This window comes from Camelus dromedarius, chromosome 14, assembly GCF_036321535.1.
Source record: "Camelus dromedarius isolate mCamDro1 chromosome 14, mCamDro1.pat, whole genome shotgun sequence".
NCBI classification, from domain to species: Eukaryota; Metazoa; Chordata; class Mammalia; order Artiodactyla; family Camelidae; genus Camelus; species Camelus dromedarius.
The window spans coordinates 29868120-30075330 of NC_087449.1; the positions used below are offsets into that span (position 1 = coordinate 29868120).

The 207211-nt window shown below is 39.9% G+C and overlaps 3 protein-coding genes across 5 annotated transcripts; 1 reads left to right on the forward strand and 2 right to left on the reverse strand.

The window, feature by feature from the left end:
- Positions 1-6597: 6597 nt before the first annotated feature.
- On the forward strand, positions 6598-104755 carry FYB2 (FYN binding protein 2). The gene is made up of 20 exons (XM_031465204.2): positions 6598-6832; positions 42467-43202; positions 46340-46501; positions 48236-48269; positions 65501-65601; positions 69019-69053; positions 71324-71355; positions 75015-75117; positions 77849-78014; positions 81541-81652; positions 81749-81789; positions 83980-84043; positions 85110-85208; positions 89080-89108; positions 90546-90606; positions 98146-98232; positions 100143-100233; positions 102578-102734; positions 102834-102867; positions 103123-104755. The coding sequence occupies exons 1-20, from the start codon at positions 6824-6826 to the stop codon at positions 103142-103144; spliced, it is 2175 nt and encodes a 724-aa protein (XP_031321064.2). The 5' UTR covers positions 6598-6823; the 3' UTR covers positions 103145-104755.
- On the reverse strand, positions 99105-115193 carry LOC135322872 (uncharacterized). Of its 2 annotated transcripts, XM_064493541.1 has the most exons (7): positions 115129-115193; positions 108970-109008; positions 106715-106904; positions 105487-105532; positions 104649-104712; positions 103140-103237; positions 99105-101087 (listed from the first exon to the last, which is right to left on the reverse strand). In XM_064493541.1, the coding sequence occupies exons 1-7, from the start codon at positions 115190-115192 to the stop codon at positions 100962-100964; spliced, it is 627 nt and encodes a 208-aa protein (XP_064349611.1). In that variant the 5' UTR covers position 115193; the 3' UTR covers positions 99105-100961. The 2 variants fall into 2 exon arrangements, 1 of the variants encoding a protein (XP_064349611.1); XR_010383818.1 differs by lacking the exons at positions 106715-106904; positions 108970-109008; positions 115129-115193 and having other exon boundaries at positions 102450-103225; positions 105487-106708.
- On the reverse strand, positions 108060-166274 carry PRKAA2 (protein kinase AMP-activated catalytic subunit alpha 2). Of its 2 annotated transcripts, XM_031465208.2 has the most exons (9): positions 166083-166274; positions 139619-139760; positions 132582-132675; positions 131837-131981; positions 130512-130599; positions 128871-129095; positions 118670-119174; positions 116963-117089; positions 108060-115709 (listed from the first exon to the last, which is right to left on the reverse strand). In XM_031465208.2, the coding sequence occupies exons 1-9, from the start codon at positions 166174-166176 to the stop codon at positions 115471-115473; spliced, it is 1659 nt and encodes a 552-aa protein (XP_031321068.2). In that variant the 5' UTR covers positions 166177-166274; the 3' UTR covers positions 108060-115470. The 2 variants fall into 2 exon arrangements, with proteins under 2 accessions (XP_031321068.2, XP_064349610.1); XM_064493540.1 differs by lacking the exons at positions 108060-115709; positions 116963-117089 and having other exon boundaries at positions 118697-118878; positions 166083-166238.
- Positions 166275-207211: the final 40937 nt, after the last annotated feature.

Sequence of the window (207211 nt, forward strand, 5' to 3'; positions counted from 1 at the left end):
GCCCAGGTCTGCTCAGACCCTGAGCATCTCCTTACCAAGTAGGAGGAGGGTGGGGGGTCTCCACACCAGCAGGGGGGAGCTGGTGTTAACTTGCTGCTCTGATTGGGGTCCATTGTTCTTTGGGGTGAATTTTCTGTCTCCAGGATGCAATTGTGCCCCAGCTGTCGCCTAGCCCTCGCTGTGTGCACTTTGTTCCACTGACTAAACGTCTGCCCCTAGTCTTGATTTTTGCTCATTGTTTTCCTCTGTGAGGCCGTAAACCCTAGTCTGCTCACCTGATGCCCTGATACCTTTTTCGAACACTGTAGCTTCTTTCTCTAGGTGTTGAAACCCATCCTCTAGCTGCTGTTAATAATCCTCTCCCTAGCAGATACTGTCCCTCCCCTAAAATCACAGTGATGCCACCACTGGGGGCTTCAGCCTGGCTGCCACCTACTGCCTTGTGATGAATAACACTTGACTTTACCCCAATCGTACAGATGAGTTTGAAGCCAATTCTGCCTCTTACAGGCTGTGTGGCCTAGGGGAAAACTCTGAATCTCTTTGCATCTCAGTTTCTCCGTCCACAAAATGAGGGGAGTGGCATATACCTGGTAAGATTATTGAGAATATTGAATGGTGTATATATTTATTGTATGTAAGATGAGTTGACACATGTAACAAAGTGACCATTGGGCTGGATACACAACAAGCACTCAGTAAGTAAAGGGTGCCTGTTGTCATTCCCAGCAGCCCAGATCCTGCCATTTAAGCATAGAATTCTGGTCTTCAGTTGAATCCTCAAGAAGTTGGCTAAACCCACCTAAGGATTAGTTTTCTTATTTCCTGACCCAACTGTTCCTATTTCCTCTGCTTTTCCTTCCAGCTCACTGCCTGCTTTACGATAGCTCACTAATACATTGTGTTAGTCAGAATAAGATAGATTATGCTGCAGTAACAAATAGCTGCCCCCCCCCCATTTTAATAGCTTTATACAGCAAAGATTTCTTTATATCATACTCTGATGACTATTTAGGTAGATCTCCTTCCTGGCTTTCTTAGAAGAAGGGACTCTGGGATCCAGGCTCCTCCTGTTTTATGATTCCACTATCTTAAGCACATGGCTTCTGAGCTTGCTGCGAAAGGAGAAGGGAGAAAGTGGACGATTGAGCAGGCCTAGAAATAACATTCACTACTTCTTCCCACACCATCCCACTGATAAGGACCTAGTCACACACCCAAATCTAATTGCAAGAGAGGCTGGGAAGTATAGTCTTCTCACTGCCCAAGAAAAGGAGAAGGGATTGGGATTTGGTGAATACAAAGCCTTTTTTCTGCCCAACTTACCTCCCTTAATAAAATTACCTCCATAGCCCCGAACCAGTGGGAAGAGATAGCTGGATCTCAGAACCCTGAGTCTTCCGGTCCCTCTCCTCCAGGCTCATCAGTGCTGAATCTCTCATCAGTCAGTCCTGCAGCCATGCTGACTCCAGCACGTCTCCCTTTATGTAACGTTCCATCCCACACATGGACCAAACGTGCTTCCTCTTTCACTGCACCAGAGCTGAGATTAAATATCTAACGATGTTAGATTTTACCAAAGACCAGGGGATGATACATGAGAAAGAAAAGGAGAGTAAGCCACAGTAGCTAATTTGCTTTTTTTAAATGGAGTTTATGCACCTTCAACTGACTCTTCCATAGGACCACCTGCCTGCCTCTCTCCTGTCCTGCAGCCACAGGTCAGAGGCCATCTGACCCCTACTATCCAGGAATGCCACACATGCATCTTAAGTCCGCAAAACATAAGCATGGCATTTGAAGGGAAGTGATTAGAAAGAGAAGGAAATGTGTGCATGGGTGGAGGAGAAAAGCTATGCCTCCCTAACTCCTTGTGAGGAAAGCAAATCTAACTCTTAAACTTTGATAGAGCTTTCAAGTACATATAAAATCATTTCTCAGATTACGATTCATGAGTTACACACCAAGTCACACACCAATTGACCTGTAGATTTTGTGGAGAGACCTACCATTGCCCTGTCTTAGTACTTTGAGCCTCCAAGCATTACAACTATGTGATATTGTTATGCCTTGAAGTCCAGACCCCAGGAAACATGACCAAAGAGAGAGGGTTTCCCACTTGAGTTGTCCATCGGAGGACCCGCTTTTCTGGAAGATGGAGTATGAGAGCGGCTGATACTGGGAACAGCTCCCTACTTCCAGGCCAGCCCCATCTCCTTCCCGCAGAGGAGTGGTATTCCTTCGATCTCAACAAGCTAAGCAGATCAGAAAACATCTTAACAATCCGTCTGAGCCACGCGCACACGATGCAACCGGCGTTAGTGGAGTAAGATGGCCTCCTTCCAAGAAGCTAAAGGATTTCTGTGTCTCCAGCTCCGAGCTCAGCACTCGACATAAACTAGGTGGCTCGGATTCTTCATAAAAGGCTGTGAAAAGGAAAGCAATGCGCCTTGTCGTGTTTGCGTAGTATCCCTTGAAAAAGTTCTTACTCAATTATGATACACAAGCAAGCTGATTACACAGATAAGTACAAAATTCAGACGTGAACTGCCTTCTGGGCCAAAGAGAAACCAGCTGGCTTATACAGTGTTCACAGACTGGTAGAGAGGAAACAGACCCTTCCTTGAACCCACAAACCTCCTAAGATAACTTGAGGTATTTTATCCTTAAAAAGATTTAGATTTGGATAATGGTGTCCCTTGTAGACATCATCTCATATTTCTGCACTGTTGATCCATCCCTTTTCTGCCCTCCCACCATCCCTGTCTTCTGCATGGCTTTTGTCTTCCTTTTTAACCATCCTGTTTCACTTGGCTCTGCATCGCCCCCTCCCTCAAGTCGTTCTGGGGGCAGCATGGAGGGGAGGAGGGAGCAGTAGACGAAGGGGTCTAAACAGAGTCAGACTTGGACTCTGCATGGCCAGGGTGTTTGCCTCGATCCTCCTTGAACCTCATGCTCTTCACTTGTCAACCAGGGGTAACGTCTCTTACCTTGCCATGTTGTCATGAGGAATAGAAGAAAATATATGCAAACTGTGTCGCTTGTAACACAGTAGACTCTCAATAAACTTAAGTTCCCTTCCTCTTTCCTTCTCTCCCTTCGGTAAGTAGTCAGGACATAAATTATACATAAATAAATCACAGATTGCCCTGGAAATCCTCAAATGATTCATGTAACCCATAATAATTTTAATATTAATAATAGGCAGCTCTCGCAGCACCATCCTGATTCTGACAATCAATCTGCGTGTTCCAGCTTCGTCCTCAGACAACCAGCAGTGTCAAAGTTTACCCCAGAAAGAGATGAATGCGCAGGATTTCCCATGTTTGAACATTTCTTAAACTCTCCCTTCTTTACATCACAGTATTCTGTAAACCATTACTTACGGTGCAAAGTGCAAGCAATATGTTTGCCAAAAAATTAATGAATGGAAACACTAAAATCCTACAGGCAGTATCTGAGGCTGAAAGTAAGGTTTGGAAGCATGAGGAATGTGCTGGAAATACTGATGTCTGCTGCTCAGCGTGCCTGGGAATGGACAGGACCGCACTGGAGAGCATGGCGCATCATTCTCAGGACCAGAGGGGCAAACTGAAGGCACAGGCTTGAAAGACAGAAATGTCTAGTCAATACTGAGCCTAACTTCAGCCCACGTGTCTGCTAAGCTTTCTCACAGAACGAGAGACGGGCTCAAAGAACTCTTCAAGCTCTCCGATTCTGTGAGTTTATTTATTATTCTGTATTTCTCTGAGATTAAGTCCTCAGACTTATCTGAGTGTGGGCTCAGGAGCCAGGCTTCCTGGGTTGCAGTGTCTGCTCTTCCACTTGCTAACCCTATGACTCCGAATTGGTGACTTTAACTGGTATGTGCCTCAGCTTCCTCACCTGGAAAATGGGAATCATAATCAGAACTAAGTAAGGTGATGTTTGTAAGGCCCGGGGCCCCATTTCCGGTGGGCAGGAGATGTTTGGTCAGTCATTTCCTGGTCCATGATTAAGTGGAGATCACTGAAGCTAGCAGCGGGCCACCAGAGCACCCTGTAGATCTAAGAAGATCTCTGAGTTCTTTATTCAGTTGAATTCTGTATTCCAAAGGTGTAATGAGATCTGACTAAACTTAGGTCAAACCCCTAATTTCACATCCACCACCCCCACAACGTGTGCTCTTGGGACTCACCTCTTCTGCTCCACCCACCCACATAAGCATGTGTGAGTTCTTCTGATACCAGTCTGGATGCAAGGACCCGCTTACTCACGGGGTAAGGGCTCGCGAGCAAAATGGGGTCATTATAGGGAAATAAAACAATGCTACTTCATTAGCACTTCCGAGTCTAGCACATGCATTTTGACAATGTTAAAGCCACCATCAGTTGAGAAGGGGAAAGGAAGGGAGGAACTGACATTTTTGGTGCTTATTTAGTGCTAAGCTCTGTAAAGATTTTCACGTGGCACAGTAATCTTCAAGCCAACACCGCCAACCCTCTTACCTAGATGTACGGATGAGGAACGTATGTCTCAGAGGGTTTCAGTGACACTCCCACAGCCAACATCTAGTAGGGAAACTGAGTTTAGCATCTAAAGGATCGTGAGGAAATAACGGGATCCTGCAGGGGTCCAAGAGTCACAGTTCTTAAGCCCACTTGCAAAATACTCCTAACAGCTACCAGTAAGTAGTGTTACAACGTCCTATAACGTCCTGCTATTGTGGCTTGTCCTGAGCCAAACCAAAAAGCACAGAGTTCTCAATCCTGCTGGGTCCTGGGAGGTGAGAACCCTTCTGACCGGCTCCATCCCTCTCTGCCTTCATAGGTTGGTCTAGAGCCACCAGGGGGAGCCCTTGCATTAAGTGCAAAGGGAATTTGACGGCCCAGTGATCAGCTGGGGCTGGGAGGAGGGCTCCAAGTTCTCCCCCCGAGTTTTTGCAGATGATTCTTCACCGTACTGTGTACAGATGGACACAGGACATCCTTGCCCTTGACCTGAGTGAAGGCCAGGATCAGAGGGAAAGTCACAGAGAAACCTGGGCCTGTGCCCCATTCAGCTTGGCAGGGCGGGCCCCCCATCTGACTGTGGGCAGAGCCCACGTGACACTGTAGGTCAAACTGTGAATCATAAAATCAGTGCAGTGGGTGTGCTGACCATTGATTTTTTTAAAATGAAATCGCACATCATGGCTCAGAAGCGAACAGAAAGTTATCAGCATGATCGCACACAGTACAAATGAGGATTGTTTTGAGAAATGTTTGTAATGTAACGTTTTCAAAATGTAAAAGCTAAACCTATGAGTCATTGCTTATTAAAACACCTTGACCTAAAAAGCTTATTAAAATCCAGATTCCCATGCCCTCGATCAGCAGAGCGGACTCCTGTTGGCCTTGGGGCCTTGAAGCCTGTATTTTTAATATAAGCCCCGGCAGCGGTGACGATCCGCCAGGGATGGGAGCCACCTGATAGAGGACATGGGGAGGCAAGGGGGCTTTCCTTACCTGCCCTCCCCCTCCTCTCCCCTGGACCGGGCAGGAGAGGCTTTTCATTTCATGAGCTTGGCCCTAGTGAAGCTGGAAACCTCACAGAGACTGAACTTCAAGGGCTGCCTGCTGTGCGGGCCTCCAACCCCCAGGACAGCTGGAAGCTCTTAAGAACTGGGAATTCGGGATTGGGTTTCCAGCACCAGCTCTGCCAGAAAAACAAAAAATGCAAACACACACACACACACACCCCTCAGAAGAACCAAATCCCTTTAGAGTCAGCCCGACCTGTGTTTAAACCTTGATCCTTGTACTTACTACCTATGTGACCGTGGGGCAGGTTACAGGATCTCTCTCAGCCTCAGTTCCCTTCCCTTTTTTAAAACTGAAGTATGGTTGATTTATAATGTTGTGTTGATTTCTGGTATACAGCATAATGAGATATATATATGTATATTCTTTTTCATTGTAGGTTATTACAAGATATTGAATATGTTCCCTGTGCTGTACATGGAACCTTGTTGTTTATCTCTTTTATAATAGTTTGTATCTGCAAATCCCAAACTCCTAATTTATCCCTCCCCCCCATCCCCCTTTGGTAACCATGAGTCTGTTTTCTACGTCTGTGAGTCCGTTTCTGTTTTGTAAATAGGTTCCAGTACTTCCCAGGGCTGTGGCAGTGTTGGTGTATAATCAGGTGTCCAAATGTTCAGATGGTGCCCGACCGAAAACAGGTGCCCCATTATAGCAGCTCCCTTCTGACCTCCCTGAAACCCCGCTGTGAGCCTGGGCATATTTCTGTCCCCTTTGGGCCTTGGTTTCCCTTTCGTTTTGCGAGGGTAGGTTGCCATCCGTGGGGGCGGGGTTGGGCCAAGGAAGATAAGGAAGATGACACTGTCCAGCCTGAGTTTCTTCACCAACAGGAGCCCCGCCGCCCCCGTTTCTCAGCTACTCCCCCGTGCCCCGGGCACAAAGTGAACTGCCTGCACAGTGACTGTCAGACCAGCCTGGGGGTGGACAGTGGGAGGGCTGCGTGCTGAGAAGGGCCCAGAGTCTGCCGATCTTTGGACAGAGGGGTCCCTCTTGCCCCCCTGCAGGTGCTGGTCCCGAGAACCTGGCGGATGGAGGCGGTTGCACGCCCCGCCCCCGCCGGGGGCAGGAAAGCTCTGGCCCCAGCAGGGGGAGGAGCTGCCGCCCAGGTGGGGCAGGTGGAGATCCTGGGCTCAGGTGTGTCCCTTGCAGAGGGAGGTGATTGTTTCCTGACCGGTGCAGGCGGGGCCAGACGGACCCTTGGCCCCAGGATCCAGCTCTGGGAAGCTGGTTTTGTCTCCCAGACTCTGCCTCGGAGGAAAGCCATGGAAGGGGTAAGGCGAGTGGGTCTGATTGTTGGGCTTTCTGTGGGTGCTTTCTCGCCGGGTCGAGCGTGGGGAAAGGCTGCCTGGGCACCCCGCCTGCTGGAGAGGAATAAAGGATGACTTAGTGCCGCCCAGCTCACATTGGCCTGGCTCCAGGCAGGTGGGGTTCAAGGGGGGGGGGTGCGTACTTATCCTGTGCCACCTGGGAGGGTGAGGGGACAGAGGCTGTCAGGAATGGTGGCCTGAGGGACCCCAGCTCGAACCCTGCCACCTGGATCTCTTACCTACCCCACCCCCAGCCTGGATGTAAGTGAATTTTTGGCCACTCGGTTGGCTTGCCCGTGTAGTCTGTGTCCACCTGAAATTAGTGAGCTTTTTGGTCAGAAAGCAGGGCTGCGGAGGCTCTTTTATGGCTTTCCTGCGGGCTCTGCTCCTAGTTAGCTGTGTAGCCTGGGGCCAGTAAGTTCATTGTCCTAAGTCCCCAGGTTCCTCGCAGGTAAAATAGGATTAGTAGTAGAATAACTAGTTTGCAAGATTATTGAAGGTGCTTGTAAAAATAGAGAGGACCTACGAGGAAGTGCCCAGCACAATGCAGGTGAAATTCCCTTCCCCTTGGATGGCAACGTGCTGTTGGCCTGGTTGGAGAATTTCTCCGCCTGACTGAGTGTCTTCTCCTTTTTCCTTCTTCCTTCTCTAAATCTCCACCCTCTCCCTTCCCTTCTTCAATGTCAGTTTCTTTATGGGGAGGGGGAGGGGGACAGGGATGTGTTTTGCATCCATATCTTCTTTACTGTATACCTTTGGAGTCAAGTCGTTTTCTCCTGTGAATCCTGTGGCTTCCTTCTGGAGGTTGTTGTTAAATTGGGACAGGGGACCCATTTTAACAGTCACCCATCAGCAAAGCTCCCCTTTGTCCCAGGGCATGGGACATGTGTCTCTCTGCAGCTGATCACTCCAGTCTAACTAGCTGAATTTTGGAAATGGGTGAGCAGAGGCGTACTGTTACTGCTTCCATCTCCCCTCCTCTGAATTCTCTCCCTGACTGCCCTGTGGTTTAGCAACTTTTGAGAAGTTCCTCTTGATGGAAAACTGTCAGGCTCAATCGATCTAGTGTGGTTGTGAGAAAAAGAAACTGACTTGTATGTTGCCCTCTCTGATGTGCCAGGATATTCACTGGCATCCATTATTTCAGTTTAGCCACATGATAAGACAGGTTGATGCCATCCACCCCAGTTTTCATAGAGAGGAAACAGGGTCTGTCAGTTGTTTAATGTCATGCAGCTGGTAAGAAGCGGGGCTGGAGCATGGGTTTCGGCTTGTCAATAACAAATACTGAGTGCCAATTATAAGCCAGGCATCACTAGCAAGAATGATGACAGGGAAAGAAGTGGAATGTTAGGCCATTTAGAGAAAAACGTATCAAAGGGCGTGTTAGCTAATCACATTTTCATGGGATAATATAAGCAATTGTGGGATAAGCGGGTGTGGTTGTGCAACTTTTTCTGCTCAAAGAAAGGGAAAAAAGCTCCAAAGAGAAATCTGGGTTCTCATTTTGAAAGGAGGATTTTGTTTTATTTTTTTTTTAGGCCAACAAAATATCCATCTAATCTGTATATACTGAGCACCTGCGTTGTGTTGTCAGGGTCTGTTCATGAGCTACAGATGCAGCAATGACCCAGTCAGAGACGCCTGCTTTTACTAAACTTGTGTTCTAGTGGCGAAGACAAACACACACACATATGTATGTTAGGTCAAACGGCTGTGAGTGCAGTGGAGAGCCGCAGAGCAAGGAAGAGTTTAAGGACAGGGAAGCAGCAGGAGAGGCTGCTATTTTAAATGGGATAGTTTCAAGAAAGGCAGCAATGTTATGTGACATTTGAGCAGAAATTTGAAGGAGGTGATGACGTTGGCCATGTGGATATCTTAGGGAAGAACATTCTGCAGGGAGATAACCGCCAGTGCAAAGGCCCTGGGACAGAAGCTTGTCTGGTGTGTTCTAGGGGCAGTAAAATGGCCAGAAGAGCTGGCGCAGAGGAAGCAAAGGAGTGAGTGGTCAGAGGTAGCGGTCAGGTCATCGAGGGTGCTGGAGGGTCTTGTAGGAATTTCAGGTCTTCCTCTGAGTGAGATGGAGAGCACCTGAGTGAATAAGGGGAGTGGCATGAGGGAATGATCCAACTTACTTTTTAAAAGGACCACGTGGCTATTGTTGAGCAACTAGATGATAAGGAGAGCGGGAGTGGAAGCTGGCTGACCCACTAGGAGGCTAGTGCCGTAATCTAAGAGCGTGGTGGCTTAGACCAGAGTCTTAGCAGTAAAGGTGGCTAGAAATGGTAGGATTCTGGATATATATTAAAGATAGATTCAACAGGATTAACTGATGGATTGGGAAAGGAAAATGTGAAAGAAAATGACTCCAAGGTGTGAAGCTTGAGCACCTGGAAGAATGGCGTTGACATTTAATGAGATGATTTAAGGGGGAACAGGTTTGCACGGAGATCGGGGTCAGTTTTAGACATAGTAAGTTACAGGTCGAGGAGCTGAGTAGGCATTTGGAGATTTGGGTTTAGAATTCAAGGGAGAGGCCCAGGCAGGAAGGATGATTGAGATCATGTAAATGTCCAGCGTAATGCTAGGTGCGTGGTCATATTTAGTATGTGATACTATGGCAGTTTTCAAACTTGGCTACACATTCCAACATTCCTCCCATCAAGAAGTGAAGTCTATGTTCCCTTCACTTGAATCTGGGCAGAATTATGAGCACTTTGGCCAGTAGAGCATGACAACTATGACATCATTTGTCTTCAGAGGCTATGTCATAAGAGGCCATGCAGCTTCAACCTCAATTGTGTGAACACTCCGTCTTGTAGCTCCCAGCCCCCATGTGAGACGGCTGGGGAGACACCTCGCAAAGCTGCTCTGCCTGACGGCTCCTGCTAAGCCGTCCAGTACTCCTGCAAGACAAGGACCAGGGCTCTCTAGACCAGCCCATCTACCAGGGAGATACCCCTGGGTTCCCTTCGTCAACACCCTGTGGAACAGAAGAATCACCCAGTTGAGACTTGCCCAGATTCCTGTCTCACAAAATTGTGAGATGTGGCAAAATGGTTATTGTCTTAGGCCACTCAGTTCTGAGGTGGTTTGTTTTACATCAATAGATGCAGGAAGAATTAAGTGTCCTTCATTCACTTTAGTTACGAAAAATGTATCATTCTCCCCCATAGACATAAGGCACCAGGGAATTCTATAAAAATATATTTTATTATATAGTGTCTAAACTTACATATTTCATTATATAGTGTCCAGAGAGGGTGATGGGTTTTTGTCTTTCTGAGAGTGAATTTTCCCTAGTGCTTTCCCTCAGCCAGGCAGGCACACAGTTGGCAAGAGAGAATCACTGCGTGTTTGAGCTGGGAGGGGGAGTCAGTGGGGTAGCTTAGAAAATGGTAATTGAACTCTTGATGAGTGAGCACTGGAGTTGGAGGGGAAAGACCCGTATTCAGGTTTACTTCTACCTCTCATTAGTCAAGCAATTTGAGCCAGGCATTGAATAATAAAATTTAAGAGCTGGGAGATTTCTCCAAGACCAACCAGTCTAACGACTCCCATTTAGAAGATGGGGAAACTCAGGGCCCATGGGGGACGGTGGCCACGCAAGTTGTAACTACTTACCCACATGCCTGGTGTATAGGAGGTGCTCTTAAATGTTCTTATTAATTTTGAGAGTAAACTCTGACCCCTGTGCCCCCCTCTTTGATTATTCAGTAGAAACTCACCAAACATTTTCTCTGAGTCAGGCCTCAGCTTAGAATTTTTGAGAGGGAGCTGGTTCTAGATGCCCGCCAGCTATTCATTATTGCAGGGGAGAATGTCAAGAAAACAGTCCATTGCAGCACTAAATAAAAAGTCGAATAATGAAGAAAGGCTCAGATTTCAACAGGAGCACTGAGCATGAGGGCCTAACCCAAAGCGGGAACATCCTGGGTGAGTTGGAGGCAGTGTCTGAGCTGCAGGTCAGAGGAGGAGTGGGCAGCATGTCACCAAGGAAAGAGGGAAGGAGAGGTGGGGAGGAAGGCAGCAGGTGGCCGCATGAACAAAGGAGCAGAGGTGAGCAAAGGGCGGGGTGAGAATCCAGAGGACCAAAGAAAGAAAACAAAAAGGAGCAGCTAGAATCAATCCCACGAAGTCAACAGGGGCCAGTTACCAAAGACTGACATTCTTTACCCTGGAGGCCAAGGGCGCAGCTGAGGGGCTTCACTTCCCAGATGGGGAGACTGACCGGAACGTCTCCCGTGGCCTTGTTGTGCTCTGACCTTCTGGGGCGGCAGGACTTGCTCAAGGCCACGTGGGGCTGACTTCTGACAGAGTTGAGGCTGAGGCTAGAACCCGGGTTCTGACATGCCTGGGAAAGCACTGAGCAAGCCTGCAAGAGCAATTTCAGGGGTTCTTCCTGAATAACCTGATTTTTCATGAATAGGTCCTGAGAGGGTAACATCTGGAAAAGAGGGTGGGCCAGCTGAGAAGGATCTTGCCTTAGAGATGGTCTGTTGTTAACGAGCTTGTTTTGGGGTGGAGGGGAGGGGAGTGCTCTGGGGATTCAGATCGGATCGTTGGGGTGAGGCTTCTTGTGAGTTCCAGGACAGTCTCTGAGAAGGGGAGGAGGAAGGATCACGGAGTTATTCACGATTCCTAAAGACTGCCAGCCCACTGCTGTCTGTGCAGAGAAACTTTGCAGGGGCCTCTCAGGCTGTGTTGCTTTGTCCTTAATGGGGACACATGAAGTGACCTGCCTCAGTGCCTGATGTTCATGCAGCCAGCCTTAGCCAGCAGCACGGAGCCCAGGGTTTACCCATCGTCGTAACCTTGACTTTGAGTCGAAATTCCCCTTTCCCAGACTGTGCAGCTACGTTTCTCTACTGGAGAGATGGTTCTAACAGGCGAATCTGATCATGTCACTGCCCTGCCAGGTCCCTTCAGCTGTCCCCTGCCCCTTGCCTGTGTGGTTGAGCCCAAACCCTTCACCTGGCTGACAAGGTCATGGTGTTCCCACTCCAGTCTTCTGGCTCTGGGTCACTTGTGCTCCAGCCTGTCCTTGCCCCACGCACACTCCTCTCTCCAGAATCCTGATTTTTCCTTCATTAATATTCATCTTAGGTATCACCTCCCTGAGACACGTCCCCTTAACACCTGGGCCTCAGTTGAGGTTTCCTCACCTTGCCAGACCCCAGCCCTTTGAACAGCCCCAGGTCTGGACCGTGTTATCCCAGAGAGTGAGAACTGGGTTTCGCTCACAGAGGCAGCACAGTCTGGTGCTTAAAAGCACGGACTCTGAGGCAGCCAGGCTGGTTTGTATTTCTGGCTCCCCCACTTACTAGCTGTTCAGCTTCGAGCAAGTTACCTCATCTCTCTGTGCCCAGTTACCTCATTTATAAAGGGGATAATTATGTTACCGAGTGCAGGCTCGTTCTGCTCCCCGCACGACAGGCCAGTAAGTTGGGAGACAAGGTACTGGGGCAAGGAATAATGACTTTATTCGGAAAGCCAGCAGACTGAGAAGATGTGGGACGAATGTCCTAAAGAACCATCTTCCTTCCCCAAGTCAGAATTCAGGCTCCTTTTTAAAGAGGGGAGGAGATGTGGTTGGCTGTTGCAAATTTCTTGGCATCAGAATCTTTTGTTCTAGCAGCTGTCCACGTAGGTCAGGTCAGGATGTTCCTGTAAACCTCCAACAAGACAAATGTTATTTTCTGTTCTGCAACTTTTTATCTCCATGTGAATGGAGAAGTATTATACCCTTAAAGGTCAGAGCCTTGAGAATGGGCTTATCCTGTATATTTCAGGCTCTAGGCAACATTCTTTTACAAAAGATGCAGAGCCAGCATGACTAAGCCCGGGAAACAGAGCTCAGGGTTAGAGCTAAAAGAACAGATCTAATAAGGAGTCAGATTTGTTCTTCCCTGGTACAGTAATAACCACCTCTTAGCAGTCAGCTGAGTTTTACATAAAGAGCTTAAGACAGCTCAGTGAGCTCAAAAGGCATTGTAATTCTACAAACTAAAATAACAATGTGCTACAGTAATAATACGTGGATCATCATGGGTTAAACCATGTCTCCTCCCTACAAATCCAAATGTTGAAGTCCTAACCCCTGCTGCCTCAGAAGGTGACCTTATTTGGAGATTGGGTCTTTACAGAGATAAAGTTAAAGTTAAGCAAAGTCATTAGAGCAGGTCTAATTCAGTATGACTGGTGTCCTGATAAAAGGGAGGAGGATCTGGTGTCCTGATAAAAGGGAGGAGGATACACACAGGAAGAGACAATGTGAAGATAAAAGGAGAAGTTAGGCGTTTGAGATTTGCAGATACAAACTACTATATGTAAAATAGATAAACAACAAGTTCCTACTTATAGCACAGGGAACTATATTCAGTAGCTTGTAATAACCTATAATGAAAAAGAATATGGAAAAGAATATAAATCTGTGTAACTGAGTCACTATGCTGTACACCAGAAACTAACACAACATTGTAAATCAACTATACTTCAATTTTTTAAAAAAGTAAAAGGGAAAAAAAAAAAAAAAGCAGAGCACTTTGTGCACATGAAGGCAGCCATCTGTGAGCCAAGGAGAAAGGCCTGGAACAGATCCTTCCCTCACAGCCCTCAGAAGGAACCAACCTTGCTGACGCCTTGATTTTGGACTTCCAGCCTCCAGAACCACGAGGCAACAGATTTCGATTGTTCGCATCTGGTGTACCTTATTATGGTGAGCTTAGCAAACTCATATGTGGACCTTTCCAGGCAATTAATTAAGAGGATGTATGTGGATCTGGGTACAGTGCCCTTTCTCCAACATGGGAGGGATTTGGGGCCATGTTGTTTTGGTTTATAAAAAAAGAAAGAAAGAAAGAAAAGACAGCTGTGCTTAGCTCTTCAGAGAAGAAACCTGAGAAGTACTTATTAGCAGCCGGCTTGGGAAATGGAGGGACGTGATCTCAGGACCGTGGTCACTGACTCTTAGGGTTGGTTTTTCTCATCTGTAAGAATCTAAAATAACAAACCCTTGGGGTGAATTTTCAAAATTAGTACTAACATTTTGTTACGACATACTAAATGCGGACAGGTTATGAATAATATGCTTCGGAAATAATAAGCAGTTTTGGATCATAGGGCTGGCAAAAGTTGAAATGTTAGTTCTTACACTTCATGATTGCTGTTACTGTTTTCATCGTCCCCATGTGACAGAGAAGGCTGAGTCAGGACTTCAAACTCAGATGTATTTGACTCAGGGTGCCCCTTCTCATTCGGTTCCTTTTTTGCATGACCATAGTGAGGGGTATGATGGACAGAGGTGCTAAGAAATTTTTAAACCAGAATACGTGAATTCAAGGCTTGGTCTGCCATCCACTTGAATAATGTGGCCTTGAACAAGCCACTGATCTTCTCTGAGATTCAGTGTTCTTATCTCTGGGTGCCTAACAGTACGTATTTGATACTTTGTCTATGAGGATTACACCGGATCATGTATTTGAAAGTACTATTGTAAAAAAAAAAAAAAAAGTCCGTAAAAAATATTCAGAGAACTTGATACCATGAAAATTCCCCAATCCAAAATTTGAACAGAGAAGACAACAGAATTCAAATCACTTTCTGAGCCCTGCGCTCTCCACTTCCTGTGACCCAGCCAAAAGCACATCTCAAAGATCATCAGGGTGCAATCTTAGGTTAAGAAACAAACAAAAACATAGTTGGGAAAGGGTTTGTTTGTTTGTTTGTTTGTTTGTTTAACAATTGAAGTCAGTACACAAAAGCAAAGCAGCATTATCATCTGGAAGGATTAGGTAGAGGCGCCATCTTCCACACCCTCAAAAAAGATCACCCAAAAGTCTCCTGGGTTTTGTTTTGCACTCAGAGCTGTTTCCGAGTATGTGCGCAGGAGCTTTCCCCCAGCTCTGCCCAGGGAGGGGCACTGAATTGGGAGTCTGAGGACCGCAGTCTGAATGGAGTCTGCCACTCATGCCTGTGTGCACTTAGGCAAGTGTTCCACCTTGGGGACCCTCAGTCCCCTCACTTGCAAGCAAGGATTAAATGAAGGAGATGACATACTGAAAAAAGGAGCTAGCATAAACTACGTCTCTGCACTCTTAGAGTAACCTGTTAGTCACTTTTGAGCTGGGTGGTGGAGACCTTAGGAAGAATTTGGGATATTTCCACCTCACTCTGGTGTACATGTCACGGGCAGGGGACCCTAATGCCTGGCTCTGTAATTCTCAGAAACAAATGAGTTGCCTGTAGATGAGCTCTGTAGTTACAGGTAGCTCTGTGCTCTTATTTCCCCTTAGCACCCACCCCTGGGCCTTGCTTAGTGACTATTTTGTTGAGCTATGTTCCAAGAAGGAAGACAGATAATATTGGTGGAGGACCCACTCTGTAGCAGTCCCTGCACCTAGGTGCGTTATTTCATCAAAGCCTCACAAATCATCTGAGAGAAATATCCCCATTTTACAGATGAGGCAATGGAAGTTCTTTGGGGTTATGTGGTTTTGCTCTTGTCGTTATTAACAGCAGCAGCAGCTGACACTGAGCACTCACTTACATCAGACATGATTCTAAGTGCTCTATGTGTAATAACTCATGGCAGCTCTAGGGTAGGCACTGCTCTTAGGCAGATAGGCACTCCCACTGAGAGACTCAGAGAGGTTGAACAATTTGCTGAATGTCACACAGCCAGTCGGTGGTGGCATTGGAATTCCAACCCAGAAGGTGAAGGTTTAAAGAACACATTCTGTAAGAGTTCTCTCCCAGAAGCTCTGGAAGAGCAGTATGAGGCTGTCCAAAGCACAGGGCCGGCTGAAAAAGGAGAAGCGTCCTCACACGTCAACGCCAGGGAACCCACGGAAACGAGCAGCCCAGTCTCTGCTTGGAAAAATACAAGCAGCTTTGACCATATACAGCCCCCCAGGGGAAACAGCATAGTCAGAACATTCTCACTGCTCCTCCGACCTCTCTTTCAGAAAAGATAGCTCTTCACAGCCCGCGTTCACAATGGAAAACAGTGATAAATCTCCCAGCAGAAAAACAGAGCCTGGCAACACCCTTCATCCGAAAAGTTATTTCCAAATATATCTGCAACTGTTCTGAGTGCTTTCTGCTTAAAATATCAGCGGGTGAAGGCATTCATCCTCGCCTTGTGGGGTAGGAATCTCCTGTATCTTTACTTATGCTGAAGAGAGATTTATATTGACTTTTAGCTCCACAAGACTGGTTTAGGAGAGAATATTCAACTTTTAGACGCACCGTTGGGAGCATTTGCTGTTCTCCTCCAAGCCAGGAGTGCAGCGCGGACCTGGGGGCTGTGAGGGGTTGCTTTTCCATGCCACCTGCCCTGGGGGAGAGAGGGCCAAAGTGGTGTATTTAGTACAGCCTGGGAGCCTGGAGAGGGTTCCAGAGGTTCAAATTTAAGCTCCAGCCCTTGGGACCTTCACTCTATGGACCTCAGTTTTTGTTTTTTTTTTTTAATCTGAAATGTTGGAATCATAATATCTGGATGTACCTTGTTAAAATGATTCAAAGATTTACATGAAATGTCTGTCTCAGCTTCAGTTCTTCCGCCCAAAATATTAAGAAAAGCATTGTCTGAGAACCAGTCTTGGCCTTGGCAGGAAGTCTGTGTGACTCTGGGCAAGTGTTCAGAATCTTCATCTATAAAGTAATGGGTTGAATCAGTCTTCATTGACCACTTCGAGTGCTGACCTGCAGAGAATTTAAATGTAACATCAAGAGAGAATTTCTGGTTGGTGGGGAGGTTAAGAGGATTAGTGATGGTTACTTTATTTATTGGCAAACCCACTGGTTTACTGGAAGTGGAATCTGAAACAACTCGTAACTCAATGTCTCCACGTTTCTTTATGCTTCTCTGGCTAATGGACTCAGAATGGGGTATCGCAGTCCAAACTGAGCATCTGTTAGCTTCAAGTCAGACGTTTGGTTCAAATTCCGGCTCCATGACTTTCAAGCCGTGTGTTGAGATGGCGACATCACTAGATGGTGGGTCCATCAGTGAGTTTAAAAGCAGAATCCCCTCCAACTCATGTCAGACACGTAGTGTGTGTGTGAAAGAGAGAGACTGACCTTTCGGTAAAGCCACTGAGATTGAAGAGTTGCTTGGCTACAGCAAAACCTAGCCTATCCTGAGCACTGTATACTCCCCAGTTTTATTTCAGAGCATGTATGTTTATTTCCTATGGCTGCTGTAGCAGATTACCACCAACTTTATCACAAATTCATTTTCTTACAGCTCTGGAGGTCATAGGTGTAAAATGGGTCTGCAAGACTGCATTCCCTCTGGAGGCTCTAGGGAAGAGTGGCTTTCCTGGCCTTTTTCAGCTTAGAAGCCACCCACATTCATTGGTCCACAGCCCCTTCCTCCAGCTGAAAACCCAGCACATAGCATCTTCTCTCTGACCTCTGCTTTCATCTTCTAAGACTCTGACTTTCCTCCCTTCCTCTTACAAGAGTCCTTATAATTATATTACACCTGGATAACCCAGGATCATTTCCCCATCTCAAGATCGTTAACTGAATCACATTTCTAAATCGTCTTTTACCAAGTAAGGTTGCATATTCACTAGTTCTGAAGATTAGGGCAAGGGTATCTTTGGGAGGGGGCATAATTCAGCCAATCACAGTCCTAACCTATCCTGACCATTACTCTCCCCAAGTTGTTTTTATTTTTCAAAGCATGTGTCACAGCTTCTTTTTTTTAAAGAAAGAAGTATGTGGGTGTGTGGGTGTGTGTACACATGTATATATTTCATTTTTACCACTCTAGGTTGTAAATTCCATTAGGAAGAGGCAGTGCCTGCTTCTTATTCACTGTTCTCTCTCCTGATGACTTCGATGTTTAAACAGCAGTAATGATGACAATAGATAACAAAAGAGCACTGTGTTTAGCTCTTCCTAAGAGATATATAACTTAATCTGTGTAACAATCTAGCAAGGATGGGTAACATTACTGTTCTTATTTCCTGGTAGAGAGATGGAACCTCAGTGAGTTTAAGTAACCAGCCCCCAAAGCCTGACAACTGCTAAGTTGATCCAAGAGTTGAACCAAAGACTGTCTGAGCCCAGAGATCTTTCATTTAACAAGCAAAGTGCAGGGAACCCACGAAAAAAAACCCTGAACCTTCCTCAGATTGCTCAGCATTTAACAAGGAAGGTGTATAAAAATAATAAAATTTTAATACAGTGTAACAATAATGATTTAATGGGAATGATGACATCATGTTCAAGTAACTGAAGGAGCAGAGAGGAAGAATGCTTTAACTCGACCTGGATGAGGCAGAGAAGGCTTTCCCCAGGGAGCTAATTTCCGATTTGAGTTTTAGAAGATGAAAAGCATTCACCAGGCAATGGGAGATGGAAGAGGGAAAAGCATTCCAGGCGTAGGGAACAGCATATATGAAGGAACTGAGGCAGGAAATGACGTGGTGTATTTGGGGACAAAGGGACAGTGCCAGAAGAGAAACAGGAGAACTTGTGTGCTTCTGCAGAGGACTACATCCTCCACACAGCACTGGACAAGCACTAGGGTGAAGAGTGGGGCAGGGCTGATGGAAAGGATACGGCAGATACTGAATTAACTAAATCCTTCTCTTCCTCAAGTTGTTTAGGAGCCAGTGGGTATGTGGTTAGGGAATTGAAACTTAGTTTCAAAGTTTGAGATTGAGCTTCATAAAATCATTAAGCTTTTAGCCATTACCTCTCTTTTTTTTTCCTAACCTACCCCCATGAAGTTTATTCATTGATTCATTAATTTGGTAGTATTTTTTTGAATTACCGCCATGTGGTAGGTGCTGGACCCTCAAATCCCAGCCTAATTGCTTCTTCTCTTTGGTAAGCCAATTTCAAAGATTAACTGCTCTTTCTGTCTGGAAAATCCTTTTGTGTCAGATACATGGGATTTATACATATTTAAAGATAATGTCTTAAATCTATGTGGCGTTCTGTTTATTTTTTATTTTATTCAAAATGTCCTCCTAATTCATTTTATTTGATATTTATAGAAACTTTGTGAGGTAGATGGGACAAATTCAATTATTTACATTTTAAGTATCAAAAAAAAATGAGATTTTTTTATATCTTCAATTGGTCAGCAAGTGTTTTAGCTAATTTCCTCAAGCCATGATAAGTTCTATGAGAAATAATTTCTATATGGTTGAATAAGAGTATGGTTAACAAATTCCATGTATGTATGTTCATTTAGTCAACATAGGTTAACTGTTTACTGCGTGATCAGTATCAAGTTAGACTGAGAGATTGCTAATCCTTACCGTAACAAGCTTTCAAAAACAAGGTATCCCATTCTATAGATGAACAAATTGAGGCTCTGAGAAACTAAGTGACTTCTCAAAGGTATGCAACCTTGGGCTGATTCCAGTGTTATTTCTATATTCAGTTTGGCCTCAATGAGGGAAACGCTTACACGTTCTTCATGAGAACCCAAGGTGATACACCTTAAAAATCAGCTAAATCGCTTCTCTCCTCGTTCTCATAGTTCTCTCAAAGTTAAGCAATCGCCATTGATTATTTTTTCTGGTAACATCACCTGTTATTAAAGCCTTATTGTTTCCTCTTGTCAGTTAACACAAAGAAAAATCTCAGTTAATATTCCACTGTGCCCTACATTTTCCTCATTCTGCCTTCAGTTATTCTTCCTGTTTACTGCAGGCTAGTGTCTCTGAGCTACGTGACAGAGTCTGACCCAGCACCCATAAGATCAGTACAAGGCCATCTCCATCTAGTTGCCTTTGTCATTTTTTTTTCCTTGCTAGGGTCCTCTGTGGTATTTCCAGGTTTAGCTGATGGTAAACTAGAGAAGCCTTCAGGAGGGAGTGCAAAATGGACATGTGGATTGAGCCTGAGTAAAGCCAAACTGAATGTTTAAAGGATGGGTCCTGTGTTGCCGTCCATTGTTCTAAACTAGTTTTTTTTGGCTAGTCTGGGATTCAGGTGGGGAATGGAGAGGGGAGAGGATGGGGGAGGACAGCTTCATATGGTGCTTTCACAAAGTGAGTAGAACCAAAGGGTAGACTGGAATGAAGGCTCCAAGAAAATCCACAGATACTTCAGGTCAATGAATGCAGAAGAAGAAGGAGGTCAGAATGGAAAGATTTCTACTATTGGAAACTAAAATGCCACTTATCAGAATGGAAACCATTTTCCCATCTGAAACCACCAGGCCAACTCATTCTGTACATACTTCCTGAGCACGTACTCTTTGCCACAGATAAGCATTTCATTGTTGTCAAAATCACCGTGATAGTCAAGATTATCAACATCCTTCTCCTCCTCCTCCTCTTCATCATCATCTCTGTCCACATCACAACTCTTCTTATCAAAATGTCATTACTGGAGGCCTCCTCTGTGCCAGGCTCCGGGCCAGTGCTGATGTCCACGGCAGTTCTGTGATACGAATAGTTGTATCTCCAATTTACTCATCGGAAAAGAGGGGAAAGAATGGAAATAGCTTTGTCAAGGTGACAAAGCCAGAATTCCTAGAGATAGGGTTTTAACCTAAGACTTTCAACCCCAAAGCCCACGTGCGTAACCCTGTTGCTGCACTTAAGGTAGCGCTTTGTCTAGGAAGGGAGGGGGAAATGTAGAAGACCGTAACAGTGTGACAGACACTGTGATTGAGAGAAGTACAGGGCCTCTGGGAGCAGAGAGGAGTCAGAACGTCTCACTGCGTGCTTGATGGAAGACTTCCTCAGGGAGTTGCAACTGAGCTAAGTCAAGCAATACTCATTTCTCAGACAATGAAAAGGGAGGAGGGCATTTGAGGCAGAGGTGAAAATATGTGCATAAGCACGGAGGCATTCATTACTTCAGCAAATACTTAACTGTCCTCTGCTTCAGGTGCTATGTTAGGAAACCCAAGGGTGAATAAGAAAGAGAGGAGTGTATCCTGTGCAGTGGATGCACTAGAGGAGGTAAGACTGGAAGCTTCAAGAACAGTAAGAATTTAGAGGGGAGAAATAAGAGGAAAACAAATTGTTAATAATACCCTGTATTTAGTTTCACCGTGGCTTTTCCCACGCCCAGAACACCACCTAGTACATCATGGGCACTTGACTAGTTGATGAATGACTCAATGAATGATCTTTGTTGACCTTTTAAACAATCCATTCACTTATCATAAGTCCCATGAGGGCCAAGAACACTTGTTCACCACGATCACAACTTGTATCTGCAGTGGAGCCCCTGAGTTGCGCATCTCCGGGGAACACTGTCCGCATGGTAGTGTGTGTGAATGGTCTTTGTGATCACAGTGTGGCTAGTGCCCCTGGAGATGTGCAGTTTGGAAGCTTCACATTTGATATAAGGGATTAATAGTTGTTGACTGAATAAGCTAAGGAAAGAAGAAGGCAGGGAGGAAGGCTAGACAGAGATGACTGTTACTTCAGCCTCTTATTCGTGCAGGAGGCATCAGTTAGCTCTCAGCTGTCAGTCAGCATGTCTGTCTCCCAGGTGGGGAAGAGATATAAAGAGCCCACCTCAAAACACACATCTAGTGAGCAGAAGAGTCAAATAGGCCTCTCCTAGTCCATGCTTTTCTACCACAGCACAGAGTTTCTCTGTAAATCCATCTGTTTATGGTTTCCTCCAAGGATGCCTCTTTCCTGTGGAACAGCTGGGTGGCAGAATGTGTTGTTGACCCCACACAGCTGGTGCCCTCCCGCGGTGAAGGAGATCAGGAGCCTGTGTCGGGGATTGGCATGTAACTCGTTGCTGCTGTGAACCTCTCTCCCAAGAGGCTCTGACTTTTGCTAGTTCTTCAAGTAAAGAAGATCCCAAGGCTTAGTGAGGGGATTAGCAGGATACACATTTAGGAAGCACAAAGATTGCTGAGCATCAGCTTTGGATGAAGAAATTTTGTTCCAGATCAAGGGCCTTGCAAACGCCCTTCTTGACTGTTTCCAAGCCAAAATTGAGGCTGCAGTAATGTGTTTGAAAGAGCTAGGTGTTGAGGTCAGAAGATCTAGGTCCACCATTTATGAGCTCTTTGATCTTAGTTAAGTAGCCTGTCCCCTCTGATTTTAGTTTCTTTGTCTGTAAAATGGAGTTGCTTTTCCATAGCAACATTGTGGAAGAGGACACAAAAGGATGTATGAAAATGGTCTGACCCAGTGTGGTAGAGTGAGAAGAACTTGAAATTTGGGAACAGATCTGATTTTTAAATCCAGAGTTACCTCTTGATAATGATACAAACTTCAACAACATTAATCATAATAACAATAATAATAGCTAGCATTTATAAGAAATATGTACTGTACCAAGCACTATGCTTAACATTTAACAAGTATTATCTAAATTAATAGGCAACAATAGAGTAAACACTATGATTATTGCTATTTTGTTGATCAGAAGTGATGAAGGTAGTTTGACATCACCTTGATGGGAGTGAAAGGACAGGATCCAAACACAGATTATCTGACTCCAAAGTCCACAGCATGACTTTTTTATTGAAGTATAGTTGATTTATAATATTATATTAGTTTCAGGTATACAGCATAGTGATTCAAGTTTTTTTTTTTTTTTGCAAATTATATTCCATTATAAGTTATTACAAGATGTTGGTTTATAGTAAATCCTTGTTGCTTACCTATTTTATGTGTAGTAGTTTGAATCTGTTAATCCCAAACTTCTAATTTATCTCTCACCTCTCTCTCTCCCGTTAACCAAAAGTTTGTTTTCTATGTCTGTGAGTTTGTTTCTGTTTTGTATATACATTCATTTGTATTACTTTTTAGATTCCACATATAAGTGATACCATATAGTATTTGTCTTTCTCTGTCTCACTTATTTCACTACTTACAATATTCTCTAGGTCCAACTGTGTTGCTGCAGATAGCAATATTTCATTCTTTTTTATGGCTGATTAGTATTCCATTGCATATACACCACATCTTCTTAAGTCTGTTAATGGGCATTTGGGTTGTTTCTATGTCTTGGCTATTGTAAATAGTGCTGCTATGAACATTGTGTGTGTATATGTACACACATGCACGTACTTTCTCATATTCTTTTTTTTTTTTTTTGCTTTGCTAGTTAATATTCTTTTTGTAATTGAAGTACAGTCAGTTACAATGTGTCAATTTCTGGTGTACAGCACAGTGTCCCAGTCATACATATACATACATACATTCCATATATTCATTTTCATATTCTTTTTCATTAAAGTTTACTAGAAAATATCATACATAGTTCTCTGTGCTATATAGAAGAAACTTTTAAAAAATCTATTTTTATATATAGTGGCTAACATTAATAAATCTCAAACTCCCAAATTTATCCCTTCCCACCCTCTTTCCTCAGTAACCATAAGATTATTTGCTATGTCTGTGAGTCTGTTTCTGTTTTGTAGATGAGTTCATAATGTCCTTTTTTTTTTTTTTAGATTCCACATATGAGTGATACCAGATGGTATTTTTCTTTCTCTTTCTGGCTTACTTCACTTAGAATGACAATTTCTAGGTCCATCCATGTAGCTGCAAATGGCATTATTTTATTCTTTTTTATGACTGAGTAGTATTCCATTGTATAAATATACCACATCTTCTTTATGTAGTCATCTGTCGATGGACATTTAGGTTCCTTCCATGTCTTGGCTATTGTATATATGAACATTGGGGTGCGTGTATCTTTTTGAATTAGAGTTCCCTCCAGATATATACCCAGAAGTGATATTGCAGGATCATATGTTTAAGTCTATTTTTAGTCTTTTGAGGAATCTCCATACTATTTTCCATAATGGCTGCACCAAATTGCATTCCCACCAGCAGTGTAGGAGGGTTCCCTTTACTCCACACCCTCTCCAGCATTTATCATTTGTGGACTTTTGATTGATGGCCATTCTGACTGGTGTGAGGTGATAGCTCATTATAGTTTTGATTTGCATTTCTCTGATAATTAGCAATATTGAGCATTTTTTCATGTGTCTATTGGCCGTTTGTATGTCTTCATTGGAGAACTGCTTGTTTAGGTCTTCTGCCCATTTTTGGATTGGGTTGTTTTATTGTTAAGTTGTATGGTCTGTTTGTATATTCTGGAAATTAAGCCTTTGTCAGTCTCATCATTTGCAAATATTTTCTCCCATTCCATAGGTTGTCATTTTGTTTTGCTAATGGTTTCCTTTAATGTGCAAGAACTTGTAAGTTTAATTAGGTCCCATTTGTTTATTTTTGGTCTTATTTCTATTGCCTAGATACATTGCCCTAGGAGAAGATTGCTAAGATTTATGTCAGAGAATGTTTTGCCTATGTTTTCTTCTGGGAGATTTATCGTGTCTTGTCTTATATTTACGTCTTTAAGCCATTTAGAGTATTTTTGTGTATGGAGTGAGGGAGTGTTCTAACTTCATTGATTTACATGCTGCTGTCCAGTTTTCCCAGCACCACTTACTGAAGCGACTGTCTTTTCTCCATTGTATATTCCTGCCTCCTTTGTTGAAGGTTAATTGACCATAGGTCTGTGGGTTTATTTCTGGGCTCTCTATTCTGTTCAGTTGATTCATTTATCTGTTTTTATGCCAATACCATGCTGTTTCAATTACTGTAGCCCTGTAGTATTGTCTGAAGTCTGGGAGGGTTGTTCCTCCAGCTTCATTCTTTTTCTTCAGTATTGCTTTGGCAATTCTGAGTCTTTTGTGATTCCATATAAATTTTAGGATTATTTATTCTAATTCTGTGAAAAATGTCCTGGGTAATTTGTTAGGGATCACATTAAATCTGTAGATTGCCTTGGGCAGTGTGGCCATTTTAATGATATTGATTCTTCCAATCCAAGAGCATGGGATATCTTTCCATTTCTTTAAGTCATCTTTAATTTCCTTAATCAGTGTTTTGTACTTCTCCATGTATAAGTCTTTCACTTCCTTGGTCAGATTTATTCCTCAGTATTTTATTGTTTTGGATGTGATTTTAAAAGGGGTTGTTTCTTTACTTTCTTTTTGTGCTAATTCATTATTAGTGTAAAGAAATGCAACTGATTTTTGTATGTTAATCATGTATTTTAATACCTTGCTGAATTCTTTTATCAGCTCTAGTAGTTTTTGTGTAGAGCTTTTAGAGTTTTCTATATTTAGTATCATGTCATATGTATATGTGACAACTTTACTTCTTCTCTTCCAATTTGGATCCCTTTTATTTCTTTTTCTTGCCTCATTGCTGTGCCTAGGACTTCCAAGACAATGTTGAACAGAAGTGAGAGTTCATATTCTTTTTTATTGCAGGTTATTACAAGCTGTTGTTCCCTGCAGCAATCACTGTGGTTTTTGATTTGCAGTTCTCTAATAATTAGTGATCACAACATGATTTTTGATCTCTAAGTTAAACTGTTCTCTCTTTCCAAACCTAAGTTTTCTTATCTATCAAATGGGATAATAACACCTGCCCAGCCTGGTTGGTAAAAGAACCTGAGATTTTATCTGGAAAGCAGGGTCCTGTTGCAGGGGTCCAGCTTAGCATGTGGTATGGCAGGGGGTGCTGTGGCGGTAGTGGTGGTGGAGGAGGTGGTAATAACCATGGTGACTGTTGGCGCTGCAGATCTTAAAGATGATCTCCATGGCTGTTATTGGAGAAAGAAGATACTGAATAGACAGAAAACCAGGCAGGACCTGTTTTCTCTTTACTAAAAAACAAAAATAGAACAAAAAAAGATCTAGCACCTGTAAAATCTGTCCCCCTTTGCATTTAGAATGATGTCTTTGATTTCTTTTACTGTTTCTTCATGCAGCTGGGACTCTAATAATATGAAAAGCAAAGCTAAGGAATGAAAATGACCACATTGGCTAAGAAGTTTACATCACACGCTGTAAGGTGAAGGCAATAAAGTGGCTCAAAGAAGTTATTCAGCCCTTCTCCTTCCGATGTTCAGTAAATTGCACTTTAAATAAAACTGTCACAAAGCCACAGGACAGTGAGTGACTGTTCAGTCTGGGGCACGAGAGGGCAGTACGGGGGGCAGGAAGTGCTTTCAAATAAGGACGTTCTGTGGTCAAGTTTTTCCCTACTTACTGGCAGCCAGTTTCTGGTGAACTCTCCCTGTTCTTGCCCCAAGTTTCAGTGCCAAACAAGCTCAGGGAAAGTAATGAGGAGGCCAGTCATGGGGTAATTTGAGGACTGGCCAGTTGGCAGACGTCATAAATTCTGACTTCAGGCCCTTATCCCCAGACTGCTAGCTAAGTCATTCTTGGGCCCTTATGCTGGGAGCTGCATTATGAATAGACATCTGAGGATCATGGCCCAATTTCTGCTCTAAGACCCTCACTCCAACCACAAAATGCAGTTAATAAGCAACATTTTGGCATCTTAAAGCGATCTCAAGCCCATGGTGGTTTTTCAGTTGTTGTTGTTTTTTTTTTTTTCTTCTGATTTCCTAAAAGGCATCCTAAACCTCATTTGTTTGAAATAAATAGCTATCTCCATTTTTTTCATCTTGAGGGTTTTTATACAGTTGTGCCTTGAGTAAGGATACGTAGGTTGCAAAATACTGATTTCTTATTCACCATTTCCCTGTATAGTCTGTGAAGGTATTTTGAACCATAAAAATGTAAACGTGTGTTGATTGGTTTGATTCTGTTTTTGGTTTTTTTATCTTTTGTATTTATGTATTTATTGTTTTTTAACTTTTTGTATTGAGTTATAGTCATTTTACAATGTTGTGTCAAATTTCAGTGTAGAGCACAATTTTTCAGTTATACATGAACATACATATATTCATTGTCACATTTTTTTTCAGTGTGAGCTACCACAAGATCTTGTATATATTTCCCTGTGCTATACAGTATAATCTTGTTTATCTATTCTGCATATGCCTGTCAGTATCTACAAATTTTGAACTCCCAGTCTGTCCCTTCCCACCCCCCCATCCCCTTGGCAACCACAAGTTTGTATTCTATGTCTGTGAGTCTGTTTCTGTTTTGTATTTATGGTTTTTTTTTTCATTTTTAGATTACACATATGAGTGATCTCATGTGGTATTTTTCTTTCTATTTCTGGCTTACTTTGAATGACATTCTCCAGGGACATCCATGTTGCTGCAAATGGCGTTATGTTGTCTTTTTATGGCTGAATAGTATTCCATTGTTTAAAGATACCACATCTTCTTTACCCAGTCATCTGTTGATGGACATTTAGTCTGTTTCCATGTCTTGGCTATTGTAAATAGTGCTGCTATGAACTTTGGGGTGCAGGTGTCTTTTTGAAATAGGGTTCCTTCTGAATATATGCCCAGGAGTGTTTTTGGTTTTTTTAAATTGAAGTTTAGTCGATTTACAATGTTGCGTTATCTTCTGGTGTATGGCATAGTGATTTATATATATACATATACACACACACACACACACACACACACATACATATATTCCTTTTCATGTTCTTTTTCATTATAGGCTACTACAAGGTATTGAATATAGTTCCCTGTGCTGTACAGGAGGATCTTGTTATTTGTCTATTTTATATATAGTAGTGTGTATCTGCAAATCCCTAAGATCAGTTTGTTTTTAATGGCTTGCAGGGGGCAACCTCAGCCCCATTTCTTATCCCTCCCCATCTCTCATTTCAGCCACACTCTCCCCACTTTGGAAACCCACACACACTAGGCTCTCTCAAGCCTCTTATAAATGTCTCCTCTACCTAGAATGCCCCCCAACTTTCCTTCAGCCAAGCTCCTGTTTGTTCTTCACATCTGACTTTCTCCGGGAAGGACTTTGTGCTCTCCAGACCCGGCTAGGCTTCCCCTCTGCCCACCCTGGTTCTGCCCAGCACAGCAGCAGCCACAGGTGCTGTCGTCATCTCCATAAGACTGTGAGCCCCACGAGGGCAAGGCCTGTGTCTGTCCTACTCATGTGCGTTACCCATAGTAGGCATGCAACAAATGATTGCTGAGTGAAGTTGGGGAACGATAAATGAAAGCCTGTCATAGAAAAAAGGTAGGCTAAAGCATAGAGTTCATTTTCAAACATCACAGGCTTTAACATCAGGGCTGGGTTCTGTCCTTGGCTCCAGCATGTGACCTGAGCAAGCTGCAGAAAACTCTGATCTTTGGTTTTGTCCTCATCTTTGGAGGCACAGCTCAGAAGCACATTGTAAGGACTGCAGTAACTGAGAGGAAATGAAATATACATTTCATTGTGCACAGTGCCTGGATAACATAGTACATAATGATCAGTGCATAATAACAGAGTAAGGATCCAATGCACCTTTCATATTCTGTTATCTGGAATTAGTCCTGATTTCTCCTCCATGTCCTCCACCTGTGAATACATCCACATGCTTTCTGATCAGTTCAGTTTGAGAGATCATATATTGCCTGTCTACGCTTGGTGTGCCTAGGCATAGTGACAGAAGTATGAGTGAAAAAGATTACGGTCTGGTCCGTGACCCTGAGGACCTCACAGGGTGAAGGGGATGTGAGTAAAGCAGATACACATATAGATGATTTTCGTTAAACTGAATGGAAAGATAGAGGTAAGCGAACGGTGCTGTAAAACATGGAACAGGTACTCTTCGCCCAACCTAAGAGCTGGAAGATGCTTCTAGGAGACATTGATTAATTCGGCTAACTCTCAAAAGATGAATATATTTTAGCCAGGCAAATAAGTATGGAAAAGGCATTCTAGGCAGAGGGAACAGCATGACCAAATGCACAGGGGCAAGTTCAGTTTTACTGGAGGGGTAAGTGAGAGGCAGGCAGTGGGAAATGAAGCTGGAGATGCAGGCAGGAAAAGGGGGCTTCTGTGTGTGGCTCAGAAAGGTATGATTTATCATCAGGGTAAAAGGGAACCATTAAAGGATTTTAACAGGCATCGACATGATCAGAACTGCATTTTTAAATGCATCATTGGCATGAACTTCATTTGCAAGACTCTAAGAAAGCCTTTTAAAAGAGCACCTCCTCTACATCATTACCATGGAAATCCATTTATTCATTTCATTCAGTATTCGCTTGGCAGGTACTTACTGAGTACTCTCTAGGGGTGAAGCTTCATGCTTGAGCCTATGGGCTCTACAGAGGTACATATGTTTTCTGCCTGCTGCCAAGGAGTTCACAGACTACAGGGGAAGATGAGGTATCTTTCTGAGTAATTGTAGTGGGACGTGGAAAGTGGTCAGAGGCATGAGAGCAAGAGAGCTTTGCAGGTGCAATTCTGCAGACATGTTTCCCAGTCTGTTTCTTGGACCAGGTACTGAATACACAGTAAGCTCTCAAGATTATTCATAATACAGGATTCTCCAGAAATTCTGCTTTAGTGGGGCAGGTTCAGGAGTCCCTGGGACATTCCAGTGCACAGCCAGATTTGAGAACCATTGCCAGAAGAGGCCTGAGGAAGGAGAGGTTAAATTTTAAAGGATGAAGGACTTCCTGGAGTAGGGAGCATTTGAGCTGTGCCTAGACAGATGAGTGGGATTTGGACAGCAGATGTCTGGCAAGGCCATTCCAGGTGTCAGGTGCAGCATAGGGGGTGGGATGCAGGGGAAGAAAGCGCACCTTAGGAGAACCCCAGGAGTTCTGCACCACTGCAAGGGAGAGAGGTGTAATGGTGCTTTGGGACCCGATCAAGGAGGCAAAGGAATTGATACTTTTACTTGCCAGATACTTAAAAACATAGCTTATTTTTTTCAAAACTGGGGTGACATAAGCAGAACTGTATTTTAGAGCCACCAGGTCACTGAAGAAATGTTTGAATAAGGACAGGTCAGTAGTTGGAAAACCGTTGCCAAAATCTAAGTTGAAGCAGATAACCCGCTGGATAAGGAATAATTGTAGTAACAGCTACCATTTATTATGTGTAGAGTTAGGATAATTGCTTTTTTATTCTTCTTTAAGCCTTGAAAGAGCCCTAGGAAATGGATAGGAACAAGCCCATGACTTCTTACCCACAATTCCAAAATTCAGTAAGCTCTTAGAACCACAAATTTTTCCTAACCACTTTGGTATCAAAAGCCTATGTGAACCAACATGAAACATTTTATAGTCTGTATTGTTGCTGCATTAGATGGAGAATAATACGTCTCCCTATAGAAATTGTACCACGTTTGATCACGGCATGCTGCCTCGGACCACGTGTGTGGAATCTGTAATAAATTACCTTTCTAAAATTGAAAATTTCCTGAATTGCAAAATATATCTGGCCCAAGGGCTTTGTATGGGGATTGTAAACATAAATTTGTGGTGTTTAATAAATGCTGAAACCAAGTCTCTGAGAAGCAAATTATTTTCCAAAGAAAGAGGAAGAAATGACGCCTGGTCGCCCATGAAGGAGCAGATCTGGATGGAAGGGACTTGGTGGAGGTAGCGCAGGATTTCCTGGTGGACACTAGAGAGACAGATTATTTGTGTTGGTGCCAAAGTAGTATTGGGATTCTTGGATGAGAGTTCTAATGCTCTGTAATTAATGATGGTTGGGCAGAAAGGCCCTCATGAAGAGAAGGGTGTAGGCAGATACAGACAAGAACGTGGGAAAGTGATTGGATTAAATCACTCAAAAATCGCTTTGCACCAAAAGAGCTTCTCTCTTACTGTCCATCAAAGGCAACTGAGCTTTCGTATTACTTCTTTGAGTGAAAGCTTTGAAGACCCTAAATGAAAAGGGCTTCAGGGAAGAATGCTGACTTTCTTCCTCCCACCTCGCTCGCTCTGTCTGCTCACCTGAAAACGCAATGAACCTGCGTGCCTCCTGCCTCTGCCTGTGCTCTTCCTTTAGCCTAAAATGTCTTCGTCGCCCCTGCCTCTCTCCAGTGAAAACCCACTTCTCCTTCAGTCTTACTTCCTTTGGGAAGGATTCCCTGAATGGGCTATGCCAAACTAATTTTTTACTTAACTGTATTTTCTTTGACCCCATATGTAGACTTTGTTAGGTAATTTTTCACCTAGTGCCTTCACTAAACAGGGATCAAATGTTTTAAATTGCTCAGTTGAGCTACTTTAACCATCAGCTGGAGATACAGTGATGGAACAACATAGTCTTTGCACAGGAAGAAGATCGAGTTGAGTGGAAAAGACCAGTCAACAGTTATGATGAGGTGGAGTGTGTTAAGCACCGAGACAGCAGTCGGCAGAGGGAGGCACTTGGCCCAGAACTGGGAGGAGACAGGAGGTTTGGGACAGCAGTGCCTTGAATGAGACATGAGTGAGTAGGGGTCACCTACTGTGTCGCTTTCCTGCTTGCCACCTCTAGAGGTCTTCTGATATCTACGGAATTAAATCCTAATTCCTTAACTCAGCCCCCAAGTCTCTGCATGCTCCCACTCTTACCAGACAAGTCCAGCTTTTGTACAGTGCAAGGCAGGAGCTACCTGGGTCTGCTCCAGGTACCGAAAAAGAATAGGAGGAGAGTTTAACTAGGGGTAGAATTCTAGGTACATTTTATATTTTCATCTCAGCACAAGTAATGTGAAGTGGGAGGGAGGCAAGGAAGTTGATACCTTCCAGAGACTGATCATGGTGCTCGTCCACGGGATTTAATCTGGGTATCTGTGGAAATGAAGACTGTAGAGGAGAGCAGACAGGGAAGAAATACTGAGGTCCGAAGATTAATTTGATGGGGCCAAAGAATTCCTGGAGTTGAGGTACCAGGATAGGCAAGTGGGTGAAATAGGAGTTGGTGATGTGGGAGTGGGACACTTGAAACTGATGTGTTAGAGATGGTCCAGTTATTGGTAAAGACGAAGTCCAAGATGTATGCCTGGAAATCACTGGCTGAGGTCAGATGGAAGACGAGGTGGTAAGAAATGAGGCCAGGGTGTGGGGAGGATTATCTACGTGGATTCTAAATTTGCTTATTATCATGGGTGTAGTAGGGGAGAGAGGGGAAGGGGCCAGGTGCTACCATCTTCAACAAAGAAAAGGCATGACAAGGAACTTGTAGATGATTTCCATAGGGAGCAGTGGGTTTAGTTTGGTATCCTGTGAGTAGGAGTTGGTATTTCTGAGAAAGAATAAATGCTCTGGGAGCAGCAGTGAAGAGCTTAAGAGAACACGTCACCCGCCTCGCGCCCAGGAGTGGAGGAAAGTGGCAGAGAAAAAGCCACCATTGGGACAGCATCACGGGAAGCTGTGTCTTCAGGGGAGACAGCGGTTTGATTTAGAGCAAAGAGGTGGAGGCCATGCTCATCAGTGATACTGAGGACCTGAGGAATTTTCCTGACCACTGGCTGTGGTTTCCAGGTTGCCCAGTGGAAGGGTCGGGGGAGCGGTGAGCGAAGGGTGAGAAATGGGATTCAGCTGGGGATGTTACAAAAGTCTGTGGGGCATAAGCCCCTGTGTCGGTGGGCTAGGTTGGCTTTCTGATGATGACTAAGAAGAACAGGATATAAGGCGTGCTGGCCTGTTGTTTTAGGGGAAACTGAGTCATAGGCTTACTGTTGCCCACTGTAGCTTTAATGGTGATGGAGGGGGAGCTGTGGTGCGGGACGTAGGGTGGTCTTATCAGGACCTCGTGGGACTCTCTGGGCCGCTTCTAAAAGCAGCAGTAGGCAGTGTCATGGCTGGGGGAAGAGGGGTTTCATGGGTGGCAGGGGGAGCTCTAGACACCTCCTGTTTAGCATGTAGCACATGTGGTTACAACTAGAGGAGGGGCAGTCTTACCGAGAGCACTGGCCGGGGATCTGACACTTACTGGGCTTTGTACAGACTTAACTGAAACCTTACAACTGTCCCATGTGGCAGGCATTGTTAGACCCATTTTACAGATGCAGAGAGAGAGAGTAGCTTACTCAAGATCATGCATCTAGCAGAGCTGGGCTTCTTGCCCCTATTAACCTGAAGGATGGAAAGTACTGACTTGACTTGATGGGTAATGAAGAGGGTGTGTGTAATTATTGGTTCTTGCACCTTTATGATGGAAGCTTTTAACCTTTCTATCCTGTGTCTGTTCAGAGGGCAGGTGGGAGGATTTCAAACAGCACTTCTGTGCTCTGTTGTTCTTACCCCTTCCTTGGGGGCTTCGGAATTAATCATTGGTACCAAAAACAGAGCCCGTTTTCCCCACTGTTACAGCTCGTGGAGTATCGAGGGTTAAATCAAAGCCTTTTTGTTCCTGAAGGAGGACTCAGATGCTGGTTTTAATCTGCTTTGATTTCTTTACACCATAGGTAGGATTTGACAGCTGTTTTCCTGGACCTGTAATTTCTTGGCTTCCACTGCCTTCACTGCGCTTTTGGGTTTTCAGGTTGCACTTTCCTTAAGGATCTTCAGTGGGTTATAAACCATTGGGTTCATGTTACCTTTGCTATCCCTCCTGGAAGGCACTTTACAGTGATTTGCAGAAATTCAGGAACGAGTTCACTTTTCTTTTTAAATCAACACAAAACAGTGTCTTCTCCTCTTGGAACTTACGTGTATTTTTATGACTTTCACTTCCTGAATTACTGCTGATGCGCTGAGCACCCGTAGTCCTGGTTCGCTGCAGCCCGCAGTGTGCTGAAGTGAATGCCATTGTAGATACTAGCCCAGGGAGCTGGGACACAGGAGCGGGGTACAGAGCAGCCTGCCACCGCAGGGTAAGCTCTGGGGAGGGTGGAGCAGCTATTTGCTCCATAAGTCAGGACGTGTGACTTGACACAGAATTTATTCCCATTTGCAGATCTAGTTTGAAAGGGTGTGACACTAAATTATATTTTCTAACCTGGTTCTGCATTTTCTTATCACCTTTTAAATTACGTTAAATCAGGCCTGCCTTGCAAATGCAAGAAACATGGTCACAGTGTAATGCAGTTAAGTGTTTAAACAGTGCCTGGCATATAGTATGTCATGCGAGGCGTGTATATACATCGAACAGGCATCTGATGCCGGTTTGGTTATTATTATTATCATTATTGTTCCTTAGATTCCTGTAAAATAAATATTGAATGAGAGACTTCTGTTTGATGGAGTCTTTTCCCCCTCGTTTGGCTAGAGATGTTCTGGTAGATACAATAACACCACACTTAGAGCACAGGGGTTCAGATGGGTAACCTTCTCCCACTGTTCTCTCTGTTCTCCTGGAATAGCCATGTCTTAGTTTTTCTTGGCTGGTTGCTACCTCCTTGGTTAATTTCCATATCAAAAAGATAACTCCCCTTCTGTTTAGAGGACACCACTGCCTTTTATCTTAGGTTGTCCCTGCAATACCTAGAATTGTTTTGGCCTTTGCTTCCCAGATGAAATAACTGAGTGTTGCTCCGTGCAGAGCAGAAGTGCCAAGGCTATCTTCCACGGCTGTTTGCAGGGCTGTCTTCTGACATTAGAGCACAGAGATAATTTGTTTCTCTGTGCGTTCTAAGGTGTCCTTGGGGAAAAAAAAATTTAATTCTACACAGTCACAGTTCACAAATTTGTGAACCTGCTAAGTTTTCCAAGTGTTCAGTCACTGATTCATTCATTCAACAAGCGTTTTGTGCACCCCAGGACTAGTGCTGGCAGTACTAAAATATACTATCCTTGTCTTGAAAGGATGCTGAAAGACTTGAAAAATCAGGGATTCATTCCTCCACCTCATTTCTACTGAGCACCCCCTGTGGGCCAAATATGCTTTCTGGCACTGGTGCTACAGCAGTGAACACACACTGACAAAGTTCCTGTCCTCAGGGAGTTGGCGTTCTGACGGAGGGAGGTAGACAGTCTGTTGGGCGTTGACTGGTAAATGTAATTTAATGTAAACTAGGATGTACTGGTGACGTAAACCAGGAAGTAAGCTAGCACGTACTGGTCGGTGTTTTTTGTTGTAGACAACGCAATCTGTTACTGCCAGTTTGAGCAGAAAGGATTTATAAGAGGCTGTGCTGGGAATCTCCAGAAGGGCTGGGGATGAGCTTGTAGGCTACAGCTAAGGGAACCATCCAACATGGGACTGTTCCAGTGGGAGCGCGTTGGTGCTGCTGCCCTGTGCATGGCATACAGCCCAGTGCACAGCATGGGAACATCTACCACAGCTGCTCCACGGAGGATCCGCTCTCCCCCGCGTGGCTATGTCCTCATGCACTCATTTCCCACACCCCACGGAGCCCTCTGCTTGGCACAACTCTGGCTGTGAGAATGCGTGGGAAATACAGTTCTGAGCTTTTCAGGATCTGTGTTAGTGGAAGTCTCACTAGGAAGAAAACTTTTGATTTAAAACCTTTGGTGGATGCTGAATCCCCTTCTCATTACTCCCCTCTCCTTCCTTTGCCCTGCCAGCTTCCTAAAAGAAAAGTTACAGTCTTTTTTTTTTTTTTTTTAACTCCCTCACCTCCCATCCACTCTGGAACCTCCTGCAACCTTGCTTCTGCCATGACATTCTTTTGCAGTGTCCGTGGAATGGTTTCCATGTTGACAGATTCCACCAGATGCTTTTCCATCCGTATGTTACAGAACTTCTCTGCTGCGCTCGCCGCTGTGGGCACCTGTTCCTCGTGAATACTGCCCACCCCTTCTCCTTCTCTCCTAACCCCACACCTCTCTGCTTCTTCTTAGACTCCTTTCTTGGCCTCTGCTACTGTCCCCTGGCTCTGATCTCACCACACATTCTCCTTCATCATCCCATCTAGGCTTATGGCTTCCACAGCCACCTCTAATAATAACAGCAAGAGTTAACTCTAATCTTAGTAAGTTAATGAGCACTTATTACACCTTCTGAGTGGTTTAGGCACATTTGTTAATTTAATCCTCATAACAGCTATGTTAGCTTCTTCTAATTAACAGATTACCATGAATTTAGTAGCTTAAAACAGCATGAAGTTATCTTTCAGTTCTGGAGGTGATGCCTAAAGTCAAGGGCCTTGCTAATGGCATTCATTCTGGAGGCTCTAGGGAAGAATCCGTTTCCTTAACTTTTCCAGCTCCTGAGGGCTACCTGCATTCCTTAGCTTGTGGACCCTTCCACCATCTTCAAGGCCAGCCTGTTACATCTTCAGCCCCTGCCTCTGTAATGGCTACTTCCATTGGCATATCTCCTCCTCTGACTCTAATAAGGACCCTGGTGATAACAGTGGGCCAGTCCCATCCGGATGATCCAGGATAACCTTTTCATCTGAAGATCCTTCACTTAATCGCACCTGCAAAGTCCTTTCTCCCGTGCAAGGTAACACAGTCACGGGTTTCAGGGGCTAGGACGTGGACTCCTTTGAGGTGCTGTTATCTGACCTCTGACAGCCACCTCATGAGGCAGAATGCAATTATTGTCTCAGATAAGGCAGTAAAAACAGAGGAGCTAAGTGATTTGCTCTGAATCATAAGGATAATAAATAGCAGAGCTGGAATTTAAACTTAGTTTGACTTCAGGGTTGATAATCTTAAGCTCTGTGCTAACCAATAAACTGGTAACACCAAATCAAAGTTTCTAACCTCCCTAGGATTCACATATATATACCTGTTAGATGGCTTCCCTACAAATGCAACCCATGACATCCCAAACTGGGCTCATCATCTTTCTCCAAGACCTTTATCTCCAGTCTTCCGTCTTAGTTTCTGGTACCAACATCCATCCTCTCATCCAGTTTAGAAACTTGGGCATCATCCTAGAGTCCCACCTCCCCCCCTTTCCTTCAGATCCAGCCCATCTCCAGGTCCAGTCCATACTGTGTCTGTCCCCTTCTTCCACTCCTATCAGTGTTGTCCAAGTCCAGCCTCTCGTCATTTTGACTTGACCATGGTAGTAGCCTCCTCATTGGTTCTGGTGTTTAATCAGCATGAACTGTAAATCTAACCATGTCATCACAGCTCTGTGTAAAACTCATCAGTAACTCTCCATCCACTCTGAAAATTAAGCCCAGCTGCTTTGAGGAGACTTGACCTCTACTCCTTCTCCAGCCTTGTGTATTGAACATTGGGGTTCCAGTTGTAGGGAATTCCTCTTCCTTTATATGCCCTGTTATTTCACATGCCATGCCTTCTTTGTTTATCTTTCTCTCGTCTGAACTGCCTTTCCCACTGCCCTTTGTTTGACTGTTTTATCCTAGCAGTCATCTCTAGGAAGCCTTCTTTGTACCCCTCACCCCCACTGGTATCCTGACGGCCTCGTGTTCTCATAGCACACTTTGTACCGTGTATCTAACAACTTTCTGTATAATCTAGAACATTTTTGGCACTTGTGTCTGCCTCTGTCATTCCACAAGCTGTAAAAGGTCAGGGACTGTTTTTTTTCACCTTTTTTTAGTTGAAGTATAATGACATACTAGTTTTAGGTATACAACATAATGATTTGATAACTGTATGCATTACAAAATGATCATGACAAGTCTGGAAACACCACCATACATAGTTACAAATTGTTTTCCTTGTGAAGGGAACTGTTAAGATTTATTCTAGCAACTTTCAAACATGCAATATAGTATTAACTATAGTCACCATGTTCTACATTACATTCCCATGACCTATTTATTTTAGAATTGAATATTCGTGCCTTTTGACCTACTTCACCCACTTCTCCCAACCCCTGTCTCTGGCAACCACTGATCTGTTCTCTGTATCTAATGAGAGTGCTGGGTTTTTTATTTTGTTTTTTAGATTCAAGATCATAGAGTGTTATTCTTTTGCCATCTTATTTCACATAGCATAATGCCCTCAAAGTTCATCCATGTTGTCACAAATGGCAGGATTTCTTTTTTATGGCTGAATAATATTCCACCGTGTTTGTGTGTGTTTGTATGTGTATCACATTTTCTTTAACCATTCATCCATCAATGGACATTTAGGTTGTTTCCATATATTGGCTATTATAAATAATGCTGCAGTGGACATGAGGGTACACCTGTCTTTTTGAGGTACTATCTTCCTTTTCTTTAGAAAAATACCCAGAAGTGAAATTGCTGGATCATATGGTAATTCTATTTTTTAGTGTTTTTGAGGAATTTCCATATTGTTTTCCACAGTGGCTGCACCAATTTACATTCCCACCAACAATGCACAAGGGTTCCCTTTTCTCCACACCCTTGCCAACACTTATTATTTCTTGTCTTTTTGGTAATAGCCATTCTAAAAGGTTTGAGATGATATATCATTGTGGTTTTGATTTGCATCTCCCTGATTATTAAAAATGTTGAGCATCTTTTCATGTTTCTGTTGGTCATCTGTATGTCTTTGAAAAAATGTCTGTTCAGATCTTCTGTCCCTTTTTAAATTGGATTATTTGTTTTCTTGCTGTTGGGTTGTATGAGTTCTTTATGTCTTTTGGATATTAACCCCCTGTCATATACATGATTTGCAGATATTTTCTCCCATTCAGTACATTGTCTTTTCATTTTGTTGTTGGTTTCCTTTGCTGCACCAAAGCTTTTTAGTTTGATGTAGTTCCACTTATTTATTTTTACTTTTGTTACCTTTGCTTTTGTAATCAGATCCAAAAAAATCATCACCAAGACTGATGTCAAGGAGCCTACCACCTGTGTTTTCTTCTAGGAGTTTTATGGTTTCATGTTCAAGTCTTTAATCCATTTTGAGTTAATTTTTGTGTATGGTGTAAGATAGTGGTCCAATTTCATTCTTTGGCATGTGGCTGTTTAGTTTTCCCAACACCATTTTTTGAAGAAACTGTTCTTTCCCCATTGTATATTCTCAGCTTCTTTGTAAATTAAATTCTCTCTGTAAATTAATTGACTATATATGTGTGGGTTTATTTCTGGGCTCTCTGTTCTATTTTGTTGATCTATGTGTATGTTCTTATACCAATATGATACTGTTACGATTATTATAGTTTTGTAATATAGTTTAAAATCAGGAAGTATGATACTCCAGCTTTGTTCTTTCTCAAGATTGATTTGGCCATTTGGGGTCTTTCATGGTTCCATACAATTTTTAGGTTTGTGTGTGTCTGTTCTGTTTCTGTGAAAAATGCCATTGGCGTTTGAATTTTGATTTTACTCATCTGGGTAATCCTATTGTCAAGCACATAGTAGGAAACTAATGAATATCTTGAGGTGACACAAGTTGAATTTTGAACAAGCAGAAATTTGATGCGGAGAAAATAGCACATTCAAAAGCATAGAGACATGAAGGAGCACTGTAAGTCTGGGAAAACGCGAGTAATTCAGTGAGGCCAGAAGGAAGAAAGTGTGTCAGGGAGGGGCCCAGTATGATGTCAGGAAATTAGCAGAGCTGGGATTTGGAAGGGTCTTATGGACTGAGCAAGAGTTTGAGCTGTATTGGAAAGCTCTGAGGAAGCCAAATTGAAGGATTTTAAACTGGGATGTACTTGATCAGATTTGTGTTTTTAGTCAGATTTGTCTAACAGCTGGGTAAATGATGGATTAGAGAGGCCCAGAATGGAGGCAGAGAGACCATGAAGAGGTCATTTTAAGCAATAAGGAAGGAGGACTTAAAGATGGTGGCGATGACATGAAGAAGGGACAGGCTCATGAGCTTTTAAGACTTAAGATGAGCGGAATATGATGACTGACTAATCCTGGGCCCAGAAAAATGAAGCATGGTTTTAGCTGGAATGTCCTGTTGGCCACCTCACAACCTATCCTCACTCACCTTGCTTTGTATCCTCAACCCTGACCTCCCACCAGTGAGTGATGAAGGATAAACAACAGACTGCGTCACATCTATTTCCCAAGAAAAATAAAATCCACATGTTAGGGCTAAAAGGGGCCTTGGAGATCACCCAGCCCAACTCCCTGATTTGATAAGTGAACTCAGAAAAAAGAGGGGTGACTTTCCTACAATACCTCTGAAAATCAGCGACAGGCACCTCGTTACTCTTTTCTGAATCATCTGTGTAATTCTCCACATGGCACCTGTCTAATATTTTCATGCGTATTTGCTTATTTTCTGCCTCTCCCTGACATCAGAATGTAATATTTAAGAGCAGAACCCTTGATGGTCTAAAACAGTCTTTTGCCCATAGAGTAAACACTTACTATTTGTTGAGAGAGGAATGAGCCAGGTATAATCAGGTTTGTTTCCTCCTGAACCAATTTTCTTCACACAGAACCTTGGTTTGGAGCTTATCAATCCATAATTCTATGCTGGAATTTTTCTCATCATTCTGCAGAGGCTAAAATGTACCACAATAACATTGTAGTTCCTGTGGCTTGAGAAAGTAAAGAGCCAAAAATCATCACTATTGTATTCCTTTAAAAATGTAACTACTGACTACCTAACACCTATTAGAGTGGCTATTATAAAAAAAAAATTAACAGGTATTGCAAGGATGTGGAAAAATCAGAACTCATGTGCCAATCAGAACTCATGTGCCAATTAGAAATATAAAATGGTGTGGCTACTGTGAAAAACAGTATGGTAGATACTCAGAAAATTAAAAATAGAATTACCATGTGATCTAGCAGTTACACTTCTGAGTGTATATCCAAAATAATTGAAAGCAGGATCTCAAAGAGATCTTTGTAAACCCATGTTCATAGCAGCATTATTTACTATAACTAAAAGATGGAAGCAGTCCTAAATGTCCAGCGATGGATGAATGGATAAACAAAATTGGTATATGCGTACAATGGAATATTACTCAGCCTTTAAAAGGAAGAAAATGTTGCAATATGCTATAACGTGGATGAGCCTTAAGAACCATATGCTCAGTGAAATAAGTTAGTCACAAAAGAGACAAGTATATATGATTCCACTTACATGAAGTGCCTGGAGTAGTCAAGTTCATGGATACAGAAAGTAGAATGGTGGTTGCCAGGGGCTGGGAGGAGAGGGAATGAGAAGCTGCTGTTTAATGACTATTAAACAGTGCTCCAGTTTTGCAAGATGAAAAGAGTTCCAGGCATTCACCACAATGTGAATGTGCTTAATGCTACTGTGCTGTACACTTAAAGGTGGTTAAGGTGGTAAATTTTAAGTTATGTGTCTTTTACCACAATCTAAAAAAATGCCATTGAGATATGTACATTTGCTGTCTCCTATGATCCTTTAAATAACCCTGAACCATTAGTAGAATAGTCCCATTTTATAGTGAGGGACATAAAGCTCAGAGAAGTGATGTGAATCGTCCAAGGCACAGAACTGGAAAATGGCAAAGTGGAACTTCATACTCAGATCCCCTGGTTCGATGCCCAGGACTGGCTTCTACCACATCAGGGTAGGGGATGTTTAGTGGAATCAGCTTGACTGCGGGTTGAAATAGAAGATACTAACCCTTGGCAATTTGTGAAAGAAGCAATTATATGTGTGTATGGTGTGTGTGTGTGTGTGAGTGATTGGATGGGAGAGGAGAAGAAAGAGCAAAGAGCGTGCAGGCAAGCTCCCAGACACCTGCTTCATACATCCTGTTCAATTTTCCCCCTTCCTAAATCTTCAGAGGGCAGGTGTGAGTCAGCTGTAAACACAGTGAGAAAGGTCCCCCAACATTCATTGCCCTGCTGGGAAAATCAGAAGTCACTAGTATGGCGATTGTAGACGTGGAATGAAGAGCTTTACGATGATCAGGAGAAGACGGTGGCTCTTACTTTTGGAAGTGGTTCTGGGAGATGTTCTCCCACACTCTACCCCCACTCCCTCCTACCTCTTGTGAGAAAATTACAAGGCACACTTAGGAAAGTAAATCAGATCTAGCAAGAGGAAGAGGGGACTGGGATCAGCACTGAGCAGGAGCCAGGCAGAATCCTGGGCATGTCCCTTCCTCTGCCCCAAGGGCTGGGCTGCTATTACTACCACCATTTTCATAGACTGAACGTTGGATGAATTTAGCAAGTAGAACACAATCTCCCAAGGGGAGTCAAAAATACAAGGGGTTATCTGGTCTCTTGTTTTTGTTTTTAACATTTTTTTTATTGAGTTATAGTCATCATCTAGTCTCTTGTAAGTAGGTTTCATTTACTCTGTGTCAGGCACTGTGATGGACACTTTAAAGATGGTAGCCCTGATCCTTCTACCATTTGCAAGTTATTTTTAGGATGAGACTGCACTTGGTAATGCCAAGTTCCCCAAAGTATTTGCCTGGATGGTAAAGAGCTGAGCGAGAGTTTAAACACAGGCCAATCTAGTTCTAGAGGTGGCTCTTCCCCCCGCTCCCCCTGGTGTTAATTGCAACTGCCAAGTTACAAAGAGCTTTGGAAGCCACAAGCTAGCGCTGCCTGTCAGCCCCGGGGAGATCTTGATGGAGAAGATGGGCATTAAGGTTGCAAGAAAGCCATTGACAATACATTTGAGGAAGCAAGATGAAGCATAAAGACATAAGCAAAGTCAGGCGGGCAGAGACTGTAAGGTTTATAGGGAAATTGTAAATTACCCTGTTTGCTTTAAGTATGGTGGCGTCGGGCTGTGGCTGGAGACCATAATGCCACCATCTGTGAGGTCGTAATTCCACCGGCTTTGCCAGTATTCTTGAATGCCACACTAAGAGGTTCAGAGCTTACTTTTATAGGCAGCAGAGAGCCATCAAAAATTTGCATCAAGGGATTTATCTGTGATTGTTAGTACTACCTCCTTTATAAGTGTTCTTTATATGTTGTGGAGAAATTAAACATACCTGAAGTGTTTCAAAGAGGAAACAACTGTTTTCACTCCATCTCAGGGACAATAGCATTACTGGCTGATGTTATTTGATGGGTAAGGGATGGCATTACATCGGCACTTGGAGCCCCTTAGCGTGCGCGGGGAAGTCAGCTAGTCACGCTGCTTGTCTCCTACAATAATGAGACATTTCTCTTTTCTTTTATACTTTAGGAAGGGTTAAGAAATTTCAAGGAACTTCGAGCCAAATTTCAGAATCTTGATGCACCATCTCTTCCAGGACTGATTCAGTTCCCAGCAGGTGTTTCTCAACAGGGTGACATTGGAAGCAAACAGTCCACAAAGACTTTGGCCAGTGGGAAGCCCATCTCGTCCAGCCACAATCAGCCCCCACCAAGTTGTGCCGGTGGTGATCCTCAGCCTCTTAAACCCCAGAAAGTGAAGGTGGCTCAGAAGAGTGAGATTCAGAAATGTTCTAATTCCCAAGAACCTCCGGGAATGTCTCCTGGTTCTGCTGTGAATTCGCAGAAGGGTCCTCTGCTGTTAGATATGAATCAGTCAGATGCTGAGATACCCAGTAAGAGAGTAACGCTGAACAATAGCTTCAGAGACAAGCTCTGGAACTGGGAGGTTTTATCTCAGCAAAGGGAGATGTCATCAGCCTTTGTCCTTGCTGATGGTGGAAGTAGGGCCTTCCATCTGGAAGAGCAGAACAGCGTGGGGCTGACTCCAGAGGAGCCCAGGAAAATGCTGGAAGTACAAGGATCCCAGACCCTTCCTTCCCAGAAGCACTTGATGGCCCAAAGAAAATTGTGCACCGCCTCTAAGGATCCCACTCTTCCTTCTCCACGTGGCAGGAAGGGCCAAGAAAACCCCAGTCCTGAGAGGAGCCCAGCAGGGAGCACCTGCCACCGTCTCTGTGACAGTGAGCTCAGCGGCCAGGCCCCAGGTGAGAAATCAAATCCCCATTGCCTAGAGGGAGGGGTCACTGTGTGTTTCTAATTTAGAGCCTCTCTCTTGAATTGGTGTCCTGGGCGATGTTTGCTCCAAACTCCAACACAGGTATTCTAAGCCCATCTGCCAAATCATAATTTCAGGCTTGGGTAAAGTGATTAAACTCCTGGAATTATCTGGAGAGACAGTTTGAACAAACTTGGATTTGAATCCTAGTTCTGCTTCTTACAGGATGCATGAACTTGGGCAGTCTGCTGAACTTCACAGAGCCGAGTCTGCTCTCCTATAAATCGGCCCATCACCCATCTTCCTTGTCTTGGTAAATAGACAGCCATCCTCTCGGTCGCTCAGGCCAATAATCTATGAATCATGCTCTATTCCTCTCTCCCCCTCATTCTTCGTCACTAATCCCATCAGCAAGCTCTTGGTTCTACCACCAGAGTATGTTCTGAATCCAAATCTGAATATGTCTTGAATCTGAATATGTTCTAAATCTACATGTTTCCACCTCTGCCTTCTGCCCATGTCTACACCACCGTGGACCATCGCTTGCCTGGACCACAGCAAGGTCCACCTGGTCTCCCAGGTTTCACAGTCTTGCCCTCTTATATTGTATTCTCCTCACAGGCACAGTGATGCTCTAAAGCATAAGTCAGATCACATCACTCCCCTCCTTAAATTCAACTACAGCCATCTTACAGAGGCTCATTTGATTCCATCCTTGCCTACCTCTCTTACCCTCTCCCCTCTCACCACATTTGGCCTTCTTGCTATTCCTTAGATATACCAAACTCGTTCCAGCCCAGGGCCTTTGCACTTGCTGATCCTTCGGTCTAGAACACTCTGCCCCTAAGTCTTTGATGTCTCACTCCCTAACTTCACCAAGGTCTCTGCTCAGGGTCACCTGCTGTAAGTGGACCTTGTGACTCACTCTCTAAAGTAGCCACTCCACCCTCGTCACTCTTTATCTTCTTACATTGCTTTGTATTCTTCATATCATTTATCCCTGACTGGTATATTGTTATGTATTTGTCTACCTCGGTAAAATACAAGTTAGATAAGAGTAAAAACTGTCTTCTTTACTGCTATATCCCGAGAACCTAGAAGAACAAGGTCAGTTTCAGTGGGTCTTCAAAAAAAAATATTTATTGAACAACTGAATGGGTGGATGGATGGATGGATGGAGGAGTGGATCTGCTTACAGTCCTACACGGTTTCCATTTGCACTTAGAATAGCGCCTGAGCTACTTACTGCCGATTTCATGGCCCTACTTCTTCTGGCCCCTCCTTATGTCTCTGGCTTACCTCCTCCTGCCTCTCTTCCCCGGGCTCACTAGCCTGTGGACAACACGTTGGATTTCTTGCTCATCCCTGAACCAACTTTTTATGACTCAGGACCTTTACAATTGCTGTTCCCTTTTCCTAGAAAACTATCTTTGATCTGTGTATAGGCACATTTTCCCAGATAAGCCTTCTCTAGCCAGAGGTCTCTACCTAAAGACCACTACCTCACCACCAAGAGTTCACCTCTTTTCATATCATCCTGTTTTATTTCCGTTATAGAACTAATAGACCTTTGTGATTTTTTTTTTAAATCTTTCTTTGCATGTTTATGGTCAGTCTCTTCCTATTAGAATGAAAATTCCTGAGGGCAGAACTATGTCTGTTCTTGCTCTTAACTCTAGCCCCAGCCCCTAGAACAACGCCTGGGATGTAGTAGACAGTTATTGAGGAAGGGATGGGAAGAAAGAGGGGATGAATGGGAGGAAGGCGAGACGGGAGGAAAGGGCTGGATTACCTCCTGATAAAGCCCTTGGGAGGATTAACTGAGATAACGCACGTCAGTTGCTTAGCACAGTGCCTGGTGAAAATTAGGAGCCTGGTTAGTAAATGGTCATTCACTTTCACGAAGTCTTCTCCTTAATTTAAGACTCTGACATTGTGACTTATCATTCAAGCTTAGGAAGAAAGGAACGTCGGCCCTGACTGATGTAACCCCTGCTGGTAGGGCAAGAAGGAAGCCCTGCTCCCTGCTTCCGGAGGACAGCAAGGCGTTGAGGAGGTTGCACAGAGGTTTTTGTGAAGCGCTAGCCGGTTTGTTTAGTTTTACCATGTAGCCAGTCACTGTATTGTGTAAACCAAAAACCAAGGCATGTGGATAACATAAGATTTTGTGCTATTTTCAGTGTAAGGGGCAGATCCAATTTTCATATATAGTTTTGGAATTTCTGTTGTGGATTGGCTTATCAGGGCAGAAGGAGAAGATACATGAAATTGGGACTGTCCTGGAAAACCCGTAGGTGCCCAGGTACCACAAAGTCAGCAGTGAAGCCTGTTCTAGGCTGTGAGCCCTGGAAATCAGACACTTCCTACTCCTCTTCGTGGCCCGCGTGTTATTAGCCTGCCATGAGAGCTTGAAGAGTCCTTTCAGGGACTAGGCATCGACCGTTCCCTCTGATGCAGGCCCTGGGCTTGGTGCTCGGAGGGGATCACCAGGGCCTAGTCTCTGCCTGCGAGGAGCCTACATTCAGTGTAACCTTCATATCGGCCCCTCTAATATGCCCCAACACTGCTGGCGAGATGTTAGCAATGTGCTAGGGGATACAGGACGAGTAGTTGATTCTGAGCTTGTTTTCTGGTAGAAATCAAGAAAAGCCTCCTAGAAGAGGTGGCTTTGGAGCAGGGCCTTAAAAGAGCGAGTCAGAATTTGCCAACACAGAAGTGAGGGAACAGCGTTCCAGAGGCAGGAATGGCATGCATAAAATCCTGGATAGATGAGAGCTTTTTAGGGCTTCTGAAATCAAATCTGGAGGACTGAGAAGCCAGTGTGTGAGAGAAAGATTAGGGGGCTTAAGGTCGGGGAAGGAGAAGGTAGTGTGGTAAGAAAAGAGTCTGGAAATGGAGACTGAAGCTGTGTGGTGTTTAAATGGCAGAGGGCGGAGTGAATGGACGTCCCGCTGAGGAAGTCAGGCTTCAGCGTCTGGGCAGCAAGATGGGAACGAGATCAGGTTTATATTTTGATCAGGATGCTCTGGCTACTGGGTGGAGATTAGATCGGAGGCGAGTATAAGACTGAGGCAGGCCATGAAATGGAAATAATAATAACCTACATTTTGGACTGTTTGTGCTCAGAGAAACAGCCGGATGTCAGGCGTCCACAACTTCCCAGTACCAAGCCACTGCCTTCTGTCAAGTCCCTGGGTCCTCCTCCCCCAAAGCCGCCAAAGCCCCTGGTCGTGAACCTCCAGGCCTTCCGGAGGCAGGCAGCTGCTCTTCCCACAACCCACAGGGAAGGTAAGGAAAGGCGCGGGGCCTTGGGGGCTCAGTCCGCCAACAGGAGTCGGGTCTCCGGTGCCAGCATCCCCCCCGTCCCCTCCCTCCCCGCATCAGCTCCCAGGCGACAGTGCCCAGCTGCTTTTCTGTGGGGCTGGATATCCATCACTGCTTATTCTTATGTAGGGGCTGTGGCAGCTTGCCGGTGAAATGACAAATCTGTGGGAATTGGCCCCTTATTGCTCCTGGGCCAGCCTGCTTCGCCAGAGAGCGTTGCATTTGATCGCTGGGAACCTGTCCAAGAGGAAGAAAACAGAAAGTAGCTGAGAAGGGAGGCAGCCGCTCTTTGTTTTCCTACAAAGCCTGTGTTGTCAACACAACCAGTGCAGTAGGAGAGGTCAGGGGAGCGCAGAGCGGAAAGTCAGCATGAACCTGACCTGCGATCAGGATGGAGGTCCCTCAGGCCTCTGTGATCTGCCTTTAGGAATGAATTGAAGGGCCCCTACCTTGCCCCTGCTCGCCCTTTCCAGGAACTGTAGCATCCTCGGAAGCCATTTTTCTGTGCTATTTTGTGTTTTTCTCTGCAATGTAGAGGGACACCTTCTCACCCCACCCCAATCTCTGCCTGCTCCTGTTGACACTGTAAACACCTTTGTTCTGAGGGAATCCTGAGCTGAACACACACTTGGGGGCGCTGTGTGGTCCTGTGCCAGCTTTCATTTTGCGGTGGCCACAAGGGCCCGTGGATGGATTCTTAGTTCACTGATGGTTCATTTGACTGCTTTGGGCAACATCAGGGTGAAATTTCCTTAAGTCACTGGTTCTCAAACTTGAGCACGCATCAGAGGATTTGGTCAAACACAGCTTGCAGGGTCCAACCCCAGAGTTTCTGACTCAGTTGGTCTGGGTTTGGGGCCTGACAATTTGCCATATTAACAAGTTCCTGGGGAGATGCTGATGTGGCTGGTCCGGGGACCACACTTGGCTGGTCTGAGAGCCACTGCTATAAGTCAGCTTAAGTCTAATTGTAAAAGAAAATTCTAGAGAGAGAGACATAGAGTTCTTATTGGTATACGTTGGGAATATGGCCACCTTCACATCAGAGAAGTCTAACTATGAGTTTTATAAATCTTAAGTAATTCAGGACTCAAACCGTCTCTTTGAAAGAGAAGAAGATTGTCAGAGAACAAAGGACTGAGTCTTTGGGAATAAAATGGGCTTTGTAAACCCTAGCTCCCCCACTCACTAGCTGTTTAAGCTTGGGCATGGGACTCACTGAGCCTCATTGTCCTTATCTGTAAAATGGGGACGATAATAACACTCGTCTCATTGGATGATGAGGAGGAGAAATGAGATGAGGCTTGGGAAGACTTTGAAGGGTGCTCAGCACACCAGTGAGTGCTCAGTAAAGGCAATGTTATCATTACTCCAAGCCTGCATTGAGCAGCCCCACTCTCTTTGCTGGGCTCTGGGATAAACGCAAGAGATTAAGAGGTGAACCCCACGGGAGTGCCAGGGCTCAAGGAGGCCTAGTCCAAGAGACTGCACTCATAAATAAGCACTACAACATGCGGTGTATGCTTCGTGCAGGACTTACGGTCCCTCGTGCTGGGTGCTGTGGGAAGGGGCGGCTGGGGACACAGGTAAGCTGCCCCCCCCCCCATTTTGTCTCAGGGGTCAGGACATAGCACAAACAATCCACTTCAACAGACTACCACTAACACCCCTTTTTCACTCTGCCTTTTGCTCCTGCAGCAGCTGTAGAAGAACATGATGTGCCTCCGGAGAGGTAAGTACACGTTTCTTAATTGTGCAGAAGGGCAGCCCGTCAACCAGGCTGCTTAGCCAGCCCAGAAGCGATGAGGAAGCACATGCCAGGTGCCGGTATTTCTCAGAAGGGTTGCAGGAAGAGCAGATTTATAAGCAACAAAATGCAACTCTTGATTAAAAGAGAGATTAAATAAACCGCATTTAAAAACCATGCTGACATTCCGTTGCAAAGGAACGGAGGTCCTTTCCTCAGAGGTCCTCTTATTTACTATACAGTTGGGTTCAGGAAATTGAAACATCAGCTTCTGGAGTAATAAATCGGATTAGAGGCTACAGAACGTCGTGGGCAGCTGGTGTGATGTTAGGAACTGGTAATGGGACAAAGAACCTCCTGTCTTTAGTGCAGTCATTCTAAGAATTTTGCCACAGAAGTGGCAGTTCATTAATTCACTCAACTAAATACTGTCTGCTGAGCCCTGTGGTGGGTCATGCACCACGTGGCTACTTTATACAGATCTCAATTCTCAAGAAGGCTGCAAAGTTGCTGCTCATTTTACAACTAAAGATACTTGGGCTTAGAAAGTCTCCCACTTGCAGAGTCATGATTCCAACCCAGGTGTGCCCAAATATTTTTTTTAAAATCGAGGTATAATTGATACATAACATTGTGTAAGCTTTGAGGTGCACAGTGTGTTGGCTCGATACATTTCTGTGTCTCAGTATTGTGACTGTGTAGGGTTAGCGAACACCTTTATCGCTCGGCATAGTTATCATTTCTGTTTTTGTGTTGAGAACAGTTCAAATCTAGTCTCTTAGCAACTTTGGGTTTATGAGTATTTGTTTTCCTGTGATCAGTATGTTGTGTATTGGACCTCCAGAACTTATCCACTAGTTGCAGGTTTGTGCTCTTAAACAACATCTCCAGTTTCCCTACTCCCCAGCCCCTGGGAACCACCATTCTACTTTCCGCTTTTACAAGTTCTGTTTGTTTACTTGTTTTTAAGGTTCCGCATATAAGTGACATCATATAATATTTGTCTTGTTCTGTCTGACTTATCATGCTTCATCCATGTTGTTGTAGATGGCAAGGTGGCCTTCTTTTTCAAGATTGAGTGATATTCCATACATATCATATTTATAATATATTACATTTATATATCTATTATGTTTATATAAATATCACACTTACAAACATCAATATAATATGTGTGATGTATTATATGTAAATATAAATACATATGTGTATATAGACCACATCTTCATCCATTCATCTGTTGATGGACACATGGGTTGTTTCCATATGTTGGCTGTTATGAATAATGTGGTAGTGAATCTGGGTATGCAGATAGCTCTTTGGTATCCTGTTTTCATTTCCTTCAGCTATATACCCAGGAATAGGGTTGCTGGATCATATGGTAGTTCAATTTTTAATTTTTCGAGGAACTACCATACGGTTTTCCATAATGGCCCTACTAGCAGGTATGCCCAAACTCTTTTGACTATGTCACCTCACCTCCTTCACCAAGGTGTTCCTGTTCTCAAGAAGGTCAGTCTTAGAAGGAGAACCAACCATAAAAATAAATAGTCATGTTATGTATTCATTCATTACGTGTTTATAATAGTAGAACGTGTTACGTTCAGTAATAGAGAAAGGTACAAGCTTCAGAGGCTGCAAAAATGTGCGGTGGTCACTTTTACATGTGAGGATCAGGGAAGTCTTTATAGAAAATTCATCAGTTACCTGTTGCTACAGTAACACTGCATAATACATACAAGTGAGTAGGAGTTCAGCTGATCTGGGCTGGGCTCAGCTGGTGTTTGCTCATATGTTGCAGACTATCTAGGCCGTTTGGCTGATACTGAGTCAGAGTGGAAGGTTACTGAAACTTTATAGGGAACCAGGAAGGGGTGAGGAATGGGGCATTAATCCAATCAACCTAGCACTGATGGACAAAACATTTGCAATGGGGATGGATATTGAGGGTAAACATCTGTCGGGAAACACGGGAAGGGACCCTCTAGGCAGGGGCAGGAGGTGTGAGCTTACAGGTCTTATTCTGGGAGCTAGAACTAGGGGAGTTCACGTATAGAAAGTATAATAAGAAATGGGTTTGTAGAAAGAGACAGAAACCAAATCCTGGAGGATCTTGTACACCGAGGACAGGAGGACACCACCTTGTTCAGCAGGAAACTGACTGCGTGGTGCTGGGCAGGACTCACGGGCTCCAGGAACCCCCAGTTCAGGTGTCTATCTGAAACAGTTCAGTGACGGCACCAGGGAGGTCGGTGGGGCTGCCTTCTAGGTGCACGGACGTCAGAGAGAGAGAAAACTCACACAGCTCAGGCACTGACTGGCACTATTGACCCAATGAACGTGGGCCCCAGTGTGACGGTTTGAGGGGACAGTGGAATTCCACTGTGTCAGTCTTGGTTACCCTGGGCCTCGAGTACTATGAGCATCTCAGTATGATTGTGAGCATTCTGTGATCGTAGTGTCCAGCTAGACGTGCCTTTTCCCTACCGCTTGGCTCTAAACTCGGCTGACTCCGTCTCTGGCTCTTCAATCATCTATTTCAACATGGGGGGCAAACTTGCTGGGATGGACAAGTGTTGGGAAACCATAGTCAGTCTCTAATGTGACACATTCCTAAGGGATTACAAGGGCAGGTGGACTATACTGTCCTTTCACATTGACTTTAGAACCTAACCCCCTCTGAAATGAGACTCACTGTACCTTAGTTATGAAGTGGGCCATAGTGCTGTCCGAGTGAGAGACAAACGAGATAAAGAGGGACCAGAATACGTAGGGGTGGCTTCATGGAAGAAGAAAGAACTTGGGATGCATCCTGTATGATAGGTCAGGGTTAGATAGGTTTACTTATTTGCTCCCTTTTGTTAGACTGTAAGGTAGGTGAGGGCGGAGTGTTATTTCCAGAAATAACCACATTCTTGACTTACAGTTGGTGGATGGATGGACGAACTGAAAGACAGACCAATGGATGTTCAGGATATAGGTAGGACAAGATTGAAAGCAAGATGGTAGTGATAAAGGAGAGGATGTAAGCAAACAAGAAGTGTTCTGATGTAGAAAAGTAAGAGATGAGGTTGGATCCTCAAGTACGTTAAGTGCCATGCTAAGGATTTTGAATACTGTTGTCAGTGATAGGAAATAAGTTTGAACAAGTAAGTGCCATGATGCTGAGCAGCCTTAGACACAACTTCCATGGAAACTGATGCTCATTTGGGAAGAACGTCTTCTATGTTCATGATATTCATCTTCAATACAGACACTAGATTAGAAATAGAACATGTAGGACCTCGTTACTGGAAGGGCATCTGGCACGTAGTCTAATGGAGCCTAGGCGTGAAGCATGTTAACAAAAATCTGGGCTTTTCATCTAAGCCTTACCACTTACCACCTATATAGCCTTGGACAAATGCCTTAACCTCTGCAGAACTCAGTTTCTACTTGTGTAAGATGAGGTATTGCTAGTTCATAACTCATACAATCAGGGTGCAGCTTAAAGGAACTGATGATTGTAAAGCATTTAGTGCAAAACCTAGCACTTAGAGTGGTCAATAAAGTTTGCTTAGCTGCTATATATATAGTATCTCCCATCAAAGGCAGAAATCCATGCTCAGAACCTTAGTCCCTTCAAAAAACCCTTTTGATGGGGAGGGGTGCTCACTGCCTGGAGAATCCAGGGGTTGTCTTTGTTGGGGCAGATTTTATTCATTCAGGACGTATTTATTGATAATCTACTGTATGCCAAGCCCTCTTATTATATACACTGAGAATACAGCAGCGTATAAAGTAGAGAAAAATATCTTACATACACCCCCACACACATTTGTCTATTTATTTGAAAGTCCTTCAAGTTGGGCTGGAAAAAAAAAATGACTTCCTTACTCTGAACTCCCAACCATCTGTCCAAGGTCTGCTCATTGGTACAATGGACATTGTCTTTACCCCTGCTTTACATAACCGTCCTTAAAACATCTAAGAACTACTTTCTTCTCTAATCTAAAACACTCATTGTTTTCAGGCATCATTCATAAAACAGAAGTCTTTGTGGTTTAGCTGTATTTCTGTGGATGTATTTTTTTAATCATCTCTTTAGGAACTCAGTGCATTTAAAATAGCTCCTTTATTTCTGAGCTTCCCCATACTGTGTGTTGAATACACGCAGCATTGTGTAATGGAGCAAGGTCAGGTCTGCGGTCAGATTAGCGTAAGGACAGACCCCTCCTCTATTTTACACAAGTCATTGAACAGCTCGGAGCTTTGATGTGCACATCTGCAAAGTGAACAGTGTTTACTTCATTGGTGGTCATGAAGATGAAATGAGATAAATGGTATAAAGCATGGAGTGCACAAAAGATGCTCAGTGAGTCTTAGTTTCTTCATCCCTTGGCCTCTCCATTTCTTCTTATCTCTGGAATAGTAATATCTCATTAATTCCCAACAGCGAAATAACTCTCTGGAGATTATTCTCTGTCATCACTCTTTCCTGCAAACCAAGCTGGTTGGCGTCCCTCTTGAATAAGCAGCTCCTATTTGTGTGAGCAAAGCAGGTTAGTCCCAGAGCAGCAGTTGGCACTGGGGCTCTGTCAGTACTTAGCAGAATTGGCTAATATTTTATTCATCAGCTATAAATATGGGTTTCCTCCTGTTAAGAAGAGTCGGAGGGTAGTCCTGAGTCAGGGCATCTCTGACTCAGACATTAAAGAAGGGAGAGCCTGTTTATTTCAGGAATAAAAAAGATTCAGACAGTACAATATTTCTCACATGAGGGTCTGTTCGGGAGTCCACCATATTCACTCCTAAACTTTTAATTTTGTATTTTCACCTTGATAATAGTCTTTTAAAGATAATAGAAGCCTATTAGGAATTTTCTGGATGGTCCCCTTCAACCTAATACTTTGGAACGTGCTTCTGTATTTGTGTTTTGGATATTTCTACCCCAGGCAGCGTGGGAAGCACAAGTGCCTTCCGGGGCTGGGCAGGCTGTGTGACTGTATCCAGGACCCGTGTTAGACGACGGCGGGGAAGAACAGATCCTGGGAGATAAATGCCTTCCCTGAGGCATCCAAGTAAATAATGATAATAATAAAGAAACGACACTGTGGCCAAACAGAATGCAGCTGTTGTCCTTCTTTGACTAGTGTGGTAGGTGCTGTAAAGAGAAAGATCTTTTAAATTTTCTACACAACTTTTAAAAATTACATTCCATTTACAGTTATTATTTTTTATTATAGTTGATTTCCAATGTTAGTTTCAGGTGTACAGCAAAGTGATTCAGTTATGTATATACATACATACATACATACATACATTTTCTTCTCAGATTCTTTCCCATTCTGTGTTATTATAAGACATTGAATATGGTTCCCTGTGCGATACAGTAGGTCCTTGTTGTTTATTTTATATATAGTAATATGTGTCTGTTAATCCCAAACTCCTAATTTATCCCTCCCCACCCCCTCAAGAAAGAGTGTTTTAGAAAGCCAGTTCCTTATTCATTTTTAGAGCTGGAACATTCAGGCGGCTTCAGCACAAGCCCCTTCACTAATTTTTTATTAGCCCTTTTTAATTGGACTTGAGGAGCACGCCAAGGCCATTGTTCGGCCTGCCTTTCACAGGGCAGAGTTGATGGAATGGTGGATTTATTTAGGCTTTTTCTCTTCTTTCATGTTTTTAAGTAGTCCTCCTTTTTAAAAAAAAAAAAATCACCTGGGGAGTGGATATAGCTCAGCAGCATGCATGAAGTCCTGGGTTCAACCCCCCCTACTTCCATTAAAACAATTTTTTTAATCACCTGAAGATTCTGTTTATCAAGCACTTTTCAGAGTCAAAGCCTTGTGCCCTAATACTTCTGTCTACACTTCCATTTTCTAACTCCCAACTGCAGCCACCCCATGATGTAAGTGGTTAGTGGACTCTGCCCATAGAGTCAGGGTAAGGAGCGGAGGAAGATGCAGCTGGATCGGCAGTACCAGGGTCTGACTGGTCAGCCCTGCTCCAGGGCACTCCCGGGTCCGCCACCACCCCTGGGCTGCCTAAGGATTTGTGAGAGACCCGTACCCATGACAAGAGAGGGCTAGTTTTAATAGACTGGTGGCCTGCTCTGCAGAGGGACCCGGCACATTCTCCATGTTCTTGAATGTCATTTTCTCTTTGCAGGAACAGCTGTGTGAGGGAGGCTGACTGGGGGCTTGGCTAAGGTGGGAAATCATTTGGAGCCAAGCCCTGCCTTTTCTCTGTAGTGGTGTTCAGTTGATGAGGGAAAGGTCATGATGGAGGGAGAAATCATCACAGGCTGCAGACTTGGAGCTTGTTCTTGGATGCGGATTTGTTCTGAAAAGTTGAGTGGAAGCTAACCTTTGAGTGCTGGGTGTTGCTCGGCCCTTATATCTGTTAGATTCGTTTGAGCCCCAGAACCATTTTTAAAAGGGCAAAATCAATATTCCCATTTTGCAGAGGATAAACCAAGAACTCAGAGACATTTCATAACGTGCCCTAAAATACAGGAGAATACAGAGCTTTTCCAGGGTGTCAACTCAGGACCGTGTGTTTTTGAAGATTTTCAGCTACACTGTCCTGTCTCGGAATTTTTTCTACACGAGGGGTTTTTGGGGACCCTCTGTTAGACTGTAAACTCTGAGAAGGAGAAGGGTCATCTGTCCTTGTCACCTTTGTTTCCCCAGGAAGTAGCCATGCAAGTAATAATGATACACTGATTAAGTAGGTGATGGACCACTGGAGTGACAGATAAACAGATTAATGGCGAGAAGGATGGACAGATAGAATGATACTACCTTCTATGAACTTTTATATAAATAAAGAAAACATTCCAAGACTCTGCTATCTGTATATTTTGAATTGATTTGCACATGCAATATCATAGCCTTCGAATATTAAAGAAAGCTAAATAATTAGGACAGTCTGAGCCTTCATTTTCCCTTATATATCATGTCAGGGCTCCTGCCTCGTGAAGATGCAGATTCCCCTGAAATCCTCTCCTTCCTCTGCTCTTTGTCAGTTGAGCATCGAGCAAGTGACACTCTCTGCCACCAAGCTTATCCTTATTATTTTAGCCCTCAAGGCAATCTCCTCTCGTCCGCCTCTTCTGGGGACCCATTACACTTTGAATTAAATAGTTACTGGATCAAAATGAATCACTGAGCACTTCACCCCCATTTTACATTTAGAATAAAATTTTAAAAATCCCAACTCTTTCGCAGGGCCAGGAAGGTCATCTATGTTTGGGCCGTTCTCTGCCGCCCTCCTCACCCCCTCTCCCCCTTGGTCACTATTGTCAGCGCACTGGCCTCTGGGCTTCTCTGAAAACACAACTAGTGTGTTCTTAGCAGGCAGGAATACTGGCTCTTTCCTGTGTAGAGTGGTCTTCTCCCCGATCTTTACCTGATGACTCCTTTCCATCATGCGGGATTCACCCATTTGTTCTTTTGTTTGTTCATTCATTCAGTGAATGTTATTGAGCCCCAGGTATATGCCTGGCACAGAGGGGAGTGCAGTGAAAATATGAGTGATGGGACATCATCCACCTGCCCACCTAGTAGAAGTTCTCAGTATTTCTGTGAGCATCAGAGGAGGATCCAGGTGACTGGGACCCTGTAACGTGCCAGGCACTGTATTAGTCACTGGGGACCAGCAGTGAGTGACACAGTGTAAAAGAGATAAACTAGTAAAAAAGAAATGAAATAGTCTAAAGATTGTGACAGCTACGAAGAATGGTATAAAGAAGGGGGGAGGGTTATGGTGGACAGGAACAGGCAGGGAAGAGGGCTACTGAGAAAACATAGCAGAAGGACTCTTTTGAAGGTGATATCTGTTGAACGGGGGGCGAAAAAAAAAAAGGAAAACCTTTATGTTTGATTTGGCGGACTTGCTGAGGACTTAAGCCCAGGAGACATCCTTTCAGATAGCTCTGGGGGACTGCTCCGAAGAGGTAAGGGAGGAGCCAGGGTATACAGGAGTTTTTGGAAAAACAAACCAGGTAGTTGGACATCAAAAGACTTCTGCTGAAACGAAAGAAAAACCAAACATCTCAAGTTAATGAATTTAGCACTTTTCTGTGTGTGGGAAGATGCAAGAGTCTGGGCTCACTGAAACCATCCCTTTGATGTGCACCTTAACTGTTCCAGGCCAGTACCCAGTCTTTCTCCATCCTGAATCCCCTCAGCGGGTCGCTGCAGTGGCTGGTGGCTTGACAGCCTGCAACATCCTTTGTTTATTGACATGGCCAGCGACTTTCTTGGTCCACACATACAAGGTGAGGCCTGATGGTTGAGAGGCAGCTGGCCACACGGAAGCATTCCAGGCAGCAGGAACAGCATTTGCAGTGTCCTCGGGGTAGGAGGGAGCAGGGCAGAAGGAGACCACTGCGGTTGAGAGTGTACTGACTGAGGGAGAGGGTGACAGCACAGGAGTTTGGAGAGGTTGCTAGGAGTGAGATGATGGAGGTGACACATTTGATGGCTTCATTGTTGTTTTTAATTAAGAATCATAGGAAGTCTCTGAGCTGAACTGCTTTGCTGTACACCTGAAACTAACATTGCACAAGGACTACACTTCAATAAAAAAATAAAGAATTATTAAAAAAAAAAAAAGAATTGTAGGAAGTCTCTGGAGGGTCTTAAGCAGGATTGTGACAGGGTCTAAGTTATCTTTCTAAAAGATCATCCTGGCCACTGTGGAGAATGGATTATAGAAGGACCAGAGAAAAGGATACTTAATTAGTGTTATAAAGAGTAAGTGGTAGTTTGTGAAAAGGAGGTAAGGATATTACCAGCAGAGGAACCACACATGCAAAAGCACAGAGGCGGGAAGCATCCTGGTGTGTTCAGGAACCACAGGTGATTTGATGTGATTAGAACGTGTAGTGGCCGGGTGTGTACGGGGCGGTGTAGCATGTAATAATAGTTCCACAAATGTTGGCTGAGTGCACTTAGATGGTTCTTAGCTTGAGACTCAATTATATACAGTCTGTTTTTGTTATTTTCCAGATTCTTGGGTATATTTCACCCCCCGTCTAAATTATAAGTTCTTTGAAAGCAGAGAGAGAATCAAATACTTCTTTCTTACAGCTACATCACTGAAATATGTTTAAATTGAATGACAGCAATCCTGGAAAATTAGAAGATCCAGGGAGTGTGTTCTAAGGAGATAAGACCATAGACTTTGAGGTCACAAAGCCTTGGGTTGATATTTTGAGCTCCACACGAGCTGTGTGATCTTAGAAGAGTTATTTCATATCTCTGGGCCTCCCATTTTCTCACCCAGGAAATGGTGAAATCAATCAGTCCTACCTTTTCGGGTTGCTGTGAGGATTGAGACGAAGATCTGAAATTCCACAGAGTGCCCAGCAATGTTGTAAACACTTGGTACCCGGCAGCGCTTTGTCGGTTTGGCGTTTGTTCGCAGTAGCGGGGTTTGTCTGCAGCAAGGTCTCGTGGAGGCAGGTCCCGTAAAGCCGGTCATGAGCTCAGAGGGGGACCCCCGTCTCCCACTCCGTGAAACAAACGCTGGTGGATGTGCGTCCATCTCAAAGCCAACACCCTGAAATTTGAAAGTCAGATATTTTAAAAGTTGATCTAAATCATGAGAGTGAGGGCTTGGGGCTTATTTTTCATCCGTGCTGTGAAAGTTGCCCCTGGATTACTGAGAATCTGCTTCGGCGCAGTTGCCTCAGTGGAAGGCAGAGGGCTTGTAAAGAGTCATTCCCAAGTTCACAGTGATGCCATCCATCCTGCCTTCACCTCAAAATACAGGTCAGATAGTACTGTTCTGTTCTTACAGGTGACAGTGCCAGGCACAGAGAAGTAGAGCAACTTCCCTGTCACATTTTCCCATATAAATGACTAATGCAGAGAAGAACTGATCCGGGAGCCCACTGGATCAGCCCAACAACATTTTGAAAAATATCATCCAGAACCCACTTGTAAGCCCCTTGACCTTCTTCATCTCTCTGGGCTTCATTCTTTTTATTTCTCAGTTTCTTCTTGGTTCTAGAGTGGCCTGCAGTTCAGAGGAGAGAGCAATGGACTAGAAATTAAAAGCCCTGGGTTCCAGACCCACCCCTGCTACTTAACCATGGTGCTCTCTTGGGCAAGTTACTGAGTATCTCCAAGCCTCAGTTTCCTCATCTGTAAAATGCCTCAGCGTGCTCCTGAGAGGACCCAAGGAGAGCACGCATGTAACAGCACGAAGAGAGTTTGGTCAAAGAGTGAGTGAGAGCCTGGGAGTTAATGAATGAGGAATCTCCGAGCTTCTGTGCTTCCACATCTTCAGCACACAGATTGTCTCTCCTTACAGCTCTGCCTCACAGTTTGTTCAGTCCTCTGGGGTCCTCTCTGTTATGATGCCAGTGACCTCCCCCTTTGATGACTTCCATTGTAGTGGGAGCTGCCATATGTGTACATGAACGTGCTATATGTTATTACAGTGATCCCAGTTTCGGGAGTAATGTTACTGACTCTGAAGTTACATTGTAAAACCATTGATCTCATTCATGAGGAGGACATGTAAGCAGTAACAACAGCTAATAATTATTATGCGCTTAACTAAGTGGCAGGCACTGTTCCAGTTATATGCATCCATTTACTGGATTCTCGTTTGACCCTCCAAAGATACTCTCATTCCACGCTGTGTTCGACCTCAGCCAGCACTTCCCTTTCGTGAGATGGTGTACAGCGTGGTGTTTGGGGCTCCAGATTCTGGACTCACATATCTGGCTTTTGATCTCTGCTCTGTCACTTGCTACTCTGTGACTGTGGATTGTGCCTCGGTTTTTCTAATCTGAACAGGAAAGATTTTATTTATTGGGCACTCTTCATCAACAGAGCCTTGTGCCCTGTACCTATGTCCACACTTACGTTTTCAAACTCCCAGCTACAACCACCCCATTTACTTTGTCATTGTATTAGGGTTCTTCAGAGAAACAGAGCCAGTCAGATATATATTTTATCTATTTATATATTACATATTAGACTGTATATATTATGTATAAAAGATTTACTTAATTATGCATTAAGTATGAGGAACTGGCTCACACAATGATGGAGGCTAAATGTCCCATGCCATCCGTAAGCTAGAGACCCAGGGAAGCCAGTGGTGTAATTCCAAGTCCAAAAGCTTAAGAACCAGGGGAGCCAATGGTATACATCCCAGTCCAAGGGCAGGAGAAGATAAGATACCATGTCACAGCTCGATCGGTGAGGCAGAAAAAAATGAGCGAATTCCTCCTTCCTTCTCCTTTTCTTCTATTCAGAGCCTCAGTAGTTTGCATGATGCCTAGGAGGGCAGTCTGCTCTACTGAGCCCACAAGTCAGATGCTAACTCACCCGGAAGCACCCTCACAGACACATCCAGATAGAATATCGCGACACTCTGTGGCCAGTCAAGTGGACATGTAAATTAGCCATCACAGCCATCATTCTTTTGTGGCCCTTCACATAGAGACAGTTGGGTTATCAGATCATGATTTAGAAACAAAGAAGTACCTAGTGCCCAGGGCTGAATGGCGTTGGGGGTGTTGTATTTGTCGCTTGTTGTTGCTGTTGTTGTGGAAGTCGTAGTAGAATTAGTACGGTTATGAGACGTGCGGTAGGGGGATCAGGCATACATATGCATGTGTACATATGTCTTATATGTAAGCATATATATAATACATAAAATATAGGTAGCACATACAAAGATACACATGCACAGATGTGTGTGTGTTTTCGGTAAAAATGGTAGAAGTAGGAGAACTGGGGATAGAGGTGATAGGCGTTGCAGTACCAGTGGTAGGCGTGTGGAGAGAAACATTCCTTTCTTTATTAGGCAATATTTAAGTTATGAGAGGTTTTCTGTAAGAAAGTCGGAAAAGCTAGAAACCTGATGCTACGCCAGTAATAAAAGGAACTTTCCAAAATGCAAACCTCAAAACTTATTTTTTTTTAAAAAGCTATTATTTTTATAGTAATATGACTAGCACACTTGGACTGCCTGCATGCAGAGGGCAAATATTTCATTCAATATCTACCTTTAAAGTAGATTTTATTATTACTATTTCATACAGTAGGAAATGGGGGTTTGAGGTATTTATTCAATACTTTAAAACTAGAAAAATGGAAGAGATAGGATTCAAATTCAGACCTGTCTGACCTCAAGCTCTAAGTCCGTCTGGAGACAGACTTTGGACAGATATTTTAATAAATATGGAAACAAAGAAATTGAAGCATACATATATTTAAATTATACAGCTGTTTCTTCCCGGCAACCCAAGTCCATTATATTGACCCACGCTGTATTAAATCAAGGTAGATCTCAGATATCTGCCTTTAATGGACCAGGAAAAAGATAAAAGACATTCTCAGGTAGCAAAGAGGGAAGTTTAAATATACCTACAATATCTCTTTTTCCCTTTTAACATTAATCCTGGGACCGCTTCCCTTTAAAGACAATCGATCTGAAAGATGCCTTTTTTTTTTTTTTACGTTCTGTTGAAATTCTTTCTAATTATCTGAAACCAGCTATTTATTCATTTCTGACAAAAGTAGTCCAAGAAATTGATTAGACGTCTTCTTTCAATATTTCCACAAATTGTTTCTTATTAATAAAGTTAATTTACCATAGACCCGATGAGACTGCTAGGCCACTGGAGCATAAGATACATGGCATAGACTATAATTTTAGAAAGTTTCTCGATTACTTCCTGCAGTGGGTGGGGCACAAAGTGGTGAGGGGAGAGATTACTGATGCATTAGAGTTCATAATTTTTCCTTGTCAGCAAAATGAACTACTCGTACATCTTTTAAAATATTACAGAGACGATGGGGAAGAAAAACCCCTAAAATATCCAGAGTGGTCAAACATAGATGGGGAAACAGTTGGGTGTAAGGGGCTTATGATTGAATGAATAAGTTGGGGTGGGGAAGTAAAGAGAGAACGCCCACCTTTTCATTGTCTAGGACATCTAGAGGAACATGGGAAAATCAGGAAGAATGCCAAAATAAAAAGAGCGCCCCCGTGTGAAGGTGGGAGGCGGACGGGGCATTTTTTCTCTTCTCCTGTCCGCAGTCGGTATGAAGAAGAGACTTCTCGTTGGCTAGGCAGACGAGTGACGTCCCCTTCATGTCACTCCCTAGTCCCATTTCTCTTCTTTCCCAGAGGCCACTCCAGCTGTGAGGATAGTTCTTGTTCTTCTGCTACAAGCTCACGTCTCTGTTAAAGATCACAGTATTTTACATTTTGGCATAAACAGTATCTTACTTGATCCTCCTGAAACTTGAGTTTTTTCAAAAATCTTTTCTATTCTATCAGTGCTGATGCAAGAAGTTACTTTGTTTGTTATAACTGCATATTGTATGTATTTCATCATATGAATGTATCACGACTTGTGTATTTTCTTGCTAAGGGACATTTAAGTTGTCCTGTACTTTCACCCTTTCAAATGGTGCTCCAGTGATCATCCTCATAAATTTCCAGGTGAATGTAAGCATGTTTCTCTAGATTATTTACTTAAAGTAGAACTGTTGAATAATCGTAATTAAGGAACTTCAGTTTTACTAGATATTGAAAAATTACCTCCCAAATGGTTGTGTCAGTTCATACTCTCAAGCCATTATAAAGAGCTTCTGTTTCCCCATGTTCTTGCCAAATGCAATATTATTTTCAAGTTTTGGGATTCTTGCTAAACTCGTGGTTGCGAACCAAATTCTCATTGTCTTGACTCCATTTCCCTGTTGACTAGGAGGTTATAAACTATTCAGTTTTTCTTTTCTGTCATGTCTATCTTATCCTTTTGTCCAGTTTTCTATGGATTTATTTGTCTCTTTCCTATTGCAGGAGTTCGCAATAGAATTTAGATATTAACTAAAGTTTATTCTCCATTAAGTGTGATATTTGTTGGAGATTAATTCATTTAAGAGAGTTTATCCATGTGAAATTTTTTGCTTCTATTAAAGTGATTTGGGTTTTTTTCTTTCTTATTGTTTCAAAGTGACTAATTGCAATGCTAGATTTTCTGGTGTTGAGCCATCCTTTAAGTCTTGGAATAAATTTTAGTTATTCTCGAGTTAATTTTAACAGTGAGTTTGGGCGAAAAATTTTTAAGTGAAATTGGGCTTTCTTTTTATTTTATTGTTTGATCATTTTGACGTTTTCATATCAAAATTACACTATCCTCTTAAAATGAGTAGGGTGGCTTTTCTCTTTTTCTGTTCTCTGGAACTTTGCTAAAACTTGCTCCTAAGACGATGTGGTAGAGGGAAAGGAGAGAGGTGGGTGGAGTGTGGAGGTGGGTTGTGTACTGTTGATTCCAGCCGTTTAATGGTTTATTGGCCCATAAGGCTTTCTAGTTCTTCAGTCACTATGGTCAGTTTCTATTTCCTTATTAATTTGCCAGATTTCCCTAAATTTTCAAATTTATTGGCAGAGAGCTGATCTTAACATTTTCTTAGATTTCTGAAAACCTAAAACTATCTTTAGTTTTGTCCCCTTTTGTATCTATAATTAGTGTGTGTGTGTGTGTGTTTATGCACACACGGGTGGGTACCTTCTCTGGTTCTTGATCAGCCATGCTGAAGTGTGGTTTAATATTAATATACCTGCCTAAGCTTTCTTGTGGTTAGTGTTGTTTTACACTGCTTTCTCCATTCATTTATAGGGAGCTTTGGTTTGTCTGGTGGGTTTTAGCAGCATTAGCTAGATTTTTAAAACATCCAGTCAGATATTCTCTATTTTAATTGGAGTAGATTAATCTCTGTGCATTGATTGGGATTTTTGATCTATTTGGACTTTTCATCATTATATTTTATGTTTTAAATTTACTAAGGAAGTTCCTTATGTGCATTTTTTCCTTGTCTGCCTTCTCATTTAATATTTAATTCTCCTTCTACCAGTTGAGAAGTTAAATATTCTGTTTCTGTTCCTTTTAGTGGTTACAGGTAAATTTTGACGTCCACAGTTAAGTAAGTCTCATGTTAATCGAAATCCCTATCCTGCTCCTAGATGGTACCTGAGAGTAACTCCCACAGCCCGCTTTCACCATCTTCCCTGTTGTTATTTAACGTTTAATTCTATTGTCTTCTTTCACTTCTACAAGCCAGTCATTTTTACAGTTAATATTTATATTTACCAACAGCTCTATTGATTTCTTTGCTCATCTTTGTTTCTTGTGTGATGCTTCATTACTGGCTCAATTTCTTTTGATGTATTTCAGCAAGGACCTGTGAGCAGGAAGTGCATGTACTGGTACTCCGAAAACACCTTTGTTTCTCTCTCACCCTTGATGGGTTGTCTGGAGGCGATTTTACTGGGCGAATATCTTTGCTCAGTGCCCTAAGATACCCGCAGTCCCCACCATCTGCTGTTACTAATGAGAAGTCCGTTGCCAGTCTGACTGCTGTTCCTTTGTAGATAATCTGCCTTTTCTCTCACACAACTTCTACATTGTTTTCTTTGACGTATTCTGATTTATTACAAACGGTATACCTGTAGATTTCTTATAACTGAGCTGCTTTAATAGAAGGATTTATGTCTGTTTTCAATATTAAAGTCTTAACTTTTGTCATTTGAATATTGACTCATTTTCATCATCCTCTTTCTTTTTTTCTTTTAAAATCCCTAGTTTATGTATGTTGGACTTTCTCATTCTATTTCCCCTAATGTTAACTCTCTTTTAATATTTTCCACCTCTTAATCTCTCTGGGCTGTTTGCCGGGTGACTTCCTCAAGTGTAACTGACTGACCAGTTCTCTCCTCTGCTGTGTCTACTCTACTTTTCAGTCTCCACATTTTTAATTTCAAGAACTACGTGTATTGAAATTTTGCCATTTGCAACAGCATGGATGGACTGGGAGGGTATTATGGTAAGTGAAATAAGTCAGACAGAGAAAGACAGATACTATCTATGATATCACTTACATGTGGAATCTAAAGAATAAAACTAACGAGTGAATATAACAAAGAAACAGACTCACAGATGCAGAGAACAGATGAGTGGTTAACAGTGGGGAGAGGGAAGGGGGACGAACAAGATGGCTGTAGCAGATTAATAGGTACAAACTACTGTGTATAAAATATGCTGCAAGGATGTATAGTGTAGCACAGGGAATACAGCCAATATTTTATAATAACTATAAATGGAATATAACCTTTAAAAATTGTGAATCACTGTATTGTACACGTGAAACTTATATAAGATTGTACATCAACTCTACCTCAATAAAAATTAGTTTTTATAAAAGAACTATATTTATGAATTCTGTAACTCCTATCTCCTGTCCCTAAATCTACATTTTTTCACACTCTCTTGTTTTTCCTAATGGCTTTTATTCCTCACTTTATTTCTTGGAACACTGAAAACATACTTATTTCAGTGTCACTTTCGTGCCATTCTAATGTTGAATTCTCCTGTTCATTAGCTCTTCTGACTGCCCACGGTGGTTCTTCTCCTTGTGTGATAACGCAGTTTTTTATTATATGCTTGTTTTGAGTGGGAATGCTTTCCTTTGAAAACCGTAGATGCCGTGGGTCCTGGGAGCATCTTTACAGAGTGATTTCAGATTTCCTTTTCAAGGCGGGGGGTGGGGAGTTGGACTTTAAGGAGCGGTTTGGCGCTGTGTCTCAGAGGTACACAGTAGCATCTAGAAACCCCGCTGGGTGCTGGGTTTCAGATGTCTGCCTTCTCACGGGTGACTCAGCTCCAGCAGCCCTGGCCAGATGGCAAGCTTCCCTGCTTGCTCGCTGGGAGAGTGCACTGTTATTTTTCAGAATCAGTTTTGCAGGTGGGGTGGCATTTTGGGACCATGAACCTTATGCTGATAGCTCAGCTCCAGCTTCCCATTCAGATGAGGTCTGTGGCTCAGACTGGACTTCCGACTCAGACATTGAATCCACCCAGTCACTGGGGTCTTTCTTTATTTGATCCCGGTTTCCCATGGGTGCAGTCCTCACAGACCTCCTTAACTGTGAGTTTCTCGGTCTGGCCCTGGGGGTCGTTACCTTGTTGATTTCTGGGTGAGGGATGTGTCCTTGGTGTCACTCTCTGCGTAGTTATGTTTCATCCGGAATCCCTCTGTATGTAAAGTAGGGGCGCTGTGCCTTCTGTATCTGCGGATGTCACCATATTGGCCAGACCTACCACTTCTCTGATGAGGGGGAAAAATACAAAAAGTTTGAAAAAATATGTTTTTAAAATGTTTCACTTTAAGTAACCTTTTCCCCTCCATACTTCTCAGTGCTGAATTGGAAGAACCACATAATTACGAGGCCACCATTTCATATCTGAGACACCCTGGCAACTCCATTAACCTGTGCACCGCCGAAGAAATTGCTGATTGTAAGTCTGCTAAGCCAATTAATGCTGTAACCCTGTGTGGAATGAAAATGTGTCAGAAATGGTATTTTCCCCCTAGCTAACTCTGTAAGTGTAAAAATTCACAGCCATGCTGCTTACTATCTCATTTTTTTTCCCCTTGTCTGGTCCCTTAAAAATAGAAATAAATCCGGCCGGGCATCAGCGCTCTCAGCTCCTAGCGCTGCCTTCTCTCTTCCCTCTTCTGTTTTCTGTTCTCACCTTCACCAGTCTCCTCAGATGCTTTGCCTTTTGTAGACATGTGGGAGGGAGAATCAAGATAGGGAGATTAATTTTCCTTCCTTCCCCTCTGTGGAAACTTCATTTCTCTTGTGGTGTCTGTCTCGAAGTCCCCTGCTAACTCTGTGTGTGGAGAGAGAGATAACAGATGGGGAGAATGAGGTCCTTGTGTTTAGCCTGAATAGGGGCAGAGGACTCATTTAATGGAGCTGACCACTGGATCAGAGCTAAGTCTGCCTGCCTCTGGTATTGCTGGCAGAGCTCAGACCTTTCTGTGGAAAGAGAGACCCTCTTGGGCAAGAAAACGAAGAAGCAGGGACTCAAAGCATTTCTCTAGGGTCCTATATCTTTGTTCTGCCTGTAGAATCAGCCAGTTCTCTACAAAAAAGCATAAATATTAGTGCTAGAATAGATACTAGAATTTATTAAACCTTATACAGTGGGCCGCAATTTTGTGTTAGCTCCTCTGTGTACATCTCTGATGATATCGCTGTTGTGTGAACTCACTCACACACAGGAAACTGAAGATAAGAGAGATGGTCGCACAGATATATGTGGTAGGGCTTTGTGTGAATCAGGCTCAGACTGCCTCTGAGACCCGTGCTTTTTCCACAATGTTACGCTGCTTCTTATTCAAGAATGTTTGTAATAGCCAAGACATAGAGACAAACTAAATGTCCATCAATAGATAATTAGATAAAGAAGCTGGAGTATATGCAATGGAATACTACTCAGTCATTAAAAAGCCAAATGAAATAATGCCATTGGCAGCAACATGAATGGGCCTAGAGATTATCATATTAAGTGAAGTAAGTTAGGCAGAGAAAGACAATATCATACAGTATCACTTATATGTGGAATCCAAAAAAATTATACAAATGCATTTATTTACAAAACAAAGACTCACAGACATTGAACACAAACTTATGGTTACTAGAGGGGGTGGGGAGGGACACATTAGGTGTTTGGGATTAGCAGATAGAAACTACTTATATAGAAAACAGATAAACAACAAGGTCCTACTGTCTTGCACAGGGAACTATATTTAGTATCTTGTAATAACCTTTCATGAATAAGAATATGAAAAAGAACATGTGTGTGTGTGTATATGTATATATATATATATATATGTATAACTGAATCACTATGCTGTACACCAGAAACTAACAGTAAATTAACCATACTTTAACTAAAAAAAAGAAAAAAATTTAGAACGCTTCTCTTGATCAAAACGATGCACCCTCCGTCCTGAGGAAAGGTCAGGCTGTGTGAGAGGCATCCCTTAGGGGAGCCTCGGCCCTGAGCTCTCACAGCAGGAAGACACACCATTGGCTTTACTGCAAAGTGTTCCAAGATGAAACGTTGAAAACACAACAAATAAAAGCAATTAGAACTTGGGAGGGGAGAATGTTTCATTTCCCTGGAAGGAGAGTTAGAGAGAGATCATCTGGTTCAACTTGGTTATTTACAGACAAGAAGCCCAAGGCTCTGAGAGGGGAAGTTAGTCGCCTGGGAGCACATAGTTTGGAAGTTCATGGGGTACGAGTTAGGACCCATTGAAACTTCCCTCCCCTTCCCCCAGGAAATAAGGGGTTGAAGAACTCCTGGAAAGACTCTTACAGACTGGGCAAAGTCTAGATTCTCCCATCTGGCTTGTAAAACCCTGGCCATAAGAAGGGGAACTCCTGGCCCCATCACCCCCAGAAGGCAGTGTGTGTGTCCTGAAGAGCCTTACGAGCACGGCTTCTCGAATTCTAACATTCACATGAATCACCTGGGTAAATAGATTGGGGGAGGGCGAGAGAAGATGATTAGTTTTCTTTTTTTAAATTTGAAAAATAAATCCATACTTGAAAAAGAATGAGGCAAATTGCATCATAAGCAGTTATTTTGTAAATGTTTATAAAGCAAGTAATAGGGTAGAATGTTTTGATTCAAAAATAGGTGAAAATAAGTGTACATTTACCAGAGTGGAAGTACATGTTATTAATCATCCACACAGAATTTTAAGTCCATGTGTCAGCAATCACAGGCAGTTAGTTCCTAGAGGAAAACTATGATTTCATTTACTTAATGAATGGATTGAATGTATAGAATAATAATGGCCTGCACATGTGTGTTGTTGTTTGGTCAGTTTTGTAAACTAAAGCTTTAGGGCTCCAGCAGCAAGAAGGAGAAGAGGAGCAGGGGAAGTTCTGTTTATCATGCATGCATATGCACTGACGGCAGGAGGAAGACTCTTACAGATCACTTTTAAGGAAAGAAAAATCAAGTTAGCGATGTCATCAAAAAGCATGTCACTTTCCATACAATGTCTGGTCCCCAGGTAGGCACACATTTCTTATAGCATCTCTTTTACATCCCTCCATTACCTCTAGAAGGCAGGTACCAGGTGGCTCTGTTTCATAGATAAGCAATTTGAGGTTCAAAGAAGTGAAGTAATTGGTCTGCATTTCCACAGGTAGGAAGTGGCCAGTCTGGGCTCTGAACCCAAATTCTTGCTACTACTTGTATTGGTTAAGGATTAAATTTGGCATCATGTCATCACATAAAATCCACAGAACTTTGAGAAAATGAGAAGGTATTCGAGCCTTAGTTGGTGGTCAGTCTTCTCTTTTCAAGCTGTACTAAGGAAACAGAACATTCCTGGAGCCAAACTCAGGCGTGCTGTGGGGTTCATTTTCTTCCGGTGGGACTTGTACTTTATAGTCCTCCCTTGGAAGCAAGTTTTGATGGCAAAACTTACTATTAGGAGAACGTCCACTTGGCTAAAAAAAAAAAAAAGTGGTATCAAGTTATGAATGCGTTGTTAACTGTGTGTATTGCCGGCCTTTTCCTTTCCAGTTTGCCTTCTGATTGCTTAAACTGCCCTGCTTTCCCTTAATCATGGAGTAGGGATCTATTTACTAAAAAGGAAACTGAAAATTGTTTCAGATGTTTTCATTGTGCATTCCATCCTGGAAATCCGCACAGAACTGTATCATCATCAGTGACCTGAGAATTCCCCAAACCATACGGGCAAGCCTCCCATCGGTGGATGTTCTGAAGGTTGAGAGAACTGAACTCTGCCATCTTCCATAATTGCTTTGATGCCGGGTACTGTAAGAAATGGGTCCTATAAGAAACTGCCTTGAGATAATTTTTTTTTCATGTCTGTTTTAGCAACGTATGAAGTTAGAATTGAAGAACTCCAAAAGGTATTGTTTCCTCTCTTCTTATCAGCTTTATAATTAGAACCATTGTGCAGAGTTGACTCTGAAGTAGCTTCTTTTATGAGGGAGGAAAGGTCTTTGTTTTCGGTTCTCCCCAGATTTCTGAGGCAGACCCCAGCTGCTAAGATTCTGATAGCTGAGCTGTGTAATAGCAGAGACAGAAAATGTGTCCCAGGATGGGAGCAGATGGTCCTAACCCAATCCTGGCGCCTTATGTAGGGCGGCCAGCACCAACTGGCCCTTAATAACTGTCCCTTCAGAGAGGAGAGTTCTTGGCACAAGCCAGTTGTGTATTCCTGTGCTCTCACAAGAAGGACCAGATCCCTGAAGGCATGTTTTCTGGGCTCCCGGTGGGCACGGTACTGGAAACTTGATCAACTTGACTAGGGCCCCAGCAGAATCATGGGCTTCAGTCCCAGCTCCTGGCTATGTGACCTTGAACCTCCATCTCCTCACTTGTAAAGCAGTGATAATAGGAGCATCCACACCGGAAGTCACTGTGAGCCGGAAAAGAGGTGAATTCAGGTAGACAGTTTATTAGCAAGGGCCAGAGTTGGTTCCAGGCATTTCCCCTCTCTGAGCTTCAGCTGTGTCTTCTGTAAAATGGTACATTCTCCCCGAGGGCAGGAAGCACGTGCCTTGTGGTTACCTTGTCTGCACTAGCAGTTGCTCAGTACATAAGGGGACCAATGTTTGTTTCACCGAATTGCTGAGGGCACTAAGTCAGACAAAGTAGGTGAGCACCTGGCGCAGCCCGGCACATAGTAGGCACTTACCTGGAGTTTTAACTGGGTCAGTTAAGGTTCTCCTCTTTCCTCACTGCATACATTTAGTCTAGGTCCCTCATCTTTCTGCTTCATTTTTCTAACGCTTACTGGAAAGGATTGCTCATTTGTGGTAGGCTTGATAGATAGAAAACTAGGAATGATTATTATTCCCGTTAACAAGAGCAGAAACAATCTATTAAGATGCTTCACTTACCTGGCATTATCAGCAAATAATAAATTTTTCTGCACAAGTGAACTTTCCAAATGAACAAGGTTTATCTTATTCAAAACAGAAAAGCATGAAAGTATTCTCTTTTTTTGTTTTGTTTGTTTTTAACATTTTTTATTGATTTATAATCATTTTACAATGTTGTGTCAAATTCCAGCGTAGAGCACAATTTTTCAGTTACACATGAACATACATATATTCATTGTCACATTTTTTTTCTCTGTGAGCTACCACAAGATCTTGAAAGTATTCTTTTTAAATCTTTTAACCTTCAAACACGTATTACATTATCTCAGTGTTTTTAAGCTCCGTGGGTGGAATCTGATGTCACCCTTTCTCGATGACCTGAGTATGCTGGACCAGAAGGGGCCGAATGGGCACAGTTGATGCTTCTCTTATGAGATGCTCTCGGGCCCGGGCAGGTGGTCAGAGCTAGTTACCTTCACACCAAACCACCTCAGTCTGTTGGCCATAGTTTTCTTATTTCTGTCAATTACTATTTCCTTCCACTGGCAATTTCTTTGTGTTGAGTGGTGAGTCTTTCCTGTGGTCGCACAGGCTCCAGGTCCCCGTTGGGTGGCAGCACTTAATCCACACAGTCCCCTTGTGAGCTGGTACCCCTGCTCTCATTTTACAGATGAGAACTCAAGGCTCAGAGAGGTGAGATATGTAAGTGATGTAGCAGGCTAGATTCTGGACAATGAATGTCATCAAATATGTGACGACTGCCTAACTGAGGGGCTATGTTGTGGTCACTGGGACATAATTTTAACGGAGCCAAGGCTAGATCAGGTGAGCTGATTTTTGATCGGGGTTGGTGTGACCAGGAAGGGAGAATTCCCAGCATGGCTTGCACACATGCCTGGACCAGTTTTGCCCACTGGAACATTGCTCAAATATCACACATTCCTGTTTGCTCACAGGATTTCAAAGTTCTTTATTCGATAGTCACATTCCTGGAAAAGCATGCAGAGAACAACTTATTTTTCTAAGTCAAACTGCGCATTTCTTCTGGGGTGCACTGTGACTTCACAAGTGTTTGTTGTCTTTTGGGATGGATCTTCAGCTCTCCTGGCAAAGCTTCATGGAACGTTCTGTTGTCAGCAGCTAACTTTGCTCTGTACTGAGACCCCACTGGCGTCACCTTTTGGTCAGGTCTCTAATGATCTGTACCCAAACAACAGAGGCCTGGTTTGGGTTTGATTTGGGTTTGATTTAGGTTGATTGATGAAAATGACTGTTTTCCTCTTGGCTTTCAGCCTTGGAAGAGTTTTCTCCATCAAGAACTTAGGTGAGTTTTATCTTCAAAAGGAGACGCACGAATCAGCCACTGACCCTCTGATGCCCGAACTGGTTTTCCTTGATGGGACAGCTGCTTCCAGGGCCTGACCCCGTCCAGCACCCCTGGTGCCTTGCAGGGTGCCGGGTGCGGTGAACGTGCTCACGGGTCCTCCCGATCCTTCCCGTCTCAGCTTGTTCTAGCCCACAGTGCACTCACGCAGCAGAGGCTTGCCGAGTCCCCCGCATGCCAGCCACTTGCTGACCACTGGGGCTGCAGCAGTGATGGAGACCAAGCCGCTCCCCTCGGGAGTTCCCCAGTGGGAGAGACCCAATCAAACAGGCATATAACAACCACGTGAAGCCCAGAGAACTTACAGGTTCCAAAATGCACCATTGCTGTTTCAAGGGTCCTTGCCTTTGCTCATTTGCTTCATTAATTTCACCCCAACTTAATGGCAAACTTCTTGTAACCATCAAATGTCCCCTCCTATAAGAAGCCTTCCTGATTCCCCTCCTTCAGAGCGCAGTGACCAGTCCCCTCGCTGTGGCGCTGCTGTAAGGTATGCAGGTGTTTGTGCTAACGTCAGGTATGTCGTGCACGTCCGTTTCTCCTGACTCTGCCGCCCCACTTTCTGTCTGTGAGCGCCTTGTGGGCAAGATCTGTTTTCTTTTTTCTTCTTATTTTTTATTGAAGTGTAGTCGATTTACCACATTAGTTTCAGATGCACAGCAAAGCGATTCAGTTACACATGTACATAACATACCTATATATTTTTTTCAGTTTCTTTTCCATTACAGTTCATTTCAAGAAATTGAATGTAGTTTCCTGTGCTATGCAGGAGGTCCTTGTGGTTTCTCTGTTTTATATATAGTAATGTGTGTCTCTTAATCTCAAACTCCTAACTATCCCTCCCCTCCCCTTACCCCTCTGGTAACCAGTTTGTTTTCTGTAGGACCCATTCCTTTTCCTTGTTCTTGGTTCAGAGCCAGGCCTGGGGACATAGCAGTGCTCCTACCCGACTCTTCAGAGTCTCTTCCCTGGAGTTATTTTTAATGCATTAAAATAAACGCGGCCAGCGAGCTCTGGAGAAGCAAGTATCAACACCTCCTGGCTGAGGCTAGAAACACAAGAGCTGCATCATGGGGGCAAACCCTGCTTCCTCTCTCTCCTTGAGGTCCTGTCTTACCCTAAATTCATGACCCTCTAATGACCCTCCAGCACACAGCATAGGGCTGAGCCCACAGCAGGCACATGGCAAATGAGTACCTATCTCCTGCAACATTTATTGAGCTTTTTCTCTGTTCAGACACCGCTAGGTTCTAAGGGACCAAAATGAATAGAATACATTTCCTATGCTTAGTCCAAAATGAGGGTGGAGGCTGGAGTGGCTGGAGGTGAGTGGGTTACTTGGAGGTGAAAATGACCGCATAAGTAGGGAATTACAATATAATATGATCACCCCTAAGGACGTTGTGAAAACAGAGGCGCGGTGCCAGGCGAGCTTCCTTCAAGGGTGACAGCTGAGTTGCAGCGTGAAAACAAGTTGGAACTGGGCCAGTAAAAATGGCAGACTGTATGTCCCAGGCACAGGGACAAGTGTGAGCAGAGACATAGTATTCAGCACTGAGGCCAGTTCAGGGATGCACAAATAGCTGGATGATGCTTGAGCACACAGTGCAGTGCGGGAGCTGCAGGAACCAAGCTCGGGTCATATGCAGAGCTGGGCCCAGGAAAGCCGGAGCTCCCCACTTAAACGTTGAGAGCCGCCCTGTCCAACGGAAACAGAAAGCAAACCACGCAGGTCATGTGAGATCTTTCTAGGAGCCATATTTTAAAAAGAAAAAAAAAGTGAAATTAATTTCAGTGATGTATTTTATTCATTGTACTATGTCCCAAACATTATCATTTCAATGTGTAATCAACCTAAAAGTCCTGACTGAAATATTTTGCATCCTTTTTTCCATACCAAGTCTTCAAGATCCAGCTGTGTTTTACACTTGCAGCGCAGTCTGGACCAGACACATTTCAGGTGTTCAGTAGCCACCCGTGGACGGTGGCCGCCATATTGAATGGCACAGATGAGAGCTTAACTTCTAGGTCAGTGGAAGCCACAGAAGAGTTTTGCAGCAGAGATAATGTACCCATGTCCCCTATAGCGTTCCTAGGAGCCATAATACTAGATTTAATTTGACAGTTATTTATGGAGATCCAGCCATGTAGAAATTACTGGACAAAGCCTGGGGGGGCGGGTAGGAAGACGATTACAAAGGTTTACCTGCCTTGTACATCAGCAAGGTCGGTAAGTGCCTTAGGAGAAACACCAGCAGTGGGAACATAAGACTTAGACAATTCTGAGCAAATGCTGCGATGTAGCAGTGGACACCAGCAGTGCCTGAGGGCTATAAACAGTGCTAGGCTTTCAACATTCTTATCACATTTCACTTTCATGGCTACCACGGAGACTGGCATACTGCTGTTTTATTTATACATGGAAAATTTTGATTTTTTAGAAGGGTTAATCTCAGGGTTTTAGAAAGAGGTGGAGTGGGACGAGAACCCAGCCCTCCCTACACAGCCCCTGTTCTATGTTCTAGAACTCGTATAGGGCCTTGATGGTGGACATGAGAGCACGAAAACTGGATGGACGAATGAAACTCCTTAAAGCTCTTCCTGTTGTCTTTCAGACAGCGCTCTCTCCTTGTGTTTCTCGCTCCTTCATGCCCACCTCTCCTGGTTTTCCTTGAGTGCCCTCTTTTCTCTGCCTGCCATGTAAGCGTGGTTGTAGAACTCTCCAGCTCACCATCAGGCTGGAAACAGAGGCTCTCTGTGGGTGCTGGTGCGGCCTGGTGCCCTTTGTCTTCAGTCCTCAGCTTCTGCATTGCCCTCTCCACCCTGACTCCTTCCTCACCTCCACTGCACCCACTGTTGATAGACAGGTGCAGGGCAGTCGTTCCTTTCCGTAGGGAATACTGGCTGAGGACCACTTTGCTACCATGGATTACACAGCATTAGTGCTGGGGATACACACGTGAATAACAGAGTCCTGATGTTTCATTAGTTGACAAGGGAAAGTGAAATAGATCCGTAGACAGTGTATTATAATGTAAGACAGAAGGACAGAGTATTGGGAAGCAGCTAAGAGGGTGAGAATCAGGCAAAGATTCTCAGAAGTAAGATGATTTAGACCGAGCAGAAAGGATGCTGTGTTTCTCAGCAGTGTAAGATGTGGAAGGCATGACTGACAAAGGAAATAGCTAACACGAGGGAAGAGTTGCTCAAAATAGGATGGTAGGTTCGGGGAATTATGAGAGTCTAGACTAGAGTTAAAGTGAAGGGAGCGACGGAACAGAGGGAGACGGGGTTGGAAAGAAAAGTAGGGGCCAGATCACCGTGGGATTGGTATTTGATCCTACAGGCAAAGGGAAGTTAAGAGATTTTAAGCAGGAATTCACTCTGGTATTGATGGAGCAGGAAGAAACTTGAGGAAATTATCTGTGATTGACTTGATCCTGGTCCCACATCTTTTAAGAAGGAGAAGGAGGAAGAGGAGGGGGACTTGAGTCCGTTTAAGTTAGTTTTCCCCATTCATTTCATTTAGAACTGAGGGGTGCACTATCATCTAAATACTCTAATCTTCAGGTTTTCCCTGGTGTCTTTTCACATTTCAGCCCCAAACAAGAAGATGAAGATAAAAAAATGAAGGAAAAAGAGCCATTTGAATTAGAACCTGAAAAAACAGAAAAGGATCTGCATTCCAACCATCTTTTCAAGGTATCCGTGTTCTAGGGTTCCCGACCAAAGAGTTGCAGTTCAGCCACGTAATGAGCTCAGTTCATGGAGTGACTTTTTAGAGGCTGAGACATGCAGCTCTCCAGAGAGACGGTCAGAAGATGCAGTGGGTGTTGGGTGGTTTATCAAAGAAATGAACATGACAATGACGCTGAACTCTGGCCTTAGGTTTTCCTCTTGTTAGCCTTGAAGCAGGCCTTATAAGCAGGACTGAGACTTGTGTGGATTCAGCAAGGCACCTGGGGGCAAAATACAATGAGATACTCTGCCCTTGCACCCCCCTAGAGGGCAGGCTTCCTTACGCTCTGTGCTCTCAGGCCCTGCTTGGAAGAGGGGCTTAATGTCTGAACTCAGGCATCTCATCTGTAAAATGAGAAATCATCCCTACCCCATGACCATCCCCACTCCTATCCTGATTTTTATTTGTGATAATAAAATTAAATAATATGAAGACGCCTTGTAAGCCATAAGCTACCATAAAAATGAAATGTGCTGTTGTTAATTAACTGATTAGTTAACATCATTTATCAATAGTAAACACTGTATATGTGTATATCCACATCCAGTTGACACTGTCCCCTTCGGAACAGTTAGTGTGGCCAGAGGCTTAAACAGTAGGTACCACTGGGGCTGCTGCCAGGGCTCAGAACATTGGAGATACCTGTTTGGGCTGTGCCTACCTTATCATATCAAATTGTTCCAGTTCCACCTGTAGGGCTTGGGGAAATCAAGCAGTTTGGTGGTGATGTGGGCCAGAACTGGGGTGGAGGCCTGGAGGCCAGGCTGGACCAGACTGGGTGTTGACAGAGTATCACAAAGCAGCATAATTCAAAGAAGTAAGTCACTAACAATGAAAGATGACTCCAGAGCCAGAGGAGCAGCATGGCGTGACAAGGCCATAATGAGTGATGAGGTCGGAGATCAGGAAGGGGTTGATCAGGCACATATGAGAATGTGATTAAGGATACTGAGCATGAAAGAGCCAGAGCAGGTACGTGCCCATTTCCAGCACTGGCCAAGAGCCAGGTGTGGGGTCAGGTTCCTTCCCACCAAAGGGATGTAGTCCTACTTTCATGGAGTAGATTTGAGTTTTGGAAATTGTTCAGTTATTTGGAGTATGTTAGGTAGGGTCGTCTAGCTGGGCAGTGCTCTTTGGGGTCAGATATGAATGGTAAGTCAGTAGAGATACATTCCCTCGCTCTTCAGACTGACTCTGGGAAGCATTCCCGAGGTCGGCCCTCAGAGGATCCGTGCACTGCTTCATTAGAGGCTGTGCTGAAGGAAGGTGGTCACATTATTTGTGTGAAATACTGACTTCATTACTTTCTTGCCATCTTTTCCCCCATTTAAATATTTCATTCTTGGTTGTGTGACTTAAAAGAACGCCCCTCCTCTTCTCCTCTTCGTCTGCCCATATCCCACCAAGAACTCAGGGAATTCCCGGCCTTATATCTGTTTATTACTGTACCTTTCAAGTACTTTAACAGGTGTTGTCAAGGTGAACCTTCTTGTCCACTTGTAGTTGGAACGACAGTAACCCTTCTCCCGCTGTCATCTCATAATGATAAAACCCTTCGATGGCCAGAAATGTTCCAATTCTCCACTGTCTCCAGTGTCTCTTCCTGCCAACCTCTCTAGATTTCTATTTCAGATCTATTTCTGAAATGCAAACCTGATCAGCTTTCTGCTCTGCCGAGCTCCCTGTGACCATGAGATAAAACCTACACCTCTTGCCTTGTGTGCAAGACCTTTCACGGCTCAGCTCCATCTTCTCTCACCTTTCCAGCCTCACCTCCCGTCTTCCTTCTCATCCCTTGAACTCTCCCCTCATCGGGAGCCTCCATACCACCCTCACGAGGACGCTGTCACTTCTGTGCCTTTGCTTGCGTTGATTTATCCGCCAGATACTCCTTTTCCCCTCAACCAATCTCTTCCTTACATTTTAAAATACAGTTTAATAAAGCCTTCTTTTGGAGTCTCCCCTCCCCGACACTGTCCCCTAGACTCAAGAACTGACCTCCCCTCCTGTTTCCACCTCAGTGGGCAATACCGCTGTGAATGGCGCTCGCCGCACTATACCTTAATGAGCTGTGCGCGTGTATTGCTCTGTGACCAGCGTGTGAGCCACCGTGCCCACTGCACCTCTCTGTCTCCAGAGCTTAGCATGTTGTCGCCTTCAGTAGGTGTTTGACAGATGCCGGAAGAAGGAGGTGTGGAAAGAAGCAGGGAAGAACAGAACAAAGGAGGGTGGGAAGATGAAATGCTGGGCAGAAGGAACATAGTATCCCTTAGCGGCCAAAAGCGTGGGGCTCTGGGGTCTAGTCCTGCCCTGGTAGGTAATGCACCGTGAGACCCAACAGCAGGTATTTAACGTTTAGTTAAAACTTCTAAACTCTGTCATGAGGAATAATGGTATTTTTCTAATGGGGTATCATGAAACTTAAGTGAGATAAAATATATAAAGTCAGTGCTCCGTCATATCCTGACGGCCTGCTGTGGGCCTGCCTCTGGACCAGGCCTTCATTGGCTGTTCGGAGGCGAACCAAGGACGTGGTATGCGTCCTCATGAAACTTAGAGAAGTACGACTGTGTAAATACAATAACAAATCATTGCTACCTGTGCAGAATGAGTAAATAGAGAACAGCATGAATAAGCAAAAAAAACCAACAGGAAGTCAAAGCCTGCAAGACCGTCCCTGTTGCCTGTGTTTAGGGGGATGCCTGTGAAGGGACGCCTGGAAGAACCCAGATAGCGAAAGTCCACAGAGGTGAGAGGAGCGCGCTGGCCGGGAAGCAGGACGCAGGGACCGACGCTGACATCCTCCAGACAGAGGCCTGCCCCGAGGAGCCTGCGCTGGCCAGGCGCTCCCCCGGCCACTGTGAGTTGTGTTTCTTCCTGGTTCTCCTCACCATGACCAAATCATTCTGAGGCTGTGCGTGACCAAGATTTTTATTTGTTTTATAAATATTTATTGAACGTCTATTATATACCAAGTGACTTGGCCGAGGGAGGCAACTGGGCAGGAGTGGAAATCCAGAGCACTGGATCTAGAAGTGGAAGGGCCTGAGTTCAGATCTAGGCTCTCACACGTGTTAGCTACGTCATAATGTAAGTTCACGGTCCTCAATTTCTTCATTTATAAAAAGGGATCATGAGATGGACCTCACTGGGGTTCGGTGAGGACCAAACCTGACTGTCACATAAGAGGTATCAGCAATCTTTATTCATTTCTTTTTATGTCTACTGACTTCTATTGTGTTTTTGTAGACCCAGGTCATCGACACACTGATGTCAAAGTATATCGTTAGCTGACTTGATTCAAGTTGCATTTTATCATCATATGAGTTAAGAGTCTTGATTACAAGTAACAATAATCAAATCATACTGTATAAAGCAAAAGAGAAAAAGGAGGTTCACCTGGCAGAAAGTCTGGGCGTGGCTGGATCCAAGGACATAAACAGTATCACGAGGACTCAGTATTACCTCTTCTGTGTTTGGCTTTGCTCCCTTCTGGCTTGGCCCCATTTTCAAGCCAGCTCTACCCTTGTGGAGGCAGGATGGTGCAAGATGGCATCTAGCCATGACAGGCTTCCACAGAATCCTTTTAGGAACCCCAGAGGAAAACTAGAAATTATTACCATCTCAACAGTTTTTTTTTTTAAAGCCCCAAATCTGAGTCTTACTAGCTTGATTATGTCACATGCCAACCCTGAACCAGTCATCATGAACGGGGGATATGATGGTCTGACTGACCTAGCCTATGTCATAATTCACTTCTGGAGCTGGAGGTAGAGTTAATGTTACCAAAGCTATACAATTTCAGATTGAAGGGTTTCCCAAGGGAAGTAAAGCTCTCAAGAGAGAATAAAAAAAGGACTCTGGATCGACAAAACAAATGTCCTCTCCAGCCCAATAAGCCATGCAAACCACTGACGTTTCATAACTTGTTACAGAGTTATGAGAGGAACATATTTGTAGGGATCATGAGATGGACCCGAGGCCCTATAAAATCTGCCTCCAGGCTAGCTGGCTGGCTGCCTCCCTGCCATTCATCCCCTTCCCTGCGTGCTCTGTGCTCTGAGTTAACTGGCTGTGTCATGTGCGTAAGTGCCCTGTAATTCTCATCGATCTCTTTCCTCTGTCTGGAAGGCCTTTACGCCCGTTCTCTGCCTGCTGATGTCCAAGTCATCCTTCAAGATCTGTCTCAAAATTCACTTCTCCTGCGGCTTTCCTTACCTCCGTGCATCCCCCTCTTTCCCTCTCTCCAGGGGAAAATACCGTAATTTCGTATTCCTCTCTGTTTCCAGGACAGTAACTGAATGACCACTTTTCCATATTAGGTTTTGGAGTCGAGCATTTCTGGGACCCGTGACTACTATATATTAATCCTACACCCTTGGGAAATTTAACTCCCTTTTATGTGCACATGGCGATACTATTTACTTCCTGGGGTTCTTTGTCAGTGCATGTAAAGTATCTGGTTCATTGCTAAATAGCCATTAATTCTATTTCCTTTTCTAAAAGAAATTACAGCATGCCTTACATTATAATTCAGGGTGTACAGGTTTGTCTTCCATGGTACACAGTGAGCAACCTTGAGATCAGAGACCATTTGATACTTTTCTCTGTCTCTCTGCAACCCACCACAGTGGATAGAGCCAACAAAACTTTGTTAAAGGAAGGAATGAAAGAGTAAGTCAAACTTCCAAGAGAGAGTGTGGTAGATCTGACAATCTGAATGGTTCTCCTGACTAAAACAAGTAAAGTGAAGAAGAATTTGGGGGAGAAAATTTATAGAAGTATCACAGAACTGATTTAAAAGGAAGCACCCTCGTACCTGCAGTAATGGGAGCCCTGGGGAATGAGCGAGCGCCAAAGCTACTCTTGTCCCGAGGGTCTTTACTGAGCTCTGAATCCCTTCAGCTCCTGTTCTGGCTGCGTGGTGTGCGGAGGACAGGAGCTACATCCTAGGGCCTGCCCAAAGTGGGTTTACAGTAGGAGATGGGCCTGTATAAAGCTGGGGCCTCACAGAATGATGCCTGCACAGAAGGAACAGGACTGTGCCTGTTGTTAACAATATTATATTGTGTCTAAATTTATTTAAGAAGAGTAGATCTCAAGTGTTCTTAACACAATATATTGTTTTTAAATAAGAAAATGGAAAAAAATTTTTTTCAAAGACATTCCTGATGAAATGAATGACATGTGGGAAAGTGCAGAGGTAGCCTTGTATCAAAAACCCTGCCTGGAGGTGAGAAGTGGACGGACTTATGTGGAGTGTAGAAAACACTGCCCGGGCGGAAACCAAGCTGGAGTGAATACAAGAGTTAAAGGAGAGGCCGAATTCGAGCAATTAAGTCCTGTCCGTGAAAAGTCACTACAGATTTGGTGATTATACTGTGTCAAAAACGGTCTGAAGAAGATTCTTCGGAGGAATCTGTAGATACTGCCAAAGCACAGAGGGAACTGCTAAACCCATTTCACAGTTCTTTTCACTACTTGTGATGAAAGCACAAAGTGCTTCTGTGTGTGTGTGTGTCGGAGAAACTTACTGATAACTGCATTAAGAAAAAGCAAGGCTGTTATGTGCCTCTGGGAGCTGACATTCCATTGAGATGGTTTGGGGCCTATATGCTAACTGACTTCTTGTCAGACGATTAAAATCTTGCTGCTTGGTGCTTTTAATTAATAGACAAAAGTCAATGTGCTTATTGTTTATTTCTCAGATGTTATTTCTGATTAATAGTTCATGTCTGAAAATGGCTCTGAATCACCCATACTGTAAATATTTATCTATGCCAACTGATAAAAAGGTGGCAGGTTTATGGTTATGACAAGTTTACAGCTCTGTGAAATAAACCAGCTCCTGCATTTAACAGGCTAGCTACTTGTGCAAACAACCCCTGTACATTTTTCAGCCTGGCACACTATCTGGCTGATTCCATCACTGGCAGACAATAAATGTTGATGTGTGTTCAATCAACTTGTCTAAGAAATTTTACTTTAAGAAAAAAAATGCCACAAAACTGGAAAAGTCATCTACATCTAGGGAAAGAAGCCCCAAGGTTGCACCTTGGAAGACTTCAGCATTTGAGGTCAGGGATTGGAGGAAGAACCATTAAAGAAGAGGGAGGAGTCACTAGTTTACTAGGTAACTGACACCTGTCATAAAAATGTATGAATCCTTGCCACCATCATGAGACAGTAGGTGTCACTGTCATCATCTCAACTCGAGAGGATCATGACTGAGGCTCAGCAGGGTAAAGGGTCGCCCAAGGACCGTACATACCAAGATTATAAGGCAGTGTTCGTATATTTCACCTGCCTCTTCCTGACGTGTGTGAGTGCATTTGTGAGAGCAGCTGATGAGATGTTTTTCAGGGGGTTCTCTGTTTTCCTTACAGGTGGGTATGTGAAGGCCTTGGAAATGACTAAAGAAGCCCCAGGTCAAGGATCCTGTACACAAAATTCCCTTTCAGAGACATATGATGACGTTGAGTGCCTCGGGAGAGAAGGGTAAGTACATGCCAGTCTGTTAGCAAGATGAACATGATGAGACTTTAAAAGTACCGCACAACCAGTCAGTGATCTTTGTATCTTGTCTCTCCATAGGCTGAAGTCGGACTACTCTAACTCATTGGCTTCAGATAATGGTGAGTATAAGAAGACATTTTTTGAAATTGTCAGTAGGAATTGCTAAGAATTTCTGTGGCTGATTAGCAATCTTTTATATATTTTTAATAATGCCAGTTGGGTAGAGTGATGATAAGCTAACAGAAGTGGTTCAAGGTATGTGTGAATCAGTGCATTTAGAATCATGAAGGTGAAGATGCTGGTAGCAGGTCTCTTGTGGCAGAAAGCAAGACTGCTATGGAACTGCCACTGTCCTGATCTCTTCACAATTGCCAGTATGATGACAGAAATGTGTTTTACTTAGAACACTTGCATGGATTCCCAGTACTTTTATTTTCCTTGAAGTTTGTTTTATGATATTAGTTTCAGGTGTACAACATAGTGATTTGATATTTTTATAGATTATACTCCATTAAAAGTTATTATATATGTATGTATATGTATAACTGATCACTTTGCTGTACACCTGAAAACTAACACTGTAAATCAACTACATTTCAATAAAAAAATTAAAATAGTTGGTATAACATTACTGGTTGTAGTCCTGTGCTGTACATTACATCCTTGTATCTTACTTATTTTATACCTAGTAGTTTGTCCCCTTAATCCCCTCCCCCTACTCCTTTTACCCTCTTTCCACTGGTAACCACTATTTCTCTTTATCTGTGAATCTCTTTTGTTAGACTTTTATTTTTTTAGATTCCACATAGAAGTGAAAACGTACAGTATTTGTCTTTCTCTGTCTGACTTATTTCACTAAGCAAAATACCCTCCAGGTTCATCCATGTTGTTGCAGATGGCAGAATTTCATTCTTTTTTATGGCTGAGTAGTATTCCTTTGTGTGTGTGTGTATCACATCTTCTTTATCCAGTCAGCTGTTGATGGACACTTAAGTTGCTTCCATACTTTGGCCATTGTAAATTATGCTGCTTTGAACATTAGGGTTCATTTATCTTTTCAAATTAGTGTTTTTATTTTCTTCAGATATACACCCAGGAGTGGAATTCCTTGATCATATGGCAGTTCTATTTTTAATTTTTTGAGGAACCTCCATACTGTTTTCCATGGTGGCTGTACCATTTTACATTTCCACCAACAGTGTACAAGGGTTCCCTTTCTTCCACATCCCCACCGACATTTATTATCATCTTTTTGATGGCAGCCATTCTGACAGATGTGAGGTGATAGCTCATTGTGCTTCTGATTTGCACTTCCCTGATGATCAGTTATGCTGAGCATCTTTTCTTGTGCCTGTTGGCCATCTGGATGTCTTTTTTGGGAAAGAGTCTATTCAGGTCTTCTGCCCATTTTTTAATCACATTGCTTTTTTTTTTTATATTAAGTTGTGTGAGTTTTTTATGTATTTTGGATATTAATCTCTTATCGGACATATAACTTGCAAATATCTCCTCCCATTCAGTTGATTTTCTTTTTTGTTAATGGTTTCCTTTACTGTGCAAAAGCTTTTAAGTTTGATTAGGTCCCATTTGTTTGTTTTTGCTTTGTTCCCTTGCCTGAGGAGACAGATCCAAAAAAAGTATTGCTAAGATTTATGTCAAAGAGTGTACTGTCTATGTTTTCTTCTAGGAGTTTTCCCAGCACCACTTACTAAAGAGACTGTCTTTTGTCCATTGTATATTCTTGCCTCCTTTGTTGTAGATTAATTGATCATAGGTGTGTGATTTCTGGGTTCTCTGTTCTGTTCCATCAATCAAGTTCTGAACTTGAAAGTCCCCCCGCTGCCAGGGTAGATTCACAGTACGTCTGGGTATGTCAAGCTTATGTGTTGGAGCAGATGAAAGTGAAGCTATGAATAAGGGGAAGGTTGTTCAAGATGTGTCTGGCTGTCTCCATTATTTCCCCAGTGTTAGCACGATGTCTGCCGTTCAGTAGACTGACTGTGGTATGTTACATACGCAAAGGAGGAGGGCAGAAGGAAGGAATCTGCTCATAAACCAACTTTCTTTGACTAAATCAGAACAGACTTGGAAACAGAGTGGAAGCAAATATTGATTTTTGTTTGTCTGTGCTTTTATAGAGGTTAATTATTTTTACGACATGCTTGCAAAAACGTGTGCACATATTTCAATAAAAACTACTCAACAAAAGATCAGAGTGCCTAGCGCCTGGTAGGTATCCAATAATTTTGTGTTAAATACGAATCTGAATTATTGCCTTTATAATGAATGAAAAATTTTTTTCATTTCAGAAGAAAATAGTGAAGAAATGTATGAAGACGTCTACAAAACAAAGAGCAGCTACCCTAAGATAGAGTGAGTTTCTCTTTCTTGGCTTCATAGCTAAGGGTATTTCCTGTTAGTCTATAAAAACCAAAATTTAAGAAATGAACTCACCCACACACCCCCATCTTTAGGGAGGATTTGCACAGAGTGGAGATAAGCTATTGTAATACAACATTGCGCTCAACAGGGTAGTTCTAATTGTGTTCAATCATATATTACAAATTTTAATCTCAGTGCTTTCTCTTCAGAGAAAATGTCCATCTCCCAGAGTAGAGGACTTTGATACTGTGTTAGGGAGTAAGTGCGAAAGGAGAAGTAAATAGCAATAAACTGCTTTACTTCTACAGTTGCTTTTCCAGGAAGAAATCGGTGGTTATGACTTATTTGTATCTTTGCAAGTTAATAAGGCTATTTCTGGGCTGTGGGCTGAATTTTTTATCTAATAATTCAGTGTTATCAAGGATAATATTTGTTCAAATGGGCATTATTAATCAAGTTTAGCTCTTAGAGGCACAGTGTGGAAAGGAAAACAGCAGTGGTCAAAAGCAAGAAGTTTGAGGGCTGGAGGGAGAAGGTGTTTGTGCTGGGTGGGATGATGCGGGTGTATCATTCCCTCTCCCCACCTCCCTAGAAACAAACAAGAGCATATTTGGAACATGTTTAACCATCAACCAGTCAGGGTACCACCATTGTTGTATTATCACTCCGTAAATTAAAACTCAGGGACGTGAATTTCAGGAGCCAGGAATTTCTATAATCTATTTACAGTATTGTTTGTAAACCGTGATTCTCTGAGTCATCTTCTGTGAAAGGAAGACTTTGCTCCATAAATTCTGTAAAATAGAGACCATTTGGAGGAGATGGCGGTTTATATAGAAATGTAACAGCCCCCTTAATGGCGGGTGTGTGCTCCGTGGTATGAGCATCTAAACAGAGCAGCACGTAGAGGTCAACGGGGTGTTTTCGGGCTCCTCCTTAGGGCGAGGGGGCGGTTTAGAAGTGAGACTGGGGCCTCTGGTCCTTTTCACTGCAGCGGCCTTCTATCCTGCGTACTCTCTCAAACACCATGTTGTTTCTGTCCTTTGATTCCTCTTAGTTTAGATGGAAAAGCAGCACTTAAAAGACTGCAGAGATTCTTCAAGAAAGAAAAGGACAGATTTAAAATGAAGAAAAACAAGTTAAAAGAAAATACAAGGTAAAAGTCCCCTTTGATTCCCCTGCAGGAGGGGATGAGCAGCACCGCCTTGCTACTAGCGTTGTTATTAGTTACATCCTTCTAGGCTTTCTCAGCCCTGCAGGTGCCGGTGGTTTTATCTGTCTACACCTCCATATTCTGATTTTCCCCTCTTGAGAGAGGCAGTGTGTGCAGAGGGGAGATGAACTTCTCAGCTGAATGGTCTGTGTGTCTCACAGTCTTAGACCTGGAAGGGACCCTCCCAGGTCACCCGGGTAACCAACAATGGGCATTGGGAAGGTCACAGATTCACTGGTAGGAGGAAGAGACAAGAGGCCTGGGTTCTGGGTTCTGGGTTCTGGTTTTGGCTCTTGTTTATTCAGTTTGCACCCATGGGCAAATGGCTTCCATTCTGCATGCAGGGGGCCTGAGTTTCCTCTTGTGTACAATGGAAGGGAGGTGAAGTGGCCTCTGGAGGCACTTCTCTCTCTCATCTCTAGAGATTTAGAAAGAGACATAGACATACATCTTTATGAGGACAGGGGATGGTAAAATAATATCCCCCAGGTCGTTACATACATTGACGTGGAATTATGTTATTCTACGTTGAAGTTCTTCTCAGTTATACAGCCTCAAAGTTACATGAGTTCAAGTCAAATTGTCTGCTGGGTCTAGGTCTACTGTGAGATTGACCAGAATGTGGGGTTTACAGACTGTGGCCTGACCCCGGAAGAGGAGGGGGTCTGGCTCCAGTGAGCAGTGAGACCTAAAGGCAGACCCTGACTTAGCAGGTTAGATGCTGCTTTTTTTCCTTAATTTTATTTTTTATTGACGTGTAGGTGACTTACAATGTAGCTTCAGGTGAAGGAGCATCTTCTTAGTTTATCAATTTTTTGGCTTGCTTTTGTTTTTGTTTGATGGGGGAGGTAATGCAATTTATTTACTGTTGTTTAAACGGAAGGACTAGGGGTTAAACCCAGGACCTCACGCAGGCTAAGCAGGCATTCTGCCTCTGAGCTATACCCTCCCCACGGATGCTCCTGACAGAAATGATCAGCGTGATACCTGTAGTCCCTTAAAAATCTGATCCAGGTGAGAATGCTGACACTTTTAAAATGCAAATCTGATTTCCTTTTTCTTAGAACTATTCAGTGACTGCTTATGACTTTTAGAACAAACATCCAGTCCTTTTTCATTGCAAGTAAATACTTCTGTGGAGTCTCCTTCCTACTTGTCCAGCTCCATCTCTCTCTCAAATGTACTCTCGCCCCCACCGCATAGCACATACCCTGTGTGAATGCTTGTGCCGTGGTGTTTCATGCCTCCTTGCATTTAACCATGACATTCTATTGGTCTGGAAGGCACCGACCCTTCTCCAACTCCCTTCAGTTATCAAAGTTCTAGTCTTCCCTTAAAATTTGGCCAAAAATTATCCTTTCTGGGCTGCATTCCATGAACCTTTCTACCCAAACCTGTATTACCTGTTTCTCTTCTGTTCTTCCATAACAGCCTGTGCACATCTTGTAACATCTATAAGCACTACTGAAAAACCCTTTTTCTTAGAGAATCTCAGTGTAAGAAGAGAAGAGAAATCCACATTACCTAGTCTGAGCACTACACAAGCTACGCTGCAGATGTCCTGCACAGCCAGGGCTCTGCGCCCGCGCGCCTCTATAAAGGGGCATTCGCCAGCTGCAGGGGGGAAAAGCTCCCATTTTTGGCGAGGTCTAAAAAGATTTTTGCCCTTCAACTTTGCCATAATCTGTCTCTCTGCCTTAAATTTTTAATTAATACCTTGGAGATACACCAAGATAACACAGAACTTCTTCTTTACTTACTTTTTGTTTACCTGGTTGAGCCTTTTGATTGAGGGCTCCTCTCCTGACCATCACCTCCTAGTTTGTTGCCTTATCTTCAGAAGGAGGTTGCAATCATGAAAACGTGACCTTTAAAAATGTGGGTTCTCCGTGCTCCCCCATTTCATGCATGCACACACTGCCTATTAAGATAGTCATTATTAAATGGCCTAATTTTTAGGCATAAATAAACCAAGAATTAAATGCCACTGGTCTCAGCCAAGCTGTGAGTTTTACACGGGAATTAAATGTGAACCCTCTTCTCACTTCCTCTGTTCCAGATGCACCGATTTCCTTGCTCTTCTTAGGCCAAGCACGCCTCAGCTTGAGGGTCTCCTTATCTTCTCTTCCCTCCCTCAGAAACATTCTGACCAGACACCCAGGTAGCTGACTCTCACTACCTTCAAGTCTCTGCTTAAAAATCACCTTACCAGTGAAGCCTGCCTCAGGCAAACCAACCCTCACCTCCAGTCCTCCTGCCCCGACCCTGTGCTGTTTCTCTTAATTTCACTTAGCTCTGTACGTTTCCTCACATGACAGACCATAAATTTCCTTGTCAGTTTTCTGTCTGCCTCCCTCTACTAGAATCCATGAAGGCAGGGATGTTGACTGTTTTGTCTACTGCTCTGTCTCCAACATGAAGAACAGTGTCTGGAAGGAAAAAAAAAAACTGCCTGGGATACAACAGGTGCTCAGTAAATACCTGTTGAACGGATAGATGACCTAAAGGAAGGAAATCTCATTGTAGAGTTTTTGTGGCCTTGGTTTCTATGGGTAAATAGGGGCAGCCAGCACGCTGGCCCAATTAAAGTGGAGGAAGGAGACTGGTGTTGAGAAAGGCTTCCTTAAGCGGGGGCCCCCGAGTGGAGAGCCCGAGGACAGGTGCTCACCGGGCACCGGAGGGCTGGGGCTGCACCAGGGCCTCCTCTGCGGGCTCTCGCATCTTCAGAGCCACCACCCGTGAGTTAGAAACTTGTTTCTCCATTTCACAGATGCAAAACTAAGACTTTGAAAAGTTAGGTGCCTCGCCGGCAGGGTGAACGGCTGAGTGGCGGAGCTGAGGGTCAGGTTCAGCGCTCAGACTCCAGGGACTGTGTCATTTTCTCCTGCTCCGTCCTGCTCATCACAGTCCTGACAACATCCAGTCTGGTCTCACAGACACTAACGGTAGGGTCCACTGAGCGTCAGCTCTGGCCCGGGCACTCACCGAGGAGTGCCCCTCCAGTACCAAGGCAACTCCACAGGACAGGCGCTGCTGGTCTTCATTTCAGAAATGAACAAACGAAGGCTTCCATAAAGGCTCGTGCTGTTCCTGTGGTCATTCCCTTTTCATGTTCACATCACAGAGTGTGATTTACTTTTATCTCCCTCACTAAACCCCAGGCTCCTTCAGGACAGAATCTGTGTCTGATCATTTTGTGTGCCCAGCACATGGGCCTGGCCCATGGTGAGTGTCCCCAGAACACCTGTAGGACTGAACTGAAATTCATTGCTTAAAATACATGGATTTTTTCCTACCGTATCATATGTCCTTCCATGTAATCTCCTTAACTGTGAGATCTGAGGAAAGCCAGACGTTCTACCTGAGCCAGACATCCTTGCCTACTTAGCACATTTACCTCCTTCCATTTCCACCGGCCTGGAATTCTCCCCTCAAGTCACCTGTTTGGTTAAACACATACATAGTCAGGGTCCAGTGTCCGCAGCAGGGCGTTCCCTCTCACCATACTTACCCCACATGGGATGTATCTGATTGGCAACTTGGAAGATCAGAGGAGGGCAGGGCTCTGGGTTAGGCTGAGACTGTCTAGTTAGGAAAGGAGGTGCAGGAGGTCCCCAGGGATAAATCAGCTCATTTACAAAAAGGAGAGGGGGTGATCAGAACAAAGCTGCAGGGAAGGTTTGCTTCATCTCTTCTCCCCCCCAGTATTTATATCAAGAAACCTAGTCATTGCTGTGTTATTTGAGATGTATCAGCTAATATTTCTGAACATGGCTCTTCCCTTAACCCTTTTATGTCTTTTGTCAATTAACAGTGCGTTTTCCATTTCGCTGCCTGATGTAGGTAAGTGACGTTCGCTTATTGCTGGCACAAAACTATTCAGCATCAGCATGTTTAGAGCCTGAGAAAAAGAAATGGTAATCCTTCCTGAATTCTGCATTTTAATGAAAAGTTGATACATCGAAATCAAAGAAGACATTTTAGCCAATAGTATCACTTACTTTGAGGAAGAAGAATAACATTTCTCAAATGCCTGCTGTGTACCAGGACTCCTAACATCCCAGAGAAGTAGATGCATCACCTTTTTCAGGAAGGCTCTAGGACCACATGCATACTTCAGTGATCTGAGATTTGTACTCACGTCTCTGAACACAAAGCTCGTGCATTTCACATAACCTCCTGAAGGACTTGACAGCCACATCACCCTAATGCAGACACAGTAAATTGAACACGATCACTTCACAGCATACATACTAACTGAACTAAGGACGGGTCACTGGAGTATTTTTTGCTTTGCTATGGAAGCAATAATGCACAAATCAGCACAGTGCCTGACACACGGCGCTCTCCGCACATGTCAGTAAGCTGCATCTGGCACTGACAGAGAGAGGGCCAGGTGTTTTGTTGTTTGTCAGTTTTTGTTTATGGGCTCTGGTGATGGTGGCTACTTTGATTTTACTCTGATTTGGCAATTCAAATGTATATTATGTTCCACAAATATGAGTTTGCTGAACTAAGTAACAAATGATTACATAAACCTGGTAAGATCACAGGTCTCCCTAAATATCCTTGGTCTATGTTAAAAAAAAAAAGCCAACTTAAAATAGGCACTAACTGTACCCCCATCCAAATTTATGAATAATTGAATATGAATTGTGAATAATTACACCAGAAGGTTTCAGACTTGTTCAGGTGGTGAGTCACTAGGGTATTATGGAATTCTACATGGAGCACCAAGGAATGTGAACGTCCTAATCTGAAAATGCCTAGTTATGATTATGGGCTAAGTCTGGTCCAGTTTTATGCACAGTTACTATACAGAAGCCATTGTCAGTGATTGGGAATGAAAATCATGGCAGAAAAATCAATACGAATGCTCTGTTAAGTTATTTTCCCCTTGGGAATGAAGCCCTCTCACTGTCCTAGCAGTGCTAACAGCTCTGTCCAGTTCCAGGAGGATGGGAACCTAGTGTGAAACGATCCTTTCAGCAACTCAGATTTTTTGGAAATCTGCATGAAATCAAATGGATGTAAATATTTATGTGTTTGAGATACTAAGACATCTCACTGGTTTTTAATTGCTCGTTTGAATTTCTCCCCAAATGGATATTCTTTTTGGTCTTTGACCCTGTCAGCTTTTCTGTGTTCCATGATCAGGTTTTGATAGAACAGACTTGGGGATGCACCTGGATACTTAAGTGATTGTGTATAATCTGGAAAGCCAGAGACTGCACAAACCATACCTAATAATGGACTATTTTGATCCTATCTCGACCCTAGAATTTTGGTCTCAGGAAGTTATTGTCTATGATGATGTGGACGTAAATGAAAAAAAGTCAAAGTAAGTCAATTTACTTCACTGGTCATCCTTGCTGATACTTAACACTGCTGATGCTTTGTTAAATACGATCAGAGGGCCATCTCTCGGGTCCCTGGGGACTAGGTGAAAAGTCAAGTTGCGATATATCCCCCCCCCCCCCCCGAGGAAAGAAAAACAGTGAATAACGTACAAGACGTAACAGTGGTAAGTGATTCATAACTCACTGGAGCTTTCTCACTTTTAAATCTATAGACATGAAGTTCATTGCGACACAGCAAACACTTATTTAATAACCTCTTACGGAGAGTCGCAAGCACTAGCTGACAGAATGTCTGTTCTAAAGCCTAAATTACTAAAATCTATCAAAAGCAGCAAAGCATCTGAAACTTGATGGCCTCTCTCTGGCTACTTACTATCTGTCCTCTCTCTCTCAACTAAATGGCTGGAAATGCAGGTCTCCTCTGCTCATCTTAGATACCTCTTTCCAAGCTCACTCCAATGGGGCTCCTGTCCCTGTCATGACAGTGGACTTATTTTTGGTAAGGTTACTGTGAACTTCTTTGTTAAATCCAGTGGATACCTTTAAGTCCTTATTATGCTTGGCTTCTTTGTAATATCTCAGATTATTGGTTGTGCCATCCTTAAAAAGAAAAAAATACTAACTTTTCCCCAGGTTTGTATGTTATCATTTCTTATTCCTCATCTTTGGCTGCTGCTCCCCCTGTGTGGTTGATTTTGGTTTTGTGCATGTGTGTGTTCTAATTCTGCCATTCAGCTCTTTAAAAATTATGTCTCTCAGATTTCCTGTATCAGTTCTCTTCCCTTCTTCCTTTATATGTTCTTGAATGGTTTCATCCACACCTAGGGCTGTAATTACAACCAATATGGTAATGATATCAAAAGTTACAATTTTGAGGTCAGATTTCTTTCTTCCTTAATAAACGTTCTAAATAACTCTATGTGAAACTCAGAATTCCATAAGAACTCCTAATCTCGCCATCCAAATATGATCCCTTTCTTCTAATGTCTATGCTGGTGATTGTTTCAATAAACACAGAGTTGCTCACACCAAACCCCTAGACGTTAGGACTCCTCCTCCTCTCTTGCCCTGCACCCTCTTCCTTTCCCGTAACTCACAATGTTCCTGCTCCTCCATCCCCACTGCACGGCCACAAAGTCAAAGTCAGTCAGTTTACCTTGTTGGTCATCCCTGCTGATACTTAACAGGGATACAGCAGGGAAGCAGGTCATCCCTGCTGATACTTAAAACAGCCACAGGGCAGGCACTGTTTCTCAGCTGGATTGCTGCAGTGACTTCCTCAATGGCCGTCTCACCTCCACTTAGTTTATTTTCCGCACTTTCTAAAGTGCAAACGTGATCATGTCACAGAACCCACTATCCACCAGCTTAAAAATGGTTAATGGTTGCCACCGCTCCCAGAATGAAATCCACACTGTTTGAGAAGACATCAGATTCATTATTGCTCTAGCCCCTGGCAAATCTCAACCTCACCTGTACTTCCCACTCACCCACCATTCCTCTGTTCCATCCATACTGTACTAGCTGGGTGCTTCTTGAACTCAGAAAGCTGTCCAGCATTTCTAAACCTTCACATTTGTTCTGACTTAATCAATTCACCCAACAAACATTTATTGAGCATGTACTATATGCCAGGCACTGTGCTAGGTGTTGGGGATAACACAGTGAACAAGAGATATTCCTATTTCCTATATGATTGGAGATGCGTAAATTAATTTTAAAATCTAAACTTAAGCATGGGAATTTGATTGCTTCGGATATTTTGAAAAAGAGGGGGCATATGGTGTCTGTGCTGGTAGGAGACTGACAGTCATATTAGAGTAGACATCTGGGGAAGGCCTTTCCAAGGAGGTGAGAATTTAGGAGCAGAATTGTTCTGCCTGTAACACACTTTGCCATGCTTTTTGCTTGGTTAAGTATTTTATCCTTCATTATATAAAACTGAATTCAGATTTTGCTTTCCCCAGGAAGCCGTATCTGTTTGGGTTTAGGTACCGCTATTTTATTAGAGCCTTTTTTCATGGTTGTGTTGGTCTTAGTTCTTGCCTGTCCAGCTCTAGACGGGAGCTCCCTGAGGAGGACTGTGGCTTCCCGATCAGTGTCTTGTGTCCTCACACCAAAAGTTTGTTAAATCAGTTAACAAAGAAGAACCTGCTTCCAAAAAAATGTGTAAAATAATCCGGAAGCTCAGCATTGGCAGACATTTCCATTATTTAGGGGATCAGAAAAGTCTCTGTGCCAAGTTGAAGAGGCAAGGATAGGAAACACTTTAACAGGTGGAGACTGGGGACTGAGACGGGGAGGAGCGGGGAAAGTCAGCTGGGGGCAGGGGGAGGGACAGCTGTGTAAATGGGAAACGTGTGCTTGGGAAGCTGCAGTGGGGCACAGGGTCAGGAAGGTGGGTGTCACAGGCAGGAAATGCGATTTGGTAGGAGATGGAGGAGAGCCCAGGAATACGAAACTATAGAGTTAATAACTTTTTTCTTAAAAATAAATGATACGATATTTATAAAAATGAAAAGAAAACAAGAAACATACGTTAAGTTGTAAAGCATGATAAAACAAATTCCTCTGAAGCCATAACTCAGCTTCAGACGCAGAACACATCCTATGTCTTGGTTCCTCTACTTGCACTCATCCCTTAATCTGTCTCATCGCCTTCCCCCAAGGTAACTGCTCTCCTAAATTTCGTGTCTTTCATTCCTGTTCAGGATAAAAATAGTGTTAGCAAACCCAAGTGATTAAAACATACTGTTTTATTTGGGATTTTAACATTATAAAAATGGTATCATGCTATGTATGTAGAATTCTGCAATTATTTTTTACTGAAATGAAATCCTTTTTTAAAACCACTGTTCATTAAATTCATTTCTCCTGTTCTGCAAAGTTCCTTTTTACATACGCCACAATGTAGCCATTCGCTTGTGGGTGTTGGGCTAGTTCCAATTTTTTTGCACTTATGGACAGTACTGCTACAAATTTTCTTACTCATGTATATACTTAGAAGGGGAAATAAATGCAAATTATATAGGGAATGCAAGTTCATGAGAAGATGCCAACTTGTTTTCCAAAGTGGTGGTACCAATGTGCACTCTTCCCAGCAGTATATAAAAGGAATATTGACCCATATTCTCACCAACAGGACAGAAAGAATTCTTTTTTCCAACTGAGTGGGCGAAGATACTATCTCATTGTGGTATTAATTTGCATTAACTTCATCACTAACAACGTGAACCTCTTTTAATGCTTGTTGACCCCTCTTGTCTGTGTCTCAACGGAAGGCCCGCCCGTTCATACCCTTTGCCTGTTTTTCTACGGGGCTACCTTTTTCTTCTATTTTTTCTTTTTCATTTATAGATAATGAGTTTTTAAAAAATGCATTCTAGATACTATTCCTTTATCAGTTACAAGTGTTACAAATATCTTCTCCCATTTTGTAGCTTACTTCAGCTTCCCTTCTAGTCTTATGATGAATAGAAATTCTTAATTTTAATGTATTTGAATTGACCAGTTCGCCCTTTATGACTGTTGCTTTCTGTATCTTTTAAAGAAACTTATCCCAAGATCATATGATATTCTCCCATATTTTCTTCTAAAACTGGTAACTTTTTGCCTTTTGCACGTAAACCTTAGATCTATCTGGAACTGATTTTTATATTTTTATTGAAGTAGAAATCCAATTGAATTTTCTCCCGTATGGCTAAATGTCCTAGCAATATTAATTAAAAAGCGCCTGTTTTCCCCATATCTACAGTGCCGTCTTTGTCATGCTAAGTTTCTACCTGAAGATCTGTTTCCATGCTCTGTATTCTTTCTATTCCAGTGTCACTGGTTTCTTAATTGCACTGTGCTCTGGAAAAGTAGCTGATCTGACAGTAGTACACTGAGAAGGTGGCTGATACCAGTACCTTGATGTTCTGTGACATGACTCATGCCTAGTCTATGGTCAATTTGTGTAAATGTTCCATGGGTACTTTAGAAAAATATGACTTCTCTAACTGATATAAGGATCAATTTATGTCCTTTAAACCAAATGCGTTCTCTTAGTAAAATCTTCTACAGATTTATGAATTTCTAGATGCTTGTCAATCAGTATGTAAAAGAAATGGGTTGACATCTCACACAAAGGTGGCAGATTGGTCAGTTTCTTCCAAAAGTTCTATCAATTTTTTGCTTTATATATTCTAAGTCTCTCTTATTAGCTGCATACAAAGTTTTAAATACTTTCTAGTGAATTGAATTTATTTGTTATGTTGTAGCCATTCCCATCCCCCTTAATACTATTGGTAACAAAAATAATAACTTCTGTAGCTCTTACTGTGGGTCAGTCACTGTTTTATAGATTTAGTACGTATTAACTCATTCAGTCCTCACAATTGTGAGGCAGATGCTATTATTATGCAGATTTTACAGGAGAGGCTGAGACACAGAAGTTATCTGCCCAAGTTCACACAGCCTGTAGGAGGTAGAACCAGGACTCAGACCCCAGCAGCTGGACTCCCAATCCATTCTCTTTACTGCGACACTAAGCTAATTTCCTAGTGATGCTTTGTCTTCAAGTCTGATTTGCCCAATCTTATATACCTACTTGGCCTTTCTTTTAGTTAATATCTCCCATTATACATTTTTGGTCCTTTAATTTTGTTTTCCATATTCTTGTTCACTGGCTCATATAAATAGCATGAGCTGAATTTGACTTTTAAAAAAATCCAAGATGACAGTCTGTCTTAACTCCTGCCTTTCCTTTGACCTAAAGTTCGACCTTCTGTCTTCCCTCAGGACGAGCTTGTCTTCCGTGCTTGCACACTGCTTACTGCCCTCCGGCTGGTTTCAGTTTACCTGGGGCAGGCTATTAAGGTTCTGTGTGCAGGGCTTAATCTAAGTGTAAGGTGTAGCAATTTGTTAAAACAAAACAAAACAAAAAAACCCTTTTATCCAGGATCTAGTAGTTTAGTACTCGGAGGGCCCTTTCGGAAAATTCTTTGCCTTATTGCCAAATGAGGACATTTAGAACTATGGGCAAGAAGACAATGTACTCAGAGCCACACGTCAGGAAGAATAATTAGACCCTTCTGCAGAATGCTCTGGAGGGAAGGTCAGAAGTAGAACACTGGTTAGAGTATCGTTAAAATCGCCCAGGTGAAAGATGATCAAAGTGTGTTCTAAGGTGGTGAAATGAAGACAGTATTTTATGATTAAGTGGTATTTTCCAAGGCACTTGGCCCTGTCAAAATCCGACCAATTTCTTTTTCATGTGATAGAGTAAATCTTCTGTTATTAAAGGTATTTGTAGCAGGTGGAACGCTGATGGAAAGTAGCAGAATTTGGAATGAGAAGAGAGATGGAAGACGATCTCTGAGCTCTTGTAAGCTTGGCCAGTTTGCATGTCGTGTCTAGTGGTAGGTATTAGACTGAGATGCGTAAGCAGCCCTGGATCAGGTTGTTGCTAGATAATCCAGATGTCTGCTTTTCATTCCATTTCCCTTTGTTCATTAGAACATCCCCTAGAGTCAGCAAGGGAAGGAAGAAGAGGGGGATCTTGAAAAGGACGCTCAAACAGCTTCTGCAACTTGGTACAGTGGGACCTATGGCGTGTCCTCTTACTTCTCTGAATCTTAGTTTCTTAACCTGTGATATGGCAAAAAACTATCCTCATCCTGCCGAGTGCGTTAAGATCTCTACCTAGATCCCTAGAAAAGCCAAAGTAAGTTGACAGAGAGGCAGAGTTGACCATAATGTTCACATGGCTAGCAGGGGTATAAATTGGTATGACCTTTCTGCAAGAGTAACACGGCATTATGTATCCAAAATGCCTGCACAGTATTGATCTCAATTCAGTTTTTTTAAGTTCTCAGAAAATGTTCAGCAGGAAACTTGGATGTCTTTGAGAGGTTGGGAGGTCAGGGTATGCTTATTTTGTCTCTTTTCTAGTTCCACTTCCAATTTTTAAAATATTCAGGGTGTATTTCTTTATAATCAGTAAGAAAATAAAATTTTAAGTAGGCGTCTTCTTTGCCTGTCCCCTCCCCTCACAGCTGAAGCTCCTCTCCACACAGGGCCACACTCGCGTTCTCAGTGAGCACTTGCTGCATGCCTCGCGTTGTGCTGAGCGTGGGGTAGCTACATCTGGAATGTCTGTCTGGATCCCATGGGAACGTAAAAGTGGAGAGAAAATGCATGAACATCAGTTAGAAAAGAAGTAACTGCTGAGTTCCTTGCTATAGACACCAGAGACAATAGATATTGAGAAAAGAGGGTGGTCGGAGATCCCTAGGCAAGCCTGGAAGGCGTCTTAAAAGCCTTTCCTATGCTGCATCTTCGTTACTGTCGCATAGTTGACTTACGATATTGTTAGTTTCAGGTGCGCAGCATGATGATGGTTATTTTTTCTGATCCTATTCCATTGTCGGTTATTGTTAAGTGTTGAGTATAATTTCTTGTGCTGTATGGTGAATCCCGCTGCTTACCTGTTTTATGTGCAGTAGTTTGTGTGTGTTAACCCCATACGTCTAAGCTGCATCTTTGTAATGCTGGTTGAATGCTGAGTCCTTGATATTCTGTTGGACACTTGTGACCATTATCCAAAGGGAATGGTGACACAATGTCACTGAAAAACTTTCAGATTCTTGACATAATATCCTTATGATTATAATTTACCCAGTGAAGAGTTATTGAAGTGTTCTGATGTGCACACACCATTGACACACAGATGGCTGTCACAGCAGCATCCTGTCTTGCTCACATCAGTGATAAACATATTGGTAACTTTGTCATAGCAGCAAAGAAATGTTTTGGAGCAGCAGGCAGGGTAAAAAACCATAGATTTAAGAGTCAAACACACTTGGCTTCAAAGCCACTGGGTTCAAAGCCACTGTTTCTGTGACTATGGTAAGTTCCCTAGATCGTCTGTTCACCCTTTGTAAAACTATGAAAGGCTACTTTAAAGGACTGTTACAGTGCTTACTGTAAAAACCAAGTTAGTTAACGTGTAAAATGCCTAGCCTAAGACTTGATGCATAGGTGCTCAAAAACAGGGGTCCCTTCTCTAATAGCCTCTCTGCTCTCTGAATCCTTTTCTGCTAATGCTAAACACTAATTGGATGAGTCTTGTCTCACAGTGAAGATCCATTTTATCATTCGCATTTTAGAGTTGAAGAAACTGAGGCTCAGAAACAAGAGGAAGTGTGATCATAAGCAGGTTGATCTCTTGCTCCTGGCTTCAAATTTGGATCACAATGGATCAGGCATCAGCAAACTATGGCCCGTGGGCCAAACCTGGCCAGCTGCTTGTTTTTGTAAATGCAGTGACAGCAGCAGAGCTGAGTAGTTAACCATGGAGATGAAATGACGTGCCAAGTCTGAAATATTTACTATCTGGCCTTGCCACAGATCATCAAAATATACTTCTAGATGACCTTTTAATTTTTTGGTAAAAACATCATTGCCCAGAAAGTACTGATGGTTCCATACACGTTTTAGTTCAATCTTAATTTACTTGCTCAAAATATTTTTCTTCTCAGCAATGAAGATAAACTAAAACTTCGGAAGCCCAAGTTTCTGATACCAAAGGAAAAAAAAGGGAGAAAAGGCGCTGAAGAATCAGAAAGGTAAGCACACAGGAACACTTACATTGCAGCTTCTCTGCTGCAATTTATCTCTCTTGCTAGCTGTGTGATCTTGGGCAGGTTATCAGATTTGATTTTAAGGTTCCTCATCTACACAATGAGAATATTAACACCTACATTATAGTACAACTAAGAAGATTAAAAGAGAAAAATGTAAAGCGTCACAGATACATCTTTATCCTCCCCGCTCTTGGTGGCTAGGGAGCAAGAAAATTCTAGCCAGCTTTCTCAAACGATGAAAAATTTCCAGTCTTCTTCTAGGTTATAAGAACTTTCCCCCTCTAAGATAGAACTTAAATAGTACACTAATTAGAACTTAAAGGAGAGAAACTAGGTATCAGATAGGAAAACTGATTTCCCTAAAATACAATCTAATTCTAGTTATCACTACATTAGTGTTAGAAATAAAAAAATGTTTTAAGGACTCATGATCTAACCTTTATTCATGTGATTCAAAATCCCAGTTGGCCTTTGGGGAAGGTGATGCTTTTCACTGTCTCTGATGGTCTCTTAGTGCTCTGTGCTCCAGTCTTCTCCTCAGCTGCTGGGACACGGGGCAGGATCTGAGGTACCTGAACAAATGTCTTGGGGGAAATCCTTGTCTAAAAGTCATGGAGCGGGAAGCACAGTATGGTCGGTCTGCTCTGGGAAGCCTGTCTAGAAAAGGCCTACAGGGGCCCCCCAAAAGATTTACTCACCTGAGTAATTTTAAAATGTGGCAAGTGTGAAGATGCAGTATCGAGTCTACCATTATTCCCGTGGACTGATGTATCAGTTTCTATGTGTTCTGTGTTCCTTTTTAAATGGTTTCTACCATAACTTATTCTACCAGTAAGTAAGAAAAACTTTCTATATTAGTTCAACTCTTTTATTATTCCCTTATTAATCCAAGATGGTAAGTTTTCAGAGGTGTTCAGGGGAGGGCATCCCAGGTACAAAGTCACGGAAATGACAGCCGATCTGGACGGCTGCACGTGGAAAGGACAGCTGCAAAGGTAGATCGGGGGCAGACTGTAACCTGCCCTGTGTACCATGCGAAAGAATCTGACTTTCTCTTCTAGGCAGTAAGGGCAGATTGAAAGGTTTTAAGCAAGACAGTGACATGATCAAGTAAATTATAGAAATACGGCTCTGGAGGCAGGTATGCAGATGGACTTGAGGACGGAGAGGCAGACGTAGGAGACTCTTCTGAATAAGACAGACAGGACTTGCGTGACTTTTTTCCTCCTGTTACTGCATTCACCTGCAGAAAAGCAGCAGCAACCCCTGTGTGAAGAGCAGGACGGAGGAAAAGAAAGAGGAAGAGTCGAACCAGCCTCTGCCGTGGGGTTGTCGACTTCTAGGTGCCGAAAGTTTCGCACACACTTTGTGGCATCTCGCTTACTCTTCTTAGTTCTGTCCTTCTCTGAAAGCATTCAGCAGACAGGACAGCTCTTTGAGGCACACAGATTTGAGTCCCCAGTTAGGTCTGAAAGCTTGGAAAACCACAAAATGCACGCCACTTACTCTTACTGTTTTCCATTAAATACTCCGAGGGTGACTGGGAAGACTTACAAGTTAATTATGCTTCTAAGTCTGATTCAGAGAATTGTCTTGTTTAACATAAACTGTTTAACCAATTTGGCTTTATCCTGCTATTAAAAAAGCTTTTTTTTAATTGTAGGGAAAAGCAATCGGCATTACTTACCCTGTTCAGTTGTTTCAACAATCTGCTCTAGTGTACATATGTATGTACATACATACATATATAGGATTACATATATATAGGATTGTATATAAAACTGTACACAGATACACACAAAATTAAACCTGAAATGGAATGAGTTTATAGCTTTGGAAGCTTAAACTTTTATTATAGTACACTTAACCCTACCTGCATTATTTCTTACCAGCTCATCTAAGAATTTCTTCAAATTCAAGAAGCAAAACTTTGAAAAGAACAGATTGGAAAGAGAAGAAAAACTTTTTAGAGAAAGATTTAAGGTATGTTCTCCTCTGAAGGTCAAAATTAATAATAAGAAGGATTTCTAGTTTTAAAGATTCTCCAAGTGTGTTGCCTCTCTGGGGCAGACATGATCTTTGACTGACTAGCTGACATGTTAATTTTCCCTGATACATTTCTGTATTATCATGGCTTTGTACATGCTATTCCCTCTGCCTGGAAAGACCACTAAGTTGTTCTTTAAGGCTCCAGTCAGACGTCACCCACTCTTCCCTAACTCCTCCAGGCAAAGGTACTCCCTCAGCACCTTTTATACGTCTGGTGTACAGTATCCCTCATAACACCGAGCAGTCATGTTACTGTGTCTATCTGAGTGCATGTATTTGGAACTAAAATCTTGATTTAGAAAGCTCGTTCAAAAGAGACTCTTGTTCAAGTCTGCCCTCCAGCTCCCAGCATGACAGTAGACACACTGAATGACTGAACTTCTGTCATTAATTCCAAGGTTTGATTTCATATACTGGCACAGTGCGAGTTTATTAAGCAGCATACATACCAGACACTGGATGGAGAGAACGTGTGCTCATCACATCTGTGCATGTCATTACTCTGCCTAAAATCTTGCAAAAGCTCCCCATTGCCAAATGGATAAAGGTTAGGCTTCTTAACACTAGATATCAAGTTCTTCATGTCACAGCCTTTGCTTGTCTTCCTAGTTTTATCTCCTGCCATTCTTCACCTTCCATGCTGTGCTGTGGCTACAAATTGTTCATAGTTGTGTTTCTTGAAGGACTGTCCACCTCTTGTCGTCCTGCTGCTTCCGGGCGTTTGCCTGGTCTGTTCCAGCTGCCTGGTGGCCCCTTGCTGCTGCTCTCCGTCTGACTAGCTCCTGTCCCTGCACAGAGCAGAGTAAGAGTCCCTAACGCTTTGTAGACACTTGTTTTTCAGCTAATCAGATAACATCACAAATATCTTTGGACTGAACTAAAATAGGAATGTACACAAATCCCTCATCATTAGTAAATCCTGCTTGGACCAAAGCTGATTACAGTTACTATATTTAGAAATTATGACATGAAATTATTTACTGCAAACTGTGATGTTACTTGATTTGTTGAAAAACAAGTGTGTACCGATTACTTGTTAAGAGGACCCTACATTCCATCCAGAGCTTTTCTTCCTCACTGTATGTGTGACTGTCTTCTATGGGACAGAAATTCCCAGTCTCATATGTATGTGATGCCATTCTTCCTAATCACCTCGATATATCATTAGAAATACTGTATTGGTTCAATAATTTCATTCAGCCCAGCTCACAAAATTTGGGATGCCTCATTTGTGCCAGGCATGAGGGTCCAAGGAGAGATATGTTTTCCATTTTATGAGACAACATGTTGAGTGTAAACTGTTACAGGAATCCATACAAAGTGCAGTTAAAACAGCAAATTATACATGGCAGTTACGAGAGGCTTCATGAAATGTGCAAGGTACGTAGCATGTTCAGGATTATCTATCATACAGTTTGATGTGGCTTCAGTAAAAGGGACAGAAATGGGGGAATGATGGTTTGCTAGGCAAGAGAAAAATTTTTCTTGTGGATTAGATCCCATTTGGTGTAGGGTAACCTTATAATTTATCATCCAAATTCAGTACACTTCTGAATCATAATAAGTATTTATAACTAGAGACTGTCCTAAGTGAAGGAAGACGTCTGGCCACCCTGACTTGGCGAAGTAGAATCTGTAAACGGAAGCTCCCTATTCTGGAACTACCATTGTCCAGTCACTGGACTGCACTACACTAGAATGTACGGGGTCTGCTAGTTAATCACATGGGAAAAAAAACCCCAAGGTCAGAAATTGAATTCCTCGGTTTTTTTCATGAATGTCTGTCCTTAACCACAAAAGGAGAGTGAGACTTGCCACCAGGTACCACATTCCTACCACTTCACAGTGTGTGCTCTGGCTAGATATAAGGAAGAATGGATGAGCCCACCAGAGAGGAAGGGTGGGAAGAGGGCCATCCAGAAATGCTGTGTTTGTTAAGAGCATTATAAACTCTAAAGCACCACACAATGAGGTTTTTCACTTTCCTTTTCATTTAACTTGTCCCTCGCTGGGTTTGGTGGTGACTTTATTACCAATGTAACAGCCTTCTCACCCACCAGAATTCATTCTAGTACGATTCGATAATAGAACACTTTGAAAATGATTGTGATAATAATAATAATGTACTATTATTTCCTTAAATAACTTACCTTTCACTGAGTATCTTGCTCTTATTTTCTGTTCCCTTAGATGTTAATATTTTGAGGTTACAGTATTATGCCCTCCATTAATAATGAAAAAGAATACAAATATTCTGATTAGTAATTTCTCCTTTCAGTATGAGAAAGAGATTACTGTCATCAACACAGCAGTGGCATGTTCCAATAATTCAAGAAATGGAATATTCGACTTGCCAGTAACCCCAGGAGAAGAACTGGAAGTCATTGATACCACGGAAGAAAATCTCGTGATTTGTCGCAATTCTAAAGGCAAATGTAAGTTATTGGGTTAATAACTATGAGATTTCAATCACTGTTTAAAAAAAAAAAGCAAAGCATTATAACTTTTAGTAACAGTAATTTTTGTTTCCACAGATGGGTACGTGCTAATTGAACATCTAGATTTCAAGTAAGTAGTTTGATTTTACATGTCAGTCATAAATTCTAGATGCTTACTATATTATTGTGTCTGTAAGTCTCAGATAAACTAGCCAGTGCCCTACTCTGTAAGGATTACTTGAAACAGACTTCTCTACAGAGCATATTACAAACATTTCAAAGGAGCATAAGAATACTAAACTGGACAAGAAATTCCCCAGAAATCTCCTACTCACTACTCCACAGACCTGTGTTTCAAAATGTGCCTCTTTTCCTGCTTTCTCAGGCATCAAGGCTGCTCACCTTAGGGAGATCCGGATCGAATGGTATGGGCTGCTCGAGTGAGAACACACGCCTCAGTTTACGTGCGATGGTAGAACCTGTGGAAACTTTCTTTGGACCTTAGAAGAGAAAAACAAACCCTCCACATTCAGGTGTTGGTTTGACCCCTACACGGTTATCTTTCAACATCTATTTCAGTATGTTTCACTGCTGGCTCAAGAGATCGTGAAACCGTCTGTGTTGGCATTGGAGCGCTTGTTTAATGAGCCATGGCCAAAGTTAGAAATCACGCCTTATGGCTCCCAGTCAGTTGTGCAGATGGTGACTTTGCTTCTAATATTAGTACACACGTGTTTATAATTTCTAGAAGATGTTTTGCATTTAAATTGGGTATAATTTAATTCTGAAAAGTAAATAGTATACCCAATGTCTTAAATACTCCAATTTAAGGTATCATCTTAAAGCACAAGGACATTTTTTACACACTGATTTTTATCACAAAAGTAAAATCAAATGCACTCAAAATTGGTTTCTTTAGAAAGAAACTACTTTTCAGCATAGTGTTCCCAAATTCACCCAACATCATTTTAAGTGCCTAAATATATTTAACAAAATGTAAATAATGCATATGCTGTATCAGTTTAAAACAACCATTTAACTTATTTTAGACAACAGGATATTATTTTGTTTATGCCTAAACACCTATTCAAATAAAAAAATTCATATTTAGTTTTACTTATATCAAAGTAAAGGAAAATAAACAAGCTGAGCTGTAAATAATACTCTATTTTTCAAATGATGTACACTATTAGGCAGGGTGAGGCTGCCCTTCAAGAGGCTATTTTTTTAAGCTTCTAGGTTATCTATAAGGATCAAAAGCTGTCACAGAGTTTAGAGAAATAGGTAACGAGATTATTACAAATAACAATTATAACAAACAGCGGATGAATGAAATGGTTTAACTGACAAGGTAACACTGAAGTTGGTCCTTAAACACATGTGTATTTACTAGACAGGACACAGAAATGGAAAATCCACATTCTGCCTGGGGACTAGGAAAGTCTTAAGCATGCCAGATGTTTAGAGAGAGAAAGGGAAAAAAAGTCACAGCAGTAGGGTTGATAAATGAGAAGAGACTTATTCTAGACCTTAACTACAGTACAGGAGCCCTAATAGAGGGGGGAAGGTGAGAGGAACAGGAATTTCTCTTCTGGATGATGAGATTAAGGCTGGTACCCAGGACTGGGAATACATTTCTGCTGGGACTCCCTGAATTAAATGTACTGCTCAGGGAAAGGCAGAATAGTCAGGCACCTGAGCCCTCTCCCACACTCCAGGGCAAGACCTGCCACAGTGGGCACTGTAGAAGATGAGGACAAGTGGGGCCCATAGGCAGGTGGTAAGTGAGGGAGTGCGGCGTTGAGCAGAGACCATTCATGCAGTCATCCTAAACAAAAACCATGCAGTACTTTAAACCGTGCAGTGGGAGTCTGTCCCACGCACATCCTATCACATCACATGGCCGCTTACCGTCATTCCATGACTCAGCTCGCAGTAACACTCCCCTTGTCGACATCACAGGGTTGTTGTCAGGCTGTAAGGTAATAATATGAATAAAAATGTCCTAAATCCTTAAATACTGCATAAGTGTTATTATTTTAACCCTCCCAGACTTCACACAATACTACAGAGCTACAGCAATCAAAACAGCATGGTACTGGTACAAAAACAGACATATGGATCGATGGACCAGAATAGAGAGCCCAAAAATAAACTCAAAATGGCTTAAAGACTTAAACATAAGACAAGACACTAAATCTTCTAGAAGAAAACACAGGCAAAACATCTGACCTAAATCTTAGCCATGGTCTCCTAGGGCAGTCTACCCAGCAATAGAAATAAAAGCAAAAATAAACAAACGGGACCTAATTAAACTTAAAAGCTTTTGTACAGCAAAGAAAACCATAAGCAAAACAAAAAGCCTACAAAATGGGAGAAAATACTTGCAAGGGCTTAATTTCCAGAATATATAAACAGCTCATACAACTTAATAACAAAAAAAAAGCCCAACCCAAAAGTGGGTAGAAGACCTAAACAAACAATTCTCCAGTGGAGACATACAAATGGCCAATAGGCACATGAAAAATGCTCAATACTGCTAATTATCAGAGAAAGGCAAATCAAAACTACGATGAGGTATCACCTCACACCAGTCAGAATGGCCGTCATTAGAGAGTCAACAAATGATAAATGCTGGAGAGGGTCTGGAGGAAAGGGAGCCCTCCTACACTGCTGGTGGGAATGTAGTTTGGTGAAGCCACTATGGGATACAGTATAGAGATTCCTCAAAAAACTAAAACAGACTTACCATATGATCCAGGATTCCCACTCCTGGGCATATATCCAGAGGGAACCTTAGTTCAAAAAGATACATGCAACTCCAATGTTCATAGCAGCAGCACTGTTTACAATAGCCAAGACATGGAAGCAACCTAAATGTCCATCGACAGATGCCTGAATAAAGAAGCTGGGGTATATTTATACAATGGAATACTATTCAGCCATAGAAAAGAATAAAATAATGTCATCTGCAGCAACATGGATGGACCTGGAGATTGTCATTCTAAGTGAAGTAAGCCAGAAAGAAAAATACCATATGATACCACTTACGTGGAATCTAAAAAAAATAGACAAATGAACTTATTTACAAAACAGACAAGACTCAAAGACGACATAGAAAACAACTTATGGTTACCAGAGGGGAAGGAGGTGAGAAAGGATAAACTAGGAGTTAGACTAGGAGTTACAGATTTGCAGATACTAATAGATATATATAGACTAGATAAACAACAAGTTCATGCTGTACAGAGCAAGGAACTATATTCAATATCTTGTAGTAACTTATGGTGAAAATGAATACATGTATGTTCATGTATGACTGAAGCACTATGCTGTACACCAGAAACTGACACAACACTGTAAACTGACTATACTTCAATTAAAAAAATACATATATATACACACATACATACATATAGGAAAAAAGTGTTACTTTAGTTCCCAGCCCCTCTTCTGAAGTTAGATGTTGAAAACAAAAATAGGTTTTTGAAATTCGAATCTTAAGACTGGAAAGAATGACTAGGATGTAACAATTTTACATAGATAAATTTAATAGGTTTTTGAAACTGATCATTTTTCTATATATTTAAAGTATAAATCACTTGGTCTAATATAAACTAGCACCTAATTACTATTTACTGATATGGAATATATTTTTAAGAAAAATTATTCCATCCAAATCAACGTCGTTTCTATTTTGCTGTCATCCACATTTCTTCCATTGTTTAAATCACACTGAATTGCAGTGAAACCAAATTTCACACACTTGAATGATCTGCAAGGTTAACGTAAACACTGTAACTAAAATTTCAGTGATGTCCCAAGCAGATGTCATTTCTCTCCTAGAAACCCTAATCTAGTATAAAGTTTCAATAGAAAGACTGAGTTTCTGTTTTACTTTTTAACTCTGCATAAAACAGTACCAGTAAAGATGACAACATTCTGTCAGATGAAAGACAGCACACAAAGAAAGGTACCTGGCCCTAACAGGGGCTGACAGTGACCCCTCCTTCAAGCCGGGCCACCAGCAACCTGTTAACACGCACCAGCAAAGCCGTCCCTTCCTCCTTCTGAGTACCTCTGTGACACACTTGGTCTTCCAAGTCGGCACAGCATCCTCTTGACCGGGGCCTCTCCTGCACATGTTCAGAACTTTTAAAACAGATTCTAGGGGGAAGAATAGGAAAAGAAAAAAAATCAACATATGACAAATGCCTATGAAGTGGCTGTTTCTCGGTAACAGGGTTAGGATGATTTTTTCAGCTTCTTCAAACTTCCTGTACTTCTCAGATTTCCTACAATAAGCATCAATTCACCCATGCAATTTAGGAAATAAAGGAAAAACATTTTCACTAATAAAAGCAAGTCTGTTCTCTTCAAAGTTTGAATAAAACTAATTGAAATCTTACATATCTTGACCCTGACGTGTTTTTAAAGACAGATGGCATACAATTTTTCAAAAAGCTGCTTTTAGATAAACATGGGAGGTGACCACCAGAAGCACACAGGATCACATGTACGTTGCTTGTTCTCTATTCTCAGCAGCCTTTAATGTAAAATGCTGTTTGTAAGCCTGAGGTCGACTAGGCCTTTCCCTTCCTATCCTACAGTAAGCAGAATTTTGGCCTCCATGATCTTCATATGCTGGAGTTTTAATACCTGTAAATATGTGACTTGGCCAAAGGGACTTTACAGAAGAAATTAAGTTTGCTAACCAGCTGACCTTAAAACAGGGAGATTATCCAAGTGAGCCCTATTAAATATGGGTCCTCAGATCAGAAGAGGAAGGCAGAAGTGTCAGTCAGCCAGAGAGATCTAGGGAACAAGACGCAGGAGACATGTGAAGCGGGAGCCCCCTCTTACTGGCTTCCAAGGCCAGGGAATGATGGTGGTCCCTGGAAGCTGTAAATGATCCCTAGCCGAGAGCCAGAAAGGACACAGGACCTCAGTCCCACAGCAGCACAGAACTAAATTCCCCATCAACCTGAATGAGCCTCAAAAACAGATTCTGCCCCAGAGCCCAGCCCTATCAATGCCTTGGTTTTCAGCCTGTGTAACTTAGGGCAGAAAAACCAGCTAAGCCCACTGCTGACTTTTGTGTTGTTTAAGTCACTAGGTTTGTTGTAACTTCGTATGGCAGCAACAGAACACTAATACAACAGCTACAGTCCGAAACTGCAGGGTACAACAAGGGGGACAAAAGTGCACGACGGCGTGGCCTCTCCAGGAACCACAGGCAGCCTTTCACTACAGCAGCTTTCCCTCAAACTATTAACTGACATGCGGAATATTAGCTTAATGACTGAACAGAAACAAAACAGCTTTCAAAGTAACCAGAGATTTTAATTTGATTTTGTGAGAAAAAAAAAGCTTAGAAGCAATCAGACAAGCTGCTTTTCTCTTCTGTGTTTGTTACCTATGAGTTTGTAGAGTGCAAATATTAACTAGGGAGAACCTATAACTGAAACGCTATGTAATTCAAGAAGACATCTTTACCACATAGTTACTGGAAGACAAGCCTTCTCACTGATCATTTAACACTCACAGAAAATATGTAACAAACAAAACTGAAATTTGAATCTGTGGTTATTAAAACACAAAAGCACTAGGAGTCTGCTCTTTTTTTTTTTAACTTCCTGAAACAAGTTATAAAAATGATTTCAATTTCAACAGTTAAATTATTTTAATAGCTGTTACCAAATGCTTCAGTAGGTAAATGTATCAGCCTATGGAATTCTTTTTTCAAAGATGGGCTAGGAAAGAATGAATGCAAAATGTTCTTGAAAATTCTTGAACAATTAATACCCAGTCTTACATTTTCTTGAGTGTCATGGACATAACCTAATGGCTATCAACTTTCAGTTTTGTTTGCTGCAATCAAAAGTCACTGTATATTTAAGCACGCATGATACAGAACACAAGCATCCTTGCTAAAATACTACTGTGCTCAGGGCTCACAGTTCTAGGACAATTTTACATCAGACGCTCAAAACACTGTACAACCAATAGATTTCTGTGAACAGTCTTAAGAGAAAGATGTATTTTGGTACATTAAGGCAGCTTCAACCAACATCTTAAAATTTCTGAATATTTGCTGCAACAAAAGACAAATTTGATATTTGAATATTAGATATTTTCAAGAAATTTTAAAACTCACTTAGAATAATACCATAATTTGTTAAACTGTGGTCTTAAACATTTTACCACTACATTCTTACCACGTAAGACTTACCTAAAATCAAGATACTCATCCTATCAGTATCAAAGATACCTATTAAAAAAAAAAAGGAAGGGATTTACATTAAATACGATGAGAAACCCTATATTTAAACAAGGGCCTTCGAACAGTTTCTCACACACAACTGTGAGGTAGGTTATTATCCACATTTTGTAGATTAAAAAACTAAATGAGGTTAATATGACTTGCTGCTACCACAGCAGCCAAACTGAGAATCAGATTCCAAATCAGATTTTGTTCTTTGCTCTCCATTATTTATTTTCTTCACAAACTTTTTAAAGGTTTGAAATAAAAAGACTGCTATTCACTGCATTCATTTTAAAAACAGGCAGCCAAACTTTCACCAAGGCGACTTACTCAAAAAGTAAAGCAACATAAAAGAAATAAAAAACACATCTAGTGAACAACTTCTGACAATGATGGGGAGGTCTGGCCAAAGGAACCCGAAGACAAAGAGGCAAAAGCAAACAATGTGGCGCACAGATTTAAGGGAAAATGAGAGGAATTAGGAAAAAAATACAGTTCAAACAAGTTTTTGACTAATTATTATTCCTATAATTTGAGAAGGCACAATTAATTAATAAGGTGTTTTTGTTTTTTTTTAGTGGATGTGTTTCTCTTTTCCACTTCAGGAAAACATTATGCCTAGAAAATGGCCTTTCTTTGTAACAAAACTTAAAAAGGACTTTTAACTGTGAAAAATACATGCCTAAATTAGCAGCAAAAAATTAACCATGCAATTCTCCTTGGCCAGAATTTTCCTATTCCTTCCCTGAAATTTTAAATCTTTAAATCAACACAAACCAGCAAACCTCAAATTAAAAAAAAACAAACCACACTGTATGAACCTTGTCAAAATCCTATGTATGTTCAAAAAGGTTGTCATGCTAGGACATTCTACAAATACTTAACTTTTTTCCTGGAAAGTGCACTCTACTCTGGGATTTCCTTAATTGCACTTTTTAAAATGTAACTTAAATTTACCTACCCTGCTTGTCCAAATAATCATGAGCTACTTCCATAGCATCTGAACTGCTTTCGATGGAAACAGCAGTTACCAACAGTCACACACACCGTCATGGCCGCAAACGGGCACTGCTACGCAAGGCTGGCAGTAAACATTAACATTTGTTCACTAAATTAATACAGGCCCACAGTCTGGTAACTTCTGGACTCAGCCTGATTCTTATCAGGTTATGGCTGAAAAAGTTTAATTAAAACTCAATGTAGTCTAGACTGTGGGTCCTGTTCTTTAATGTTATTACCGTTCAGTGGCATCAAATGCATCATAATTATACACAGGAAAGGCTAGTCAGGATGCCAGCAACTTGTTAAAATAATACATAATTTTTAAAGCTCAAACATAAATTACATTTCCAATATTTTTAAGATTTGGAAGACTCCATGTCAAGCCAATAATAATTAGGTAGTCTGCAAATAGAAATATACTCTATGAAAATAGTGTCTTACCTAATATGCATATAAAATGAAAAATTATCAATCTGTATATTAAATTTAGATAAGCCTAATTCAGATTAACAGTCAAAAACTATGATAAGATAGGGGTTGGGGCTAGTGCTAAAAACTACTGTGCAGTAAGAGTCGTGTAAATAAAATTAAAGGAAGAATCGTCTCCTAAAGTTTCTTCAGTATTTTTTTAAGCACCCTCAGTAACTTAGAAGTTCTTCACATAAATCAATATGCTACTCATAAATACTTAACGATAATTACATCTAGTTAGTACAATCAACTGGTTCAAATAATTAAAACTAAAATATATTCAGTTAAGACTACTTTACGTCACTCTGAGACCTGAAAGCAATAAATCTGTTTGTTTTTACTACTCAACTACTCAGCTATTTCAGTGACTCACACTGTCCCCCCCAGAGGAAGGGAGCACACAAAGCGCAGTGGTCATCACTGAACACTTGAGCGGCATGAAAGCTTTGTGAAGAGCTTTCTGGTCCTGCTTTCTCGTCTGGAAAATGGTGACTCACAAGGTTACTGTAACGTGTTAAATAGGCTAATGGATACGGAGGGTCTCTGGATCTAAAAATCACTATTAAAATGTATGGAACACTTCCATCACTCCAAATGAGTCTCTTTTGCTTTGCGGCAAGTACATGTGATGTCTTAACATGTTTGGTTTCTGGAAGATTTTTGCCATTTGTATTCCAGGGGGCAGCTGTATTTAGAAAAATATTCAAGTATATACCTTCAAAATGGCTCACCAAACACAGACCATTCACACTAGTATAAAAAGTGGACACTAACACAAATCATATGAAAAGGCAGAAGACAGACTTTAAAGCTCAAAGGTAACTCAGAGGTCTTTTAATCTATCCCTCCCACTTTAGAGGTTACAAAAATGAGGCCCAACACAGGATGTGACTTAACAGATTGCACATATCCCTCATCCAGAATATTATCGAGTCTCTGAGAACTATTATTAAAATAAATTGCACTCCCTATTTAAAAAGTCACAGAGTGACAGAATGACCAGGTAAAGACATGCCAGAAAGAAAAGGTGGAAGTCTTTAAAAATAAATAAAAACACATAAAACTGTGAACATGTCTAGCATTTAGATACTAAGATTTCAGTCATTAACAGGATTTAAATTATTAACCAGTGAACAAAGATGCAGTGTCTATGGTAGGCATATTCCAAGATCTTATATTTTATAAATGAAAGGTACATTGCTTATATTAACTCAGTATACTGTATATTTACAAAAAATGCAAATAGTCAAAAAACCTGTTACAGCTGTCTGTGATTATTTTCTCAGTTATGCCTCACCTAAAAAGTCAATCTGTATTCCCTGAGTACAAACTGGCTAGGGAATAAGAGAAAGCGAGCCCAGGAGCACGTGACTGTCAAGGGAAGCTTACTTGCCGAGAGGAGAACTGCCTGTACTACATATAGCCAATTCCCTACCAGAATACTGTTACTTCTGAACAACTTAGGCCCCTGGATTCTCTTCAGAGTTGGCTAGTATCGAGGAATGCAAACTCTAGAGGTTACAAAAGTGTCTCAAAAGTTTGTAGATCAAAACAAAAACCCAGATTTGTAATAGTCTGCCTCCCTCCCTCCTAATATAGTTAATCTGGGATGTTGTTTGTTCCTACATTAAAGAATAATAAGAATTAGATCTAAATATGGTGTCCTATATAAAAGTTTTTAGAAACTGTTCACTGACTACACTTTTTAAAGAATCAGTGACGTTGACTCATTACCCATAGAACCGGAAGCATTAATCACTAGTCTCTTAGGCCATTTTACAAGTAATCTTGTTTAAAGGTTTTCAGTTATCCATCCAACACAAAAAGGAATAAATTTTGCTCCCCCAAAATACTATAACCTGGTTAAGAAAATCAAGGTGCCAAGAAACAAACTGCAGGCATACAAATTCCACTCATCCGGCATCCGCTCAAGATGACTGTCTACAAGTTAAAATGAAATTATTCTGATTTTGAACCAGATTCTAACAACTGATAATGGAAAAGGAAATCTTAATTTTATTCTTAACTACTCTATAATTTTGGCAACCTGGTACAATAATTTTCTTAAAATAGTATTGGCCAAATGTGCTTTGTCCCAAAGGATAGTGAGTTTAAAACCATAGTTAAATTAATTTGGACAAAGCAGGATTAAACAAAGTCAGATGACTTTCTTTTTTTCACAGAAGGACTGGTCAAAGTCTCTACCGCTCAAATCCTTTGTTGTCCTCAAGCAGGAGAGTCACATGTATCATTTTCCAAGCCTGCTCACTGAATTCCCTTTTCTGCAGAGCATCTCACAGAATATAGTTTGGGAAATGCAATTCCAGAACCATTATGGAATCCATTTCCATGATATAGCTAAGACTTACCTACAGCCTAAGAATAGAAGCTCTCCTCCAGAAACTTAACAGGAAGAAACTGTTCCTGCCCCAGGTCTGTCCACCACATACCACATCCACAACTGACCAGTTTCTAGACTGAAACGTGGGACTTCAGCAACTGACTTTCCCTCTCCCTGCCTATTAGCAACCAAAAGCCTCCTGTGAAAATGTCCTAGCCCCCATTATGCTGGACTGAGCCTCCTGTAATCTTCTCCCTACAAACCAATGTGCCACACCATCTACATTCAGTGAATAGCTGTGCTTTACAAACTTAAGCATACAGGAGCCAAAACTGTGACCCTTAGTTCTCCGTCAATTCAGTAGATAACTATCAAAATGTAGATATTTATAAATGCTGGCAAGAGTGAGAAAATAGCAAATAATTTTTTAACTCTTAAAAAACATGATAATCATCCATACAAAGCAATTTTGATTGAATAAGTTTCTAGTATCTGATTCACTAGGCTACAGAAGCTAAAATGCCACCAGATTCCTTCCTGCTGTTTCTCTGACTTCAGAGCTGTTAGGAGTTTTGTCACTGGGAATAAAGAATCAGATTAATTCCTCATTTTGAAGGTTATCCCATTCCTAGGAAAATATTATAAGGTGGCCCTGTTTTTCCCAAAAGAGGTATTTCGACGTTTGTTGAGGCCAAAATTGTGCCATATCTATCTTGCACATACATGAGACTAACGCAGCAGGACTGCCTATCTCTATAAAAATAATCACACAAGTACCCTATGCGGCCACTAGATGGCAATCTTTCAAAAGGTTAAACTTTTAACATTTCAACAGCAACCCCACCTTCCTTCCCAAATTGGCAAACGAGGACTCCCTGTATTTTGAAATTAAGAAGTCAGACTTAAAAGTTATGTAACATCATTTTTTAAAAGTTCTACAAAACAATATGATGTGACACACTGCAAACTCCTGACTCAAAATTCTTTAAATAAAGACAGACATACTTGTCTTCCATAAACCTAGGAGAAACTTGGTTTAACATTCTCATTTGCTTCTTGGTAGAAAACACATTATTTTTGGCAAAGAGAAACCTGTCAAGGCAATGTCACTTTTTGTTTTCAAGAGCTTAACCTTTTCTAGGGTAAGTCCATGAATGAAATTGTTAATTACAACATATTAAACAAAACAAATAAATACAAATTAGATAAATTAGATAATTTAAAAATTAAATATTTTTACTAAAACAAAATACAATCAATGGGCTACTATCTACCCTGCTGTATATGGGGCTTTAAAGCCTTTTTTAAAAAAACCTGCATAAAGCAAAACAAACAAAAAAGTTTGGTTTTCCTTTAAAAGCACTGGTGTGTGAATACATATATGCATATATGTAAACAACACATATATTCAAGACAGAATTTTTTTTTATGCTTAAGGCTTTCTTGCCTTAACAGGTTCAACAGTGAAGGTCACAGCCTACCAAGCTTTGGAAGTACACAAAAGCCCTTAGGGCCAGAATAATGTTTTCAAATTGGATGGCTAACAACCAAGATATAGAGCAAAGAAAGAGAACGAGAAAAGATTTCAAAGCTAAGTCAATTAGTCACTAAGGATCAAACAATAAACAAAGACAAAGGTGACTAGGGAAGGTAAGGGAGGGGTGTGACAGCAAAAACAAACTCTGGATGAAAAATTAGCATTGTGGAATACAACCGGACAGACGGGGACACACAGACAGACAGACAGACAGACACACATACATACTCCCCCCACCCCTCACTACAACACACAATAAGAGATCAAAGATAAGAGTTTCTTTTAAGGGACTGTCGACATTTTGCTTTGTTTCATTTAACTATTTTATCAAGCTTGGTGAAGTACAAAAATAAATAGAGCTAAAAAGAATTTGAAAACGGTAGCTTCTGAAGGTAGCTGTAAAATGATTTAAGTTTATGAAAAAGACAAAAGTTGCTGCAATGTCCGATGTTCCAGCACTGAGTAAAACCTTGAAGGCTCTTAAATATGTTATTCAGGGAAATCTCAAAATAAAAATCTCTAGTTGGCCACAGCTGTTTTTAAGGAACCTGGAAATCATGGTTACCTGTTTCAGGACCACAGCCCTTCTGCTGAACACGGGGCAATCTTTGTAAAAACTGCTAGAAGAACTTGGGTTTCTGAAATTTAGGGGGCTGGCTCTTAAGCTTTCAACATTTAAATACTACCTTACTAATGGCTGTGTTATTTTTTAATCTTATGCATAAACACGGCCTAAAGCCTGCTGAAATTTAGGAAGCAAACTGGATTTACCTACATGAAACAGGAAAGCGAGAAGGTGTTGCCAAACGGCCCTCTGAATGAGATGGTGTATTAATCATCTGTAGCGAATCCACAATTTGAGATTAACAATAATTTTCATTGATATTCACCTATTAAAGAGACTGCCTGTGTGAATTTATCATAGGCAAAATAGAATTACAGGTCTACAGTAAATAAAATGTCACACTTTTTTGTTTTCAGTAGTTTCAACTGAATGTCCCCTGGAGATAGTCACGTCTCTCAACCGGTACTGCAGGGTATGTGATAACAATAATTTAAAGAATACATGTGATTTTCACAGTGCAGTAACAGAAAGACAGAAACTAGGAAAACGTTGTCAGCGGGCTAAAGTAGTGATCAGACTGGCACACATTTCAAAAAAATCCATGGTGTGACTGCCCAGGCGGGGTGGAACTGAAGACAGTGTGCTTGCCGTCAAGGAGCCCGTGAGAGAGCCAGAGAGGGAGTGGCTCTCTGCAGTCACAGAATCCAAACTTGACCTCGGTCTGTGTAAGCCAGCCGCAGAGCAGGACCGCTGAGGTGTTGAGGAACCAGACCTCTGTTCCACCACCTCATCTGAAATGGACCAAAGAAGAGCAATTTATATGAAAGGTATATTTGCTTGAACTCTTCCCATGAAGATATTATACTCAGAATATTAAGTGGTAAACATCTGAGCAAGGACAACTTAACAACAAATGTCATGTTTCAGTGTTTCAGGAGCAGGGGTGGCAGCAGCCCTTCCCTCCCACAATCAGAACACTAAGCACTAAGTGATCCCAGCACTTCCACACAATCAAAACGTGACCCCTAAATCTGTCTCAACGTGGTAGTCGACAGTAACCTTGAAATCCAACTGATACCCCTTACATCTGAAGAAAACACATCTTCGGAGGGTTATTTTCTTGCGGCAGATAAACAAAAATTCATTAAGATAAAAATAAAAGATACCACTGCACAGTAGTTCTGACCCTTCACTGAACACTGCAACTGCCTAGGGGAAGGGGCCAAGGGAAATCCTGTTACAACGCACATTCCCAGTTTCCCAGGACCCATCTCCAGAGATTCTAATTTGCTAGGTCTGGGAGACTTATAAATCTTAATAAAACGGGGTAATTTTGATGAAGATGGTCTGGGGACCATATAAACACAGCTATTGCTAATGGCAGTTCAAGAATAAAGTTTAAATGCTGTTTAAAACAACTTCCCTAACTCTGAACTCAGTTTTTCTCTGGTTCCATCTAGCAGTAGTTTATTCTGCTTGTATCTCACTTGGGCCTCTGAATGGAATAAGCACATTTGCTCAGCCAGGTTTGACTCTTGGCACACGCTAAGTCTTTGGACACAACCACCTCCCCTGACTCCTTTGCCTCCTGGACGGCCATGGGCACTGGAATCCAACCCAAGTCCCAGGAGAAGTCAATCTGATCACCATGGCCACCCAAGATGAAAGAAGCTGATGAACAGGGAAGATGCATATTACAACGCTTACAGATAAAATATGAATGGAGAAATGTGACAAAGAATCTAACAACACAGCTGATTTTAGGTAAAAACTGCTTTCCTGTTGTTCCTTACTTTGCTTCACAGACAACACTTCAAATGACTTTTTCATACCAAGGAAGCACTTCTCTCGGAGAAGTACTGGATTAGAGATTTTCCACATGTCTTCAATCCTTTTTGTTTCACTTACATTTTTAGTTAAACCTAGATTACTTAAAAACCAGTACAGAAGACCTACCCACCATGTCTCTGAGATGGTTTCAACATCTTGTCAACTAGTGCCAAGTTCTATCCTCTCAGAGCTCATGCCTGCGTGGTCTCCTTACCATCAATGCTTTTAAAGTCCAAAAGATAGCTTCTGTTGTCCACCAGGTACAGCTGTAAGCTCATTTTCACATAATTGCCAGTCACTGGATTTCTTCTTCTTACACGTAGATGGTATGCATTTACTACCTAAAATGAAAAATCTTCTTTAAGGAAAAATATTAAAAATGATAAATTATAAAATATCTCCCTTATTCTTATTGTAAAGAATAATATCAAACAAATAACTGACAGAGGTGGGGTAGAGAAGGAATTCCTGAATGATCTTTTTTTTTTTACATTACATAGTAGGTTAGTATTTATTCAAATCCTACTAACAGTACTATGTACAACAATTAAAATTTAAAGAGAATTCAGAGATTATATAGAGTCTAGCCTTCATCTTAGATAAGCCTCAACTCTAAACTATCAAGAATAATTTTGATTGTCCAGTCTCAACTTGAATACCTTTACCTGTAAATAAAGAGTGGAGGGAATACAGGAGAACAAACATGTTAACGGTTTGCATCAGGCACTGTAACAGGTATCATAATAATCTTGTAAGGAATAATTTTTTTCCCTTTGGAAGATAATAAAACTGCAACTCAGATAAAGAAGATTCTGTGTTTTCAAAATATCTTATTAAATTAGTTCCAAAATTTTTTCAGTAATGAATTTATTAACTTCTCTTTTTTAACTAACTAAATAAAACTGCTTCAGAAAAGGGAGATCTATTTTTTAAATGGTTTTAAGGAAATATTATTTTGTTTATTCATTCCATGTACAAATAATGAAATGAAAACATGTCAAATGAATATTTACATGGCACGTTTCAAAGTTTCCTTCTTCCTTTAAAAACACGTATGTAGTCCTCAAGAAAGGAACAAGAGTAAAAGATACCCGAAAATGAAAAATTGCTTTTTCCCCCACATATACCCAAATAGAACTGAAATGAAGCTGACCACTAATAAAAAAAAAAGTAAAATGTGGGCTGAGAGTAGAAGAATATAGCGTTACTAAGGACCAAAAGCACTAGCCAAATAAGAGAGATTTTCTCAACTTACAGAAAAGTCTTTGTTGACTGAATAAATATGTCCTGACGGTCTAATTTGTATTAACCCCTTGCCGCTACAGCTACTGGCAAAAAGGAAACAAAAGAAATCTCTCTTAGAAAGAGAGTGAGAAAAGTAAAAACATACTATCTTTGAAGACACATGACTTTTTACTGTTATGATATATGCTGAAACAGGTAGACTATATTCTCAAGTGATTTCAAGTTGATTCAAACCTCGTTTCCCGGCCAAGAATGCTATTCTATAATTCAAAAATACGAAGTCCTGAACATTAACAGTTCTTCATCCTTACAGAAATTTGTTTATTTTGTTTTGAATGCACATGGTATTTGGAAAGAATGAGGTTTATCAGCCAGAAGCATCGACACCATTAAATTCATATCTAAATCTAAAACAACTTTTTAAATTGACCTTAGTACTCAACTCAGCAGCACAGAACAGCCTACTATTCAAAAAAGGCTTCTACAAGGGGGAGGGTACAGCTCAGTGGTAGAGTACATGCTTAGCATGCACAAGGTCCTGGGTTCAATCCCCAGTACCTCCATTAAACAAAGAAGCAAACAAACCTACCTAATTACCTCCCCTCCACCAAAAAAAAAATCAAAAACACAAAAAACTGGCTTTTACAAATGATATTCATATACTACAATTTCCTACCTTCCATTCAAAATCCAGCTGCTTCATAGCTCGATAAACTTCAGCCATAATGTCATATGGTTTGCTTTGACTTCGGATTCCCAGATGCCACTTGGCTTTCTTCACAGCTAATGATTTGGGCTTAGTTGTATTCAGCGCATCCAGTGGGCATCTTGCTTTAGGGCTGTCTGCTATAAGAGGTGGCATCCTTTCTGGATGAGGTTTCAGGCCTGGGGGAATATGCATGGCACTATCATCCATAAAAGAACCAGTTGGGGGACTAGAGGCGAGGTAGAACTCACTGGCTTGGTTCATTATTCTCCGATTGTCAATGATAAGATGATAGGCCACTGCAAGCTGGTCTTGAGGGTCACCACTATATAAACTGTTCATTACTTCTGATTCTGTACACTCAAATTTTTCACACACTTCTTTCACAGCCTCATCATCAATGACGTTAGCATCATAGGAGGGGTCTTCAGGAAATAAGTAATTGGGCAAATCTTGTTTAAACCATTCATGCTCTCTAGGAAAAATACCACAATACACTATTGTAAGAACATGCTTTGGCAAGTCCCAAATAATTCAGACACGGGCTAACACAATATAACAGAATCAGAAAGACCTCGTCTCTAGCCACTTACTAGCTCTGTGACCCTGGGTAAGCTAGTTAGCCCCTGCTCTTGCATAACTATGGTTATTTAGACTTGGGTATTTGGCTGACATTTTCTCAAAAATAAACAAAATGAGCCTGTCATTTCAAAGAAAACAACTGGCAGTATTTATTGTCAATGATAAAATTCAAGCTTTCAAGCAAAATGTTAGAATTCTGTATAATTTGTCTCCATGAGTTCGACAGCTCCCCATTACTTAGAAAACTCTTCTAACTTTATAGTGAAGATGATAACGAATATTATTTGATATTATGTAATGAAATATGTCACCATTTGAAAAATCAGTCTACCTCAATAACCCAGTATTTTCCAAATGACCAATGCATGATGTTACTAGAATCACACATGAGTAAAAAATTCACCCAAAATGCAAAACAGACCAGTGAATTTTAATGTAATAAAGTACAAAAGTTCATTGATTAAGTTTTCTGATTTGAAACTGCAACTAACATGTTAAGCTCTGGTTTAACATCAAAGAATAACATCTGCCACCATCTGAAAGGCTATGAAAATGTTCTTCCCATTTCCAACCACTTATCTGAGATCAGATATTCTTCCTACACTTCAACTAATACAACATAATGGAATAGATAAATGAAGTAGAGATGAGAACCTAGCAGTTGTCTTTGATTAAGGCAAACACTTACACTGAAAAATGTAAAATAATGGCACTCTTGTCACCATACTTTCTTGTTTTGGAAAATAAAGTTATTTTTCATAAGAGACAATATTATTCAGATTAACGTGCAGTAGGTCTGCTATTAAGTGAATTAAACATTGAGAAATATAACCTCCATTAACACACACACACACATCTCTTTGGAATCGAGGAATTTTAAGACTGTAAAGGGGTACTCAAACCAAAATGTTTGAGAACTAGTCCCCTAAATTCTATTTTCTCACACTTCTGGGCCTTTGCACATGATGTTACTATTGCCACCCTAGAATATTCCATCCCCTTTCATTTAACTAACATGTACTATTCCTTCAAGACCATGTAAGCATTGCCACATGGTAAACTGGGCACTCCTAAGCTAAACTCAGATCAGTATACATTCTACCTGAACACCTACTATTGACTGATTAATTCATCATAAATATTTACTAAGGACAAACAATGGCAAAAAGGCACACTCTCCTCACAGAGACTATATTCTAGCTGAACACAAATTAAACAAATACTCTCAAAAATAAATATATAGTTGCAAATATACAAATACAAAAATTCTGTGATAAAGGCTATGAGTGAAAAACACAGGGTAAAATAAAAGTATATAATTCAGAATAGGAGGAAGGTGATTAGGAAAAACACTCTCAGTAATATTTAAGCAGATACCTGAATGGTTAGAAGTCAGCTAAGCAGAGTTGGGGAACATGTAATCCCAGCAAAAGAAATAATATATGTAAAGACTTTGAGACAAGAAAAAGTTTTGCTGTGTTCAAGAAACTGAACTGAGGCCACTATCATGAAAGTATACTGAATTATGAGTTAGAGTGGCAAATGATATCAGATATTTCTGAATTGTAGGCTGTTAAAAAAAAAAAGGTTGGGAATTTGAATCTGTGAGTGATGAAAATAACTGAAAGATTTTAAAGAGACAGGTGACATGATCTAATTTGTGTTCTGTAAATATTTTGCTTGTGATAAAGAAACTGAATCAAAAAGATAAAAATAATAAAGATGATGATGATGCTAGCTCAAGAGTCCAAGCAAGAAATGGTGTGCCAGTCCTCGAGGATACATATAGAGATGAAACTTCTATGGCTCCTAGTAGATGATTCTACTATAACATTCATACTTTCTTAGGGTTGTTACAGATTTTTTTCTTAATCTTCCCCACTAAACTGGGAGCTCTTTGAAAACAATAAGGGACCATGCCTTATTCAGCTGCATTCCAGTACTCAGTACAGAGTAAATGCTCAATAAATGCAGAATAAATGATGAATAGCCAGTGAAGTCAAAAATTAATTCATTAATTTGTTTAACTGCTATATCATAATAATAAGTGCCTAAATAAATGTTTAGCAATAAAAATGACTCATAAATATTAATTTTTTCAAAAGAAATAATAGAAGAAAATAGAGAAAGAAAATAAATAAATAATAAATAAAATAAATACATATCTAACATTTTGAAATATCAGTGACAAACAGGGAAGATGAGCACTTTTGAATGAACTCCAAAAATTCACTCTTCATAAAAGCAAAAATTGTTTTGCTATTAGCAAAAATTACTAGCAAAAACTGTCAAAAATCAACTTTTTCAGAACTCTGGAAATTAACCAAAAGCTTGTAACAATCTGAGAAGTGTTTGTTTAAAAATAATGGCTGAATCTCAGTAAGAACAGCAAGATTTTACGTTACCTTATATCCATCTCCCTTTCCACATTTTTACAGTAACTTTGAAAACCAACAGCCTCACAATCATGGAAGTTCAGAAAACCAGCACCTAGCAACAACTGGGGGGTGGGGAACGGGGAGCAGGTTCAGAGTTCTCCAAAAGCCCTATCCCACAGAACTGTCATTATTTGACATAGCTGGTAGCTCTCTGGAAACCTCTACTCTCAAGCTGTGCCTTCATCTGACCTGACTCAAAGCTGCCTCACTGCAAACAGCCTTTCACTCAGCATTGTCAAAAGCAATCAGTGGAAACTCTCTAATATCCCAGCTGCCTAAGGCAGCAGTAAGAGTTGGAGCAAACAAGAAACTGGTCAAAAAAAAACTTAGAAGGAAAATTTAGGGAATAAGAATTCCGCAAGAGTCCTTAAAATACTCTGATATAATCTTAGGAGTCACAAATGTAGGGCTATGTGCATACCCAAGAAAGGCCCTTATTTTTCATCACTGGCTAACTTTGAGGCTCTGTGCTAGCAGGAAGTGAAGACTAATGTAGGGGTACAAACTTCTCATGAGAGCACTGAAGACAGCCCAACATGCACAGAGTCCCTCAGCAAAGGCTGGGAGACTTATTAAATCAAGGCATTTAAGGAAAACTCTTGTCTAATAATTACCTGACCATTAAGCTAAGCAAGCAGAGACTTCAGTGGCCACCCATGACAAAGAATATAGACTTCATGGAATTACTTCAGTAAAATCACTAAACAAGCAAACAAAAGCAACAACAATTACAAACCATAGGCATTTACCCAAGAGAAATAAAAACATATGACCATATAAAAACTTACACATGAATGTTCATGGCAACATTATTCATAAAAGCCAAAAAGTGGAAACAACTCAAATATCCAGTGAGCGATGAGTGGATAAATAAAATGCAGTATATCTAAATGATGGAATAGTTTTCAACCAAAAAAGTAATAAAGTACTGATACATGCTACACCATGAGAGAACTCAAAAACATCATGCTACATGAAAGAAGCCAGACTCAAAAGGCCCCATGCTGTATGGTCCCACTTAAATGAAATGTCCAGAATAAGCAAACTCAAAAACACAGAGAGTAGATCAGTGGTGGCCAGGTGCTGCAAGGACAGGGAGATGGCTACAGAGTTTCCTTTGGGGATGACGACAACAACATTCTGGAATTAGACAGTGGTGACAATTGTACAACTTTGCGAAAATACTAAAAACCACTGAATCATACAACTTAAAAGAGCAAATTTATGGTATGTGAATTATATCAGTAAAATCAGTGTTTAAAAAACAATAAAGAGAAATAATCTAAATTTTCATTTCTAATTAATTTAGAAAAAGAACCGCAATTCTTTATAATAATAAGAACACTGCCAATTAAACAGTCATACTTCTAGCTTTTGATTTTCAAGAGTCAATTCCTGAATTAACTCTACCAAGGTAAGCAGTAACTGGGATGTTTCTGAAGGTTCACCTGAGACAAAATCATTTCATTTCATACGGGTTACTACACAACCACCAGAAGTTATGTCTTTCTGTCACTACTACCTAGCACGTAATTTTGATACATGACTTAAGACTAAATGAGTTATAATGACTATTAATCAAATTTTAGAAACGTCACAATGTGTGCAAACTTCAAGTGCAGCTAAAAGGTCCTTACATAGTCACTTTAAAGTAAAATTGATAGCTAATATTGTGTGATGGACATTGTCCTGAAAGATTTAATTATATTAGGATGAACACATACAGTTTCTAATATTCAACTGTTTGTAAACCTACAGGAATAATAAATTCATATGGTTCAACCTAAGGCTATCCTCCAAGCAAGTCCACTCCATATGATGTAACTAAAGCACAAAAAGGACAGCAATATGCCAATAACCAGTGAACAGAAGAATCGGAATTTGTAATTAGACAGTTGAAATTCAGACCCTTCTTTTGTAACCACAATAACGTTAATAGTCATACTAAGCTTATGGTACTTAAAGATGTGATTTTCATGAAGACATCTGTCTTGCCTACCAATATATTCCCAGCAACTAGTATAGGATCTTGCACAGATTAGATGTTAAATAAACAATTGTTAAGAAATAAGAGCAAAAACGATTAAAAGAATGAATAAATACTGTGATACATTTTCTAATCTCCAACAGTTTACCATCTTAAAAGAAAAATAAAATCTGTACAGAAATACAGGCACACCTTGGAGATATTGTGGGTTTGGTTTCAGATCACTACAATAAAGTGAATACTGCAATAAAGCAAGTCACCAATTTTTTGGTTTCTGAGTGCATATACTGTTTATAGTATCCTGTATTCTATTAAGTGTACAATAGCATTATGTCTAAAAAAACAATGCACATACCTTAATTAAAAACATTGCTAAAAAATGCTAACCATCATCTGACAACACTGGGTTGCCACATACCTTCAATTTATAAAGAAATGCAATCTTCGACAAGGGAGGCAAGAACATACAAGAACATACAATGGAGAAAAGACAGTCTCTTCAGCAAGTGGTGTTGGGAAAACTGGACAGCAGCAAGTATATCAATGAAGTTAGAACACTCCCTCATACCATACACAAAACTAGACTCAAAATGGCTTAAAGACTTAAATATAAAACAAGACATTATTTAAACAAACAAACAAGTGAATGAAGGGCTACAAATGGTAAAATATCCTTTTTTATGGGTGAGCTGTATTCCATTACATACATACATACACACACACACACACACACACACACATATGTAATGCATCTCCATTATCTATTCAACTATTGATGTGCACTTAGGATGCTTCCATATCTTGGCAATTATAAATAATGTTCCTGTTAATAGCAGGGTGTTATCTTTTTGAGTTAATTCTTATTTTGTGCTTGGCTTTATTCCTTTGATAACTATGTAAGTTTAAAAAGCTTAAGCTCTAAACATTCTTAGAAACAATAAACAGTACATATATGTAAATTTAAAAATACATGCGCAGTAAAAAAAAAAATTTATCAAGCCATGAAAGACACAGAGGAAACTTAAAAGACATATTACTAAATGAAAGAAGCCAGTCTGAAAAGGTTACAAACTACGATTCCAACCAAATGACATTCTGGAAAAGGCACAGCTACAGAAACAATAAAAAGATCATGGTTTCCAGGGGTTTGGCAAGAGGGAGGGAGGGAGGGATGAACAGATGGTGCACTAGAGATTTTTAGGGCAATGAAATTATTCTTTATGTAGTGGTGGCTACATGTTATTATGCATTTGTCAAAACCCACAGAACGTACAACATCAAGAGTAAACCCTAATGTAAACTATAGACTGGTTGATAATAATGTGCCCATGTTGGTTCACTGATTGTAACAAATATGCCACACTGACAAGGGATGTTGAAGGTAGGGGAGTATATAGTGTGGGTGGGAAGGGCTATGTGCGAATTCTGTATTTTCTGCTCAGTTCTGTTGTGAACCTGAAACTGCTCTAAAAGAATAAAGTCTATTAAAATTTTTTTTAATTTTTAAAGATTTAAATATAAAACAAAACAGTATAAAGCTCCTAGAAGAAAACATAGGCAAAACATTCTCTGACATAAATCTTAGCAGTGTTCTCCTAGGGAAGTCTACCCAGGTAATAGAAATAAAAGCAAAAATAAATAAATGGGACCTAATTAAACGTATAAGCTTTTGCACAGCAAAGGAAACCACAAGGAAAACAAAAAGACAACCTACAGAATGGGAGAAAATATTTGCAAATGATGAGACTGACAAAGGTTTAATTTCCAGAATATATAAAAAGCTCATACAACTTAATAACAAAAAGCCAAACAACCCAATCCAAACATGGGCAGAAGACCTAAACAAACAATTCTCCAGTGGAGACATACAAATGGCCAATAGGCACATGAAAAGCTGCTCAATATCACTAATTAACAGAGAAAGGCAAATCAAAACTACAATAAGGTATCACCTCACACCAGTCAGAATGGCCATCATTCAAAAGTCCACAAATGATAAATGCTGGAGAGGGTGTGGAGAAAAGGGAACAGTGCTAGTGGGAGTGTAGTTTGGTGCAACCATTATGGAAAACAGTATTGATTCCTCAAAAGACTAAAATTAGACTTACCATATGATCCAGCAATCCCACATCTGGGTATATATCCAGAGGGAACTCTAATTTGAAAAGATACATGTACCCCAATGTTCATAGCAGCACTATATACAATAGTCAAGACATGGAAGCAACCTAAATGTCCATCAACAGATGACTAGATAAAGAAATTGTGGTGTATTTATACAATGGAATATTACTCAGCCATAAAAAAAATAAAATAATGTCATTTGCAGCAACATGGATGGACCTGGAGATTGTCCTTCTAAGTGAAGTAAGCCAGAAAGAGAAAGAGAAATAGCAAATGATTATCACTCATATGTGGAATCTAAAAACAAAGGATATTAATGACTGTCCTGATAATGGTATAGTTCAGTCTGTGTTTTGAACCCATCCTTGTCGACTTCATGATGAACTCCTGGAAACTGAATGACTAAGACAAAAGGGTTTTGCAAGTTGGGGGATTGATGAGCAACTGCCAAATGCCTGTCTTGTGGCCTGTTTCCTCCATACACTCACCATTGTTTGGTGCAGTGTGATTCTAGACCCTTCACCCTCATGGATTCAGACATCTATTTAATAAACAGACTCTACTTTGTCAGCACCCCATATAGAACTTCTTTGATATGGAGTCCATTTCTCATAAGAGAAAAAAAAATCTACAAAACAATCTATGTTTTGCAGATATAGTGAACAATCTATGGTTACCGGGGAAAGCAGGTAGGAAGGGATAAATTTGGGAGTTTGAAATTTGCAAATGTTAACCATCATATATAAAAAAAGATAAAAATAACAAATTTCTTCTGTATAGCACAAGGAACTATATTCAACATCTTGTAATAACCTTTAATGAAAAAAGAATATGAAAATAAATATTATATATATATATATATATATATATCTGCATGACTAGGACATTATGCTATATACCAGAAACTGACACATTATAACTGACTATACTTCAATTAAAAACAAAAATGCAGTATCTACACAGCATAATAAAGCAAAGTGCAGTAAAACTAGGTATGCCTGTAACTATAAGACAGAATGTGGTAGCATAACAGAAATATAACACATCCTGGTACATAAGAGAAAGGACAGGTGTCACAGAACTGGTATGGCAATTCAGAGTAATGGAAGCAGTACAGGTTTGAATACAGGCAATTTCTGAGCCCTACTTCTGCCCTTTATTAGCTGGGCACTTTCAACAAATACAGATTTACTTAAGACTTAATTCATATCAAATGCACAATGCCTAGCACATACTAATACTTGGTCCCTAGCTTAAAAGAACTTAAAATTTAATAGGGACAAATATATACCTAAATCAAAACATAACCTTTGTAAGCTTCAGTTTCATTGTTTGTAAAATGAAAATAATAATAGCTACCTATTAAGAATCAATGCAATGAAATATGTCATGTCTAGCAAAATGCCTGTTACATAATAATGGTTCAATAATTAGTAACTCTCTCTGCTGAACCATATTTTGTTGAATAAAGAATTCCCAAACTTGAAAAAAACAGGATATAAATAAATTTTAAAACGAGGAAAACTATTATAGATTCAAGTTAATTTAAGTACAGAGATGAATGCCACCATTTTACACTATCTACATATGTGCAAATTAACTCATCCTAGGAGATTTTTATTTACATTTTTCTTCCAAAGTCTGTAAATATAAAACAACTGTTTTAAAATAACAGAAACAGTACTTTCCCCATTCTAAATGTACCTGCTGCTACAAACAGGTGCAAGTATATATATTAGCAAATTAAATTTTTTAAGCAAAAGCCAAGTAAGTGAACTATTTATTCTAAAGAACCAGGAACACAAAAGAGTTTTTTTCCTGCTAAACTCACTTGCACAACTAAATCTGGTGCTAATTCACAATTTTATATTTTTATGTATGAGGTCTGGAATATTAAGAGGTTGGGGGAAGAAAACAGTACACGAATGCAAAAGGAATCAATCCTTGTTTGCAAGAGTTCTGCAGCAGTCACACAAACACATCATTTCAACACCCCAACAGTCACATCTGGCTTATGAAGAAAAGGCGAAGTATTCTGGGAAAATGTCAAAGGAATGTGTTTGCAAATAAATACCTGATGAAATGTTAGATAAGAACAAAAAACCCTCTAAGAAACATGACTGATAAGTAAAAAGCAGAAGGCAATGAATCACCCTGACTTGTGTGCTATATAAAGGTCATATTCACAGTAACGCCAGCAACTGCACTTTCCAAAGTTTCTCACATAACAAGAAATTCTTCACAGCAAACCCACAAGCAGCTAATTTTGGATTCAAGGTCTTAGCAAAATTTTTCATGCTTTATTTCATCGACCATATGTACGATGCATAAATCTCACCCTGTTTTGCCACTTGAAGCTTATTCAATACTTTCTGGGTGCATGCTGTATTCCTAGGCCAGAATTCTAGCACAACATAGACAAAGATGATGAGATACTCCCTACCCTTATGTAGCTGCAATTGAAGAGAGGAGAGAGACACACTGAAAACAGCCAGATACAAAATGACAACGAAAGAAGAAAAGCATGAACAACTGCGGAAACCACAGAAGTGGAAGCAACTAACACTGACCAGGAGTCAGAAGTGATTTCACAAGGAAGGTAATACGTGAGCACAATTTTAAAGGATGAATAGAATCTACCAAATCCAAAAAGGCAGAAAAGGCATCAGAGGTAAAGGGAATAATAAAACAAAGACATGAAGGCATAAAATGTATGTTATGTTCGAGGAACAAGGAAAAGTCCATTGTGGCTGAAGCGCCTGTATGAGGGGTGTGGTGGTGAGCGCAGGAAATGAGGCTTCAGAAGTAAGCAGAGCCTTATGACCAAGGGCCCTATATGCTTGCTACCTAAGCTGAAAAGTTTGGGAAACAATCTGAAATATTTACAGGATGAGTGACAGCATGAGGTTTATGTAGTGAGGAAAGTAAAATTCGTATAAAATACAGTGTTACAGTGCCTAACATAAAGCAGGCATTCAGTTAGTGGTAGTATTATTAATACTGGAATATGCACTTGATAGCAACAAAAAAGAAAACTCACCTTATGTCTTTGATAGTTGCTCGTTTCAGAGGGTCAACCTGCAGCATATGCATCAGGAGAGTGGCAACGGAACGGTTGAGATATTCTGGGATATAAAAAACACCCCCTCGGATCTTCTTAAATAACGTAGGTACGTGCTCATCATCAAATGGGAGGGTGCCACAGAGAAGCGCGTACAGAATAACCCCACAGCTCCAGATATCAACTTCAGGGCCTGCGTACAATCTAGGGGGAATGACGACAACACAAACCTGAAATGCAGGTGTCACTTTTTCTCATATATATCTACTCTGCTTTTGTATGTACCTGTGTCCACAGTACAGACTCCATCTATATTGCTTTCCAAAGTCTTTAATGAAGTCCATGGCCACTCCCCAAAATTCAAGGGCTGTTTCCCAGAAAGAATTGGTCTGATCAATTATTCAAATTTTCCAAGAGAAAATAGTATTTTTATTTATTTGACACAAACTAATTTAACTGAATTCACTAATTGACTTTATAAAAAATAGAAAACTTTCTACGGTTGATTTTTGATAGAAACATCAAAGTAGATGACCATAAGCTTGAAAAAAAGCAACACTATATAGTGTATAGGCTAAATCTTTTTACAATAAAGCTATCACAAGAAAAGAAAATGCATATACAATAGAATGTTTATGCCTGACAAACCTACTTTAGAGAGTATGTGAAATAGTAACGTACCTGCCTAGTCCTACGCCAATCTCTTCGACAGCATTTATGCTGTATCACATTATCCTGGGTACACACTACTTTCATTCTAATCACTTGGTAGCTTGTGGAACTAAGACTACTTTTACCCAGAAAATCTATGCCTAGGATGTTATTCCTTTTTTCTCTCACTTCTCTATAGTATTAAAATTCCTCTGATAGCACATTACCAAGCTCAAACCTAAGTCTGAGGTAACAAAGTAAATTTCAACAATTCCAATGACAAAATTACAAATCCCGTTCAATAAAAATTGCTGTCCATCATTAACATCCTTTGCAGTATAGTGCAAACTCCTATAACTGCATTAATACCTTTTCTATATTTTCCCTCACAGAATTCTGTTAACTTTTAAAATCAGACATTGGTCACTGTAAAAGACTTGAGTTTACCACTGCAACCTGTATAAACATGTAACAAATGTGCCATGAATACATTTACCTGGATAAACATTAAGTTAGTTGAATAATTGTCTCCTCGTGTACGGTTTAATTTCATGAAATGACAATACTGTCCCCAAAAACCTCATTCTTCAAAAGATAAAATATAAAAATAATAATCTATACTTTATAAAAGAATATATAAAGTATCATTAAAGGAATTTGTCTAATAAGTAAATGATGACACTAACTTAAATAGAGCCATTGCTTTCTCTCTTCATTGCAATTTCTAAAATGAAAAAAAAAATCAAGATTTGTTTCAATTTTTAACGGAAAAACGCAAATACATTCATAACAGAATCTAAATTAAATGTTTTAAAAATTGTTTAATATAACTATTCTCTCAAACAATAGAAAAATAAAGGGACAATGTTTCTATTATGTCTTCTCTTTAAAGACAATATATTACAGCTAAATATTACCAGAATGAACAAAACATTACAAAATGCTTACTCTTCACTGATGCATTATTACCTGCCCGAGATGACTTCAGGTGCTGCATAATTTGGAGATCCACAACTAGTTCGCAGAAATTCACCATCTGACATCATATTAGATAATCCTGAAAATAGGAGTAAATGCTTACCTGGTGCTAGGTATGTTCAAAAGTAAATATAGATAAAGCACAAAGGAAAGACGTCAGGTCTGTAATGCCTCACATTTAATTATTTTAAAAAGCAGTGGAAAGAATTTGTTACACTAGAAAGAGACCATTTCACAGTGCTTATACCATGACAAAAAAGCTAAAGCACATCACATATACGACTGAAATTAAATTCCTTTTCTAAGTAAGAATGTTGATTCACTTGACAAATATGAGGCTATTCTAAATTATATAAACTTTTCCAAACATAAAAGCATCAAAATATAATTTACCCACCTCTGCAGGTAAAAGAAAATAGAGACTACTATTACGTTTTCATACTCTGCTTTCAAAGGCCTTTTTAAAAAATCTCTAGGTAGTAATCAGATAGGCTCCAATTTATAAAGATCATGTTCCAAAAATTTTTAATTTGGAAAGCTTTAGTTCAACATAGAAAAACATGCTATTGAACCAAAAATCTAGTTGAACTCTAGTACTAAATGAGTTTTATGATTTAGAGGAGGAAGAGAAATAGGAAAACTAATTTCCTGGATTTTAGTTTAAAGACAAGGCACAGACAAAAATTTTAAATAAGCAACGCTAAACTCTGGCACTATTTCATCTCTTCACAAATCTCCCACTTCCTAATCCCTTTCCCAACACCCTACTATGGCACCCTGTCCAGGTATGTTTATCCCAGAAAGCGTCTGGTGCATAAAAATTACATTTTACCCTTTTCTCTTACCCCTGACAAAAACTCCTCTTCTTTCTGAAGTTGTTATATGTCACTGGGCAATCCATTAACATTCCCCCTCAATCAATTCAGAAGGACCACAACGCTCCAAAACTGCAAGCTAATTTTCATGTACCTCTATTTAAGCGCATTTATCAAGAAAAGTGTCCATATTTTCATTAGATTTTCAAAGGAGTTTGTGGCCCCCACAAAAAACAGTTAAGCTTTGTTTCTTCAGGAGGCAATGCAGACTGAATGGATTTACCTTGACACAAGCCCTCTGACTTCTCTAGAAGCACCCGCATTTTTAAAAAGTGGCTTAAATGAACAGAGCAAGCTGGTATGAAGACTGTGCAACTAACCCCTTTTCACAGGATAGGATTTACATTGTTGAAATGGACAGTTCTGAGTTCTTTAACACTGGTGACTGACATACTTGAAAAGGCAGCTAGGACACTGCTAAACAGCCCTGGAGTTACACACCGAAATCAGCTATCTTGGCATTCATCTGTGCATCCAACAGCACGTTCTCTGGTTTCAGGTCTCGGTGAACGACCATATGCCTGTGGCAGTAGTCCACGGCAGACAGAATCTGCTGAAAGAGCCGCCTGGCTTCCACCTCTTCAACCTATGACGTATGAAAGAAACTGCACTAAGAATATTTGAGACAGCTACATAGCACACGTTTTAGTTTCATAATCAGCCTAAATGTAACTTGAGTAAGCTAATTAGAATGGTGTTAGAATTCTCAACAAACCAAATAAAAAAGCCAGAAACTCACACTCCAGCTCAACATGTCAATCAACAGCTTTTTCTTTGCCGCTAGACAGTTAATAGTTCATTTTCAATTGTTATTCCTAAATATGCACCGTATTTCAGGGAATCAACAAGTAAAACATAATGTAAAACAGAACTTAATGTGAAAGTGTTAAGAAAAGGAAGTAATGAAGCTTCAACATGATGAACATGATCAGTTGTAGAACTGATTTTTCATTTGAAAAGCACAGGCTTTTCATGTTGGCAATCAAGTGGAAAATATTTCCTAAAATCAGTATTCCACAAGGTGCACTTTTTAAGAAGGAAAGTATGTCTAATACTCCATATGTTTAGTTAGACATTTTTAAAGAAGCAAACCCAACTTCGAAGACATCTTTGTGGTTTGCTATTTCCCACTACTTTCTTCTTTTTTAGTTTAAGGGCTTATTGTACTAGATAGTGTATTACTCACCCGTCCGTGTTTACAGATGTAGTCAAATAATTCACCACCAGACACATATTCCATTACCATAAAAAAATCTGTTGGAGTGCTGATTACCTGGTATCTTTTTTGTAAATAAAAAAATTAATAAAAAATGTTACTTTAAACCAAAATCAACCTAGTATACCCATTCTTGCTATAACTTGACATCTCAGTGTTTCATGATATTTTAAGGTGGCAACAAATTATATAATGTTATCAAAATAATCACAGAGCTATAAACACGGAGCTTCATAGAACTCAATTACTTTATGGGGTTTATAGACTTTCCTTCAGATCCTCTTTCTAGTTTACAAAATCTATGAAATCCTTCATTCTTCAACAACTAAATCAACCATTAATTTTTCCATTTAAGCAAAAATCTGTCTATGACCTATGGAGATGAGGTATCATATACTTAAACATAAGTGAAAAATATTCTTGGAAAGGTAAAATAGTATCACAGGGATATATCAGCAAAACCACAAAGTAGAGAAATGATCCTTTCTTCAAAAAATAAAATGCAAGGAATAAAGGGACCATATAGGTTAAAAGTATCAAGAGACATGCTGACCCATTATTTTGTATAGGCTTGTTCTAATTCCACTTCAAACAAAAACCAACTTTAAAAACAATTTATGAAACAATCAAGACAGACTGAATACTGACTGGATGGTTAACAATATTTGAATTGCTTAGGTGTGATACTGAACTGTGCCTGTGTTATTAAAATAGAGCTTTTATCCTCCAGAGTGGATACTGAGGAGCTTACAGATTAAAAACGTACTACTGTGATTTGTTTCAAAATACTTTGGGGTGGGACGAGGAGGAAGAAGCAGATAAACAAAACACAGATAACTGCGGAAGCTGAATGACAGACACGTGATGCACTATCACTTTACTTCTGTGTTCATTATGAAATTTCTGGAATAAAAAATTAAATAGATGCATATATGTATACATGTGTTTTGTGTTTACGTGAGTGAAAGTACATATATAGTTTCTAGGCACTCAAAGCTGAGCACATAAAACAATAAAGAACCAGCTCTATTTGACAAAACAAAAATTTTCCTGCAGAACTACAGCTTCCACATACACACACAATTTTATCAGAATTTTTAAAACTTTAAAAACAAGTTAAATATAACATTAATATTTTAACTGAAGGTTGCATTTACCACATTTAAATGAACAACTGTTCTACTTTGTTTGCTCTGTTTATAAAGGATCATTTATAATCTGGTTGATCATGAGCAGTATCTAATTTACACTGAGTAGCTATTTAGAGCCACTAAGTATAGCTGTGTAGTTTTGCAATGGCTTAAAGGCACCCAGTGGAAGGCCTGGGCAGGAGCTGAGAAGTGGCCCAGATGCCACCCTTTAGGCAGTACACCTTGACACAGGATGTGTCAGAAGCAGGGAAACCTTTTGGTAATTAGCCCACCCAGATGTGACACCTTTTATTATGAATGCGCAAAAAAGCAGGCATGTGCTAACTGGTGGCTCTGGTTACTATTCCTCATTAAAGAGGAGGGTAAAGTGGCCAGGGAGTTGGTGATATAATTCTATACTATAAATTTTAAGAGAGGACACATCATGTATAAATTAAACACTCGCAAAAAGTAAAATATTAAAGTTACAGTATTGAAAATGATTATAGATTTGCAGAAGAAGTAATTATAACTGCAATCATTAGTCTTTGGGATAAAAAATGACAAGGTATCCCACTTTATATAGAACAACTAATACCCGAGGGATAAGGCTGAATCTGCTACAAATGAGCTGTGAAAAGAGAAATTTACCTGAGAACCCTTTAAAAAAAAGGGGTCCATAAAAGCAATTCTAACAAGCACCAAATTCTGGTCGAATAAATGAACAGTGCAGAGCAGGAGCACCCACTGTGTCACCTCAACTGTGGGCTGATCTGGCTTAGTAACAGAATTCTCAGTCACTTTTCTGCTCTGTGTATCTTTTGGGTGTAAGAGAAAAGAAGTGAAGAAATTCTAATAGATGTAGCTGCTGACTTCTCCAAGTATATCACATGTCTTCAATAAACACTGTTGGATCTAGAGACTTGATCGGATTTCAGTCTGATTTTTATTTTCTTTTTAAAGACTTGGTGGTGTGTGCTTCCAGCCAAAAGTATATGATGTCTGTCTCTTTTTTGAGATACTAGCAGCCATTACTGATCACAACCTAGATGTTATTAACTCACAATGAAATTTTAAATGCTGGCCAATTTCCATAGTCTAGTAACGAACTATGCTCCAAAGGAAATCCTCACTGAGAATCTCCTCCCTCAAAAACCCCATTGTCTCTGAAGCACAGGCCATCAGATTACACTATCCAAAACCTTTCCTTGTTATTGTCATCAACAGATCTCCTTGTCAGCTCCCTCTCATTCTGACCTAATGTCTTTTCCCCCACTGCCAATGTTGTCACCATTCTGTCTGCACAAGATATCCATAGAGATGATCTGTCCAACACATGCCCGCTGATCTGCCCGACCTCCTCAGCTCTAGTTCTCTTTTCCCCCACCACACACAGCCACTCACTCCACGTTCATGTATGACCTGAGACTAACTCCTCCAATTATGTACTGGAGTCCTTTGTTCTACCTACTAAAGGACTTGGTTTCTACAATTAGCTCTTCTTTCTCCTCTGTCAGTCTCTCCCTCTTGACTGAATCATTCCCTTTGGCATGTAAACATTCTACAATATATCCTATCTTAAAAAAAACATACCTTGTTAAGAACCCACATTCCTCTCTAGTTACCACTATTTCTCTCCTCTTAGTAAAATCCCTGAACTGTCTACTGTCACTGTCTCCTCTCCACCTCATTTTCTCTCCGAAGGCCCTTATAACAGGTTTTTGCCCTCATCATTCCAATAAACTGGTTCTTTCCAAAGACACCAGAACTTCCACCTTGCCAAATCTAATGGTCAATTCTCAGTCTCATTTTACTCAATATTTAGCAGTGTAAGAACAGTTAATAATCTTTCTTTCTTCAAATACATTTTCCACTTGGCTTCAAGACACCAAATTCTCTTGGTTTTCCTCCAATCATTTTAACTGTTCATTTTCATTCTCCTTTGCTGGTTTCTCCTCATCTCCCAGACATCCTAACACCACAGTGCCCTGGAGATCAATCCCTGGAATTCTTTCATCTATACTCACATCCTTGGTATCTCATCTGCTCTTAGAGCTTTAAGTATCTTAAATACCACCTATATGTTGATGACTCACAAATTGATCTCAGTTTACACCACTCCCCTTAACTTCAGACTCATATATTAAACAAACTACTTGCATCTCCACTTGGATGCCTAGTAAGCATTTCAATTTCAAAAAAACCAAAATCAAATTCTTGATACCCTAACTGCCCACTTCAAACCTGTTCCTCCTACAGTCTTTTCCATTTCAATTAATGCTAACTACATTTTTATTTGCCCAAGCCAGATAACCTTGGAGTCATCTTTTATTTCTCTCCTCTCACAACCTATGTTTAATCTGTCAGCAAATGCTGTTCCCTACCTTGAAAATACACATAAAATATGCTTACTTCTCAACACCTTCCATGCCGTGCTCTACTCCAAGTCACCATCTCTTTACCCAGATGACTGCAATTGACTCCTAGCTGATTTTTCTGCTTTAACATACATCAGGCCATGTGATACCTCTGGTTACCAATGGCTTCCCTCTTACAGTTAAAAACCGAAGCTCTGACAGTGGTCTAGTATCCCCCGCACAATATGGCTCCCTTTCATGTCTCTGACCACATCTCTTACTCTAATTCCCCTAGATCACTCTGCTCCCTTGATCTATGACCTGTAGCAATTTCCACCTCAGAGCCTTTGTATGTGCTGTTACTGCCATCTGTTATTTTTGTCCTCCAGATATCTGCCTGCATATTCCCTCACCTCTTCACTAAGATGCAACATATTTCACTAACATAGGATTTACTGTCTATCTCTTCACTGCCACCCACTACACACACACACACACACACACACACACACACACACACAAATAGAAGCTCCATAATAGCAGAGATTTTGTTGTTATCTTTTTGTTTGCTGATGTATTCTCAGTGCCTAAATGATACTATATACTTTTGGCTGGAAGCACACACCACCAAGCCTTTAACTGATTAATGGATCAGCAAGCTAATTTTCTGGCCTTACTTCCCTCCATCTCGCTGTACCTACTCTGTGCATCTGACAAACCAGACTACTTGTTCCCACCAATCCATGTTCCTTACACTTGCATTCTTTTGCTCTGCTGTCCTAGAACCATCAGGATCTTGTTCAAATGTCACCTCCTTACACATGCAGTAAGTAATCAATGAACACCTACTATGTACTAGGTGCTGGGAGATAAAGATGATATTGGACATCTCCATTTAAATATCTAATGGGATTCTCAACTTAATATGGCCAAAACAGATCACTAATGTTCACACATACCCCAGCATGGTCCTCCTCCATGCTTCCTATCTCAGAAAATGGTGTCATTATCAACACCTAGTTGCTTAAGCCAAAACTCCAAATCCAAGTTGCTCAGGCAAACAAAATGAGGGGAAAGGGTTCTCATTCCCTTTCTTTTCCTGAATAATTCACTAGTTTTACCTCCAAAATATACAGTAAATTGACAGATTTATCTTCAGTTAGACTAGTGTTGTCAAATAGAACTTTCTGCAATGACAGAAAGGTTTTTATATCTTCTTTGTCTAATATGTAGCCACTAGTGATGCGTGACTATTAAGCACTTGAAATGTGGCTAATATGATCAGAGAACTAAATTTTTTATTTACTTAATTTAAATTTATGCCATATATGGCTAATGGCTACTGTATTAGCACAAATCTAGACTAGCCCTTTGGTTAAAGCCATCACTAATCTCTCAGCTGAGCCATAGCAACGGCCTCCTAACTGGTCTCCCCACTGCCACTTCTGCCTCCATACACATTCCACACTATGTCATTTTAATTCTTATGACAATCTTTTAAAACCTGTATATACATATTCTGGATCATCTAGAACACAGGTCCTAGATAATGACCCTATCATCAAGTACTGCCATGCAATTTCAGGGGCCTCGTTTCTTGTTTATGTTTATGATCAAGTGAACTTCAGATGACAATCAAATGACACGGAAGCTTATGGTTAGAATAAAGTTTTCATCGTAGTGATGTGAGTACTGAGTCATTACAGGTCACCCAATGGCACGTCAAACCCCTCAGAAAGCCTTCTCTCAACAGTGGCATATTCATACTCTTAGTAAGATACACTCAGTGGGCCCCCTCATTTAACATACCAATTTGCAATGATTCACTAGCGACAAATGTATCTAGTTACAGTAAAGACTAAATGCATGTTCCAAATTCCAGCAATAACTGGATCACCCGTTCATTTCAGAATGTCAAGAATGCTATGGTATTAGTTTCCTACTGCTGCCATACTTGGAACTCAGTGCTTAAAACCACACAAATGCATTACGTACTGTCTTACAGTTTTATGGGGAAGAAGTCTCATACATGCCTCACTGGGCTAAACTCAAGGCGTAGCAGTACTTTACTGCCTTCTGAAGGCTCTAGGAGAAACCCACTTCTTTGTATTTTCCAACTTTTGAAGACTGCATGCTTTCCTTGGCTCACGCCCTCTTCCTCTGCCTTCAAAGCCAGGCACAGCCATTTGAGTCCTCCTCACATCCTATCACTCTGACCTTGCTTCCATCCTCAAATCTCTTTCTCTGGCTTATGACTCCCTCTTCCACTTTAGGGGACCACTGTATTACATTAGGCCACGGAGATAATACAGGGAAACGTCTATTTTGTCAGCTGATGAGTAATCTTAAACCCATCTATAACCTTAATTCTCCTTTGCCATGAAATATAACGTACTCAACGGGGGAACAGGACACCTTGGGGGCTGCTACTCTGCCTACCACGGCTACTATGCAGCCTGGCTATGAGGTAAACGAAGTACCTCTACAGGTTTATCAAGTTGTTCCCTATTAACACTAACATCCAAAGATTGCTCACTAACAAAGCTCAGGCTAAATGTAATGTCTGCTTATAATGAACTAGCAAACAAAGACTCAACCACTTTTCTTCTCAGTTATCTCGGTACTGATGCAGAGATTAACAGCACAGCATTTGGAATCACAAATGAACTCAACTACCAGCTCTGCAATTTACTAGCTATTTGACCCTGGATTAGTTGCTCAGACTCTTTAGATATGCAATTTTCTTATCTATAAAATAAGGACAATAATATCTATCTTATAGGCTTATCAAGAGGATGAAGTGAAATTATATATGTAAAATGCTCAATACAGTTCCTAGTCATTCTCAGGTACTCAATAAGACTGACATTTACTTTATTAAACTCTATTCAAGCTTTACAATAAAGACAATTTTCAGTGTTTACATATGAAATTTTCTCAATAAATATTAAATACAGCTTCAAATGACATAAAGGAACATTGCTGCATACATAATGTCTAAATTTTCTATGGGGTCCAGTTGATTTTAAATTATTTGTTTATTTATTTTCAATTTAATTAATTAGCTTATTTATTAATCTCTTAATTTACTTATCTTCAAAGCTTGTAACTTACCAAAAAAAATTCATTTGCCTTCCTAAGAGCTTTACTATCAGTAATTAATGATTACAGTTTTGCAAGTAATGTACTCTGGCAGATAATCCTTAAGTTAATTTCTAACTTCTCCAAAAAGAAAATATTCTGATATGTTAAAGTGACTAGAAAAAAATTACAAAATAAATCTAGAAATATCAAAGTCCTAAATGACCTTCAATGTGAGTACTGAAGAGTCAACTTACAATTAGAGTTTTAATCCTAAACCAGAAGTATGCAAAAAAAGAATGGATGGAAGTTAAAAGAATTAACACTTGCAAAATATAAATACAAAAAACTTAACTAAGTTCAGCTAAATATAATTATTTATAAATTCATAAGATTTTAAGAGTTTCTCCTTTATATTATCAAGTGCAAAAATACTTACAGTTTGATAATATGAGGATGACGAAACAGTTTCAGATTTTGAATTTCTCGTTTTATTTTTCCAACAACATCTAAGCTGCGAATCTTCTGTCTGTTTAAAATTTTAACTGCCACTTTATGGCCCGTCAGTTGATGTTCTCCAACTAAAGAAAAAGAAAAAAACTTGCTGTCATAACAACGCAATAATTTATTCATATTTCCTTCCTCTGTAACCCCAAATTTCTTTACTCATATGTATCACTTTGATATCTTATTGCATAGAACTGAAGGTATCTCTTTATGTCTGTCTCTTCTACTGGGGTACACACTCCTTGAGGATAGAAACTGTATCCTAGTCTCCTCTGTATCCTCAGAACCTAGCACAGAGATATTCATTAAATATTTCTAGAAAGGATTACTGAATTCCATATTCCTATCTAAAAATATAATCAAATTTGAAATATCTTTTAGACAGAATAGAATTTACTGTTTTGTTAACCTCTTTCTTTCTCCTCTTCTGGTTAATCCAGTCATTGTATTATTGAAGAATAAATAAATGCTATAATAAGTTAAAACTAACAACTAGTTTTAATACTATTTCATCAGAAAATCTACAGGTAGTCCTTTTTTGCCTTTTCTAAAAGGCTTTCCTGTTTCCCCCATTTGATAAAATCTCTACTTCTTTCAACCCTCATAATCTATTTATAAAGCTCATGTATCATTTATCATTTTTAGGCTATTATAAATTTTTTTTTTGACAAATAGTATTAAAACTCCTAGGAAGTACACAGCACAGTATTTTGTACATACTAGATGCACCAAATTTCCTGACTTCGTTATATTACAAAGCTACAGTAATCAAAACAGTATGGCATCAGCATACAAAGAGACAGAGATCAATGGAATAGAACAGGTAGCCTAGAAATAAACTCTTGCATGTAAGGTCAACTAATTTATGTAAAGGAATCAAGAATATACAATGGGGAAAGGACAGTCTCTTTAACAAATGGTGTTGGGAAAACTGGATAGCCACATACAAGAAAATGAAAATAGACTCCTATCTTACACATTACACAAAAATTAACTCAAAACAGGTTAAAGGCTTAAATTTAAAACCAGAAATCATCAAACTTCTAGAATAAAATAAGAAGTAAGCTCCTTGACACTGGTCTTGGCACTGATTTTTTTGGACTTGATGACAAAAGCAAAAGCAACAAAAGTACAAATAAACAAATGGGACTAAATCAAGCTAAAAAGCTTCTGCACAGAAGAAAAAACCATCAACAAAATGTGAAGGCAACCTACTGGAAGAAAGCATTTACAAATTATATATCTGAAAGAGGTTAATATCCAAAACATTTAAATTACTTAACAACAGCAAAACACAAACAATCTGGTTTTTAAAATGGACAGTGGAACTGAATACATATTTTGCCAAAGGTATACAAATAGCCAAGTACATGAGAAGAAACTTAACATCACTAATAATCAGGGAAACACAAATCAAACCCACAATGAGAGATCACCTCACACCTGTTAGAATGGTTGTCTTCAAAAACTGAAGAGATAACAAGTGTTGGCAAGGATGGGGAGAAAAGGAAACCTTTGTGTGCTGTTAATGATACTATAAATCGGTGCAGTCACTACATAAAATAGTACGGAGGCTCCTCAAAAAATAAAAAATAGAACTAACATATGATCCAGCAATCCCACTTCTGGAGAGATATTTAAAGGAAATGAAAGTAGGATATTAAAGAAATATCTGCCCTCCCCTGTTCACTGCAGCATTATTCACAATAGTCAAGATATGGCAACTACCAAGTGTCCATCAACACATGAATGAATAAAGAAGACGTGGTGTGTATATTCACACACACTGGAATACATTATTCAGTCACAAGAAAAAGAAGTTCTATTTTCAACATGGATGGACCTTGAGGGCATTATGCTAACCAAAATAAGCCAGATAAAGAAATACTACATGAGATCCACTTATATATGTGGAATATTAAAGAAAAGAAGTCAAACTCATAGAAACAGAGAGTAGAAAAGTGGTTGCTAGGAGCTGAGGTTGTGGAAAATAGGGAGGGGTGGGTAACAGGCTACAAACTTTCAGCTATAAGATGAATAGTATCTGAGAATCTAATGTAAAACATGGTGACTACAATTGATAAGACCATGCTGTGTAATTTAAATTTGTAAAAGAGTAGAAAAATAGTCTCACATACATATGTGTATATATGTCTATATAAATATGTGAGGTGATTACGTGTTAACTAGATGGAAAGAATCCTTTAACAATGTATACATATATCAAATCATCATGATGTACACTTTGAATACTTTAATTTTGTCAATTATACCCCCATAAAGCTGAAAAAAAAATATAAATTTTTAAGAAGTAAGCTTTGTCTATGATATCTGAAGAAATAACTGACTCATGTATCTTCATACTTAAAGAAATTTTCCCTTGTGAAACAATGGAAAAGAAATGACATCATCTCTTCATTTAAGCACACTGACAGACTAATTGGTTATCTGAGGTCAAAGTATTCAAATGCATTAAGAATATCTCTTCTTTTTGCTGAAATATACTAGCATCTATGAAATAATGACTTAAGTAAATTAGTACTTAGTTATAATTAATTAAATCCAAATAGTTGTTTCATAATCACATTCTTCCCGAAAGCCAAATGAATATTCCAAAAAATCTTGTAATATAAACAGATTAAAGGCCAAGAATTTCTTTTAAGTGTATTAGCCATAAACTTTCCTAGGGAAGTAACTGGGGGGAAAAAGGCATGGATTCATCAAAGTTTAACTCCCATTCATTCATTCAATCTAAAAACATTTACTGAGTACTTTTACATGCCAGGACTGGGTTGATCAAAGACACATGTAAAGAGAGATTTACTAGGTCTCCAAGTTTTAGTCGGGGGAAGAAAACATCAACAATAAAGGAGCTAAGATAGATTTTGTATGGTAGTAAATCTGTCTGAAAACTGTTAAGAATACTTTATTTGACACGGGAGAACACAGATGAGAAAAAAAAGTTTTAAATCCAAGGACGGACAAATTTGCCATAATTTATCATGTATGTAAGTAAATATTCAGATCAATACCTATTTTGACAGGAGCAATAAAGAATATTCATCCACGGAACAAGTATTTAATGAGTACCAATATGGTGAGCACAGTACTAGGCACCTGGGATGTAAGTGGTGAACAAATTAGTTCTGTCACACTGCTAGATGTCCCCCAGTATCTACTCCACCCTTCCTTCTCAGACATATGACTCCCAAACTACACCTGAGCACACATCTACCCAGAGTAGAGACTTGCATCTCTTGTAATAGACACAGGCAAGTGACTACATTCTGGCCAACAGCATGCAAGCAGAAATGTCCCTAGCAGCAGCTTCTTCATCCTTCCCTCCACATGAAGCCTGGAACTTGCTGCTCAGACTGTTACAAGAGAGTAAACTGCTATCTTGTTTAAGTCACTCTTATTTTGAAATTTTGTGTAATTCACAGCTGAATCTCAGTGATATCCTATTCAGAATACTTTAAAATGCAAAAGGTTTAAACTTGTTTCAAATTTCCAATTTTGCTGAACTACCATTCATGAACTAAAGGAAATAAACTATTTTACAGCCCATACAATTTCTTGGATTAAAGGATTCTTATCACTCACTAGTGGTCCATTTTGTTTTTCCTAAACACTAGCCAAATTACACAAAATACTCTCTAAAGCTATGGAAAAATCTATATTTACCCAATCTATCCTTTTAGAGTTTTACATTTGATAAAGTGAGGAGCTGTCATACAAAAGAAGGAATGAAACTGATCTTGTAAATTCTTTGAACAGAATCACCTGCTGTATGAAGCCCCTTTGCACCTCCTTTTTCACCACTCCAGCCTATACTGAAAAATTCCTTTCTAATGTTACTACTGTACCCTGAGTATACTTTTTCCACCAGATGTGAAACATTAACATTGACTGATTTTCAGTTCATGTCTAAATACTAAAATGGAGGGGCTTGGAGGTCAGGTCCTTTGCAGTCTTTGCCTATTGCCAGAGTTGGCAATAAATGGTAAGTCAGGAAAATGGAGCACAGAGAGGTTAAGAATTTGCCCAGAGTCACTCAGCTCTTAAGTAGGAGGGCCAGGATTTAAATCCAGCAGCATGCAACATCCAATCTTCAAACAGAGGAAGCTCAGCCATTTGTCAGGATTACCATGAGATAAATTCCTACAACAGGTAACAAGTTGGACTAGATCAAGCCTAATTCCCCCTTCCAATTCTAAGATTTTTCTAATTATATCCCTGAGGATCATTCCACACTGAAGGGTCTAAGTCTCTTCTGCTACTCTAGCCTCTTGATTTTAGTTGCCATTTTCTGAATGTTCTCCAGCTCTGACACATTTCTCTTGAAACACAAGATGCAGGACTTCATATGACTGTTTTTGCAAAAAGACTATAATTTTTCAAATGTCCAGTGTCATTCCTACTGAAGCCTAGCATCATTTACTACAAGTACAGACCCTATAATTTTATGAAAATAACCTGGAACACTTCTCTTCATATACATTATTCCATAGTAATTCATATAAAATATTTCTTCATTCAAGTTTAATACCATATAATTTAGAACATCATTACATCTAATAAACCAAAGAAACAAATCTAATTAAGATTAAAATCTAATTTAATAAAAATCCTTTATTAAAATCTAATTTAATAATTCTTTATTAAAATCTAATAAAGGAACAATTAAAAAATAAACTATTATATATTTAGGCCTGAATTATAACCCACTTATCTTCCAGGCTCAAACAAAGCAAAGAAGTGTCAAAATCTCATTCTGCTGTAAAAGCAACAGACATATTGTATAATAATCTGAATTATTATATTATTATTATTAAGTAGGGAATGGGCATGGATAAGTTTTGGGCACCAAAACTGTAATTTACTTAAAAGCTAAGCATTACAGGAGAAATTAAATATCTTCCAGGAAAATAAATTTGGAAAAGAGGAGTTCTAGATGGTCAATAAACAGATGAAAAGGTGCAAAAATTGTCAGTTCATCAGGGACATGTAAAGTAAAACCACAGTTCAAGACAACAGCACAACACGTCTGCCAGAACAGCAACGTGCCACTGGCAATCAGACTGGAAACAACACCTGGACTAGAAAGACTACAACAAAATCCTTTTCTCAAAGATCTATCATATATTCCAAATATAACTTGATTTTTTCAACCCACAGTTATACTTCAGAAAAAAGAGATTCTTCTCAAATTCAAGTTCTCATAAACCTTTCATATTAGGAAGGCACTTTCTAAGTTATTTTGAACAAATGACTCTGTACAAAAGACACGTTTGCCTAAACATGTACCCAATCATTAGCTAAGAAAAAGCATTTGATGGAATCAGTTTTGTTAAAAAAAGGTGTTTATCAAGGATATGGTAATACGATAATTACCCCTGAAGAATGACTTCATACTCTCAAACGTGGAGTATCATCCTAAAAGAGCCTTTTAAAGATTACTTAAAAAGCAGAATACTGTGTGGTCACAACATTGTGAAGCTCACAAGTATAACGCTTCAAGACAAGCGAAACAAATCCAAAGCTCTAATGTTATATTAGTGGGTACCTGTCAGAGTAGTACACAGACATTCAAAATAATTTTAATGAAAATGAATACAGTACTCTAGAATGCTATGGTAGATGATTAGAAAAGTAGTACTGATAAAAATCTAAAATATGAGGTAGAAAAAAATCCATTTCTAAAATATATGTATACATGATTTTAAATATGCATATTTATCTAAAACTTAAGTAATGTAAGTAGCAAAAGACATGTACAAGAATATTTAAAGCAGCATTATTCACAATAACCCAAAAGTAAAAACTACCCAAATGCTTATCAACAACAGAGTAAATAATGGTATAGTCTTACTGTAATACTATACAGCAATGAGAATGAATAAAATACAAAACCACACACAATGGCATGGATAAACCTTACAAACATAATCTCAAGTGAACTAAATGAGACAAATATGATCTCATTTCTATAAAGTTCAAAAAGAGATGAAACGAATCCATGGATAGTGGTTATCCTTGGTGGGGGAGAAGGATGGAAACAGTAACCAAAATGGGACACAGGGCAGGGTATGTGACATTGGTCATTTTGTGCCTTTAAGTAGTAGTTATATGGCTACGTTTAGTCTGTGAAAATTCACTGAGGATTTATGAAACAAATCACCTAGAATGTATGCACCACTTTACATAAGTGGTACAACTCAACAAAACAGTTAAGAAAGAATGTCTGGATGACACTATACCCATTCCTAGGCTATAGGAAGCCAAGGGACACCATGTGTGTCAGCAAGCAGGGCCCTGTCTGGCATCAGCCACCCTCACTCTTGTATCAAGAGCCTTCATTCTGGGAGTCAGGAGAGTCAGCTGATGCACATATGTTCTGACCCCTACCATCCCCAGGCTCCTGCCAAAATAACACAAGCCTCCTTTCTTCTTCGCCCATGGTGAAACAAAACATTGCTTTCCTCTGAATTTCCTTTCCCTGAAAGTCCTCTAAAGTTCTCTAAAGGATAGTTCTGAACAAGAAGCAAGAGACTTTATTCCTTTCGATATATCACTGATTAAACAAGTATTTAAGCACCTTATATACAAATCTTATTTTTCCCCCAGAACTCTAAAAGTAAACATTATTGCCCTCAGTTTACAGACAAAGACACTAGAACTAGAGGACAATGAGTAGCAAGATGGTTTATTTGCCTCCAATGCCCAAGCTCAAAACTCACACTACTTTCCCTCCTAATAACCAGGCTCTCTGGATTACAATATATTAAGAGTATTGACTTGCATGCTTATCCTTTTAAGTCTAGCATTTCAGCTGAGAAATTAGGGCACAGTGAAGGGGTGGAGTCTAGAGGAGGCTCAGGAAGGAGGGACAATGGTGAGAAAAATCAAGGAAGGAGAGTTGCTGTGTTCAGTTGCCATGTGAGGTAGCCTGGGATAGGGCTGTGGCTTTTGCTATGGATCAGATATACGAAAATCATTCCTAATGTCAATAAAATAAAGTTGGTGCCTAATGTCAATTAAGTGAAACATGGGCTGAAATAGTCCCATAATACAATATGTAACATGCACTGGATTTCTACTGAGAGAACAAACTCACATGTCCTTGAACACCTTTTTCTCTTAGTTGTTTTTACTCTCTGTTGATCTGAGCATTCATTTGTTCACTCAACAGATATTTTCTGAGTGTTTAATGTGTACTAGGCATTGCTCCAAATGCTGAAATTGGAGGTATAAATGGAACTTGCATTCTGGTGGAGAATATAAACAATAAACAAACATATGATATAATGGTGATATGCCAAAAAAAGAAAAACAAGTAAAATACGAATGACGGGGTGGAGGTGGGAAAATGAGCTATTTTAAATAGATCAAGAAGGGCCTGAGGATGTGATATTTCAGCTAAGACTTACTCTAAGACTAACTTCTTTGAGAACTTATTACATGATATGCTGTATTCTGTTTTATTTTTAAAACTTGTGTTTATACTGGCTTTAGATTGTAACTTTAAAGTTCTTTAAAACTTAAGTCAGTCAAGATTCCATAGGAGAATCAACTTACTTTTTACAGAATCACTTCAGATGAACCATTTACATGAGTCAGGAAAAAATCAGTTTTCTAGTATAGAAGAGATTATTTAAAACAGCTGGACAAAGTATTAGCATTCAGGTCAGAGATAAAAGATTTGAAAAAAATGTTCGCAGAGGTTCTCACTCCAGATGAGTCGCAGAATCTTCCAGAAACACTACTAAAGCTTCCTATATCACCCCCTCTCTTGTTTCTCCAATTCTGCCCCTTATGTGTTTACTCTCCTTCTGTGTTTCTCTTATTCTACATGCTTTGTCACCCTCTGGGTCATTCTCCTTTCTTTTCCTGCCTTCAAACATCTCCCCTTCTATGCCTACCAAATGCCCCTAATTAAGTAATTTTTATTGCTGAATATATTTACTGAATATCATTTTATGTTCCATAGAATTTCTCTTTAAAGGAGAACTGTGGAATGATTTATGGTTCTCTCTAAAACAAAATGAAAAACACAAACTGTTTTTCACCTCTAGTGCCTTTAGGTGTTCATTTCAGTGGTTACCCGAGAGACTATGTAACATTCATCTTGGATTGACTAGATGTAATACAAATTAATATTTTTACCATTTCCTAGACAATGCACAGACTGTAGAACACTTTAACTCTAATTTTTCCTCTCCCATTTTTTTTCTGTTGTTGTATTTTGGTCCTACACACACTGTGAATCTTGTAAGATGTTATTACTCTGCATGGTCAATATCTACATAGTCACCCATGTATTACCCTTTCCGATGGTCTTCATCTCTTTGCACTCTTGCTTCCATCTGGGAAAGCATTTTTTTTCTGCCTGAAGAATTCCTTTTGGTGTTTCCTTTACTGTGGGTCTTCCTTCTTGGAAGACACCATTCCACTGTTTCCTTGCTTTTGTTGAGAAAGTCAGCTTATTTTAGTTTCTTGGAAGACAATATGTCTCCTCTGGCTACTTTAAGATTTTCTGTTAACATTTCCCCCCATTTCTGCATAGATAAATGCAGTCCACTCCAGTACAGGAGAATCTCAAGCAAAAAAGAACCAACTTTGAGCAGTTTTCCAACGATGTACCTAAAAATGCTTTCTTCTATTTATTCTGCTTAGGGTTCATAGATCTTCTGAATCTGTGGTTTAATATGTTTATCAGTTTTGGAAAATTTCTCCAATTATCTTTTTAAATATTGCTTCTGCCCCACTCACTCTCCTTTCCCATTCTAGAACTGTGAAAGTGCCCACTCTGCATGATAATCAGCAGCCTTGGGTTCAAAATGACAAATCAAGCACATCCTTATCAGGAGTTCTTAAAACATCCAGTTGCTGGTCCCTGGACCCTTCATCAATCACAGAGGGCAGACTAAGCTGTAGATGGATACAATCTACTCAAGCATTCTTGAGTCTCAAATAGTAACCACATCAAGTAACAGCCCATTCATGCAGCTTCTAAGCCCCACACAAGGGGTGCACTGAGTTAGAAGAGACACCATAAAGGAAAGCTGAAGGTCTGTTTCCCTACAAGTTTTATGCAGGAGAAACAATGAAGCAGTAATGTCCTTCCTTAGAGTATAACATGTGCTTTCACAGTCCTCTCAGTCCAGATGTAATTCACCAATCACAGATAATTTTCACAATAAAATACCATTGTTTGGTAACAGAACTGAAATGTCACATTTATCTTGATACATGTCTAAGAGAAACTATATAAAAAGAAGGTAAACCTGAGGTCATCTTTCTAACAGGAAAAGAACTTAAGTGTGCAAATTAACTTTTTCTCTACAGGTTCCAATAACATATTTTTCACTGTGTTCCCATATGTCTCTTCCTTCTATCATTTTGTCTTCTATATGCTCTGGTCCTTCTATATTTTCTTCTGACCTATCTTCTACTTCACCAATCCTCTCTTCAACAGAATCTAATCTATTAAACCATGTATCCAGAGTCCTAACTCAATTATTGTACTTTATAGTTACAGAATTTCCTTTGGTTATTTTTACCTATTCCTATTCTCTGCTGAAATTTCCCACCGTGAACATATTAATCACAATTATTTTTAACTGAAGAAATCTGATATGCAATATTCTCTAAGTTTAAGATGTATATAACATGTTACTTTGATATATTTCTATATTGTAATATGATTTTCAACATAGCAATATTTACATTATATAATTATAATACAATATTACCATCTATAGTCATTATAATGTGAATTAGATCTCTATGGCTTACTTACTATTCATTACAAGTCTGTAACTTTAAATACCATCACTCTTAAAAATAAATACATACATACATACATACATACATACATACATACCACCACTCTTATCCCCTTCCCCAATTCTCTGGTAACAACCATTTTACTTTATATATATATATATGTTTAACATTTTTAGATTCCACATTTAAGTGATAGGATACAGTACTTGTCTTTCTCTGACTTATCTTGCCTAGCATAATGTGCTCAAGATCTATCCATGTTGTCACAAATAGAAGGATATCCTCTTGTGGCTGAATAATATTCCATTGTGTACATGTACCACATCTTTTTAAGTCATTTATCTGTTGATGAGCATATGGGTTGTTTCCATACTTTTGCTACTGTAAGGCTGCAATAAAAATGGTACTGCATATATCTCATCAAAATCTGGTTTTATTTTCCTTTTTCTTCTATACCTAGAAGAGGAATTGCTGGATTATATAGTAGATCTATTTGTAATGTTCTGAGGAAACTCCATATTTTTTCCATAGTGGACGGACCAATTTACATTCCCACCAACAATGTATAAGGGTTCCATTTTCACCACATCTTTACTAGCACCTGTTGTTTCTTGTCTTCTTGATGACAGCCATTACAACAGGTGTGAAGTGATATCTCATTATGGTTTTTATTTACATTTCCCTGACAATTAGTAATGTTGAGCATCTTTTCATGTGTCTCATGTTTTGAAGTCCTCTCTGGAAAGATGTCTAGTTCTTCTCCCACTTTTTAACTGAATTGTTTTCTTACAAAGGTGACTGAGTTCTTTATATATTTTGGATATTAATCCATTATCTGATACACGGTTTACAAAAATTTTCTCCCATTCTATAGATTGTCTTCATTTTGTTAATTGTTTCTTTTGCTATGCAGAAGCTATTGAGTTTGATGTAGTCCCATTTGTTTATTTTTGTTTTTGTTGCTGGTGCTTTGGGCATATTACCCAAAAATCACTGCCAAGACCAGTCATGATGAGCTTCTTCCCTACATTTTCTTCTAGGAGTTTCACAGTATCAGGACTTATGTTTAAGTCTTTGATCCACTTTGAGTTAATTTTTGTGAGAGAGGGTTCCAATTTCATTGTTCTGCTTGGGTTTCTCCAGTTTCCCCACTACCATTTGTTGAAGAAACTATCCTTTCCCCATTGGGTGTCCTGGCTCCCTTGTTGAAGTTGACCCTATATGCTGGAATTTAATTATGAGCTCTGTATTTCTGTTCCATTGGTCAATGTGTTAATTTTTTATGCCAGTAATATACTGTTTTCATTACTATGGCTCTGTATGTAGTACAGTCTGAAATTCTTAAGTGTGATAGTCCCATCTTTATTTTTTCCCTCAGGATTTCTTTGGCTATTCAGTCTTTAGTGGGTCCACATAAATATCAAGATTTCTTCTATTTCTGTGAAGAATGCCTTTGGCATTTGATGGAGGATGCATTGAATTTATAGATGGCTTTGGGTAGTATGGCCATTTTAACAATATAAATTCTTCCAATCCATAAACAGAAGATGTACTTCCATTCGTTTGTGTCTTTGATTTCTTTCAATAAAGTCTCATAGTTTTCACAGTATAGATCTTTCATTGCCTGGGATAAGCTTATTCCTAAGCATTTGATTGTTTTTCATGCTACCGTGAATGAGATAGCTTTTTTTTTTTTAATTTCTTTATTTCAGATGCTTCATCATTAGTGAAAAGGAATGTAATTGATTTCTTTATGTTCATTTTGTATCCTGCCACTTTACTGAAATTGCTGATTCCAACAGTTTTTTGACTGACTCTAGGATTTCTTTACATGTAAGATCATATTATCAGCAAATAGTAACAAATTCACTTCTTCCTTTCCGATTTGAATGCCTTTTATTTCTTTGTCTTGTCCAATTGCCCTAGCTAGGATTCCAGTACTGATTCACTCTTGGTAGGCTGTGTGTTTCTAGAAATGCATCAATTTCTTCTAGGCTATGTAGTATGTTGGCATATGATTGTAATAGTCTCTTATGAGTCCATATTTCTGTAGTCAGTTGTAATGTCTCCTCTCTCATTTCAATTTTACTTATTTGGGTCTTCTTTTTCTTTTCTTAGTCTAGCTAAAGGTTTGTCAGTTTTGTTTATCTTTTCAAAAAGTCAGTTCTTAGTTTCACTGATTCTTCCTAATGTTTTTCTCCTATTTCACTGATTTCCATTCTGATTTTTATTATTTTCTTCTTTCTGCTAACTTTGGGCTTAATTTGCTCTTCTTTTTCCAATTCATTGAGGTGTAAACTTGGCTTGTTTATTTGAGATATTTCTAATTTCTTAATATATGTGTTTATTGCTATAAACTTTCATCTCATAACTGCTTTTGTTGATTTCCACAACATCTGATATATTGTATTTCCATTTTCATTTATCTCAAGGTAATTTTTTCTTTTCCTTTTGATTTCTTCTTTGACCCAATGGTTGCTTATAAGTGTGTTGTTGTCACATATTTTTATATCTTCTCACTGTCCTCTTGTTGTTGGTTTCTAGTTTCACACCATTGTGATCAGAGTAGATGGTATGATTTCAATCTTAAATTTGCTAAGATTTTGTGGCCTATCATATGATCTATCCTGAAGAATGTTCCTTGTGCACTTGAGGAGAATGTGTATTCTGCTGCTGCTGGATAGAATGTCCTGTATATGTCCACTGTTTTAAAGTGTGATTCAATTCCAATGTTTCGTTGTTAAATTTGGATGATCTAAAAACTGCTGATGGTGGAACACAGAAGTCCCCTATAATTATTGCATTATTGTTTACTTCTCCCTTAAGCTCTGGTGCTTGCATGTTGGGAGCATATATATTTACCATTGTATCTTCTTGATATACTGACCTTTTTACCATTATACAATGACCATCTTTGTCTCTTGTTAAACTTTTTGACTTGAAGTCTATTTTGTCTGATATAAGTATGGCTATACTCAACTTTCTTTGGTTTCCATTTATTTGTAATATTATCAACCATCCTTTCACTTTGAGCCTTTGTGTGTCTTTAGAGCTAAAGAGTCTTCTGTAGGTCACATATAGTTGGATCTTTTTTTTTTTTTTTTTTAAGTCTAGCCACTCTGTGCCTTTTTTATTGGTGAGTTCAATCTATTTACATTTAGGGTGATTACTGATATATAAGAATTTACTACTGCCTTTTTAAACCAGTTATTGGTGATTTTTCATGGTAATTTGCTCAGTCTCCCATTTTATGTTTCATTCTCCATTCTAGATTTTTGCTTTGTGATTACCATGAAATTTACAAAAGACATTTCATAGATTTAATAGTCCCTGTTCCTGCTGATAGCAACTTATCTTCACTTGCCTATATAGGTTCCATTATTTCAGTCTTCCCTCCATTCTTCTACTCTTCCCTCCATTCTTTTACTCCTCCCCTTTTACATTTTTGACACCACAAATCATCTTTTTATGCTGTGATTTCATTACATGGTAGCTATAATTCTTTTCAGTCTCTTTTCCTTTAACCTCCATGCTACAATTAAGAATTTAATATACTACTCTAAAAAAGTTAGTTTTCTATCATCTTAGCCATAGTTTTGTGTGTTTTCATCTCTTCATCTCAGTTTGAAGAGCTCTTTTCAACATTTCTTGTAAGGCAGGTCTAGTGGTTAGTGAACTCCCTTACCTTTTGATTGTCTGGGAAAGCTTTTATTTCTCCTTGATACAAGAAGGATAATTTTGCCAAATTGAGTATTCTTGGTTGGCAGCTTTTATTTTTCAGTATTTTGAATATGTCATTCCACTCTCTCCTGGCCTATCAAGCTTCTCACAAGAAATCTGTTGATAGCCTAATGAGGGTAACTTTGTAGGTTACTGTCTATTTTTCCTTGGCTGCCTTTAGAGTTCTTTATCATTGACTTTTGACAGTTTCAATATAACGTATCTTGGAGAATGTCTTTTTTTGTGTTGAAATAATCAGAGGTTCTATTAAGCTTTGTGGACTTGTACATCCAGTTCCTTCCCCAGGTTTGGAAAATTCTCAACTATTATTTCTTTAATACAGTTTCTACTCTCCTTCCCTTCTCCTCTCCTCCTTTTGGCTCATTAGATAAAGTCAGAGTTATTGTAGGGTTTCTTCACTTTTTAAAAATCTTAGTTTTGTCTCCTCTGTCACCTGAATCATTTCTATATTCCTGTCCTCAAGCTCACTAATTCTTTCTTCTATCTGATCTGCTCTATTTCCACTGCAATCTAATACTTCATGTCACTTACTGAGTTCTTCAGCTCCAACATTTGTTTGGTTCCTTTTCAGAATTTCAATCGTTTTGATAAAGTACTCAGAATTCTGTTTGTTATTTTTATTCTCAAGATCATTGTATTGCCTAAGTCTTTTTGTAGCTCACTGAATTTCCTCATAACAGCTATTTTCAACTCTTTATCAGTTAGATGACAATGTCTTTGGGTTTGGTTGTGGGAAATTGTCCTTTCCTTTTCGTGATACCATATTACAATCATTTTTTTCCATGGTACCTGATGAAAACAGGCTTTGCTGCCATATTTGAGGTAGCAAATACCTTTATTTAGACAAGGCTTTGTTTACTTTGCTTCTAACACCTCAGTAGAATGGTAATTAGAAGACTTCCTTTTGTGTTCCAGAAGATGGCGCCACAGCACCAGTTTTTCATTGTTCTTACCAGCGTTAACTCATTACTAAGGTTGAGAGTTGAGAGTGTGCATTAAAAGAAAAAGGCTGGCAGAGAGAAAAAAAAAAGGGGGAGAGTGGCTGGCGGAAGAATTGGGGAGGTGTATATTTAGCACTTAGGGTTTGGGTGTGCCCACAGCCTAGTAGGGGCATCCCCAAGTTTGGGGTGAGAGGTCCCAGCAGTCCATGGGCAGTCCTCTTGCCAGAATCCTAGGACCGACAGCAGAAGATGCTTTCCTTCAGTTCTTTTCATCTATTTCCCTTTCCTTTCCCTCCCCCGAGTCACTGAGGTCTCTCCTCAGAGACAGCAACAAGTCCCTCCAGCTGCAGCACGCACAGAGGGCAGAATCTCACTCACCACTTCCACCTTTACCTCCTCTGCCAGAAAGGACTGCGCTGGCCCACTGCCAGACCTGCTGCCACCACCTCTACACTGCCACCACTCTCTCACACCACAGCCTCTTCTGCAATCCAATCCACCCACTTTAGGGAACACAGATGGATGGATCTCGAGTGCCCTGGTATGCTATGCAGAAGTGCTTTTTTTTTTTTTGGTTATGCATGTCCGCATGTCCAATTATCTGTAAATTAAAGAGGAGAGAAAAAAGGAACAACCCACATCACCATAATGCTAACATCACTCCAATCACTATTATTTTAAAGTCTATGCCTGATAGCTTTAATATCTGAATCACCTATGAGGTTTTCTCTATTGTGTTGGCCTTAGCCCCTGGAATGTTGAACACTGTGTGTGAAAAACTGTAAAGGGTCCACCTGATTTTATTTTGCTCCGAAGAATACAGATAGGACATAGATCATCCTAGTAAGTCCTGGATTAAGCTGATGCTAAGGATTTCAGTCTTCAGAGGGCTGCAACCAGCTGGTTACCTAGACTCTCCTCCTTGATAAGTTGTGAACTGTTGTCTCCCCAGGATTCAAACTCTGCTTAGGTTTTTTTGTTTGTTTGTTTGTTTTTTGCCATTTGGCCACTAATCTCTGTGTGGCTTCTTACATTTACCTTTTTTACAAATTAGCAAATAACTCAAAGAGAAAAGCCAAACAAAATGCCAAACTCACTCCAATGCATTTTTCTTCTCATAGGGATACTGACTAAGTCCCGGCTGCCTTCAGATTTTTAATATTCTCCAGATTTTCTAATTGTTCTTAACTAGAAGATGGATTTGATACAAGTAAGAAGTCATAGCCAGGTGTGGAAGTCAATCATATAAGAAGTCATAGCCAGGTGTGGAAGTCAATCATACTAGGAAAAAATGTATACACGATAATAGAGTATTAAAGTTAAAAAGAACTTTTACAGATTATCTACGCCAACTTACCATGCAAATTAGAAATTTTATGGCAACAATCCTGATAACCATCCAGTATCCAAGTAAGTATGTCAATAACAGAAACATAACTGATTTGTGGTACAAGCTGTACCACTCCTAGACAGTCTCCTGGTAGATTCGCATAATTCGAATTATAATTTGCCTCCTTAAAACATTCACTGAATAGTCACAGTTCTATCCTTCAATGCACCAGTGAATACGGTGACATCTTTTTCCAGATGACAGTACTTTAGCTATTTAAAAACAGCTATCACATTTAAAATACTTTTTTCTCGGAATATGAAAAATACCCTTTACCATACCTCATATGGAATACTTTTTTAACTTCCCTAGTTTTAATGATCATTCTCTGAATGAAATATAATTGGGCTAAGTTTTTTCTCACAAATTGTGGAACCAAGAACTGAACCCAATAGTCAGTATTTAGCTTATTTAATCCAAAGTACAGAACTACACTACCTCTACAACTACCAACTAACATGGCCTCTGTATGTCTATTTTCCATCCAATAACATTTTCTACATTTAAGCACTCATAACATATACTTCCAAGACTCTTGGTCAGCTAAAACTCCATCATCGTAGGAACTGCTGTCAACTGTTCTATCCTTTCATGCATCTGTTTTCTGTTTTAACCTAAGTTCTAGATTTGATACTTGTCCCTATTAAATTTTAACCTAGCAATCCCAACAGTTGATACAAACTTAAATTCTGATTCTGTGATTTTTCTATTAATTACCTTGTCTAGCTTTGTACTACCCCAAACAGATAATCTTGCTATACTTATTAAGTAGAGTAAATGACCAAGATTTCCCTTTAACACCTAAATTCTTTGGGAACAGTTGTTCATCAGCAATAAGCTGTCCAGAGCACATTTCTTTATCTTATCCAAAAAGCTGCCATAAAACACAAAGTCAAATTTCTTGCTAAAATCAAGTTTTTACCATACAGGATAACTGTTACAGTATCTAGCTGTGAACTGTACAGCACTAAGGGAGTCTTGTATAAATCTGAGTGAACGGTAGAGAGTCATCATTTCATATTCCACTTAGAATTCAAATGTGGGACAAGAATCATTTAAGTAAATTCTGTGATGAATATCTTCCACTTTGTTTTAAATCAGTAAATCATCTGTTGTAGTATCATTGCCATATTTTTAACACTGGTAAAAATAGTTTGCTTAAAATCCAATATGGTTAAACACAGTAGATGCTTAATACATGTTGGTTCTATTATTTCATTTACTAAGTTTCATTAAGTAAGAACTGAAGTCTATTATGGAATACATACAGTACCCAGTTATGATCCAACACATTAAAAAAGAAAATGAAATTAACTAATACTCATGGTATTTCTTAAGTAAAGTAAGAATTTTTTTAATTCATAGTATATTTAAAATTTTTAATTCCATTATTTTCAATTATGATAGCTAGATAACTACCTTATAACTAATTTATAATTTAGAAATTGAGAGATATTAAATGAGAACATACTGCTCACTGAGTTTTTAATAGTACATAAAACGTGCAAAATAACATGAAGAAAAAAGATTCGAAAAAAAGTATTTTAATAAATGGATACATCAGCATTCAGGATGAGATATTATAGCAAGATTTCATGATTATCTTTAATCATATAAAAGGCTGTTTGGGGCAAATTAAAAAGGAATTATTAACATTTTTTTTAAAAAGCACCACCAAAAGAAATACAATGAAATTTATGGAGGCAAGTATTGTTAAGCATAAGACACCACTTAAGCAAGAATACTGTTCCCTTGAAGGGGTGAAGGTTTCTATTATTAGCAGAGATAAGAGCTGCCTCAAATTCTTTCCTTAATAACACCATACTAAAAATAAAATGGTTCACCACATTTCAAAATAAAAACACTCTTTTGCATATGCATTTCAATGGTTTAAATAATAGATGAAAATCTATTCAACCTGATTCAAAGTGTTTTCTCTTATATTTGTATCTAATTAATATGCTAGGGAGACTGGCTCTCACATTCATAACACAGTCAATATTTTAGGGATCTTCAGTCACCCACTTTTTCATTATCTCTTAAAAGATTTGAGATTAGATCTTCTGCTAGATTCAATTAAACTATCTGCCTGTCTTCAAAAATTAACCACTTTCTCTATAAAATATTTTCCCTATCATCAAGGAAACAACTGGAATGTCAAAAGAATAAATGGGGCAGTATTATCATTACAAAGTACTATGAAATGCTTTAAAGAAAGCTAACATGGACCACAAGATAAGTGAGTATTTTGGTATGTTTTTACAAAAAAGCAAAGCAAAACAAAACCCTCAATAAAGCAGTGCTGTGTCAGCATGAGAAAGGGAGAAAGTCCACAGAATTGAGGTAATTTCCTCATTATATGATCAACTACAAAAATCCTTTTAAATTTACACAGATATGCTAGGAGAAAATTTGTAGAAAGGCATTTTAGCTCAGAGTCTGCATTTTCTGTAGTTTAAAAAATGAACTTCATTTATTATTTTGGTTCTACTCTAAGTAGAACCTTTTACAACGACCTACACATAAAAACTGCCAGCTTCTGCTCACATCCTCCTCCCTTTCCCAGCTTTGCCTCCTTCTTCCAAGAGTTCTATGATCACTGCCATGGGGTCTAGAACATACATCCGCTATGTGTGTGCATATATGCACTGCATGTTTACTCATGGTGTACAGGAGAGCGTGGTAAGTGAGCAGCGCCTGGAGAATTCGAGTTTAATGAACACAGTCAAATGAAATAAGAAAGAAGACCAGGGAAAAATAAAACAGGAGATAGTAACCCCTTCCTCTTCATTATCAAATAAATGCTAGTCTCAGAACAAGATCACAGATTATTCTGAGTTCAGCTAACTACAGGTTTAAGCACATAATAGAACCTGAATACATAAAAGTACATACGAGTTAAGTGCTTTTAAGTATCTTTTCACCTACATTTTCTCATGTACTACTCACAACAGGGTAAATGAACATATGCTCTTATTCCCTTTTTCAGAGATCAAGTGACTTTGGCTTAAGTTGGTTTATAACAAAAAATTTCCCTTCCACAGGAAGCCTTCCAAATTCAGTGTTCTCTATACTATATACCATGCTGCCTCTGTGGACTTACCCTGAATCTATTCATCATTTATAACACTGTCTCTTATGGAAAATATCTTTTGAGAGTCGATCAATTGATTACACAAAATGAACCAAACCCACTCACCGTTAAGGACAAAATTACCTATGTTGGAATCATATAAACGATACATAAATCAGAAAAAAAAAAACCCTAAATGGCACACAATTTACTTAATTGTTTGAGAAATATGACCGAACTGATTTTGATCCAAACACTAATGTTCTATTACTTCAGAAAAATAAACAATACTTCCAAGTAATGAAGCAGTGTAACACTTGTTTACAATCTGCATATTTTCAAAAATAAAATCAGTTTAGCTTGCAACTTATATGAACATTCAGTTATTTGCATTTCATTCTTACTTTACTTATTTTCCAAATCTGTGGGGAAAAAACAAATCACATGACCTAACCAAAAAAGATACTGCATTTTTATATAAACATTAAGTATCATATAGCACAAATAAATTAATCATTAGGAACTCTCCTCAATGCAGGCAACCAAAAAAATAGGGGCAGGTTATTACAGCTCTGTCTCAGTGTTGCGATCAGAAATGAAGGTATTTTCTGAACACAGCAAACACTTATTAACACATCACAAACAACGACCATCAGTCATTGCCACAACAGTGCCATATTTGTTCGGTAAGCCATCTTTTTAAAAACCAGTTTATGTACTTCAACTCATTTAATCCTCAAAAAAAGTCCAGAAAGTAGGTAGGCCAAGTGCTGTTACTGCCATTTTACAAAGGAGGAAACAAGCTCAGAGAAGATTAATGGTTTTCCCAAATTCATATAACTAGTAGTGGAATGGAATTAAAACCTCCAGCTTAATGGCCTTCCTAAGCCAATGCTCTTCCTTCCTAGGACATCAAATGCATTTTATAAATTCTCTTTAGTCTGGTTACTAAAGGTTACTGGTGATTTTTAGTCAAGATTACTTTCACAATAGGGGGGAAAAAAACCCTGAAGTACCTGGTATTTTTTAGAAATATAGGTTAAAACTGTCAGAATTCAGTACATTTATCATGTAAAAAGTGCAATGGCTTGAGGCACAAGAGTAAAAATTGAGAATATGAAAATATAAATTTTAACCATTCACATGCAGTTTCAAAAAACTTACTCTATCTAAATGTGGATTAAAGTAAACACATTTAAACCTTATTTTCTTAATCCATAATAAAAGTCTATGGACATGTAAAATTATATCCTTGTAGGTTTGAAACTCACAACATTCTATGCATTTTTAGTTTCCATTCCACATAGCACAGACTTGCATCAGAGAACCCTGAATTTGCCGATTCTCCCTCTTACCAGCACTATGACCTTGGGCAAGTTACTTGAAGTAACTGATTCTCAATTTCTTCATTTGTAAAATGGAGATAGTATCAAATCCAGGATTACTTTGGGGAAAAATAAAATCAAGTGCATATACAGTATTTAGAACAGAGTAAAAACTGAATCAAGCTGTAGCTTTTATCACTATAGTGTTACAAATGACTTTCCCTTTTCTTTTGCCCTGTGTTACATCTTCATTTCAGCTGTGGCTTTCAGTAACTTAAAGTTCCATTAAGCCAGAAGGAACAATTAAATGCACCTATTTTTTAAAAAATTAAATCTTTAAAGAAAAAAAACAATTGCAAAAGATCTGACAAATTTCATGGTCTAGTGTCTTCTTTTAGAAGAAAACAAAGCCCAAAGAGGTTAAATGTCTTGTTTAGGGCCTTGATTCTACATAAGAATCAAAAACAACGTCAGCGTGAGCCCCCAGAATAACACAGGTGTATTTGGTCCACCAATTAACCAGGCAGTCAGTCTTTCTGAATTCAATTATCATTTAGGACTTGGTATTTACATTTCAAAAAAGCTAACACTGCTTGTTTTAAAAAAATAATAATAGAAATTTTCCATTTGTTCATCTTTTCTTTTATCTCAAGAAATAAATGGGGAATTAATAAAATATTTACTTAATTTCTTGAAAGCCAATACTGTCAGCCACGCACATAACTATTTGAAAAACAGAAAAAGTAATTCCATGAGACCCCGCTGAGAAAGAGGCTAATGTTACTGCAAAGTATCCTACAGTATACAATTCCAGTGAAGAGTAGTTATTTCATAAATCTATCAGTCCTCACCTTGAAAATACAGGCCTTTTTTTAAAATAAATAATTACTATTATTTTATAAACGTATTTTTTTCTTCAACTAGTTTTTTTATAACACAACATCAGATCTATTCTTCTAGAATTTCTATCACCTTTATTATTTAGGTAAGAACTGAGCAAGTCTAATTACAAGAGCTCTTAAACAGCAGTTCTTCCCTATCCTGGAAAGAGTTAAGAACCAGAACAATCAACATAGAGAAAAAATTTAAATAGATAAAAAGGATTACTTTTAAACTCTGTGAGCCCACATAATCTGTTTTCATAAGCACTCTCCTAGTAGTCTAAACAATGGAGAAAAGTCAATTTAAAGTATTTTAAACAATATTTTAATTATTTATCAACAAGTAGAATTGCCACATATATTTTAAAAATAGCTTGAAACTAGTGCTATTAAATGAAAACTAGCTATTTCCATCTTCTTATTGTACCTAACTTTGGTCCGTAAATTGATACATCAACGATTGAAGTTAAATTTTCAAAATGTATGATTAATATAACAGTTAAGAGAGAAGGCATACAAAATGTTCATCACTCCTCCATTTCCATGTTTTTATAACCTCATAAAACCAAATTATCTACTACTAAGTTTTTTATTAGAAATTTATTTTACAAAGTCTAAATCTGTAACAATTAAAAATGCATTTATTTTCAACAAAAGGTGCTAGGGCAATCAGATATCCATATTCAAAAAGTTGACCTTTGAGTATACACCATGCTCAAATATTAACTCAAAACAGGTCATAGATGTCAACATAAGAGCTAAAACAAAGCATTTATAAGAAAACATGTAAGTAAATCCTTGAAACCCAAAGCAAAAAATTTCTGAAATATAACACCAAAAGCGTGGTCCACAAAAGAGAAAAAGTCAGTAAATGGGACCTCATAAAAATTCAAAATATTTATACTTCCACAGACACCGTTAAAAAATGAAAAGTCAAACTGACCTGGAGAAAATATTTGCAAAACATATCCAATAAGAGACTTGTATCCAGAATTTATTTAAAAAATTCTTCTAACTTAACTTACAAGGTAGAAAATAACCCAATCAAAAAAATGAGCAAAAGATATGGGAACAGATATTTCACCCAAGAAGATATACAAATGACTAATAAGTACATGAAAGGACTTTCAGCAACATTAGTCATCAGGAAAGTGCAAACTGAAACCACAATGATACACCATTTCACACTCACTAGAATAGCTATAGTAAGACAAACAACAACAAATGTCAGTGAATATTTGGAGAAATGGGAGTCCTCATACATTGTTGGTGGGATTGTAAAATGGTACAACCACTTGGGAAACTGCTTGCCATTTCTCCAAAAGATAAACATAAAGCTATGATATGATGCAACAACTCTACTCTAAGGTATCTTAGGACATATATGAAAGCATATGTCCACACAAAGATTTGCTTGAGAACATTTATGGTGGCATTATTTGTAATAGTCCAAAATGGAAAACAATGTCCACCAACAGGTGATCACATAGACAGAATGTGGCATATCCATGCAATGGAACATTATTCAGCAAGAAAATGGAACAAACTACTGACACATGCTATGTCATGCACGAACCTCAAAAGCATTGTTGAAGAAGTCAAGACGTGAGAGACTTAATATTGAATGATGCTATTTATAAGAACTGTCCAGAGAAAGCAGATTTATACAGACAGAAAACAGATTAGCAGTTTTCTAGGGCTGAGGGATAACTATAAATGGGCATGAGAAATCTTATGGTGATGAAAATGTTCTAAAATTTATCTATGACGACGGTTGCACCATTCGGTAAAGTTACTAAAAATCACTGATTGTATATTTGGAATGGGTGAATTTTATGATATATAAAATATGCCTGAACAAAGCTGTTCTTAAAAATGTATGTGCTTTTGTTTCTTGTCCCTTGAAGAATTACAACTGGCCCTTGAACAACATGGGAATTAGAGGCATTGAACCCTGGGCAGTCAAAAATCTGTGTATAGCTTTGTAGTCACCCCTCTGTATCCATTGTTCTGCATTCTGGGATTCAACCTCAGACTATGCAGTACCACATGTTATTTATTGGAAAATATCTGCTGTAGATGAATGCTGGAGAGGGTGTGGAGGAAAGGGAACTCTCCTACACTACTGATGGGAATGTAGTTTGGTACAGCCATTATGGAAAACAGTATGGAGATTCCTTAAAAAAACTGAAAATAACCTTACCCTAAACTCTGGTAATCCCCCTCCAGGGCATACATCTGGAGGAAACTCTATTTCAAAGATACATGCACCCTAATGTTCATAGCAGCACTATTTACAATAGCCAAGACATGGAGCAACCAAAATATCCATCAACAAATGAATGGATAAAGAAGTTGTGATACATGTATATATACACATATATACACACAGTATATATGTGTGTGTGTGTGTGTGTGTATAGTAGTATAGTATGTGGTATATACTATATATATATAGTATAGGATACACACACACCGTGGAATACTACTCAGCCACAAAAAAGAATAAAATAATGCCATTTGCAGTGACAAGGATGGACCTGGAGATCGTCACACTAAGTGAAGTAAGCCAGAAAGAGAAAGAAAAATAGCATATGATATCACTTGTATGTGAAATCTGAAAAAAAGGACACAAATGAACTTATTTACAAAACAGAGACAGATTCACAGACACAGAAAACAAATTTAAGATTACCAGGTGGGAAAGAGGGTGGGAAGGGATAAATTGGGAGTTTGGGATTTGCAGATACTAATATAGAATAGATAACTAACATAGAACAACAAGGTCCTACAGTATAGCATACGGAATTATATTCAATACCTTAGGATAGCCTATAATAAAAATATATATATATATAAGTATAACTGAATCACTATGCTGTACACCAGAAGTTAACACATTGTAAATAGACTATGTCAATCAAAACATATTTTAAAAAAACCAAATCTGCCATAGAAACGGACTACACAGTTGAAACCCATGTTGTTGAAGGATCAACTGTTAATTAGTAACTTTAGATAGTAGCAATTTCTATAATTTTTATTAAGCAACTGTACTAATTCTAACATTGGATGGGAAACCACAGTCTAACTTTAGAGAGGAGCTAATACCATGTTAGGAACACACCCCTTTCCTGCCCACTGGGCAGTAGTCTTCCAGGAAAAGGATTTCTTATAAATCAAAGTACCTTTTCTTGGTTTACATTCTAAGAAGCCAGTGCCTAGAATCAGCTCAAGAGTATACACAAAAGAGATTTAAGTTGTCCTTTGACAGCAGGCCAACAGATCTGATGAGTGTTTTAGTCAACATTCAGATTACAGAAGAATTTAAAAAGACAAACAAAAATTTTAACCGAATTTGAAAGGGCGTAGGGTACATTACATAACTTTGAGAGTCTGTACATGTCCAGATGGCAAAGGCACTGTTGGCTTCAGCATATAAAGTCAAAACATAATAGTAATGTTACAGGCATTAATCTAATTCCTGAATCTTCCTATATTCATTCTAAATATATTCTCCCAACTATCCACTCTGAGGTCTTTTAAAACTAAGCCAGGACTTCACAGCCCTCACAGAACTTCGAAGAATTTTACAAACGTTTTAGGTCTTTATACAAATATCACCCCAGTCTGTGAGGTCTTGCCTGACAATTTTATTGAAAATTGCTAACCTCCGAGAACTCCCTATCCTCCCTTCTCTGATTCATTTTTCTTAATAGTGCTGAACATACCATATATTTTATATATAAATGATTATTGTTTGTCTTCTCCTAATAGAACATAAGCCCCACAAAAGGAGAGGCTTTAATCTGATTTTGTTCCTAGCGTATCCCCATTACGCAGAACAGTGCCTGGTACACTGCAGGCACTCAATAATTTGCTCATTTCTGAGCAAATGAAAGGGTATCACACACATGGAAGTAAGAGCTGATTCTTGCCACAGAAATGAACAATGAGTTTCTTCTATTTAACAGTCTTAAGGTTAAAACATGCGTTTTTAAAGGAAGTAAGAGGCCTCAGAATAAAATCTCCAAACTGCATATCCAACACTTCCACAGCAAAAAGAAAAAAAGAAAATGTTTTACTTATAACATTGGATCCGCAATAATCAAAAGGAAAGTATGTTTAATAAGCTGGTTCTAGTTCTGGAAAGCGGACAAATTAATTAAACCCCATGTGACTGTTACTAACAAGATAAACAGGAAAGTTCAACACGTAAGTAGTAAGAGTTTACGTTGAAAAAAAAAAATTTCAAAAGCAGCCTGTTTTTCTACACCCAAAATGGGATCACATCACCAAGAACACAGACCTCAGAAGAGCATGCCTTAGCAGTTCGGGCCACAGCCCTACATCCTCCAAGATCAAACACCAAGGACCCTTTTTTCTCTCCCCTATCCCAGAAGCCTTCCTGGAAGAACCATTTTACACACACCATCAACCTTCAGACCTCCCCCGCCACCAGTTCTAATTAACCCCTGACCCAATCCAGCTGCATTCCAACGTTTCACGCCGCCGGCAGCAAGACCCACCCACCTCTCGCCCCGGGAGCATCTCCTAAACTGTCAGCCCCACCAACCCAGTCAGGGAACAAGAAAGAATCAACCGCGACAGCAGGGACCTCCCAGCCTGGTCAAAACTGGAGGACATTTTAGTCCATCCTGGTTCTGCCAATTTCGGTGTGACCTTGAGCACGTTCTTAAACCCCCTGGGGGGAGGGGAGGGTCCTCCTTTTCTCACGTTTAGGGTGAGGATAACACCTACACCTGGTCTAAGGGTTAAACGATACCACTTGGTATAAGGATTAAATGAGAACACCTGTAAAGCATCTAACGGGGCACCTGGCACGGGACGGAAACTCGACCCTCAGGAACGTGTGTCATTCCCCAACCCTATCCATACAGCCCCCCAGCTGGTGGGCACCGTGCCCATCAGTCCAGTCTCCCGGTTTCACAGAAGAGGGCACCGAAATCGATACCGCGGAGAAGCGCCGGGCTCCCGACCGAGGGGCCCGCGGCGGGCGCCAGCCCTGGAACCCGGGACGCCCGCGCCCCGCCCGCACCCCCGCACCCGGCTCCGGCAGCTGCCGAGGGACGGGGCGGTGCCCCCTGCCCTCCCGGGGTCCTCAGGCTCCGCGCGGCCCGGGCGGGGCCGCTCCACCTGCCGCCAGGCCCCGCCGCCCGCTCACCGCCCGCCCGGGGCTCCGGGGCTCCGGGGCTCGGCCTCCCGCGAGACGGGCGGCCTCGGCGCGTACTTAACTCTTCACTTTGCCGAAGGTGCCGACGCCCAGCGTGTCCCCCAACACGTAGTGTCCGATCTTCACCCGCCCGTCGTGCTTCTGCTTCTCAGCCATGTTCGGAGAGCGTAACCTCGCTCCTTCGCAGCCGCCGCCGCCGCCGCCGCCGCCGCGGGCTTCTCAGGGCGGCCGCCGCAGCCGCCGCCTACCCACAGTGCAGCGGGCCGGCGGGGGGCGGGGGCCCCGGACGCCGGGGCCTGGCGGTGGGGGCGGCGAGCAGGTGGGCGGGGCGGGCGCGGGGGCGTCTGCGCGCGGAGCCCCCGCGGGCGAGCGGCCGGGGTGGGGCCAGGGTCCGGGCGCTGGGGGCGGGGCGGAGGGAGGGGCGGCGGGGAGGGAGGGCCTGAGCGGCGAGCAGGGAGGGTCGGGAACCCACAGGTGTGCACGGGAGGGGACGGGGGAGGGGACGGGGGAGGGGACGGGGGAGGGGGCGGAGGACGAGAGCCGGGCTGGGGGCGGGTGAGGAGGAGAACCCGAGGGAATGGCTATGGGAGGGTGAGGTCTGGGCCGAATCTTAGCGACTGGAAAGAGATGGAAGCCCACTTTGGAGAGGGCTTCGGGCGTGGGGAGAGGGACGTGAAAACCCCGGTGTGGGTCTAAGGGGAGTCGGGGCAGGGGGCGATGGGGAAGGGCCTTGATCGAAGGTCAGTCGGAGGAGAGCCACAAGGAAGTTCGAGTCACGGGCTGAGTGTTTTCATACAGGTCACGGCACACGTAGAGAACCCAATTCTGCGCTGTCCTCAGTGGTCCTCGTCTATGTACTGTCTAATTCTCAATTATTTTGTCCTATAATTGGAGGAGACTCTCCGCTCTAGAGCTCTCAATTCTAACTAATTTGCCCCAGGTACTCCAATCGGTCCCACTCTTTGCTCGATTGTATTTTAGCACGTAGTTATATAAATATAGCGTAGAAATAGTTTGTGACAGAGCTGCACGAGAGGGTAACAGTGAACAAAATGAAGAGGGAAAGTAAATGTAGTTGAACATGGAAAGTAAGACACATGAGGGACAAAGAATTGTGAAGAGCAAAAGCAATATAAGAGCACAAATTAAAGGTAAAAATTGAAGTGGGGGAAAAACCAGTAAGAGGAAACTAGTGGCGTCTGACACCCCGGCAGAGCATTAAAGACTGCCAAAATACAGTAAAATAAAGTGATTCTCTCTTCCTCCTTCCCTTCTTTTCTTCCCTCTTTCCTTCTTTCCTTCCTTCAAGGTCCTATTCTTCAGTGTTGCCCTTCTTTCAAAGCTTAAAAATTATTTGCTGGTTGGGAATAAATGTTTAAGAATTAGTTGAACATTTTAAACTTTGTGCATGACAACACATTTCTCCAACAGGTAGTCTCATCGCACTATTTCTATGTAAAGAGAGAAATGTGTTGATCAGAAAGAAGAAGGTGTAACAAAAGTTTTCTGAGACGTGATGAGTATACAAATGGCAAACATGCATCCATGCTTGCTTAGACACCAAGACAATCTGATGAGAGACGATCACAGCTTATAAATTATAGACATCACAGCTGTTGAACAGAGGCTATTTTTGTTCATTCTTGGGATCATCTTTCTTGCTGACAAGAAGTATCATTTAAGAATCACTCTACCTAGCCAGCTATTCGGAGAAAATAGCCAGTTATTTTTGATGCTAAACCATCATTTGGTTAGAGGTCACTCCTCCTTCAGTACTCATTGAAGAAAGTAAGAAAAAAAAACCTATTCTGCTTTTGAGATATGAGATGTGTCTCTTGTTCTAACATTCCATTAAGAGATGTTAGCGTGTTAGATTGCTATCTTTTTTTTCTGAAGCTATATGAAGACAGTCTATAAATACAGATTTTAAAGCATTCTGCACTGTCTTAACTAGTGGTTGATAATTGAAACTCAAATTACTATATACCTCATAACTATGATTTTTACCTAGCAACTACAAACTACCTTTTATCTTTATTATTATGCCAAACAAGGGAGTGATACCCTGTTGTTTAAAAAGCTCATTTAGATGCAATTACCTCACTTAATTGTCATAAAAGAAAATATTTATTACCCCCATTTTATAGACGATAAAACTTGGTTTTTCTCTTTCTGATTTGCCCAAGGCTCGTCAGCTAAGTGGCGGAGTCAGAACTCATACTTAGTTCCGACTTGTCCTTTTATCTTTCTACTATACAACAGCTACCTGTATAAAAAAGAACGTGTGATGCTCCAAAATGTTTAAATATTGCTCCCCAACAATTATACTCCCAGTCTCATGTTTTTATTATTTTTAGGGCATACTTTGAACTTATATTTTTACCTATTTTCCCAACTTTTATTTAGAGGAAAGATTGAATGCTGAGTGGAGTGAGGATTGGAAAGGACAGCTCGTAGGGGCAGCACTCAGCCTTCTATTGGCCTGAATATTTTAGATATGGTTCTCTATTTGCCTCACCCTACCCAGCAATACAACCTGACAAAGGGAATCTCCTTAAGAGCCATGCCACGTGGGGATCTCACCCCACCCTAAGAAGTTCTAATAAATACAATATTCCCCATTGGATTATTTTCCAGTGATGTTTTAGTGCCCCTCTGTTGTTTAGTGAGTACCAGACTCAGGTAGATTAATGTCCCTGGTAGCCATTCAGCACTTAACCCTGGTCCAACTGTTACTGATTTACCCTCCTACTTCTGCAACTTTGGAGTCGTTTGACTTCAAATATTCTTAATCAGGGGCCTGAGTAAGAGAATAATAACGGAGCACCACTAAACTGATAAGCTTAACTAGATTCCATCGGTATTATCAATAACCAGTGCCTTCACATCGTTGCTTCTCCGTGCGCTGTACCTGCTCTGACACCCAACCACGCTCCCTGCCCTGCACTCTTCTTCCCCCTGCCCCCTCTCCACTTTTTCCACAGCACTTACCTTCTAACATACTATTTAATTTACTTGTTTGTTCTATTTTTGTGTTGTCTGTCTCTCTCAACTAGAATGTAAGCTTCAGGAGAGATTTCTTCCCCCTCTATTTTTGTTCACTGATGGATGTATTCTTAGCACTGATGTAGCCTAGCAAATTACAGTCACTGTAGTGAATTTAGCTGGCCTGGCAGCTGAAGTTTACACAATATGGGGGGAACCCCTTTAATGAAAAAATACAAAATTGGGGATGAAAATGAATATTCGAAATGAAAAACCATGTCTACAAATTTTTGGAAGCTGACAAATAACATCCCTAAATTCAGAAAAATAACATTTTTATAAATTAGCTATCCCACATACCTCTATAATACTAGTTTTCTACATTTCTTGTCTGAATATTCTTTGATTGCCTCGTCATAGTTTATCTTTCTATTCACTCTATAAAAATATGATTCTGTCCTTCCTCTAACATGATTGATCAAGTTTTTGTTCAAACGTCCTCTTCAGGGTTCTCTCAAGCGCTTTCTTCCATGTAGTTAGTACAGCATCCATCAGTTCTGTTATTATATATGGATATTTCATGTATCTTTCACATACTTTCATATATAAACTAATGTTTCATATACACGGGAAAACGACATACCCCATCTGCTGTTCCTAGGGCCTGACAGTACTTGGTACATCATTCCAGAAATATTTGTTGAATTGAAGTAAAATGATTACTGAACTGTAGCACCAAGGAACAGGAAAACAGGGAAGAGCATTTTAAAAAATAAGTCAAAATTAATAGTTTCACATCATGCACACACAGATTAAATCCAAAGCAGAATTCTCCATCTCGGTGCAGCACTCATTAGTGAGGTTGGAGATCGGCAGAACCCAGAATGTATAGGACTGTAGAGATACATGATAAGGTTTTCCTGTGATGGTTCTGCAATTTAAAATAAAAAGAAAGTTGGACTCAATAAAGTGTGTCAATGGTTTCTTATCTGAAGTGTAAGTTCAATAATAACTTCTTTGTTATTTTTCTTATGAAAAATTTCAAACATACACCAAACTAGAATAAATAACCTCCACCCTTAATGATTAACAACATTGTTAATATTTACCAATCTATCTTTGCACTGTTTAATTTGTTTATTTCCTGGGGTGTCTTATAGCAAACAACCAGATAGATTATTTCGCTGGTAAATATTTCAGTATATAGCCTAAATAGATAAGGACTTCTTTTTAGCATAACCATATGACCATTATCATGTCTAACAAAATTAACAAAACTTCCTTACTATTAAAAAAAATCCACTCTGTGTTCCCTTGATTGTCTTAAGAATGTAATTTTACATTTAGTTTCTTCTCATCAAGATTTTAAGAAGTCCACAGTTAGCATTTTGTTGATACAGATCTTACGTCTTTTAATCTGTGATATTTTTCCTCCCTCTTTTTTAAAATGTCATTTATTCTTTGGAAAAGTGGGTCATTTTGCCTGTTGAATATCCTAAACCCTGTTGGATTTAGCTCGATAATTATTCTTGATCATAAAAGGTAGTATGGTGGTGTAAGCAAAGCACAGTATTTAGAAACAAAAATCCTGATAAATAAAAATAATGTCCCAGCTTAGCCACTTAGCAGTGTGTCTTAAACAGATCACTTACATCTTATTGGTAAAACTAGTAAAGTGTTGAACTAGATTATTTTTAAAGTTTGTTTCAGTTGTTGGGAAATTCAACTCCCAAATCCCACTTCCCGGTTTAGAATGAAACTGTCAAAGGAAAAACGAGATTACTATGCACTACTGTAGGCTGTAGCCCAAGGTATCTCAACAAACTGCTTGATCTTGGTACATTATTTTCCCTGCACACATCTTACCTCTTGACATTTACAATTATTGGTTTTTAAGGTTGAAAGAATAAAACTACCTGGCCCAACACCCTTCAAAAAGGTAAGTAGATACAATACACGTGGTAACACTTAAAACCCTTTCAAGGAAGTGTAAACCTTTGAGATGTTATCTTTAGCAGTTCCCCTAGGAACAAATACTAAACTTAATGTAATCCCTTTCCATTTTGTGGCTGAGTACATTTCTAAATTGCTTCAGTATGAGTCAACATTTTTTCAGTGTAGTTGAGAAAATAATAAAACATTTTGGATCAGATTTACTCTGTGAGCAGATGCATTAATTGGAATAACAAAGGTTGCTTGCTTTGCTGTATAAACATTATGGATCTAACAGCATTTTTAGAATCTTGGTTTCATGTGTGTGTTGACAGCTTGTCTCAAACATACTTTTAGATCAGTTAAATCAATTATTTCCCTGCTGGCATGGATTCAGTGCCTGCCTATCTATCCTGTGCTTTTAAACTGGTGAGGTTTGAATAGAGATACCAGTGTCACCTTGAATTGATTATCACTTTTGTTATGGCTGTGCTTTGGAATTCAAACAACCCTTGACAAAACTATGCAATATAGCCAGTTTGAAGTCTTTTATAAAATACTTTTAATGATCTCCAGTGGTTATTAATGCTCTGGCTTTTTGGCTCAATCCTGTAAACATAAACTACAAAGCTTTAATTAGTGCAAACTTAAGATCAATTAGCTAATTTAAAATTTTCCAGATACTCTGTAAATAATAAAATAACTCTCCCTCCAAGAATAAAGACCTTAAAAGAATAACCAGTGATTTTCATTTCTTTTTAAATTAGAATGTGGGTTTGCACTAGGTACCCTTTAAGGGCTCTTAACTCTGAGGTTCTGATACTACGAAATTAACTGTGTTAATTTTTTAAGATATACATTAATAAACTTTTCACCCTCTGTTTTTAAAATATTGAAATGTTTTTAAAATGGTATAAAACTAGCTATTTCACCAATTAAAGATTCTCAGATTCTTTGAGTATATTGTTCCTTGTTCTAAATGCTTTCAGTCATTGAAAAAGATGCGTTGAATGCCTGCTGAGTGATAGGCACTATTCTAGGCACTGGGGATATAGTAATGAACAAGACAGACCTGGTGCCTGATTTGTTTACCATTCACAGTGTTAACATTTGTTAAATAAAACACTACTCATGACAATTTTAAAGAAGGTAAGGCATGCTTTATTCAGGACTGTTGCTGTAAGTATAGGGGCTACTGTAGTGGGGTTTTGCAGTAGGGGAGAGAGATGGGCTCAATTCCAAATACAACAAAGAAGAGTGGGGATTTATAGCCAAGGAGAAGGCAGGACTATCAGTGGGTGGAAAATTACTAAGAGGGCAGGATAAATCTTTGCTAAACTAACCTGATAGGGTCCTTCCTGGAGGCAGGCCAAGGTGATGGTGAGGATGAGGAATTTTGTTGGATATCAAGGATGATTATTCTGGCTAAACTGACTTAGCAGGATTCTTGCTAAGCCTGGGCTTATGAGGACATGCCCATGGATGGAGCCTCATTAGTCTCAGAGGAGCCTGATAAGAGTTAGGTCAAGGAGAGAGCCTTTGTCACATTCTAGTCTGTGAGCCAGACAATAAACAAATAAATATACAATACAATATATTGTTAGTGACAAGCACTGTGAAGAAAAGCAGAATAAGTGGACACAAGGACGAAAGTGGGGAAGTGGGGAGGATCAAATACGTATTTTATATACGTTATCAGAGACGTCCTTGCTGAAAATGTAACATTTAAGCAGAGACCTGGGAATTCTCTGAAGGAAGGAGCCATTGAAATATCTGAGATAAGAGCACTCTAGACAGAAAGAACAGCCAAGTACAAAGGCCCTGAGACAGCATGAAGAGCCTACTGGAGGAAGATCAAGAAAGTCAATGTGTCAGAGTGATCAGTACAAGAGTGTGAATGGAGGGGTTTGCAATTAGAATGTCTAGAGCCAGGTCATATTGGGTAGGCTATGTTTAAAAAAGCTTTGGATTTTTTTTGAAGTGTAATCACAAATTTTGGAAGATTTGTGAATAGGAGAGTGGTGTGATATGAATTATAAACTTAAAAGATCTCTCTAGATGGCTGTGTGGGAAAGAGTCTGAGGGGACGAGAGTGGAAGAAAAGAAACGAGTTAAGAGGCTACTGTAGTAGACCAGAGAAGTGCTGATAGTCGTTTACACGAGGGTGTTAGTGGTGAAGATGGTGAGACGCATTCAGGTTTGGCATATATTTTGATGTGAGCACCAAGAGGAATCAGACTTAGGTTTTGGGCCCAATTAGATGAAGAAGCGAGCCACAGATTGACATGCAAAAGACCTCATGAGAGATAAGCTGGGAAGAAGGGGAGGATGAGGGACAAAATTCTGTTCTGATCATGATGTGTGTGAGGTGTTCAACAGAAATTCAAAAGGGTATGTCAAGCAGGTAGTTGACCACAGGAGTGTGAACTTCAGGGAAGAGGTCCAAACTGAAAATGTAGGTTTCAAAATCATCAGCACATATACGGTAGGACTGGAGACCCCCTTAGGTGACCCCTTAGACCCCTTTACTTCCTAAACCTTAGGAAGTAACTATAAACAGCGAAAGGAATAGTCTCAGACTGAGCTGTCCCAGGTTTAGAGATATGTAAAAGGAAGCGAAGTTAGCAAAAGACACTGAAAAGGAATATACACTAAAGTAGGAGGAAATGTAAGGAGCTATTATCAACTATTTCAAGACATTTATCAATCATGTCTAATGCTACCAAGAGACCAAGTGAGATGAGAATGAAAGTTGACTATTGGATTTGATGACCTTGACAAATGACTTTTCAGGGGAATGATGGAGATAAAAGAACAGAGTGAGTTCATGAGAAAATTGAGGTGAGGAAGTAAAGAAGGTGATTCTATACAATTCTTTTAACTTTTGCTATGAAAAAGAGCAGAGAACTTCTTGAGTTTTGCTATGAAGGGAGCAGTAGCAAATGGGGGTTGGAGACAAGGGTGAATTTTTAGGATGAATAAAAATACAACATACTTGTATGTTGAAAGGAATGATCCTGTAGAAAAGGATAAAATGATGGTGTATGATAGAATGAATAACTATAGAATACTTAGCAGTGGATCCCAATTTGACAGTCCTGTAGGAACTCCCATACCTGCTTTCGAGGAACTTCTACTCCAATGGAAAACATATAGATTTAAATTAATACATTTCAAAATAGAACAATAAGTGATATGACAAAGTTGTGGATAGGACCAACTGAAGACTGTAGAGCAGTAAGTGAAAAGGCTCTTATGTTTAACCAGAGGAAAAAAAAATAAGGACCCGAACCATTGGCAGTTCCAGTAAAGAAGGAGAGGGATAGATGAATTTGAGAGCTATTTAAGAGAAAGGATGAATAGGATTTAGGAGAGAAATGGAGCAATTCTGGTTGATGGTATGGTGATGGATGAATCTTCCAAAAATCATTCTTACACTAACACTTCCTTCTTTTAAAGATTGGGGGAAGGTATAGCTCAGTGGTAGAGTGTGTACTTGGCATGCATGAGGTCCTGGATTCAATCCCCATTAAGTAAGCAAACAAACCAACCTAATTACCGCCCCCCCCCCCAAACCAAACCAAAAATTACTTCAAAAAATTCAAAGATCTTACATTGCCTACAGATTAATGTTTAAAATTCTATACTGGAATTCACAGACCCCTAAACTCTGCTATTTTGTCCTTCATCTTGCTGAGGTACTTCTTAGAACTCAAGGACTTAGTGGAATCCAGTTTGAAAGGTAGTGGTCCTCAGGGTCAAGTTCAAAGTCTTTAAGTCTGCACTGAAGGCCCTCTATCTGGTTTGTGCCAACCTCATCTTTCTTATCCAAAGGTTTAGACATATCAAATCTCTTTCCATTCTGTGGACACCTCAGGCTGCAGTGAGTCACTGTACCTGTTCTCCCATGGCTCTCATTGTCTGGAACATCTTTAGTCCTTGGTACTCTCAGTCACACTCTGCCTGACAGATAGTTTCAAAATTCACCTCCTCTATGCAGCCTTTCCTCAACCTCCAGCTGCATTTGACCTCCCTGTATTTAATAATGTTCTGTAAAGTATACTTAATTAGGTCCCTCATTGTACTCACCTATTTAGATGTCTGAGCCACTGTTTGACTATTAGCTCCTTGAGAGCAAGCAACATGAACATAGTAGGCACTTAATACATGGTAATTGAATGAATGAGTAACAAATGAGTAAACTCTCAGCTGAGGCATAATTTTATCTTAATTTATATATCCCATCCTAGGTAGCACTAAAGGTTTCCTTTTGTTTATTTCTATAAGGCACTGTATCACTTTTGTCCTAGAATACTGTATTTTTCCCATGGCATTGTTTTTTTCTTCCCTCTTTGGGAAGAGAAATATTTCTCCCTGCCTGAAATATTCAAGGGCATGGGTTTTATCCTGTTTATCTTTGTATCCCAAGCACCTAGGTTCTCATTTAATGTTATAAGAATGTACTGTTTAATAATTAAAGAGCTATCTTACCTTTTAAAGTCTTATATCATGTAATCATGCCCATCTTTTTCCACCTCCACAAAGAATTCCCTGATTACTCTCAGCTAGAATCAGTCTTTTGCTCTGGCATTCTGTTAAACCGTAACTATAACTCTTTCGTGCAATTATCACTTTCTAGGACGTTCTTGATACAGAGTAACTGCAAAAGCCTAAGAACAAGAAAACTTTGATTCTTCATTGTATTCCCATCCAGTTGTGATTCTCAACTCTTCTTTTCTGTGTGCTGCTCCAATTGGGGAGCACACATCCCTAAGAGTTCCCAGAGCACTTGGTATAATTCTACCCTTTCCAACCGGAGAGAGGTATGAAGGAGCACTCTTGAATCTGATATGATTTCTTTTGTTAAAATAAGCAGTTACCTACTGTATATACACTATCATTAGCAACTATTTATGACAGTCTTTTGCTCCGCTGAGCCTTACACATTGAAGGTATTTTTTTTTCGTGGAAGAGATAATTAGGTTTATTTATTTATATATATTTTTAAATGGAGGTACTGGGGCTTGAACATAGGACCTTATGCACACTTAGCATGCGCGCTACCATTGAGCTATACTCTCCCCTTTAAATATTTGATGAATGAATAAAGCCAAGAAGGTGTATTATTTTCACTAGCAAGTTCAGAGACAAGGGATTCAGACTTTGCCTTTTGTACAAAATTAGTCCACTCATTAAATCTATTACTGTTTAGAGCCAGAAATAATAACTTATCTGGGCTAGAGGAAGACAATAATGTCCTTCGTAAACTAAATTCTAAAGAAAATAGTAGTTTTACTTTAGAAATGATGCTTCTTTCCCCAGGTCATGCTTGTCTTGGAAGCAATAGAAATGTTGCAGGAACTGAGTTTTCCCTGAGGTTAGGTTCTGACCTCCAGTCTTTGCAGAACCCAAGTGACCCACACTCATTTCCATTTCCCATGTCCATACTTCATACTTCTTGTCCATCTGGCGCCCCCTGCTGCCATCCTTATCCACAAAACTAAAGAGGAAAAATGTTTTATTGTCTCCTCTCAGTGACAACCCTAACCATTGAAAAGGTGATTTTGTTCTTTTAGTTCAAAGCCCCTTACAACAAGTTTCTCAGGTAAAGGGCCGAGCCACATAGAAAGGACATCATTCACACACAGTCATGGCAGTTATCCCTGCAAACCATAATTGGGCAGCCCAAGTCTGTTGTACCTGCTTTTTCCACTTGGGTCCCTTCCCAGGAAACATCTTCCACTCCTCCGAAGGTTAGAGGCAGCTTTTATTTCCCCCATTTTGTCTTTTCCTCTTTGTGTCATCATCCTAGTGCCCCAGAAATCTTCTCCTATTACTGGGATAAAAGGAGACAGGAGAACAAGGCATGTTGGGAGGAGGATTCGATGCAAATTCGACACCTGGGCACCCTTGCCAGAATTCGGAAAGTGAGTATGTGGTTGGCATCTCCACAATGATCCTGCTCTTTCACGCTTGCATTATTTGATCTACCTGATTGCTCACATAGATTATGTAACACTTTGTGTAGAATTTCAGGTGTACTTGGCTGAAATGGTAAAATTATAATATATAATGAAAAACTTATCACAGCATCTCTCATGAGTTTTTCCAGGACAAAAAAAAAAAAAAAAAAAAAGAATTCAAAGCTATCTTTAACTATATCCTTAGAAATAGGGCTTTAAATTTTTTCTCGTGAGGATTAAAAAGAAATCACCTTAAGTATCTTCCTCTTTTTTAAAATGTACATTTCAAGCCTTTTATAATCTACTTCAGTTATTGTTTAGAGAACAATGAATTTTAAAAATTGGAGGCATTTAAAAAAACTGATTCTAATTTACTTTTCTAAAACTTACAGCTACTTTTCACATTGCTTTTTTTCAGTTAACTGTTATTTGGCTTATTATAAAGTTGAATCATTAGAGGAATGTTGGGGGTAAGTTAAATGCTAATTTTTCAGAATACAATCCAAGCCTCAAGGATTTTTTTATTGTCTGCCATGCTAGATACAAAAGAAATAGCTCACGAATAATGCCCTGAAGGCTGTTACCTTCTCGAGGAGAAGACTTGTACTCAAGAAACAATTTAAAGACAAGTTACTTATGTTTTAACTCTTGGGTAAAAACAGCAGTTCATTATAGGAAAGAAGGAACTTGATTTTTGTTACCTACTTTCATTGCATATAACATAAATACCCTTAGAAACATAGCCTTGTAAAAAAGACTGTGATTATACACTTTTTCTGCCCTTTTCTTTGCTCCTTTGTTCTAAAATCTAATGGTGTCTTTACGATACCTACAGGGCAAAAGCTAAATGGCGTTGAGGTTGCTTGGTGAAAACAAGCTAGAAGGCAAGCAAGAATTTTTTTTTTTGAGACAGAATAAATCAAATCTGTCTTTAATAAATCTTAGGTTTCTAAGTTCCAACATTGATTATGTTCCTTGAATCCAAAATTCAGCTTCAACTCTGAATTATTGCTGGAAAGCCTTTCTGCATTGGTTGTAAAGACACTCACCAGTCCTTCCTTACTTTGCTTCTTACTTTGTCAGTTAGTTCTACATTTTTGATAATTACCCCTCTTTTCCATTCCTGTGCCCTCCAGAGTCTGAAGTTCCCAATAACATCTTGCTTATCCTCACAGGTCCAAAATCCATTCTGTAAAATTTGGGCATACCCTAGCAAACACCAGACTTTCACATGAAAAAGAAGTTGCCATAGTATCAAAGAAACCAGGAACATGCCAATCTGGCAAGTTTCTTGTCACACTGAGTAACTACACCCCCTCCCCCTGTCACTCACTAGAATTCATCAACTTTGAAAAGGGATGGCTTTTTTTCTCTTCTTCATGTGAGAGGATGCCATAAATGCTTATTCTTGAGCTCAGTTTAAAGAGTCAAGTCTAATGGATATAACCTAAATGTCCATTGACAGATGACTGGATAAAGAAGTTGTGGGATATATATATATATATATATATATATATATATATATATATATATATGACAGAATATTACTCAGCCATAAAATGGAATAAAATAATGTCATTTGCAGCAACATGGATGGACCTAGAGATCATCATTTTAAGTGAAGTAAGCCATAAAGAGAAAGAAAAATACCATATGATATCACCTATATGTGGCATCTAAAAAAAAAGGCACAAATGAATTTATTTATAAAACAGAAACAGACTCACAGACATAGAAAACAACCTTATGGGTACCAGGGGGAAAAGGGGTAGGAAGGAATAAACTGGGAGATCAAGATTGGCAGATCCTAACTGCTATATATAAAATAGATAAACAACAAGTTTCTACTGGATATTGCCCAGGGAACTATATTCAATATTTTATAGTAACCTATAATAAAAAAAGAATATGAAAATGAATATGTATATGTATGACTGAAACTTTATGCTGTACACCAGAAATTGACACAACATTGTAAACTGTCTATATACTTCAATAAAATTAATCAATTTAACATAATGTAATAAATAGAGTCAAGCCTACTGAGGAGTATCAGATGAGGAGATGTTTGAATTAGTAGTAGCAGGAATGAAAAGCTTTTATAAATTGGAGAAATGAATTCTTAGTTTGGTTAAAAGTACATTCTACACCTTGTTTCCTGTTCAATAAATGGAGGATTTTTATGGAAATAAGCCAAAGATTTTATGAATAGCTCCTTACTTTTTCCCATCTGTTAGGAACATTTTTCAAATATAAATTAAAAAATAAATCTCTACAAGAATTTGTATGTTCTCACTCCTTTGCTATTGGGAGCTCTAGATCATTGTTTTATGTCATGTGTCTTAGGTGAGCTTGTATTTGATAGCATCCTGAGGATAGAGTTAATCATCAGATAAAAACAACGATCTTATTGTATCGCAAATATTTCTCAGCATTCAGCAAAGAATTTTGGGGTTTCAAATGTTAACTGTTTTTAATCACTTTACTGCCATGGTATGTCCAGATTCCAAAATTAAAATCTTCTGAATATTCACTATAGGTCTGATATTTCACGGGGCAGGCTGACTTTACTGTGTGGTTTTGGACAATTCATTTTGTCTCTAAACTATTATCACGTTTTAATCTATAAGGGGAAAAAAAACCAAGGTCACTTGAATTGAGAAATCGTATCTGTTTGAGTCCTCGAAAGTTTTGTCATGAGCAATTAAGTTTTTTGTAGTAAGATGATATGCATTTATAAAAATCATGAGCAAATTCTGTTTCCTTTTGTGTAGCTACATTGAAGAAATATTTTTTACTCTTGTCACATACTTAATCCATCTGAAACCAGACATAGAATTGGAAAGTCGTGGTTTGGGGAAGCAGGGGGAGTTGTAGAGATGATATCGCTACATTATTTCTGGATGACTTGCAAAGACGCAATTTTTTATGAGCTTCATTTTAAAATACTTCAGTGTGACGTTTAAATCATGAAAAATACACAATTGAGCCAAGTGAGTTTCACAATAATTTTATAGAAATTGAAAGGTTTATTATTTGTGTTGAGTGGTCATAAAAACCAGTTTGTATTCTACTATTTCTGTTTTCACTGTTTTGAATTATCATCAGCTTTCTCATTCTTCTGTATTGTTGTCTGCTGTTTACTGTGAAGACACTGCATTATACAACCTATCTGAAATCTTTTTAACTGTACTAGTACGGTAATAGTCCTCCTGACAGGCTCATAACTACATAATGCGAAACTCTGAAGGTTTTCCCAGTAAGCAAATCACAAAAGAAATAAATGTGGAAAAAACGTGGTTCAAGAACTGATTTTCATCAGTAGAATAGTAAAGGAATAGCAAATACCCTAAAGGTATTTCCAAAATGTATAAAAACTATTTGCTCAGATCTCTCTCCCTCTCTCTCTCTCACACACACACACAGACACACACTCTCACACACACACAAGTGCACACGTATGCATGTGCACAGCTTATCTGATCTGCAGGAAAATACTTGAGGTATATCAAACCAAGCTTATTTTATTTAAAATAACTTCCCTTAGGGAAGGAAAAGTGAAAAGTCCTGGGCAGAAAAAGAAAATGGGGACTAGAAAAGCAAATATGTTAGTTCTCCCATGTTATAAAACATAAATAATTTCACACTGAAAAAGAAAGAAACAGTAAGAACAATGTTTTCTGGCTTATGTGGGCATGGATTCATTAAGTCACTCAATAAACAGTTACTGAGTGCTTACTCTGTGCTGGGGATTTTACTAGACCTTAGGTACACAAGGATAAACAATAATTCTGCTGTCTTCCAAATGACCACCAGAAAGCACCGTAAGTAACACGACAGAGGTTAAGCACATGCTAAGGAAGCCTCCAAGAGGAATGAACGTGTTTATACTTCTGTAGATTTAATTAATGTATCAAAAATTATTTTTTCTTTGAACTTCCATTCTGACTCCCAAACAATCATGTCCTTGGTAAGTAGCTGTCCAAAGAAATATTAAAATTTTACTTACCTTTGCAACAACGTTTTAGTATTTAACTCCTTTTGTAATTCAGGGGTATGACTTAGCTTTATAATCTGTAGTCTTGACAGACTGTGTTATTTTGCAACTAATATTAACACTCCAATCCCCCTCCCCCTCAACGAGAGGAACATACTTCCTCAACACATTGACAAGGGGTTTGGTCATGTGACTTGCTTTGGCCAATGGAATCTGAGCTGGTGTGACAGACACCCCACCTTTGCAGAGCTGTTAAATTTGCTTGTATGGTTTAGCTTGTCCTCTTGAGCTTCTGACCTTTGCCAGAAGAGATTTCCTCAGATATTCCTGGACTGAAAAAACACACAGAGCCCATCAAAGCTGTATTCAACTCACAGACCTATGAGTATGAAGTGAATCTTTGTTAGTATAAGCCACTGAAATTTGAGGTTGTTTGTTACTGCAGCAAATACCATTAATACGAGTCAACCTTAACAAGCACACTTGTGTGAAAAACTGTCAGCAATATGAACAAAAGAGGCTATCTGAGGTAACTTTCAAAACAAAAAGATGCTATGCTATACACAGATGGTGGAATATGCTCTGTTTGTATCACCCTTAATACAATGTCTACTTTTTAGTACCAAAGTCTATGTATGAGATGCAAATACTAGGAGCCAGGCAAGAACCTACAGATAGGTCTATGTATCTGTATTTTTGTGTAAATAATTCATAACTATGTATCTGTGTTGATTCTCCTTAGATTATAAAATTCAAAAGGACCGTGATTCATTTTTACAGTAAAATCATTTGCCATTCATCTAATTCAATGCAGAAAATTACACGAGGTAAGGGAGTTTCACCCTAATAAAACAGGATTTTAGGCTTATTAAATGCTTCAGACAATTTTCGCTATTCACCAGTGACCACAGGGAACAAAATAAGGAAGCCATGTTTATGACTACAATGGTCACGTAACTACACACTGACACACTAGTGTGGTAGTAAACACACTCATGTGGTGGTAAACACAATCATCATTATGCAAACATTAGCGATTCCCTCATTTGTAGCGAGTTTCTCATTCTAACACTTAGAAAGGCTTCTTGTCCAATGCTGTGCATTAACAGTAACTCACCACATCTAAAAATCATCTACAACTAACCCTCATCTCATTTCTATTTTTCTGCTATTCTCCCTCCAAAGTATTTGCATATCATAGTTATTTGGCTATCTCAAAGTAACCTCCCTGTTCCAAAATTAATTATAACGTTGATGATTTGTATGTAGAAGTGGAGAGAATGTAACCAAATAAAACCTAATGATATTATGCATTTTTCAGTATGAGTATTTTTATGTGCTCTAAAATCATGCAAGAAAGCACATTTTTATAAATTGAGAAATGTTTTATAAGCACCAGTGGGATATAAACGTCTTTCCCAAAGACATACATTGGCTCATTCCTGAGCTATCTGGTATTTGTCATCAAAATGAAAGTTATTTTTACAGCTGATGTTTGCAGTAGTTTTTCATTGTACCCTGCAGATGTATTAAGGTGTTTTTATCATGTTGACATTTATTCTAAACAAATCCATTCCATGTTCAACTTATGGTGTTTCTCCCATGCTTATATTAAGAGGAATTGGGGCACTAGTTTGAGTCAAAAAAGTATCTGTAATTGTCCCTCTAGGAGTCCTTGTCCCTGTAGACCCTTGCCAGCTTGAGGCTGATTTTTCTTGTTGTTGGGGTGGGGGGAGGTGAATACAATTATCTAAAATATAAACAAATGTGTCTTTCCAAAGTTCCTTGAATCAGAAAGAAAAAATATGTTTGGGATATACTACAGGATTTATTTGAGTCCTTTTGCCTGTTCTAAGTGAACCTACAGCCAAATAAATGATGGTTATGGTTGTACAGCTGGAGACTGATTACTTCTTCATTTTATAAAAATAAAACTGCAGGTGATTGTGTACCAGTTGGTCTGAATTTGTACATGTAGCAAGTAGGTAATGAATCACTTCCTCTGCTTTTTCTAGGTACTGAATGGAAGTGTTTATCATGAATATGTGATATACTGGATGTAGGAGACTGGATATTAAGGCTGAAAATAACCTTTTAAGTCATCATTTTGTCCATTCATTCCTGGATTTGTTCCTTGATCCTTTTCTTCATTTATTTATTCACTCATTTAATGATAAGTATTTATTGAGCTCTTCCTGTGAAGTAGGCACTGTGGGACGTTCTGGGGCTCCAGTGGTAAGTAAATAAACACAGGAGGAGCTCAAAAGACAATTCCAGAGCCTTCTCAAATTCACTCATCCATTTATTCACATTTATTTCCAACACATCATATGATGGAAAGAGTCAAACAAACATGGACTTAATTTGCACTTAACAGCTGGGTGATTGGGCAAGTTGTTAAATTCTCAGAGCCTCACCTCTCCTATCTGCTATCTACCTCAAAGAATGATAGAGTGGATTACAAACATAACAGAAAACTGCTTGATGTTTCATTCTCCCCCACCCCCACACCAAATCTCACCTGTTCCACACACGTTAGGTCCTAGGGAAATAAAACGGATGGATGCACGTCCCATGTGCTTGGCTGTAGCTAAGACTATAGAGATGTATAAAATGTGGTCCCTGTCTTTTGGGAAACTAAATTTAGAATAATAATGAGTAACATTTAATATATACCAAGCATTTTTCTAAGCACTGTACATGGATGAACTCACTTTTCTTCACAATAATCTCTGAGATAGAAATTACATGCATCTTGTTTTCCGGAGGAGGAAACTGAGGCAGAGAAAGAAGGGGTAATTTGGCCAAAGTCACACAGCTAGTGAGTAGCAAAGTGGAATTCAAACTCAGGCTGTCCATCTCTGAAATCTCTGTCCTTAACTACTATTCCACACTGCCTCTCAAGGGGAGGCTACTAACACAAGAAAATAGATGATAACCATCTTGTAAGTTATTTAACAGTAAGTGAATGAGGGGAAAGAAGTTAGGGGCATATAGTCCAGAACTGTAAAAATTGATAACATCTTAATAGAGATGTGACTAATGCTAAAGAGGTAATAATTGAGCATTTTGAAAAGGTTTTATTTTATCTCTTGAGAAAATGATTCTTCTATATATCTAACACAAATCCATTATGCTAGAGCATAAGCCACTGTATTTAATGGAGATGGAAAACAGATTGTTAGAAAAATAACTTAAATGTTTATTGTTGATTTATAAAAGTAATACATGCTAATCATAGAAAAACTAGTAAGAAGTAGCATAATATAAAGAAAAGCACTTTAAAAATCTCTCTTAGATTCGCCAACCAAAAAGACAAACACTTGAATATTTAAGAATATTTCCTTCGATTCTGCTTCTATGCACATTTTACTAAATGTATTTTTACATAAAAGCAAGCAGTGTACTTGCATGCAATTTTCAGTCCTGCTATTTTCACCTAATTTTTTATCCTGAATGTTATTTTTTCACTGTTGCCCCAAGAGTCCCTGATCTCCTTCCCTGCTTTACTAACATGGTACCATGCAACACTATTTACACATCGCAGTTTACTTTACTTCTTTCTTTTGTTTATCCATTTCCTATTCCTCCCCTCCCCTGCCTCATACACACATAAGACAGTAATCTCCCTGGGGGCAAGAATGTGTTTATTCTATTCTCTATGGTATCATCAGTGCCTAGAATAGTGCCTGGCACATAATAAGTGCTCTATTTGTTGAATGAACAGTGAGTGTCAAAGAGGAAGATGTCATAGCACCATCACAGAAGAAAATTCCTTCATTTACAAGTTGGCTAGATAATGTGACTATGGAAACAAATATTCATGCACAATACATAGTCAGTCATTCTTACCTCTTATATCATGTGCCCGTTTCTAGTTATTCAAGCTCACATATGTAGGTAACTGGAGGACAGTTCCTCATGAATAATGAATTAGCTGGTGCAGCTTGCGTGTGGTTTTGTTCTCATAAGGAGTTCTCAAAACTCTCTTTTTTTCAGGGTTTTCTCTTATAGTATCTTCCTTGGCCTATTTTCTTGTGCCTCATGCATCCCCTATAATCTTGTGTTCTTTACCGTTTTCTAGTTTGTTTTCGTAGGTAATCTACAACATGCCAGGCATATATCCTTTCTCTTTGAACTTGATTTCACTTTGATGTTTTGTTGATTTGTTCAGCTAGCTAAGTCTTGTAATACATACCTATGTCTTCAATTAAATTAATCCTATATTATCCATATGCTAGGTGGTCAAGCATGAACCCATATGAACTCCCATCTTCCTATCTAAAACCTTGTTTAGACACCTGCACCCCAATGTTCATAGCAGCACTATTTACAATAGCCAAGACATGGAAACAGCCTAAATGTCAATCAACAGATGACTGGATAAAGAAGATGTGGTATATTTATACAATGGAATACTATTCAGCCATAAAAACCGACAACATAACGCCATTTGCAGCAACATGGATGTTCCTAGAGAATGTCATTCTAAGTGCAATAAGCCAGAAAGAGAAAGAAAAATACCATATGAGATCACTCACATGTGGGATCTAAAAAAAAAAAAGAACATAAATACAAAACAGAAACAGACTCATAGACATAGAATACAAACTTGTGATTGTTAAGGGGGAGAAGGGTGGGAAGGGACAGACTGGGAGTTCAAATTTGTAGATACTGACAGGCAAATGTAGAATAGATAAACAAGATTATACTGTATAGCACAGGAAAATATATACAAGATCTTGTGGTAGCTCACAGCGAAAAAAAATGTGGCAATGAATATATGTATGTTCATGTATAACTGAAAAATTGTGCTCTACACTGGAATTTGACACAACATTGTAAAATAACTATAACTCAATAAAAAGTGTTAAAAACAAAAAGATTTACCCCTAAGAATTATATAAAATTGGAAAAAAAATACTCCTGGAAAATACTTATTGGAAAATATACCAATAAAAATAAAAATTAAAATTAAAAAAAAAAACCTGGTCATTGGCTATGTTTGTATTCAATAGTTCTTTTTCTCATTTTTATCAGTAATATTTTTTCCTTTTTTATATGGACATAACAAGATATATATAACATTGACATTTTAAACTCAACTCAATACTATAAAAATTATTAAAATGAGATCATGTATATGAAAATGATGGGTAAGCTTTCAAGCAACTCAGTTGAATCACCATGAACTCATATTATCTCAGGCTATGCAGTATGTCACATAAACACCCCATTCTCTGTGTGAAAACCTTCACGTGCTAGGAGGCCATCATCAAATCCTCATTCTAATTTTTTAGGCTGAATAGCCAAGTTTGTTTAAAACTTCCTCCTACCAGCTCCTTCTCAAACTTTCAGTGATCTTTGTGTTTTGTGACTTTTCTCTGATCTCTCAACTGTCCTATTTTTGTTACCCTGATGATCTTACAATAAAAGCTCACTTTATGAAATACAGCCATGTGGAAATTTTTTTTTAATAAATTGTGTCATTTGACAAGTGCACTAAGAGTGCTGAAGTGACTTCAGACCCTCTGTAGAGGAAAGGGGGAAGTTAGGACTTGTGTTCACTGAGCACCTGCTCCACTGCTTTTCTGTAATGTGACCTTGTACTTAGCTTCTCTAAGCCTCGGTTTCCTCATCTGTAAAGTGGGGACTCACTATCAATTCCCCCTGCAGTGGTTCTCATTGTCTGGGGTGATGGGGCACATTTGAAGGTATAGAGAAGTGTTGTCAGTCCTCACAATGACTGGGGGTAGTTATTGCTATTGAGTGAGGGAGTGGGGGGCAGGAACCCAAATATTCCCAAATGCCTGGGGTGGTCCCCATCACTAGAAATTGTCCTGCCACAAATTGTTGGTAGTGCCACCATTGAAAAATAGATAAAGCCACACTTCTTACAAATTTCCCTCTGATAAACTAGTGAACACTAGATGGCAGGACAGGATGCTTTATGGTTAAGGGGGAAACAGTATTCAAAATCCCTAAGACTCTCCTACTCTATTAAAATAATAATTTAAAGTTGTTTCCTGCCTAAGCCTGCCCAATGCAATTCTGAAGTCCTCCTGCTATGCTGAAAGCATCTTAAAAATCTCTGATCAGCTCACCATCCAGATTAGACTTTATTATGAATTTAGAAACATACTAGTTGATTGACATTTTTGTGTGTTTCTGTAGCTGAGCATGAACCTATGGGGACTTCCTGGAACAGAGCCCTCACCCCATGTCCTCTGCCCGCCTCTTGTTTGTAGCAAAACTTCAGTCTCCCAGGCTTCCCCAAGTTCCAGAGAGTACATTTAATCAGAGAAGTGAGGAAATGCAGAAAAAAGGAAAACAGTCAAGCAAGACAAAATAATAATAGTTTACTCCATTAAACAAAGTCGAGCACCCTTAGTTCTCCTCAAGGGCTATAGGTAATTTTCTGAGCCATAGCCTTTGAGCTGTTTTACTGATACTGAAACCCTCACCAAGTGGAAGAAGTTAACTGTGTGCTGCCCACAAGCTCTTGGACCGCAGACCGGTTGGAACCAGAAGGTTGCTGATGTTGACTCCCAATTACCTCACCACCAGCTAACGAGAAGAATGTCCACGAGCTGATCACACGCTCCACAACCCCCTCCCTCACCTTCCCTCACCTTGTCCTTAAAAACCTTTCCCTGGGAGCCTTCAGGGAGTTCAGGTCTTTTAAGTACTAGCTGCCTGGACTCCTTGCTGGGCGCCCTGCAATAAACGCTATACGTTCCTTCACCACAACCCAGTGTCAGTAGACTGGCTTTACTGCACACAGGCAAGCGGACCCATTTGGTTCAGTAACATTTCTAAAGTAGTATGTGACTTGAGTCAAGTCAAGTCAGCCATATTCCTAATGGTAAGTTGTTTCAGGTACTTCTTTGGACGTATCTATGTCTTATTCCAGCTGTGGTGGGGCCAGCCTGCTCTGCATGGGCTCTCACAAAGTTCATCCAGGCCAAAGTTGAAAGCACTTCACCTCCTGGCCCTGATTTGCACCTTTCTCTTCTGGTCCCAGGGTTTCCTTTGTGTTACAGCCCCTTCTGGACCTTACTAGGGGCCCACAGCCAGACACAGGCAACTCGGAAGCATGGGGCAGGGGACAGTGAACCTGGGGTCTCATAGATTATAGCCAAGGGTAAGATCTTCCTCTCTTCTACCCCATTCTCTCCTAAGTGGGTGGTCCTGGGATATGCCATGTCCTAATTCTTAAGAGCACGGTCTTTTGGATCCAGCAGTCAATCATATTTTGCAACGGCCAACATATATCATCCTCACTTTGGCTTTCCTGCCTTCCTTCTTCACTCTCCCTGCCCTTCACTCTTCTTCCCTGGGATTGTACTCCTTAATAAAATAAGAGCACGTAAGCCTTCTGCTTCATGCTCTGCTTTTGGGAGATCCAGGATAAGACATAAATAAAGTGGAAAATTGAAACCATCATCTGGTTAATTCAGAACAAACTCTTGCAGAGATCAATTTGGATTAATTTTGTAAGCCAGGAAGTTAAATACAGAAGAACAGTCATGTTGCCAATTGACAAGTAAAATGAGCTGTCAACACTATTCAACCACCATGCTATGTTTCTCTCATAAGCTCACATTTGTACTCTCTGAGGTAACTATTTCATAGAGTCTCCACCTTCAAACTTCCTATCCTCACTGCCATCACCTGCAACTGATGACCTGTCTGCAAATTTAACTGGGAAAATAGAAACCATCAGACAGGCACTCTTTGACAGTCTCGTCACCAGGCCAACATACCCACCTGTGCCTGCTCACACCTCTCCTTCTCTCCTATTTCATCCGATGAAGCGTCCTTTCTCCTGCTGGTGGCCAGTTCCTCCCTATAGTTCTGATTCCTTCTGGCCTTCTCTGGGGCTTGGTTCCTTTTTATTTCTCCCTTCTTCCTACAATGATCATCTCTTTCACTCTGTGGTGTTGTCCCATCTGCATTCAAAATGCTCTCCCAACTTCAAAAGACCTTCCTTTGCTGAACATTGTCCTCCTGCTATTTCCATAACTGAGCAGGACCCTACTGTCATCATTGGTGGCCATCTGATATCTGTAGTGGTGTTTGTAACTGCTTAACTGTATAGTGGTTTAAAGGGTTTCTTTCTCATGCTCTTGCTGACTAGGGTTGGGCTGGAGAAGAGGGAGACTTGGGTGGTCTGCCTGACCCCCTCATGGTGCTGTGTGCAGTGATCATACTCAGTGCCTTGTTCTTGCCCCAAGTGCCCTGCTTCTGACTCCAACACTGCAGAAATAGTAGTTGGGTGTTTTGCGCATCTTGTTATTCATAATTCACCACAACTGTGCATGTCAGCAGTTGTTTTGGGCCCCTTGTGGCTTCCTTGTATCCTGTTGTTTGAGCTGCAGGCCTCAGCCTACAGGAGGAGGTCCCAGGCCTCAGCCTGCTTAAAAGGCTGAAAGCATTTATCAACCTGACTTTAAACTGTGCAAGTTTTTCTCTAGAGCTCTTTGCCAAGGAGCCCCTTAACAGGCATTCTGTGTTCTAGGTACAACAATATTAACAAAGTCCCAAAGTGGAGGTGAACTTCATACCAGCAGAGGGAAGGGGACCACTGCATCTCCATCTGCAAAAACAAGAACAACTCTGCAACAATTTGTTACCCTGTATATGATCTCTATGGAAACTAGCTCTGCCCTTGGTACTCTTGAACTCTTACTATAAACCCCCTACCTTCTCTCCCCAGCAGGCTTACAGTCTTAGAGGAATTAGCCCACTGTGATCTCCTTTGCCTGGCAAAGAAATAAAGCTGACTTTTCTACTTCATCAAAACTTCTGTCCTCATTAAGTGAGGTATTGAGGCCGTGTTTTGGCAACATTTCCACACTTTCATGCTTCCCTACCCTACAGGGAAAGCTGTCTCCATGTTCTCACCTTCGGTCCACATCTTAGCTCACTTTAATTGGGCTTCCACCTCCATCAATTCCCTGAAACTGCCTTGTAGAAGTGACTAATGACTTCTTTGTTGCTCAATCTAATGATCATTTTTTACAGCTTCATTTTAACTCAGCCTCAGGCAGCAATCAACACAACCAAGCATTCTCTCCTTTAAACATTCTCTTTCCCTGGCCTCTTTTTAACCCCACTCACATGCTGCTATTTTTCCATGACATTTGCATGCTCCTCCTCCTCTTTCTGGCTGTTACCGCTGTTCATCCTTGAGACTTGGTCTAGGCCTCATTCCTCCTCATTACATACTTAGGCATCCTTATATCCATCCCTGATTTCAAATTATGTCATTTGCAGATGACTCACAAGTATATATCATCAACCAAGACCTTTCCTCTGACCTTTATTTCCATTTTGTGCTTACTATCTTATCTTAGAATCACAAACACACTGCAGTTCTCAGCATGTCCAAAAACCCCACCTTCACTATTCCTACCCCACCTTCCACTCTGCCCAAGCTGGTTGTATTTTGGTGTTTCCTGTTTCCGTGGTTGGTATCACTGTCCAGCAAGTCATATAAGCAGAAACATGATTCAGAGCGAAGCACCCCTTTAACCAGTCCATCACTAAGCATGTCTATTTGTAGAGGTTTTAAAATTGTTTAATTAACTTAATTTCCATTAAATGTATTTCAAAATATTTCCTGAACCATTCTACTTTGCCACCACCACAGCCGCCAGAGTGTGTCAGTATCTCTTGCCTGGATTACTCCAAGTTTTGTTCACCCAGCAGCCAGAATGGTGTTTTGAATTTCCAAACTCTTTTTTTTTTAATTTCAGCATAGTTGATTTTCAATGTTGTGCTAGTTTCTGGTGTACAGCATAGTGACTCAGTTATACAGATTTATATTCTTTTCCATATTCTTTTTTCATTATAAGTTATTACAAGCTATTGAATATAGTTCCCTGTGCTACACAGTAGGATCTTGTGGTGTATCTATTTTACATATAGTAGTGTGTATCTTCTGATTCAAAACTTCTAATTTGTTTCTCCCCCCAACCCGTTCCCCTTTGGTAACCGTAAGTTTGTTTTCTATGTCTAGGAGTCTATTTCTATTTTGTAAATAAGTTCATTTGCATCATTATTTTAGATTCCACATATAAGTGATATCATATGATATTTGTCTTTCTCTGTCTGACCTGCTTCACTTAGTATGACAATCTCTAGGTCCATCCATGTTGCTACAAACAGCTTGAATTTCCAGATCTGATTGAGTTACCTGGTTGCTTAAAATCTTTAAATGGTTTCCATGTATTTAGAATAAAACAAGGAATCCATAATGTAGCCTTTATATTCCACATGTTCTGGCCTCTACCTACCTCTCCAGATTTACTTTCTTTCGCTCTTTGTGCTTCTAACTCATTGGCTTTCTCTCAGTTCCTCCTAATCATACACCCTCCACTTCAGTACCTTGGGGTAGGCTTTTCCCTCTCCCTAGAATGCCCTTTCTTGCCCTTTCTCTAGTTGGTGCCATTCAGTCTCCAGGTACAAGTCTAGGAATCATTTTTTTTAATGCAAGCATTCTCTGAGTTTCCAACCAAGTCAAATTCCTATTGTACAGTCCATCCTAGGAACCAAGACACCAAGAATATGATGTCAAAGAGAGCATGTCCAAAGGGTTCACAAGGGTTTGAATTAAAGCAGTGGCTTTAGAGATTAAAAGTCAGAATCTAATTTGAAATATCCCTGGAAAGCAAAATTATTTTGATTTTATAGCTACTTCAATGGTGGTAGGGAATAAAAAGAAGGTTGGAGGAAATTTCCAAAGGTCTGACCACATAGAGAGAGGTTCTTTGTTGGAAGATGGCAAATTAAAGAGCAGAAATAGATTTAATGGCAAATTAAAGAATCGATGCCAGTTAATAGCTAGCAAATTTACATACTGATTTGCACTTTGACTCGGCAGTTATACTTCTAAGACTCTACCCTAAAGATAAACTGATGACAAAATACTGAAAACAACCCAATGTCATTAAAAGGGGATTAGATGAACAAGTCATAGCACATACATGTAATAGAGTACCAAGCAAATGTTAAAAAAAAAAAAGGAGTAAAGATTTCTATATATACTATGGAATTATTGTCAGGATATAGTATTAAGTGTAAAAAGAAAGGAAGAGAAAGCAGATAGTATGTTACCACTTATCTAAGAAAGGAAGGGGAGGATCCAACTATATATATTTGCTTATATATAAAAACACAACAAATTTCTATGGTATAGCACAGGAAACTATATTCAGTATCTTGCAGTAACTACAATGAAAAAAATATGAAAAGAAATATATGTACATATATGTATGACCAAAACATTATGCTGTACACCAGAAATTGACACAACATTGTAAACTGACTATACTTCAAATTAAAAAAAGACCTCTGAAGTAAAAAAATAAATAAAAATTTAAAAAACCCAAAATTTGCTTTTATTTGTCATTTGCAAGTTAACCACTATATATAAAAATAAATAAAAAACAAATTTCTTCTGCATAGCACAGGGAATTATATTCAATATCTTGTAATGAAAAAGAATATGAAAATGAATATATATGTATATGCATATACATGACTGGGACATTGTGATGTACACCAGAAACTGACACATTGTAACCGACTGTACTTCAGTTAAAAAAATGTATTTGCTTATATTAAAAAACAAAATTATAAATCATAGATACTTTAAATAGTTACCAATAAAGTAGGGGCATAAGACTGCAATGCAGAGCTGATAAAGTCTTAGTCAACCCAATGAGGAGCTCAAAGGCAGAGATTCAGAGTTCTGGTTGGGTATAAATTGCCAGGCTGTAGAATACTGCCTGCGCAGGTTGTCATAACAGAACGCCACAGACTGGGTGACTGAAACAACAGACATTCGTTTTCTCACCATTCTGGAAGTTGGGAAGCCCAAAGTCAAAGTCACACAGGGTTTAGTCCCCAGCGAGAGCTCTCTCTTCCTGACTTTCAGAGAGCAGCCTTCTCTCTACATCCTTACAAGTCCTTTCCTCTGTTTTCACGAGGAGGAAAAGAGACCTCTCTCTCTCTTTCTCTTCTAATAAGGCCACTAATCACATCCTCAAGGCCCCATTCTCATGACCTAGTCTAACCCTAATTAACCTCAAAGTTCCCGTCTCCAAATGCCAACTGTCTTAGTCTGTTCTGCCTGCTATATAACAAAATACCACAGACTGGGGAGTTTATAAATAATGGGAATTTATTTCTCACAGGCCTGGAGGATGGAAGACTGGACTTCAGGGTACCGGCATGGTTGTGTGAGGGCTCGCTTCTGGGTCACAGATTTCATGCTGTGTCCTCACACGGCAGAAGGGACTAGGCAAGAATACTAATCCCAGCCATCAGGGCTTCTCTCTCATGACCGAAGAACCCCTCCTTTTTGACCTCAGCACTTCCCAGAGGCCCCACCTACTGATACCATCACCCTTGGCGTTAGTGTTTCAAAATGCCGGTGCGTCTATACATGTGTACATATAAGCAGGTCTTCCCCTTGTGCCTTGATTCCCTACTCTGTAAAATGGAAATTTTGAGAGTATCTATCATACTAATTTATTGTGTGAATTAAGTAGGGTATAATATATTTGTGCATTTAGCAGCCTAATGCCTGGAATGCCTGGAATATGGTCAGCACATCTTTTTTTTTCCCAACAGGATCACCATTGCTCTTGCGCAGGACAATTTATTATGCAACACTCCTGAGTCCCACCCACTACTTACATACAGCAAACCCCAGTCATAGTGACTATTAAAGAAACGTCATCCCATGTTTCCAAGTACCTCTGGTTAAAAACCACATTTATAAGATTTTTGGAATAGGAGCCATAAAAATAGGTAGATAAATGTAAAAACTCTTCCTTCTATTTCTTTGGTGAAACAGAACCCTTTATACGCAAAACAAAACAGAAACAAAAGCAATGTCATGTATTGAAAAATGCATGGGACTGGGAATGAGAAGGCCTGGGATCTTTTTTTTTTTTTTAATTCAATTTATTTAAACTAAAAGTGAAACAAAATGAGACAAAACAAGTAAACCAAAAAATGCAGCTCACTCAAAATCTGGGCTCTTGGTTTTTCTCTATTTTAAGCAAATGCCTTAGTCTCTCTATGATAATTTCCTTCTTATAAAATAAGGTCCGAACTACAGCTAAGAGTTCTTCTGGCTCTAAGGTTTGATGATTTTCACGCAGGAAAGGAATAATTCTGCTGCGATACCTTCTTTCTGTGGCAAAGGTGCACACTCAGACCAGTTCTGCAACTTGTCAATTATGAAGGGGAGGAGTGAAGAGTCTATCATTCTTTCTCCTATTTAGATATAATCAAATCATCCGGATGTCAGATGACAAAGCCTAGCAAGAGTTTAAACAGCCTCCCAAGTTTTTTTCAGATGAAGTTATTTTTTGTTTGTTTGTTTACATGAACTCACAGTCTTGTGTTTTCCTCTTTAGCTCTTTTTCTGTTTGGATGAATCTGTTTTCCTGGTTTAGAATGCTCAACTTCCTTTCTCATTTGTCTATACATTTTAGAAATCTGAGCATTTCAGTTAGTTATCAAATCCCTCATGATAAAATGTAGTTTCTAGGGAGTACTCCCATTGTGTTGCTGAAATATAAAACATTCACCATGAACTGAGCATCTTCTTTGGGACTTTACGTACATTCTTTATTTAATCTGCCCAGGAACAGTGCAAAGCAGAGCTAGCTCTCCTCATGTTACAGGTCAGGAAACTCAGGGACAGGAAGCTGAAGTAACTTGCCCGTGGTCACACAGGCTAGTAAGTAGTTCAGCCTGTCTGACTCTGAACCACCATAATACCGGGATTCACCAGATGAATCATGTAGGTAATTCAAGGAAGACACCCACTATTCTCACATTTCCAAGATGTTTCTGGGTATATTTCTCTGTCCCCTTATTTGAAAATTAGAAAACATGCCTCTCTAGTCAAATCTCTATCAAATTTTAGTATTAAACCAAGAGTCAGCTAAACTATTCCATTGAAGAATTCTGATCGTTTTAACAGTAAAAATATGTAATAATAATATATCTTCTCAGAAATTATTATTTTAAAAGATGATTTTTTTAATATAGGCATTAATCCACAAAGAATTTCCACGTCTACATCTTCTCAGTGCATTCCCACATCAACCCAGTGTGTAAGGTCTGTAATTCTCACTCTCCCACACTGGGAACTGAGGCTTAAGAAGAGATAGCAACTTGCCCAAAGCTACACAGCTACTTAGGAACTGACTGATTGGGATTCAAATTGCTGATTCTACTTGCTATGATATTTCCATTATGCTACTTTTCCTCCAAAATCAGAAATACCTTGGAACCAGAGAGTTCCAATGAACTCAGAGGTGTATATATAAAATCAAAGGGGGTAGAATGATAGTACATAAAAGCTCAAAAAGAGCAGAAAAACTACCCACAGATGTCAGAAGGGTCTTCCCAGGAAATTTTATCTTATTGTACATTAAATGTTTTAAAATTTATTTTGTTATGGATGGTTTATTGACTCACTCATTAATTCCGTATACATTTGGGGGTGTGTGTGTAATTGACAAGGCACTGAACTAAACCCTATGAGAACTGTAAAAATGAGTATGACACCATCACTGACCTCATGAAATGTACAGTCTCCGAGTGCATAAATAACTATAACAGCAGTTGGAATGTTATAAACACTACTAGAGCTGTGAATAGAATGTTACAAGAAACTAGCAGAGGAGAAGGAGAGGCAACATAATTTTAATTTTCTTTGTCTACATTAAATATATATTACTCCTGTATTAATAATAAAAAAGATTCTTTTTTTTTTTTTTTTTTTTTTTTTGCTTTTTAGAGAAGAAAGATGCTTAAATTCATGGAAGAGAAACAAAGGTATGGAACTGGCCACAGAGAGTCGAATACACAGACCAACTTCCTTTTCTTTGCCCAGTGAATTAACAGGAGAAGGAAAAGTAGCCGCCTTCCCCAGCAGAGTTACAGGGAAATGATGTAAACTGGGGAAAACTAGATTTCAATGAAGATAAGCAAATGGAGGGATTTTTTTTTTTAGGGCTGGGGTGGGGTGGGTGGAATCTTGGCTATCATCTTGCATAACCCTTCCCCTCATTTTCAAGTTGAAGAAATTGAGGCAGAGGTAAATAAAGGTACTTGTCCGATGTCACAGAGCCAGCTGGAACAGAGACAGAACTAACCTGCATGTTTCCAGGCCCCATGCTGCTTTCACTGATTGACTGGCAGGGTGCGGAACACTGTTGGAGGCACAAATAAGAGTTCGATTATCTCTATCGGATATCTACAGGTGTGCCTCATACATAATAGGCATTGACTAATTGTTCACTGAGTGAATAAAAACTTGAGTTAGTAATATGTTATTTTATGTTATAAGGACAAATAAAATGATACATATAATAGACATCTGTCTACTTGACATGCTGAATAACTAGGGATATTTTAAATTTTACGTGTCAACACTGAACTCCTGACCTTCCTTCCTGAGACCTGCTTCCCTCTCGGTTCTTCTTCCCTCTACTGATGGCAACGCCATCCTTCTCATTACTCAGGCTACACGCCTCCAAGTTATCTTTGACGTCTCTCTTTTTCTCCTACCACATATCCATTTTGTCAACAAATCCTGTTGATTCTACTTTCAGGGTATCTCCAGAATCTGACCTCCCTCTCCACCTTCTTTCCCACTACCGCCTTAAATCAATCCACAGCTGTCTTTCTCTTGGATTACTGCAGTCACCTCTAAACTAGAATCCCTGCCCACATCCAGTCCACTCTCAAAAGAGTCAGAATGGTTCTTTTAAAGCTTAAACCAGATCATCATTCCTCTGACCCCAGCTCTAAAATAGACTTATTTCACTTTGAATTAAGATCAAAGTCCCTTCAATGGCACACATGTCTATAACATCTTTATTCATAATAACCAAAAAGTGGAATCAACCCAAATGTCACCCCATGGATGTACAAAAAAAAAGTAGTGTATGCATACAATGGAATAATACTTGGTAAGAAAAAATGTGAAGTACTAATAACATGCTACAACTTGGATGAACCTTAAAAACATTACCCAAGTGAAAGAAGCCAGTCAACAAAGACCATATAGTGTATGACTCCATTTATATGAAATATCCAGAATAAGCAATTCCACAGAGACAGAAAATAGTTTAGTGATTATCTAGGGCTGGAGGGATTGGAAGAAATAGAGGGTGACTGCTAACGGGTATAGGTTTCTTGTGGAGGTTATAAAGACATTCTAAAATTGACTGTGGTGATGGTTACGCAGCTCTGTGAATATACTAAAACCATTGGGTGTATTTTATGGTGTGTGAATTGCATCTCTATAAAGCTGTTAAAAAATAGAAGATAATATGAGGGGTGGATATAGTGCAGTGATAGAGCAGGTGCTCAGCCTGCAAGAGGTCCTGGTTTCAATTCCCAGTACCTCCATGAAAAAAAATGTGTGTGTGTGTATATAAGGGAAAACCCACTACACTGCCCAATAGTTCCAGATACAAGATAAAGGCTACATCACACTGCCCAAGAGGGGAAAATGGAAAAAAGAAAGGTCTAAGAGGGGAGGCACAGTCCAGGGTCAGGATGCAGAAGGCAATCAGCAAATATGGAATTCAGCGTGGACACTGAGAAAAGTAAAGTTGGTTTGGGACACTGGCTGCTAAGAGGTGAAACCCCACAGCTGTGTCTTTGATCTGATGAATATCAATAAAGCAGCCCTCAAATGAGGAATTTGATCTGACAATATCTAAAATTATCATTAAGTCTTCCCGAAGTGTTTGTGTGTGCCATCCCAGCTGGTCATTCATTCATTCATTCACTCACTGACTCATTCAATTACTTACTAGTTCAATTATTTACTAAGTTGATTATTTACTAATTTGGCAAATATTTGCTAAGTGCTGAGCACCAAGGAAATGAAAGTTGAAAAAAAGAAAAAATTCGTAACCTAATGGAGTTTGACATCTAGTGGAGGAAGACAAGAAAAGAAACAAACAAGTAAAAGTCATAAATTCTATGGAGAAAAACAAAGCGATGGCATCAGGAGGGAAGCAGACATGGAGCATAAGAAGGAATGAAGGAGGGGAACATTCCAACAGAGGGAAGGAACATTCAGTGCAAAGACCTGGCACCGTCCTGCCTCCACCGTTCTGTGTCCCGTTTCCCCTTCCTCTGACACTGAAAGAAAGAAAAGTTTCTGTTGGACTGAAGAAAAATAATACCCTCAGTAACTCAAGGGATTAGGTTTGTAGGACTGCTTTAACAAATCACTGCAAACGGGGTGGCTTAACACAATGGAGGTGTGTTCTCTCACCGTTCTGGAGGCCAGAACTTCCCTCTTGGGGCTCTAGGAGAGAATTCACTCTTTGCCTCCTCCACCTTCTGGGGGGCTGCATCGCTGCCATCTCTGCTTCCATCTTCACGTGGTCTTCTCTGTTGTGTGTCTGTGTCTTTCCTTGTCCTCTCTCTCATAAGAACACTTCTCATAGGATTCAAGTCCTACCTGGGTAATTCAGGATGCCCTCATCTCAAGAACCTTAATTTAATTACATCTAAAAAGACCCTTTTCCCAAATAAAGTCATGTGCACAGGTTCTGGCCATTAGGACATAAACACATCCCTTGGGCTGTGACCGTCAAATCCACTACCCTCAAATAAAGGTGTTTTAGTTCTCCTTCGCCCTCGTTATAAACTTCCTTGCATGTCCCATCTTCCCCCCACCCCAAGTTGAAAGATTGTCTTTTTGAAGTGTTTTTTTTTGGGGGGGAGCATAAGCAGTGTCTATGCAGAATTAAGTGAGGTAGATGATCAAGAATTATCTGAGGTAGAGATGTTAATGTGGCCACAGCCAAGAATGTGGTCCAAGGGCCAGGTGGGACTGGTAACTGTTTTGCAGTTGGGATGACAAAGTAGATTAAATTTCCAGAACAGTTATTAACTCTCTGTTGGCCAAACATCAAACAGATAAAAAATTTTTTGAGTAAAGGTAGATTTATTTAGAGAGATACACAGTCCATAGAGTGTAGGCTGTGAGAAAGGCCATGAAGTGTGGGAGTTCGGTGCTTAGTTTAAAGTAAAAGTAGTTACACACTCCATAGACAGAGTGCAGGCCATCTTACTCAGAGGGGACAGCAGCCATGAGGCCCAAATAGATAAATCTAACCAGTGTTAACAATCTGGAAAATTGAAGAAATTCTTCCATTTTTCCCTTTTTCTATCCATACCATGCATAGCTGTTTCTTTCCTTATTCATACATACTTTTGTTCCCTTTTTATAGTTTTTATTTATTGTGATATAATATACATGCAATAAAGTGTAAAATCTTTACTTTCACATATTTATTTCACAGTATTAAATTGTACATATATACACACCTGTGTAAACACCACTTGAATTAAATATCCAGAAGGCTTCCTCATGGCTGTGCTCAGTTAATAACCCCTCCCCAAAGATGATCACTATTCTAAGTTCTAGCACCATAAACTATTTGCCAATTTTTAACTTTTATAAAGCAATATAGTATACATTTATGTGTCAATTTCTTTTTTTCAACATTATGTCTGAGAGATTCACCTACACTCCTCTGTGTAGATGGTCATTCTTTTCACTGCTGCATAGTACTCCCCTGTATGATGTATCCCAATTTATTTAGTCATTCTATTTTTTGATGGGCATTTGTGTTGCTTCTGTTTGTGAACTATCATGAATAAAACTACTATGAACTTTTTTGTACAAGTCTTTTGATGGACATAGGCTCTCATCTTTTGGGGCATATCCCTACGAGTGGAATTACTAGGTCATAGTATAGACATATATTTAGTTTTCGTAGCTATTGCCAAAGAGTTTTTCAAAGCAGCTATACCAATTTTCACTCAAATTGGTCCACATCCTCATCAACACTTGGTATTGTCAGGATTTTTAATTGTAGCCATTCTGATAGATACATAGTGGTTTTTTTTTTTTTTTTTTTACTTCAAAATAATAGTTGCAAGTTTACCAAATATTGACAAATTGAATTTAGCTGTACACTGAAGTAGTCATATGATGGACACAGAAGGCTTATTCAAGGAACACATGGATAGTTCAATTTAAAAATGTTTGACTCCATTGAGATTTAAGGGGAAAGACATTATAATCAACACAACAAATGCTCCTGTCTCCACAAGGTTGATAAAGCTCATAATTTAGGGAGAGAGGGCATTTAACAACCTAGGAATGGGGCAGAATTCTGATAGCCAGAGAAAAATGTATATCTATCAAAAGATTTTCAATAAAATACAAGTATTTTCTACCAAATTAATTCAAGATAGAAAAATAAACCTACCCCATGAAAATAATTTTTACAGATGAAAAAACAGAAATGGTCCACATAAAAGATAAAACAAATGTTCAACCTCCCTTGAAACCAAGGGAAATGCAAATTAAGCCTCATGTAAATGCTATTTCTCATCTATGAGCTTGACAAAAGTTTTAAAATCAGATAATATAAAATTTTGTTGAGGATATCAAACAACAGAAACACTCACTATAGTGGATTTAATTTGCATTTCCCTAATGACTAATGATGTTGAGTACCTTGTCCTAGGCTTATGGGCCATTCATGTGTCCTCTTTTGTGAAATGCCTACTCGAGATTTTTCCCCTTCCCCACACAATTTTTAAAAATTGGGAGATTGTCTTATTTTTCAGATTGATTTGTAGTTCTTTATACATTCTGGATATAAGACCTGCTTGTGGATATATGCATTTTCCTAATCTGTCCTAATTGCCTTTTCACTTTCTTACATGTGTATTTTAGCTGTTAGCAAACTTTTTCTGTAAAGGGCCAGAGAGTAAATATTTTAGACTCTGCAGACCATGTGATCTCTGTTGCAACTACTCAACTCTGCCTTTGTAGCACAAAAGCAGCTGTAGCTAGCCATATGTGAAATGAATAAGCATGGCTGTTTTCCAATAAAACTTTATTTGTGGACACTGAAATTTTAAATTTCGTATACATTTTGCATATCATGAACTAGTCTTCTTCTTCTGAGTTTTCTCAACCATGTGATAATGTAATAACCATTTTGGGCTCACAGGCTGTACAAAGACATGTGGTGGGCTGAGTTTAGTCTATAGGCCATAGTTTGGCAACCTTGGATGTATTTTCTAAATATAAGTTCTTAATTTTAATGAGTTCCAATTTATATCTCTTCTTTTGCCATTATTGCTTTTTATTCCCATATAGGAAACCTTTTCCTACCCTAAGGTTATGAATAGGTTCTCCTTTGTTTTATTCTTAAAGCTGTGTTTTATCACTCATGTTTATGCCAGTGATCCATCAGGATTAAGTTCTGTGCATGGCGTGCAGTAGAGGTTTTACACTTTGGTTTCTATGTACTCAGGTTGTGACGTACCTTCTCCAGCTTTACTGTGTAGCCCTGCCTTAGCTGCTCTGTGAAACTTTCCTTGATGGCTCCATGTCGAACTTAAGACTTTCTACTTGTCTTTTATTCAGCTACTTTTTGACAACTTATTATGTACCATGATGGGCACAAAGGTTTGGCTTTTGTCTGAAGGTTACATCTTTCGAAGAAAACAGTTAAGTCTTTGCAGTACAATGTGATAAGTGCCATGAGATAATATGGTAGGTATTTGTTTACGTTTTTCTCCCACAAAAAAGGATTCATTTGAAGGGACCATAAGCTTTTATTTGAATACCTTTAGCATCTGGCATGAATTCTAATTAGAATAGGTGCTCATGAAAATGTATATGTGATTAGACTGAAGAAATATCCATACATACACAGTGAATAAATGCACACGTATGTATACAGCAAATATGTATATGGAATATGTATACATATGAATTCAGTAAATAATGCACTGAAATACATATGTATGTGTACATATACACACCCATACCCCTTCATACCTACCCATCTTTCCAGACACACACAGCTGAAGTACCACTTGGGGAAACCTCTAATCTTTCCCTTGTGGACCTTAGACGGAGGACAAAGTTATTCAGTATAGATTCATAATTAAATTCTCAGGGGCTCTTGTATCAGACTGCCTAGGTTCAAATCCAGGCTCCACTACTTAGTAGCCTCGTACTTGTAGACCAGTTTCTTAACTTCCCTGTGCCCCAGTAATCTCCTCTGTAAAGTGGGAAATCCTTCCTCGTAGAGCTGTTGAATGAGTTCATACAACTAAAATAATTAGAGGTCTAAAGTCTCAGTGAAGACAGGGATTTTTTTTTAACCGAAGTACAGGTCAGTTTCCAATGTTGTGTCAATTTCTGTGCACAGCATAATATTTCAGACATTCATGTACATACATATATTCCTCTTCATATTCTTTTTCATTATAGGTTACTACAAGATATTGAATATAGTCCTCTGTGCTACACAGTTAGAAACGTGTTGTTTATTTTATACATAATAGTATCTGCAAATCCCAAATTCCCAATTTATTCCTGCCCACCGCCTTCCCCCTCGGTAACCATAAGTTTGTTTTCTATGTCTGTGAGTCTATTTCTGTTTTGTAAATAAGTTCATTTGTGGCTTTTTTTAGATTCCACATATAAGTGATATCATATGGTATTTTTCTTTCTCTCTCTGGCTTGCTTTATTTAGAGTGACAATCTCCAGGTCCATCCATGTTGCTGCAAATGGCATTATTTTATTCTTTTTTATGGCTGAGTAGTATTCCATTGTATAAATATACCACAACTTCTTTATCCAGTCTTCTGTCAATGGACATTTAGGTTGTTTTCATGTCTTGGCTATTGTATATAGTGCTGCTATGAAAATTGGGGTGCATGTGTCTTTTAAAATTAGAGTTTCCTCCAGATATATGCCCAGGAGTGGGATTGCTGGATCATACAGTAATTCTATTTTTAGTTTTTTAAGGAATCTCCATACTGATTTCCATAATGGCTGCATGTAACTACATTCCCACCAGCAGTGTATGAAGGTTCCCTTTTCTCCACACCGTCTCCAGCATTTATCATTTGAGGACTTTTGAATGATGGTAATTCTGACTGGTGATGTGGTACCTCACTGCAGTCTTGATTTGCATTTCTCTGATAATTAGTGATATTGAGCATTGGGAATTTTCTAGCTAACTTGGCTCATTGCTGAATTCGTAGCTCATAGAAGAGTGTTCGGTACCTATCAGGGGCTCAGTAAATACATGTTGCATGAATGAGAAATACCGGATCATGAAAATATCAATAACTGTGGGCTGTTACTATTTCACACATGATTAAAAAATTCTGAATTCCTGTTGTAACCATTCCCTATCCCCCAACTATGACAATGTTCACTCTATGGGAGTCACAGCATTTTTCTATAATGACACAAGGTGGCAGCATCAGTCTCCTTTTGCGTTATCAGCCAAGCCCCAGTTTTACCCGTTCTAGAGGCAAACTCTCTGCCACAATTTTGTTTGCAAGTTCCTCTGTCCATTCTAGATTTTTAAGAAAATTTAATGAACAGCATTAATTGTTGGAATAACATAAGGTTAGCTCTTAACTGTACTAATTTCCAACTAAGGAAAAGATTACTGCCTGTAGAAAGGTAAAAATACTGACACGAATCGAGGCTGCTTTACAGGAACACCACTGTTTTGGGTTCTTCAAGCTCCTTTTTTGTAATAAATAACTGCTTGACAAACAATGAACCTAAATCTTCCTTTTCAGTGACACGAAGTGCAACAATGTTGTTCCTTTCCAAGTCTATAAGAAAATAGAAAACAAAATAAACCTTCTCTTTCGTCTTTTTAACAAAGCTGCAAGGTTAATTCTGCAGTCCCTCTAATTACTCTGTGAAACCACTGTTGAGAAGCAGAAATTTCTGAGCACTTCCGAGAGTGTAAAGAAAGGAATCTTGGCTTCGAAATTAAGAGATCTGGAATTCGAGTGCTTTAGGAATCTCCTTACCTCCAGCTTTAAGTAAATCTCTTATCTTTCAAAAATTCAGTACCTTCAGTTCTAAAACCAAGATAACCATCTCTGCCTTACCTACCTGAAATGAGATCAGTGAATGTAAATGTCTTTGTAAACTGTAAAGGGCTCTATTTTCCACTGCATGAGCTAATGTTAGAATCATTTCCATTTTACCTTCGGGGAAAGCCATTTCTAGCCAGTTAAATGGGCTTGCCTTGGTTTTTCTCATCTATAAAATGGGCTAATGATAGCAACCCCACCTACTAGTGAGTGGTAAGAATAAAATAATAGCTGTGAAAGTGCCTTTAAAATGAAAGTACTCTCACATGTACAAGATTATTCTTGTAAACAAATAGCTTTGCTTGAGTTTCACAAACAATCCTGAAGAAAACAGTGTATAACTAAACTGTCTAAAAGAAATAAACATGTTTAATTTACCACCTTCAGAAATCTCAAGAAATTGCACATTAAAAAAAAGAGACAATTATAGAGATGCTGAAGGTGTTACTGCATTTAGGGGAAAATGAATAAAATTAAATGGTACATTCAGAGTTAGTACTGGATAAACACTTTTCAATATCTGTATTTAAACTAGGTATATAGCAAAAAATAAAGCGTTCACTTAAAATGTTAACATTCAATTAACATTTGTCAACTACCAATTGTGTACCAGGTATTTTCAAATGTATTATTTCATTTTTATTGTTTTAGTCCCTGGAACCAGAGAAGAACGTCGGTCCCATTTTAAAGTTGAGGAAACTAAGGTTCAGAGAGGTTGTTCGGTGTATTTCAGGTCAAACAGCAGATCCAAGATATTCAGACCTCAAACCTTCTGCTCCTTCCTGTCTTTTCTCAGGAGCGTTACTATGGAGGCCTCTATTCAGTCCTGTGGGAGCACTCTTGATATTAAATCCAACACTTATAGCAGCAAGCCAACAAATTTTATTTAGTAAAAACCAGAAATGGAATGTAAGAGTTTTAAAAAGTCTGGACAAATGGGTACTTGTTAGCCAAAACTTAGCTCTCCTTAAGTGAATTTCAATGGCTTGAGAAATTTGGGCTCTGACCTTTTGACTACACAATTTTATGTAAAGAAACTCAGTTACCTTTCCCTTAAACATTTCCAGAGCCAATTCATGCCCTTTCAAAAAAAAAAAAAAAAAGATTAATTATTAAATGTTAGGGGTTAAAAAGAGAGAGAAATAAAATTATGAGGTAACAAGAGATCTTAAAAATGAAGGCCTTTTAAATCTCTGGGGAGGTATCAGTTATTTAAGAATGATGTGCTGTTGTTGCCACACATAATAAGTTAATCTTAAAAAGGCATTTATCCTTGCTGATGTTACAGTTTTTATACTGACTTGCTCAGTGAACTGGGTGTCATTTTCAGGTGTGTATTATGGTAAACAAAACTTACCAGGAATTTTAATTACTTAATTACTTTGAAAGGACACCATTCTAAACTATCAAGTCTGTTCCGTTGGATTTTACTTGCTAGTTGGACTGTTCAGTTTTAGGATTGAAAGTCAAGAGGCCTTCATATATGCATCTGAGGAGGCTGTTTTATTTTCTATTATCAAAAGAATGGTATTGACACTCTATTTATGACTTGTTCAAGTCAGTTTTAATGAGTATCTGTGGTGTTCTGTTCCCTTGAAAAGTTATCCAAATGTTGTTTTGCACACAACTACATGCATCAATTAACACCATGATCTTTTCGTTATGAAAAAAAATAACCCACAGAGCCTTGTAAATGGAAACATAAAGCTCTTATTTAAACATCCATTTATTTGCCCTTTTATTCACTCCTGGAATAACAGATTTTGATCCTTCTTAATAAGTAGCCGAGTTTAATCCAAGGAACCTTAAAGCCGAAAATGTTCCTAGTATTCAATCCACTGCCGGCTAAAGTTTACAATCCATCGTACCCTGTAACTTTAAAGAGACCAACAGTGATTGCTGAGTTATAATACCATTTAACTCCAGTAAAAGTCTGGCCTTTAAAAATGTCTATTCTTAAATTAATAAAAGTCATTTCACAGAGAAGGAAAAGCAGACAGGAAATGTAAAGGGAGGTAACTATAAAATTCAAATAATAGAACAGAGTACTACACCGTGGAATATAAGTGGCAGTCTGAGTGGCACAGATGCCCTAGGACTTTGGGGCTCAAAGGAGGGAAAGATCAGAGTGGGCTGCGGTTTCAGGAGCTTATGCTTACTTTTCATTTGGGAAGATGTGGTTTGGTGACTTAGAACTTCAAGGATGATTATCATTACAAAGAGCGTTGAGTGGGCAAGGGAAGATTCTAACATCCCAGAATTCCTTCCAGAATGTCAATAATGCTGAAATCGACCTTGTATTGTTTCTGCTATTTTAACATGTCAAGAGAAGGCATTTCTCACTGTAAAGCTGTCTAAGGAATCTTTTCTCTTAGTTTCCCTGGCTTTGACTTACTGCATTTTGCAAAGAGAATGCTGTGTCTGATTGGCAGCTAGATTACCCCAGCTCCAAAACTGTGTTGGGGATTCAGTTACTCTTGCTTCCAGAAGACAGCTTTCATTGCCAGCCCCCTTGCTGCAGTGCAGTCTGGATTTGAGCTTCCTTCAGCAGACCCTGTGCGAGGTACTGGGGAGATGATTTGGAGCCCATTGTCTATAGAGTGGACTAGCCTTTACCAACTATAACACCAGATCGGACTGTGATAAGTGCTTCAAGAGTGTTCTAGAGTGTTGAAGGTGAATTCTCTCCGGGGGTCCAGAAAGGGCTTATAGAGAAGGTGACATTTCAGAGGACCCTAAAGCAAGAGAAGCATTTTGGTTGTTAGAGAAAGGATGGATGTGCATTACAGGCAGAGGGAGGAGGACGATAGGGGTGGAGTGCGAAAGGGCAAGTGGCTGGTGGTGGCTGAATATAGGGTTACTGAACCCCCAAACGAGTCAATATAAAAAAGAACAGGACCAATATAATGTGTAAAAAAGCTACAACTATCTATTTCTGGATGTACAAAAAGAGACATCTGGAAGAAAGATCCATTTATTGCACAGTGTGCCCAGCTTTCTGCGAGGCACTATGGAAGATTTAAGGAAAGGTCCTTGTCTTGGAAATGTTTATACTCTATCTGGAAGAAAAAGTAATTCACAGAAAAGTCATTTAAAGGCACATGACAGCCTCTAAGGCAAAGCACTAGACTGCCCCAAAACTCAAGCTAGAGATCTGCTACCCCAGGAGAGCACTCCTGCTGCCCTGGAAACCCCACCCCCCATAGTGGTACAGGTAGGCTGGGGGCTAGCTGAACTAGTAGGGGGTTGGAGAACTGGGGGCTCCATCACCTGGGAAACAGGAATAAAAGTAATGGTTAATACCTACAC

Bases quoted from the DNA above. Each gene is read 5' to 3' on its own strand.
- FYB2 (XM_031465204.2), top strand. The intron at 85,209-89,079 runs GTAAAAGTCCCC...GTCAATTAACAG, and splicing joins AAGTTAAAAGAAAATACAAG to TGCGTTTTCCATTTCGCTGC. The intron at 100,234-102,577 runs GTATGTTCTCCT...TTCTCCTTTCAG, and splicing joins TTTTTAGAGAAAGATTTAAG to TATGAGAAAGAGATTACTGT.
- LOC135322872 (XM_064493541.1), bottom strand. From the start codon at position 115,192: ATGATTAATACACCATCTCATTCAGAGGGCCGTTTGGCAACACCTTCT. The intron at 105,533-106,714 runs GTACCTTTCTTT...TTTTGAACTAAG, and splicing joins TCAGCCCCTGTTAGGGCCAG to GTTCCCTCTGGATATATGCC. The intron at 103,238-104,648 runs GTAAGCGGCCAT...TTCTCTTCTAAG, and splicing joins AGCTGAGTCATGGAATGACG to GTCCAAAGAAAGTTTCCACA.
- PRKAA2 (XM_031465208.2), bottom strand. From the start codon at position 166,176: ATGGCTGAGAAGCAGAAGCACGACGGGCGGGTGAAGATCGGACACTAC. The intron at 130,600-131,836 runs GTGTGTAACTCC...TCCTATTTTCAG, and splicing joins TGCCAAGATAGCTGATTTCG to GATTATCTAATATGATGTCA. The intron at 115,710-116,962 runs GTAAGGAGACCA...GGTCCATTTCAG, and splicing joins GGACTTTAAAAGCATTGATG to ATGAGGTGGTGGAACAGAGG.